General features: G+C 39.2%; 25 protein-coding genes and 1 pseudogene across 28 annotated transcripts; 7 read left to right on the forward strand and 19 right to left on the reverse strand.

The window, feature by feature from the left end:
- Nucleotides 1-638: 638 nt before the first annotated feature.
- On the reverse strand, nt 639-50,862 carry LOC110054383 (uncharacterized). The gene is made up of 69 exons (XM_089285409.1): nt 50,641-50,862; nt 49,178-49,197; nt 48,767-48,811; nt 48,211-48,273; nt 47,365-47,469; nt 46,450-46,494; nt 45,939-45,992; nt 44,335-44,388; nt 43,890-43,943; nt 42,487-42,594; nt 41,894-41,938; nt 41,184-41,237; nt 39,477-39,521; nt 38,714-38,812; nt 38,228-38,281; nt 37,723-37,767; nt 37,542-37,595; nt 36,863-36,907; nt 36,406-36,459; nt 35,855-35,908; nt 35,210-35,263; nt 33,807-33,860; nt 32,959-33,012; nt 32,390-32,434; nt 31,678-31,731; nt 30,829-30,873; nt 29,763-29,816; nt 29,608-29,661; nt 28,894-28,947; nt 28,733-28,786; nt 28,273-28,326; nt 27,297-27,341; nt 26,515-26,559; nt 25,775-25,828; nt 25,293-25,346; nt 24,820-24,873; nt 23,589-23,642; nt 22,285-22,338; nt 20,738-20,791; nt 19,860-19,913; nt 19,146-19,199; nt 18,957-19,010; nt 18,560-18,613; nt 17,577-17,630; nt 16,795-16,848; nt 16,148-16,201; nt 15,816-15,869; nt 15,059-15,112; nt 14,441-14,494; nt 14,098-14,151; nt 13,408-13,461; nt 12,332-12,385; nt 11,381-11,488; nt 11,233-11,286; nt 11,080-11,133; nt 10,508-10,561; nt 9,996-10,049; nt 9,150-9,203; nt 8,270-8,305; nt 7,417-7,434; nt 7,115-7,132; nt 6,728-6,754; nt 5,512-5,643; nt 4,671-4,694; nt 4,239-4,377; nt 3,603-3,706; nt 2,788-2,871; nt 1,796-2,020; nt 639-1,308 (listed from the first exon to the last, which is right to left on the reverse strand). Exons 1-69 carry the CDS (start codon nt 50,732-50,734, stop codon nt 1,171-1,173), a joined length of 4,206 nt encoding a protein of 1,401 aa, XP_089141535.1. The 5' UTR covers nt 50,735-50,862; the 3' UTR covers nt 639-1,170.
- A 1,719-nt stretch (nt 50,863-52,581) lies between these two features.
- On the reverse strand, nt 52,582-55,602 carry LOC110054263 (protein transport protein Sec61 subunit gamma). 2 transcript variants are annotated; one of them, XM_089285410.1, is made up of 5 exons: nt 55,528-55,602; nt 55,324-55,433; nt 53,940-54,061; nt 53,235-53,271; nt 52,582-52,804 (listed from the first exon to the last, which is right to left on the reverse strand). In XM_089285410.1, exons 2-3 carry the CDS (start codon nt 55,415-55,417, stop codon nt 53,952-53,954), a joined length of 204 nt encoding a protein of 67 aa, XP_089141536.1. In that variant the 5' UTR covers nt 55,418-55,433; nt 55,528-55,602; the 3' UTR covers nt 52,582-52,804; nt 53,235-53,271; nt 53,940-53,951. The 2 variants fall into 2 exon arrangements, with proteins under 2 accessions (XP_089141536.1, XP_020616288.2); XM_020760629.2 differs by lacking the exon at nt 53,235-53,271.
- A 1,025-nt stretch (nt 55,603-56,627) lies between these two features.
- LOC149115945 (brain-specific homeobox protein homolog) lies at nt 56,628-60,790 on the reverse strand. The gene is made up of 2 exons (XM_089285411.1): nt 59,828-60,790; nt 56,628-57,231 (listed from the first exon to the last, which is right to left on the reverse strand). The coding sequence occupies exons 1-2, from the start codon at nt 60,123-60,125 to the stop codon at nt 56,915-56,917; spliced, it is 615 nt and encodes a 204-aa protein (XP_089141537.1). The 5' UTR covers nt 60,126-60,790; the 3' UTR covers nt 56,628-56,914.
- Nucleotides 60,791-63,805: 3,015 nt separating this feature from the next.
- LOC110054276 (uncharacterized) lies at nt 63,806-69,102 on the reverse strand. The gene is made up of 2 exons (XM_020760649.2): nt 68,739-69,102; nt 63,806-65,465 (listed from the first exon to the last, which is right to left on the reverse strand). Exons 1-2 carry the CDS (start codon nt 69,031-69,033, stop codon nt 65,095-65,097), a joined length of 666 nt encoding a protein of 221 aa, XP_020616308.1. The 5' UTR covers nt 69,034-69,102; the 3' UTR covers nt 63,806-65,094.
- A 7,638-nt stretch (nt 69,103-76,740) lies between these two features.
- LOC110054305 (uncharacterized) lies at nt 76,741-104,271 on the reverse strand. Its single transcript, XM_020760687.2, has 37 exons — nt 103,841-104,271; nt 100,676-100,747; nt 99,673-99,824; nt 98,903-99,130; nt 98,268-98,488; nt 97,616-97,793; nt 96,656-96,984; nt 95,460-95,610; nt 94,109-94,486; nt 93,286-93,576; nt 92,629-92,919; nt 92,166-92,423; nt 91,625-91,798; nt 90,762-90,917; nt 89,911-90,093; nt 89,333-89,452; nt 88,865-88,944; nt 88,553-88,732; nt 88,006-88,074; nt 87,278-87,407; nt 86,783-86,911; nt 86,322-86,403; nt 86,123-86,222; nt 85,866-85,915; nt 85,358-85,481; nt 84,839-84,930; nt 84,123-84,225; nt 83,366-83,519; nt 82,944-83,013; nt 82,407-82,473; nt 81,884-81,960; nt 81,253-81,382; nt 81,117-81,155; nt 80,726-80,812; nt 80,099-80,292; nt 79,400-79,745; nt 76,741-78,876 (listed from the first exon to the last, which is right to left on the reverse strand). Exons 1-37 carry the CDS (start codon nt 104,032-104,034, stop codon nt 78,640-78,642), a joined length of 5,916 nt encoding a protein of 1,971 aa, XP_020616346.2. The 5' UTR covers nt 104,035-104,271; the 3' UTR covers nt 76,741-78,639.
- Nucleotides 104,272-105,632: 1,361 nt separating this feature from the next.
- On the reverse strand, nt 105,633-108,637 carry LOC110054245 (hairy/enhancer-of-split related with YRPW motif protein 1-like). Its single transcript, XM_020760607.2, has 5 exons — nt 108,287-108,637; nt 108,149-108,206; nt 107,993-108,076; nt 107,649-107,736; nt 105,633-107,191 (listed from the first exon to the last, which is right to left on the reverse strand). Exons 1-5 carry the CDS (start codon nt 108,349-108,351, stop codon nt 106,692-106,694), a joined length of 795 nt encoding a protein of 264 aa, XP_020616266.1. The 5' UTR covers nt 108,352-108,637; the 3' UTR covers nt 105,633-106,691.
- Nucleotides 108,638-113,116: 4,479 nt separating this feature from the next.
- LOC110054353 (uncharacterized) lies at nt 113,117-117,111 on the reverse strand. Its single transcript, XM_020760739.2, has 3 exons — nt 117,025-117,111; nt 115,825-115,884; nt 113,117-114,846 (listed from the first exon to the last, which is right to left on the reverse strand). Exons 1-3 carry the CDS (start codon nt 117,061-117,063, stop codon nt 114,427-114,429), a joined length of 519 nt encoding a protein of 172 aa, XP_020616398.2. The 5' UTR covers nt 117,064-117,111; the 3' UTR covers nt 113,117-114,426.
- A 24-nt stretch (nt 117,112-117,135) lies between these two features.
- On the forward strand, nt 117,136-128,859 carry LOC110054339 (transmembrane protein 106B-like). The gene is made up of 7 exons (XM_089285414.1): nt 117,136-117,424; nt 120,526-120,589; nt 121,134-121,296; nt 123,495-123,635; nt 125,007-125,059; nt 125,594-125,638; nt 127,250-128,859. Exons 1-7 carry the CDS (start codon nt 117,151-117,153, stop codon nt 127,359-127,361), a joined length of 852 nt encoding a protein of 283 aa, XP_089141540.1. The 5' UTR covers nt 117,136-117,150; the 3' UTR covers nt 127,362-128,859.
- A 1,617-nt stretch (nt 128,860-130,476) lies between these two features.
- Nucleotides 130,477-141,541, forward strand: LOC110054384 (polyunsaturated fatty acid 5-lipoxygenase-like). The gene is made up of 15 exons (XM_089285413.1): nt 130,477-132,004; nt 132,347-132,391; nt 133,439-133,564; nt 133,758-133,855; nt 134,273-134,405; nt 135,207-135,302; nt 135,427-135,523; nt 135,831-135,948; nt 136,532-136,624; nt 137,133-137,193; nt 137,283-137,388; nt 137,852-137,937; nt 138,533-138,706; nt 139,365-139,528; nt 139,919-141,541. Exons 1-15 carry the CDS (start codon nt 131,513-131,515, stop codon nt 140,031-140,033), a joined length of 2,004 nt encoding a protein of 667 aa, XP_089141539.1. The 5' UTR covers nt 130,477-131,512; the 3' UTR covers nt 140,034-141,541.
- A 1,554-nt stretch (nt 141,542-143,095) lies between these two features.
- On the forward strand, nt 143,096-146,898 carry LOC110054311 (prefoldin subunit 5-like). The gene is made up of 6 exons (XM_089285416.1): nt 143,096-143,232; nt 143,310-143,408; nt 143,498-143,529; nt 144,912-144,986; nt 145,447-145,552; nt 145,928-146,898. The coding sequence occupies exons 1-6, from the start codon at nt 143,154-143,156 to the stop codon at nt 146,002-146,004; spliced, it is 468 nt and encodes a 155-aa protein (XP_089141542.1). The 5' UTR covers nt 143,096-143,153; the 3' UTR covers nt 146,005-146,898.
- Nucleotides 146,899-147,653: 755 nt separating this feature from the next.
- On the forward strand, nt 147,654-167,194 carry LOC110054385 (kinesin-like protein KIF28). Its single transcript, XM_089285412.1, has 28 exons — nt 147,654-148,295; nt 150,636-150,830; nt 151,913-152,045; nt 152,455-152,534; nt 152,660-152,883; nt 153,358-153,465; nt 153,625-153,719; nt 154,291-154,326; nt 154,537-154,607; nt 155,036-155,096; nt 155,547-155,744; nt 155,927-155,973; nt 157,722-157,802; nt 158,369-158,471; nt 158,597-158,660; nt 159,147-159,284; nt 159,953-160,104; nt 160,348-160,433; nt 160,643-160,705; nt 161,292-161,510; nt 161,899-161,961; nt 162,519-162,599; nt 163,377-163,442; nt 164,423-164,545; nt 165,206-165,346; nt 165,535-165,618; nt 165,744-165,800; nt 166,003-167,194. The coding sequence occupies exons 1-28, from the start codon at nt 148,242-148,244 to the stop codon at nt 166,144-166,146; spliced, it is 2,967 nt and encodes a 988-aa protein (XP_089141538.1). The 5' UTR covers nt 147,654-148,241; the 3' UTR covers nt 166,147-167,194.
- Nucleotides 167,195-167,630: 436 nt separating this feature from the next.
- Nucleotides 167,631-169,794, reverse strand: LOC110054363 (uncharacterized). The gene has a single exon (XM_020760749.2). It carries the CDS (start codon nt 169,664-169,666, stop codon nt 168,290-168,292), a length of 1,377 nt encoding a protein of 458 aa, XP_020616408.2. The 5' UTR covers nt 169,667-169,794; the 3' UTR covers nt 167,631-168,289.
- Nucleotides 169,795-171,124: 1,330 nt separating this feature from the next.
- LOC110054335 (uncharacterized) lies at nt 171,125-174,832 on the forward strand. Of its 3 annotated transcripts, XM_020760719.2 has the most exons (4): nt 171,126-171,930; nt 173,124-173,456; nt 173,789-173,809; nt 174,507-174,832. In XM_020760719.2, the coding sequence occupies exons 1-4, from the start codon at nt 171,379-171,381 to the stop codon at nt 174,525-174,527; spliced, it is 927 nt and encodes a 308-aa protein (XP_020616378.2). In that variant the 5' UTR covers nt 171,126-171,378; the 3' UTR covers nt 174,528-174,832. The 3 variants fall into 3 exon arrangements, with proteins under 3 accessions (XP_089141546.1, XP_020616378.2, XP_020616379.2); XM_020760720.2 differs by lacking the exon at nt 173,789-173,809 and having other exon boundaries at nt 171,130-171,930; XM_089285420.1 differs by lacking the exons at nt 173,789-173,809; nt 174,507-174,832 and having other exon boundaries at nt 171,125-171,930; nt 173,124-173,745.
- A 944-nt stretch (nt 174,833-175,776) lies between these two features.
- Nucleotides 175,777-194,434, reverse strand: LOC110054336 (putative protein disulfide-isomerase A4). The gene is made up of 36 exons (XM_089285417.1): nt 194,267-194,434; nt 194,002-194,131; nt 193,419-193,506; nt 192,688-192,762; nt 192,000-192,045; nt 191,622-191,714; nt 191,026-191,086; nt 190,716-190,783; nt 190,450-190,541; nt 190,134-190,202; nt 189,899-190,035; nt 188,919-188,986; nt 188,595-188,676; nt 188,376-188,388; nt 188,172-188,237; nt 187,172-187,311; nt 186,741-186,811; nt 186,290-186,354; nt 185,912-186,144; nt 185,313-185,380; nt 184,008-184,089; nt 183,694-183,706; nt 183,156-183,224; nt 182,497-182,660; nt 181,880-181,950; nt 181,317-181,398; nt 180,962-180,974; nt 180,273-180,341; nt 179,951-180,087; nt 179,191-179,258; nt 178,848-178,929; nt 178,349-178,361; nt 178,044-178,112; nt 177,268-177,410; nt 177,007-177,114; nt 175,777-176,713 (listed from the first exon to the last, which is right to left on the reverse strand). The coding sequence occupies exons 1-36, from the start codon at nt 194,312-194,314 to the stop codon at nt 176,526-176,528; spliced, it is 3,084 nt and encodes a 1,027-aa protein (XP_089141543.1). The 5' UTR covers nt 194,315-194,434; the 3' UTR covers nt 175,777-176,525.
- A 193-nt stretch (nt 194,435-194,627) lies between these two features.
- LOC110054386 (man(5)GlcNAc(2)-PP-dolichol translocation protein RFT1-like) lies at nt 194,628-197,285 on the forward strand. The gene is made up of 3 exons (XM_089285419.1): nt 194,628-195,779; nt 196,141-196,372; nt 196,941-197,285. The coding sequence occupies exons 1-3, from the start codon at nt 194,663-194,665 to the stop codon at nt 197,227-197,229; spliced, it is 1,638 nt and encodes a 545-aa protein (XP_089141545.1). The 5' UTR covers nt 194,628-194,662; the 3' UTR covers nt 197,230-197,285.
- Nucleotides 197,286-197,980: 695 nt separating this feature from the next.
- LOC110054248 (uncharacterized) lies at nt 197,981-202,729 on the reverse strand. Its single transcript, XM_089285418.1, has 3 exons — nt 201,833-202,729; nt 201,213-201,376; nt 197,981-199,915 (listed from the first exon to the last, which is right to left on the reverse strand). The coding sequence occupies exons 1-3, from the start codon at nt 201,856-201,858 to the stop codon at nt 198,087-198,089; spliced, it is 2,019 nt and encodes a 672-aa protein (XP_089141544.1). The 5' UTR covers nt 201,859-202,729; the 3' UTR covers nt 197,981-198,086.
- Nucleotides 202,730-202,797: 68 nt separating this feature from the next.
- Nucleotides 202,798-204,460, reverse strand: LOC149115946 (uncharacterized). Its single transcript, XM_089283867.1, has one exon. It carries the CDS (start codon nt 204,368-204,370, stop codon nt 203,006-203,008), a length of 1,365 nt encoding a protein of 454 aa, XP_089139993.1. The 5' UTR covers nt 204,371-204,460; the 3' UTR covers nt 202,798-203,005.
- Nucleotides 204,461-207,878: 3,418 nt separating this feature from the next.
- On the reverse strand, nt 207,879-209,927 carry LOC149115947 (substance-P receptor-like). Its single transcript, XM_089285422.1, has one exon. It carries the CDS (start codon nt 209,131-209,133, stop codon nt 208,171-208,173), a length of 963 nt encoding a protein of 320 aa, XP_089141548.1. The 5' UTR covers nt 209,134-209,927; the 3' UTR covers nt 207,879-208,170.
- A 5,527-nt stretch (nt 209,928-215,454) lies between these two features.
- On the reverse strand, nt 215,455-218,397 carry LOC149115948 (uncharacterized). The gene is made up of 2 exons (XM_089285423.1): nt 217,813-218,397; nt 215,455-217,579 (listed from the first exon to the last, which is right to left on the reverse strand). The coding sequence occupies exons 1-2, from the start codon at nt 217,940-217,942 to the stop codon at nt 216,420-216,422; spliced, it is 1,290 nt and encodes a 429-aa protein (XP_089141549.1). The 5' UTR covers nt 217,943-218,397; the 3' UTR covers nt 215,455-216,419.
- A 5,014-nt stretch (nt 218,398-223,411) lies between these two features.
- Nucleotides 223,412-224,534, reverse strand: LOC149115949 (QRFP-like peptide receptor). The gene has a single exon (XM_089283868.1). The coding sequence runs from the start codon at nt 224,443-224,445 to the stop codon at nt 223,483-223,485; it is 963 nt and encodes a 320-aa protein (XP_089139994.1). The 5' UTR covers nt 224,446-224,534; the 3' UTR covers nt 223,412-223,482.
- A 6,920-nt stretch (nt 224,535-231,454) lies between these two features.
- LOC110054389 (QRFP-like peptide receptor) lies at nt 231,455-232,749 on the reverse strand (annotated as a pseudogene).
- Nucleotides 232,750-247,349: 14,600 nt separating this feature from the next.
- Nucleotides 247,350-249,626, reverse strand: LOC149115950 (uncharacterized). The gene is made up of 2 exons (XM_089285424.1): nt 249,497-249,626; nt 247,350-249,266 (listed from the first exon to the last, which is right to left on the reverse strand). Exons 1-2 carry the CDS (start codon nt 249,624-249,626, stop codon nt 248,107-248,109), a joined length of 1,290 nt encoding a protein of 429 aa, XP_089141550.1. The 3' UTR covers nt 247,350-248,106.
- LOC110054255 (protein disulfide-isomerase A5-like) lies at nt 249,361-267,660 on the reverse strand. Its single transcript, XM_089285732.1, is given in 29 exon segments — nt 249,361-249,666; nt 254,318-254,399; nt 254,661-254,728; nt 255,425-255,561; nt 255,795-255,863; nt 256,479-256,491; nt 256,834-256,915; nt 257,480-257,561; nt 258,253-258,317; nt 258,785-258,852; nt 259,384-259,616; nt 259,762-259,826; nt 260,212-260,282; nt 260,386-260,525; nt 261,386-261,451; nt 261,590-261,602; nt 261,809-261,890; nt 262,133-262,200; nt 263,113-263,249; nt 263,346-263,414; nt 263,662-263,753; nt 263,928-263,995; nt 264,238-264,298; nt 264,833-264,925; nt 265,211-265,256; nt 265,918-265,992; nt 266,649-266,736; nt 267,232-267,361; nt 267,497-267,660. Coding segments are annotated over 29 exon segments (2,322 nt in total). The 5' UTR covers nt 267,545-267,660; the 3' UTR covers nt 249,361-249,655.
- A 227-nt stretch (nt 267,661-267,887) lies between these two features.
- Nucleotides 267,888-272,017, forward strand: LOC149115951 (man(5)GlcNAc(2)-PP-dolichol translocation protein RFT1-like). The gene is made up of 3 exons (XM_089285426.1): nt 267,888-269,009; nt 269,500-269,731; nt 271,001-272,017. Exons 1-3 carry the CDS (start codon nt 267,893-267,895, stop codon nt 271,287-271,289), a joined length of 1,638 nt encoding a protein of 545 aa, XP_089141552.1. The 5' UTR covers nt 267,888-267,892; the 3' UTR covers nt 271,290-272,017.
- Nucleotides 272,018-272,058: 41 nt separating this feature from the next.
- LOC149115952 (uncharacterized) lies at nt 272,059-276,136 on the reverse strand. The gene is made up of 3 exons (XM_089285425.1): nt 275,895-276,136; nt 275,275-275,438; nt 272,059-273,976 (listed from the first exon to the last, which is right to left on the reverse strand). Exons 1-3 carry the CDS (start codon nt 275,918-275,920, stop codon nt 272,148-272,150), a joined length of 2,019 nt encoding a protein of 672 aa, XP_089141551.1. The 5' UTR covers nt 275,921-276,136; the 3' UTR covers nt 272,059-272,147.
- A 22-nt stretch (nt 276,137-276,158) lies between these two features.
- Nucleotides 276,159-278,885, reverse strand: LOC149115953 (uncharacterized). Its single transcript, XM_089285427.1, has one exon. The coding sequence runs from the start codon at nt 278,437-278,439 to the stop codon at nt 277,024-277,026; it is 1,416 nt and encodes a 471-aa protein (XP_089141553.1). The 5' UTR covers nt 278,440-278,885; the 3' UTR covers nt 276,159-277,023.
- Between the last annotated feature and the right edge of the window lie 4,133 nt (nt 278,886-283,018).

Consider the following 283,018-nt stretch of genomic DNA (forward strand, 5'->3'; position numbering starts at 1 on the left):
CCATATAAGGGCGTTTGATTTACTGCTCGTAACAAGTCTGTCTAAAAACGGTTTCAAGGCTTCAAGGAATGAAACTGCGCTAGAAGAAGAAGTAAAATAGTACAGCTACTGTTTCTGTTCGGATTCGAGAGTAGAAGTCTTCGATTTCACAGATTCATCCACAACAGCAACTGTAAGTTCATGATACATGACAAAACGAAGGAAAACGATTTCGCGCGTTATGAATTGGTCAATTACTCCATTGGACCTCAGCATCGGAAGAGCACATAAATCAATGGAGTACACTATTGGCTATCCCACAAACCTTCCTTGTGGTCTTCCACAACAAAGGCTCGTAAATCTTCTATAAAAAGCCACGCCTAGTCTATCGAGGCGATAAACCGGGGAAAGGCTTCGCTTGTTATTGCTTTCCTCCTAAAGGAATTGCTTCTCGACTTTTCTCTGTTTTATTTTACGCTTTTTAAATCCTCTTTATCATCTCGACCAGTCGGTTTGACTGTTAGATGATTGTGCAAGTCTAGCTGTTCAGGTTAATGTTCGAGGACGATGGCGGAACAAGATATTTGGCTAGAGTGGGTAGGGTGGATTGTCTTCGCGTAAACTTCTGCTGTACGTGTACCCCTAACATGAAATTGTCATTCTTTCCTCAAGCATTTAATAATTACTTTATAATGAATTCTCTCTAGCTGTGAATACAACGTTTCGTTCATACAAATAAGAAAAGATCAAAGATAAAATATAAAAACACTTAAGTTGAGGCGATTTGTTCTCTAGCTGTAAATGTCAGATTCTTGTGTGGAAAGTTGTACACACATAGAAACAAGAAAAAACCTCGCTAGTTTAGGGCAGCAAGTTTATTTTTGCGTTAACACTGCCCAGTTTCCATAAGCTATGCATTATTAACAATCCTAATATTGGTTATTTGTCGCTACGCATTACAAATCGCTTGCGATTGCAAAAATAATCCTTTATTTATCTGCTGACCTTAGGGAATCGAACTGACATCACATTTCATGGCACGGTAAGACACAATATTTAACAATAAAAAGTACTTCCTTCGAAACACGAAACTAAACATGCATAATAGTAAGCTTGCGTCCACAACATCTACCAAGAGTTCTGTTGTTTAATAAAATACAGCGGGAACAGTCCCTAGTTATTATACACAGTTCACCAGAAACACACTTCGCCAATTTCAACTTCTAGTTCACCGGCTAAATCATAAGCGGCAAAGTCTACAACAGGGAGCCGGGAGGCCTGGGTGCTAGTTATCACAAATTGCGTGTCGTGTAGTGCTCCGTCCTTCACCTGAGGAGAACAGCAATATCTTATTAGGAGAGGTAAGACACAGGGGAGGGGGGAGAAGGGTCATCCTAGATCACAAGAATCAGTTCGTAAAATAAAAGCTATCGAGCAGTACTTTCATGTGGTACTGTTTATTATGCTGTACAAGGTGGTTCTAACTTTTAAGTCTGTGGCTAAAACCATAGTGTATGACCATTCAAGTAAAAGCTATTGAGCAGTACTTTCATGTGATACTGTTTATTATGTTGTACAAGGTGGTTCTAGCTTTTAGTCTGTGAATCAATTCCTAGTGTGTGACCATTCAAATGAAAGCTACTGAGCAGTACTTTCATGTGGCACTGTTTATTATCCTGTGCTAGGTGGTTCTAACTTTTAAGTCTGTGAATGAAACCATTGTATGTGACCATTCAAATGAAAGTTACCATGCGGAACTTAAGATTCTTCTTTTTTTTTTTCTGATTTCAATCCTGGAGAGTGCTAATAGTATTACCTTGCATCCGTCATATGGAACCTTGATCATAGCTTTCTTTGATTTGGATTTAGAGCTAAACTCGTGACCGCTGACACCTTCAAACTTGACCGCCTTCTTAAAGCTGCGCGCGCTTTCGTCGTACCAGGCCACCGAGTTTTTACATCTGAAGGTGAAGGTCTGTTGGGCGTGGTTACTTAGCAGTTGTAGGTAGTTCAGTTGGATCTCGTCAATCTCGTATTCAATCTGCAAGGACATGAAGAAAGCAGCCATTAAAAAGTGGCATGTTGGTAACACAACGTTTTGAAACGAGGATGTAGATCACAGCAAGTTCGCAATCGTTTTACCTTCTAATTGGGAAAAAAACACAAGTTGGGTATAAAGGCTGTTTCATCATCATCATAAACTTTATTGTTACGTTTAGACGGAAATATAGATGTTTATCAAAAAGGTGACGAATCGCAAGGTTTTCACTCCCGAATAGTATAGTCATTTATTCTTTGGAGAAAATAATTTTCGTATGTTTCCCCGAGGCCGTTCCTTACGGTGTGCGATTGATACTTTAAGGGGGTGGGGTGCGGTGGTTACCTTCGAAATAGCAAGTTGCAGGTAGTGGGTACCTTTGGATGGGTCGTTACTGTCGGGAAAACTATGGACGTACAAAATGTCGTTACTTAGAAGAGAGTAAAAATTGGATTCCTACTTTCTGACAGGTCCAGAAAGAGAATCTTGTCTCGTAGCGTAATTTCTGAAGACATGATGTACTTGATTGATCATCGCAGTTATATACACAACCTAAGCAGTTGTGAAATTAAAGCCTGAAAAATATTCAGGCTTGAACGGGATTCGAACACGTGACCTGTGCGATACCGGTGCTGTGATCTACCAACTGAGCTATCAAGCCAGCTGGAAGCTGGTGACGTTGTGAGTTCATAAAATACCCGTAGATGGTGAGGTGTAATTTCTTCTTTAATGGTCCTGGTATAATGTTTCAACTTGAAGCCATAACGTACCTTGGTGTCATTGTTCAAGTCCTCAGCGTACCATGCGACTTTCATACGGGGATCTACTTGTGTTTTCCACTTATCCTTGGAAATCTGGAATACAAAACCAACAAGCGACAGGGCATTAACGATAACAGAAACTTGCAATGACCTGTCTCATTTTCTTCAAAGTAATTATGACTTATCTAAACCGGGTAATGTGGGAGGGGCCAGTAGACTAGAACCCAACCTCCTGGCTCCTATTTATAAACTAAGAAACTTATAAACACACGCCGCCTCCCCCCTCCCCCCTCCCCACCCCCTTTGAGCACATCATGATCCGCCACTGATGTGCACAACGAGTAGCATGACTGAGGCCCCATCCACACTACGCAAGAGAAATTAATTTGAAAATGGAGCTTTATTTCCACGGCAAGGCCTACCGTACACACTAATCCGTCACGAAAACGGAGCTTTTCAAAAAACACTCTTCAAACCGGAGGCATTTGAAAACGCCGGCTTGTCGCTATAGTGTGGACGTAAAACATTTTGAAAATAGAGCTTTTCGAAAATGATAACGCCACGATAATCATATGAATTCCTGCCCGAGTTTTCCTCAAACACAAATGCCAAATGATCGGTGATTTAAGTGTAGACGGAAACATTTGATGCGTTTTCAGAGTGAATCCCCGTTTTCGAATGGCGGTTCGCTTTACCTTAACTAACGTCCGATAATCTTAGAGCGTTTTCTAACACAGGTACCACGACAACAGTTACTGTATTCACTTTAATTAAACTGCCTGAGAAAATCACGCTGTTTTCAACGTACAGAAAATTCGACAAACCTTTTTCACTTTAGGCCTGATGCAGGTGGCTTGGTTGGTGAAGTTGCAGTGTACTCTGATCTGGTCTTTAGAGGATCCAGCATTAGGATCGATGTCATAATCACCTGTTAGACAAGAAACACACGTATGACAATCCGTCTTCTCAGCTATCTTGCTCGGCAAATGCTAGAGGCTTGGTTGGAAAGTTTAATTTTCTATTGGCTAATGGCATCGAAAGAGAGGAAAATGTTATTTCTTGCAAACTGCTTGAGCTTGGCTTTGAGAGAGAGAGAGAGAAAGAGAAAAGAGAGAGAAAAAAATCAAAAATACATCTTATGTGAAAGACGTGAAGTTGCTTTTGCAGCAGTACGTCAATGAAGACCATCCTTCTAATGTGCCCTACTAGGCCACCAGCCAGCCACCCTTCTACCTTCCCACTTACCTTTTCACTCTTAGTCCAGTTCTGGATCACTCTCTGTCACGCAACAGCACCCTCTCGGGAGAGAGGACCCTCTCTTCCTAGCGTAGCGTTACATGACAAAGAGAGGGCCGGAACTTGCAATAAGTCAATCATCGTGCGACAACATTGACAGCGTTGTACCGCACTTTTCCTACAGATACTTTACTTAAAGTTATTGATCAGAGGGTAGTTATTACCGTCCTCCAGGCTGTAAATGGAGTGGCAAAGCTGAAGATCACGGCAGGTTTTAGCGGGGAAGAATCCTGAGTTGTCGCGGTGTTCCAGTTTGTACATCGTCTCGCCGAGTTCAGCAATGCGATCGAGAACTTGCATTTCCTGAGAAGCAAATGAAGAGGAATCTTCTTTCAAAACTGCACCATAAGCTATCCTGATACGCTATTTGCACGAGCGCGCCAGATTTTCATGACCTTTTAAAAATACTGCGTCGTTCGGATGAGTTGTTTACTCGGTAAGAACCACAACTGATTATGGCTGATTTCAGCAATTTCAGCAAAAATCATTTATTCTCTCTTTAATTCTTCAAGCTCTGCCATAATACATAACAACACTTTTTTGCAGGGTGCAAATTTACGTTCAAAACAAAGATTTCCGAGTGAAATTATACATACCACGCTTGGAGCTGATCTTCGTTTCTGTAAAGAAAAAGACACAGATGAGTAATTTTAAGACTATGACAAAACAAAGTGGGCTCCGCTTTTGTTTCTGACAAACTACAGTCTATTAAGTTGGTTACGTCTTCTCATTTTAACCGCAAAAGTCGACATTATAAAGACATCGATGTGAATATACTTTTGTGTATGTGGCAACAAGTTTTTTTTATTAAATCAACAAATCGACATTATTATGGCATTAATACGAATATACTTGTAATTGAATGCATATTATTTAATTTACTTCTGATTAACGGAACACAACGCGGTGCTTAACACATCCCTTCAGTAACTAATATTACATTACACTGAAATTCATAGTGAAATAAATGTTTTCCTATCCTCAAGCTGATGTTACGGCGAATTTCTTGGAAACAACCCTGTATAAGATTAACATGGCGAGCGGTTTATTCCTTAAAGGTGCAACTAAAATAACGGTCCTTTTTCTACTATCAAAGGAACAACTAATCGTTTATTGTAGAAGCATCTCGCACGAAAGCAGCAAAACAGTGCTCTTTCATCACTTTCGTCAATCACGTCCGTCAATGAATGAATGAATAAATGAATGAATGAATGAATGAATAAATCAATCGATCGATCGATCAATCAATCAAACGACCAAACAATCAATCATCAATCAATCAATCATCAACCAATCAATCAATCGATCGATCAATCAATCAATCATCAATCAATCAATCAATGAATCAATGAATCAATCAATTTAGCCCTTCTAAAAGGAACGGCACAGGTTCGCGCACGAGACTTGAAAAAACCAACAGATATCTTCCATACTTACTCTGTTAAATCCACCTTCACTTTCTTCTTCAGGGCCTGGTTCAAACCCATCACCAGGGCCGCCTCCAGGTCCTTTTGGTGGTCCAGTTCGGGAAATACGCACCATTGATGGAGCAGGGTAGCCAGGCAAACCCTGTTAATAGTAACACGACAGGTTACATAAGTACTGCAATGACTCTTATTTTAGCTTGGTACTAGAGCGATTTACAAGCTTTTAAATAGGTGGTTCATAAACGACAGCAGCGTCTTCAGCGACTTATTAAGAGCGTTATTTGCAAAGCCAGTTAAGTGAAAACCCTAACCCAACCATGAGTTGGCTTGTGCAAGTTTCCCCATGTTTGTCGCTGTTATAGGCCTCCCATCGCTTGCCGCGCTACGTTTTTCCCGCGCTCTTTGCCAAGCTTACGCTAGTTACATGATTTTCCCGCCCTTGAATGCAGCTGGGTTCATGTCTTCCCGCGCCTACCAACCTTTACATATTTTCGCGCTCTTTCTACTCAGCACACCACTACATGTTTCCCACGCTTAAGGCGAGTTACATGATTTTCCCGCCCTTGTATGCTGCTAGGAAAAGTCTTCCCGCGCCTGCAAACCGAGATCATTTTTCGCGCTCACCGATAGGTTGGGTGCCTTTAAGTGTATATACGGCCAACAGGGTTTTATAGTTTTGGTATCTCTACAATGTGCAAAAGGGCATTCTACGGAAAAAAGTTGGATTCCGACATTTTAACGCCCTAAGATCTAGCTTTTAAGTTCCCGTTACAGCCACGCCCAATGAAGTTTACCGTGAGTCAGTGCAAAAAAAGAGTCTGGGTTTCTGAATGGGTCGTGACGTCATGTCAGGAAGTGTCAAATCCTGCTAGTTCAGGTCATTGTTGTTTCAGTAGTGGTGAGGAGTTTTCGTCGACAAAAATCAAACAAACCGAAGTTGGTGAAGCAATGCGGTCGTCAGGCAAGGAAAATAAAAACATGAAGCTTTGAGACGTTCCTGAAGTGACGTCATTCGTCACCAATCTTTCATTACGCGGTCAACTCATTAGGCGTGGCCGAAGCGGGAAATTTAAAGCTTGATTTTATGGGAAAAAGCATCGGAATTCTTTTTTTTTTTTGGTTTGAATCTATTTTTAGATATTATAGAGATACTAAAACCACAAAAACCCTGTTGGCCGTATGGACACTAATTCTACAATAACATATTCCTAGATCCCAGTACTTACGCGTTCGCCAGGAGGTCCAGGGGGTCCCTGCAAAGAAACAGCAACTTTATTAACAAAATGACTTCAACTTATGGGTGGAAATATTCCACTAAAGATGAAAAACGTAGCTGAGTTTGCATCGGTTAAGGTGTCGTCTTATCAAAGTATTCATCAAAACAAAAAGTTGTCCTGGCAATGAAAAGTGAATGAATTTTTACGGAGACATTAAATCTATAAATAATTTTATCAAGTTTGGGTCGTGCTTTGAAAAAAGTCTTTCATTGGCTTGCATGAACACTCTCACAATGGTAGATGTAATTTCAAGTTAATATCTGGCTGCCTTTGCAGCTCGGAACACATCTAGTCAAAGTGAAACAAGACGAAGGTTTAGAATTGAGAAGGACGTACCGGTCTGCCTGATTGACCCTATAGAGAGAAAAAAAATAACAATAGTAATATTCAGCATTGCAACAACTTAAGTTTATAAAACATAAAAACACTGCGGATAAAAACAGGAGGAAGAAAACCTCGCTTATCAGTTTCACTTTTTCCACAGATCAGAGCTTATAAGTAAAGCTGTTCAGTTTTACAGAGTTTCGTCTGGAGAGACTGAAGGCATAACTATCAGTAATTTTTTAAACCTCGACTGGTATACGGTAAGACAACAGTTTTAATACCGTGCAGGTTTAGCACGCATGAATATAACTTACCGCAAATCCTCGTGGTCCCTGTTCAAAAGCGACAAAGAACAAAATGAAGTTAACAGACAACAATGACAAAAAAGTGAGATTAAAAAATAATAAAAATTGTCATGAAAAAGGGAGAAATCATGAGATTTATCGGCAAAGAATATAACCGATACACTATATAGTCGCAGTGCTACAATAGATGTGCAAAACACTCGGAAACACTAATCCTTCCGTTCGCGTTGAATTCGCGAAAGTACCTTAACTTCACGTATGGTACTAGTGAGGTGTTTTTCAGTTTAATTTTAATGATACTTTGCCACATATACGCCAAAAGATTGTGGGATAGTCACAGAGGGAAACTAATTCCCATTTTAGGACCACTCTCCTTTCATTAAAATTTAATGAGTAAAAAAACTTAATTGCATATTATTTTTCTCTCTGAAGAAGAGCTACGTCACTTTTTGCGCATCCTGAAAAGTTAAGCCTAAATTTTTCAAACTTGTCGTTTGTAATTCGCGATAATCTTCTCCATCCTTAACCATCCTTGTTCCATCATGGTTTATTGTTATTTCTTTAATGTTTTTCTATCTTAGTAAACTATTACTTTCAGGTTTTCTGCAATGGAAAGTGTGGTTTATTTCCCGTAGCTTCCAGAGCCTCGTATAACTCTGCGGTAGCGTAACCACCCGGTGTGAACAAGGCAACAGATTCGATTCCTTTTGGTTTGATGAATTTGGATTTGTTTTTTTATGTAGTGTCACTGTCAGATTAACTTGTTCTCTATTTCTATCATTTTATCCAAAAGGCAGAAGGTGCTTGTGGAATAAAGTTTCTCGTTTCGACAACAATCATTGAACACAGTGAAAATACCTACCGGACGTCCTCTGAGACCCTTAGCTCCAACAGGACCCTACAAAGAAAGAAAAAATAGTGATAAACATACAGTCTATCCTAACAGTATTAGCACGTGGTTAAGTTAAGAGGATAGGAGACAAGAATCAAGAAATTCATCAATTAGTCAATACAGTCGAACCTGTGTCAAGCGGTCACCCTCGGGGAATGGCTAAGTGACCGCTTAATACAGGTTGCAAGAAAAACAGGTCAAACATAATCAGTGCTGAAAAGATATTTGACCTCAAATTAGAAACATTTATTTCCGGCGTTTTAATGATTTGCGAAAATAAACAAAAAATCATTTGTTGTACCTCGTGTGTTTAATACAGGTCAAGACAATAGAAAAGGTCCTGTTGGGACTTCGCAAACGGTGACCGCTTAATAGAGGTCAAAATTAAAGAAATTAAGGGAGGTAATTTACGGAACTTTGAAAACTGACCGCTTAATAGAGAGTGACTGCTTACAGGTTCGACTGTATTTCCTTATAATTGTGGTTCGCGGGTGCAGGTCCCGTTCTGACCAGTACAGGGCTCGAAAAAAGAATTCCAGCTTTGCCTGAGACGAACAGCTCTCAAATTTTGCTTGCCCTGGGTAAGTTTATTTTTCTAATTTAGCTGACAGACAACTAGCTTGAGCCCTTGCTCATTGGGCAAGTGAGAATAAAAGTTACTCGCCCGGCAGGAAAATCCACTCGTCCCGAACGACCGGACGACATCGAGGCCTGCCACTAGCTCAAGAGTTGTTTGGCGGCATTAACCCCTCGGTCACGCTTCTAGGTAGACGTTTACAAAATTCTCCAACATTTTCAAATCAGCGCTCAACCACACAAGAAAGAAAAAAAAAAAAAAAGAAAAACTTACCGGTAAACCTCTGAACCCGTCGGGCCCGCTTTCACCCAGAGGACCTGGGTCACCCTATTTTTAATTGAAATAACAACGTTCAAAATACATGAACTCATCAATGTGGTATGCAGTCCAGACTATTCAATGTCTTTACATCTTTCAGTTAGTTTTCCAAACTTCTCTACCAAAGAACTATCAACTACACGCGCAAATTTCGCTCTCTTTATTTTAGATCGCTTTCCATTCGACGAAAAATTCTGGTTTGAATTTGCGGAAATTACCAGCGACAAGTGGAACAGCATTCTTCAGAATTTTCGGAAAAGAGGACAACCTCGCGAGGTACCCTCAGATTTTTGGAAATTTCCCTTCCATTTTGATTTTCCTTCCGGAATTTCCAGAATTTTCGGTCGAATAGTTCGCTCTTCGGAAATGAAACAATTTCCAGATTTTCTGGAAACTTTCCCACGAAATTGCCGTACCATTTGTCCCCGTTTGGAATTTTTCGGAACTTTTGCTTGAATAGAGAGCACCTTTACTTTGTCCAAACTTCTCAACCAATCAAACACGTGCAAGGTTGTGGCATCTTTCTGTTGGTTTGCCAAACTTTTCAACCAATCAAACGCGTGCAACGTTTTGAACTCTTTCTGTTGGTTTTCCAAACTTCTCAACCAATCAAACACGTGCAATGTTTTGACCTCTTTCTGTTGGTTTTCCAAACTTCTCAATGAATTAAACGCGTGCAACCTTTTAACATCCTTCTGTTGGTTTTCCATACTTTTCAGCTTGTGTTAGAGCCGAAAACCAAACGTGTGGAAATAAATAAATAAAAAAAAAAAAACGCGCAAGATTTTATATAATACAAACCGGATCGCCCTGAGGTCCTGACGCTCCATTGCTGCCTGGTTCCCCAGCAATTCCCTGGACAGGTAGAACAGAAATACAACATTACCACCTGACCCTATACATGGTTGCTATGATTACTGTATGATAAGCAAGGGTTCGTGGAGAGGAATGAAACCAGTTAATGATTTACCAAACCAGTATTATAGCGTTTATATGGAATTTAATGTTAAATAGTTTCTGCAAAATTTGTACTCTGAAATATTGCATATTTCATGAACGTGACGGTGCCTAGAGATCTGATTATAATTAGCATAGATTTCACGATTTTATTTCTCCGTTTACTCCTTAGTTTTAGTTTCGATTGAGAAGATATATCCAACACTCAAGACAGTGTTTCACCTCATTATCAAACACCTCGAAGCTCTTCAAAAATACTCCGCTGCGCGTCGTATTTTCAACTCTTTTCTCGGTGTCTTGAAATGTGGTCAAACACGGTCTTTCGTGTTTGATATAATTACGTAAAATACACTCACCATTCTGCCTTGGAGACCTTGACGGCCAGGCGACCCTTGGATTCCACGTTCACCCTGGAAAATAAAGATTAAAACTGGTGATCAGATTCGGGGTTAACATTATTGTATACTAACTGAAAAAAACTCAAGCAAAAAAAAAAAAAAAGAAAAAGCTGAGCATTTCGGGTGGGTATGCATCAATGACCCTTTCTTTGGTTCACAAGCCATCTTTCAGGGGCAGTGAAGGAAAACTGATATTGTAAGAAGCTTGAAATAAAAACAAGTAGAGGAACCACAACACGGCCGAAAATGAAAACTATGGAACAGCACCTTCACGTGGTATTGTTTACTGTACTGTATAAGATGGTTACAACGTTTAAGTCTGCAGCTGAGACCCGAGTGTGTGACCATTCAAATGAAAGCTATGGAACAGTACCTTCGTGTGGCACTGTTTTTGTATGCCAGCAAGGTGGTTCTAATTTTTTAGTCTGTGAATTAAATCCTAGTGTGTGACCATCTCAAATGAAAGCTATTGTTGTATTGCTCAGTATGCTCTACAATCTAAGGCGCAAGTAGTAAAGAAGTCAATATACCTTCTCCCCCTTGACTCCTTGGCCTCCGCGTGCTCCTTTTGCACCCTCAGCTCCCTAAAATGGAGAACAACAAGTTGTTATTTAATACCGACATAGCTAAAAATCCCTTTAAATTGATTTGAGGATGAAATACTTCTAGTTCTCATTACTTACAGTATTTCCTGGCAGTCCACGATCGCCGTTGGCACCATTTTCTCCTGGAGCGCCCTAGAAAAAGAAATGAAAAAGAAAAAACAAAACAAAACAAAAAAACGTTTTACACGAGGCTTGTATCAGTGCAAAATCGAACCATGGGCTTTACCTGCGATCCTATGGGTCCGCGGTCTCCCTGTGCACCTCTCGGCCCAGGCCCTCCACGGGCTCCCTGAGCACCATCGTTTCCTGCCAGGCCTGGGAATCCCTTGGCGCCCTGTAGGATAAACAGCACATGGTCACTTGAAGTTATCAGACGAACGTGAATACAAATGCATTCTTCAGACATTTGAGCAGCAGCTGAATCGAGCTGGCTGAAACGTTTCTCATGTAGGCCTAAACCGGCTTTTTGTGTGCCTCTGAATATTGTGACGAACATAAACCTTTCCAAGAACGTTAATCAAGTGCTATCTGGAAGACACTCTCTTGTAAGGGTTTCAACATCTTTCCCCCTCTCTTGTTCACTGGTTACATATGATTCCACTTTATCACAAGGAGAACGTCGTGACAGCAAAACACACAGATCTAATAACAATTACACTGCACGTGTTGTCCACTGATTTGTTCGCCACCCTTAGACTGCTGGTAGCCGGTTTTTTCTCTTAGGGTCACTTGGACGAGTGTTTAGCCATTGCGAACACAAAAACGCGGTAGTCTCGACCCATTCTCCTTTAGGCTTAAGCGTCTCGCCTCATAATAACCCCTGCTGAATTTCGAGAGATTAACAGACTGCCAACAGTCTACCGCCCTCTACTGAAAACCATATGAAATGAAAATTCTATATCTATTTCTTTTCACAAAAATGTGAACTATAACGGCCGTATTACCACGTTTTTATTTGAAATTGAACGTTGCCTTAACACATTTAACTGGAAGGTAGCTCCGACACGAAGACACACTCTAAATATTCCCAGAAAATCGACGTCATGTTCCGCCTCACAGGCTTGTTACTTAACCTCGCTAAAATGTTCCCAGCAACCCCACCTAAACAGGACATTTGTTACAGAAGTAGGCCGAGGGAATAAATCAGAAAGACGTGATGAAGAGCTAATGAAGTTACCTTTACTCCTCTTTCGCCGGGTGCTCCGGGTGTTCCGGGTATTCCGGGTGTTCCCTACAAACACAGCATGACACAACACTTGCCTTGAATTTTATTTCTTTAAGCTGTTTAATTAGGTTGTATTACATTTTTTTCCCCATTAGAATAACCCACTCCTCATGAATACCACACCACTTGACGCCATTTAACTAGAGACATTTTTTTTTCTCATTATAACAGGCCATGCCCGAGTTGCCTTTTGCCTCCGTATAAAAACGAGTCTTCGCACGAAATCATTCATATGAAATTGTGTTTCCCCTACAGGTTCATTTTCGTACAATTAACTCCTTTTCATATGAAAGGTTTTGCATGAGGACTTGTTTTGAAACGGAGGCGGAAATGGCCTATTATCGTTGTTTAACCCTCGTCTACAGTTTTACGGGTATTCTCTGGCTTGTAATCCGTATTCAGCGTGCCTTAGTTTCTTGTGAAAAAATTCGACTGTTGCAAGCGGCTCTCTCCACTATTTGTTGTATTATTTGCCCTTTACTTCTCATAGAAATGTTTTCTATTCGGCTGAGCGAAGCGAACGAGAATACCAGTCTCGTATGTCTCGCAAATGTGCAACAGGATACGTTCACCGATGTATGTACGAGACCGTACCGAATAACGTCGACAAAAGTAAGGCCACGTTATTTATTCTCACTTTCATCTTCAGAGCGGCGATCTGATGACTTGTGCACTGTATTTCGGATTGACTGAGTATTTTTGGATTCGAGCCTTGTCTCACGTCACTTTCACAGCGTCTTTTGCGGTGTATAAATGGGTACTGACAAATTCAACTGCGAAGGGTAACCCTGCGATGAGCTAACGTCTCATCCAGGGGAGAGTTGAAATACTCCTTGACTCTTCATTCTACAGAAACCAAGAAAGCGCCAATGCAATGGGTTTACAGGCTCAAGCACGGACTTTTCCTTCCGTCCATCTTCCTTTGACATCCCTTTGCTTGGTCATAGGCATCGTTAACACCTTAGATTTGAGCTCTACAATGTATGTGTAATTCGTATGTGCGTATATTATTTTACATCATAACTTACATCTGTGCCTGGGAAGCCGGGTTTACCAGGTGGTCCGGGGGGTCCGTCAGGTCCCTAGAACAAACAGTGAATAGTTTAAGAACTAAATCATTTAATATATGTTATTCAAAATAATAGTGGTCTGATGGTTAGCGCATTAAAGCCCGTAATCGAGCGGTCCGGTTCAAGAGTCGGCTCGGGTCACTGTGATATGATCTTGGGTAAGACACTAACTCTCAAGGCTTTTTAAGCCGAGGTGTATAAAAGGGTAGCAGTGGAGTGTTTGGCCAACCTCAAAAATGCTGGCATTCCATCCCGGCGGAGTAGCAAAGCTCATAGTCGTTTCATGCTACTGAAACCTGAGAGCTAAGCAAAGACACTTAGCCACACAGAGCCTTAACAATTAATAATTGTCCTCATCGCCTTCTAGCGTATCTAAGCACACCAGTCGAAATATACAATTAGATCACCAGTCAGTCACTCCTCGGGTGTCCAATGACAACATTCAGGTGTCCTGCATTTGATTGGGCTCTTATTTTTAACTGAATCTTCCTTCTTCGTACAGAGATTATTATCATTATTGCTACCAGGAATTGCTTTGTCTTCATTTCCTTTCTATTCTGTCTACGCTGAACAAGCTGCGCTCTCCCTTTGCAGTGGACATTACGCGAAAGATACAGACTGGACTCCACTCAGTCCCATTCCTCTCACCTCTTCTCCGGCAATGCCATCAGCTCCAAGTTCACCCGGGGCTCCAGATTCACCCTGAAACAAACACATGTGAATGACGTAAGAACGGAAACCTTACCCTAATCTAGTTACCATATCTCTTGGAGGCGAAGGCAAAGAGATCTGGGACGAGATTAGCCGTATGCAGCGTGTTCACACAGACGATGTGTTTTGCACAGTGTGACCACGGTTTAACCAGGTCACGTGACAGGCTTCTGCATTGGACCTCGGTATGTAACAATTCCCAGCGATTTATCCCGCCTACTGAAACAGTTGTTTGTCTTAAACAGTCGGCCATCTTGGATTTAACCAACTTTTAACTCACCCTTGGTCCTTTGCGGCCGGGGGGTCCCTGGGGACCTGGTCCACCATTCAGTCCCTGCAAAAAACATTTCAGTGTTTTGTAATGCAGTAACCAGGAAAACAAACAAACAAACAAACAAACAAATAAATAAATAAATAAATAAATAAATTAATTAATTAATGACCAAGAAGCGGGCAAGATACTTCCTTCTCGCAGTGCCTATCTCCGCCTGGCTGATATGTTGGGACATCTGGATAGCTCAGAATGATGGCAAGTAGCCTGAAATGGACTAGCATTCCATCTAGGGGTAGCTCGGTTATGAGCCACTGAACTTTAGGCTTTCTCATTTAATAAACGATCAGGAGGATTTTGGATTGGATGCTGACCAGGAAATTTGAGGGATTAAAATTCACTTTACTTGTGAAAATATATAATTACATGCAAGTTCATTTTCTTGGAAAACAATTGTTACGTAGGCTAAACTCTGACAGCCCCAGTTTTTGTTTTAGAAACGGTAATAATTATAAAATGTCTTCAATTTCAAATTCTGCACAAGCATCAATCCTGTCTTGTAAATCAGAGTGTGGTGGGAAGTGATCAACTTTTAAGACCATAAGTGATTCTTGTCGTCATACTTACCGCCTCGCCTATGTCTCCTCTCGGTCCTGGAGGACCCGGAGGGCCTGGGGGACCCTATCAAAGAATAGCAAAGAAACAAAAAATTACCATATGACCTTATATGGCTCGCTGGTAGTCCGCTATCAAAACAATGTGCCATAATACGTGGAAAAGAGCCACGCAAGGTATCGTGAGAGGGACCAAACCTTTAAGAGGCCGGAGTATGACATTTTCCATCTCAGCTGTGCACACTCTACTAAATTTGGCAATTCAAAACTGCTTGCAATTGCTGCAAGTTTTCCTTATTTTCACCCGCTTTTCTTATTATTGGTCCAGCCTGTTACTTCACATCAATGAATGGCAATCTTGCAGTAACCGTCAAGTTTCTGGATCAAACTCAGCCACGTTACCACGTTTTAAGTCTGTGGATGAAACCCTAGTGTGTGACCATTCAAATGAACGCTATTAAGCAGTACTTTCATGTGGTACTGTTTACGCTGTGGTTCTAACGTTTAGTCTGTGGATAAAAATGGGGCGTGTTACCAGTACTTCGTTTGGTACAATTTGTTGTGCTGTACAAGGTGGTTCTAACTTTCAATAGCAAGTTTGTGACCATTTAACTGATACCTGTTGAGCTCTAGTTTCGTGTGGTGCTGATAGTTTTCCAATTCTTCTCAAATGAAATTCACACTTTTGACTTAGAATTAGAATAGTTCGCTGTTTTCTGTCTACTACACTGAGGACACAAAACAGACTTCAACACAAGCTTGATTCTCACCCGTTTGCCTCTTTCTCCTCCACTTCCTCTCGCCCCTGGTCTCCCGTCTTGACCCTGTTAAAATTGAAGAAAATTAGAAACATCTATCAACGCATTGTAGATTTGAAGAGCGTTTTGACTCATTTTCTTTTCTCTGATTTTTATCGTCCATCTAATGAAATCTATGGTGCACGATGTAAACAGTCAGTCAGCATAAATAGCCATAAAACTTTCTTCATTGTTATCTATCTCTTTTGTGACTAGGTGTCACACAAGGGCTCGACTTTGTTCATTTACCGGCTGTTAAAAAAAGTCTGAGAAGCAATTGGGAGAGCATAAAAAAGGAGACTTACAGGCTGTCCGGTCAGGCCTTGCTTGCCATCAGCACCGGGTTCACCGGGATCACCCTATCATGTACAAAAGGAAACAAACAAATCCTAAATAAACGAACGAACGGGTGAATGAACGAACTACCGAACGAACGGGTCAATTAACGAACTATCGAACGAACGAACGAGTTAATGAATGAATAAATGAATGAATGAACCAACCAAGCAACGAGTGAATTAATGAATGACTAAACGAACGAGCAAACGAACGAACGAATGTAAGCATGAATAAATGAACGAACGAACGAACGAACGAATGAACGAGTGAATGAATGAACAAATACATAAATAACTAAACAAACAATATCAAATAATCAAGACATCAAGTCGTGACGTTAATAAGAACGATAAAGCTGTCTAAGAAGTTGATAATAAAATGCAATACTCCATCAAGAACTTTCTGTCCCATCAATGATCAAACTAAGTCACATAGTGTCTCTCTGATACAATAATGGCCAGTTTGAGAGAAGTCTTAGACGACAAGAGGGGCAGCCACTCTTTTAAGTTGCCAGTTGCGACAGAAAGTGGGGCAGAGCACCTTCGCCAGTTAGCATAAGGCTTCTCTAGTCAACTTGAACCAAGTTTTTACAGCCCCCTCCAAATGACAATACCTTTGCTCCGTCCAGTCCCCTCTCTCCGTCTGGGCCGGGGGGTCCGACAGGTCCCTGTTAAGTGAACAAAAGATGACGAATCATTTAAAAAAGGGGGTCGGGGAGGGAGAGCCTCAGCTATTCTACAGCATTGCCACTGAGGTGATAACTTAGAACACCTTTGCTATCATTTCAATTACGCCATTTTTCAATTCAAAATGGCTTGTAGTAAAATTATTTTCATTGTTATTTTCATCATGTTTGACTACTAGATACGAAACTCTCTGGCGAGGGTTACTTGACATAATATTTCAGTCGAAACGATCACTTACAGTAAAGTTATTTCGCAGCTTAGTTTGAACATAGTTAATGGTTTGAATTGTCAAAATAAGTTCGTTCTTTTATTTTCCTCTTATCTTTCGCTTGTTGAAGATACTTTATTTCTCTTTATCGGTGTCGAAATATCTTTGTACTTAGATATCAATTGCTATCAGTTTGTTGATTTTTTAGATGAGTTACAACAAGACTAGTATATTTCTTGGAGAACAGATTCAAGTATCTCTCGATTAAGTTAACTTGTCCTGTGGATTCATCCCACAGCCTGCGGGTCTACCGGACGTGTCACGAACGTGTCATGTATTCTCAATATCTGAGGCGATCTATCTTGCAGCTTAGGGTTTGCTAGATGGTTTATCTTCGGGACGAGATACTACACTAGCATGAAGATTTGAATCACTTCAGACTGAAATATTTGACAGAATGCGTTTTGTAAGAAAAAGCAGTTCTAATACAAAGATACTCACAAGAAGTCCAATAGGTCCTGGCGCTCCATTTTCACCCGGCGGTCCAACTGTTCCCTGTTGGAAAACAAGTTAGCAAAGATCACTTCCTATAACGTTCCTTCCTTGCGATACAGCCGGTAAACCTGCGGTGCAGCCAGAAGTACCACAGACAGGTTAAACCGGCAGTGTAGACTCCCTGTGTCGCAGGCTAAAGGTCCTCACACTCAGACCTTTAACTAGTTAGAGCGGTTTTCTTTCGAGTGTCGAAAAGTAATTGGTTTTACATTAATACACTACACGATTGGCTTAAAAAACTCGCGCCACTTTTTTGTCCAATCAGAAACAAAACCAAAACCAATTGTGACCCGCCTGCACTCGTTTTCCCGCGCTTTGCGTGAGCTGCATGTACTTCAAGTTGTGATTGGTTTAATGAATTGTTTGTGTCCTTTGTGATTGGCTAGAGTTATTGCATTGTTTAAGTGGATGACATGTAACTAGCTTCATACTCATTATGGTAGGGTAAGGTCTGACTGCGCGGATTCGGCACTAGATCTAAAATTGAATTTTTGAACAGTTGAAGTCCTTCGTTCAGAATATCCGAGGTAACGAGGTTCTTTCCTTAACAGCCCCTTGGATCCCAATACCTGGTCAGTTATTCTTTTCACATCAGACAGTTTCAATTAATAATATATCGACGATAAAGTCTGATAAGCCTTATTTACGATCGCTGCAGCATAAGTCATGAAATTTCTGAGGAGCCAATAATATAAAATCGGCAAATTTCAACTAACTTCAAAGACCTGCTGACCAATTTTTTTTCATAGCCATGCACCCCTTAAAGTGCCATTGTTTTGTTTCCTTTTTATGTTGTCGCTCACGTTTTCTAAATTTCTCTCGCGTTCTCAAATGTCCGTCGTACTCTATGACAATATAGTAAATGACTTTTGTGTCTAATATGAGTATACCGAACTTTCCGCGAATTCACTGAAAAGCCGTCTACTTACAAGTGCTCCTAAGACACCGGGAGCTCCCACTGTTCCCTGAGGTCCGGGTGGTCCCTGAATAAAAAGACAGCAAGTGTTAATTTAAGACTTTAGAAGCATGTAAGGAAATAGGCAAGGGGTCAGGGACGGGTAAGGCCCAGTCATGGTTGGACTCGATCGAGTGCCTCTATCTATCTAAGAGTACCAGGGGTACTGAGGGAGGGACGGAGACGGAGAGGGAGGTAAAGGGGACAATGCCTTGGAGTTGTTATCATCCGCCATGCTTGATTCCTTCAAAGTACTCGAGAAAGAAGCCTAATTTTACAAAACAAAAAGCCAACAATCAAACAAAGAGTGTGTCTGTGTGTGTGTGTGTGTGTGTGTGTGGGTGGGGGGGGGGGGGGGGGGGAGAACTTACAATTGGTCCTACATCTCCCTCGGGTCCAGGATCGCCAATATCTCCAGGAGCGCCCTAGAAATAAGTAAAAATATCACATGAGAACCCATCAATCAATAATTAATATTTATTTTAGTCTATGAGTCATGAACGCCATGCCCGTATCATCCAAACAGAGTAAAATCTCACTTCATTGCGTTAGTCACAAACCTGTTCTCCAGCCTCTCCCATTGGTCCGGGAGGTCCGGGTGGTCCTGGCGAACCCTGGGTCAAAAGAAACACACTCGTTATTGAGCTACTACAGAGATGTACAGTTCAATTCAACGTGTTGTATTCTAGAGGAAGACATTCTAGTCTCAAAGAAAATCTCAAAAATGGGTCATCAACTCAAAAAGCGAAATAGGTCCAACTATAAAACAATCTTGTTTTAATATAATGGTAACAATGACAGTGTCGATTGCGATGGTTGGGACATGTGCACCAAATGAAGGAAGGTCGAATACCAAAGGATGTCATGAAAGGCGAGCTGGCCATAGGACACCACCTAGTTAGCCATCCAGTCCAGTGTTTCAAGGATGTCTGCAAGTATAACCTCAAACTCACAGGCATCGACACTGACAGCTGGGAACTGCTTGCATACGACCGCAGTGGCTGGCGCCGCGCCGTTCGAGAAGAGGTCAAGAGGGGCGAGGGGCCAACAGCTGGAGGACAGGAGACAACGCAGGAAGGAGACAACGCAGGAAGCAATCACAGCAATGACAGGCCATCAATCCTCCCTCCACCACTTCCTGCGGAAAAGACTGTTATGCAAGGATCGGACTGGTGAGTCATTCCAGACTGCTCCAGGAGCAGTCTTGGCCAACCAAGGCGCCTACTACTACTACCAACAATGACAGCTAATGAAGATGGCAATTTTCAACTTACGTCTGCTCCGTTCTCACCAGGAGGTCCGGGTACACCGGGAGCACCGCGTGGACCCTGCAAAAAACCATTCATTGATTGACTGATTGATTAACGATTAATACCATACTCATCATCAAGCTTATACTCTTACTTCCCAAGCATCATTATATAACAAACATTTCCACTTTAAATCTACATCACAACGAGAGCAATTTAGCTTCACTACTGAAGTATTTAAGTGGCTTATCTCAGGAAATGGTTAAGGCCATTAGGATATGTTTGCCTTTAACGGACACTCAACACGAAAACGCAAACGTTTAAAATTGTTCTCGACTTTTGGCTTAAAAATACATAAAAGTCTAGGTTTTGAACTGCAATCTTTTATATCTCCTGCTAAACCAATTAGGGTACTTGCCGTTGCTTTTGATAAGCGATGGCCTATTCAAAACTCAGGCACGTAGTCGAATTGTTCAACATGACCAGCTCCCAGTTCACTTGACAGCTAAATTCACTGCACCGGTATCGCAGAGGTCATGGGTTCAAATCCCGTTCGAGCCTAAATTTTTATCTTTTTTTTTTTTTTCAGGCTTTAATTTCACAGCTGCTTAAGTTGTGTATATAACTGCGATAATCAGTCGTGTCTTCATATCTTTCTCCCTAGTTCAAACATATGATCTTTCATATATTCACTTGTATGTTCAAACTAAATCACTTAGACACCGTCTATGGCCTTGTGTTTAGCGTGTTGCTCTCTGGGTCAAACAATCTCAGTGAGTTCTACTGCTGAGGGCCAATTTGTTGTGCTCTTGAGCGAGACACTTAATTCTCTCAGTAAATGGATACAGATTGTTACACGACCTGCCATTGAAGAAGAAAATCAAATGTTGATAGGTACTCACAGCAAGGCCAGAATCTCCAGGGACGCCCGGTGTTCCAAAACTGCCAGGGGCACCCTACAAGAAGAAGCACATTTCAACACATCTAAACTAAAAGGACATGGTTTGCATGGAGTGGATTTTTTTTCCTCAATAAACAGTGTAATCAGTTGACTAAATCTATTTTGAAGTGACCTTAAAGCAAATTCAAACATGATTCGGATAACCCTCTCAAACTCATTAATAATTCCTCAAGTTTATCAAGGAAATCATGAACGTGACGGTGTTGGGATATCAAATCTTAATTAGCATGGGTTTTTACGTTTTTAATTTCTCTGTTTTCTTCTTAGTTTTAGTTTCGATTGAAAAGATATTAATTTATACCAAACACTCAAGAAAGTGTTTAACCACATTTCCAAACACCCCGGAGTTCGTCCAAAATACTCCGCTGCGCGTCGTATTTTCAACTCTCTTCTCAGTGTTTGGAAATATGGCCAAACACGGTCTTTCGTGTTTGATATATCACTTCATCCAACGTCATTACACTTACAGAAAAACCGCCATTGAAACTGTTTGAAGTTAACTTTGCTCATGCCATAAGAGTGCATGAGTCGATTATACTGCACAATTACATATAGAGAGTTTGATAGTGCGGCTTTGCCCGCTGCGTTGTAAGTATTGTTAGAATACTTTGCTTTTACCCGTATGGTGTATAAATACACTCTTTTTTTTTTTAATAAGAATATTGTTTTTCCGGCCGAGGCTGAATACTCTTATTTTTCAGCCGATTTAAGAGTGAAAATATTCTTGTGAATATTCTTAGATTATACCGTATGGCATTTCTGTTTTCGATTGTATTTGGTGTTTGGATGGTGTTGAAGTAATTTTGGAGCCAGCCTACAGACATTATATATGGGTTATTGACCAAGTGTGAGGTCAAGATGGCTGGATATTGGCCAAGTTCTTTTTTTGCGTGTTTATGGACCGTGACGGAGTCGAGGTTCATAAACTCGCAAAAAAAGAACTTGGCCAATATCCAACCATCTTGACCTCACACTTGGTCAATAAAGGATTTATTATATGGCTTTTGGGGAAATTTTTCTTGCGGGACGCGCCGGGTAGTCCCGAGCGGGCAAGATAACTCCATCTTGCCCGCTCGGGTAGCCAATCACAGCGCAGGATTTGATTCATCTTGCCCGCTCACGGAGTTAGCCATATAATGAAGCTTGATATCACACAGATAACTTCTCGCAGAAATGTTATTAGCATCAAACACACGGCTAGTGCTGTTTTTGTTGCTTTTTAGCCAAGTTTGCCGTTTAGAGAAAGGAAGAATTTTATACGGTTTAGTTAAAAAGATATAATTGTATTGTATTTACCAATTTTCAACAAACAAATTTAAATTATATTCTTTTCAAAATCTCAGACTTGGATTCATTCTTAAAATATTCTAAAAATTTCACAAATTTCAGCCTCGAAATTCTTATAAAACATATTCTTGTAAAAAAAAAAGAGTGTAAAAGCTGTTGTTGGTTTCGTTATTGTTGTTGTTGTTGTTGTTGTGTACATACCCTTGATCCACGCTCACCGGGGGCACCGGGAGCTCCGGGTGTTCCTGCAAATCCCTGTCAAGATCAGGCAGTAAAAACACATATTAACTTCTGAGAAAGGTTTTGCGGTTTGAAAAGCCGTCGTATGTGATTGCATTTCTATCACCATGCAACTCCCTCATAAATATTTCTATCTAACATAGAAACATCTACATGTGAAACCTTTTCCGTACTTCCTCTAAAATAGATCTCACTTAATATCCGGTTTACGTAAATGTAACTAACTTTCGTACTCTTCCCTTTGGAGTTTGCAGAGTTTTTACTATCATCAATTAATATGCGACTAGAGATGAACAAGATTATTCTGCATCACATAGGCTTCAAACTGCAATACGAGACAGTGGTGCTGTAAGATACTTAACATATTTCCCCCCTGTTCCCCATTTTGCCCAATGTGTCCCAACAAGACAGAGGTCTAGTTGGCAATTAACAAAACACTCTGCACAGCAGGAACTGAATAAATCTCACACGCGAAAATGAGCCACCCAAAAAACCATCAACAAAAAAACCCTGCGCATCCAGAATTTTTACAAAATATTTTTGTTTAAGAAAATGTTCCCCCACCACTTGCCGTGTAAAAAATGGTGTCTTAGGGAAGAGGTAACAACTGCTGTTCGTACTAACTAAGTATGGAAACTAGAGCGAAAAGCCTTTTAATCTATACCACATTCAAACATGGGGCACTTTCCATTCAACCAAAAATTCCGAAATTTTAGAAATGGGGCCAAATGGTACAGAAATTTCCTGGAAAAGGTTCCAGAAAATCCAGAAATTGTTGAATTTCCGAAAAAAGAACAATTCAACCGAAAATTCCGCAAATCCCAGAACGAAAATCAAATGGAACAGAAATTTCCAGGAAAATTTTTTCGATAATTTGGGTATACATGTACTTGAAGAGGTTGTCCTCTTTTTCGGGAATTATGTTAATTCGCCATTTTCTATGCAGCACTAGTTCTTTTGTCTATTAACACAGTGAGTAGGGCATCCCACGAAAAGATGACGGCGACGCGTATTAGAAAATGGATTATTTAACAATTAGACCCGTAGCCCGAAAGGGCTACGGGTCAAAAGCCCATCATTTTCCACTCTGGTGCAGTCAACCGGAAAATTATGTTCCATTCCGAAAACGTTTGGTGAATGGAAAGCGCCCAAAACTTACTTCAGCCCCTGTATTCAGAAATAAGCTCAAAGAGCTCTTTGATTTTCTCGTGTTTTTGCTGTTAGCTCTCTGCATGCACTTCAGGCCTATGCAGCTAAATACGCACCCTTTTGCCATCCCTTCCGGGGTTTCCTCGGGCTCCGGATGGACCAGTGTCTCCCTGTGATAAAAGACAAAAAAAATATTAAGGCCACTTCCCAAACTCATCACTAATTCATTAAGTTTAAACAAAGGACATCATGACCGTGACGGTGTTTGAATATCTGATCTTAGATTTTTACGATTTTATTTCACCGTTTTCTCCTTAGTTTTAGTTTCGACTGAGAAGATATATCAAGCATGAAAAACCGTGTTTGACCACATTTCCAAACACCTCGAAGTTCGTCTTACACACTCTGCTACGTGTCGTATTTTCAACTCTCTTCTCGGTGTTTGGAAATGAGGTCAAACACGGTCTGTTTGATCTATTACTTCAGCAACTAGTGTTTTAGTGTTTATGATCATGCCTAAAACGTTATGATTCAGCAGAATTCTTTTTGTGAGTGTGATCTGAATAATTTCAGATGTCAAAATATAATAATAACATATTAAATTATAATACATCAAAAATTTTTGCGCGCGATCGGTCTAAACGCGTCACGTGACTGAATATTTCCCAGCTAAAGTTGCTAAATATCCGAGTGACATTCCCAAATTTTCAAAAATGCGCGTGTTTCGAAAAATATTTGAAGGATAATAAACACAATAACCTCCATTTGATGCGAAAATATCGACGGATACTTGTCTTTGGATATTATCTGTTCGTGAAAGCTCTCAGTTTCCGCTTCTCGGAACAAACTACTCTCTTCTCGGAAGCTCTCGCTTCGCGGAACAGATAATTTGATATTTTTCGCGCCAAATGAAGGCTACTATTTATTTATTCTAAATTGTGTTTAAGGGAATCTTGGCTAAAAAAATCTTTTGTTCCAAATGACAAGTTGATGGTTGTTTTTAACTGACCGCGCAATGACGTCATAAATTACCATTAAGTACACATGGGGTCGCCCTGGTGATTTTAACTGAAAATTAAACACTTTGCATTCAAATCACTAACAGAGATATCAACTTAAAGTTTAAGAGAACCATCAGGTATACTTTGGAACTTTAGCTGTTTTCCATCCAAGATTCCCTTCAACAGACAGTTCATTTCATTACGTCACATCAAATTCACACAGAAATCTCAATGCCACCCTGAAAGAAGTTTCAGAGTCAATGGATTTCGCTTTTAAACACTAATTGCTTAGCTATATACCATCGATAATGGGTACGTTAACAATGCTCCCCCCCCCGACACTTACTGTATCTCCTTTGCTTCCAGGGGGACCTGGTGGGCCAGGACGTCCAGGTGGACCCTATATAAGAGAATATTTGACAAGTTAGTTACACAACAAGAGAGTAGCAGTCAATGATTCATTTATATTTATAGTTAACAGCTTACGGCTGAAAGAAAGAGCTATTCAATTGTCCCCCGGTTTGCATGTAGCTGCATTAACTTACTTGTATTCACTTTGATCAAGTTCTGATTTATTTTTAAGTCGTGCCGGCTTTTCAGTGTTTGGCCTCTCAATGGAACTTCACACAATTCAGTGTCGTGTTTCACATTAGCACAATCAATCAATCTTTATGCACAGGCACAGACATGTGCATTAAAACTAATCTAGCCAGACACATGAATTAAAATAGCTCTCATTCCTTATGTTTACTTGCAATTCAAGAGAAAGACTTTGTGTCAAGTTGCAACTTTGTTCGGTCAGCGGTCTCCAGAACTCACCGATGCCCCAGCATTTCCTTGCGAGCCCTGAGGGCCTTTTTCGCCACGTTCTCCCTGAAACAAGAAGCACACTGTTAATATTGTAAACAGGACAACACGACGCTTTACAGATAGAAACAAGAAGCTTGAAGAGGCTAGAAACTTGCTTTTGAAGTCTGATCTAATCATTTTTGATCGAAAGACGTGAAAAAGATAAGTCCGTGGTTTGTGTAATTACCTGATGACGTCACCTGTTAATTTAAGCTACAATGCCTCAAAAACATTTTTGTCAGCCTTGCAAAAATACTCAGTTAGCAGGGTTGTCGTGAAATTTTCAAGTAGGCGGCTTTATTGCTGAAATAGGTGGCTGATTTTGCCACCTTTGTTTAAAGATAACAAAATCAGCTATGCTAAACATTCACTATCTTGTTACAGGAGTTCATCTGAATCCTGAGTTTATCTCTTTATTTTAACTCATTAACTCAAGCTGCAGAAAAACTCACAGGTGTTCCATCCACTCCATTCTCTCCAGGTTTTCCCTTTTCACCTTTTACACCCTATAAATAACAATAACAACACATCTGAGCTATCGTCTAAGTAATGGTAATATTCACCTATAAATGAAGAGGAGAACTTACAACCTAAAAAAACTGTAACCATAAGAAACCTGTAACAGGCGACAATATTGATCCTTTTGTTTTTGGCAGATGGCGCCTATTTCAACCCTTTCCTCTGAAATCAATGTTGTATTTCACTTAGTAAGATCTTTCCCCCAATCTCAAAACACTGGATGAGCGGGGAGGAGTTGTGGGGGGGAGGGGGGGGAGGGCTATTGCAGTATGTTGTAGTAAAAAGTTAGTGAAAATATCTGCCTCTTCAGTAAGGCAACATGGTGACGTTGCTTTTTGATCCTTTGATGTCGACTCTTCCTATCATTGCAAAGTAGAATTCGCCAAGAGATGGATTGTTGACCAATCAGTAGGGAACAAGAGCTGGGTTTAGACCGTGATAAGACAGGTTATAGCTTTATTTCAAAGATGGCCTGTGACTCGCACATAAGTACATGTAGCTGCACAGAGAAATGACCAGTGAGTGTCAATGGACCAGACTTTTACATCATCAGCTGACAAACATATTTCCCTTAATTCTGAAGATGACTTCGATTTAAGATTATTTCTACTTTTATATCTATGTTCATGCCATTATTCCTAATTTTAAACTTCTACATTGTTGTTAACCTCACCGGTTCGCCTTGAGGACCTCTCTCTCCTTGTGGTCCGACAGAGCCCTGTCAGAAAATTAATGATATCGATTAACATCAATCAATTATAACATCCCCACGTTACTGTGGAGAATACTCCAAATAAGGTTAACTTAGTTCCAAAACTTTGTTAATTCAAGTCCTCTTTCCTCCTTGACACAACAAAATCTTTTAACTCAGTACCTTGGCTCACCATGCATGGGATCAACAAATGCTTTTCATTTAGCTATTCATGCATTTTCTGGTGCCATGCTTTCTCCTATAGCTTAACTCACTACTACATTCACTATATCAACACAAACAACCCACAGTCCGCAACTTTGCTAACACTCAAAACATCAGGTTTGCAAACCCATTATGGCGTTTAGTTTACATTTTACCAGTTCAAGTTGATAAATAGCGGTAGTCAACCCAACAGTGTCTTAACAAACTAATACTGTTTTACTTCATGGAATGTCAATTTTGCACTTTAATTAAGTGCATATGACAGTAACATTTATCACCACGCCTCTAAATTCTGAATTCTGTCCTAATGGAGGGGTAACAAAAAAAACATTTTTCTTTATGGGATATTTTTCACCTCGAATAATTTTCTTACAAAGTTGAACTCATCAGTTGTATTTTGACTCTTACTTCAGGCTCACTGAACTATTGCAAGACTCTTAAAAGTTCTTTAAATATACTGAGAGTAATATTTAAGACATACAATTGATAATACTCGATACTTTTATCAAAGTTAAGAACAAAAAAAATTCATCACTAACAGGGTCTCCAGGGATGCCATCTTGTCCTCGCTCTCCAGGCGGGCCCTACAGGAAAAGCAAAAAAAAAAAAAATACTTTGGCCTTAACTTGGTGCAGAAGACACAGTTGATGTAAAACAATAGAGAACAAAAGGACAAAAGAATGAAAACAATAGGTTTGTGGAGCGGTGTTCCTGACACAACAACTACGCTACACTGTTTAAGCACTGAACTTGTTTTGATCAGGGCCAGGTTGTTCAAAGCCCGATTAAGCTAACCCAGGATTAGCGGGAATTTTGGTTCCATTTTGTAACTTTTTGGTGAGGTTTTCTGTTTGTATTGTTTTTCCTTCAGTTTTGAGCTTGAGTAATCTCAAACTATACAAAATATAAGCAGTGGAAAACATTTTTATAGAAGAAAAATTCATACTTGGGTTAACTTTTAATCCTTGGTTAGGGTTAACCGGCTTTTGAACAACCCGGCCCAGTAGCATAAATCAGATTACACACTTAATGTTGTTGTAGTTGGTTCAAACAGTGTTAACTCCATGATCACTCTTTATAAAAACACTTTGTGGAGGTCGCGTGGCTGAGTTGTTAGGGTGTCTGGATGTCACGGGTTCAAGTCCTGCACTGGCCAATTAGCTGAAGTTGTTTCTCGGTTGACCCTAGATCAACTCCTCAATCATGCTTGTAAATAGCCAACTGGTCTGCCTCACAGCTGCCAGCTGGGATTTTTAAGCATATTATGTTCATTTGAAATATTTGTTTCTTTCAGATTAAGTGGCATGCCTGTGAACTAGCTAGATGTAGCAAAGCACATTGACCACTATGAACAACAACATTTGAACATTTGAATTTTTCTTTTTTGAACAAATAACAAAGTAAGGATGGTTGAAACCAGAGTAAAATAAAGTGATGTGCTAATCAAATGTTCTCTCTACAAACAAGCTGGGGCAAGTATTCCTCTTTACAAGATTCAGATGATTTTGACATTACCGACTTTCCATCTGGTCCAGGGGCACCAGCCGCGCCAGGTTCACCTTGGGCTCCCTGTGTAAATGAAGCAGCTTGTCAGTTTTATCACAGTTTGAGACAAACAGTCCGCCAGGGCTTAAACATTAATACAAAGAATTTCTACACCTCTGCAGTCAGTATATGGCTAGAAAGTGGGTATAAAATGCACATCTTGCAGACATGCATTTTAGAAAATAAATGTAAATGCTTAGTTTATGTCACAGACATTTATAAACCTGTCTGCTCTAGTATCATTCAGTGAATGAGGCTCACTTAAGATATGTGGAACTTCTACAGAAATGTTCGTTACTAATATCTTTATGCAAGCCTAAAGTTCTGATGATGGGTTGGTAATAAAGTCAAATCTAAGCTTTCATTACACATTACACAAAATGATCTCTGACCCTTTAACTGGGAATGAATGGTTAAAACAGTTACTTACCATTAGTCCTGAAGGACCAACTGGGCCTGGAAAACCTCGCAGACCAGGAGCACCCTAACACACACACACACGAAAAAATGAATATATTATTCCTTCACAACTCAGGCTGCTAATTTGTTTGCGTCTAAATACACACACTTCTGTCAGCACAGCATACTCACATCAGCTCCAGGTGTCCCAGTTTCTCCTCGGTCTCCAAAATCACCATGGGCCCCCTGTGGTGTAATGTAAAGACTTCTGGTCAGGAAGTTGACAGAACAAATGATAGTTTTAAAGGCCATGTACTAAGTTGCAAGTACATTGCCCTTAAATAAAACCTAATATAGATCTAAGTTGTAGGGTATAGGGGCACTGTCCTCTCATCTTTAGTGCACTTGACTCTGATTCAAACAGTCCAAGTTCGAACCCTGGCTGAGGACACAGTTTCATGTTCTTGGGCAAGACTCTCTTTTCACCATTACTGTCTCTTTCCACCCAGGTGTATAAATGGGTAGTGGCAAATTTAATGCTGGGGGTAACCCTGTGACACACTAGCATCCCATCCAGCAGGGAGTGGAAATACACCTTGTCGCTTCATTCTACAGAAACAGAGATAAGTGCCAGCCCGATGGGCCACTTAAACACGTATGCAGACTTTACCTTACTTAGTTGTAGGAGGGAAAGGGCCTAATGGCATAGTATATGTTGGCTTCCTGGGTTTGAGCCTTGGCTGTGATCACTGTGTTGTGAAATCACTCTCACAGTACACAAAGGGCAAGGTCTGAAAGCAAAATCCTGGAGGAAGGGGAGGGAGCCCTACTCCTGGTCACTTCGTGTGAAAGGTTGTACATGTAGCTGGCCAGACTATGTGTGCAAACATGACGTATGGTTCATACCTGAGGGCCTTTAGGTCCAACTGCACCAGAAGCTCCTGCCTTTCCAGGTGCACCCTACAAAAATACACAAATCAGTAGTTTGGTTCAGTAATTACAAGCAGTTTACAATGGAAAAAGCAATGGAAACTGTGTAACAACACCCCTCTAATACACACCTGTTCTCCTTTCTTGCCAGACATTCCCATGCCACCATTGGGTCCAGGAGGGCCCTGTTGCACAAAACATTCATCATATAAGTATTACTCTGACTATCCACAAACCAATAATTTATTATGCAAAATAAGTGTTATTATCAGTTAAAGAACAAGGTAATCGAGAAATTTGCCCTCAGTTACATGCTTTTGTACTGGATTTTATTCCTCGATTTCAAACTCCAACATAAATAGGAAATGGAGAGATAGAAGACGTTTGCACACAGACTACAATCGGGACAAAAGTACATGTACACTGTAGTTGCCCAAAAACAAACCTTCTCATCAACCCTTCTCATATTCCCCCTCCCCCTTTACAATGATATAACCATGTGTTGTTCAGTATCGCCAAAGCCTGTTTCACAATTGATTGGGGGAGGGGGTGAGGGTGGCTATTAATGAAAAAGGTGTTCTTTTTTCTATAAAGGGAAGTACAGATCTCTGTTTGAAAAGGTCCCATTTGAAAAAATATCTCAACACTTTTGTCCCTGATTTTCTACAATGCCTTTGAGAATTGGGGAAGGATAATAGAAATCAGGAAATTAAAGGGGAGACATAATGCCTCAGAAGAGAACTTTTAAAATTATAGGATTGAATTGTCTGTTAAAATGTACTGCCTTTCATTTCTAAAAGGATTTGGGACTTTCCAATTATTTCTGTCTATTAGTTCTTAGTATATATCTACTAGCATTCTATGACAAATGACATTCTCTGATTGGCTACACTACTCACTATCTGTTCTGTTGTAGATAGTGGGTAGCGTAGTAGTGTGCGCTTCTTAACCAAATGACGGCAACTTCTTTGCATTTTCGCGGTCTCTGTGAAGAGGATTTACATGTAGATAAAGTTTCGAATGACCAGTAGATTTATACTAAAACAATACGGTTATTCGCTCACAATTTCAATTAGTGAACGTCAACTTTGGCTGCACCCACATCAACTATCATGTCATAGAAATTTTGAGCTCATAATCTAATTGTTTGTTAGAACAGAAAGGTACTTGCAAAATATAACAAGAAGTGATACGAACCGGTGGTCCAACTTTACCCGGTTCACCATCCTTTCCGGCAGCACCCTGTGAAAGAATAGGAAAAAATAGATGAGCAATAGTAACTACACTTATTAACTGAGAGTGCAAGGTCTTTACAGGAAAATCTCACACTGAGACCTTGTGGTATTGACCGAGCAATAGCGAGTTGTATTTTATGCTTGTATTTTTAGTTGTATTTTAGTACATGTTTCAGTGTCATAACAGGCAAGTTTGGTCAAGCCATGGAGAGTATTTTGGCGAAAACGTAGTCAAGCCAAACTACTTCTGTTGAGTTATAGTGAAGAGCATCCTTTGAAGTAACTGACAACAAATAGCACCAAGACAATGCAACATTCTTCCATCCAAGATAATCACTAATAAACAGCAATTCGGCACCAGTTTTGGAAAATAAACTTACAACTTTCCTTTTCCAAAAAGTATTTTAATTTATAACTGTTTTCAGAGAATTTTTTTTGATTTGCAGGTTAATTGCTATTGTTTTTTCTGTTAATGTATCATAACTTTCAATCCAAAATTAAAGACCTGTGTTTCTACACCCTCTAGGAAACTAGTGCTATAGAAATGTTTTAATAGCACTTTGATTAAGAACTATGATACACCACTATAACTTTGTAACGCAAACCCTTCAGGTGACTTCCTGACTTCTCACTCATTCAAAAAGGGCATTTTGCTTGTAGCAAGTTTAAAAACTTTCACGTCATATGATCTGCATGTCATGGACAAGACAAACCCAGGAAACTGGTCAAAAAATTTGTTTCGGGTGTCCTCAATTGCAATTGATGATCCACAAGGCCTTGGAATAGACAAGAGTAGAAATGAGTTGCTAACCTTCTCGCCATCTCGTCCGTCAGATCCGGGATCACCAGGTGCTCCGGAGGGTCCCTGTTCACAAACAGGAAAAACAAGTTTCAGAACTACAAGTCACGTTCTTATTAAGTATTTGAGTTACAAAGTCTCAGAAAGACAATCACCAAAACTTTCCAGACCTTTAAAAATAGCACTTAACATGATACAACAATTGTACCCTTAGACACCCATTGTGGCCCTATGAAAACAGCCACCATAGGCCTGCAATGTTGGTCGCGAGTTATGGTAGCTGCAGGCTTTTTCATGCATTGCAACCTTTGAAAATTGGCCAGGATGAGCATGTACACATGCAGTTAGTGTGCAAGAGATGGCCCTTTGCATGCATTGTGAACCCTTACAAAGGTCATCATAGGCCTGCAATGAGTGCAAAGAGCAAGTAAGAAATGGCCCTTTGCATGCATTGCAGACCGTTTACAAAGGTCATCATAGGCCTGCAATGGGGGTAGAAAGCAAGTAAGAGATGGTCCTTTGCATGTATTGCAGACCCTTTATAAAGGTCATCATAGGCCTGCAATGAGTGCAGAGAGGAAGTAAGAGATAGCCCTTTGCATGCAATGCGGCCCTTGATATGGGGTCCGCAGTTTGTGCAGAGAACAATGTGAACTGAAGCCCTTGACACATATTGCAGGCCAAAGACACTTGCCATTAATTAAAGTGACATTTTGACACTCACCCTTGGACCAAATAAACCATCTTCGCCTGGAACACCATCAGGACCCTGTAATAATAATACGCATAAACACAGTTTGAAATGAACTGCTTGCACTTGAATAGTGAGCAAGACACTTGGAGAGAGAGCTGTGTGTTTATTCCAAAGTACAGTTGGACCCCGCTAATTTGAACTCAGTTATTTCAAATTCTCTGTTATTTCAAATTCAAAACCATTTCCCTTGGGTTTGCCCTTCAGTCATCTACCATTGACTATTTCAAACTCCTGCTATTTCGCACTTTTTTTTTTTGTTTCCCCCAAGAGTTTGCAATAGCAGGATTCAACTGTATTTATAGCAGCCAAGATGACATTGCTGATGAATGTTTGGAATTTAAACTCATTTGGCTGCAGTCCTTGCCTTGGTTGGACAATATTTGAATTCCCCAAACTTGCCATTAATGGCAGGAGACAAAACAACAAACTAATCTTAATACAAATATCAGAGTGGAAGAATCAATAATATTAGTACAAGTGCTAGAAATGAGTAAATACACAAAACAGATAAAAACATGTCAAAATCATGAATACCCTACCCGTTCTCCCTTTTGTCCATCTTGGCCACTGGCTCCTGGTTCTCCTGAAGCACCCTGTTCAAATTAAGATTTGTGTTACAGATGGCTAGGACACACCTTGTTCTCTCACATAGCAGCCTCAGTAAACACCAGGGGTCTCTCGTCACATGATTAGTATAACCAAAATGCATGAAAAACTATAGATATCAAAAGAAAACTAGAAAACTGGAGGATGAAAGATTGCAACAGAATAATTCCAAGTGAAGATAAAGGAATTCTGGCAGATTCACTGGTATTAAGACCAACTTTAAACAGATAACTCTATCATGTTAATTCAACTCTGGCACTTAAATTTGCTTGTTTCTATAGTGTTTTCGTTCTTTATTAAAATCTGTTTTCTAGTTTTTTGAAAACCTGTAACCGTCATTGCTGTATTAGCTACATTATAAGTTCAAATACAACCTGTAAGCTTTCATTCAACAACCAAAACCTGTCTCATTACATTAACATCAAATCTGCTATACTCTTTCTTCAAGTCATAGCCAGTCTGCTTCTATCCAGATCTTACATGCTTTTATCCAGATCCTATTTTAAAACCACTTTTTTTCTATGACCACCTTGTCATCATACGATAGCTACTTCAATCTCTCCCACACATTCCCTCAGTCAGTTGTTCTCTCGATTGAAGATTCTCTTTAGTTCAACCATCCTGTTAGTACAGTACCACTGGGTTTTGGTGACCTGCTAATGGTTGAATTAAGAGATTTCCACTGTGCAGTGGAACTTATTTATCTTTAAATGTGTCTCAAACAACATTACATTTCTAAGGATTTACAGAGTGCTGTGGAATTGATCTAGTTTTAACGTACATCTTGGCCAGGAAGTCCTGCAGCTCCAGCAGCTCCTGGGGGACCACGCTCACCCTAACGACAAACAACAAAATGCAGTGTAAAAAGTGTTGCTTAAGTCAAACAAAATCACATCCATTTTTTGTACACTCACGTAAAATAAACATTTCTGAAACTCATTAATTAAGTCATCAGGTTTTCATCAAAGGGAATCATGACCACGACAGTGTTTGGATATCTGATCTTAATTAGAATAAATTTTTACGATATAATTTCTCCTTTTTTCCCCATAGTTTAAGGTTTCATTGAAAAGATAATTTTTATCTAACACTCCAGACAGTGTTTGACCACATTTCCAAACACCTCGAAGTTCATCAAACATACTCCACAACATGACGCCTTTTCAACTTTCTTCTCGGTGTTAAGAAATGCAGGAAGCATGGTCCAGTTCGTCAAAAATACCCTGGTATCAGTTTTATTCTCAACTCTTTTCCCAGTGTTTGGGAGTGTGGTCAAACACAGCCTTTCGTGTTTGATGTATCACTAAACCGTTTCTTTAAACAAAGACAACATGTTGTACCAGGCATATCTGTTGTCTGACTGTTTTTTTTTTTTTTATACTTTTCATGACTTTGTGCATACATATTGTGGTGTATGCTACCAACAATATTATTTTTGTATCACTGCAGTCACATTGGCAAACAAAGGCTTAACATGAATTCTGTTCAATGTTAATCACTTTTACTAAAACAATTTGCCATCCAAAACAAAAATAACCCAGCGAAATAGGCCATTTCCGACTTGCCTTTTGCACACAGGTTCATTTCCATGCAAATCAAGAATACTTTCATATGAAAGGTTTTGCATGAAGACTTGTTTTGAAAAAGAGGCACAAGGTAGCTTGGAGATGGCCTACTGAACTTGCTATTTCTAACTCCCCAATATTCATGTGAGGGCCACTGGTTTTTCAGTGATTACTGTTGTGTGCTAGTACCCTCAATAAATAAAATTGGTTATTTATTATTATTTATTATTTTAAACTCTAAGCCATATCCCCAAGAGTTGTTCTGTTTTTGCACTCATTTACCACCAGCTATTTCAAACTCAGTTTATTTCAAAAACCCCTCACTATTTTGAAATGATTTTAATTTGTTTCCCTAAACCAAAAATTAATCCCATTTATTTCACTTAACTCCATTGATGGACTGTGTAAGATCTGACACAGCTAGCCAGAACACCACATTTTCACCTTTTCTGATCACAAGAATCTACTTTTGTACAACACTGTATAGTTAAATTTATCTTTAGGTGTTCTCTCAGGACTAGCCCATGGATCAGTAAAAAATTGCAGGCATCCTTGAACAATAAAATTGCAAACTGTATAGCTGGGCTTCTTGCAAGCAAACTCTTTTATTTCTCCTCACCGGAGGTCCTTGTTCACCAGATGCTCCCAAGGCTCCTGGCTTGCCGCGACTTCCCTGGAAAAAAATGTTATGATTGAATGTAATATAATTGTAGCTTCAATTTTAGAAAGCTAAAATATTGAAATCTTCGTTCACATGCACAACACACAATCTTGAACAAAACCAACATTTCAACCTCTATGTTCTCTACATAAGAAGTGAGATGAGCAGAGATATCATATTCCCATCCCCCAATAAGATTGCTTCCTACTGTCATGCGAGCATTTCCAACCCATATTTGAATTTTTCCCAGGATTTCCAAGGGAGTTTTAAGGTGGCTGCAGGCAACAATTTCCATCACTTTCAGCCGTTATACTTTCACAGATCAATACTACAACTCCTTATCAACTGATATTACAAATATTGATATCATTTGAATGCCCAATCATCGGTGAACAAGTTGTAGTCATCATCATGGCATAATAGGTTACCATTACAGCTACAATACAACCTGTTAAAAACACCCTTAATTTTACCTTTGAGTTGTATATTTAAGACATCCAAGATAAATAACAGAACACGACACTTTATTGAACAGGAACATACAGTACATGTATGTGTTTAATTGGTGTGTAACACAGAGATCATTCAACAAATGTGACTCACTTGCCGTCCTGGGGGACCTCGTGGCCCTGGTTCACCCTGGGGGCCTGTATCACCCTAAAAAGTGGAATTAACAAGCATATGTCATCATCATCATCATTGTCATCATCATCATCAATATCACTGCAACACAGTGACATGAGACCACTAGTGTAAGTTAAATATTTTGCTCCAATTACAAAATAGTACATGTACATGTAGCACCAGAGTGGAGTTGTTACCAGCTCACTGCCAACTGATTAGTCAGTGTCAAAGAGTTTTCTCCATTATCATAGCATGGTTCTAGGCTTGAGCTAGCTGCCTCCACCCTGCCCTCTCCCAACAATATCGAAAACGTTTGCCTGACGCCAACAAATATTTCTCACTCCATTGTGCACGTGCCCTTTATAAGGTCTTGCTGTTTGTTGGTTCAGACACGTTTACTTTTAAACTTTTCATGTAAAATTGTCCAGAATCGCAGTTTCTACTGCTTGAATCTTGTTACATGGTGTAACCTTGAGGATCTGTTAACAGATCTTTGTGATCAATCTACGACACATGAACACTATACCTACCCTTTCGCCACTCTCACCAGGAAGGCCGGGAGGGCCTGATGATCCAGTCTCACCCTAAATAATAAAAAAATAATTTTTAATTAAGTTAATGGACTTAGAAATGGCAATAGTTTGATAGGAATCTTACTCCTGCCACTTGTACTACTACATGAATATGCAGCTATAGACAAGGATAAAACGAGTTTCCCTTTGCTATGCATGTGAGTATTAATGTTATTGTTTGAAGTCACGATCAAGCAAGTTGACAAAACTAGGGGACTGCACTGCAACATCACATTTGCAAGTGTGGAGAGGAGCTGTTATCAGAAGTTATAGGGATAGCATCGCAACTGATAATATCAAGTGTCAATACTATGGTCAGGAGCTTGCTACAGCTATACTCTCGCTGAAGTTGTACTTAACATCTATAAACATTTGAGGAGATGTCTCAAAACATTATCCTTTTATACATGTATACCTGGGCTCCTGGTGGCCCAAAGGCTCCATCTTCACCAGGATTGCCCTGTAGTAATTAAAAAAACAACTTGTAAAAATGAATGAATTTCATAGAACATGAAAAGCAGTTTTCACTTGAGCGTTGAAAGCAATTAGATAGTAGAGCAATATTTTCACTTGAGTGTTGAAAGTAATGCACAATTAAATTAGTTTTCATTAGTGAGTGTTGGAAGTATAACTCTCAAGTAGAGCAGGTTTCACTTGAGTGATAAAACTACTGCTGTTACATGTAAATTGTGCATTTGTTTTGCCATTTTGCTGGCTCAAGGAAGGGACACATAAACATACAATAATACAGTCTTTTATGGAGGAGCTGGGGAATACATCCATGATTGAAGACAATACCATGGACCTGTAAGTCAAGGGTTTACATGTTTCACTAGCAGGAATTACACGTAGTTACCCTACACAAAGCAGTTAGTTATATAGAGCCGCACTTACTGTTACAGCCATACTGGAGAATAATGAGCGAGCGAGCTCATGGGACTGTACAGGAGAATATCAACCATATACATTGTAAATCTCACTGCACTTAATCCATTCATTGTACAATCCTGACCTACGGTCGATAATCTATCAGGACAGTGCTCACACTTGTTTAATAACATTTTACATATTAACAATATTGTTTGCTGTCATACCGGTTTTCCTGGGGCGCCTGGTAATCCCTGTGGTCCAGTCGGTCCAGGATCACCCTAAATTACAAAAAAATAGCAAACATATTATGTCAGAATTGTTGGTGGAGAGATTTTCCACTGTAAATGACAGTTAAAAGACAATTATAATATTCTTATATATATTTCTTTGTTGTTCCTGCTTTACCTGTGCTCCTTTCTGCCCTTCCTCGCCATCTTGACCAGGAGCACCCTACAAGAGATGAGCAATGAGTTATCACTTCATGGAAATTTTTCATGTTAAAAGTTCCCTGGATATTGCACATTAGTGGCTTGACACTTAAATAAACCTATCCATGTTTGTTTTGTGTACCACTTAAAAAATGTATAGTTCCAGAAAATATTCATACCTCCCCCATGGAAGGGACTTTTTTCTAAGACCCCCTCCCCCCCACCCCTCTGGAAATTCCAATAAAGCTTCACACATTTCTTTATAAATAAATTTTTTGGTCTTACAGAACCCCCCACCCCCCAGAAAATTCCAATCCCTTCTGTGGGGAGAGTATGGATATTTTCTGGAACTGCATAATTGCAAAAGCTTTAAATTTATCACAACAAAAAGAGACGATGGTTAAAACCAGTTTAGTTGAATCCAGGTGGCAATAAATAAATTAAATAGAAACCGTAAAAGGAAAGGGTGTGGCATTATTTACATCAGTTCCTCTTTCTCCCTGGGGTCCCTGTGCACCTCGTCGTCCTGGTAAACCCTGAATATTAAAAAAAGTCAATTGTGAGCAACATGTTTTAAGACCAACCTTATTACCAATGCAATTGATATAATTTTCAAAAATCTGCTGCATAAATTTAACCAAGTATCATTACAGTAAGGATATTCGAACCGTGAACACTTGTACATTTTTTTTACATCTTTTCAGATGACCATAGAATAAAGCCTCTTCATGTAATGTACATAATGTTAGCATTTTTAAAGTGTAAAAACACTTAATACTCCTGTTAAAAGGAAGAGCCTGCATTCTATGGTCACTAAAACAATGTTCAAAAAATATCAAGTGCAATAAAATCAAATCAAATATCAAGTGCAATAAAAATACAATAGTAAGAATAAAATATGCATGTTATAAACACATGCAAGCGTTGATTTGCCATTCATTAAGTTAACAATTATATTGTCAACTGACCTGTTTGCCCCTTTCTCCCTCTACACCTGGGTCACCTGTGGCTCCTTTCGCTCCAGGAAGACCGGGCACCCCAGGTGTTCCCTGGACACCTTGGGGTCCCTGTGCATAAAAAAAAAGATCAGTAGAATTATAATTGTTCCTAATAATCAATTGAACATGCCACAGGTCACCAAGAGTTGTTGGATTATGAATCTGGAGGTCCAGGGTTAACAACCAGTTGGGTTGTAATTTTGTACTCTTGAATGAGCAAGACACTTTTCTGTCTTAGTACTAAAAGTATACATTAAACATTCATTCATGACAAGTAGTTACAAATTTATGGTTATGTTGCCGGGAGAACTAACCAATAAAATACCCTAGCAAAACATTCCCAGGAATTCAAATAATATTTGAATCATGCCTAAGCTTGTGGTTTTTGGAATTAACTGTATTACACTGTCAGCGGTCTAGCATATTACACTATGAATAATAAATTCCAAACAGATTGAATGGCGTAACATATAAAACTTGTGGACATTTAACAATTCAAATAATTATATTTAATAATATTAATGAGATGAGGCGAAATAATGATGAGAAATGATTTATTCACAACTCATTTGTTATTAATATTGGTTCTCACAATTCTTCTCACCCCAATAGGGATCAAAAAACACTAAATTACCAAACTTTGCCCAATATTCATGACTACCCATTATTTTTAAAACCATTCAATAAGTCATTTAATAACTCTTCTAAAATAATGTGAAAACTTTTTACTTACAGGTGCGCCAGCTGGACCGGCACTTCCGCGGGATCCAAGAGCTCCCTGAAAGAGGAATAATATTAATTTTATTAATTACAAACTAAGATAAAAAATAAATAAATTGGAATCCCACAGTAAGGCTTTTTGTCCAGTGCTTCCAGATTGAATTGCAAATTGGAGTGTTGGTTCTTTAATTTGTGAAGGGAGGAAAACCCGAGAACTCAGTGGAAAACTCTAGGAGCAAGAAGAGAACCAACAACAAACTCAACTCATTTTATGATGTAGGGTCCAGGATTTAAACCAGGGCTTGAAAACAGTGCTGTCCCATTATCCTGGACAAGTAGATTTTCCTTCTGGGTAAGTAACTTTTCATTCTCACTTGCCCAATGGACGAGAGATCAAGCATCTGCCAACTAAATAATTGAAAGTCTCACCCAGGGTAAGCAAAATTTGAGAGCTACTTGTCCCAAAGGTGAGCTAGAAATTTTAGTTTTTTTTAAGCCCTGTTAAACCCTGGTCACAATGGTGGGAGGCGAGCTTGCTCACGACTGCATGATCATCCTTGGTGCCATCCTTTGAAATCCTTTGGTTACCAGTATTGACGGTACTAAGATTGAGTGGAGTGCAATTTGAGTTGGACAGACTACAGTCAAACCTCTATTATGCAGTGGCCATCAGGAAATAGCCAGGTGACTGCTCAATGGAGCTTGACTGTTTCAAATGAGGTGATAAGAATTTAAGCAGGAAAATTAAGCGCAAGTTAAGTTACATGACATTTCGACGACTTCATGTCATCATTGTCACAAGAATAAATTAAAAACTCTTTACATGAAGTTTTCATGTAACGTTTGCTAATTTTCTGACATCCTAAGTACTATAAATATGCTTTGCTGTTGTTTTAAATTTACTCATTCGATGTAACTTTACTTAATATGTTAATTTTCCTGCTTAAATGTTTTTCGAAATCGTTTTTTATGATAAGAATTTAGCGCGATATGGGGCAAAAATTGAACAAGAAAACAAAAATAAGTGCACAATCAACATAAATTCTATTGTTTCATAACAACTGTAACACGAAATTATATATCTATGGAGTTCATGCACTAGCCAACAGATTTCACGGCAATATTGCTCAAAAGGCAAGTCAAGCATCTTTGTCTTAAAACAGATCATTGACAGTTTTGGCATCTCATTTAACATCAAATGAAAAAAATCAGTTATTGACGTCTGTGATTTGGGTTGTATAACTTATTAAATTAATTTTGGTAAAGCATGTCACTGACTTTGTTCAGCGCCAACAAGAGTTCTTTATGACCATAAACTGTGCTCTGATTGACCACTGTTAAACAGACTGAGGTGAATTACGATAAAATTAGCCAATCGGGAGTCCCAACGGTGACTGTGTCTGCTTAATAGGGGTGACCGCTTAATGGCGGTCAGTAAAAATTAAAGTGAAGCAAGTTTTGGGAGTTTGAAAAGTGACCTCTTAATACATGTAGAGGGTGACCGCTTAACAGAGCGCTGCTTCATATAAGGTTGATGGCATCTGGTGTACCTGTGGCTACTGCGTGGATCTACATTATGAGTAACCACAGGAATAATACCCGTCCATCATATAGACCTACTGGTGTTCCTGAGCCTACAGTTAGAAATAGAGTTACTGTTTGTCCTTTGATCAATGTGGCCACAATTAGACACAGAGTTATTGGTGTGCCTGTGACTTACTGGTGGTCCTGAAGGCCCATCAGGCCCAGTCTCTCCCTGATCGCCAGCTGCTCCCTATAAATGAGAAGCCAAGGCACATTACAATCAGTACATCTTCATGCAATGGCAGGTGAGGAGAGTAGTAACGGCAGACTGTAATTATTAAATATATAACTCTTAGAGCCAATTTACACTAACTTTGCTGATGACTGTTGCATGTGACATGTTTGAGGGTGAAACATCCATGTAGGTTTGGTAGGATGCACGATGAGAATGAAAGTGGAGGCAGCATATAGGATAAAAAAATCTTAATAGAGGAATGTGGTTAAAAATTCCTCAACAGGAGCTGGAGTTTCTCATTTTGACAGATCATGTAGGATGCAGGATAGTTTTACATTGACAGCAGGATGCGGTCTATGAAAAAACAGAAGTTATAGACATCATGCAGAGAACTGCGGCTTTAACCAGGCGAGATCAGAATAAACATTTTGAGTGGTGAGTGGGATGGCAGGATTAAGCTACAAATAGTAGCGGGATGTGGTATTGAAAAAGCCTAATTACATACATGTTGGACCCTCGTGCTTACACCATGAATTCCATGTACAAATATGTGACTTTGTGGTGACAGTGGTAAGCAAGTTGTACATTTGAAGCAAACATTTCAAGCGATAACTAACTTGTTAATGACATTTATTACAGTGTAGAATGTGAAACTGTTAATTAATACATACATCAGTTCCATTTTTTCCTGGTGTACCAGGGAAACCATCAGAACCCTAGATAAGGAGAAATCATGAGAAAATGACTAACAGTGACCATAAAAATAGTGACCGCACAATAGTACATGTATTCATTTGTCAACATACAGAATGCAATGAAAATGACTGCAATTTTTATGAATTCTCTTTGCCTACTACCAGTCAATACCTGTACATGCTTTTAGTTTATAACACATGCACGTCTTAATTTCTGACAATATTCCCTGCTTTTTTCAGGTTATTCAATACATTTGTTCATTTACGCTCTACATTTTAAAAAATGGCAATTTCAAAAATTTTGTCAAGATCTTCAAGACAAGTTACATGCAGGATTTGCTGCCAAGTGAAACACCCCCCGAAATCTGGCTGCAAATGCTTTTATTGTTATAGTAATCTCAGCAAAAAGTAGACCTTGATTCTACTTTGGGCAATGCTGGTGGCAACCAGGGATGTTACAATGGGTATTTTTTTGTGCAATTTGTGTCACAACAAAACTGCAAGACAAGTGCCTAGGAAAATTGTCAAGTGTAGCAGTGCCTTTAAGATAATTATGAATGAGACAGCACCTTTCTTCCAACATCACCCCGGACTCCCTTTGGGCCTTTCCTCCCACGCAATCCAGTGTCTCCTTTGAATCCGTCCACACCTTTGGGTCCGTCCGGTCCTTTTTCACCCTAAAAATACATTTCATTAAACAGCAGTTTACAGTTGTACCATGTTAATTTAAACTTGGTTCTTTTCAATTCAGACCCATTTCCCTTGGACTGCCTTAGTTTGTATGTTCAGTCATTTACTATAATGCAGCTATTTTAAACTTAGTTAATTTGAGCTCACCACTATTTTGAACTGATCTTTGTTTCCCTTGACCTAAAATCAACCCTGTTTATATAAAACTGTGTTCATGGAAGAGCTGCATGACAAAAAACCATGTCAGAACATGGTAAGGAAACTTAACTTTGGCCTTTTCATCACATCACATCACATCACATCACTTTTCAGTCCATAATGTTGATTAATATGTCACAGCCAGTTAAAATTGTTACATGAATACATGTAAAACTATGTATTTCAATGCTGACCTAGTTATTTTGAATTCCCACTATTTTGAACAGTCTGTTTTTTTTCTTTTCCCCTGAGTTTGAAATCATGAAGTCCAATTGTATTTGACACACATGACAGAGAGGTGCAGTCATGTAATGGTTCATGCACTGTCTCCAGATCAAGTGGTACAGCAAGGGCATAGCCAGAGGGATTCCTGCCAGGGTGGGCCTGTGACCCCCCTTTTGTAAGCCTTTTTTGGGCAAAAATCTACAAAGGTGGTGAAAACTCCATGACAATCTGGTGAGTACCCTCAGTTTGACACAGTGTGACCCCCCATTTGAAAAATCCTGGCTATGCCCCTGTACTGGTCAAGTGCTGCCTGTTCTTTTGACGAGAAAGACCCTTTTCTCTCACAGCGCCTCTCTCCACTAAGGACTAATATTGTGTGTACACCTTCAACCTAACAAATTGCTGGGGAGAGAAACCTGCTAAGAATGGATATCAGCTGATGGAATTCTATCCAGGTTGAAGAGGAGTACATTGTTGGTAGCTCCTAATCACTCTACTGACTGCTTTAGTCAAACTTCTACTAACAGGGCACCTCTCTGTTGTGGCCACTACTCTATGTACATTCATCACTATTATAAGTCCTTATCACACCATGGGACACGTACAAAAACATGTATATAAGGCCTTGCCTCTCTGTAATGGCCAGGACTTTTTTGTCCAGACCATGTGCAAATGCAAACAACTGTTATTATTACTCTTGCAAACACTTTCCCACAAGGGCAATCTCTTTACTTCATGATCAATGGCCATTAGGAAACATCAATTGAAGCTGGTTTGAAAAAAAATTACAAAACATCACATTCTGCTGGTAGTTCTGAAAATCATTCAGATCAGCGGTACACAATATAATGCTACTTACTGGTGGGCCTGGAAGTCCTGGAGGACCTTGCAATCCAGGAGGGCCTCGAGTTCCCTGACAACATAATGAAAAGACCAGGCCAGTTAAACAAGTTGAGCAGAACAAGACAAGCACATATAATGAAAAGACCAGGCCAGTTTACTGAGCAGAGCAGAGCAAGACAAGCAAGCATAATATAATTCATTTATGATCTTTTTCTGTAAGGTCTGCTGAAGGCATTCAGGGTCTGGGGGCATCCTCCCTCCGAAATTTTTTTCAAATTGAGGTCCTCAATATCCCAGCATTCTGAGGCCAAGTTAGTGTGTTATAATGTCTCATTCTTTTAAACTTAGGGGATTCAACCCCTCCCCCCCCTCTAGATCTGCCCCAACACAAGGGAAAAAATAGTTCACCAAATGTGCAATCACTAACTGTATCATTAAGCCATAGTAACATTAAAACTTACATTAAGTCCTGGTCGTCCTGGCTGCCCTGTTTCACCCGGAGCTCCAGGGCTTCCCTAAAACACACAAAAATATTAATAATAATCTTAGGAATTGATTTGAGGTTGTACAACAATTTCAATAACAATGAATAACTTACAGTAATTTTCCTTTAGTTTTAATCCTTGGGAATATGTATGAAAACAATTGGACAAGTCTTTCAAAGCGCTCCCAGTCTAGGGTGAGTAACCAAGCTGTACTTTCATATGGTTCTGTTTATTATGCTATACAAAGTGGTTCAGACAGACCTTCTGACAGGATGTGATGAAAAAATGCAAATTATGCGAAATTTGCAAGGCAAACTATGCGATTAGAAAGGCCAATTGTGCGATAAATAATGTAAATTATGCGATTTTTTTCTGAGCAATTTTAAGCTTGTTTTATAAGGTTTCAGGATAAGAAAAACACTTTTTTGCTGCCCTAAAGACATTTTGAACACAAAGGAACAGTAATTATGCATCTTGATCGACATTAGTTGGGATAAAAAAGAAAAAAATGAGGTCTTCTGCACTATCAGTGCACCACGTTAAAAGTTGAAAGGACAGAGCTAACATGCCAAATGAATGATCAATAATTATTGATATTCTTGCATGCTACGATTAGCTTCTTACGCTTTGTTTTTATGTGCAGTACATTTCTGAACACAACCACTGACTTCCGAAGATGGTCAATCACAATATTGCATGACAAGCAAACCATCAGTCCATCGTCCAACATGGAACGTACCTTTGGGGTACTTTCTTGCTCGATCGTGAGCTGTCAGATTGGACGGAAGGTGGGAACTTGCCTTCTTGGTCGAAGAAACAGCAGGCGTTTTGACTACAAACTTATCCACGAGTAAGTTTTTATCGGTTTTCAATGAAAGAAACTACATTTTGCCGAAAAACTGACAACTTCACTTATTTTTCACCCCTATACTTCCAACGTGAATAGAGAATTGTGTCATCATTTCAGTAGTGTGTATATATCAGCCATTCAGGTTGGCTTATCTGAACAAAGGGCGTGTTTGTGTTTCACCAATAGGCAACTCTTTAAGAATAAGACTCGTACCAGGCCCCTGACATGCAAAATAACGCCTTGCAGCTTTGAATGTTTACGAAATCGAAGGTGCAAAGGATTTTTAGGCTTTTTCCAAGGTAAATCATCTTAAAAATGGTGTATTTATACAGGAATTCCAAAGAAACTTGTTGATTCATGTTTTAGTTCTTTTGTGAATTATGTGATTTTTCATGAATTGTGCGATTGGGTGCGATTTGAGGTCGATTGTGCGAAATCGCACAATCACGTAATATCAGAAGGTCTGTTCAGACATTTAAGTCTGTGGATGAAACCCTAGCGTGTGACCATTCAAATGAAAGCTATTGCACTGTACTTCCATGTGGTACTGTTTATTATGCTGTACGAGGTGATTCTAGCGTTTAGTGTGTGGCTAGATCTTGAGTGGCCTAATATGAGCTACTGAGCAGTACTCTTGCATGGTACTGCTGAACTGTGCTGCTCAGTGTTTGTTATTCACTCTTGCGAATGAAAGGTATATTAACTTATTAAGTCATCAATTGAAACTAACTGCTAATCCGCGAATTCCCTGAGCGCCAGGTGCACCAGGCTCTCCAGGCAGACCCTGTTGACGAAGAAAAGAGACTTTCAATGATTAATCATGACCTAACTTGGCTACAAAAGCAAATTGACAAAATATTTACACAGCTAAAAATGATTGAAGTGGTTAAAAAGTAGAACACCAAACATTTTTGTTTTCTTCAGGGTGAAAAAGCCGTCTGGCCATTACTCACATAATTTATAACCATTGGGCAATTCCCTATTGGAACAGTTTAATAGCCATGTAACAGTGAATTTGTTTGTTCAAACTGGGTTGTCATTGTTGGATCATTAGGCCATCTAGGATTCTTCGCAACTGAATTTTAAGCAAATTGACCGTGTGGCATTTGTTCTTGTACATTAAGGGACAGATACTTACCTGTACATGTACTATCTTATGTTGACAAAAATTACTATTAAATAAATTGCATCCCTACATCGTTTTGTATAAAATGGAGAAAATAAAAAGTATACAGCCATACCGGAGGGCCATCCTTTCCCGGTGGACCTTTCTCACCTCTCCGTCCCTGTAGGAAAATATCACGACTGTTCATGAGCATTGTAATATCAGATTATTTAGTTCTTGGTGATAGCGATCAGTATGAGCATAGCAAATGTGTGTGAGAAAGAACTTTTTAACTAATAATTAAAAATAACTCTTGAAGGCATAATTAATCTAAATTGCATGTACCCCTTTCCCTCTGAGAACTGAGATCCCGTTTACATAAAACAGAAGAAATAAATAAAAGTGTGTGAACATTCAAATGAAAGCTATGGAGCAGTAAGTAGAGTATGTTTAAATTATGGAGCTATACAATTCAAGGTGGTTCTAATTTGTAAGTCTGTGGCTAAAACCCTAGTGTGTGACCATTCAAATGAAAGCTATTGACCAGTACTTTCATGTGGTACTGTTAATTATGCTGTACAAGGTGGTTCTAACTTTTAAGTCTGTGGCTAAAACCATAGTGTATGACCATTCAAATGAAAGCTATTGAGCAGTACTTTCATGTGTTAACTAATATAAGATGTTTTTCACACTGCACAAGGTGCTACTAACTTTAAAAGTCATGAAATGAAACCAGTGTGTGACCATTCAACTGACAGCTATTGAGTTCTAATGTCTTGGGATGTTGTTTATGCTTGTGAGAGGTGGCTCTAATTTATCATTAGTAAGTTAAAACTTATGTGTGGTCATTCAAATGAAAGCTGAAAAAAGCAGTTTCGTATGCTACTGCTTGGCATAATGCTCTAAATAAAAGATGGTCTTATTTCCAAGTCTGCGCAGGGAATGCTGGCCAGTGCCCGACCATTGAACTGAAAACTTTCCTAGTTGTGCAAGTAGCTTTATTCAGTGTCTAGAATACTCAAGGTGTGACAGGTAAGAATGCTTGACTCACCGGTACTCCTGGAACTCCAACAACAGTGATCACTGGGCTACCTGGAGGTCCAGGGGGTCCAATTGGTCCCCGGCCACCGGTAGGGCCTGGAGGGCCAGGGGGTCCCTGGTGAAAAGCAGACAAAGTTATATTACAGGAGGCACATCATGGTTTATGTGCTTCTTGAAAAGTTTAGCCTAAATTTATAAAATCCGTCATTTGTAAATCTGCGTCAATCTTCTCCATCTTTAACCATCCTTGTTCCTTTATGATTTATTGCTATCTTTTCAGTGCTTTTCTATCTTACTAAACTACTATTTTCAGGTTTCCATAAATTTAATGGTAATCTTTTATATGGCCAAAATAACTCAAAATACTGTGACTGAGCTCCTTTAAGTACACTACAACTCAAAAGTAAGTTACCGTCTCTCGTGAAAGATGAAAGACCAATTTTTCCATTTCCATTTTTACATGGCAAAGGTTACCCATCCTGCTGCCATAGAGTGCTGGTGCCGGTGCAAGTGATCAAGTTAATACGTCCAGTGAGGAGTACATCAGGTCACAGAAAAAAGACCAAATAGGCATACCCGTATTAAAGGAGGCCAAAAAAGAGATCACTGATAACAAATAGGCATAAAACCTAACGATTTCCTCCAAAATCTTGCTATAACTATCCCACTAATTAGCCTTTCTGAACTCTCCTGTTGCCTTAATAGGAAAGTCATGAATTAAAAGTTTGTCAAATATTTTTTCCAAAAGGTGCCAAAAGTTGCCTTGGTCACGAGTTTGAGAAGACACAAATTAAGTTTATCTAACATCAACAACTTTTATTACGATTATCAAAAACCACAGTATCACTGTACTCACATCAGCGCCAGGAAGTCCAGGTTCACCAGTTTCACCCCTGTCACCAGGGAAACCCTGGTCTCCCTGAAAAACAGTCACAAGTAATGTCAAGTGTTTGTCAGAATATCAACTGTTAAACTTGCATCTAGCTTGATTCAATTTTAGTTATTATGCCAACAGTTCACATCTTAAATCCTGTTATGACTTATAAATTAAAAATAATTTTGGACAAATCACAAAAAAATTATTCCCGAGTACTAGCACAGACATATGCTATCCCACCCACCCTGGGGCATTTGCAACTTTTTTTTTTTCAAAAAAATGGGAAGTCCCTAAGTGCATGAGTGACTATCGGCAGGCTTGGAATTGACAAAGCCCAAAGTTAAAAGAACCTCAAGTTAAAATATAAGATTTAAACAGGCTCAGCATACTTTTGAGAGCCAACACAAAACTACCTTGATCTTCCACAGAACCCAGACATGGAGCACAGACAGTTCGACGTTTAATACTTCTTGTAAATACTAGAAAGCTGGTAGTCAGAGGGAAACTAGAGTTTAATAAAAGATTTGATGCTTACAGTTCTCCCTGCGTTTCCTTTCTCGCCAGGGTCACCTTTCAACTCCTGAAATCAGAGCAAATCCGATCAATTCTATTTGTCAGCTGTCAAAATCAATATCAACTTAAACAAGGGTACAACTACTTCATTTCCTCAATCTCCTGAAGCCATTCTTTCGCTAAAATCTTACATTTAAACCGTATTCAAGCTTGCTATAAAAAATAAAATGAAAAATTACTCACTCAGCCGCCATGTTGATTTTCTGGCGGAGGAAAACTGGGGTTAAGCGTGACCACTGATTGTCACGTAAGAAGCATTGACAGGTTGGTTAAACACATGTTAAACCAGGCATTGTCCCTCTGAGACGAGACAGTTTCTTTTTTTGAGAACAATCTGATCGATAGTTAAAACTTCAAAAACAAAAGTACTTACTGGATCTAAAATTGTAGGGACTGAAACGAAAAAAAAATCCAGGTTAGTAATCAATCCAACAGCCTTGACTTAAAAATACATTTAAACAGACTGGAAAAAAATTGAGACAGTGCCATCATCTTGAAGAGCTCATTTTTTTCAAGGAAGAACGCCATGTCAAGTCTTAAGTCAGAGGAGCAATTTATTATTGAAACTGAGGACTCCATCTGCTTTGCAATGTAGTTTCCGGTGTCTCGATCAGCCTCGGCTTCATGCAAGCCAAAAAAATGTATGACGTAGTTTGTGCAAAGTTAAACTTAGTGCTGAAGTTGTTTAAAAGGAAAGTCCTGCTGCAATTTAATTAAGCAACCATCGTACAAATTGAGACGCATATTTTTATTGTTTCAAAAAACATAATCAAAAGGAACATCTATATTTAGAATGCGATAGTTCTAACTCTTTCATTCCCGGCAGTTTCTGCATGTGTGAGTTGCTTACTGCGCAGAAAAAAAAAAGATTTGATTCCATGAAAACTGGCCCTCCGTTGCGCTAAGTTATTCTGGTCCGTGATCGCAGCAACGGAGCAGAGAGCTTGCTTGCGTGGCACACGAACTCAGATCAGAGAATTTCTCGAAGTTAATTGAGGGAAAAAGCTAACATTTGTTCGCTAATGATAACGCTTTCGAGTCAGTTTCCACCAGCAATTGATCGGTGAGTTATGCATTTATAAGAAGAGAGAATAAAGAAAGCTCTTGCAGCTACTGAATGGATGATTGTCCTCAAGGCCTGGTATGTGAAATCGTAACATGATATGAGAAAAACCACCAGTTGAATATCCTCCAAAACTTCGTACATACATGCCCTTACTCTTTCAGTATTTTGTCTGTATATAATCTTTTCTTTTCCAGGCACAAACACTGTCGACATCAACTATCCTGCCCTAAATAAAATATCCTGCTTTCAATCAAAGAGAGTTTAGAAAGACCTCGGTTTTTACGCCACGCGGCAAGTACGGTATCAGGATATAACATCAAACACTTCAATGATCCCGGGCTCCGAGCATCAAGATCTGCTTCACAAGACAAATTCGAAAAAGTGCACCTTAGCTTTAACCATGCGTTCACTTAATCACACAAGACGAATCGATTCGCCGAGCATGGGAGACCAGTAACTTCTTTTCAAGTGGAGAAACATCATTTCTGTAAGACTAGATGGTACTCCCGAATACAATAACGCTTTCATCGTTGTCGGTCGTGCGAACGCCAACAAAAATGACAAAAAAAAGCCAACAATTCGCATGCAATGAAATGAACAGCTTAACAAAAGGCTTTTCTCGTTGATTTTGACAAGGAAACATTTCTGAAATGTACAAGCAAGCGTGTGTCATGTATTGCGGGAGGAATCGCTTACCAGAGTCGTCCGTGACCGCACAAAAGCGCTTGAAGAAAAACGCAGATAGGAGAAAATCGGAGAATGCAACTTACTTTGATTCTCCATACCGCCGTGTTGTCCCTGTGTTCTGCAGATCCATAACGTAAGGAAGAGAGTTACCGCTATTCTAGAGGCAAAGAACCCCATCTTTTCAACCCAAATAGCTCAAAAGGGCTGAAGCATGAAGGTTCAATAAACAGCCCCTGGTCTTTTGCGTGCTAGACAGAAGGGTAATGTCGCGCTACTCGGCTCATCTAGGGTATCACACCCCAGAGAGAGCAATCAATAAAGTTTTGTATTGTGTTTCTGTGAAATAACACGCTTGTCGTCTGGGATGATGTGATAGACGTGATGGGTATCAAATGGCCAGAGCTAGCGTAACACAACTATGGTGTCAACATACACGTCTTTTTCGTTGTCCCTTGCGAAAAACAAGCAAAGCAGAAAATTTTGACTTGCTCAAAGCGAGATCAAATGTTTCTTGCTGTGGATAGAGAGTTCGAGAACCAGATGAAGTCACGATTCGAACATACGTGTAGATGAATATGATACAGTGCCAGCAGGGATTTTGATCGTCTGTGACAAGACAACAGACATTCAGTGTGATAAAGGGCTCATAAAGGTCAGGCAATCTCCAATCAAGTTGCACCGCTCTCATCTACACAATAAAGAATAAAGAAATTGCTCATCCACACACCAGAAGCCTATAATGCTGTGGTGCGCTTACTCGCCACAATTCCACATATTTGCTCTTTGAGGAATTTGAATGCCCAGAACAAACCTAGAAAACAAGGAAACAAAAAAGGCATATTTAAAAGGAAAGCTAAAAAATCAACCATTTTAAATTTTTTTTCCCTCAAAATGGACCGAATTCCTCAAATTTTCCGATTTCGTGATCAGTGGCGTGACAAAACAGAAACTGAATGAAAGCCCGTTTGAGTGATTCTCGTATAAAAAGCGAATTGTCACCGGTGTGACAGACAAAGGAAAGTTCGCGTGCTTGAAATTTACCACAAGAAACAAACATTGATAGTGAATGCCTAATGAAAAGTTACACCGCTCGTAAACGCTAAATTTTATGATTTTTTAAACGTTGAATGTAAATACTCACACGAATACAGGCTAGTTATAAAAACGTTAGTCCTAACTCATCCAAAATAATCTTGTATATAGACCCCTATTGTTTAAAAGTTGTAAATAGATCTTTAATTTTAATTTTTAATTTTTAATGCTGTAAATAGTTCCTTAATCTTAACTTTTAGGTGTCCCCAATTAGTAGAGCCGTTTCACTCTCGGCTATTTTACCTCAGACACGTTAATAAAGTTGTTGATTTATTGGTTGATAATCTAGATTTCACATTCAGTGGCTTGCTAAACTGAGTTTACTATTTAATTTAATTTTTTGTTTGTTTGTTTGTATATTGTTCATGTCTTAGTTTGTCTGCTAGTTTGTTAGTCTGCCAGATAGTCCTTTGTTTGTTTGTTTGTTTGTTTGTTTTCCAGGGCTGTAGCACTAGCCTGGTCGCAGGCTTTCCGTGGGCTAAATCCACAACTGAAATTGATGGTGAATGCCAAGCAGAAACGCTTACAAAAACGCACATACAAGTTCCAAAAGCTTCTAAACAAATGCCATAGAACTACAAGGAAACCTTTAAGAGTGGTTGCAAGGGATCATTCAAGTTAATGCATGATCTCATATATTGAGCCAGCAATAAAGCAATCTGATTGGCTGATTAAAGTTATTGGCCCCATCTGCATCCACATGAGAGGGGTTGGGGGGGGGGGGGGGTGGGGGTCATGCAACAGGACTAAAGGGTAAAATAAACTGACTTAGTCATGCAATAACCAGCCATCTTGACCTCACGTTTGGTCAATGACCAAAATTTACTAGTGAGTAACTATTTGCAAACTTTAGATCTGAATGGATACACAAATAAATATGTGTATGCAAACCATTGAAGATATAAGTAGCAAATTTTAATGTACACATAGAGTTCAATAAACAAATACATTTTTTTATTGCGTGAAACAAACAATAGAGTTTCAAAGTACTTTACTAGGACACTTTTGACAGGCAATAGACAAACAGTATACAAGAATTTTAATCATGACTAAAAATATGCAAATCATGATTCTAGTCGGTGTAATTTACATAGTTCATCACGCTGATGTATTTCTCATTTGCTGGCAGATATTAATATTGTCTTGACTTGAAATCTGAAAAACAGGGGGAAAAATGTAGAAGGTCAATAGAAAATAAAAAACAGAAACAGGGCAATCAAATGAGGCTGATATAACTGTACCCTAATGTAGAACATTAACAGTGAAATGGTTCTAAAGTTTGTCAAAATACCAATAATATTGTTGTTTCTTGTCTTTCTGGCCTTTACCTTGCACGATAAGTAGAATATTTACTGAATTTGTACGAGCACAAACCACAAGCAAGCAGAAGTAGTAGATATCTAAGACTGAGCTCAAGAACCCAGAGAAAACAGGATTAGGTTTTTTCTTTGGCGGTATTTACACAATAAGACTGTTTTCCGGTTAAGTATGTATAAAGTTTATGTGTACATGCCAGCCTGTGAAAAAGCAGAAAAAATCAAGATAACTATATTTCATAGGGAAAATATTATGTGGACAGTCTCGCCTGCTTTACTTCAGAATTCAAATTGAACAAGACCATTCTGCAACAATTTTTATCAAGTAAATAAGAACAAGGATAAAATATGTAGGTCACTCTTGCAGAAACATCTCCAAATATCAGTTGCTAAATTCTATCTATCTTTTTCTAAAAGTCGTGTAGTTTGGGATCACTCGTTCCCACAAGGAACAGGACAAAGAAATATATGTTTCATTATTCATTCCCAAGAATGTTTTACCATTCACATATACTTGAACCCTGGGGGAAGGGGGGTACTCCCTTACATGGGCTATATAAGTAATATGTGCAGCCCCACAGGGTATGGTTTTTCAGCCGTTTCGGTCATAAATAGGGTATAGATTTTGGCCATTTTGGTCAGGGTATGGTTTTTGCACTCTAGTCTTCAATTGGGTATGTTTTTTAGACAAAGCTAATGTTTCATCATTATCGACAAGACCATCAACAAAAGCTGTCATAAATAATGTTTGGGGCGACTGTGCCAGCAGCAAGGGTCATGAATAGGGTATCAAATTTTTGGTCAGGTCATATATAGGGTAGGGAAAATTGCAGATTTTGGTCATAAACAAGGTAAGGGGTTTTGGGCAGTGGGTTGCACATCCCCACCCAATTTTTCTTGGAGTGCCCCAACCCAGACTTGAACAAAGTTCATTTCAAGCCCTGCAACAATTCTTGCCAAAAATGGCCACTTACCATAGATGTGCATTATTGCACTATGATGTTGTTGATAGGAATGTGAATGAGTTTGACGAAAAAGCCGATGAATCCCATGATAGCAAAACCAATGGCAGTTGCCAGAGCAATTTTCTGGAATTCTACAAAGATAAGAAAACAAGAATAACTTGAGTTTCTACTTGGAACGCTGACATGTTGAATTACCTAGCTGCTTGAATCAGTTATACAAGTAGCCAGATAAAGGGAAGTATGGAGTTTTTTTGTATTGATGATGAAAAAAAAAATGAAGTCACCGTGATCTAGAATATTCTTCTTTCCGGACGGTATTTGCATAAAACACGCTGGTTAAGGCTACATCCAATTCCCTACTGATACTAGGTGACATCTGAGCTGGCAACAATGCCGCTAGTTTGTGCTTTTCTGTCTTCAAACAAAACACAACGTTTACATAAAAATATAATCCAATACAACTAGAAAAGAACTTGTCATGGAAACCTCCAAGGGGGACAATTTTGTGGTTTAAAGTGGATTAGTTTAAGGTCATCTATGGTTTATCATTTGTTGCCATAAATTAAATAATTTTCAAGTCAATGAAAATTTCTGGAAAAACAAATCTACAAGTGATAAACTCATTTTGGCTTCAAGAAAAATATGTACATTTCTTCTTACTTCCGACTTTATTTGTTCTTCAAAGCGTAGCAGCACAGTTTTCAGAAGGCAGAGCTAACCAAAACCTTGGTATAGTAACTTTTAGCTGCCCGATAAGACACTTTCTTTAAAGTGGCCCATGGCAAGGGTGCAGACTGGGTATGAAATGATATAGAGCTAATCTTACACCAAGATTGAACACAGAAAACATTCACTTTGTTTTCATAGAGAGAGGATAACATGAGAAGAAATTACTGGAGGAAAAATGAAAACATTTCAGCAGATGAATACCACAATGCTACATTTTTCATCCTTAAAATTCCTTTTATATGATAACTAAATGGTAATAATTACCTTATCAGAGATCATATAAAGGACATGTTAAGAATTACATGTCTATTTGTACCAGTCCAAAGTGAATTGCCATTATTCGTGAAATTTAACCTATACGTTGTAAAGAAACAGCTATAAAATCAAGGCAAAGTTTAGGAGAACAAAACAAATGGAAAATGGAAAGCTAATTACAACCAGTTTGGGCTGTAAAAACACAGATCAGTCAAACTACACTCGTGGAGTCGTGAAAAAAACAATATAAGCTTTAAAATCTTCCAGATTATTTTGAAAAAAGGTAAGCTTAAAAAAAGCTTAAAACTTCACAAAAAAACCCTTTACGACCAGAAAAAGTGTGGTAAATATACTGTCGCAATTGAACAGTTAAAACTCTTAGAAATAATAAGTAGAAAACAAGACGAACCTTTTCTATCCGGCTTGGTGCATCTCTTCACAAGTCTCATGGAGTCCTTCGCAAACTGTTTGCATGGCTCAAGAGCGTTCGTAATCTGGTCCATTTCTCTGTGTTATTTCCTTTTTTAATAAAAACAAAAGGTTTACGACACATTCTCTGTTAATTAGAACCACTGTTCCAAGACAGCCAAGAGGAAATCAGTGTTTTTCTTACCGGAATAGTTCTTCACAAAAGATCGAGAGATGTCGTGTCACTAAAAGGAAGAAGAGAGAGGACGAAACTTGGTATTGCATTATGGGTAGAAAATTGTTGATCCGCTGACGCCAACATTCAACAGAAAGCAGGCTCAAATTTATTCAGTCGTGGTTTGGGGAAATCTAAAGCAAAGCTTATCACATTTTCTCTTGATCTGTAGGAGCCCATCACTACCTCTATACAGACAAATGCAGGACAAACCTCAACGCGCGGTATCAAAAAGTCATCGCGACAAAGTCGTGCAAAGACCATATTTCCTCAAATAAAGACAATAGAGGATGGATCATTTGACTTTTGAGGCGAAGGGGGGAGATGATTTGGTACCGGCACGAATTCTTTTTAACCCTTTCATGCAGTAGGAATTTGTTTCGGGACGTATGTATGCATGATATTTTTTCCCCATTTTACGTGCTTTCTTCGGCTCACTGAACATGCGTGAATATTTTCTTATGCAGTGGTCGTGTGCATGATTTTTTGGTACAGTGCTTGCGAGTGTTTTTTTTTTTCAAAATCACACACCCCTCCCTTCAAAAGTCAACTCGTCCCCCCCTAAGACCCTCAGTCCTAGTTCTGGTGTCAAATACCTGACCCCTCCCCTCTCCCAGTTGGGGCCTTGATGGTGCCCAGCTTTTACAAGGTCTCGCGGCAGCAACAGAGAGTCAACAGACGTATCAGTGCTTTCCACAAGTTGCTCGAGATTTCGCAAAACCAGGGGCAATACGTTGCTCGCAATTTCTCAAAAGTTGCTCAGAAAAAGTCAAAAGTTGCTTTTTGTAACGAAAGTTGCTCAAAAGTTGCTCCAAAAAAGGAAACAAAAAATTTTGTTGCTCTCTTCCTTATTTGGTTTGATGCGAAAGTGCAACAAAAAGAGATTTCCAAGCTCTCTATTGTCATTCAGTCTAATTCCAATTTTAAAAGAGTGGTTTTCTTGTAAGGTTGGTAAACCCAAAATCGAAGTTAAATCAAAGACTCCAAACGCAAATATTTTCTTTTCTCACTGAATGATGAATGAAAATTAAACCAGCTTTTGCGCTTGACCATTCAACACAGATACAAAATTTTTTTTACTTTAAAAGATCGGAACTTTTATTTCTTTTAATTTAATATTTACAATGTAATCATTTCAGCCACTCTATTGATGCGTAGCTGGTGGTTTAAGCGATTTGAGCACGAGCACAAGATCCACAAGCGATGCGTTAAGCCGCGAATACGAGCGCCGATGCTGCGAGGAGCCTAGGGGATAGCGTTTCTTATCTCTCTCTCCCAGGCTCCTCGCGATTTTGCCCCTTGTCCGCACACGCAGGTCGCGTAAAACCACCAGCTACGCAGGGGCTACACTATTAATTTAATCGGAATCATCTAGTTCCCCCTCTATTGATAGATTCATCTCATTCCTGCTGTCTTTCCTTTGTTTCCTATCACTTGTTGTCTTGCCGCATCTTTTCCATTTCATTCGACGATTTTGGAACCATATCTTGACTTGCGTTTCAGTCAACATGAGACTGGTAGCGAGCTCGTAACGCTGTGGCCGTGTCAAATATTTCTGGGCCTGGAACTGGCGTTCAAGCGTAAGAAGTTGATGACTTGAAAACGCTGTGCGAGGTCGCCTCTGTTTTCCATTTACAGTGAAGTTTCGTGTGTGTAAATAGTGATGGGAGTAATCTGTTGGATAGGAAATAATGATACGATATTTTAGAAAATAGCCCAAAGATAATCCGCGCGCTGATTGGTTTTAAATCGTGCTTCTATAACTCGATGGAAACACAAAACTAGCACGAGCTGTTGACGTAATGATTGCTCGAGCAAAGAGAATTAACATGTTGATGAACAAAGGAAACAAGTTTTCTTTTTTCGTCGCGGTATTTTCTAAAAGAAACAGAAAACTTGTTCTCCGTGTTTCTATCGAGTTAACCCAAAGCTGTAACTGCCTGCCGGGCAGCCTGGTACATATTGAAACTTCGACATGAGAGCGACCGCGAGGATCATGGGAAGCCACTTCACAGAAAGCGCAAAGGGTCAAGGGAAGATTCGCTTTGCTCCGGCTTTAATCGCCTTTCCCAAAACAATGGTACCGGGGGAGAAGTTGCAAAGTAATAATTTCACTGTTTAATTCGAACGTCATTGTATCGCTGTTGAAGTTTAGAAGACCATGTTATGGATTGTAAGCAGGGTTTTTGATCATGAAGAGATCAAAAACATGTCTGGATGTAAGAACTGAAGACCGAACAGTTATAAAAGTTGTGTATATAACTGCGATGATCAGTCAGGTCTTCATATTTTCCGTTCGCAGTTCGAATATATGACCTTTCATATATTCACTTCTAGTTATGATTTGATTTCAATAAATGACAGGATTCTATTACCGAGGAAATGAATGCAGTTTATAAACGAGAGCACGCGCAGTTTTATCTAGGATCTCAGGACTGAATTAAATCACATTTGCTGCAAAAGGGAGCTGTTTAAGATAGTTGTTGTTAGACTTAATGGAATCTAAGACGTTTTTATCCCATGCTGAAACATGAAACTGATAAGAGAACGTTGGAAACTTTGCGTAACTTTTTTTGGTACAAAAATTTAGCAAAATCGATATTTGAAACAAATTGTGATCACTCAAAATTTCAACGCAGAGCTAGAAAACCGATCATACAGTTAGACACGAAGCAAGCGATTGTATTAGTTTTAATTTTGCACCCGAATAAAATGAACTAGCGAATTTATTTCCTGCTGTTTTTGGATTTTCGGTTTCCTTGTTTCATTTTGTTGACCTTTCCATGCTTTTTTGCTGTTTAGTAACTTACGTTCGGCTACTTCCTTTGACTGATTGTTGCTGATTATTACTGACTGAAAAATTTTACGCATGAAGTGAGGGTTACCATCCGAAATCGTCAGGGTTGCTCAACTGTCTGTGGATACCTTTGCTCTAACATACCTAAAGCAAATAGTTGAAAAAAGTTCAAAACTTGAGTTCGAGACGATTAGATTGAAAACGGCTGTGAGACTTCGCTTTGGCACAACAGTAGAAAAGTTGCCAACATACTATTTGCACTCGTCGACCATGATTGCTCCCGTTTACCACTCGAATTTAATAGAGCGTTGCCGGATATAAGACTTTGGAGTCGCAGTAGATTTGTCTTTTCTGTTGACAAGTGTGTTAGCAGCTTTTCTGCTCTGCTAAAGTGGAGAAAATTGATGAAACGAGGTCTCCTATCAACCCTTTCTATTGCGTGTGAAATTCGGCGACTGGTGAACGGGAGCTATAAACCAACAACGAGTGCAAATAGTGTAAACGTTTTCGGGCTTTGTTGGGACTTTGCATGATCCACTGTATAGCAGTAAGCCTGACTGAAACGTTTGGATTTTGTTTCGAACATTTTTGTACTGTTAGCTACTGTTTTTAGCTATTACCCAACTGAGATAATTACCGTTCCATCTCACGATGAAATGCTCAGTTCACATTGACATTTTAGCGGGTGATCAAAGCCTCTTCCAAACATGTCTTGGAAACAACCCTTAAAATAATCGTTTACCTTTTGAGCCAAATATTAATTAATACGCTTGTACAACAAAAGTCAAACGTCTGCAATTGAAAAACAGCGTGTTCGTTTGGTTGTTCTACAAATTAAGCGACAATGAGATCACTACGGGTTGAAAACTCATTACATCCCTTGATCCGTTTATAAAGAACATCCCTGTTGTACCCACGGCGTGTAATTAGTTTATCTGCGGCTTGACGTAAAACGCTAAAGCATTTACGTCAAGCAGATTTTGTTGTCTGGCGTTCTGATCGGCATTGACTATTTTTTAGGTATTTTCTAATTTCTTCGACGGCAAATTCAAACGCCTGGATATCTTTTAATTGCGGATCCCTCAAGGACATTGCACAACATAGAATTTGTTACGGTGCTGGTTACAAACTATGTCTAAAATTCTAGAGGACATTATTTTTTGATAACAATTTGATTGTTGTAGAGATAAAGAAACAAACGTTTCTTTCCCGACTTCATAAGGTTGACGTATCCTTCAAATAGCCTTTCGTTTGATCGTAACAGTTGCGCGCTGTAGTTAAGTAGCTGAAGTGGACTTGCAGCTGATTTCAAAAACCAGAAGAAAAGCTGACTCTGCTCAGAATTTGAACTGCAAGGTTAGAGTTATCTTAAGATATAACTTTATACTGAATGAATACAAAAGGTCGATACAGATACGAATACGGTTGCTTAAGAATAGAAGCGAATAATTACTGAATCTATCTGATGGTTACCTGGAAATCCTTGCGGATTTCTGTGATAATACCAAGGTGGTAGATATGCCTTTGGCTCCCCGCGGACGCGTCCATAGTTTGACGGTGAATGGCAGCAGTTATTCATGCAAGGGCTCCAAACGATAGGCTCTATTCTTGGCAACAAGATTGGTGGCCTCCGAACAACCGTAACCTCGGTTCCTTCCTTCCGTTCCGGTTTTGTTGTCTCATTGGGATGAGTATCCTCCGCTAAGATGTCATCAATTCTGAACGACCTATGTTGCATATTTCTGAGTTGAAGATTCCAAGAAAGGCTCATTCCATGTCGCTTGAATTAGGTCGTCTGTCGCGTTGACGTGTGGTGTCGTCTTTATGAAGCTTTCTACACTCACTTAATGTTATTCCAGCTATCGCCTTATTCACACACTCTTCGCAAATTCAATTACCATTCCTTCCTGTGATTGGCAGTGCTGGCGACAATTAGTTTCTAATCTTTTGTTAATGAAAGCTGATGAAGGTTGAATAAAGGCTAAAGTAGAACAATCACGCCTTAATTAGCATTAATTTCGATATAATTTGTTCAAAGGTCCTAATCACCCACATTACTAGCTTGATTGTAGTGCTATAACGTATCAATGAAAATATCAATCACTGTACGTTTGCCACAGAAATTGAACAATAAAACCGCGAATCCTATTTGTCTCCATTCGAGTCTGTCGCACATCAGCCTAAGAGACAGATCCTAAGCAAACGCTAGCTAAGAAAGATAAGTTTCGCGGATTAAGATCCACTGTCTTGCTAACACCTTGTGTTGGCCTTAAGATTTACAACACCAAAGTTTATGCCCCGATTCAAATATCCCGTGACATTTTTCCAAGTTTTCCTGTGCTTGGCAGATGTGTCAAGTTAGATTAACAAGTTGAGAAAGCTCTGTTTGGGGGGCAAAATGAAGCCAGTTAAGCAGCGCTCAAACTTCGGAAATGTTGCCATTATACAAAAGTACAAAGGAGTATTCATCGTTTAATTTACACAGTTCGCATGTGAGCTCATCCTCGAGTTTCAAAACGACAAATAACTTTTGCCTTCATAAAGCTAGCTGTCCGCTGTCCGCCAATCCGGGATCGAGAGAGAGACTTTAACAGCAATCAAACTCCAGCCATACGGCTGGTAATAAAAAGTACAGGCTTGTGTATACATTTCAAAGTACACACAGTAAATGTCGAATGCCTTATTTAGAGGACTTACACAAAAGCTGTTTGTTCTGCAGCCCCCACGGCTTAACTTTTTGGTGAGCAATCACGCTAACAAAGGGATAAATTTAGTCTCGCTTGATTTTCATGCAAATTCCAAGGCGTGGGCCAAACAAGAATTATTTTTTTCTTTGTCCTCGCAGTTTTAGTGTAACGACGAAGCTATAAACAGGAAATCGAGTTCTTTTTAATCTTCCGATAGTAATAAACCTGTCTTTTGTTTGTGACAGCTTTCTTCGCAGATGCTCTGTTCTTGATTTTTGTCTAATAGGTCATGGAAATTTAATTTGGCTTTTGTTCCCCGTTCAGTGAAAGAATGACAATCTTTTTTTATCATTGTGCCTTAATTGAACTAATCGTTTTATTTTGAAAGGGTTTACCACGGAATGAATCGATCGCCATCGGAGATAAGTTCATTTGAGAGGCAATTTGTGGATGTTTTTGACAAGGTTTATGCTTGCATTATACGGCGTTGGTTGTATAGTTGATATGGGAAAAGAGTGCCGCAAGCTCCCGCTTAAGTCCTGAAATTTGAATGGCGTTTGCTAAACAAACGTAAAACTGCTTTTCACGGAGTTATGATAAACATTACAATTTTTAAAGTAACTGTTGAGATTGGTAATCACTATAGATGCAACCCTTAAGGTAATATATTCATACAAGAAAAACTAGCTAATAATAAAATGATCTAAAAATCAGCTAAATTAGTGTTAACAATAAGGTCGATAACTATTCAGTCGAAAGAAAGAGAGAATTTCTTACAATTATTTTCGAGAAAGATGGCAACTGTTTTCTCAATCAATGTTTTCTTGTCTTTTTTTTTGTCGCGTGAAGAAAGAATTTTGGAATTTTCTTGATAAAATATTGTGATTGGAGTAACCAATTCTTCACGACTTTTTCCGCAGGGACCTAATTAACTTGCCAGTTTCTTGTCTGACCTAAGTGCACATCTATTGCTGGCGGCATTAATTTATTTGGATGATATGCGCTTCTGTATAGAGCAATTTATTTCATCTCGGCAAACAAAAGGTTTAAAACGGAAATGCCAAATCAAATTATCACACAATGTCATTTTCTTCATTGTACTTTCTCCGTGAACCTCTATTCCTTCAATGTTACAGTCCTGTTTTACTAACACTATCAGAATTGCCGAGAGTTCCGATTAACAGCAAAATTAACAGGAAGGCTGTATAGACTAATTTTCAGAGCTGATATACAAATGTGGTTTGACTAGGAAAAGGAGATTGTGATGTAATGTTATTCAGGAGATAACAACCTACCCACAAACCTAATAAATCTTATTAACGCTATGATAAGTTTCAAAATAAAGACATTTTCAATCACATTATCCTTTTAATGCGATACCAATTAGGTTTTATGCGATTTTTGCACACTTACATGGTTTCCTTATCTACTCCAAACAGGATTAACAATTTGAGCTAATTTGCATAACTTTTACACTCTTCCGGAATAAAGCTTTCCAGAGTAATTTATTTACGAGTAATCTATTTTTATTTATGTTTTATTTATTTTACTAACCAATGAGCAGATCATAATTATTTCCAGCCCTCTGTAATTTTTTGTTAATTTTTCATTGTTGTTTTTTTCCTTTTGACTGTTCGTAAAAACGTGCTATGACACGTCTTCAGAGAAGTAGGTAAACTCATCTTCAAGTCTGTAGCATTATAATTTCGATCGCACGTGTCGAAATTAAAATTGAACCCATGTGATCAGATGATCATTTCATCGTCACTGTAGTTAACGTTCCACTGATCCAATAAAAAAGCTGAGAGGAGATATCAATGCATAATAACAAGATGCTGTCTTGATGTACTAAGAAATTCTCAAACTGACTCAGATCCCGAGAAGTAAAATAATTCGAATTCCCTTGATGACTCTTCAGCCAGATTTATCACAATTCTTCTGTTGTCTTTAAGATTTCATTCAGCTAATCGAAATAGTCTAAAAATGCCATTATTTTATATTGTGGAATGATTTATTTTTTTCGATAACTTTTTAAGTTTTTTTTTTTAAGGGGGGAACAAGTTGAATGAATCTATTTGAGATCACATTATCTATTTATCTGAAAACTCTTTCGAAGAATTGGTGTGAAAAAATTGACTGAAAAAGCGGGCTCGCAGTGAGAGAAAACGAAACTCAACGAAGAGCTCTACAATTGCTTGTTGATTAGTGTGCTTTGTAATTTAGACTGAGGTCAGGCCATGAAATTCCGTTCGAGGAGTGAGTTCGAGCCCTGCCCAGTGTCATTGCGTGGTGTTCTTGGGTAAGACACTTTTCTCTCACAGTGCCTCCCTCCGCCCTCATGTAACTGGGTGTATAAAGCCCCGGGTGTATTGGGGAATTGTTTATGGGCGCAACCCGGGTACGGAGTTTACTTTCATACTTGCTATCAAAGAGGGAACTGTTGCCGCCTTTCTAGAGTTGTGTTTGTCGTTTTTGTGACCTGTTCCTTTTAATAATCAAGCCCCTTCATCGGATCATACGAGAATCAGTCACATCAAATCCAATGATCTGAGTTCTAGTCGCAGTTTTTGTGTTTCACTGTTAGTGTGATTGCTTTCGCATTCGGTGTTCAAATTTCTAAGTACCCTCGATGGTTTGTACGTGAGTTACAGGCAAAGTTAATCAACCACTTGGGACCTTATCATCTTGTTTCAACATGGTTGCCGATAATTATGTTTGAAAGTAACATTGAATTGAATAGAATCTAACACTGAGCGTACCTTAGTTCAACATGTCCTCAATATTTTCTGCATATATTTTCCATAGAGTTGTGAATTCAAACAGTAATTAGAGAGATTGAGAGACAATAGTGAAAAAAAAAGGGAAAAGAAAGGCTCGGGATGCTAACAAGGTTTAACTGATCTCTGTAATGTCTGGATTTGTGAAGACGCTGTCAAAATGGTGCAAAGCTTGCTCTTTTTAAAACCAGGGGAATAATATCAAGGGGAGTTCCACATAGAGGGCAAGGTCTGGCTACCAGATCGGGCCCGGAAGTCATCATCAACTGAGCGGGGTGGGTGGGTCAAAGAGTTGCTTTTGGAACTAAAAAGTCGTCATTTCCTTTGCAGGAAAGCCTGGCAAGGTGAAATGTGTTCAGTTGAGGAGCTTCAAGCAAGGTGGGTTTCCATGTTCCGCAGTGACAGGTTGACAGGCGTCGATTGATTGAAAAGCCAGTGTATTTCGTGGAAAAGTGGCAGGTTTCTTGTTTTGAGATTGACACGGTTTTCATAAATCCAGACATATAGATAAAATTCAAAAGACAACCTGATAACGTCGTTTGTGAATTTAAAAAGCCGATACTTATGATGCACTTAAAAAATTTTAATTCTACTAAATGTGTCGAGAACTGAGGCATTTTTCAGTCAGTGAGTCAAACATAGCCTGCCGGCCGGGAAACAATTTTTTCCTTGATGGTCTACCTAGGGCAGATGATTCCGGACTACAAAGACCCCTCTGGTAGTGGAATCCACCAGGTTTATGATGTGTGAACTATGTATACCGTGTGTCAACTGCCACTAACTGAATAATATCTTTCTTGTCATGCTGCAATCTGAGAAACTTGAAAAATCCAGAAATGTCTATATGCATGTTTACCGCGAGCTAGTTCAAATAAGTATGGATGGCATACCTTCTATTAATAAATCTATAGCTAAACTTTCTAAGTTCGCTATTTTCGGGATCTTAATCTTCTTATGGGTCTTAGTCTTCTGCAATTATAACCATCCTTTTCGTTTTGTTATGCTATTACAAATTCAGTGTTTTTCTGCTTTACTAAATTATTATTCATTGAGGTTTCGTCGATTTCAAAGCAACTGATTTTATACATTGTAAAATATTTCTTTACATCTCATTTCATATCTCCTTACTTAGGGCAGCGTATAGACCATTTTTACATTTTAAAATGTAAATTGTGAGTTGTCTCCGTGAGCATTTAAAAACGAAATCGTTCATAGAAACGAAAGTTATATTTACAAGAGTGAAGATTCCCTGACACCTCTCCCCAAAGTTTGAACTTTATACAACTCTCTGGCTGATGCTGCCGGGCACCTGGGGCATGGCGGGATTGTTCTTGTAGTAGTGGGGGGAGTAATAATTGAAGTAAGATGACGGATAGGTGATGCCCGCTCCAGCAGCGTAACTTGCTATTCTCAGCTGCTGATCCATTTGTGCCTTCTCTAGGCGCTTGTCTTTCGCTCTGCGGTTCTGGAACCATATTTTCACTTGTGTTTCAGTCAGACTGAGGCAGGCTGCGAGCTCAAAACGCCTAGAGCGAGTGATGTACTCGTTTTGGTGGAATTCAAGCTCGAGCTTAAGTGTCTGTTCGCTCGTGAAGGTCGTACGCTGTCGTCGGGTCTTGCTCTCTTTTCTTTTGCGTCTCTGGGGAGCTGTGATAACAAAATAAAGTCAATATTTAGAATAAAATAAGAAGTCGGTAAGGTTAAGTTAAGAACGCTACAATCCCAAGTTAAAGATCAAACCAACCCCGTTCCCAGGATCCTCTCTCTTCCTCACCGGAGCAGCCTAGGAACCAGGTTGAGATCGAACGAGACAGATGGCAAACTGTAGCCATAAAGCTTGCCTACGTCCTTTTCGCATCCGTTCACACGTCAAAAGCACTCACGGCCAAAATGTGGCTTGTTTAGTTAGGTAAAAAAGGACACCAGAAAAAAGGCAATGCGACGAATTTAAACGTTCAAAGCAGTTTCTTAGATGCACAAATTGACTAAAATGTTGCTGTTACGATGTACCTTGACCATCTAAGCTCATCTAAAGAGCGAATGCATTCGATATTGCTTTGCTACGGAGTTTATTTGGGGCCTAATTTGTTTCACATCCTCTTGTTGTATTTCCCCACAAAAATCAATTTAAAAGCACCTGATAGTTAAACAGAAAATCACTAGTGAAAATCAAATTTCAGTTGGTCAAAATGCGTCCTGCCAATTGCTTAAAGCAGTGAAATCAGGAGAAGATAAAATGATTGAAATAACTTGAACGTTAGAGACAAAAAGACTCGTTAATTGTCTTGTTATTGTTATTTACGAAAGTAAGATTTAACAAAATGAGATTATTATATTTCAAAAACACAGTCTTGAAAAATTCGATTTCATAGTTTAATTGATAGGACATTTGTACAGAGAATTCAAGGGTTGTGAGTTGGAATGCGGGTGATAGTTCAAAGATCTCACTGATTCAAGCATAATTGTCGTGGCTAAACATTAAACGTGTGTTTCTGCTATAAACATTTACAGTCTAGGTAAAATTACTGGAAATGTGGACTTATGACGGGAAATGTGAACAATTACGGCAGTTTATCCAACGGCAAATTCGAATCGAATGTTTTAATGTGGGAATTGAAAGATGTGTTTCATTTGGGAAAAATGCTTTATATCCGGAAAACTTGAAGAAAGAATGCCATTTTAGGCACATTGTTCGGCCATTCTAACAGAATATCGCAATCAAACAAAATCTAGAAATTGCCGATTGCAGCCTATATGACCTTCACTTCCTTGTTAGAAAAAATCCTTTATAGAATGCGAAAATAATTGTTCATGCGTTGTTGTAACAGCCCTGAATAATTTCCCATAAATAACCGCATAAATTTCAACATATTTCTGCGCGCGCTAATGAGCAGTCCATTAGAAATGTTAACCTTTTCTTTCTCCTAACAGTGGGCCAGAACAAACAATTAAAGATATCCACTTAATTATGTCGGTGAGAACTGTTGTGTGGTGGCTTTTGTTTATGAACATGGCACTCTACGTTTAAATGGCTCTTTAGGAAATGCTCTACGCCAACACGTGATCAAAAGAACTTGGACAAACAAAACTATTTTCTACTGACCTTGGAAATGACAACAAAAACGTGATTGTGTCATCTGCCATTTTCAGAAGTGTTCTCATGGTTAGTGCGTACGGTGATGAAGGCAGAGACTAGAATTTTGTTTGTTGGACGAATATAGTTCATTGTTAACGTTTTATGACCGAGTGACTAACCATTAAATATCATCAACGTGTTTATTAAAATATCCCTTTTTTCGAGTTGTCGATCATTTGGGACCTGAATTGGTTTAAAATCATTCGTTTCTTCAGTCAGTATGGGGTTTTATTTCACTCGGCAAAAATGACTTGCTAAATGGAGATCAAACAGCGACTCGCGGCTGGAATAAAAATGTCATAAATTGGGTTAACATGATGTTAGCCATTTAGCTTAACTGTACCGCTAACAGCACGCTTTTAAGTGTGAGCAACAAATATAACTGAATCAAACGTTGGCATTTATGGGGCATAGCGAATGCCTTGAAAGCGATTATATCTATTTCCGGGTTGAAAAAAATACATCTTTTTCTTAACACAGATACTTCGTAAACAACACCGTCAATGATCTGGCAGTCAGCATGTAGCACCTTTTGAAAAATAAAAGATTGATTTTATTTCTCCTGAAGTACCTAAAGGACTAATAATTGAGCGCGTTTTGAAAACATCGTGATCAAAAAATTGGTAACCAAGTGACTGAAGAGTTTCCTTGCATGGAGATAAAGGGCGGTTTTTTGAAGGAATACAAGATGACAACGCACCACGCCCAAGTACACACAGAACCTTTATCGACATCGATGCTATAGACTCTTTGATCTAGTCTTGCAGAGAATTAAGCGTAAAAGAATAAATGCCTTTCTCTTTGAGTTGCAGGATTTCACTCCATCTGTTACGCGCCGTTAATTCATTTAACGTTCGCTGTTTATCGCATGTAGGCAAACGAGTGAGTCGAGAATTGTGATGGTTTGCCAATGCTAGAATTCCTTCCCCTACTAACGTTCTTTCCAACGTTTTCCGAGCGTTTTGGCAAAACTTGACACGTTTGTTTTAACACTGTTAAGAGCCGAATGGATATAATACAAAAGATAGAGGAAAGAAGGGCCAAGATATAGAGTACTTTAAAAATTACTGACGGTTTTTTCTCACACTGTTAAGGTCCCCAGCAAAATATACTGGGGAGACTTTTGTTTCTCACGTAGGAACTACAGGCACTAAAGTTAATTGGCCGTAAATTTGACTAGCTTTCAAAAGGAAAGAAAATCTATCGATAGCCAATGGAAGTATGTTTTGTAGGACGAAAGCTGTGTTCCAGTTTTTATGAATTGCACTTTTTCTGCTTTTATCCTGATCGTAACCAAAGAATATTTGTTGCTTTCTGCAGTACATGTTCTTCTTTTAGGCACTTAATATGACAAACAAGTAAAAACAAAAGAACACATTTTTATCACAAATTGTTTTTTAATATACGGAAAAAAACGAGCGGTCTAGAATGGCTATTCGAATAAATACAGTATATAGTTGAAACATTTTCCACCTATCTTTCTGTTTCTCGATATGGAAACACGTATGTTATTAATAGTTCAAAATGGACTCGGTTGATTATTCTTTCTTTGTCAAAACTGAACTACTTTTCGAGACGAAAGGGTCATTGAGAATTAAGTAATTCCTGAATCATTTGACAGTTTTCCGGCCATAGAGTTCTAAAGCCAAATGACATATTTTACTTAATCAAGAAACATTTTGCACTGTGTATTGAAACGAACTTCGAGTCTCATTGAGTACCCTTTGTAGCCGACACGTCCTTTGCTGTCAAAGCGCTTGCTAACAGTTCAAAATTTCACTTACCTTTGGGAAGATAGACGGGAGCAGGGACTGTCACTGCTCCAGCCATGGATTGGAGTGACATAAAACGAGGCTCCGCTACACTCTGACTAATGGCAGTAAACCCGGTTGGCACGGCAGTTTGCTGACAAGGCTGGCAGTTACACACGCTTGGTGGATGAAATTCGCGCTTAGTCAACGGCGGGGCAACGGAAAAAGCGGACTTTCTTTCGCTTTCCTTTTCCAGATCGTTTGCTTTAGTTTCGACGGGTTTCTTCCCCATAAGAGAGTCCACGCTGAAAGCGGATGAATTCTGCATGTTGGGCTCTGTTTGGCAGGTTGGGTCCTCTCAGTGAAAAGATGTGTTTGCTTTTCTTTAAGGGTACGACCAGCGTGGTTTATATGGACAGGAAATTGAAAGAGAGCTTTTATCGATATGATCTGATCATTCACATGCTATTATTTACGGAGCCTGGAGATAATAAATATCGTTGATTATTCCTAGAGTTCATTTGTTAACAAAGGTTATTAGTATTCCACATTTGACACAGTTGAAACCGTGGATTATAATTGTTCAATTCCAGGCGTCAAAGACGTGATATATTGCCTTCAACTGGAGTTCGATTTTAAGTCGTTTTAGATTTCCGAAAGCTTTGCTGAAGACAAGGAATATAAGGTTTTGGATGTGTAAACTTAGAACATTTTTCTGTGGCTCGTTATATTTAAGTTTATGACATTTATACCCTTTTCAAGCACGGAAACGAAGTTGTGTTAAGAGGAACAATTGTTTTCGTATCACTTGATGCAAATTGCACTTTTCTTAAAGAAGCAGAATTGAAAACACGGATACTTTTCCGATTGTTTGCCTAACTGTGTTTGTGACACACGCGCCTCGACTGTGATTGGTAGAATGGCCCAGCTGGGATCGATTTCTGCATTTGATTGGCTTTTTGCGCGCAGATGGTCCAGGTGCGAAATACTTCAATGGAGCAGTGAAAGACATTTGTTAGTTATTAGCGTAATTTACGCCTCGTTTAATTGTATTTATACACTTCATAACAATTAACTAGGGCCATTTGCAAGCGAAAACTGAGAGCTTTTCAGCAAATAGCGTCAGCATTTACTGACTCGAAGTAAATTTGAGGAAATAAACACGGTTGAATAGAACGGTTAAGAATTTCTATCATCCTCAAAATAGTTCGGTAGGCAAGCATCTTAAATTTTTTTAAAAAAATAATCATGTAAAATCGCCATGACTATTTTAAAAAATTTAAGACCGAGTGTTTTCGGGAAGCCTGGTTTTTTTTAGCAAGCTTACGAAGATAAGATCTTTTGTTTGCGGTTTTAGTTGAGTTTCGAGGGAAATCTCCAGGAAATTGTTTTCTCAGCGGAATATTGCACATTGACTGTCGACAAACAGTGCCTTTTCTACATGACATGTTTACCCATTGAGACAACTAAAATGGCCTCATAAAGCGTAATAACATCTATATTTAAGAAGTCAACCGAGACAGAGTGTATTTAGATATTTCATTAATGTAATGGATAATCAATTTATCAGTTAATTAAAAAAGGAGACACTTTCTCTTCGATTTAATAGCTGAAAAAACGTTTTCGCTCCCTCTTTCACCTCTAGCAATTATTTTTTTTTCTGACCCCAAGACAAAAACTATCCGATGATGTTATTTTTGGCCATGAACTTGGCACAAAAATTATATCCTTTTAAGTGAAAGGTTGCAAAAAGGTTCCAAAGGCAGATTGTTTATGACGACCTGCAGGGCGGCAAAGTTTACCAATTGGGGCCTGTCGGAAACCACTTGATTGCGCATTGACACGAAATTGTCCAAACGGAAATTTTGTCTCTTTTCATAATTTCAGACGAATTTTTTGTCAGCATTATACTTCCATGAATTACCAATAATCATTAAGTGACTAAACGACCAACTTAAAACTTCTTCAGACTGTGAAAGGTAAATTTAGCAGACGTCTCGGTAATGGTTTCAAAACGACAACTTCTGCCCGCTTCTCCGAACATTTGTTGTGTGTTTTTTTTTCCTACGGCCAAAAGCTTTTACGGAAAAGACATCTAGATTTATCAACAAAGACCGAAAAAACTAATCGTAAGGCCAGGTTAATCATATGATTTAATTACCTGTGAGGGGTAAATTGTTTGAGTTTAAGTCTGTAAAGCTAAATTTTAAAAGCAAAACACAATGTCGGTTGTAAATTAGCATAACAAGAAGAACTAGGCTAAAGTGGAATGAAATGTTACGCGCGCGCGACTTTCCGGAAAATTGTGTTTTCGTGGAATTGAATCTGAAAACAGAGAGGAATTCTTTTCATGACAGGAGATTAAAAATATAGGATCTTAATAAATATCGAGGGTTGTTTGAAAGATATTCAAATAAAGCGGAAAAAGAAGATAATCTTTTTTGTTTCGTTTATTTGTAGTATAGAATGAGGGACAATCGCACGACAGTTGTGTAAAATAAAATTCCATATTTACTTGTCAAGCGTACAATATTTCAAACTCTGGCTAGGGCTATTTAGCTAATTTCTTGAGGCAAAATAAAAGTTACGTTGGGCATTTCTTCAAACTTGGTTTATAAAATTACTTAATTCTTAGTTATGTTGTCCATCGCGGTAAAAAAATTGTTTCAAATTTTAAGTTTTTTCCAAATACAGATTTAAACCGGAAATTTTGTGTTTTTGAGTGTTTGAGGAAAAGTCAATATCGAAATAATACAATAATATGTAGACATGAGAAAAAATAATGCCAAATCATAACTATTAGCATTAAACTTTATTTTGCCACCAAGATATAAATTGAATTCGGAATTGGTCGGTACAAATGCAAAAGGTATTTGATGTATAGTTTCCTCCAGTCGATTTAAGAGTTGGTTACTCGTTGCTGGAGCCATTCACATTTAATTTCGTTTTATTTTGTGGAGGCATTACGATCTTTTCCTCGGCATTTCTGCGAATATCAACTTCATGAGTGTGATCAGCTTGCCTCGAGGATATTGAATACGTAATAACAGATGAATACACTTGATACATTTTTAATTTGATCGCAATCGTCTGTACTAAAACTCGGAATATTAGAACGCTTGTAAAATGTGATTACTGTGAGCTTTTTTTATTTTTAGAACTTCGCCAAACTATTGTTCTGTGGCTTGTGGATTCGAAATTGAAACTGTTCGAGAGAATACTGGGCTGAATTCGCCGCCTTCTTGTTATTCCATATTTCGTCGATTTAATGATACAACTGGAATGAACATGGTTTTAAGATCTTCACGCCAAAAAGTTCCGTTGAAAAGATTCCAGTGTGCTTCTCACTGCGGGGTTCTTTCACTTAAGTATACTCGGTATAATTATGTTAAGAGACCACCTTTTCAATAAAATCAATCTCACTTGTGCCGTTTTTCACCTGTAAAGCTGGCTTTACGCTTCGCTATACGAACATTTTCCAATTGAAACTTATGCTTTCCAAGGATCATTGTTCAGTAGTTTCATTCGAACTGCGTTATTTGCCACCGAAAGCTGTGGTGAAAAACCGCCCTATTTTCGTTCGCACTTCAACTCTCGGATTCAACAAGTCACGCATTTTAATGTAAAAACTAAAAAAAACCCACTTCGTAAAAACGAAGAACTGCGGTTTATATTCATTGTAACACAAATTTCAAGATTGAGAGGGGTTAAGTGCATAGTTGTATTTAGTTTTTATGTAAGTTCTTCTCTACATGAATTGATGTGAAGACTTTCACGTCCTTCTGACATCCCCCTTCTTTCAAACAGGCCTTTTTCAAAAGAGTTTGATAAATTCAAGATAGATCGCAAAGTTCTTTATCTCGTAAAAGCGTTAAGTTTGTTTATAAAAAAAGGAAAACTTAAACACACGCCACATGATCTAATGCCCGTATCAATTCATACCGAAAGTTCATACAGTTGATATTCAAATAATTGAGCCTTAGCATACTCTTAAAAGCTTGCTGAGGGAACTAAATCACATTGAATTAAGTGTTTAACTTTGTCGGAAGCTTACAGGATATCTTTCACTTCACGCTTCGCACGAAAGGTTCCGCCCCTTAACCCTTACATAGGATTTTTAATGGGCTTAAGTGATCTTTTATCTCCGAACAAAATCTCCAGCATTGAACCGTAATAATTTTACAAGGCAAAAGATAAACCGCTACTTTCTGTGGCAAATTAATTAAACTTGAAGATCTCGTGTGATTTCAGTTGCCTTATTAGTTAATTCTCTCCATCCAGCTTAGAATAGAACTGGATGAAGTTACTATTTTGTCGAGTTTTGTTTCGGTGCAAACACTGAAACGGTTACGGTTGAAGAACAAGACCACCTGTGGGTTTCACAACGGTTCACGCAATTACTAATGTTGTGTTGTTTAGTGTGCACCACAGTGAGTTCTAGACTTTGAGTTTGATACTAAATATTTGTCTAACAGCGCGAATAATTAGTATAGCACCGCGTTAGTTTGATTCATTAGATATTAGCACCTGCGTGATAAGCCCATTAAGCGCAAAATGTAACCCCTCATTACACAATGCCCAATTGAGAATTGGCCGTGAAAGGAAGATTGTGTCTTAAGAATAATCAGCGTTTTTTTCCCGAATGGGCATTAAGAAGCGTTTTAAAAACTAATGAATTGTCTGAAACACTGAGAAGGACGAACAAGGATAAAACTGTAAAGTACATAGCTTCTTCCATGTATTTATGTATAGCACTGGCATTAGAATAAATACCAACTGTGTATCACAAATGTCAATACCGTTGATATGTCGCACGTTACTTTATGATACATGAACATAAGTTGTGAGGGGGGCCGAGGATTTTATATTATTTTGCGTTTTAAAAGAGAAACACGCTTGCATCTGCTCGGTGTTCAAACAAAGAAAGCTTAAGTTATTAAGTTAATTGTCGATGACAAAGCTAGTCTTGATCGTCTAATCACTGTTGAGGCCACCGACAAAAATTGTTAGAAATTTTAACTGCTTCGTACCGGATTTAAAACTTTAAAGAGTTAGCGTTTAAAAGCACTTACACTGCATCTTCAGCTGAGCCAGAGATGCTGTGAGAATATGTACCGCCATATAGTTATTGAACTTTTTTTATTATTACATTTAACTTCACTTTAAGGAAGTCGTGTTTCTTTGTACATCTTTGACGTTAACATATCGCTGATTTCAAATGTGTATTGTTATTGCCCAGAATTTTATTGAAATTTGATTTAACATTCATGCTTCATCAATCCAACATACAGGCAATTGCTTGTGTCGTTGGTAGCAAGATATTGATTACTCTTAATACAAAGAAAAAAAAAGCGTCGAACTTTAGTCGCAAAATAAATCTCTTAGTTCTTGCTGCCCATGAAATTTCTTGTGCTGTTTCTAATCGAAAACAGTCAGTTTTCGTTTTGTATCCTAAAATTTCGAGAAAACTCCAGATCGACAAGTTTTTTTTTAAACTTACAGAACGGTATCGAGAAAAGTTTCGAGATCGCCGGGGTATCAGTCAGTAAGCTGCGCTCTCAGTAGGATTTTTGATCGCTTTTCAGGACTGAGCCCAAAGAAAGCACTGCTAAGTCTGTTAATGGATGTTCAGGCACTTACCGCTAAAACGTTTGTTTTAAAAACGACAAGAAATCAGTTAGCCTTTCTCAACAAGCTCACTTTAGCGCAATTGTACGGCATAAAAGATGGCCACGACTGGAGAAGGGAGCAAATTATCCTAAAATGTGAGCCATGATCTAATGAACGCTCGTCCATTAGCCCGCAGAATCAATTTTTTTTGGCGAGTTTTCCCGGCCTTTAAAGTGCATTTTGCCTTTCATCGATTTTTCAAATTGGGGCGGAATAAGTTTGCCCTAGTGTGTACATTTCCTGCAAGCTGTTGTTGAGTATTTGCTCATAACATGTCATTAACGATTGAAACTTTTTTATGTAACAGCGGAAATGTTTTCCCATCGGCAGGATCGGCGCCAACAATTAAAGTGCTCTGTTTCATGGCCTTAAGGCCTCTCAACCCGAAATCTTCTTTTGGATCGATGCGCTTAGATAACCAAAAAGGCAAAAGTCACGCTAGAATCAAAGGTCATAGGATGAAAATTACAATTCATCTGATTAAATATTTTACAAGGCTAAAATTGTTTAAAAAATGGCTAAAAAGTAAAGAAACAGACCTTTTTGGCATAATGCCATCTTCAGATGACATGATGGGAAATTACATTATTTCGAAAACGTTTGTGTGTTTTTTTTCTCTTAATTTTTTAGCCATTTTTAAACATTTTTAGCCTTGTAAAACATTTTCACATCGCATCAATCGAATTTTGTGGATACAATTGATCTGTTATCAAAGTTTGATACTTTAGAGAATTTACAGAATAAGACTCTTAAGAGCAATAAACCCGCAGTTGCTTTTTGTTCTGTCATTTCAAACTGGGTGTGAATTTGGCGGAAAACAGTGTTTATAAGAATCTACTGCGAAATCATTTCTGTAAAAGGTGATCCTCAATTGATGCGCTCATCTATTTGTCTGTGTAACATGTTCAGTTAAGGCGGCTACCGAAAATACTCTCTTAAGTATATGGAAAACTGAAAAATTACCCTGGTTCCTTGCGTCCAAGAAAATTTACCTTCGTTCCAAAATGCAGTTTTTACAAACAGAAACTGTGCGGGCATGATTTTGCGTGTCTAATGCAAACCATCCATTGACAGTAAAGGAAAGAAAAAGTTTGCACTTTTCCACTCAGTCTGATCAAAGTTGGGCGCGAACAATTCAAAATTATTGCTTTAATCGGAATATAAAGTTAAAGGGTTACTGAGAAAACATTCCAGCTAATGGCAGGGTCTAACAGAGTTAGAGTGTTGCACCCAAAGAACTTTTAAACTGCTTCTTTGGGAACAGGGACGTTGCAGTGGTGATAGCGCTCGCCTCCCACCAATGTGGCTCGGGTTCGATTCCGGCCCGGTGCCATATGTTAGTTTGTTGTTGGTCCTCCTCCGGTTTTCCTCCCTCTACAAAAACCAGCATCTCCTAATTCCAATTCGGCCACGATAGAAGACCGCCATGAAAACCAGTTAAGGCTGATGTGGCTTCCTCTCTAAATATTGTACAATTTATTTAAAAAGAATATTGAATATAGTCCTTGAAATATATAGTTGAAATATAGTCCTTTGAAACAGAAACTGATGCCGGCCCAGAATATCACACCACAAATAGGAACGAGAGAGCCACTCCCCTATCATATATTTCCGATATATCGTATATCAACTGCGTAAAAAAAAAAGCAACTTAGAGTCTCCAATATCCCAGCATACGATGAGTAACGGAGTGTTCTCAAAATTTATACCAAACTCTTTGTGAAAAATGTAAGCCGAGCTTCAAGTTGTTTCGCTCGATCATTGACAACAACATCAGCGTCCCCTCGTGATGCAACTGCAGCAGCTGCCTTCACCTCTCGAACAAGGATTGTCTTGAGAAAATAATACACAACAAAGAAAAAGCGGTAGCGGGGAGAAGAGTCGACAGAAATATTTCCTACATACCCGACGAAGGAGGAAGGAGGCGGGTAATTAAATGGAAGCTTTTTTAATTTCAAAAACTGACCGCGAAGCTTTGTGCATTAATCATTGGCCTCTATCAAGTGTTAATCAATTGTTTTAGACACAAAAATAGCTGCTTTAAACAGATACAAATACGAAGCAAAACTATTCAACTGCCGCGAGTGTGTGCGACCAAGTTGCTTGTCACAAATTTTGAAAGATTGATACTGAAAGATAGATTTTAACTCAAAGTTGTCTAAAGACGAAACTAGAGAATCAGTATCGCGTCGTCAGCAATTTCAGTTGTCGCACACTCGCGCGCTGAGGAGGATGGGTGAATATTTGGAGCCCAGATCTCCCATGGCCAAGCGCCGAACAGAGTGGGATCTGGGTATGAGATAAGTTGAGTGACCCCTGTCATCCAATCGCCTTCGGAGGAAAATAACAGAAATGGAAACACACGCGTGTCAAGTTTTGTTTAATGCTCATTGTGACTTACTTGGTATGAAGATGCTGTTTTATTTACCAACTGTCTGTTAAAAGAGCTACATCACGGCTTGCACCGTCTTAAAAAGTTTAGCCGAATTTTTTAAAGTTCGTCATTTGTAATCCGTGTTAATCTTCTCCATCCTTAACCATCCTTTTTCCTTTATGGGTTATTATTATCTCTTTTGGAGTTTTTCTATCTTAGTAAACTAATAATTTCAGGTTTCCTAATATTTTCAGGTAATTTTTACACGGCCAAAATAATTCAAAATACTGAGACTGGGCTCTTTTAACTTGCCGGCTTGGTATGGCATGCTTTATTTTGGTTTCGCTTTACAAACGTTCTTACACCAGTGGTGTTTCACAACAAAATCACATATTCTATTTTGTCATACTTCTTTGCACCAACTAAACATTTTTTACTTCTTAAACCAAAACAACTTCACACGGTTTAAACGATGTTAATTAACGCACACTGTGATTTGCTAAATATATTTTGAAAATACTTCCCAATTCGTTCTATTGATTGACCAAGATAGCGACATAAAAGAGCTGCTATCTAGTCAAATAAGCTACCCCTTTCTACTAAGGTCCGTGACAGTTTCTGTCTCAGTAACTCTAAGCCAGCCACACTTTATGATACATTCAAATTACGAGCAGGCATAAACACGCTTCACACTTAGCATACGAACATAGATAATACATTCTGCTTAAGATAACTACTTTTCTTGAACACTCTCGCTTTTTTAACGTCTCAAAGACTATCAAACGTATGGGTAGCAAAAAAAGGCTTATGACTGAGTGTGGTCCAAACGCGGTTTTATCTAAATCCTCACGCACTCAGCTCTGCACGCGTTCAGGACGCGTCTGAAATCGACGCTAAAAATAGCATACTGATGACGTAACTCAACAGAGATTTGTGTTGTGTCGCTCAGTTTTACTCGCCCGCGAGTAACAACCAATAGGAGACAACATACAGATCCGGGAATTGCTACAACTTCAGTATGGAAGTTTTAAGATCGAAACTCAGATGTCTTTGCAGTGTTGAAAAACTGAGCCCGCGAACACTCGGGTATTTTTAACCCGGGACTTCATGTACAGCTAACTAGGAATAGCTAACTCCAAGCAGAAACAAAGGCAACGCCAATACTTGAAAACACGGTACCGGATACAAATTTAAGACCGTCTTTTAATTAAAACGAGAAGTAATATATCAAACACGAAAGACCGTGTTTGACCACATTTCCAAACACCGAGGAGAGAGTTGAAAATACGACGCGCAGCGGTGTATTTTTGACGAACCTCAAGATGTTTGGAAATGTGATGAAGCACTGTCTTGAGTGTTTGATATATCTTCTCAATCGCAACTAAACTATAGCGAAAACGGAGAGATAAAATCGTAAAAAATCTATACTTATTAAGATCAGATATCCAAACATCGTCACGGTCATGGTTTACTTTGTTTAACGCGATGAATTATTAATGAGTTTGAGAACATTCTCTCCAAGTTGTTCAGTTGGTGCCGAGATACCTACCGTCCATGTTAGCGAGGTGAACGCTTTAAAAAGTGAATAAGAAAATTCCTGAATTACTGCAAGGAACTGCCTCCTGACTGGAGAGAATACAGTGTCGATATGTCTGGGATTCCATGTCTTTTAAGCGCTAATACATATTTTATTTTCGATATAAACTGTCCGTTCGATGACGCCATAGAAGTCACTGTACATCTCAAGGTTAAACGCCTGCAATCTGTACCAAATATGGTGATTCGCGCTGCAGGGTACACGTGACATTCACGTGGTATTATACAACCAATGGCAGAATAGCAGGACCACGATGTATCACACCTTCTTCAATTGCAAAAATAAACTAATATTCAAAGACTTGCGTGTGGTTTTTCCACTTTGTGTGGGTCTTGATCGACTGTCACGCCACTGAAGAAACCCGACGAGTAGCGTAAGCTCTTCTTCCTTTGTGCGATCGCTTCCCGGTCGCATTTTCCGAACTCTTCTTCGAGTCTTCGGCGTGAACGACGCGACTTGCGTTGCGAGGAGTTTAGAGATGTGTCCATGGACCTGTTGATGGAGTGGTCTTCTTCGAATGGTGATTTGCTCTACAGCAGATAAGAAAAAAGAGATTGAAGAAAAGTGAACGAACGGTGGCCGCGGGCATAAATGGCATATTTTGTCAGTTCATGAAATAAAACTCAATGAGCTTTATAATCATAATGAGCGATTAGAGAGGACTTTTTCGCTGGAAAATCCGTCAGATTAAAATGGGACAAAGACGGCGCAGAGCTTCTACTGCTGAAATCTGAGAGATACTTCCTGAAGGGAAAATCTAGAACCACACTTTTAGTCCCCACTTCCACGAGAAAATTTACAAACGAAAAATAAGAATAATTAGCATCGGCGTTTGGTACTGAAGTACGCCTAGTCCTCGCATCTTAAATATCTGAGAACTTAAATTCGTAAAAGAAAAACGCAGGAATTGAATTTTCTGAAAGACTTTAATAATTGATATTGATTTTTTCCTCTGCGCAAAAAGACCTAACCGCTGAGATAACGAGTCTAAGGGTGTTATCTATTAACGGAAGTTCGACTGTGAAACAATTCATGTTTCAGTAAATAACTAACCTTGAACTCATAAGGCCGGGAGCGTTCTTTTGCATTGCTATATGGCGGAGGCGAATCCGCTGGTCGATGGTACCCAGAATTCATCAGTGGCTCTCTCTCAGGAATCTGTTGTAACTTGGAGTGACTCGACAGCAACGTGTCCGCACTCTTGCGCACGCTCGACTTAGAAAATCTTCTTTCTCCGATGGCCAAGTCGGGCTCTTCGGCTCCGTCCGGACGCCTGTCGCTGGCAGACTCGGAAGGAATCGACGAGTAATAAGACGAGCTTCCTTTCCGATTAGGGAATGTTTGCAAGTGGATGACCTCACCCATGGGCGTTTCTGGAATCGGCTCTCCTTCGATGTTCCTGCGATCGAAAGAAAATTTGTTCACTTTTGGACATCAACAAGCACTAAATATACAGCGAGTGACTGTTGATGAAGATCACCAAGGTCAACTGACCGCGAATGTCCTTCGACATCCGAGAAAGATTTCCTTGTTAACTAATAATTTTCTGATAACAGGCACACTATATCGTGTGGTTTTTCAGTGCAGAACAACAACCTGTTTGCATGTTATGTGTGTATATTTATATGTCGTTAATAAAACTGACTAGCAATAAACAAACAAATAGGTGGATTTAAGGCAGGAAATTTACTTATATGAGGTGGTATTCGGTACATAAGTCGACTTAACTGCGAGTTAAAGGAATCTCCTTACCTTTTCAGCACGCTATCTATGGAGGCAGGAGTGTCCATAATTGGGGGTGGGTAATCGGGTTCATCTTCAAAGACCCCTGTAGTGGAACCTATCCGGGACAGTCTCTTGGATGAGCCGCGGAGATCTGTATTTGACTCTTTGATAGAAGGCCTGGTCACTCGGTACTTCCCGTCAACTGCATCTGCTCCGTAATACTGGAAAGTAAAAATTACTGAGTGATGAATGATTTTTTAAAAGTTTTAATCGGTAGGAGTATACAAACTAAAACTGCGCGACGGACAGACATGTTTGGTTTGATTTTCGAAAGGAAAAGTGAAAAAAATTCAAACGTTCAAACGTTCAGGTCAGCGATTTTCAAACTTAGGACACCCTGGCACGGTACCTTGGCAACTGATTTTAAAGATCTCAGTGAGCAAAAGAAAAACGTCGAGCTGAAAACGGAGGCAAAGATTCTGAAAGAGGGGCGTTCAGTTTCCATTATGCAGTGCGACGTTGCAGAAGTATTCCATGACTAGACGCGGAGTGTTGCGCAATGACCCAAATTACGCTGCATGACATGACTAGGGGTGGGAGGGAGGGTTGGGGGTTGAGGTGGGGGGGGGGGGGGGCGTTGCGTTGCGTTCATACCTGAACTGTATCCGTGGTGCTATAATAATTCCGTTTTTCCTTTTTCTGGATCTTCTTGATCTCATAATGATAGGTAAAATTCTTTATCTAAAATAGAAAAAGATATGTAAAGGCTACTTTCAACCAAGAGTACTTCCATGTTTTAACAGATTGACAAACCCTACGACAAGGTGAATAAGCTCTTCAAAACGAAAAAGGTGTTGAGTCACGATATGTCACGCCAGGTAATTCGTTTCTCATTTTTGTAACCGAAAGAGCATATCTACGTGACAAAATCAACCTAAGTAGTGTGACCAAACGTGACAGAGTCGATTTAATAGCGTGACCTGACCCCTAAAACCGGCCCTTAACAAACAAGTCTCTTCGAATAGAAGAAACAAAACCAACTTACATTCTGGTCCAAAAGACAGTACGCAAGCAGCAAAAGTCCCTGCAATAACAAATGAAGACAAGGAGTAGTTTCAAACAAATCGAAAGCATCAAGGGTAGACTATCACTTACTGCGTGACAAGTCACGCAATCCTTACCTGTAACGCACAGGCGCCTGCGAACACGTATTGCCAATTGTTGTTCTCAGGATGTTTGACGTAAATGGCGGCTACAACCCAGGTCCCGGCGATTGCAATAATGAGAATAAATAAGAACAGGACCGAGAGACTAAGGAGAGAAGAAACACTGATTACAAACATCGTAAGTTTAGAAAATTTCTGAAATTAAGATAGCGCTGCAATTTTTTTATACAGCCTTTTGTTACATTTGAAATTTGTAAGTTGATTTTTCGTATCGTTTAGCCAAGGGAAAGCTAAGTTTAGTCTGGGAGGCAGGGAATCTAGTGGAGCGCAGTCACGGTATTTTGAGTTATTTTGACCACGTACAAAATTACCTTAAAATTGAAGGAAACCTGAAAATATTAATTAACTAACACATCAAAGAGATAATAATAAACCATAGCGGAACAAGGATGGTCGAGGATGGAGACGATTGATACGGATTACAAACGACGAACTTGAAAAATTTAGGCTAAACATTTCAAGATGCGTTAACCGTGACGTAGCTCCCTTAATAAAACTGAAGGGCCAAGAAAATGCGTCTGCGATTGTTGGTTCTTGACAGGCCTGGCAGTTTGGAAAATCAAGAACAATTTGATGTTTTACTCACCAGACTTTTCGCCTATCCGTAGAGTCGACAACTCTTCCTTTGACACAGAGGATCATCAACATCAAGACGAGGCTGACCTGAAATAAAGCAGAGAGCAGCTGCAATGGACTTATCAATCAATCAACCAGGGGCGTTGGGTGGGGTATTCAGAACGACTTCGGCTCGGTTCTTCAGCTGTTGTTTACTAAAGCCAGTTTTTTATATGCCAGAATCACTTTAAAGAACGTCATTCAGCGTGACAGAAATGCTTACAACATCGTGACTCGGGACGGACCGTTATTCTTTTGAGGAAGGGGGTTATGCAATTTCCAAAAAATTCCTGCACAGCAAAAATTGCTAAGAAAAATCGCACAAAATGCCCTAGCCCCCCCTTCTTCAGAAAAATAACGGTCCGTCACTTAGCTTGATGGAGTTGCCTAAAGCGGCAAGCACTAGCGTTATACAATCGTCTAAAAAGAGTGTGACGTTGCTGCATATTCAAACAGCTAACGATGACAATGTAAATGATCTAAAAATAACTCACCAGAATAAATCCACCAGCAGGACCAACATAGGCCCACATTAACACGGTCGAGTAATCAAGCCAGCACCTGGGAACAAAACGAGTACAGGAGTAAGAACACGAGCCCTGATTGGCTCAAAACTTACTTGACCAAGAGCGGATGAAGAGTAAAAGAGTTTTTCCCCCATATCCCATATAGGTGTCATTCCCAAGGTAATCCCTCTCAAGTTATTTTTAGAGATGATATCCAATTCTCCCCATGAGCGTTGCGTGGATTTTTCCTTTGAGGATGAAAATGAGTGCAAAGTCGCTTGGGCTGTCCACCTGAGTAAAATTCGCGCTACAGAGTCGGCTATTCTGACGAAGGAATACTTATACATAAGCAGCTTTTGTTAAATGTGCATAATTTTCTATCTCCTCTTATATAAATAAGTTCACGGAAAGACGTTCTTATTTGATCACAAAGACAGCACAAGTTACAAATGTCGTTTTAGGGTTTCAATTAAATATTACGGTGATCTCGTGGGGGAAAGTACAATGAAAAATTAAAGAACGAACCATTCATCACTTCCGAAGCCATGCAATTGAGTTACGCCGAGAGAGATTCCAACTGTAATCAGCGGGAAAACTGTGAAAAACAAACAAATACAATTTCTGATTACGTGATGGTACTCCAGCGTTTCGCAACAGAGGTTTACTTTATTAAAAATGTTTGGTTATTTTGACGAAACAGTAAGCACTCGTCTCTAAGTCAGAACTACTGTGCCGAGTAAAAAAGGGGAGGGATCACTTTGTTAAGGATCCAATGTGTAACTGCAACCCCGAGGGGACTCCGATATGAAAACGTCGGGGACACTCGTCAGAAAATTTAAATTAAAACCCCAAAGGAGACCAATATGGGCGTGGTACAAGCTCTATTTGACCCCAGCTATCAGCCACAGTGATATCTAGTCATCATGAAAAATACTTTTTCAACTTACTCCATCCAATGATGAAGAAATACTTTAGTCGTGTGGCTTTCTTGTTTTTCCCTGTTGCAAGAGTCATGAAGAGCTGAAGTCCCTCGCACAATGCCCAGCAGAACATCGCGATGAAGAAATACTGAAGCAATGCGGCAACAATAATACACACCACCTGCGATAGCACACGAGACTATTTAATAAGCACCAGGGCCGTACTAGGAGAATATCGGCCCGAGGTCTTGACAGTAAAAAGGGCTAGGGCTATATCTTCACAGTAAGGTCCCAAGCTAGATTGGTTAATAGGAGATTTATTACACGACCGAAACTGTTAAGAAAAAATGCTACGATCACGGACTGGAAAAATATCTCAAACTGGAGGCCTACTCGGCGTCTATTCAAGTATGATGCTAACAAAACGGAAGGGAAAGAGAGTTGGAAGGAAAAAAGAATCTTTTATGTGAAAGCAAGTTCTTTCAGAAACCTAAACCATACAACTACAGAAAATCTTCGAGATTGATCGAGCGGGATCATTTGGGACAGTGCTCAGTCTAATACTTAGAGAATATTAGAGCAATCTGATTGGTTGTGATTTTAATTATTGGCTTTCTGAACTAACTTAGTCGAGTAAGAAATACTTTTATTTATTATGCTCGTTGTCAGCTGTTCCTGGGGCTATTCCTAGCCAGCTCGTAGTCCATGAAATCAGTCACGTTAGTGGTTAAAAGTTTGTGGTAGATAGGAAACTGCATTTCTTCTCTTTCGTTATTTCTCTCACCCGAATTTTCGTTAGTTTGAGCCCGCCAATGAAGAGAGCTATACCAGCAGCTATGGCCAAACAGAGGTTAATGTGTAAAATGGAACGCTCTGCACGGAGCTTGCTGTTAAAACACAAAGGAACAAAAAACTTAAGAAGGGTCAACATCAACGCTAGTTAGCGTCACGCCCCTAGTGTTTACACTAGGAAACAATTATTGGAAACATGTCTCATTCTAACAGAGCAGATTTCTCCATTAACACACAACCCGTAATCAACAAGTCTTGTAGCAGTGCCCTTACACCACGCCATCAAGTTATATTTTTCTCATCAGGGAGTTTAAGAAAACCACGATGGCTGAACTGAACGTCGCTAAACAAAAGGTTTAATGAGGAGAACAATTGCTGTGCACGTGCGTTATAATTTTTGGCACATTTCTTTGCCGTCTTCTACAAAACAACAACATGAAAAGACTAACTTCTGCTTTGTTTAGGGAACGTGAATCACGAGGGTTAAGTTTTTAAATTTATATTTCAAATTTATCGCTGTGTTCCAGATTCAGTTTCGTGATATTTTTTGACAGTAATTAACAAAGTAAATGACTTTAGAGAGTCGCCAGATTCGTGGGTAAAATATAAAGTTATTTTTTAATCGACGTTGTCCTCGTCGTGGTTATTTAATCTGCCTATCAACTGCAATAACGCTGCAACATTATGTACTAAAAACATAGCACTTACCAGTAGATGTATAAGTGTCTTATCAGCGCTATCAGCGCGGCAAAGAGCAGCAGACCACAGCCAATGTAAATAATGAGGGAAAAAACGAGTTCCTAAAAATAAAAAGAGACAAAAAAGCAAGGCGAGAGTTAATCACAGAAAACAGTCATGGAATTACATTCGAGTCTGTCTATTGACAGTAACGGTTGCTAAGTTATTGGGTCAAGTCGCGATGTAAAGGAGGCAGCACTTGCCTCTGGCATACATTTCTTTGTATAAATTTGCAAGTTTGGGGTCCCGTATTTTTACGAGTTTTCAACCGATTTTTACGAAACTTCTCATATTTACTAAATTTGGCAGGACAAATTGATCTATGGAGGTAGTTCTTTTATTTACATGAAAAATACAAGAAATTATTGATATTGCGTGAGATCGGTAAAAAGGTCCATTACTTTCCAGACTCAAGTGAAAAAGGCTCTAAACAATAACCTTCTCGATGCATTGTTATTGTCCCGTGTATCTAAAACAAGTCAAGTTTACCTTGTCATAAACAGACAACGTGGCAAAGCTGGTCAGATGGTCACACTCACACACTGTTCCGTTACTTCCGCTAGATACCACTCGACAGCCCTCCGCTGACCAGCTACCACCCAGATCCTTAGACCTGAAAGAATTCCAGTACGTTTATGGTTACAACATGCTTTAATCCAAAAGTTGAGTAATAATGGCTAAAGAGTAACATCAACAACAAAACTGTAAATACGACTAGTCATGACTACTTTTACACAAGATTCCGATATCATTAACGGTATTCGTCTATTGACTACAGTAGCAATCCGGGGACTGATATTTAATTGATAGAAATGATTGTCAACCAGTTTGTTTTGCGGTTGATTCACTTGGCAGAAGAAATATCCAGGTTAAAACTATGTTTTTTCATTTATTTCTTTATTTTAATCATACACTTGTGATTCCGGCTTCAACAACTTTACCAAGAGTTAAATTAAAGTCTTGAAATAATTATGGAATATATATATGACGAACTTACTTTTCAAAGTCCCAATAAACGCATTTCTCGACCGCCTCCACGTCTGCTGGCTAAAAGATTAAAAATATCGTCGTGCACTGAGAATTGTCAGTTTCAACTTCCAATTTTCCGTGACATGTTTTGTCCAATCAAAGATAACATGTTTTTCATGATTACACGATACTTAAAGGGCTATGAAAAACAATAAGTGAAGCGCTATTGTCTGTTGTCTGGCTAAGTGCTGCAAAATTCACATCTAAAAGTGGAACGGAGAGTACCTTTTCATTCATCGTAATGATGGTGACAGGTGGGTCCAGCTTATCATCGGACGGAGCAGGAGACAGGGAACTGGACACGATTGGAGAACTGACATCGAACCTACAAAAACAGTAATACGATATAAAATATACTGTGTTGTTTCGCAACCGTGTCATGACATGGTGGAATTGTAAAAAGGGTCGACACCAGCAGACTTACTTCTTCATTCCTTCTCCTCTCTTTGGCATCAGCTCGCCCAAGTCTCTGAATAACAAACTTGTCACTTTGACGAGAGTGCCATCTACAATAACACAAAACAGATGCGTTAATAGCTTGAAAGCGAAACGAAAAATACGTCAAGAAAACATAATTCCCGGATTACTTTCTGTTTTTAGAGAGTTTTGTTTAGATCCAAAAACAGTCCTTACTTCTAAGGATTAAAGTTTACTTAAAAGGTGTATTTTCATTGGTAACAGAAACCAATTAGCAAGTCGACCTTAGTACACGGACCAAATATTACAATGTAAAGAGTAGGTCTTTCGCGTGGCCAATGGTTTCGCAGTTTAGACCCGGAAGACCATCGACACCGTCGTGGCAAGCCCAAGTGGTAAACGGAACAGTCAATTTTCAGGGCTGCCACCATTTATATTTGAAAGTAATCAAAGCAGAGAACTCCTTACCTTTGTATTTTTCAAATAGTTCTTGAGGCAAGCGAACCTGTGCGGAACCATCGTTCCCTTCTTTTGTGTTTTCAGGATACTCCACATCGCTTGAAAAACTCCTCGCCTCTTTTACCATCACTTTCATTTCTAAAACCGACAAGACGATAGAAATAAATTAAACAATCAGCACAACCTCTTAACTGCAAAAGAAGGACCCAACTTAATCAGAATTTTATAATTCTATTTTACGAAAACTCGTTTTACAATACTAGCAAGTTTAGTGACCGAAAAAATCCCTGTCTTTTCTACTTATCAAGGCCTTTTGACCTTAGCGACCACAACAAACTGAGTGCTTATCATCAACCTTGACCTTCTTTCACGTTTGTTTGTTGCAGATTTCAGCTATTCGGTATAACTGACAATTACAAGTTATTTGCAGACAAAAGAGGTCTCTCTTTACACTTCTTTCTTAGCAACGGGCGAACAAGCCTTTGAGTTGAGTCTCGAACTCACCAATACTGTCTATTTTAACTTCAACAGTAGCATTGCTACCGTTTACAGAGCCTTGCTTTTCTAAATCAGTGGCCAGCTCCATGGCGAACTTGTCCAATAAAGTCATTACCTCAGTAACACCCTTGGAGTCCTACAGAATAAATTAAAAATGCAGTTTATACACAGTTTAAGTTTTTGGTATATTCATAGAGTAAAGTTGTATATGGATAGGATCGTCGCTATATCATTTGATGAGACGTATGGAAAGCACAGTAGTAAATGTATAATGGTGAATTCGTTGGGTTTAAGCTTAGCCGAGGTAATTGCTGATGGGAGGGGTCCCTTAGCGGATTCCTAGGTAAAGTAGAGCCAGTGACAACCGAATCCTGACCTTGACAAAGAAAAAAAAACCTGTTTATTTCAGTACCATGTCTTAGATGTCCTCACAAGCTAAATCAAAGAAAACTCTTAGTAAATTTTTGAGAGTCTTGTAGAACAACTTAGCAAGTGGGATATTTGTTTCTAAATGATCTCAATGAATGACATATTTGTTGGGACAGATCAGCACCCTCTTTATGTTTTTGTTGCGGGCGGAGGGAAAGGGTAAAGGGAAAGAAAATACTCCAGGAATATGTACTGCGTCAACTGCAGGGTCGTATTGTAGGCATGTAATGCGTGCAAATGCCTACTTTGCGAGACGGGGAGACTAGATTAAAATTTTTGCTAAGCAAGTATACACGAGAGTGCACCTCTTGCAGTTCATCCCACTGGGCTTTGTTCTTCTTATCCAAAATGTTACTTGAAATTTGCAAAGTTTGCTGTAAAAACGAAAGCGAGATAAAATTAATGACATCAAAAACATGTCTGGGAAGACATCCGGAAATTTTAGTTCGATTGAACTTCAAAGTAATGATAAGCAAAGTGCACACAAGGAATCAGCAGCTTGGAATGTCGGTTGTTGTGGAGGAAGAACGTTCTGTAACAACCTGGTACTGTAGCAATTGTAACAACTCACAAGTAACACAGGTCAAAGATTCTAGCATGAAGTGCATTGACGCAAATCAACCAACTACGTTTGTAAGAGTTAAAACCCATATAATACACTCAATTACGAGGAAATTCAGCTTGTAATCTCTGCCCACCTCCTCAGGGACGAATGAAAATCAAATTTGAATAAAGCAACGGAAACCAATCTTCCTTGCCAGTTCAAAGGTATATCACAAAGAATAAAAAGGCAGATTGAATTCTACGCAACGTAGGATACAGAACGAAATAGAACAAAAGCGCTTCTTTTACCTTAGCAGCTGACATTCTTTGTTTGGCATTCATATTTGACACAGCAGTACTCATTGCTTTCATGACCATGACCAGATCACCCGGAAGCAACTGTTTAGAGTCCGGGGCCTGGGTAGAGGAGTTTAATACCGCGTCCAAGAGTTCTTCAGAGGTAATTTTGTTCTCTTCAAATTGCTTGAGCTGTTCACCAAAAAGAAAATTACTTTTTGCACGAAGTTTAATTTTGTAAGAAAAAGACGACTATATTGACTATGTTCTACTTAGAAACCTTTAAAAACATGACTAAAATAATAATTATGAACTTAATCTTACTTTATCGTCGAGGACGTTCAACTTGTCTGAATACTTCCACGCTTTGCCATCAGATCCAGTCACGACACGTTTTTTCTCCTCTGAAAATTAAGCAAGTTCATATTCCGTCATTGCTCAACATTTTAATTCTAAGAGGAATGAGTTGTGCTGGGGGTTGGAGGCAAAGTGTTGAATAAAAGTGATAAGAACAACAGGGACAAATTTTCAGACAAGAATATATCCGAAGCAATCATCTTCCTCACTTGTGAGAATGACTGAGAATTGCTACCTAGACATCTTGGTATGAGAATAAATTGCAGCCATGCCCAGAAAAGAAGCCTCTGGTGCTTTTTCGGAGTTTATGTCAAACTTTGGGACGAAATCATTCAAATGAGAAACTAATTTTCAGTATGGTCGAACTTATGAAATATCTTGGACCGAAACTACTGATAAACACAAACAAGATAACACGATACCCCCGCTCTGTACCTTTACATTCCGTTATGCCATCTCCTTCAAATCCTTGTTTACATCTACATGTAAATGAACCCTCGGTATTGATGCAGTCAGCAGTGTTGTGACAGGGAGATCCCTCGCACTCATTGTTGTCTGATGAAAAGTGTTTTTTCGTTAAACAAACATTATATTACACCTAATTAAACACCTGCATTTTCCAAATCTGGACTAATTGTAAGTATTACAATTAATATGGAAAAGGAGACTGAATACATATGTAATAAGAGTTAGTAAAAAGTTAATCAAAGGCTTGAAAAGTGTTTTTGTTTTTTTCCAAGAGGACACAGTAACCTGCAGCTGTAATCTGATTGGTTCATAGCGCGGTCCGGATTTTCCTATCAAGGTCAAGGTAACGCACGCGCGATGTGTGTGTGAAAAAAATTCATCAACTATAAAAGTGGTTTGAGAGTTAGAAGAAAACGTAAATAAGTTTTTTACCGGGTATGATCGGTCCGTATAGTGAAAACTGTGACCTCGGGCTCGGGCTGTGACCTCGGTCACAGTTATTCATTATACGGACCTCCTAATCGGCAAATAACATATTTACTTACCTTGACATGTTGGACTTGGGGTGGTCCACTGAGTATCTTTGCCACACGTGACACTTGAAACACCTGAATCTGCAAGCTTGTACCCAGTAGCACAGTTTAGCCATACAGTCTCGCCAATGCGGTAACTTGGTTTTTCCGGTGTCCATTTTTCATTCCCTCGCCGCGTTGGTGGCAAACAAACGGCTATAACAACGCATCATAGCAAAGATAAGTCTTACATTAGTAGAAAGGATTAGAAAGGCCATAGTTTGTGTATTTTGTCTCCTAAAACCAAATAATTTATCTCACTTCAGCAAGAGCGCAGGATTTCGACACATTTTAATGCAGACAAAATGATTCTCTTTTCCGAATATTTTCCATGAAGGTCTTTCAGATTTCTGCGACAAGTTTTCATTATCCATGGCCATTTGTACAAATGGGTGTAGATAGGGACTGTAAGAGCTGTTTGTCTTGTCAAAAGAATCAAACTTGCGAGTCCTGTTGATCTTAAATCTTGAAGCTTATTTTTTTAATGATTTTCCCCAATATTACAAACTAAGATTATAACAGCAATGAGTTAGATAAAGAAATAAACAAATTACAATATTTAGAAGGGAAGCCACATCAGCTTTAGATTGTTTTCATGCAGGTCCTCTATCCTGGTCGAATTGGAATTTGGAGAGGTTGGTTTTTGTGGAGGGAGGAGAACCGGAGAACCCGGAGAAAAATCCTCTGAGCAAGGCAAGAACCAACAGCAAACTCAACGTACATATGGCACCGGGTCAGAATCGAACCTGTGCCGCATTGATGGGAGGGGAACGCTCTCAACACTTCACCATCCCTGCTCCCTATAAAGATAAATTAAATACTACCGATGCATGTGAATCCGTCCCCAGCATATCCTCGGATGCACTCGCATCTGTACGAGCCTACAGTGTTCACACAGGTCGCTTTCTCGTGACAGCTTCGAAGGTTGGTGTCATTTTGTGGACTTGGAAGTGATGCAAGGATTGCGCATTCATCGAGATCTGGCCAGAAAAGAAACTCAGCTTCGTCAATTATGAAAAAAATGACTGAAAGGTAACATTGCAGCTAGCAATGACAAAGCCAGTTATTGTAGACAGTCACAGGTATAAGGTAAGGTAATGGCTGTACCAGAAATGGGAATCCCAGGGAGACCAATGACTGATCAATGCTGGCACACACTGCTTACTGCAGCAGTGCGAGTATTGCTCCTCTCTCTGAATGGGGGGTGCTACCCACATTTTATCAGGTTGTATTCGGCTAACAATCTGTTAGTATTCATTTATACTTCTAGGCAGAGAGACACTGATTGCAAGAATAACTTGTAGTCAAAGAAAACAATCCCGGCCATGGCTTAGCTGAACCTCTTAAGTTATAACAACACAGCAACTGCATTGGGCCGCTACCCTTCACACGACCCCTTCATAGGTGTTTCCTAGTGTGACCAAATACATTCTAGTTATGCAACGCCTTCGGGTGGAATACCATAGAATATCCCACGAGTTACTTGGATTTTCTCGGTATACACACAGCCTTTAGGCATAACTATTTTATACCATGCCATAAAAAATACAGTGGCCAACACAGTCAATGTGAGATACGCGTGGCGCACGATGGGAAGGTTGGGCGTAACACCTTCGAATATGCAGCAGTTTTCTTGTATTCTGATTGGCTGTATTCTCTATGGCATGGTTTAAAACATGTTTCATACCAGTACACTGGGGAAAGCTCTTGTCCCAGTTTCCATCATCTTGACAAGATAGATTTCCATCTTGTTTTGTTCTAAACCCTAATTTACAGCTGACAGTAACTTTTTCTCCAGCTGCAAAGAACCTGCGATTTGGGCGGTGGACTGCATGTCGCTGAGGATCAATTCTACAGGCAGCTGAAATGCGAATAGAAGACAACTTAATTTTGTAATATGTGTATAAGACAAAGAGGCTTTGAATCAAATTCAAAATAAACCAATTTACTTACAGCTATGTCACTCACTTAAAGGAGCTACGTCACGACTTACGCATCTTGAGAAGTTTAGCCGATTTTTTTCAAGTTCATCGTTTGCAATCCGTGTCAATCGTCTCCATCCTTAATCATCCTTGTTCCCTAATGGTTTATTATTATCTCTTTGGTGTTTTTCTATCTTAGTAAACTCTTATTTTCACGTTTCTTCAATTCAAAGGTGATTTTGTACGTGATCAAAATAACTCAAAATACCGTGACTGAGCTCAATTAAGTATGGCAAATGAACTTACTGTAAACACTTATAGTAATTTCAGTTGTGATGGTCTTCAGGCTACTGGTTGCTGAACACGTATATCGTCCTTCATCAGATTTTTTAATGTTCCTAAGTAATAAGCTGCCATTCTTTAGCTGCTCTGCTGGCGACTGGGTCAAACCCTTGGTCCAGCTGATGGTCGGCATGGGGTCCCCATCCGCTTGACAGTTATACACAGGAGAGCTGCCAGATGGCTCGGCAGCACCACGAGGACGGATTGTAAAGCTTGGTGGGACTAAATAACATGTGATTTACGTCAATAATGGTAGAAACAATAATCAGTTAGCATTACAGGCATGTAATGCGTGCATAGCAAGCAATATGTCGCTTTAGCCCTTTGTATTCATTCCATGTGTAACATTAGGCCAATCAACAACTTGAATCAATCATTGAAAAACAAGTTCACGTTTTGACTTATCTGAGGAACAAATTGCGCTTACCCAAAACTCGCAGAAAAGCTGAAACATTGTTAGATCCGATGGGGTTTTCAGCCTTGCAGTGGTAGAATGCCTCGTCCTTTTTCTGTAGCCTGCGTATTTCCAAAGAACCATTGGGGAAAATGTTGAATCGCTTGTCCAGCTTTAATATGGAGATCAAAGAAGAAGATCCTTTCACACGCTGGAACCAAAAATACTTAATTCCAAAATCACTTGTGGCTTTGCAGTCAAACATGATTGTTTTGTTCACTGAAGTTGTCAAGTCGCTTGGAATTTTGACAAGACGAGGTGGCTCTGCAAAAAAACAAAAATCTCGTGATGAAAATTAAATGCCTGTCTGGGCATTCTTGATCAATTTCAGTTAGGCTAAGTGGCCCACTCCACCAGGATTTGTCCATGTGTTTGCAGCATCAGCTAAGAATATTGCTACTTCCATGGATGGTATGTTAGTACAGCTCAAGTTGTCCACTCTCTCGCCTTCCCCCAGGCTAACAGCTTGCTTATGTCCCAGTACTCAAACTGTCAGGTACTTCCTCAACCTTTTAGTGGCACCTTCATTTGTGGGTTTCAAAGGCTGTGGGGGTTTTAAGCAAGGTCTTCATTATGATGCACTTTGACTTCTACACAACCACTATCAAGTGTTACATTGAGTATTCTCACCTCCCACTTTAACGTCGACATCTTCAAAGTCATACCCCCCAGAATTGACCGCCGTACAATAGTAACTATCCTCATAACTTTTCTTTGCCTTCCTCATATACAATGATCCATTTGAAAATGGCACAAATTCGAGGCTGGGAAGTTTCTCTCCATCAGGCCATGGTCGCATTTTACTCCAGAATAACTTTGCGCGGGGATCAGAAACAACTTTGAAGTGAACCCAGCCAGGTTTATTGAGTGTTAGGTACTGAGGGCTAGTTTTCTTTAACTTAGGTTCAATTGGTTGGAGACCTGCGTGAAAGAAAAAAGTATAAAAAAACATAATTAAGTCTTTTCCGCTCAATGTGAGAGCTACAAGATGCTATGTGAAAATGTTTAGAACTAATCGCCATCGATATTTTTGTTATTGACTTTGCGTGCGATAAAGGAAATAGCAAGCCTCACGAAAGGACTCCCACATAGAAAGGACGGGAGGGCTCGTCGTACCTGTTAGGGGTTGAAAAATCGCTTTTGGTACCTCTTTGGGTGTTCAGTCTCAAAATAAAGGTCCCACAGCAGGACCTTTCACTGTACTTTTTAGGGTATTGAGCCAAAAAAAGGCAGTGTCAGTTAATGTGTTGCCTTAGTAATTCTTGAGGGTGAGAACAATTTCAAGCCATGCCCACAAAACAGGGTCTTGATACATCTAAGGGGTTATTTTCAAAATTTCCGACGAGTACCCCTGTACTTTTTATATGGGTGTCCCTACCGGGTGGAAAGCCTACTCAAACTTAACATTAACATATACCACCATTTGCCGGAACCAAACCACTATTTTAATTACCTGATTGTGTGAGCTCAAACAGATACGTGCTACTGCAGTTAGTCAAAATCAACTTGTTCGCAGCGTCCAAGTTGACACACAAGCCACTGGCTGTATGAGTAAGAACTATAGCCCCAGAAGGATTTTCACGCCTTGTAAATGTATCGCATGGTCCGTCTCTGAGGGCAAGTTGATCTTTTGCGTTCTTGAACACGCACTTGCCGCTACAGCTGTGGACCAGGCTTCCATCACCACGAAACGTCATCATCACTCCCTCCCCCTGACAGTAGGATTGTAAAGAAAACAGCGTTCCATCTCCAGGCTCGCATGGATTTGAGAAGGTCATTGGCGTCCAACAGTTTTTCGTCATACTGCTTTGGATCGCAACAGAGACAATATCTGTCGAGAAACAAAGTAGAATTTCATTTAATGTTTTCAACATTTCAATGACAGCACAAAACAGCCGCAAGGATTTGTTGTACCCCTTGCCTACTAAACAAGCACCCACCGTATTGTTCTGATAAGTATGTGGTGGTCAACTAGAACAGAGGCCCTGGGTGTTCAAAAGATGAGTAAGGCAATCTGCGGGATTAATTACTATTCAGTAGATGGCGTAGCTTTTGTTTGTTCAGAATCGTCTACCGGAAAGCGATTCACCAAGTGAATTACATTATCTACCCTTTGAACAATTCTTTGGGGCTAAGGCTCAAGCAAGAGCGCAATCATTTAGTTGTACTCTTGCTCGATCAAGATACCTTCCTCCAATCAGAAGTCAGCAGACAGGAAAAACTGTGCTGTCCTAACGTCAAATGCATGTAAGCAGGAGGGGGATTGAACTCGGGTAAGTATTCTCGCTTGAGAAGGCATTAAGTATTCTCGAAAATGGATTTACAATTCTAAAGACCATATCAGATTGTAAAAAGTAAAAAATAAATGACACATTTTGTATCTCCAAGACTTTAGTTTGGGGGAAAAAATGGGTCGCCCGCGTTCGACCGTCGATCGCTGTCGCCAGGTAGGATGATAGTTGTGTCATTTTGAACAAAATATGCTGTTCCTCTTCAAAGCAAACCTAGAATTTTGAGTTAAGCATTATACGAGGCCAAAGCAACTTCAGTATTGTCATTATTCTTTGTTAGCTGTGAAGAAAAAAACTACTATATCATATTGCTTCGGTAGGGACAGCTCGGTTTTGACTGCCGCTCGTACTGCAGACGTAACCATCGTATACAAAGTCCAGAATTTAGTTCTTGCAACGATGAGTAGTCTGGCTTCTCCAAAGATGGATCCCTACCTCCTGTTTCTGTACCGGCGTCTCAACAACATTATTATTTACACATAAACCCCAGACTCTTCCATCAGTCTCAGTTACCTGTATCACATCCGTACAGCTCAGCACGCAAGCAGATTGTGTTTGTTGGACTGCTGTACAAATCAGGTCTAATTCTCACGAACCGCGCTCGGAATCGCTGATTAAACCAGTTTTTCACGACATTGTGCTGGTCCACATTGCCATCAAATTTCTAAAGACAACAAGGAAAGAGTGGCATTGTAAGGATTTCATTGGTACTCTCCTTTACTGTAATACGCAAACAAATAAGTGCAGAAAAAGTACCGTCCATTTATAGGTTTTTGGGGTGGCATGTGCAACGACGTTCAAGGAGGGGGAAAAAGCTTGGGTCTTTTTCCTTAATGCAGCTCAGTCACGGTATTTTGAGTTACTTTGGACACGTGCGAAATACCTTTAAATTGAAGGAAACCTGAAAATATTAGTTTACTAAGATAGAAAAACGCCAGATAGACATTAATAAACCACAACGGAACAAGTATGCCTTAGGATGGAGAAGATTAATAATGGCAATAGGACTGAGTGGAGTCCAATTCAGTCTGTGATCACACGAGTGGTTAACAAAATCGGACGACCTCGAAGTGGGAGTCCGATTTGTTAATCACGAGAGTGATTACAGACTGAATTGGACGACACGATGTCCTGTTACCAATTAATCATAACAATTACAATTTCCCACAAAAGCAAAAATTCATTTCAAAAAGAGCATTTAATAGTCATTTTCAAATATCATAATTAAAAATATGGAGAATAGCTTGCAAAATGGCTGTTAAGTTTCTTTCAAAACAGTCACCAGAGACTTAACCTGCACAATTTTACAAAGTCAGTCTCTTGAATTGGTTACCATAGTGATTGTAATCAATATTGTGGTTGGTGGATTTAGTGGAGAGGACTTAAAATGATTGGCTCGTGTAACTGTCCGATTACAGGTGTCCGATTACAGCCAACTGTCCGATTACACTGTCGATTACAGCTTTGCAGATTAATTAGAGCAAAATACAGCAGTTTATGCACCAACCACATTTGAGGAAACTGTAATTGTTATGATTAACACGGATTGCAAACGACAATCTTGAAAAATTTGGCTTATCTTTTAACGAAACGCAAACCGTGACGTAGCTCCTTTGAATTTGAGTTGGGCAGAGTTAAAGGGGCGTCTTCTTGCTGCAAGTGATGTGTTTCAGAGCCTTAAGTAAAACCGTCAGAAAAACAAAACATACCTCCTTATATCCAAATTCCTTGTAATCCTTCCAGTTGGTTCCATCCTTACTGTGCTGAATGGAATATGTTGCAACCCAGTTGGCTTCATCTATCTGTCCTTGAGTGGCAACACCGGATAATGTCATCTCCTTTCTCAGATCTATCTGTAGGTACTGGGATTTGTCTGATGTTCCTGCACACCAAGCCCCACCCATAGCTCCAGAGGGTCTGTTGTTCAGTCGGCCGTAAGCTGGTCTGAAACTCTTGCTTCGGTCATTTTTAAAGCTGGAGGCTGTGATTTGGCTGTCTGTAATAGAACGGTCCTCCATTCCTAATGGTTGATGGCAAGCTGCCAAGATATCATGAAAGGGTTATTAATTGGTTTAAGCGTGGCCGAGTGGTTAGGGTGCCGGACTTGAAATCGGGAGGTCGAGGGTTCAAGTCCTGTTCTGACCACTACGTTGGAGTTGTTTCTTGGTAGACCCTGGTTCAACTCCTCATTCATGCTTGTAACTAGCCAACTGGCCTGCCTCTCACCAATTTGAATTTTTAAGCCTATTATCTTTAGTTGATATGTTTGTTTCTTTTAGTTTAAGTTGCATGTCTGTGTACTAGCTAGGTGTAGCTAAGTGCATCAACCGTTATAAACAACAATGTTTGATTTCTTGAATATTTGATTAGCCTCTGTGAGATACTGTGTTTTGAAGAACCATGTTTGTTATGCAAAAGAATGGCACTGTCTCTGCCGCTGAATTCAAGGGTAAAGGGTTCCTGTTGGGTCCTATTTACACTGATCAAAAGCCACATGACAAATTACTCTCTTACTACACAATGTTTGGATGGATAAATGCATAGGATGGGATGGGAGGGAAGAGGAGGGGAGTGAAGGGTAGAGGGGAGGTGAAGAAAAGGGGAGGGGAAGGGATGGATGGATGGGACATCTTGTACAATATTTCGAGGTGTTGTGACAATTGTCTTACGTTTAATTCCCTCTTGTGGGCAATACGTTTGATCCAACTCCACTCCTAACTTTCCATGAGGCCTACAACCTCCACAATAGCCACCACACTCTGCAGACACTCGTGTACGGTCATCATTAATGTTCAGTATGTTCTTCATATCTGATGGAGTACCATAAGGTTCCCAGTAAACTTCTTCCTAGAACGAAAAAAGTAAGAAAAGGGCAAATTGATCTTCTGTTAACAAATTAACTATTAATGGGTGAATTCATATATCAATAGATGATCATTAATTGATTAATTGATTATTAATTATCAGTTATAATTCAATAGCAAGTTAATATTAAATTGCTTGATGATTGATTGATTGATTGATTGATTGATGGATGGATTGATTGCCTGACTAATTGACTGATAAATTGATTATTTTCTTGATTGATGGATGGATTGATTTTTGACTGACAGATGTTAATATATTAATTGGTATCCTGATAACATTGCATCCTTGACTGGGCTGTTAACCCTGACACCTTCAAAATCACTTTCCATTCTCACAGACCAAACCTACCACTGTGAAAGACTAAGAAGATCCCAGAAGTGAGTCTAGAGGCCGATCGAGCAAATGCAGTACCAAGTAGACTACATAAGGGTATAATCTTGTCTTTAAACTCACCTTAAGGCGAAAACCGGTTCCTGTAAGATCAATTTTAAATTTTCCTTTCCGACAATTTTCTTTGCTGGCAGAATAGCAATCTCCTGCTTCACCATATTTGATCTGTTTTCCAGAGCTTGTAGTGGAGTAATGGAAATCATTGGCTACAATAGTCATACTGTTGAGATCCAGGCGGACTTTAGAGAAACTTGTTGATCCCGCCTCGGTGTATGTAGAGCCTCCTGAAAATAAATTTAAGGAGTTTAGCTTAACTAAATTGCAGTTTGAGACGAGTCGTTGCTATTATCAAGAACTAAGCTTATGTTAATCTAGTTATCGCCATTATCGTTAATTTAGTTCTTCCAGTAGAAACTGTTTCAATCTTGTAGGACAACATGACAGAATTCTGTGACAGCCTGAGATCGAACTCATGCAAAATTAATGATCGTTTCTTCTTTTCGGCGACCAGGGAAGGGCGCAAAAGTGAAGGGAAACGTGAACTTAGGGAGCAAAAACATTGACAGGGGACACGTCGGTTTACGAGGAGGGTAGGGGAAGAGAAAAGGTTTGTTCCTTGTAGTGATGAACCTGGGTTATATCATACATAAAAAGCCTTAAAATTGCAAATGAATGTATAAAAACAAGAGTTTTCTCACCGTTGGCCTTATCACAACTGTCTTTCGATGCGGAAGGCTGTATGTAGTCGTGAACGTAAGCAAAGTTTTCTTTCTGGACAGAAAAAAGTGTAATATATTCTTTGGGAGAGTCGGTGTTCATTCCTCGACAAAACAGTCGCACGTGAGTGTCGCAGTTAGCATTGATTTCCATGGAGTACTCTTTATCAATGTTTGACTTCTGAGACTCTTTGACCAAAGCACAACCACCTGTTAAAAAATAAAAATTACACTTGTGGAATTCAGGTGCAGACGCGTTTTTAAAGCTTTTTACGATAATTTAATTCTTATTTCCTAACTATGTTAGTAGCTTGGATTCCGTGGTACCGTCCAGGCAATTCCGCATTCCCTTCTTTTCAGTCTTCGACACTTACAACTTACTTATTTCTCGTTTAAACTGTTTTTGTTTGCATTTCAAAGTTAAAAGCCCGCCAAAACTTTTCCGCGAAGAAATCTTGCATTCCTAATTTCTTTTATTTTTCACAGAAATATCACACCTTTTTCGCGCAGCGAAAAGCGATCTCTCCTAGGCCTAAATCCCTCTCATTCATCCGTACTCTTTCCAGACCCTTTTTAGACTCGATTTGAGAGGGAGCCCGAGCTCTTTTCCCGGACAGCGGTAGGCAATCGAGCCTAGACCTTTTCGGACACTGCGTGTTCCGAGCTCACGCAAATAACAGTGTGTTTCGCAAACTAACTCTGTTCTATCAGTTGTGATGACAAAGCGGTAAGAATCAGTATAAAACACTTACGACAGAAGTCCCTTCGCTTAAGAGACGCGATATCCTTGCCACTGAGTTTTTCCGGCTTGTAACAAGTGCCTGTAAACTTGGATAGGTGGAGGCTAGCATTGTGAACACCGAGCAGTTTGCAGTCACAGGTCAACTGGTTTCCACTCAAGTAACTGGTGAAGAAAAGAAAACACTTCTATGTCTAAAACTTAATACTCAAATGAACTGCGGTAGACTCGTATGAACTCAGAATGTCAATACAGTAATCGTGTCAACAATCACTGAAATAGTCCCATAAAACTGTTGGGACTGGAGAATTTACGTGAGCCAAGCTATGAAGATTGGCTATGGAATCCCGGAAAAATTATTATACCACCGTACGAAGCTCACAAAAGGTGGTATGATAAAATACCTATTGACTGAGGGAGGGGCCGGGCGGGAACGTATTCGACGTTTGATCAGGACGCACACGTGTTGCCGCGCTCGGTCCGCACGTGTTAACCTGAAGCCGTCCGGCCCCCCCAGTCAGTCAATAAGCTCAAAGTATTCATGGTGCAAAGAAAACTAAACCTCCAAAGTGACTTTTTGAGTAGTGTGGTGATGTCTTAGGTCAACGCGCTCGGCAAGAGCTTTTACTTGTCTTCCGTTCGCTCTTTGAGTGTACAGAAGGCACATTACACCAGCCGTTATATATTTAAGCAATAGAGTACTTTTTCGTGTTTACATGGCCTCATCTAAACACGAGGGGCGTTCGGAGAACTCGAAGACAGTTGTGTAAACCTGTGACACATAACCCTAACCCAGCCCCCAAAGTGTTTAAATGAGCCGGGCTATGTAAACACGGGAAAAGTACTCTATTGCTTTAATGGAATATTTCTCAAGAATGCGCGCGAATCTAAAACGTCACAACTGTGTTTACATGCTCTCATCTAAGCACACCTATCGACCAATGAGAGCGCGCGTAGTATCTCAGTTATGTTATAAAATAAGGTGTCCTCAACACCATAATCAAAACTCCACTTACAGTTCTTTCAGACCAGGCGTTTTCTGGATAATACTTGATGCTACTATCTTCAGACGATTGTTACGCAAGTCTCTGCAAAAAAAGCATCCTTGTTTGAACAAACCAGCTTGGATACCTCGTGGACAAACCCAGTTAGAAAGAAAACCCTAAACATTACTTTTTGCCCTGCATGACACATTTGATCAGTGAAAAGTGTATCCGTCAAGAGCGCGAAAATAGAAGATGCTTTACAAGAAGTGAGAAAGAGCTTTACGTGAAGACAGATAACGACTGCAAAGAAAACCAGTTTGAGCGGCTTCTATACGGATACAAATATGAAGCACTGAACACTTCAGATTGACTCCTCGGTGACACCCTACCCTACCCTGGGTTACCCTACTCTACCTTATCCTTCCCCACCATAATCTAGCAGCCTACCTTACCCTAGCCTATAGACACTAACTTGCTGTTCCCTAACTTACTCTGCCCTACCCTAACCAGGAGAGATACCTCTAGACCCTACCCAAAACAACCCTTCACTAATCTAACCCAGCTACCTTACCGCGCCCTACTCCGCCAATTTTACTACCACTTTCTGTCCGAAAATCCCCACACGAAGATCCGCGCACGTTATTTTGGAATTATAGTAGTTCTATTGTTTACTTATGGTCTTCCGGGGTCTCGACTGCCTTTTTTTCTGCATTTAATAGTTTTAAAATCTCACCGGGGTTAGTAAGATAAATTTCTTCCCAAGTTCATGATACACGGATAAGCAAATACACAAATCCCTAAGTTACTTAACTGGCCATAATTGTCTTCGAAAGGCACAGATTTCATAACAAGCTTACAAATGATCAGATTACAACTAAAGCGAGAAAACCTTCCTGCAAAGATGACCCCAATTGTGTGATTAAATCTCCACTTTGTGACTTGAATGGACTATTGTTTCACTTCGTTGTGTAAACCCAAGTATAAATACAGTTTCTTATTTCGTGACTGAACGCATGTTCTAATTAATCATTGAAGTATATTTTTTCTTCGTCTCCTCTGCTTCAGTCTTTTTGTTTTGGCAGCAGAATATCATCATGTCTGTGTCAGTGTTTCACAAAACATATACTGAGAGAACTTATGAGAACTGTTTGAAAACTAAAAAAAATAATTGGACCAAACTGCCTGTCGCGTGACACAAATTGTTGCGACTTCTCTTGTATTTACAACACATACGATCAGCTGTTTCACCATTTCAACAGTTTTGTTTCTAAAGAAAACAACTTTCCAGAAACAGTCATGGAGATAGTCGGTTAGCAAATCGTCCTCATACGTGATTGTCATCACGGCTGCGGTCGTAAAATTGACAAGTTCGTGGCATATTAACTAAATATTTATTTTGAAAAACAAATTAGAAGGGAGAAAGGTGAAAAAAAGCGATTGTTTTCAAATTAGGCTGTTGTTGGTAACACAGGTACTGCTTTGGCGAAAATCGTGTGTATTAGATATGTTCAGCATGTGATTCTAAGCTCAGCATGCGGACAACACATGATAGATTAATGCAAATAAGCTCACATAACGGTCATGGTTAATACGCTAGAGGCACGCTATGTTTGAGGTAAATGTTTATTAATTCCAGTTTCAAACATGAAAATATCAGGGAATGACAATAGATTAGCAAGATAACAAAACTGAGAAACGATTGGAGAGTCGGCATGCTCTTCGCATAAACACTGACCTAGGTACAAATTAACAAACGTTATGTACAAGAAAATTAATTGCAAAGTTAATGACGCGTTGCTCTGAAATTGACTCAATTACACTGAAATGAAACTAATATGAAACAACAGATCACATGGTCGATGGAATAAATTTCAACCTCTACGCAGCTCTACGGATGGCATACGAAAATAAAGTTACAAACAACACGTATGACAAATACCATCAAAGATATCGTATTCAATTTTGAAAATTCGTATAATACGACGGTTATGCGTCTTTTTTCCAGCGCAGAAAAATTTCTATATGAGGTAACAAGCCAAAACAAATTGCTTGAGACGAATTAAAGCGATCGAGAGAGAGAGAGAGACGCTAAACATTGTTGTTGTTTATAACTTAATTGCACTGGATCGTTTTGAACGTGATGTAAGAATAGTTTCAGTTGACAAGGTCAAACTCGCGATCTTGACCTCGGGAAAAATTAAATGAAGAGTTTAATTGCAACTGCAACGAACGCGCGTTAGTTACATTGTTAAAAATATTTCCCCAGAGCAGTATAACTAACGATAGTTTCAAGGGCGCTAACTCGATAACAACACGTCATTTTGTTTCCTAAGCGCTAATTTATGCAGTTCAGCAGAATTTAACAATTGGATGCTAAAGGTGTCAATGGAAATGTAAACCTCGTAAGCGAGAAAGGAAAACAATTTACAAAATGGTTCGTGAGCTGAAACGTGCCAACCTGTTTAGGGAGGAAGACGGAAATTGAGCAGTTTTTTTTTTTTTTTTTTTTTTTTTTTTCGCCACATAGAAAACGTGAAATCGACACGCTGTTGACTTCGTTGTAGATTTCAATTGTAATATCCCTCGTGTATGTAACTTTCATACCACTGAATAACAAAATAAATAATAAATACTAGCATCTTACGCTACCGATCGTAAAATGTGAATCCCCGCTGCCAAAGCTTCATATTTTAATTTGATAAAAGAAAGAACATTTAAAGTCTCTTTCGATTTCGGAGAAATGCTGTTCACTTTCAAGCACAATATGCAAGTGTCGTATCTACGTCGTATTGTGTTCTCGAGTTTTTGTTGGTCTCTATTATTTTAGGTCGCTTTCTTGTCTTGACGTTTTCCCAGAGGAAGCTATCAAGCGTCTATTTAGTTTGAGATGCACGACATCGGCGAAAACATCCTGATCATTCATGTGTCTGAAGATCAAGCGAAGAACCATTCAAGATTACCTATCGAGGTAGTTAAATGTATATATTGTTAACGCGAACTGTACGAAAATATATTTGCCCCTCTACAGGCAACATCGCCTACAGTCGCAGTGCGATCTTGCTTCGTCTGGGCACGAACGAGATTAAAAAAAGATGAAATATTAAAAAGGAATTGTAAATATTCGTTCACAACGCCTAACAATAATAAAAGTAAACTAAACGCGTGAAATATTCACGCACGATAATATTCACTTACAGATGAGTAGCGTCCGTTGGGATGTCGGGAGCGACTTCCAAATTGTCGAGTTTTCCTGAACAATCGACGATTTTCTTATAACTCGGCGATCCTGGGCTTCCTTGTGAAGAGCAAAGACAATTTTTAGGACATTGAGCAAGACTTGTTGAAGGAGCCACGAAGAGAACTAGCCATAACAGTGGCGTAAACGCCATGTTTGTTTGCAGCGATCACAGGTTTCAGTAATCGTATGCAAATGAATTCATACAAACATTCGCCAGCGCGAGTGTGGTATTTTCACGAACGTTCCAAACACAGGACCAAATCGACTTCGGAATCTGCGAAATAAATTCTTGCGGGCTTAATTCAAGTGATCTCAACGGTTATTACTGTCACGTCGAGATGTAAAGGAGACGAGACAAGAATCTGAGTCAAGAATCTACTGCATTGAGCGTGACTTGACGCTTCGTATGTAACGCAACGGTCAATCGATCCCGACCATTACCGTCCCCTTTACAGCCCTCTCCCATTACCGACAACAACAGGCGCGCACAGCCGAGATAAACTCGTGTCTAGCCGCAAGTAACAACCAATATGTATTACTGTGAGTGACTACCTTGACCGTGTTAGGCAGGACGCGTTGATCCCTCAATCAAAGTTCTCCAATGAAGCGAAAACAAGCACCCGACATTTCCTTGTGACAGGCACGGTTTTGCCGGTGAGGGGAGACTCCCATTTAAAAAGGACGGGGGTGATCGTCGGAAATTTTGAAAAGAACCCCTAAGAGGACCAAGATCTTAGCAGCAAAAGCACGTGACCGGTGCCAATCGCGGGAAATATCGATATCACGTTTTGGCTTTCACTTTGCTCTTGATTCCCAAACATTTCTAAATCTCGACAAATTAACAATCACGCTGATTGGGTATAGAAAGTAACATGGATTTCTATAAGTTACTAGTTACACATGCGTATCATGTGAAATTTCTGTCAAAGAAATGTGAGGCGAATCAGTCCTTATACAGTGGTCCATCATAACACAGTACTTTATTTGGATTTCAACAACAAGGACTCGTGAAACTCAAATTAAAACAAAAAAATCCCCGGGGGTACTCCCCGAAAAATTGGGTGGGGTAAGTAAAGGTGTGCGGCCCACTTCCAGAAATCCTTTCCCTATTTATGACCAAAATCTACGATTTTCCCTACCTTTTTATGACCTGACCAAAAATTCGATACCCAGTTATGACCGTTGCAGCTGGCACAGTTGCCCTTAACATAATTCATGATAAGATTCATGGGCTTCTAGCTCCTGAGAGGTTTTGTTAATGGTCAGTTATCGATGATGATTAAAAAGTACCTTCTAAAAAACATACCGAATTCAAGACTAGAGTGCAGAAACCATAGCTCCGCTTATGACCACAACGGCGGAAAAATCATACCCTTTGGGGCCACACATACCTTTATAGCCAATATAAGGGAGTACCCCCTCCCCCGGGAGAAAATCTCATCGTCGGAGGCGTGGAGTCTGGCGCAGATCGAAAATATAACCGAGAAATGTCGTTCCCAGGGTCCTCTCTCTTCTCTCTGGGCCCAGTTTCCCTGCGGGGTCTTTTAGTCGAGGACTCCTCTATGACATCACTGGTGAAGAAACAGAGGTCCGCTGCCTTGTATCTTGAACTTGCTCCCAGGGACCTCTCGAAACCTAGTGCCACGCGTTTGCATTGTCTTCAGACAAATTTCTAACAGTCATGAGTGGGCTTGTTTCACGCTTTTTAGACACTGCATGAAATACTGAGTCTCTAAGGCAAGACATGTCTCCTGACAGTGATAAAGACATTTATTCTCATATCCTAACGTCCTTAAACTTGTTTAAGTTGACATTCCACCACAAAGACAAAGGCATTAGTCAGTTTACTGCGCAAGGAAGAGATTTGTCAATTTCCAATTAAATTGTCGGCATTTATGGAAAAATCTAGACATTTGCATATTCGTGCGTCTGATAATGAACCGGCATTTCGACAGAGTAGTATCGAATTAAAAGCGGATTAGACAAAGAAGCACTCAACGTGATCAATATTGAACATCTTCAGAAAAAAAAAAAACTTGATTGTTGGAGCGTTTTATTTCACAGGTAGTTGTTTTTCGGCTCGAGGGCTCTAAACTAGAAAATACACGCGCGTTTTTCATCTGTTAGTGTAAAACCATACCCACTTTACTAAGAAATTGCGCAGTTTCACAAATTAATTAGATATTGGTAACTTTGAAAAGAGAGGCTGTATTATGGATTAGGCACGAATAACTATCTCGAGTGAGTAATCTTTGAAAGGTTTATGAGTGAGGCAATATCACCCACAGGGTTTTCCATTCTTCCCTACATTAGGGAAAGCTGGAGAGTTTTAGAACGTAATCCCACAAAAGCCGATGTTATTATAAAAAAGAAAATTTCGGCAATATCTTTGTTATTATCCAAACAAGACTCAGCCGAGAGAGCAGAAAATCGCATTCAGTCAATAATCAAATGCTAATTCGCAAAAAAAGAAAAAAAACTTATTTACTTTGTAGACGAAGGATCTATTGATTATGACCAAACAAAAAGTTTCTTTGATTAAGATATAAGGCTTTTTTACATCGTGTCTTTTTTAATAAGATTTCTAAAAACTTTAATCCTCTGTAATATTAGTGATGGCTAAGTTTGAAAGTTTACACCCAGATACTAGAAGTTATTCATTAGCTGCAATAAGCTCGTGCAGTTAGTAGAGAGGTAGGTATTCACATCACTGAGTAGTTATAGCCTTGCTTGTTTTTGACCGAAGATGTCATGAATATTTTACTTAATTTCCCGAACGCAAACTTTATTTCGCGCCAGTAAATTCATTCAGGGCGCCCAAGGAGTTCGGAAAGGTGTAGAAATGTTAGTCTTAGTTATCAAGGCCATCGACCAGTCTATCAGAGGTACGGCTTGTCGAAAAGGAGCTTGAAAAACATTTGAAAGGCCTGGTGTTTGCAGTGGAAACATGGAAGGGCAGTTTAAAGAAACAGACATCCCCCATTCTTGTCTGTTGTGTGCTTCGGTCTTTTTTCCTTGGCATCCTTCCTGTTGTTTCAAATGCGCTAAAAACCCACCAGAACTTTGCCATGATGACGATGGTTCTAAATCAACCTTCGTTGGACTTGTCAGAGGCGAACTTGGGTGACTATGTTGCCCGCTTTGTGTTGAATTGTTCCAGTTGAAGTGATTAATGATTTGCAGCTTTGCAGGGGACAAGCGTGCGGTTTGCGAACTGTCCGCCGAGGTGGACAGGCATGGTTTACCATCAGCTATGCATTCTTCGTTCTCTGTTACGCGACTATCCGAGGCGTGCGTCATGGCGAAACCTGCGGGCGAAAGATGGATGAATAAACATGAGTAACTGCCGGTCATCGATCATTAAATCAAGTCCTTTACCACGATAACTCAACAGGACGATAAAAGGTCTTAAAATTGTTTTGCGCTATTGTGCCAGAGCATACTAAGCCAGTTCTTATTCTGCCGGTGATGTATATCAAGCGGAAACCACAACATGAGAAAACGAGAATTCTTTTGCTCGTAGTTACAAAGAGCCCTTGATTTCTGCTATTAATTTTCGCCTCAGCTTTTTTACTACTGATGCAGCTTTTAAACTTTCGCTTTCCTATGCGAGGTGAGGTACAAGCGTGTTGCACGCGTTGCACAAGCTAAAACAGAAGCCCCTTAAAATCTCCTGGCTCGTCTTAAAGTGATATTAGTTTTGAGAAAGAAGTGGTTCTCTCAACAAAGTTTTTGTCACCACTGTTTACTGTAGTGCTCTCTCACCTTTGCTGTATTCAGCGCCGTATTTTAAACCTCTCAAGTGCTCGACTGTCAATTGGAGTATCTCTGCTTTCTCAAGCTTCGTTGATCCCTACAAAGTCAATTCTTACACGTGAAATCATAGCTCGATACAAATGATATTGCGCTCTTAAAATTCCTACACAAGAAAAGTCGAGAAGGAAAATTTTTCAGCGTTCACAATATTGCCAATTTTAGCTCTTGGATACCAAAATTAAGTGATTCTATAACGACGGAAAATTTTTCCCATCGAAATGAGCCTTCGCGTGCAAGGTTTCGCAGTCACGTGGAAATAATTTGAATTTAATGGAATTATTATTAAAACGCACCTGTTTCCTCAGCGCTGCTGGGACCAACTGCCGTAACTCGGCAAGTGAACTGTTAATTCGATCTCGTCTCTTCTTTTCAATTTGCTGTCGATAAAATAGAAGTGTCAACCTATTTTGTGCACATAAAATTGTACAATCGAAATAAATCTTTCTCACCCCTCGCCTTCTCTTTCGCGCACTTGCCTCGGGAGTGTCGCTGTCGACTGCATCGGAACTTAAATGAATCAACGATCAGGGATTGTTAATAAACTTTTAACTGCGTCAACAGGTCACAAAGTTTTAAACAACACTCACTCTCTCTGATTTCGCTGGAAATCATCTCCCTCGTCCAGATCACTCTCGCTAAACGAGCGCTTCATGATAAAACTCCGGAAAAAAATTGTAACAAGCTACGCGACTCTTGATCAACACGGTATCCCCGTGCCAAGATTACGATATATATATAAATAAGTAAAATAAATGACATTCTGTCAAGTAATTCTCGCGACGTTGATTGGTTGGAACATGGGGACGTTATCCGGTCCTATGTTATGCACGTGTCTTGAAAAGAGAAAGGAAAGTGCATTGTTTAAAGGGCCAATTAAAAACGAGAATCCATTCTCTCTTAACCACTGGTGTAAAGTGGACAGACGAACGGAGCGTGTAAAAAATGAAAAATAAGTAAATAATAATTGCCGACCTCGTTGGACAATAGAATTTAGGAAAACAAAGCACATCGACCCTCTTTTAAAGCGTGCTTGACATACTTTTTTAAATGAGGTTAAGTCGGGTGCATTAATTGATTAAACACAAAACGCGAAAGCATTGGTTAAGCATGGCTGGGGTGAGTTGACCCGTTTCCAAGAATCAATTAAGGCTTTCCGAGCCGCGTCAAGATTTACTAGTGCGCGCTTTGTAAGGAATGCCGATACATGGAGGAGTTGTTAAAAATGTACATATTTTACACAATCGCAAACTTTCCCACGGTTTTGTGTTTGGCTGTTTATTCAAGCCTTTTGTTCCTTCCCCTGGCGACCGTACAGCGCGTTAATTGCGGTCGCTTGAGCAAGTAAAAATGCTTTATTTTAAGGTGCATTTGTTAGTAAAAGAAACAATGTGCAAGGGTCTCTTAAGATTAAAGGTAGTCTTATAATTGTGGCCCGTGAATGAAAGCGGCAGGGGTACAAATAAACAATGAACAAAGACCTGAATTAAGATCTTAGAGCGTGTTAACGAAGGCTGATTTTTCTTGTTCTGTATAAAAGAACATTGCTTTCTCTTAGGATCGCGTGTAAGATGAAACAAGATGTTCATTGCTGTTATTTTCAAGTCCAGAGTTCGTTGCAGTTCTAAGAGCTTCCTCAAAACTGGCGTTTTCCTTGTTTAAAAAAGTATGCCGCGGCCGTTGACAGAAAATTGTGCCTTGACTAATTAGAAAAAACACTACGAAAACATAAGCGTACTGTGAATTTGCTAGATTCAAAGTCGAGAGAGACAGTTTAACCGGCATTTGTTTCCCCAGATATGTCAAGCGTCCAATTTAGCAGAAATTGACCTCATTAGATAGTTCTAGCGAAGCATAAGGAACTAAACAAAAGAAACATTTTCTTTGCAAAAATGTGTTTTTTTCCTTCTAGCGTTTTCTTAGGCGACTAAGATCAACTAATATTATGTTTTCTTTGGATGTCTTCGTATGGAGCCATTATCATATCTAAACTAATTCCTCGAGATTGCTTTTAGATCTTTGTCGATTGTTTTTCGTGGGAGTCGGTCTGCGCACAGCACTTAGTGGCGCGAAAAACAATACAATTCTTGATCACGCTGATCGTTCGCTCCTGGCTTAAAATGAGCACTGATAGCAACGAATTATCAATGATATGGCTTGCTGAGATCACTCGTGAGACTAGTTCCACTATTTCCATCAAGTTCTTAAGTTCACCTCGTGTTTACTGACAGACGGGCGATTTGAAACAAGGTGCATTAAGTTCCGCTTTTAGAGCTCAGACAAACATGGCAGATAACGAAGATAATACCATCCGATGTATTTGTAGTATATAATTCCGCCACCAGTCATTTAAGCGAAAGAAAATTCCAGCTTTGAAATGTTGTTTACCCAATTTGTTAATTACTATATGTTCAACTTGCCTAAATTTACAACTCCCTTAACGAATTCTAGTAGCAATTCTAGTAGCAACCTCTGTACGGCGGTGAAATCGGTTTCACTAAACCATAGAAAAAAGTTTCGTACTTACTCATAAGCACACTGAACCAGGCGAACAATCTGCTACAACTAAGATTATGTCGATCCGTTGTTTGGCTTGAATATATACATATTAACGTATCGTATCATCTCTGAACTAACCGAGATATTCCGTTCTCTTTTGCCGTCCGTCTATTCCAGCACCACGAGGAAATTGACCTACTCTGGCGTGAAAAACCCTAAAGTACGCCGTTTCTTCCGCCGGCCAGTAAAAGTGTTTTTTCTCGGCTCCGAGATATACGAGATATTCTTGATTTGAAATCTTTACAATCACCGGGGTTTGTAGCTCGCTACTCAGTGAAGGTTCGTGAGGCTGTTTTCTGCAGTGTTTAGCTTATTTACAATAGTCGTGTCCCCAAGGTAGATAACTATGTAGAGCGGACATTCAATAATTGTGATACCGATGTTATGGGTGAGTTGACGAACTAATATCAGTGCATATCGCATTTATAACCCTCGATTCCGACATCAAAAGCTATGTCGGAAAAGCAGTGACATTTTCTAACTTTCTACTCTAGCTGAATTCATCTTCCTTCACTCGTGAAGCTAACGATAGCCTCTGAAGGGAATCTAGCTCTTTAATTTATGAAAGAACGGACAGGAAAAATTGTAGAAGAGTACCAAAAGCTTGTTTTAACTAAAGGCCTTAAAGAAGATGAGAAATGAATATCGTTGGCTTGGGATTAGGTAGATATGATCTGTAACAGTATATCAGACCAAATTAGCCCTTTGGCAATCCGGGATTAATGGCATAAAAGTTTAATTTATCCACCAGACACGATGATTACAAAGCACGTGAAGAGAGCATGGCCATGGAGAGCCGTATATGAGGCAACAATTTGTCTCAGTTCTTTACGTGTGAGCTCGTATACGCAGCTAAGAAAATGAAATTTAATTACTGAGTGTTGTATACGTGGATTTCTCCACTCTAAAATCTCCTCTTTAGTCGGTTAAGTTCTGAGAAATTAACTACACTTCCCTCGTATCTTAAGAAGACTAAATGCCTTTGTAAAAATTATACTAATTAATAATTGCTGTCTTTCCAATTCAGCTTGCAAATAAATAGAAGCCTGAGAGTATTTCCGCTTGTTTTGACCAAATAAAAGGTGTATTGTAGAACCTCGCAGCTAAATAAACGTCTTCAAAATCCTTAGACATTTGCTGGTTTCCACATTTCACTGGCCTTCCGCGCACGTTCCCGGAGGGAATGCACTAATTGATGATAAATTTAAACAGCGTGTAGAGATCTTCACGCGATCTTTACTCGTCACTCTGAAGTTAGAGGAGTTCTATGTACACACACACCAAAGAATTCAACTAATCCGTGAAGAGGGATGGAGAAATAGACAGACAGACAGACAGGCATCCAGACAAACGTTTTAGTTTAATAGCAGGTTGCAGAGATTTCTGGGTTGTATCCCGAACACGTGCCGGTTTTATTATCTGGTTACACCTGGCTCGCCTAATTGCATGTTTACAGCTAAAAGGATTTAATAAACAAACGGCAATCGGTCTTGAGATGGAGAGAGGCGAGGGACCTTTCTCAGACAATCCATCACCTGTCTTGAAGCTGTCGCATCTGCGTACGTGCAAAAGATACCATATGGCCAGGAGACAAAAACATCGTTACAAACGGCTAAGATAAGATCTAAGCTGCGCATGGTAATGCCCAAACTGGCGAGTTATTATGGGTACAACTTGAGAGCAGGTGCGAACGATAAACGAAACTGTTGGCCCTGACAGGGAGAGCGGAATCCATTACAAACAATTTGGAGCACACACGTGTCAATAAACAAAACAAACGTACAAACCTTCGTCATTAAGGTAGATGTCATCAAACTTTCCACATCCGGAGCACGGTACGAACAATTTCCTCGAAACTCTTGGGGGTGCTAAACAAATCTCACGACTGTCTAATGATCTAACTATAAACACCACGTAGAGATCAGATTTTTGTTATTGAAGTTAGTTGATCTGTCTAACACCAGCCTTCCACAGAATCGATCGATCAACGTTGACCACAGAAAATCCCGGGAGAAAACTAATTATTTTTTTCTCTATCGGAGAGTAATCGCATTAACAGCTGCTGTAAGCAATCTTCTTTGTACAAGCAGCTAAAAAGGTGATCATTTGACTAATTGAAAGCCGTTCATTGATCAGAAAGCTGCTAATAAGCGCCAACAGCTCGGGTTTAAGGATGGAAAAAGCACATGTCCAGATCTTATCTCGGTTTGATTTATGCTTATTTCGCCCAGTAACGGACATACTGTGTTGATTTTTGCATAAGTGTCGGCAATTCTTTGCTTTGTGTGACAGGATCTATGCCTGAACGATCTTCTATAGCTGTACACCTTGGCTTTGCTTTTTCCGAATGCCGGAACAATACAGGCTAAATTTGGATGCCGTTTTAGTGCTTCTTGAGAAATTCCACTTGAAGTTGAGATTTGATTTGATTTGATTTGACCGTAACCTGCGAGCAGGCCAAGGTTTTCGGTCGTTTATTTACTTTTTACATGCGTTGCGCGAAAAATTACTACACTCAGTTTTACAGGTCAGTTTTACCCGCGACTTCACGTTGACGAAATAAGAACGAAAAAAAGTCGGCCTTCTGAACAATTTTGGGCTTGGAAACTCAATCTCTGGGCCTTAGTGAATGATTATTGAAATCATGTTTGAAATACACTTCACTGAGAACGAAATTGATCTAAAATGTTCAAATTCAGATGCCGAAATCTGACTCAACCCCGCATTTACCCCTAAAAAACTTGTGCATAGCAGTCCTTTCCTTTCTGAGGGGGCGCAAGCCTGGTGCACGATCGAGATGGAGCAACTAAGGGTATGGATAGGGGAGGGGAGGGAAGGGGATCAGAGAAGTACACGGCCAGTTTGAAATGTCTATTCTTCTTTATACCAACTCCGACGAGAACTCTTAAAGTTTGTCTTAAGACTTCAGCGGAACATCACGACAATAACCTGGAGTTAATGAAATCCTTCAGTATATATTTTCGTAGTCTGACACGCTGGTCAAGTGTTAAAAAATGTCATTAACAAGTAAAATACAGAGGACGAGACAGAAATAAAAACCGTCCCCCTCGTTCTCCGCACGTAAGTACCCCTTCGGTTATATTCTCCATACTTGCTGCGGTGAGAACCCCGCAAAACCACACAAAGTATACTTGGCACTATTCATATTTTATCAATGACGTGGAAATAATTGTCCTTGCATTTTGAAGTTTACCCCGCTAATTACGAGCACAACTTTCTTTTCGCTAATGGACGGCAAGGAAACTTCTGCTTCAGCCACTGAACTACGTCATACGGTTTGATGGGATTTTACTATGCAAATTAACTGGTCTTGATATCAAGCAAAACCGCTAAATTATCATTTCAACCTGTTGAAAAACACAAATGGAAGACTAGGAAACCAAAAAGTAGAATTAATGGCCAAAAGCTGTTCAAAACTGAACCGCAATTTCCTATGTTTTGGGTAAGTCAATGAGAATTACGACATCTTTGCTACAAATGTCATCTACATACTTTTGTGATCATCAAGACCGAAGGGAAAACAGATCATGTGTCGTAAAGGCATCCACGGTCGAGTGTCGATCCATCGGGAGAGAGGGAAAGGTTTTTGCATCTTATTCAACTCCAACACTGCCCCTCCTTTCCTACCATAGGCAGCAGTGCAGCGGGGCAGGGGGACTGTTGTCCCCCCAAACGAAAATTTGGGGGGCTCAATGCCCCCATCTTTCAGTGCCACAAATATTGCTAGCACAGCTTAAAATTAGTTCGACAAAACGTTCTGTTTCGTGATCTTTTCACAAATCATTTTATCATGCTTGCGCTTGGCAAAATATTATTTCGTAGGAATTTTTGAACAGCTCCAGCTTGTGTTCCTTAAAAGCATCCTGAAGAAGGATCGTCTAAACAACTACCCCTGTCTGCATTGTCATAAGTCTATTACGGACATATTGAACACAGTAGACATTGCAAAGAAGTTTGTTTCTGCAAACAAACAACGCAAAAGACATTTTAGAGAATACGAGTAGAGGTGAACACTTGGCTTAACAATGAGCCCCCTCATGTTTCAAAACACTCCACCACCTCTGCCTAGCCCTCCTTTCCAACAAGCCGACAGCATGCATAAAGGCTGTATAAGGGAAAAGTGTCATTTCTTGCGACTTATTTGCATGCTTCAGAAGTCCATCCATATCTCCTTCTTTCCTGAGGGTTTAATTCTAACTTGTGTGCAGACTGGAAGTTTGTATGTTGCTTGCTTCATACCTTCCATAGCTTGAGTTTCATTGTCACAATTAAACTCAAATATAACCTTTCCAGCCATGACATTAGCTAAATAATGATCCAGTTTTCCTTTTCCTTTTCCCATTCTACTCCCCACAGCTTTCCTTGTCACTGGTATGTCTGCTGTAACCATGAACAAGTCCTTTGTCTTGGTTGCCCTGATGATGGCCAGGCGCGCAGACTCCAGGGCTGCATCTTTTATCAGGGCAGGTTGCTTGGCATAAAGTCCATATTGATACCGGTCCACGTACTGGTAGCGCAGTGGAAGAGGTGTCCGTGTGCGACGATGACAACACAGAAAGACATTTGGAACCTTAAAATGCAAATTAAAAGGCTCTGGATTATAAGATATTTGGTTATAAAAGTTTGATTATCAATTGAAATAGATTAATGAAATGTCATTATTGTAAATTGGTTATATATTATACTAGAAAGTTCAAGTAAAATTGTACTCCCTGAGTTTATGATTGCATCTTCATCTATAATAATACTATCAATACAGTGTTATATTGCTATAAGTATCCTTTGAAACTGTTTACTGGATCATCATTTAATGGGCTGTGTAGGGCACTAATAAAAATTATTATTAACCATACATGAGTGGGGGGGGGGGGGAGACAGGGGGTTCTGACCCCCTGTACCCCCCACTTCAGGGCTACACTGATAGAATACCATTAACTGCTGCTTATAAGCCTACTGAGCTTTTACAACTTCGTAAGGGCTTTTAGATAGACTTATAAATGGAGGGGCTTATATCCAAGGGGGCTTATAAGTGGAATAAAAAATCAGAGCTATAGAATGTTGATCAAAATAGGTTTTTCATTTACTGGTAATTGAGCTTTAAAACATCGTAATAAAACTAATTCAAAACAAGGAAAGCTAAAGGGGGGTTATATCCGGAGAGGCGGGGGAGGCTTATAACCAGATGTAATTTTTGGTTTACAGGTAGATAGAGCTTTAACTGGGGAGGAGGAGGCCTATAACCAGGGGGAGGGGTATTATTAGCGGCAGATTGCCGTATCAGGCCCAAGTCTATACAGAAAGACCACAGGCTGATGTTTCTCAGTACTGTTTTGAACAAGCTGTGCTAATAACAAACTTATTTCACAATTTGTTGATTGAAAAAGAGTTCAAGAAACTTCATCCAGTTCAGCACTTAGAGATAGGACTGACAGTATCACATTATGATTGGCTGATTTTAATTAACCGCCCCATCAGTAAGGTGATAAATCATTCTATTCCATGTGAGGGTTATCCAAGTCAAACAAACATTATGTGTTGTAAATCTCACCTGTGATACTGCTAACAGATTACAAGTATTTTTTACACAGCACATAAATGGCTGGAAGACCTGAAAAAAAGAACAGCACATATAATTTTCAAATTTGGACTTGAAGGATACAGTAAACTTTTGAACGTGTACTGAGAGAGAAATTAATGCAGGTGGAAGTGGTATTTACAGCTATAAATTTATAAAGAAAAAGCTAAAATTTGATTTTGGACTAAAGTGACCCACTAGCATGAAGCAGCTCACGGCAGGAGTACTGCTGTCCCCTCTGTCTGACACTGGTTACTAGGCAACATTGTTGTCTGCTTGCCTTAACTATTCATATTACCCATTTACACTAAATAAACAATATCCTCCATTTGGTGTGAAAATATGCTCAGATACTTGTCTGTGGACATTATCTGTTACGAGAAATGAACAGTTTTCCGAGAGCGTAGCTCAAGGAAAACTGTGAGCTTCGACAAACAGATGATGTCCATGGACGAATAGGAGAGCATACTTTTGCACCAAATGAAAGGTATTGTGTTTATTATTCTTCAAATGTTTTTCACAACACGCAGGGTTTTGACAATTGAGGAATATCACTTGGATGTTCCCCAGTTTTAGCTGGGGGATATTCAGTCATGTGATGCGCTTAGACCGATCACACGGAAGTGAAAATATTTGATGGATTATAATAAATGATATCCACCTAACAAACCACTATCCAGTGTTAAGTGTTGACAAACTAAACTACACTAACTGCTGGATAGTGATTTATGCGTTGGGTAGCATTTTCTAGCCTTTGAACAACTGGGGGGCAAAGGCAGAGAGGGGTGCTGCAAAAATAGTTTCTCAAGAGCAAATGCAATAACTGCAGTCTGTACTCAAACTCAGCCGAGCAACTTCATCCAGAATGTAACACAGTGGTGGAACTAACCATTGAACCATGATATTTAGATAAGATTAATAGAAAACACACACAAAAAAAATTATCAGAGTGTATCGAAGAAAAAATAACTCAAATAGAACCGCAGAAGGTGATCCTACGTCCTGGAGGAAATTGAAATCTCTGAACCAGTGTTAGCTTTAATAATAATCATATAACTTGACAGTCTTGCCAAGTTGTTGTGAAAAAATTGAGGTAGGAAAGGAATCGGGGCAACACAACAATATTTGTCATGCTTTTTAAATGTGTTAAAATGAAAATCTTGCAACACAAACCTTTGCCCTAGATCTCGGAAGTCCAACAGCTAGCGCCATCTTTGGTATGGATTCTCAAAGCATCCTGGGTAAGCTCAAGAGTTATTTGAAGCATGGACTGTTTTGAAGGACAGCCGCTGTCCACATATGTTAAATGAGACCGATATCGTCGATATGATGTCGCGGTGGTTCCGAAAATACACACGGAAAAACGAAATGACTGCCATAGGGAACAACATCCTTTCCGACCCGACCAGTGATGGGAATTTCTCCACAACAGACAACGATGTCGCGACAGAGCGACCCTCCAGTCCTGTGTACAGTTATGAAGAATTCGGTGATAGAATGAATCCTGTGAACAGTGACCAGAGCTTAACACAGACTTGTCCAACATGTGGAGGCACGGGCAGGCTCACGAAAGGTAGAGCTCATTTTATGCTGACTTTGATTAATTACGATCAGCGTGTGATATCTTCAAGTGAGCCAGTACTAGCTATTCTTGTTTGTGTAACAATGTAGAAACAATGACAATTTTAATGAAGTTACAACATTTAAATTAATTTCTTTCTCATTATAAAGATCATATTTTTCTCCGGTGACTATTATATTGACAGCTTGTAGATGTTATTTTTCGATTACCTTGTAGCTTGTCTTGTTCTGATAGCTAATTTGCTTAAGCTCATGTACTGCAAGTATCGATTTCAAAGAACACTGACACTCATCAAAATATTGCAAACCTGCCAATTCCTGTTGGAACTTGAAACCTGGAGACCAGAAGAGCTACATGCAAGCTGAGCTGCATGAAAAACGTGAAAATCCCAAATCCCGAAAAGAAAGAATGAAAAATGAAAGTTAACAGGGTCCAACTCCTGACCACTTGTCTGATTTTCTTCAAAATTATCTACGGTTGAGCCTCCAGTCATGGCTACACCCTCTTTCTTTTAAAAGGAAGATAAAATCGATCAAGACCTATGTCAGAGACATCAGTTTCCAAAAGGAATGCTCTGTAAATTATAATAAGAACCCTGAATTTAGGTATTTTTAAATTATTTGATTACTCTTTTTATCGTTATTGTATATATTATTTTAGCTTTATGACAATTGTATCGTAAATTTCTGTTTCTCTTATTTAGATTTAGTAGTAGTAGGTCCACATCAGCTGTACAGTTGCTTATTTCAAACCTACTTATCAAATAAAATAATAATAATAAAAAAAACATGACTCTTAAGGTGCATGGTTGAATTGTAAATTTGAGAGCTTGTGAAATGGTACGACTAATATTTTCTCCATGAGCCTGAGATTTTCTTACCCTTGCAAGAGAAAAGCAGAACAAAAACATATGAAACGATGAAACCTGTGAAATTTTGCTTAAATTCTGTGACAATATGTATTTCAAAAGTCCAATCACTGCCTCTCTTTTTGTCTCATCCATGCTTGGATCCATATACATTAAATATTATCAAAACCTTCCTATATGACCATTTCTCTACAATGGCCAGTTAATAGACAAATTTCGATATACTAATATACAGCCTAAAACAATGGACCTCAGCACAAGGCTCTGGGGAATAACTATGGAGTTTGTGGGGTTTATTCCCCGGAGTTTCATGCTGAGGTCTATTGTTTTAGGCTGAATTTTAATACAGTAAAACCCGCATTCAAGAACCTAGTGGTTTAAGAACCTGCTGGCAGAAATTTGCCATTTTGATAGCCAGAAATATAAGAACCTGTTTAGCCAAGCAAGATCAAGCAGGTTTTAATATGTGGGTTACAGCTTATGATAAACATTTTAACCAAGGAGTGTGACTTTGAGATTGCAAATTTATATTACCAGAAAATACATTATACAGTTCTGAATAAATACTGTCTATTAGAGGACCAAATCTAAGTTTACATGTATGTATTTTTCTGGTAATCAACAACTATATCTCTGCCTATCTTGCCAGACTTCAAAAAATTTATTTATTTATTTTTTTAATGTAAATATAGATGTGGGCCGCCTAGATTAGCCCAGGCTACCTGCGGGTTTGCACTGTTGCTATTATCAAGCATTTTTAACTTAATCTGTATATCTATTTCTGTAAAAATTGTAAATATGTGAGTCATAGTAATAATAAAGTTGGTGTTGTTGTTGTAGGTTCTTACACTGGCCTTTGTAAAGAGGTTAAAATGTTTAATGTTTCAAGTAGATTTAGTCTCCTTCACAGTTGTTATTTGGGTCACACAACACTTTTCCTCACTAACTGCTGGTTAAGTCCAAACTGCATTCCTTTTCTTTTCTTTTGACTGCAACCACTTTGACAACTATAGGTAAAAAAGTGACAAATGCTGTTTGCCTAAATGTTGCAAGATCACTTACACTGTTCTTGAACTTGGTTGCCTGTTAGTACTGACTTATAGTATTGTTTTTCAATGTTAGTCTTCCAACGGATGTGTTTTCTTTGGGTAAAACTGTGTTTTATTTGATGTCTGATGAAGGGGTTTCATTAAGGGCTAGGCAACGGGCAAATTGACTGGCTGTGAGGTTGATTTTGCCTGCCTGGTTTGACCATCTAGAGGAAAGTTTTCTTATAAAGAACTTCACTTCAAAAACTTTTGCGCAGTTGTGAAAACCAGTTGCCCTCCTGTTGAAAACATTAATGAAACCCCAGCTGGTGTGCATCCAGTTCTAAAGGCATGGCTAAGCTGTCATTGGCTAAAAGGCGTAAAAGAAAGTACAGTAGTTCATGTTTAAGTAGTCTTTAGTGGGTAGAAGTGTTGTGTGATGACCTAAATAATGGCTGCAAAGGAAGCTACAGTAGATGTTGCAGTGAACCATTTGACATATTACTACATTTGAACCCTATTAAGTGGCCACCCTTGGGGAAATAGGAGGTGGCCGCTTAATAGGGGTTGGCCACTTAATAGAGGTTATTTTCTTAGTGAACATGGAGTTACTTAAAGACTACCATGATAAACTTGTGTTTGAATGTTTTAATCACTCGTCACCTTCTATTTCGGACTCTTACATGTATCTTCCATCACCTTTTCCAAAACAGAGGTAATTTATGTGTATTAAACTTTAGGTGGCCATTTAAAAGGGGTTAAGACAATAAAAAAAACCCCATTGGGATGACCAAAAGGTGGCCACAGCTGCTTAATTAGAGTTGGCTGGTTAATAGGGGTTTTATTTACAGTATTTCACTGACAATAATTTTGTGACTTTGATAACTGGCCGCTCATTGTGGGGTAGCCGCTTAATAGGTGGCCTCTTAATAGAGGTGCAACTGTAGTGTATAGGTGTTCAATTTGCAGATTGAAATATTTTTGCTGTGTTGGATGAACAGTTTGAAGAAAATGAACAACTTTTGTCATATGGCAGGCTCCACTTTTAAGTTCACAACAGTATGGTGCAAGCTAACCCTCCCTGCTGTCTGTTTGGCATTGTGTCATGCATATTTCTGACACATGCAAAAACTGCGCAGAATAACCACTGAAGCAAAACTTTTTAAAATGTGCAAAAGATAATATTTTTTTTCCAGAACAAGAACATGACTTGGTGGCACTGATTCCTGTAAGAGACAGTCGACTTCGACCAAGGAGAACGTAAGTCACTGGCCTCAATAATAAGACACAATGTGTGCTGATAATTATCCATTATTTATTCCATGCCATAGAAAATACAGCAAATCAGAATACAGGGAAGTTGTGATACACGGACACTAAACGTCGTTACACCCAACCTTCCCATCATGTGCTGCGCCTATGTGATTGTGTTTGCATGACTATATCTTCTCTGGGTTGGCATTAAATAGTTATGTAATCCTTTTAAGTGGTATAACATGGAATGTCTCACTTGCCGCTTGTACTTTCTTGGTATACACATGCCTAAAGGTTTGTGTGTATACAGAGAAAATACAAGTGACTCATGAAATATTCCATGGTATACCGCTCAAAAGTGTTGCATAACTAGTAATTATAACATGCAATATAGAAAATAAAGCCAATCAGAACACAGGAAAATTGTTGTATGTTCAACAACAAACTTGGCATGAATGATAAAATCCAGTTAAAATCCTGTTGATTAGTAGATGCTGGGTTTGTGTAATAGCTAGACAAGTCACAAATATCTTGTTTGTTTACCTTTCAGGGTGCTGTATCTTTTAGTGGCTGTGTTTCTTTGTTTGACAGTCTGCACAGTTGTCGCTGTCATTTTCTTCCCCAGAAGTATATCAATCAAATTAGTCAGTGCGTCTCCTAAAAATATCAGTATTCCAAAGGCAAATGAGACTGATCCTTTCATCATTATAAATGTAAGTATTTTACATACTGTGATACAGTGCAACTCCTCCTTTGTTAGTGTCAAATTTCAGTGAAGAGTGGTCCACTGCATTTTGGGTTGGAAATAGCCTGAAATGTCAGTCTAACTCCCTGGTGCAGCATCTCTCGCCCGGTTAGGCTGAGGGCGGGAGAAAACTGACATTTCAGACTACAGGTTGGAAAATAGTTTTCCCTTGCCTAGTAAACTCCCGGGGGGAGGAGGTCCCATATAAAAAGTCGGAAATTTTGAACAGAACCCCTAAGAGGTACCTGTTTTGTGGGTGTGGCTTGAAATGTTTTTCACCCCTAGGAGGTACATGTACCAATTCAAATAGTCAGGGGAAAAAATTCCTCAAGGTCACGGAAAAGTCAGGGAATTTTATTCTGAGTCAGGAAAAATTGACATTTTGAAGAAACGTCAGGGAAAATTGAAACAATTTAATACGGCTGATTTAATACCGTTGGAGGCTGGAAGAAACATTCGTAGTCACTGTGATGTCAAGGAAAATTTGTCGAAAACTTATCAGTCTTAATGAACAAGTGGAAAGGACGGCTCTACGTTGAGGCCAGAAGCCGCTACTAGATCTGACGTTTTGTATTTATTTGGTTAGGGAAATTTGATTTTTATCAGGCGTGGCTTGAAACTTTTTTGTCCTCTAAGAGGTACCAATTGTTACATGACACATTATCTCCTGTCATATTTTTTGAGCTAAAAAGGTATCGCAAAAGCTCCCGCAATCAAAGCTGCAAAAGGCCTTATTTTGAGCATGACCAGGATGGAAAATCGACGAGCTTGCTGCGCAAAAACCCAACAAAAAATATTATTATTCCTAACTTCAATGTTCCTTACAAGGTTAGAAACGTATCTTACTTTCGATGCTCGTGAAAATTACATGTATCTCTTACATGTAACACCCGAAAGATCACTTCCTGAAAATTGGCGAAAGTACCCTGTCTTCGCCGGCGTTTATTTGTCAAGTCCATACCGGGCCGCCCTAAACTCCAAACCCAGCTAAACAGAGGATAGAAAGCACAGAAATATAAAAATACCTTGCGCTCCTAGGTCCCGATCACACTAACGCGTTTTTAAAAGTGTCGGTTTTTGCAGTGTCTCATGCGTTTTCGTTTTGTTTTCACCTGTCCACTCTAATTCGTTTTATTCGAAAACTTATGATTCTTGACGCGTTTTCGCCTATCGTCCACGCCAAAACGTCCGAAAACGCTGATGGAAATGACAGTATATGGCGCTTTTTTCTGGCATCGTTTTCAAAAGCCTCCGTTTTCTCCTGTCCACACGAGAAACGGTGCGTTTTCAAAAGGCTCTACTTTCGAAACCGTTTCCGAAAGCCTCCGTTTTCATCAGCGTTTTCGGGTGTCTTAGCGTGGATGATAGGCGAAAACGCATCAAAAGGTATGCGTTTTTATACGAAAACGCATTAGTTAGGTCGAGGTCTTAATCTTCTTTTACAGTTCGGTATTACTTATATCAGTATTTTCCTCCTTTGTATAACGAACTGCTAGATCAATGCATTGGGTGTGTTGGTAAATAGGCTTTCAACGTTAAATGAAACCATAAAATTACCAGATGTAGTGGTATATCCTGAATGCAATGTGAAGGATCCTGTACGTCTCGACTCCGTTTGCGTGATGTCTACAAATTGCCTTGTGTAGGATGTAATGCCTGTTACATCGGAGAAACCAGCCGACATCTTTCAACCTGCATTCGTGAACATCTGAGTTGCGAGCTCGTCAAGTTCGGCAATTTCGGCAATTTTTCATCCTGGTCATGCTCCAAATTAGGATTTTTCCATCTTTGATTGTATCAAGCTCTAAAAAGTATGCTGACGTACTTCCAAAAAAACAAAAACAAAAAAAAAGAAAAAAAAAAGAAAGAAAGAAACTAATGACTAATTAATGACCCAACACACAGAGGACAGAGTTTGAGGGAAAACTCCCGAAATGCAGTGGACCGCTTTTAGACCTTTTACACTCGTAATGTTGATTTGGCCTTTGGTGTCATCAACTATAGGCTCGATTTACCAGTCGCTGTTCTGGAAAGGAGCCCGCGCTCGAGAGAGCAGCGGAAATCGAGCCTACATCAACAATCAACCGCACACGTTTTGTAAGTAATATCGACAATAACGTTGTAAGCCTGTGATGAAGTTATCTTTTCCTTTACGTCTCTCAACAGTGTACGACTTTGATCAAGAATGACAACTTTTTTGAGGCACATTTGGATAACATGACCGTACAAGTGAACTGGAACAACTACGTGGTAGCTGACCCAGACATGCCGGGAACTATCAAAGTTCCGGCACGCTCAAGTCTTAATGTATGTTAATAAACAAGGGAGAGTTTATCTGTTTTTATAGCGCGACTACTCGATCTGGACGACCTAGAAGAAAACTAACCAATCAAAACGTAAACAGAGAACAATGGACTAGTAGCTTCTGGCGACGGCAAATAACGGTCTGTTTGAAGTGAAAACATATTAAAACATTATCGACTCTTCTGCGTTATATACACTCTTAGATATTCAGTCCTTGGCGGCGAATTATCATAATTGTAAGTCTCGCTCGAAAAATTTAGCTTGAAAACTCATTTTGCAACAACTAAACGGACAAAAAGAAAACGAAACCGTTAAAAAGCGTACAAAATTTAAGATCGAATCTCACCAGTCAACAAATGGCAAAGTTTCCTGAGAAGTTCACAGCACCTCGCGTTTTGTTGGGTTTTCAATTTTGTTGAAATCTATTGTTCGTATTCTTCAATGTTATTGGTTTATTTAAGAAATAGATCGCTATCCTTTGTTCTGAAGTGACGTTCTGATTCTTTATATAATTCTTTTCCAAGTGGCCCGGTTCGAGTAGTCGCACTGTAAACTTGTATAAGTATTTGTTATTCAACTCTACTCAGAAATATATTATGAATCGGGGCTGTCAGTTAAGGCCATACGCCATCACAGCTGTGGCCAATCACAAATGACACAGACATTCCAGTGAACCAATCAAAATTCAAAGCAAATAAATGGAGACCTCAGCGCGGGAAAACATGCGTGAGCGGGAACAATTTCCGGTTTTCTCGTGACGTAATCATATTCCAAAATCAAAAAAAAATAACTTTCCTTCTGAGTTTTTTAGTTCCATTGGATATAAGAACATGACGTTTAACAACGTTTAAGCTTGACAGGGTTCTTCGTTTTGTAATAGAAAACGTTTGAATTTCCAAGGTTTTGAAGAAGTAATAGTTCAATGCGTCAGAGCTCAAGAGTAATAACTTTTCGTTTCAATAGCAAAACTCGATGACTGATATTTCTGTTACTTTACGGCCGCTGTATTGGCGCTAAATCTTTGCGAGGTTGTTTATATATCAATCATCTATCATTTCCCAGATTATTGCATTTATTAATTGAATGGTTACGATTTTTATGAGTGAGAATGAGAAGTTCCTCCGTGAGGCCGCGCTTCTCCAGTGTCCATAGGGAACATACTGAATGTTCCCTTAGTCGGTGGGTTTCACCCTAGAAACTCTGATTAACCATTTGTTTAAGAAATGAAAGCTTGCCTACTTTGACATTATAGCTGGGTCGAAACTTATTCTTGTGAATTATTTTGGTGCTTCACACTGGGAAAAATGTGGTCTGAAAAACTTGTATCCAAAAGAAAACAACAAAAAATAAATTACCAATATTTTTTCTTGGCAGCACACTTTTATTGTGAAAACTGTTTACAAAGATCAAGAAGCAACGAGGATAAAGTAAGTTGTGTTTTATTTGGTACTAAACTAAAATGTGTTATAGAGAAAGCTGTATACCTTTTCTCACTTTAAACTGATCACATCTGACCTGTCACGTCTAACGCAAATTTTCAATGAACCTATCAGATTGCGAAGCAAACATGCAACATGCGCCAAGCGCGGGAAAACCAAGTGAAACCACAACTGGTTCTGATTTGGTCAGAAAAGTTACATGGAAAGACGGAAAAAATGTGCTAGGCCCTCACAACACTAGTCAAGCCTATGACCTTTAGGTTTCTTCTAATGTCGGTCAAATGCTCTGTCGCTGAGTTGCAAGGCACATGGACACCGGGACACAAGCTTTTATTCTTTTACGACAACAGCTACAACAACAACAGCTATAACCTCAGTGCTGCACACTGAATGGAACCAACTTCCATTTCTGCTAATGATTATGCACGGAGAGTTGTCGGGAGAAAAATCATTGAGCTATGAAAGTATTTTGCTAAGATATTTCAACGTTTTTCTTTTGATTGTTTTTTTCTTTTTTCGCAGGAGAGTCTGTTGTGGTTGGTCATTTAATCTGGCTTTCCTTATAACGTAAGTCGAATGTTGGATTCTCGTGAAATGGTATAAACTGCAAGCGGAGCAAGAGAAATGCATTGAAATTAAATTACATCCCGGCCCTTGTTGCAATTACAGTGGAATCCCCGCCTTACGGTTACCTCGTCAATACGGTTGTTCTGCGGCATTTTGTAATAACTACGCATTTTATAATACCTTACGCATTTTGTAATAAAAGTTGCAGCATTTTGTAATTACCTGCAGTATTTTGTATTAAATGCAAACGACGCATTTTGTAATAAGTGTTGCAGCATTTTGTAATGAACGTTAGTCTACGTAATTTGTAATAACGTGGTGACGCAAATTGTAATAAGTCTCTTCACACGATAATTTCACCAAGCATACAGATTGGCTGGATTCCCTTCAACACTGGCTTAATATAGTTTGTCAAGTGCTCTTTTTTAGCAGATATTGGGAGCTAAACAACCCACATACTTCTATGTAAATCTATATTTTCAATAAGCATGTGGCATAATTTTAGTCTGAGAGGTGTATAAATTTCGGAAAATAAAATTCTCAACTCCTTAAAAATTTCCTAAATCTTCATAATGGAGAATGGAATACCACCAGGTGAAATAGTTCCACCCATTGTCACGCAAATGTTGACGTTTTATTACTTTCTTTTTCGTGAACCTAACTTGATTCCAAGACTTGGACAAAAGTGAGAAAAAAGAACTTATCTAAAAAATCGCGTGCATCTACTGTACAAATACCCATGCAGATACTGTACTCATATTCAGTTTGAAAAATCCTGCAATAATATAATAACTGATTTTCCATCAGGTTAATTGGTGTTGAAGGGAATCCAGCCAATCTGTATGCTTGGTGAAATTATCATGTGAAGAGACTTATTACAATTTGCGTCACCACGTTATTACAAATTGCGTAGACTGACGTTTATTACAAAATGCTGCAGCTCTTATTACAAAATGCGTCGTTTGCATTTAATACAAAATACTACAGGCAATTACAAAATGCGTAAGGTATTACAAAATGCGTAGTTATTACAAAATGCCGCAGAACATACGGTCACAATAGCGTATAAGTATACCCGACAGTTAATGTCGAAGATTCTAAGGGTAATGGTGGTCCACGCGACTGTTTGAGTTGAGGTCAAGGTGTTTCAGTGTGATAGGAAACAGCACAAACACATGTTTTAATGCTTCCTCTTCCTTCTTGCTGAAACACCGTAAACCTCAACCAAGCAACGAGACACCATCACTTACCTTAATATCAATAGGGGTTGTTGCGTAAGCTTTTACCCGCTGTATCTATCAAGACGTCACTTGAAATAGGCCAGTCATGAAATTTGACCCTGCCCCGTGAATACGGCTACCCCGTTAATATGGCTAGATTTTCACGGCCCGTTGGTGACCATATCAACGAAGTTCTACTGCATGTAGATCATTTCATATGCTCTTAAAAGAACTCATCCTTGCCGCCATTATTTTCTTTCAAAACAACCAAATTCACAGTTACAATACTAGAAACTTTCACGCTTTCGATCACTAGCTGGTTTCATCTACCCAACTGCGGACAAATCTTAAGAAATTGTCTGTTTTTTTTTTTTTGGCTTCGTATCTGCAGGGTATCAGCAAAGACACACTCATTGACGGTTTCTTCAGAGGCGTCTGATTTAAAACTGGAATACATCAATTGTGAACTGCAAGGGCGATCATGGTGGAAAACCTGTTATTAGTATGAGTATGCAATTCATAGCAATTAAATCTATTTTCCAGCATTAAAAAGCGTTTTAGAAGCACCCATCTCCATCTGGCCCTTGGATTGAATGAATTGTCATTGGGGAGAAAGCACAGACGTGTTGTTGCTTCAAACGTCTCCCCCTACCTCGACCACTTATTGAAAGTATAGAGGAGAGAAGCGGTTTTTACTTTACTGCCAGGTTTTTCCAGGTTATGTATTGTCACAGAGGAAGAGGGAGCCAATCAGAACTTTGAAACGATCTGGTCTTCCAGTCTTATGATTGGCTGTTGAATGTACGTCGCATGCATCATTATTTTCCCGCCGTAACGTGTGGTGTGAGAGTCTAGGGCCTGGCTTTTTCGATTTTTTTTAGTGAAACAATTTTTGTTTTGTTATTATATCAAGCTCAGAGTTGTTAGCTACTAACATGGACTTCTGCCATCAGTTAATGAAGTGAATTAAAACATCGCCTGAAAACCTGACTGTAAAATCGGCAAAATCCCGAAACAAGGTCGTAAATTTATTTTGCAAAAAATAATATGCTCTACATTTAGTAGCTGCTAAAAATAGTAGCCTTAATTAAGGCATATCTCGCGTTGCTGCGTTCAGAAGCCGCGGTATACGATTTATAAGTCGTGTGTTTGTTGGAACAAGCGAAATGAGATCAAGATGTTTTCGTTTTTTTTTATTTTTTTCAAATTAAAATAGCACAGAGAAAATCTTTTTACTGATCTATACTAACGACGTTATGAGTAATAGAAATATAAGAATACAGATCCTAGTTGTCAAGTATTTTTACAGAGCCGAGAGGAAGCAATAACTTTAAGCAAGGAAAATTATTTTGGGGGCTCTAATACTCGATTTGGTTAAAATATGTGTTAATATAAACGGACTGTATATGTCGGCGGATTGGAGAAGAGCGTCATTTGAGTATGAAATTAGACGATTTGTTTATCTATAGTATTCAAAATAACCGTTGTATATTTTTGATTAATAAAATTTGGTTAAAAGTCTTATTCCGCCCAAGACTGATTTGGATCAATGAACGAAAGAGAAAACTGCCTAGGAAAAAAGTAACCATATGCAGTTGTATAATTTTATTCCGGCAATATGTTTGTACAAAAGCACAGAGTATTCAAAATAACCTTTGTACATTAATAATGTGTGGTTAAAAAGTCATATTTTGGCTTTGCTGCCAAAGAGTGATTGCGATCATTGAACTTAAGAGAAAACTACAAGGGCAAAACAACTATTAGCCAAGTGTTTAATTTTTTTCCGGGAATATTTTTTAATGAGAACACAGATCATTCAAATAAGTGTGGTTAAAAAGTCCTTCTTCTGACGTCCGTTTGCCCAAGACTGACTTGGATCAATGAACGAAAAAGACGTTACCTATCTCTGTTGAGACTACAACAGTTCTAACACAAGTAACTATATTCATGTGTATAATTATACTCTTAATAGGTCGAAATAAAACGAAATTGTACGTTTTATGTGCGTGTTTTGAAGTGTTTTGCCAGGTTTTGTGAGGCTGCAGGCGTACAAATGGCGGCAAAAGTTTGTGCTTGCTGTTTTCAAGGGGAAGCGATCAGATTTTTTTAAAGTAAGGTTTTGATCTTGAAGGGCCGTTTTCAATTTTAATTTTAATGAATATCTCATTAGCTTTGTCGCTTTGGTAAAACAACGATTCAGACAGGTATGTAACCCCCCGCTCCCGGGGGTGCTTCCTTATATGGGGTACATATGTATGTGTGGCCCCAAAAGAGCTCAAAAGGTTTGGTTTTTTAAACCTTTTTGGTCATAAATAGCGCGTCGATTTTGGCGATTTTGGCCATTTCAGTCTTATAAAATAGGGTATGGTTTTTGTACTCTAGTCTTGAATTGGGTATGTTTTTTAGAAGAAGCTACCTTTTCATCATTATCGGTGACACCATCAACAAAAGAGCTCTTCACAAATTATATGTTTACTTCAACTGTGTCAGGTCATAAATAGGGTAGGAAAAATCGCAGATTTTGGTCATAAATAGGGCAGGGTTTTGGGAAGCGGGCCGCACACCCCCACCCATTTTTTCTTTGAGTACCCCACCCCCCGGGACGTGACCTTGCTTAGCGTCAGAGCAAAACGGGAAAAGCTGTTTTATAAATTAACAGCTAAGTTCCGAGAACGGAAATATTTAGAGCTCCCATCGTCTGATAAATAGCGGGAATCGATGCAGAATATAAGAATTCTTTCACGCATTGAGAGATAACTATCTTATCTACTCGTGTCGTCTCGCGTTTTATATCAATTTATATAACATTTGTCTTCTTGTGTGCGTATTTTTGGCATACTGCTGAATTATTGTCGTGAATGGATGTTTACAGAAATGGATGATCGGTTTAAATTATAATGGATTTTTTTTCAAAAACGGATCAGCCCCTTTATTTTGACTATTACAATGTTTTTCTTAAGATTTGTGTCAATACGTGATTCAATTAATGAGGACTAGTGAGGAAGATAAAAATTTAAGTTGAGGAATTCAATTTAGCTGTTTCCGGTGGCCCTTTGAACGTTGCCATTCATTTAGTAAGGATTTCTTCTCTCGTTTAGTAGTTTATTTTAGTATATTATTTTGCAAAGCCCCCTGACTGAAAACCAGTATCTGTGACGTGGGTTTATAAGAATATTGTTTTGCCGTCCGAGGCAGAATATTCTTACTTTTCGGCCGATTTTAGGCTGAAATACCGTTGTGAATATTCTTAGATTATAGCGTACGGCATTTCTGTTTTGGAATGTGTTTGGCGTCTGGATGGTGTTAAAGTAATTCTGCAGCCAGCCTGCAGGCATAAAGCCTGATACCAAGGTCAGAACCTCTTGCAGAGATGTTATTAGCATCGGAAATACGGCTAGTACTGTTTTTGTTCTGTCGCCTAGAAAGGAAGAATTTTATACGACTCAGTAAACAACATTTAATTGTATTGTATTTACAAATTTTCAACACAACATTTTATTCTTTTCAAAATCTCAGCCTCGGCTTTATTTTTAAAATATTCTTAAAATTTCCCAAATTTCAGCCTCGGTATTCTTATGAAACATATTCTTACAAAAAACAAAGACATGAAAGAGTGTAACTTTAAATGAGAGGGCATGTGTTACAATTGTTGATTTTCGCTTTAAAGAAATTACAAAAGTTGAATGATTCATCTATAAATTATTGTCAGAGAGCAGTTAGTTACTCTCAAATATGTTATAACACCAAGTAAAAGATCAGGCTGAATCGCATTTTCAGTAGTATGCATAGGCTTTCAATTTCTCACGACTTTTGTTAAGCTCGTAAGGGCCACTTGAAGAAAAAGGAGCAAACTGTAGTCGTAAAATGAAAGGCTGGTCAAACGGCGGAAAAGATCTTGAATCACACATTTTAACATGGTCCGTTATCTAGACCAGTTGCAGATTGTACTTCTGCCTAACCGAAATACGGGGCCAAATTTATACAGAGTACATTTTTCTACAGTTCGAATCGCCTTGCAGCTTTTTAAAGGTTTGTTTATCGTGTCCAACGTGACGTTATTCTAATTTCCTGAAGTCTGAAGGGAAAAAAGTTGTCAACGCCGTTTTGGGTGACGTCAAATCCGATAACTCCCGCACGTGTCAGGACCACCGGATTTGTCTCATGTCTATGTTATCCTTCAGAGTCGTCTAATTGCTTTACCGGATCGTTTTTTGTTTTGTTTAGAAGGATCTTTCCACTGGTTTTAAACGGCCCAACTGGAACAAGAACGAATTCTAGGCTTCCCAGTCGGTGGTAGCGCGTAATTGTTCTTTACATGGTTATTCACACGAGTGAAGTCCACGGAAACACAATTACAATGGATTAGTTTTCTTGACAACGGAAAAATAATCACTTGTGACGTCACTCGCACCTTCAAGTGACAAGATTCCGAGAGCTTTCGGAAGAAGTGGGCCGTGTACGCGCAACAAGTTGTGAGCACGGGTTGTGAGTTGAAAGAACTTAAAACTTACTACGGAAACTTTGTAAATCACTGCATAGTTGATCGGGACTCAAGTTGACCTGGAATAGTTTCTTCGAAGAATTAATTAGCACCGAAGACAAGTACATCGTTCACAGGTCGTCAGCTTCAGCTTCTCTGGTAAAGCACAACAACATGGGAAATGCTTGTAGCGGTTTGCCTCCTGACTGTGAAATAATCGTCAAGACAGGCGATGTGAAAGGTGCAGGAACGGACGCTAATGTCTACTGCGCTATATACAACGAAGACAAGACCCGCTCGCGTGACTTAAACCTTGACTGCAAATGGAAGAACGATTTCGAAAAGGGCTCCGTGGACCATTTCAAAGTTCACTGCGGCCTTCCTCCTGGCCCACTGCACAAAATTGAAATCTGGAGAGATGACAGTGGCATCGGCGACGACTGGTTCGTCGAGTGGATCAAAGTGAAAAAGCTTAATCCTCCGGACAGCGACGAGGTTATCTTTCCGTGCAATCGATGGGTTAAGGCTGAACGAAGGCTTACTTTGACTCCGTACGACTGTGTTTTGCCACAGTTTGACGAAAATCCGGAACAACGAAAGCAGGAATTGGAAGATAAAAGAGACCTTTATCGTTTGTCTCGTAAAGCTCCAGGTATTCCGAAACAGGTAAGCTTTATCACGTAGCATTTGCCAACAATTCTGTGTTTGAAAAACTTTTTGAAGTAAATTAAAACTTACATAAGACTTTATGCTCACGTGTAAGTAAACATTTACTAGTTGAATCTTTGAGTGTTTTCTATTTAATATTTATCTGTATCTGTATCTTTTTCTGCAAGATATTTTTCGCGTGCCAAGTGGCAACAATTGAAGTACGCGAAGGTTATATATCTGACGTCGGCCAGTTACATTATTATTGTTATTAAACAAATGCAATAAAAATGAAACATTATTTAACTGTTTTGATTACGTAACTTCCAATTGATTTCCCTTCTTTCTAACTTGCTTTAGGTTGAAAGTTGTCCAAGGGACGAGAGTTTCAGCAATGACTACAAGGTATTTTCTCGCGGAAACTTAATTTTTTGCTTTAGGAAGTTAAAGAACTGACAGTTTTTCTCAGACGGGTATAAACGCTTATGTGACCTGATTTTGTAAGTGGACGAACAAAGAAAAAACTCTTTTGTTAAGGTCTCCTTATTTTACATTTAACAAAGCGTTATTTCAGTGGCTAAATGGTCCCTAAATGATCACATATCATTTATTCAGTTATTAAGCTAAGTTCTGCTCTGGATGGTCAAGTTATAGTACGTGTACCGCAAGTCAGATCTGTATTTCTGTTGACTTCATTGTTCATTTCAAACAATGCATATTTCCACTCTTTCTCTGAACATGTCACCTGTGTTTCAAGTGGTAATGGATGCTTTGTTAAATGATTGACACCTCTTTATGGGTTCATACAAATAAAAAACTAAAAGCGTTGGTAAAAATGTAAAGAAACAGTGGGGCAGCTGAGGCTCTGAGAACTTTTCAACCTTGAATTTTTGTGAAAGAAAAGATTGCAAATTTCCTATTACCGTATGAAAATATATGTTAATGGCATCTAGCATTTGCCAGTCGGGATTGACAATTCTAATCTCTTTATAATTTGTCGTGGTACACTCCTTTTATTACCAGTACTTGTGATTGTCTGGAAGCAGCTAGACACTACAGTTTTGGTCCAAAACGTTTCATTTGTTGTTAAACTTGCTTGAGGTCAGCAAATTTAGTCTGAAGTTTAGCGGGCATAAATTGGAAGTTTCACTGGTCAAGTGAAGGAACTTTTCAGAGCTGCAAAAATTTGTAAAATTTTAAATTAATGTGCTGAAAATCGTGACATTTTATAACTACTTGCAAATGACTGTATTTAGACATACCTTTCAATTTGAGCATTTTAATTATTGTTATGTTATAATGGTCATATACCATAATAATTATGGTATATGACCCTTTGTGACTGAGAACAATAGTTGCCCTCAGTCACAAAATTTGCACATGAATTGAAACTTCAAACACATTTTCCAAGCGAAATAATTTGCTTTAGCCATTTTGAATCTTTTTCTGCAGTGGAACATTCAGCAGACCAAGTATAAACTGGCTGTGAAATGTAAGCTGGCAAAGCTGACATCAGATCCATGGGAAACTTTAGATGACTTCAGCAATCTCTACAAAGGAAGTCTCAACATGCCTTATGTAAGTTGCATGGCATTTATTATTAGTTCTGAACTTTGAGTATAAATCAGCAAAATATTAGTAATAACATAAGCAAAGCTAATAATTGTTCTGTTAGAGATTTTTTGTTGGTTTACATTTGTTATAAATTATTTTCTGAGGCATGGATCTGTAAGATAAAGGTAATTTTTTTTTTGCATGTGTGTGTGTGCAGGGTTATTTCAACTGGAAAGAAGATTCCAACTTTGGTCGTCAGAGGGTTCAAGGGTGCAATCCTACCCTTCTCAGACTTTGCACTGAAATTCCAGAAAAGTAAGACTATGCTATTTTCTTAGTTCATTAATTTACCAATTTTAGCCTGTAGAGAATATTATTAGTCTGACTAAAATTGCTTACCTATTTTAGTTTTAAAAGCACTAAATTTGGTGTCTGGACCATCTTTAGAATCATACAAAATGCAAATCAATAATAATTATTATAAACATCAATAGTGCCAATCTGTCTACTAAGTTTCAAATTCATAGACTCATTAATTGGCTGCTCAAAAGACAGTTTGTAAATCTGATACAAGATGAAAGCAAACTTTGATATCAGATGGCTAGAGGTATTGGGCAAACAGCAGAGGCAAGATAATATGTAAAAAGTTTCTTAAATTCTGTTAAGATTCTTATTTACTATTTAGTTTTCATTGTTTCTTCTTTGCGATATATTAATAATATTTGGAATCAGTTTTAAGGTCACAGCTGAGATGGTTGAACCTTTTCTGGAAGGGATGACACTCGAAGATGCAATGAAAAACAAGAAAATCTACATTGTGAACTTGAAAAAACTAAGTGATGTCATGTGTAGATTCAACAGAGTGGTGAGTAACAGAAACTTAGCTATTGCTCCTGCTGTGGAATTGTAGACTTGTAGGGGTTTCATTTAATTAATCAGCAGGAGGGAAACTGGTTTTTACTGGTGGGCAAAACTATTCGAACTGAAATTCTGTATAAGAAGAACTTTCTGCCAGAAGGTCAAACCAGGGGGGCAAAATCGTTCTAGCAGCCGGTCAATTTACATGGAGCTGGGCTTCTAATGAAACCCCTGACTTGTGCACGACCTTGCTGCCCTTAAGTTCTTGGAAAACATATTAGTTTACGCTATTTGTAGTGGGTTATTTTTTTCAAATTTTGTCAAATTTTGTCAGGATAATAGTATTATAAAGAACTGTTTTAAGAGAGTTATGGTAGTAAATGGCAGATGCATGTGGAATGAATGTGTAATCCAAGACCAATCTAATCTGAACAGTATTTTTTTCTTCTTTTTTAAGAGTTTAAGTGGTTATAAAAATGGATGGAACAAAATATATTGATGAGGGAGAGGAGAGTAAAGATACTCTTTCCCGGCCAATCAATTATCTTAGTGAGCTTGTGCTGCACCTAATCCTCTCACAGTTTGAAATGATTGCTATGCCAATTGGTGCATATCGTTTTTGACTTGCCAGGCTAGGGACAAAGGAGAATTTTAAAATGGCTGTGACAAACAGAACTCTGTGAGACTGTTACTAACAAGGATTACTCTTGCGTGTTTTTGTGTTTATACTTCCCTTTGAAATAGTGCTAAGACAAATGTCCATGTTTGTTTTGTTTTTTATTGATGTCTTGTGATCTTTACCCTTTAGATCTGCAAGCCTATGGCTTTATTCTTTGCAAATGACAGGAAGGAGTTAATGCCCATTGCAATCCAGCTGTTCCAGAAGCCAGCAGATGATAATCCAGTGAGTTTAATCTAGACACCAATAAGTTCACAAAGAGAAGTTCACATGTTGTTGCAAATATTATTTGCTAGTGTTGGAAAGCTTGATGAGTTTGCTTGATGTTGATGTGCATTGTTTATTGTAGGTTTTTGTACCAAGTGATCCTAAATATACCTGGATGTTGGCCAAGATGTATTACAACAATGCTGATGCCGCATTCCACCAATCCTGCACTCATCTTGGTAAGTGTTATGGAAACACTGTACCATTTCTTAATGCCCTTAAACCCTTCTCAATCTGCCAGTCAAAAAATGTTTCTAACTTTTAGTTGCTGAAATTAAACCCTTGTGTGAGGTCATTGAAAAGAAAGCTATTCTAAATTTATGTGCTACAAATTTGTTACTGGTTAACTAGCATGAAGGGCATCTGTCTAGAAATGACATTAATCTCACTCTTGTGTTAAAAATGAAGACTTGTTTGAATATGGGACAAACACTTTGAGGTCAAAGTAAACTCTGACAGAATTCTTTGGCTTAACTTAAAATGCAGGCTTCACCCATTTGGTAGCTGAAACAATGTGCGTGGGAACTCATCGTCAGCTGTCACCATCTCACCCTGTGTTCAGGCTACTTGCCCCTCATTTTCTCTATCTCTTGGCCATCAACTCGTAAGTACAGTTTGTAATGTTGAGTCCTGTATTTTGTGTTTCATTGCAGAGGACTTAGTATTTTGTATGATATCATTGAATTTTAGGGTTTTTTTTGTAACTTGAATAGCTGGTTTGAGTAGTAATGTTGTGATTGGGGGTAATCAATTTTTCCTAGAAAATCTTCAGTCCCGGAAACTTGAAATCTTGAAATATTGAAAGGCTTTGTGATGAGTCACAAAGTCTGTTTTTGTGTGTGTTTCTCTCCATTTCAAATCCTAAAAATGTTTTTAGTTCCAGCAGTGACATGTTACTCAGTAGGAGACCTTCCTGAAAACCATGTGTTTATACATGACAGGCACCTCCTCCCATGAAGATTATTTATTGTTGTTGTTGTTGTTGTTATTATCATTATCATTATCATTATTAACTCGGAAAAAAATCCGAGTTCCAGATCTTTCTCCAAGCTGGTGTCATTTCAACATTTAATATTTCTTATAACACTCATCATCGCCGTCATCATCATCATCATCATTACCATCATCATCATCATTATCATTATTATTATTAATACTTATTGAAGTTTGTCATATCTTGTTTTCAGGCTTGCCCTTGCAAAGCTTGTAGCTCCAAATGGCTGGATTGACAATACAATGACAACTGGAGCTGGTGGACTGATGGAACTTGTTAGCCAGAGGTAATAATATCTTTGCCTCCCCACCCTTCTGCCTCTAAGCCTGGTTCTAGGTGAATTTTGGAGATGTTGAGGTCTTCATTGCCTCACAGTGGTATGTTCGCACACAGCTGATGCAAAGTCAAAAGATACTTGGCTGAAATATGAGCAGATATAAAGTCATCCGCTTCTAATTAACAACTATTCTATGAGCACACACTGGATATGAGGTGATAGATAACCAACAAGGTGTGTAGCACGGAGTTGGCTATAATCTCTCATATCCAACAAGTGTGAGTGGAATGACTGTTTTGTTAAAACCATCCCCAAAATATAGAAAACCAAAATAAAATGCAAATAAAAACACCCCAAAAAATTTGTGTATGTTTACCATATTTATAGAGCATGGTATAATGGCTCTTATACCACGATGGCTAAGCCAATGAAAACTCTTGAATTACATTACCAGATGATCCAGTTTTTAATAATGAGTATTATGTTTATTTCTAATTTATATCAACTTACTTTTCAGTTGGTATAACTGGAGGATGGATGTAGATGGATGGTTGCCTTCTGATTTGGCCCAAAGGGGGGTATGTTTTTACACTGTCCAAATGTGTACTCTCTGTGAAATGGTGATTGAGAATTTTTGTGGTTTTAATGCAATATTGTTGTTTTGAAGGTTGATGATGTGGAAGCCTTTCCAAACTACCCCTACAGAGATGACGCACTGCTCATTTTTGAAGCCATTCATACCTATGTCCGTGAAGTATTGGAAGCCTTTTATGGTGAGACTTGAAAATCTGTTAATAAATTACTGTGGTCCACATGGCACAATGGCCTTATGGTTAGTGTGTTTGACTCAGGATTGAGTGGTCCAGATTCAAGCCCTGGTGGGGGACATTGTGTTGTGTTCTTGAGCAAGTCACTTTACTCTCACAGTGCCTCTCTCCTCCAAGGTGTACAAATGGGTAGTAGCAAATTTAATTCTGGAGGTAACCCTGCAGTGGACTAGCATACCATCCAGGGGGGAGTAGAAATACTCCTAGTCACTTCATGATACAGAAACTGGGAAAAACTCCGGCTTGATGGACCATTTGTCTCATATGCAGAGTTAACCTTACCAAACTTATTTGGTCTTTTCACCACCATTGAGAATGTCCACATTCCCAAATTTCCTTATGGATTAAGAAAGTTGAATTTGATGAATATTCTTTAATGTTGGTGTTTATTTCTTCATTTCAAATTTAGATGCACCAGAGAAGTTGACAGAAGATTGGGAAATCCAGAATTGGGGACATATGTTGGCTGATCCTGAAGACGGTTTGGGAATTAAGGTAGAGATTGACCTACCATTAACTGACTGACCAGCAAGTTGTTGCAGCAAGTTGCTACCTGACTGTTTGATTGTTGGATTAGTTGACTGACCGTTAGCGCAACCGACTGACAATTGTTCTCAAGGGTTCCTTATAAATCGAATTTCAAAATAATGTTTGCACCCTCTTTAAGACCTACTATGAAACATCCCTTCACTCTAAGAACACAAGGAACAAAGGTTTATCAGTGAAACTACCTAAAGTTCCCCTTGAAGTTGGGAAGAAGAGTTTTCACTATCAAGGTGCCAAGATTTTTAATGAACTGCCAATCAAATTTAGATCCATAACTTCAAGAACATTTTTTTACACCGTTTTTACCCATTTTTACCTTTTTAGCTTATTTTCACTGTAGTTTGTTCTACAGGACCTTCTGATAACAGTTTTAAATACACTGATGGGTCATCCGGTTTAAATTTTCGTTGTTATCATTATTATCATTATCATTATCATTATCATTATCGTTATCGTTATCGTTATCATTATCCTTATCAGTATCATTATTTTGATGATGATGTCTGGAAGTGATTGAGTTCACTTACATGTATTTATTTCCTAGGGAGTATTTGGAGACGGCAAGTTTACAGTATTAGAGGATTTGATCAAAGCCGTGACCTCGATTATCTTCATCAGTAGTGTGGGACACTCTGCAGCAAATTTTGCTCAGTATGACGAATACGCCTTCCCACCCAACTATCCCGCTTTCCTGCGGGGAAAACCTCCGACAAACAAGGTAAATGAGTTTTTAAAATTGTACAACCTAAGCTGTTGAGATAAGTTAAGCTTTCAGTTAAAATTACGTTTGTACACTAACCTGCGATGCGTACCTGTTCTCGTCTACTGGTAGCGCGGAAACTGGGTCGAGAACAAAAAATCGACGGGGAGAGACGTAGAGAGGGGGATGACCAACGCATCTTCCCGCCCTTGGCACCTGCTGCATGCTGTAACTTAGCCGGGGTGTTGATTGGTTAACTGTGCAGTTACGGCTTGTTGTTATGCCCACCAACTCAAATACGTTTTTCGATTGGAGGAGAACGTGTCACTTGTGGTGTGTCAAAACTCGCTAATTCCCTAGAGCGAACAAAACTCACTAACTCCCCAGGGAAACAACGTGAACTTTCGACTCGCACGTGATCAGGTTGTGCACCTTGAAACCGCGGCAAATTTGTTGCGCTAGCTGGCGTCAAGCAAATAATTTTTTCGCATTTTTCTTTCTCTTTTTGAGTTGGGAGGTATAACAAAACACTTCATGACTGGCTCCACTGGAAACAGTGAGTTTTGTTTCCTCGAGACCCTCAATGTTCCCCAGACGAGGCTCAAATAGACAAATACTGTTTTAATGTTCCGTGTAAAGTCCGGTTTAGATTGTTGTATTCTTATTGTGATGGCAGGAACCCCTGACGGAGAAAGACATCATCAACTCTCTTCCAGTGAAAGATATGACATTGGACATCATTCTTGTGACGAAAATCCTCAGCGATCGTGGTACAAATGCCCTGGGTGACTTTGAAGTGCAGTACATGTACGATCCAAGAGGAACTAAACCTGTTGAAAAGTAAGGCAATCATTTCTTAAGTGTTTCTTTCTGCCATTGTTTCAATATCACGCGCCTTTTGGCGAATATTTTGTCGCCAATTAATGCAGGTCCACTATCCTGGTCGAATTGGAATTGGAGAGGTTGGTTTTTGTGGAGGGAGGAAAAGCGGAGAACCCGGAGAAAAACCCTCCGAACTAGGCGAGAACCAACAACAAACTCAACCAACTTACGGCACGGGGCCGGAATCGAACACGGGCCACGTTGGTGGGAGGCGAGCGCTCTCACCACTGCACCATCCCTTCTCCCTAATTGTTCAATTGAACTATAGGATTTACTGTAATTGGTTATAGAAGCCACTGAGGTTCACTCTCTCTCATCAAATCGATCTTGCGGTGATTGTTATTTTAGGTTAAAGAAGCGTTTATTGGAAGTGAGTGACATCATAGCCGAGAGGAACAAGAGTCGGCCATTTCCTTATCCATACCTGGACCCTAAAGAAGTACCCAATGCAATCAGTATCTGAATAATTCACCCCACGACACGGAGAAAACTGGGGACGGTTGCCAACACAAGGGATTCGTTACCAGGACTCATTGCTTGAATAAGGACTACGCTGCGAAATAAACAACAATGACATTGCTATAGAACGTGACTTTTCGTAACAACAAAGTGTGAATTCTTGTTCATATTCAGTGCATGTAGCAGCTCTCGTAAGGTCTCACATGAATGGCTCGATATCCTTAAGGGAATAATAAAACAAACAACAGAAACAATGCCCCCTAGCCCTAAAACAATAACAGCTTACGAGGGCTGCTACTTCTGTATTCAACATTTTTTAGGTGATGAAAGTATGGAAAGTATGGAAATTATTTATAGGTTAATAATGTTTACAGCTCTCGGTTATTTCGTCCATGTAAACGTTTTATTAATCAGACTAACCGGTCGAACCTAAATTTAACACTAGATCTCACTGTTTTGAAGACGGTTTCTGAACAAAAGAGGAGTATTCTTTCGACGAATTTTGAAAGTCGATCAATTTTACTTTTGTGGAGCTTGATCCGTTTCCAATTTTCACGATTTCAGTGACACAGTCGCTAGATTAGCGCCGTTGGAACAGCAGAAGACAGCTCCTATGAAACTTGAGCAAATTTTGTAAAAATCATAACCAAACGTTTTTGTAAGTTTATATGAGTGATAGAGGTGAGGAATTCAATTTAGCACTTATTAGAGCGGTTTTCGCTTGAGGGTCGGAAATATTTGGCTTTCACCTTCTGCGCCTCACGCCTGGCTTACATGTGAAAAAACTCGCGCCATTTTTTCATCCAATCTTTGCAGAAATTGAATTTGTTGAAGTACAACCAAAACTAATTGTGACGCGTTCGCATACATTTTCCCGCGCTTCGAGTCAGCAACATGTAATTACTTCGAGTTTTGATTGGTTGATTGGATTGTCTGTGTCCTTTGTGATTGGCTAGAGTAATCAATTTGGTTTTGGTGTTACGACACTCCATTGAAAACCACTCTTTTTACCGTTTACGTATTTTTCACGGTGCTGCAATTCAGTTAGTGCTAACACTAAGACTCTTATAAAGAATCGACAAATAAACTAGATAACAGGTTTACCTGTAAGCAGGCATTTTCAGTGTAACTGCTTAATTTCAGATAAACAGATATTTATTTTGTACACTTGGAGAGAAATCTCCTTATCATACGTCCAGTAAAAAGTTAGTTTAGTGGCGTGCAAGTACACAGTTAATCTTAATTTCATTGTAACGAAAAAAAAAAAAAAAAAACATTGGGCGAAAGAGCTCGTGCACTTTAAGTATTTACCTGATTCTGCTTCGAGTCAAAGTTTGACGTTAAGAAACGCAGTATGTGACTATTCAAATGAAATCTACTGAGCAGTACGTTTTGTTTGGCAAAATGGAACAGGGCTTATTTTAATAAGACATCTTGATTCTCTTGGGAGTGGAAAGGTTGCTGATTAGCGCGTGAAAGTTGTCCATTAAAGAGATCAGATGGCTACCTGCATGTCTTTGTTGTTGTTGATTGAGAAATGGAAAATAAGGCCCCGACCATATTACGCTGGGGAAATTTGAAAACGGCGTATTCACTCTAAAAGCGCATTAAGTGTTTTCCATCCACACTATGCCGGAAAAATTTGAAAACGGAACAATCACCGTTTATTTTGGATTTGTGTTTGAGGAAATTTCGGGCAGGAAAATCACATGATTATCCTGACATAATCGTTTTCGAAACTGAAGCTCCGCTTTCAAAATGTTTTCCGTCCTCTCACTAAAACGCAAAGCCAGCGTTTTCAAATTCCTCCGGTTTGAAGAGCGTTTTCGACAAACACCGTTTTCGTGACAGGTAAGTGTGGACGGAAGACCGCCTAACCGTAGAAATAAAGCTGCGTTTTCAAATTTCTCCAGCGTGGTGTGGACACTAACCGAACTACATGTCTCTGGTTGATAAAAGAAATCTAAATAAGATGGACGTTGTGGCAGAATAACAACGCAGGCAATGTTACGTTCACCAACTACCACAACTTCCTTACGGTTACCACTTACAGGAAGGGGAGAACAGGAACTTATCTTGCCTTTTCTTGAGCTCGTTTGGCTCTTTTTGCAGCAGGGGCGAGTAATTTGAGTTTTCGTTCTTAGATTTGTTACAATTCCGTTTACGGGAAATTTTTTCATATAAAGAAATAAGTTGAAAATATCTTTTCAGTTCCTGAGAAACAAATAAAGTTTGATGGAATTGTTCAGAATCACTGAGAGTAAGATACATTATTATCCAACTGCAGCGAATATCGTCCAAGTAGCAGTACAACTATACAGCGATATTGTACAGTTATTTGTACAGTCTAAAACCTGTTTGCCGTACAGGTCGGCGCGTGCACGCAAAACTGGCGCACTCTCCCTCTTTCACTGATAAATTTATTGACTACAGCAGTTGGATAATAAATCTCTTATTAGATGTTTTGGTGTGTGTATCGCTTTATATCTTTACTCGTTGTTTGTATTTTGATTCGCCCTACGGTTCGTAAAAATATACAGTGATACTACACACCAAAATATCTAATAAGGTATATTTATTCTGTTGAGGATGAAAAAACACTAGCTATAGCTTGCTTCGTTGTGGGTCTTCTACTTCTACGCAGCTCGAAACATCTATCCACTGTTCGCGATCCTACGTTATCGGTTCTTGTCATGTTGGTGTCTCGAAACGTTTTTCACGTAGTATCAGCCTTGTAGTCTGTTGTTTGTCTTTATATATATATTTTTGGCTGATCATATCTCTTGTAGATCCTACGTTGGCAGCGTTTATCGTATGCGGTCCCTTGCAGTTTCTGGTTTCTCGAAAAGTTGGGCCTTGAAGAAAACTGAAGTAACTTGGAGAGAACCCTAGCTGAGCAAAGAAAGAGAATCAACAACAAATTAAACTCAACCTACATGTGGACCCTAACTTGAATGGGCCTATAAATCGGTGAGAGGGAAGCAATTTGATGTCCAGATTCATTCTACATTCTCCACATTTCCTTTGGGGAGCCGCTGCTGCTCTCCAGCTTCTCCGTAGTGTCTCGGCGCACATTGCGCGGGAATTGAGTGGAAACCTGGGCCTGAAACTCCTCCAATTCAACATGGCGGGCGAAACTGTGGAACTCAGCCAACTTCCAATCCCACATTTAGAAAATCTGAGATCTCAATTAGAGGAGGCGAGTATAACGCTGACTGAAGGAAGTTAAACTTTATCAGGTGGATGGACTTTGAGTTAATGATGTGTTTCATTTAGGAAGTGAAAATACTCGGAGATTCTATGAGCCAGCTAAAAGTGGCCCAGCAAAAGTTCGGAGACTCGAAAGAAAATGTAAAGAAACTAATTAATAAGGAATCAGGTGAGAACAGACTTTTAATAATAGAAGCAACTATGCTTAAGTGTATCGGTTGCACGTATTAAAAAACGTATTTCGAATTTATTCTACAGGAAAACGTATCCTCGTACCACTGACAAGCTCTGTATCCTTTTGATCTTTGTGCACATTTCATTGGGTGGGTTGTGCGGTGATGTTAGGGTAGTCAATGACGACAAATTTCGGAGGGTTTACGGCGTGATGCTGGAAGCACGCAAATTTGACTTGCCTTGTAAATGAGAAGGGATCGTAAATTCATAGCAGTGAAATTACTAAATTAATATGAAACTTCGTGTAAACTAAACGAGTTCAAACGAGTAGTATATAGGCAAAGGGCTTACGAACGACACGGATCATACAGCACAAGGGAATTGTTTTTCAATCAATGACTTGTAACTTGCTCTCTTTCCCAAGCCACCGTCCCTTGGGCATCTTTTATCACAAATCCCCTACTATTCCCATTGATTACCCATGGGTTGGCTGTCATGGGTTTTGGGTTGAGGTCAGCCACAGGATTACTGCTGTTCATACCTCCAAACATCATTTGAGTGTGTGATACATAACAAGGGGTATTGAATCATGTGTACTAAAGGTATCTGTACATGTGGTTGAGTGTCAATCAATACCCTTGGTCATCTCTCAGTCGACAGACACTCAATCAACATCTCAATCAATACCTAGTCAACACTAGTCTGACACTTGATTGACATTTAATCAACACACAATTGACACTTGATTGACACTTGATCGACGTTTGGTCAATAGTTGGCAGAGTGTCGAATGACTCATATGTATTGATCACCAATTGATGGCGCGACAGTGAAAATTAGTCTACTCTCGACCAGCTGTCAAATGAGATGTCAATTGAGTATCAATTGAGATGTTGATCAAGTGTGGATGGAGGGCATCGATCGACACTTGACCCTATATGCTTTTGGTACACATGATCCAGGGTATTTTTACTGGGTTTGGTAGGTTGTATTAATTTTGTATTTGAAAGTGAAAAATAGCCATGATGCTCAGATCAAATCTGTTAATTGGATGGTAGACTCTCAGGACTCCAAACTGGAAAAGATCAACTGGGCGGGCAAGAACCGAAGATTTATGGAAACACCATGACACTTGCATCAAGTTTCCAAATTACCACCAAACATCAGTCAGTAATCAGTTGCTTGACAGGCAGGCAGACTGAAAGACAGATGGACAGAGAAACAGGCACGCAGACGGGCTGACAGACTGACAGACTAACAGACAGAGATAGACAGAGAAACAAACAGAGAGACTGACAGACAGACAGACAGACAGATAGACAGGCAGGTAGAGACAGACGGGCAGACTGACAGACAGACACAGATAGCATTAACTTTCTGCAAAAAGTTATTCTCATAGCATAAAAGTATGAAATAATATTTTAGAGGTAGACCTAACAGTAAATAAATGATAACTTCTAAAAACCAGAAAAGAACATTTTTCTTTAAGTCATGTCAGATGTATGTCCCTGGAACTCTTGAAAACACAAAATCTGTTTTAGTTAACATTGGAACTGGTTACTTTGTAGAGAAGGTAAGCAAAGAAATGTTGCCTTCAACTAGCCACCAGCATGTATACTGAAACAACAGTTTCTTATTCCTAAAATATATTTTACACACGTATATTAAATTGTTGTTGGACTGGTGTTCAGACCTCAGATTCAGGCACATAACAACATCATGCAGACATTTTATTTTGGCTAGGACCGCAAACATGTACGTGTAATACATTAAATGTATTACAAATTTTGTAATCTCTCTTAGTAGATGATTAAAAAAACAGTTTTAACATTTTTATTGTTCCACTAATAGGAGTGGGAGTTAAAATGTGGTTTACATTCATTTTTAGAGATTGAATCATATTCAAATGATCAAAACAAAAGCAGCCATATTCCCTGCAAACTGAGTTTTTTTTTTTACATTGATAGATGTTATTGGTATTAAATGCCAAGTTTTCTAATGTCAGATGAACTGACTTTTCTTGTTGCCTTTAGGGTCTGAAGGAGGCTGAGGAATATTTTGGAAGGAAAGTAGACTTGGTTACAAAACAGCTGGAGCTTCTACAACCTAAGCTAGTTGAAAAACACAAATTGCGACAAGGTACAGTTTTGATGAGTACTATAGGAGGTGAAACTTGATTGCCTTACAGCACTTAAAAACTGTGCTTAATCAACGCTTTTGTGGTTTGTTACTGTCAATCATCTCAGCAGACCTCTCAGGAAACAGAAGTTTACTTTAACAGGTTGAAAAGGTTGTGGGTTGTGATTGGTAGATTTTTATCCCTTTTGTTTGTTTGTTTTTTCCAAAGTTCATCGGTTGTTGTCGTAATTATGATTGACAGCAGCCAAAAACACAATTGTCAGTTTGCATGCTATCAAAAGGTGCAGTAATTCCAATCACTCGTTTGTAATGTTTGTTTGTTTTTTTGTAATTTTAACTAAATTTTTTAATACTTTTTTGTTATTTTTATCGTAGCTGTTCAAGATATGTTAAGTGCAAAGGTCCAGGCTCAAGTTCAAGCTCAGTTAGGTGGCATTCCTGCAAAGACATAAAAAATTCCCATCAACCAAGTGATTCCTAAACACTTGTGCAAAGAGCATATAAGCTGATGAACTTGCAAAAAACCACAATATGACCCTTTTCTTTCAGGGCTGTATAACGTTGAATTGACAACCGTAACCAGGACTTATACAACACACAATTTTTTTTATCAACAGTGTACTAACAAATACTACAAATTGAAAACAGGAGCATTACGTAAAAGATGTATAGTGTTTGTATGGACTTTGCACTTCTGACTTTCGCTCACATTTTAATGCTCGCAGTCACTAAGCTTAAGGGTTTCATTAACATTTTCAGTAGGAGGGTAAATGGTTTTCACAGGCAAGCAAAACAGTGTGAATTAAAAAACCTTTCCTCTAGATGGTCAAACTAGGTGGACAAAATCATCCTAACAGCCGGCCAATTTGTCCAGTGCCTGGCCCTTAATGAAACCCCTAAGTCACTAGTCAACAGTGAACCAGCCTGTAATTTTGGTTTCAATTTAGGAGTTTTTGTATTTATCATAATACAGGTGCTGGTCTTGTAAAAGACTTGTTGACAGCCAATGCTTAGTGATATTTTGATGATCAACATAGTACTTAGTCGTATTTGGTTGACTCAAAAGATTGCTTCTGCCCAGATTATTGAAATTATGCCTTAAACAAACTCTTTTTTATATCCCTGAAGCTACAAACAATGATGAAATCCAAAGAGACAACAGTTGTACTAGATCTTTAATTTATCTTTATATTACATGCATATATTTTACAATGCCATTTAGTTGTATTTAAATCTCAGAATTAGGTTTTATTTGTCACAACTTATCAGCTGTAAAATCAGAAATTGAGAATCAAAGTATAGGAGTCAGAAATTAATAAAATAGATCTCACTGATTTGGTTTGCAATTTATAGTCTGTTGAGAAAGTCTAATACTAATTATTATAATATTCCTCGATCCTGAAATGATTCAACTTTCTAGCTGTTTTGACTAACATACCTAATATTAGCTTAACAAAGCTGTTTATTCTTACAACTTACTAACACTTGCAGACCAAGGAGAGGTGCCCTGGAGCCTAGTCCCTCCCTTTACCTTCAATCTGGCCCTTTAGGCCCATTTTCATTTGGAGCCCTTGTCTTTTGGCACAAAAAGTTCCATCTTTACTTTGCATACCCCCTTTGAGCACCAATCTCTTTTCCCTTTTTGATTTACAAAGCAGAATTAGCAGACCTATTTAAGTTTGGCTCTATTTTCTTGAAGTGCCATCCCTGTAACTTGTTTTAAATCCATCTTGGCAAACGTAATTAACAAGAACTTTCAATTTCGGCAAAACCATTTGCAGTGTCAAAAATTAAACTTGTAGCTTATCGCAGTTTATTATAAATTTCTTTTGTTCTGTATCTCAGTCAAGTAGAATTTTAATATCTTGAAATGACTACACCTTTTGCAGCTGATTTTTCCATTAGCAATATTTAACAGAGGTAAACCTTTTTAGTAATAATGCTTTCTTTAACGCAGTCATAGTTTTAATTTTAAAATTGCAGGACAACAGATCTTGCGGTCTGTTTGTCTTTAATCCTCATTTGTCAGCTCTCAGCTGTCAGTGAAACAATGGCCAAAGATGAAATATTCCTTTTTTTCTATTTATTCCCTAGAAAAATTGTTATGAGTGTTTTTATCCATCATCTTGTTAATTTTTACGACCGTGTAAAAAGAAATCCTAGAGATTAATTGCTTTGAACGTAAAAGAAACTTCCGAAAGTATTTTATTCTTTATTCCCTTTCTTCCTCAACAAAAGCGCAAGTATAAAAGGTTTCTCTTGTTGGGGGTACAAACGTCTTCTTCGTCATCTGTTACGTGCAAAGGGTAATCCTTAACTCCACAGGAAAGTGGTTGCTATTTTGATTTTGCCATAACAAATTTAACGAGTTCAATACGGACTAACCTAATTTGCATAGTTTTGCATAAATTATAAGGCGTACGTTTACATTTCGCCCATCAACATGGCAACAGAGGCCGAATTCATGAAGAAGATTGCTTATCATTCATTTTAGCGACGATAATCGCATAGAATTACTTTATTTCGGTTTTTTTTTGTGCTAAACCGCTTGGAAGATTTCAAGAATTCGCCGTACATCAGCTTGAGAAGTTGCGATTGGTGTCATTTCGATCGGTTGACATTGGGAAGGAGTACATTTTTCGACAACTTTTGGCTTCGCTGATTATTGTACCTGGTTTCTGAGGTAGAAATGTCTGACGGGGAAGCTGAGAACGTGAGGGTGGCAGTTAGGGTCAGGCCATTTATATCCTTTGAACGTTTAAAAACTGTTCTTTTGTAGGAACGAAATTAAACTGTGTGACACGGCGCGTACATGCAGGCAAGTTCATCATGCAATCTGTTTGACACGGCAATTCATATAACTTACTGTAAATAACGGACTGTCCAGTTCTTTACGACACTCCAGGATTACTGTTTCTTGCAACGTTATCAAGATTTTATGAAAAGATCAAGGTTCAACCAAAAATATACGCTTAAAAAAACATATTTCACCAACACCTCGATCGGACGCATTACAGCGCGATTAAGAGAAAGCACTTTACGCTACACTAACGATTTTAATTTTTAGATTTTGATTAATATATCAATGAAAGTTACCTTAGAGTTGAATATATCTGTAAACGACCTTGATCCAAAAGCGAATCGTTGTGTGACAACTGACTAACCTTCCAGCAGCAATTTATCGCGTTTCACCTATAAGCTCAATCTTAGTTGTTTTTCATTTTTCCGTGATCTAGCTGTTTGCATTTCGATCAAAACAGTACAACAGCATGTAACGTCGTTTCCCTCCCGATAGTACCGGCCCCTTATCAGACCCTTAGACCAAATGATCTGAGACGACCGGAAGTGTATATTTAACGATGCAGATTTTTGCAGTAGGAATTTGAGCTCATGTTATATCGCAATTGAAATTTTTTGAGTTTCTACAACTGCCTCTCTATTTCATTCTTCTGGGAAGTTGACTTTTAGTTGTTGTTGTTATTATTATTATTATTATTATTATTATTGTTATTATTATTATTGTTATTATTAATAATGGTAATAGGACTGAGTGAAGTCCAATTCGGTCTGTAATCATACAAGTGATCAACAAAATCGGACGACCGTGAAGCGGGAGTCCGATTTGTTAATCACGAGTATGATTACAGACTGAATTGGACGACATGATGTCCTGTTACCAATTAATCAAAACTATGACAAAATTTGAGAAACGAACAAACCATCGATTGATCGCTGAACGATTAAACGTTGTTATGAATGCAGAAAAAACACAGCAGTTTACTCAACAAAGTGCACCGCAACAGCACGCGCAAAATGACGCGTACTGTCCAATTACAAGCATGACGCGTACACTGTCCAATTAATGCTCAAATCGGGCTGCTGATAGCCAATCACGTTCGAGAATTTTGTTATAGTTTTGATTATTATTATAATCGTATCTATGACAAAATTCTCGATCATGATTGGTTCTCTACACGCCTATTTGCCACATAATCGGCATGCGATCATGTGGCTGTCCAATTACAGGCATCCAATTTGAACTTTTTGTAATTGGACACCTGTAATTGGATACCCACGTGATTTGCACATCAATTGCGTGCACTTTAGTGGCTTTCTTTGCAACGTTTCTTACAGTTTTCAAAACTTGTGAAATGCGCTACATACGTTTTTGCTCAAAAGAAGTTCTCAAGACATTTTTAATTCCAAAATTTGTTATTGATACGATTAATTAGTAATTGGACCTCATGTTGTTCAATTCAGGGAGAAATTGCACTCGTAATTTCAAATCGACCTGGCGCTTCACGCTCATCCGAACTTGAAATTACTCGCGCAATTTCTCCCTGAATTGTACTCCACTCGGTCCAATTACTATTACTAATCGTATCTACATGTACATGTATAAACAAAATTTTTGATCATGATTGGTTCTCTGTGCATCTATTTGTGCATCTTGGATTGAGATGTTCCTGTCAAGATTCACATCACTCAATTACTATGAAGTTGTTCTTATTTTTTCACTTTTGGGGTGTATAGAAACAACACCATACACACTACCCACTCCCCTCAGTTCCTAATTTACTCACCTAGATTTGAACACTTGATCTCTCCGACTTTGTAGTCAGCCTTCAACTCCACCAAGCCATGCAAGCCAATTGTTGCAAATTTGCTTATATTTGTTGGTCTAATAAGTTATTGCTCCTTGACTCATCATTCCCCTTTGACACAAATTGGTGTAGGTTTAAATCATTCTGACCTACATGTAAAGAACAAATTGACCTGGAACAGGGCTTGTTTAAAACATCAATGACGAAATGTCACTATAATTGGTTTGCCTAAAAAGCGCTTGGGTTAGCCTAAGTATCATTGAATCACAGTGGTTAGTTCTCGATAATTATTAACCAAAGGTTAATCCTTACAGATGCCTGTATCCACATTGACTCTTACCCGTAGTGCCATTTCGTTATTTCATCATTTCGTGTTTTAAACACGTCCCCTACAACATATCTCTATACATTTACATTGTAGATTATTATTATAGAAGTGGAGTAAGCATTTCAGTTTTTATTTCCTTAATAATTCTCACAATAAACGCGAGAAGGCCAGAAATGCCACTTTGATTGTTGAAATGAAAGGTGAATCAACATACTTGACAAATCCTGAAGAACCAGAGGAAGAACCAAGAAAGTTTACATTTGACTTCAGCTACTGGTCCCATGATGGATTTGAAGAACGAGATGATGGTTACTTGGCTCCTTCAAAGCCAAATTATGCTGATCAGGTACAGCATCAAGATGACTATTTGGGGAAAAAATTAATTGTATATTGTAAATTACCATACAGCCAATCAGAAACCATCTTTACTATCCTAATATCCAGTGATATCAAGTCGCTGGGATTATGGCCAAAAAATAGGCACAGTCTTGTATCTCAGTATTGTTCGGTGGTACATCAGGCTCGCCAAACTACAAGCCATGCCTGACTTATCTTGCCTGATTTGCCACCGAAAAATACCAAACACAAACAAATGGGTATCAACATTAATTATCATTATTCTCCCAGTTTGGTGTGAATCTTACCACACCTACTTGTATCTACAGGTACTTTTCTCTCCTTTTCTCTCCTTTCCTGCCCTCCTCCAGTTATCCTCTTCTCCATACCCCTTAGCTTTTGTTGTTGGGTAATGCAAAGTTACCCTCACAGTGTCTCAATCGTTATACTCAAGAATACAAAAACCTATTGGTGAACTATTTGGGTAACTAGATGTAAAGGGGGGGGGGGGGGTTAAACTTAGTCTTAGCTTAGTCCGTTGTCATGTGACCATGAATAAACCTTGTGGGAAAACTGAGGATTTTGCTTCTCGTGTTTTCTTTCGTGTCACACATGATGGACTAAGCGAAAGAGGGGTTACTCGTAGTCTAGGGACAGGAAGAAGAAAGATGCTAGGAATGAGATTAGCCGACAGTGTAGTTCCAAGAGGAATAGTAATCATAGTATTTTCATCATCTGTCATCCCTGCAGAGACTGGTTTAAGTTTATAATTGAGAGAGGAATGAAAAGAAGGAAAACAGATCAGATCAGTTGGGAAAGGGTAATTAGGCTGATTAGACATAGCCATAACCATAGACATAGTTTATTTTACTTGGACAACACACTTAGCTATGGTGACGGTGCATCCCATAGACTTAGGCATGCAGGTTTTTTTTTTGTCCCTGTTTGTTTGTTTGTTTTTTCTCAGTTTACTGAAGGAGCCATCTGCTAAGAGGAGAGACAGTGCTTTTAAAACTGGAATAATATATGAGTGTGGGCCAAATATCTGGCTATTGAGTTAACTATACAATAACTGTGTATGTTATGTTGTAGATGAAAGTGTATAATGATCTTGGTAAGGGTGTTCTAAAAAATGCTTGGGAAGGATTCAATACGTCACTGTTTGCGTATGGACAGACTGGTTCAGGGAAGTCATGGTCAATTGTTGGTTATGGTGCAAACAGAGGTAAACTATGCAAATTTTTTTTAGATTTCACACCGGGGGAGGGGGGTACTCCCTTGTATGGGCTATATTTGCCCCAAAGAGTATGGCTCTTTAGCCATTTTGGTCATAAATAGGGTATTGATTTTGGCCATTTTGGTATTAAATTGGGTCTGGTTTTTGCACTTTCTCTTGAATTGGGTTGGTCTTTAATAGGCTAAGGGTTTTGGAAAGCAGGTTGCACAGCCCCACCCAATTTTTGTGGGAGTACCCTCCAAGAGTTAACATCTGAGTCATATATATACAATCCCATCTACTTTTGTACACTTTAGGTAATTTAGGACTTTAAATAAGCCTTTGTCCTTGTTAAAAAAATGTCTAGGTTTTCTGTTTAGTGAGTTTTAATAAATAATTGTTTATATTCAATTTACAGGTATTGTGCCAATATTTTGTGAAGAGATTTTTACAGGAATAGATGAGAAAAAGAAGGGTGGAGATGAAGGACAGTATGAGGTGCATTTCAGTTCTACTCTTACTTTTTGCAGTGTTATCCTTAGTGGTGTGGAGTACTGTGTACAGCAACTTGAATTAATGTTAAGTTTTTACAGTATTTCAACATTTTATATTATAATCTTTAGGTGCTGTTCAGCATGCTGGAGATCTACAATGAGAAGGTGCGCGATCTTTTGAACCCTTCCAAAAATAAAGGAGGCCTGCGGGTTCGTCAACATCCCAAGAAAGGTTTCTATGCTGATGGACTTAAGACTGTTGCTGTTAGTGAATACAAGGACATAGAACAGCGCATGGAAGAAGGAACAACAAACAGGACTGTGGCAGCTACAAACATGAATGCTACAAGCAGGTATGCATGCTCAAAATAAATAAATAAATGTAATTTAAATATGTGAATAAATGAATAGGAAGTTACAGTGTCACATGATGTCCAAAGAGAGGCTCTGCATCCACTTTTTCCAGATCAGATTAGAATTTAGAACTCAGTTGGTTTTTGTGGAGGGAGGAAATACAGAGAACCCACAGAAAGACCCTCGGACGAAGATGAGAAGCAACAAAAGACTCAACTCACTGATGATACCAGAGATCCAGGGTCACATTGGTGGGAGCTGAGCACTCTCACCACTGGGCCGTCCCTATTCCCCCAAAATTGAAATTCCTCTTGATTTTACATTATAAAATTAATTTATTCTCAGGACCTTAACTGCTACTTGTAGGTGAACATCATCTCTTTAGAATTTAGATCAACTGTATACAAGATTGCTTTTAAGATTGTTTGAAGTTTGTTATCTGACTCATGTTTTGTTTCTATTGTTTTTTGCAGTCGTGCACACACAATAGTTGGCGTGACTTTTACCCAGAAGAGGAAGAACGAGGCCGGTGAAGAAACAGCTAAAACATCTTTGATCAACCTGGTAGACTTGGCTGGAAGGTAACTAGCTCGGCAATGACGCACTTTCAAGTTTGTGATTTTTTTAAGGTTGCGTCTCTGTCTATTAAAAGTGCATTACTTACTGCCAGATGTGTATGGCATTTTTTTTTTTTTAGCTCTAGTTGTTGGCTGTTGTTGATAATATTATTTTGTTAATAGTGAGCGTGCAGACTCTACTGGAGCTACTGGTGACAGATTGAAGGAAGGAGCGGCCATTAACCAATCTTTATCCAGCTTAGGAAATGTTATTGCAGGTCAGTTGAAAAACTATTCTTCCTTATTTAGTACATTCCCTGGGGTCTCCCTTTTAAAATGGACAGGGGTACTCGTCATACCTTTTAGCGGTTAAAAAAGTTGTCTTGGTACCTCTTAGGGTGTTCAGTCTCAAAAGGTCCACACCGGGAGCTTTTTGCAGTACTGAACCAAAAAAAATAGGATAGGAAATATGTTATGTTGGAATTGTTACCTCTTAGGGGAGGAAAAAAAATTAATTTCATCTCAAGCCACGCCCACAAAACAGGATCTTGGTCTCTCTTAGGGGTTCTTTTCGAAATTTCCAGTGAGCAGCCCCATCCTTTTTATAATTATGGGAATCCCCCTCTGGGATATATTTCTTTTAAGTTTAATTAGCTCTGAAAAATTTGTAGTAATCTCTTTTCCACCAAACTTAATTACAGAGCATTGTTGCAAATGCAATGCTAATAGTATTACACGTGTACATCCAGCCTATAAAACATTATAAACGTTCATTTCACTGCATTGGGAAGTTTTTTTTACTGATAACACTGAGGGTGGATAATACTAACACCTTGCTCTGAATTTCAGCTCTTGTGGACAAAGCAAATGGAAAGAACGTCCGAGGTAAGATTTTATAAATTATCACCTCGCCATTTGGTTCATTGGTTTTGTGAAAATATACTGATTCTCCATGTACATGTAGTTAGTTCACTTCTGTTGATGCTAGTTGTTCAAATCGGGGAACACATCAATATGGTGATGTTTATTTGAAATTACTCAGGAGCTAGACACTGTCAATGGTTTTGCATTTGATTTATTAATATGTCTTTTTAGTTCCATTCCGTGATTCAGTTTTGACCAAACTTCTCAAGAATGCTCTTGGTGGAAACAGCAAAACTTTTATGGTAACACTGGGTTGTTCATTTTTTTTTTTTTTTTTTTTTTTTTTTTTTTTTTTCATAAAAGGGTTTTCTTTTGGGTGAAGAATGGTTGCCCGGGTGGGTGAATGAGTGGTTGATTGGCTTGATGAGTTGAATGAGTCCTTCATGCAATGTTTTTAAGACACAGTTAACTTCACCAAAGTTTATGTTGGAACCTCTTGTCTCATCTTTGAGGTACTGAACAAACTATGTTCAGAAGTTTACACAGATATTTACAAATGTAAGTTGTAAAGCTTGTACTTCCCATGTGGCAAACTTTTCACTCAATAAGTGAAAGTTTTGTTTTTAAGAAATAAGTTGATTTTATTTCATTTTGTATGGAATTCATTTACTAATAAAACTAGTAGTGAATATGTTTCTGAGGTTGCTAAATTTTATACTTCTTGATCCAGATTGCTGCCATTAGTCCTGCGGACATAAATTATGATGAAACACTGTCAACTTTAAGATACGGTGAGCATTTTATGTGTCTAATAATGCATGTTTTTCAGTCCTTTCTGTCCCAAGCTTAAAATAAAAATCTTCTCTCTGATTGCCTTGTCATTCTTGTAAAATGTTAATAAAAAATGATTAGTTTTGAGAAATTAAGGGTCCCCCTTCTACTTGGGAGTGGTTTGAAATTTTTGTGTTTGGTTTTCTTCCCAGCCATTATTTGAGTTGGCTGAAGGGAAAAGGTCTGCTGCTATGATTGCTGTAAGGATTTAAAGCATTTTTTAAAATCTTACCTCATGTTTTGGGTTGTACATGACAACCATAAACAAGTCGAAGGATTGATTTGCACAAAACAAACAATTATTTGTGTCACAGACCTGTCATAAACCTGTCATATGTCTGTCACATGCACCAAGGGTTTACCACCCTCATAAGATTGTACAATGTAAATTTTTTCATGTGAATCTTCAGCTGACCGAGCCAAGCAGATCAAAACTACAGCCAAAGTGAATGAGGATCCAACAGAGAAGTTGATCAGGGAACTGAAAGAAGAAAACGAGAAGCTCATGGAAATGTTGAAAAAGTCCCAAGCTGGAGAGGCTGTCAAGATGTCGGCAGATGACGATGACGATGAAGATGATAATCAGAAAGAAGGAATGAGTGAAGAAGGTAAAAATCTATTTTATTTATTTGGTTTTATCTTGTTTTGGAGGACAGTGGGAGTTGTGATTATTGTTATTATTATGATTGTGATAGTTAGGGATGTTTTCTAATACAAGTTGAGTAGTATCTATGGACCAAGTTTAATGTACCAAGTATAATGTTAAATTTTTTTTTTGTATTATTTTCAGAACTGGCTGAACTCAGGAAACAAATTGAGGAAGAAATCAAAGCATCAGTGAGTAACTATTTACGAAACTTAGATCTTAAGACTTTCCCAAGTTCAAATCTTCATAGATCCCTAACCTAGCTGACAGTGCACTTCACATATCCCATATTTGGTGATTGTCTTTAAAAACAGTTTGAAAAATTTCTCAACATCACATCAAACACTGAGGCTCGTGTTGGGACTAGGCAGTTTTTTAAATAAATATGTATTTTTACAGTACATAAATCACAAGACTTAACAATCAATCGCTAACAATAGATGCAATGAAGGCAGTTAATACTCTCAATCAATGAAAACAAAAAATAAGAACACAGGATAACAAAATGAAGCTCTTACAAACGAGAAAATCCGAACTGCTCGTGGTATGGTTGGGAGAGAAAAACTATACACTAAAGGAACGCGGATATGTCTAATTGCGTGCTTACTTGCTAAAACGTTCGTTATAAGAGTATACGAACTCCTAGACTGTGGCAGTGACAATTACTACAAGGCGAGGCAATGCTGATATCCTTTCCTGTGGAGTTATACCGTTCGTTCCGACAAAGCCCTTGTGACTTTCATGTCTAAATCCATCTGCAGTCGAACTTTGAACCCTGCCTGTCTACATGTTAATAATATTAATAATAAGATATTTATTTAATAAGATTAATATTTACCTAAACAATACAACAGACACTGGAGCGATGACAGGCGACTGTATTCAAAGGCTACTTTTGTGTGACCAGGCAGTTGATTTTTAAAATAGAACACATTTACAGAACTTAATTTCCAGCTGGGTTAAATGTGCTCAATAGAGAATGATAGATACAATATAAGGTTAAACCTAAGTCATGGAATAAAATTTGTGTGGCGTGTTGTTGTGGTAATGTGGTAGATTTTAATAGATTTTATTGTAGGATAGCTTTGCAATATGTTGCAACACACGCAATGCAGGGAAACCATTTAGTGGCATGTCAAAGCGACAATCGGGAGGCAATGTTGCGCGAGATGATTGCCCAGTTTGGAAACAAACGAAGCAGATTATTTTAGAGGCGATTGGTTCTACTTTTAAATTTTGCACCAGACATCTCAGCATGGTCCCAGCTAAAAACCAGAAAGAAACCTTTAATATTGCGTGATAATCAGCGACCGGGTAGATTATTAACAAAGGCACTATGGACAACGCGTACAACACGTACTATCTTGAAGGCTTTCGCTCCCACCACAAGGACCACTCTAGGGGTACGAATCTGACATAACGTCCACTGTTGCTCAGCCCCACCCCAGGGTCCACCTCGAGAAAACGAGGTTGCTAAGCGCTGCTTTGCATTGGGCGAAACGGAATTCATGCTGTCTAAAACTTTGCGAAAGCGGAAAATAAGCGCGCCTAAAACTACCCCTTACGCGCTACATGCGAGCTGGAACCAACCAGCAGTAATTGAAGTTAGGCCGGGTTGTTCAAAAGCCGGTTAAAGCTAACCCAAAGTTAACTGAAGGCTAAATTTCTCTTGTATAAAAATGTTTTTCACAAGTTGTTTTTTGTGTAGTTTGAGATTATTCAAACCCAAAACAGAAGGCCAAACAATATAAACAAAAAACCTTTCCGCGAGGTTACAAAACCGAAATCAAAATTCTTACTAGTCCTGGGTTAGCTTAATCGGGCTTTGAACAACCCGGCCCTGCAGGTCCTCTCTACAACGGAGGTTTCGATTCATTAAAACCTGTTCCCACTTGAAAGAGGAATTATATACTGACGAACTAATTGTCTTAATTTCAAGATGGCCCAAACAGAGCAGGCAACTCAAGACATGAGCAAGAATTGGGACGAAAGAGTAGCAGAATCCAAACAAGACATCAAGGTAAAATAAATCTACTACTGATCAGAAAAAAAGTCAGGCAAAGGTTTTGAAGGTCATGCTCAGAGAATTTATGCGCGGGCAAAAATTTCTTAAGGCAAGGATTTTTTTAAAGGATGTCCAAAATTTTGATAATAAGCGCCGTATCGAACTGTAAAATCCAAAGGGAAATTTAGCTACAGGGTATGACATGGTTAGCGAGAATACAAAACTTGTTATAGCTTGTTATATGGCCAACCATAGGCCAACCGAGGAAAACGTTTTTTTTTTCTTTTTTCATTAGTAGAACCAGGATCCACACTTCGATTCAGTTTAGCCATATTTCTTATAGCCTGCATGCGTAGCTAGCTTTCCCAGAACAACCAAGAGATTTTTCCGCATTCTGGCCGCGCGAAAATTGGGGCGAGAGCAAAAAATAAACGATGAAGCGGGGTACGTCATCCCAGTCTCCTTAGAGTTTTTTTTTTGTGCTCTCGCCCCAATTTTCGCGCGACCAGACTTTTTTCGTTCGCCCCCTCCTAGGAAGGCGGGCGATGTAGGGTTAATTTCTTCATGTTTTTCAACATCAGGACAAAGATGCTGAGAAGAAGGAACGCCAGTCAACTCCTCATCTCTGGAATTTAAACCCTGACCCTCAGCTGACAGGAATGATTATACAGATCATCAAACCTGGTCAGTCACTTTTGTTTGAAAATTATGCAATTTTACTGTTCCTCTGAATTCAGATTTCCACTATAAACGTTTTGAGGGGCAGTGTTCTGAAGTAAGCTGATGTGCCTTTTGTATATCTACTCCAGGAGTCGTTAAAGTTGGCAACAAAAAAGCTGACCCACCGGCAGATATTGCACTTACTGGGTTAAAGTAAGTTGATTGTTTGTTTGTTTTATTTTTTTGCCATTTATAAATCTGTTTATAAAATATCAGTGTACATATATAAGGCAAGGAAGCCCAGGGACGCCAATAAGGCTTATGTAAAGGACTGCCTACACAGACCTAAGACTTAACAGAAGAATGAAAATGCTGTTATCAGTACACAAAATGATCACAATTTAGGATGAAAATTAGTTAAGCCAGGCTAAACGCGCAAATGCGCCAAAAGCTAAGGAAGAGAACCGGTCTGTGCGTTTGTTCTCCTTTAGTCTTGCCATGGATATGTTGGATCGAAACTCAAACCGTGAATTGACCAAACTCCTCTGATATGCCTTCGATGTGTACCAGGCTTACATTTTTACACATTATTAGGATCGAAACCAGAACCAGCATTGTCTTTGTTTGTAACTGGCATGATGTAATAAAAAACTTTTTGTGCGTTGTTTATTGAAGTCCCGGCCATTTGTTTTCGTTTAGTATCCAGCAGCAACACTGTGAAATCAAAAATGAAGATTCTAAAAGGATCACCATCAAGACGATTGGCGAAGCGAAAGTCCTTGTAAATGGAGAACCAGTAGATGACGATGAAGAAGAAGAACTACACCATCTTGACAGGTTCTACTTTCTTCAAATGCTTTATCGTGTTGACTGTTTTACAGGGTTCTTACGGGTCATGGAAAACCTGCAAAGTCATTTGCCATTTCCACATCCCTCACAATACTCCTTGTTTGCCCCCCAAAATTGTGCGTAAGCATTGTCTTCAGTTTCTCTTGGGACAACTGTAATACCCAGGAGAAATGGGAAACAAAGGTTATGCAGAATTTTGGGGGGCAAACAGGGTGTATTATGGAGAATGTGGAAATGGCGAATGGAATTTTATTATTTCATTTTCCAGGCCTGGAAAGTCATGAAATTGAAGTGTGGGTCATGGAAAGTTATGGAAAAGCAGTACACTTTCTGAGAATAAAAAGGCAAAAAAAAATCAAAGGTTGAAAAAAATAACAGACGAGTCAGAAAACCGGTTTTAATTCCAGTAAAAAATAAACACTAGCAAGCATTCTATGCGTCATAATATGGCAAAATACCTTCAGTAATAGATTGTTTAAATTTTGACAATACTTTGAGAACAAACGCCTTGCATAGGTCATGGAAAACTTGGAAAGGTCATGGAAAGTCATGGAATTTTAATAGTTCAAAAGAGTAGGAACCTTGTATTAGCTGGACACATGAAGCCTCTACTCGTGTTTTTTCTCTTCCTTATCTATCTACTTTGTTCTTGTTAGAGTTATGTTTGGCACAAGTCATCTATACGTCTTCCATCATCCCGCTGAAATGCAGTCATCTTCCCTAAAGCAGGCGGACATTACATATGAAATGGCACAGGAAGAGATCGCAAAGAATGCTGGTCTTGACGTAGATGACCAGGAGTCCAAAGGTGACTGAGACGTCGCATTTAAAGAGGGGGTGGGTGGGTGGGGAGTGGATTATCAGTGTCTGTGATATTTGATCAAAATGAAAATGAAACTAATTGTAACCTAAAATGAAGAATTCTGAAGAACACTGAAGGATGAAAACTGATCAATTCAAAACGGATTGCAGTGGGCCCAACTTCATTTCTGCCTCAGAATTTCTTTAAATTTCATGCTAACCACCCTTTTTGGTGTCTATCATTTCGTAGAAGCCATGTTGTTGCGAGAAGATCTTGCAGACCTGATGCCCATGGTGAATGAAGCTAACGCCATCAGCCAAGAGCTTGATAAGAAGGTAACTTTTTGTCGCCTTCATTTGACAAACGTTTAGGCTCGATTTTCAGCCGCTATACAGGAAACGAGCACGCGCTCCTCTACCGAACCTCTCAAGGAGGAACAAAGACCGAATGCGAGAGAGCGGCGGAAATCGAGCCTAACAAACCTACAGCTTGTTATTTACCCATAGCAAGTCTTTTTGTGTGATTTGCATTTGGTATTTTGCAGGTTTCGTTTGAAGTCACAGTCGTCTCTGCTAAAGCTCGGGGACTTTCCGAAGGAAGACCGGAGGTAAACTAAGATTGCGATTCTTCTGAAAAATGCTTTGAAAAGTTACTTTACCTGTTACTATGAGACTACCTCACAACTTGCCAAGGAAACCATGCCGGGAAAGACAGAAACGTTTCTTCATCATTTTAACACTTTGAACGAGCTAGTACAGCTTGAACTTTGACCACTGACGTTGCATGAAAAGCAGGGGGCAAAACGTTACTCTCCAATACTTTTAGCTGAAACTTTAACTTGAACGGGATATTTAAAAATAATAGTAGATGTTTTTGAATTCGTGGGACAGCGCAGTAGCAATACTTCTAATCCTTCTACACTGTTGACAGTCTGTTTTTCTCTCGACATTCTACAGGGATTATGAGGCGAGACGCTTAAGCTTAAAGGGGAATGGGACCAGACTTAGGCGCGGCACGCAAGTCTCGCCTCATTCCCTGCTCGGCCATACCGCCCTTTGGCGTTATCGATGGCTAAACACTCCTCTAAGTGACCCTAAGAGAAAAGATAGGCTACCAACAGTCTATAATCCTTCATGCTGCCGAAACTGAAGTTATGAATAATAACTTATTTTTTTCTTGTCGTTTTACTTCAGCCGTACGTGGTCATGAAGGATCTGCAGACCGGAGTGGAGTACCTCTGGCCCAAGGCCAAGTTCATCAACCGGAAATACGTCATGGATGAAATGTACGAGAATTACGAGGACGGAGATGATTGGCAGCTTGAGGATGAGAAAGATCCTTTTACCGAGAGTCGGGATGTCGAGAGTCTCATTGGCTGTGTTGCAGTTCCTATGCAGAGTCTTGGATATGTGGTACGCATGCGCGTAATGTTGTAAAAGGATCGCCATACCGTTTCCAGAGCCCGCGCGCTTTTGGTCAGCGGTGACCAAACGTCCGACCCTCTGGATGAAATAAAAAACCCGCCCATGCGTTCAAATTCAATAACCACCTCTGAACATGCGTAGAGAGAGTAACTGCTGCGACTAATGCTAGCGCGCCTTCCTGTTTTTCCCCAGAGGTCTTGATTCTTGGCACTAACAAAAGTGTCGCGATCCATTAAGCTCCTGCCAGTAACTTTTAACATTGTTAGAATTTTATGTGCAATTCATTTGTGCGTGAACCCCGAGATGATTGTTGCTGAGAAGTTGCTTTTTGTGTCAGTCGTTTCTGAGTTAAACGCCAGAATTCTTTCCTTTTCAGTTGGACATGAGGGAACAACTTAGTATCACTGACTACAAAGGCAAAGAAATCGGTTATCTCAATGTAAGTATGGTTACGCCCTTCTTTTCAATATGAATCTAAATGAAAGGTTTGCAAACTGTTGCTATAGATTCAAATTACAGAGCCGTGGCGGCCTTTTTACTAGACTTGCGAAGCATGGTACCAACAAGAATGTTCTTAGAGAAGCTACATGACAGGTTGAGAATCTTGATTGGGATTTGGGCCATTCTTGTTCCTTCCTCGTTTTTGATTTCTTGTTTGGTGTTTTTCTCTCGTTGCAAATTATGTCTTAGGGTTGCTTTCGATTTGAAGAAAATCCTGCATATTAAAAAAACTGACAATGAAAGCAAAACCTTAGCTAGCACTTTTAGTAACAGTAACAGTAACAGTAATTTCTATTGATGTATAATAAGTTCACAAGCTTTAGTAGCTGGCAGCTAGCAAAGCTATTCTGGGCGAGCTACTGTTACTTTAAGAGTATTATATAGTTTACTAAAAAGAGACGAATAAGAGATAAAAAGAAGCTAGAGAACAACATGATGGCAATGGATTGGAGTTGCAGCGTGTTTTACCTCGCATGTGTGTGCACTCTGTTTTAGGTAGAAGTTGTGCCGTTAAATGAAAAAGGAAGAGAAATCACAGAAGAGGATGACATATTTATTGACGACCCTAGACAACTGGTAAGTTTTGGTCCGGTGTACCTTCCCTTGCTAAAGAAGTCACAATCTAATTTAAGTCTTCGTTCACTTAGTAGAAAAGACTTCAGGGTTTCTTCTTGTTAGTGATCTTATCTTGACGATTCTTGCAAACAAGAGGATCCCAGGACAGTATAGATAACGTTCTCGAAAATTTGATTACTTTTAGCCCTGCTCTGGGTTTTACACTGGAGATGCGGTGGCCTTATGGTTAGTGCGCTCGTCTCTTGATCGAGCGGTCCGGTTTCGAGCCCTGGGGCCCGTTTCTCGAAAGCCCCGGAGACTTTTCGGGCCTGGAAAGCCATAGCAAAATCTTGAACCCGACCATTACAGAGCTGTTTTATTCACATATTTTTAATATGGACAGAGTTGTCTTCATACAAGAAGTTTCAGGCGTATACACTTCTCCGTTTTTAGATACAGATGAGCTGAAAATGGCTTCACGGGCCCGAGAAGTCTCCGGGGCTTTCGAGAAACAGGACCCTGACCGGGGACGTTGTGTTGTGTTCTTGGGCAAGACACTTAACTTCACAGTGCTTCTCTCCTCCCAGGTGTACAAATGGATACCGGCAAATTTAATGCTGGGGGTAACCCTGCGATGGACTAGCATCCCATCCAGGGGGGAGTAGAAATACTCCTAGTGGCTTCATGCTACTGAAACCAGAGATGAGCACCGGCCTGATGAGCCACTTGGCTCGTATGCAGATTTTACCTTTTTTTACCTGAGTTTTGTATAATTTGGTAAATGTTTCTTTTTCACAGGAAGGAAAGAAACTTGATTTTGTGGTTCGTATACAGAGCGCCAAGGGAATTCCAAAACGATACACGGTAAGTTTAAAATACTAATTTTCCTTCGTGACTTAGCAGAGCTGTTTTCAATGGAGTGTTGAAAGCTCTCAGGCAATTACTTTGGTTTTGGTTTTACTACGGTTTGAGATTGGCGGAGTCGTCTAGCTGGTAAGTAGTTGGTTTGGTTTTGATTTTACGACACTCAATTGAGAAACCGCTCTATCATAAATTGCTTCTAATGTTGGTACTGATATATTCGTATGGTACATTTTAAGGACAGTTAAATTCGTCCCAGCAAAAACTATAATTCATATAAACTCTTCCTTTACAGCCGGCCACCTCCATAATACACATACTCTTTATCTCAATATCCAGAGAAAATTAATACAATTGTGGACTGATCCGCCGGTAGCACCGGGCTAATCAAGGCGTTACGATCAGGATACTAACAACGACAGTCGTATCTGCCTCGTTGGTGTTCGTAATAGGGAACTTGAGCAATGACGACGGCGACGCCAAGGACGACGTCTAGTAAAAATGAAGTTATATTTTATTTTCGAATTTTGCAGTTGTCTAGATCTCCTCCATGCGCCTATTGGTCTCAGAACTTGCTCAAGCTAAATATGTAATGCAGGCGTCGAAAATTAGCCGCCGACGTTCATGTTTTCCAGAATACCCAGAGCTTAGTCATTTCACGGTGTTGTTTTGCAGCGGACGGCTAAGAAATATAGAAAGATCTATAACGCACGTGCACAGCCATTGTTCTACTCATTAAACCTTTTGTTTTGCGGCGTTCTCGTTGCCGTTGCCGCCGTGGTATGCTTCCTTATTATAGAGGTTCCACTATAGTTTGTGCTCATCGGTTACCTGTTTGCTTGTACGCAATGTGTTGACATCGCGAAGAGAGAAAAAAAGATAAATACTGACCGCTTTATTTCCTTGTTTGGTTTTCTTTTTGCGCTATTCATTGTCTGTCGTGTGATATTTTGATTGATAAACCATTTGTTTTGGACTGCCAGGATGTCTATTGCAAGTATTCCATGTATCTTGAAGTGGACATCAAGACAGAGGTCATATCTGGAACAAGGAATCCGGAGTTTAACTTCGAGAGGAGGTTTACATTTGAACAGTGTCCACTTAAGGTAACTAATTACTTAAACTCTTACAGTGTTTCCGTAGAGGCACGATGGCCCCATAGGTAGTGCGCTCCGGATTGAGCGGTCCGGGTTCGAGGCCAGGGCCTGTGTTGTGTTCCTGGGTGAGACACTTTACTCTCACAGTGCCTCTCTCTATCCAGATGTATAAATGGGTACCGGCGAATTTAATGCTGGGGGTAACCCTGCGATGGACTAGCACCCTATTCAAGGGGGAGTACAAATACTCCTAGTCGCTCTAGCTTCTGAAAACCGGAGAAAAGCACCGGCCTGATGGCCCAATTTGCCCGTATGCAGACTTGACTTACCTACAATGTTTACAGCTCTTAGCATTTCGGGTTTTTTTATTTTTTTATTGCTAAACACATAATTACTTACATTGCCTTACTCTACTTGCAACACGACACAATACTTAACCTACTTACCTACATTTCGTTTTAAGAGTGAAAGTTATGCTTCGTGGCTTTCAATTTGAAGAGTCACACTAGGGTTTTGCCTGACTTGAAAGTAAGAACCATCCAGTACAGCAGCAAACAGTACCACATGAAAGTACTGCCCAAGAGCTTTTATTTGAATGCGTGGTTACAAACCAGGGTTTTATCCACAGATTTGAAACTTTTAACTATTCTTTTTTTCTTTCCTTCACAGTTAATCAAGTTTCTAAGGGATGCGTCTGTCGTCATACAACTCTGGGGCAAACAGGTTGTCGACAAGAAACCAGTCAACGTGGCGGCCAAAAAGGGCAAAAATACCAAGGCAATAATGAGAGCAGAAACGTTGAAGAAGAACGTAAGTACACAATAAAGTAATGATATTTCTTAAGCTTTACAGAAGAGGTTGAAGATTTATGAATTATAAAGGGCTTTGCATGATAATGCATATCTGCACGGATATGCATTGCAGACATTACACATATTGGACGTTTTCGCAACAATTTTACAATATACGGCGCGATAACGTATTCCCGTTTTTTGTAGGTCTCCCTCAACCCAGCTGTGGTCAAAGGAATGGCGGAGATAGCGACACTGAAGAAACAAAATAAACGGCTTCAGGACAAAATGGTGAGATAATTCACAAACATCAAGGGACTATTTTCTGTGTTACTGCTGTTTTGTCAAGTCTTAACGATTATTCTCCTTAAGTGCCTTTAAAATGTTTGACGAAGTTGCTATTGTCTTGATTTCAGAATAATATTCGCAATCTGTGTGACAAGAAACAGTCGGAAGGCAAGAACATTGTTTCGGTATGTGAATTTAGGTTTTTCTCTGATCATAAACATGCTATGAAGTATGTTCCTGTACGGCATTTCTTGCTCCATGCTCTTTTGATTAACGTTCCTTCATTGTTGCTCGAATCCTGTTTGCCACAAGGATCACAATCAATCATTGCATGGAGTAAAGTTAAACGATTTGCTGATACGGCAACACGCTGTAATTCGTTTGTAGGTATCCGAAGTACGAGCGGTCATTGGAGAAACGAATGCAAACACCCAGGCTGCTCCTGCCCAGGCCCCACCCGCCAAAGAGACAAGAAACAGTCAATCAGACAGAGGCAACGCGACCGAAAGTAGCGCATGCGTGGTCTTGTAGTTTGGTTTAATCGTGCTATGCAGCATGAGCAATTGTCTGGACACAAACACGTCTTTCCAAAAGACATTCACGCCACAATTTTTAGGGAAGAGAGGTTTAGAAGCACATAACGTACACGCAGACATGGGACTCTCAAGTGTGACAAACCGGCCAAAAGTTGAAACGAAAAAACAAAATGAATGGTTGGTTTTATTGTTCATGTAGACAAAAAAAACAGTTGAGAAACATATCCAGGGCTTTTCATAACCAGGTGTGAGTTGATTATGAGGGCATCTCTTCTCATTGGTTAAAGTGTTTTAAAAATGGGTTTCAGTTGCACCTGATTGGTCAATCCAGAGGCATCTCCACTCTGACTGGTCTCTGAGTGGCTTATCAACAGAAAACTCTACTTTGATTGGTTGTAGTATATTTGCAACTGGGTTTGAGTTTCATTTGATTGGCCAGCCAAGAAGTAAGCCAGGCCGGAGTACCAACTGATGAGTAATCAATGAAATCCAAATAATTCGTCAAAACGCTGCTTCTACAAGCTGAAGTGTAACAGTTGTTAAATAAACTGCCTTTGTTCGACTCTACTCCTCTATGTAATTAGCAATGCAGGTAGCACGGGGTTGCACATTTTCACTCACGTGGTAAAACCGTGATCACATGCATTACGTTTCTTTGGGGAACTCAGGCCCCGCGCGTCCACGTTACGCCGGAGGAATTCAAAAACGCACCAATCACCGGTCAGGGAAATCACGTGATTGTCGTGACGCCAGCTCTGTTTTCAAAATGTTTTCTGTCCAAATGAAAACGAAGAGCGGGAGTTTTTCAATTCCTTCGGTTTGAAGAGCCTTTTCGAAATGCGCCGTTTTCGTGACTGATTAGTGTTGACCGTAAGCCTAACCGTAGAAATAAAGTTACGTTTTCAAATTCCTCCGACGCAGTGTGGACGCTGCCTCAATAGAACGGTCTAACGTTTCCGTGAGAAAATGAATTGGTAGACACTTGGTAGAGAAGATGTAAATAAATACTTTTTTAAAATAAAAAAACACGCATACATTTGTAATTTGTCTTGTGAGTGTCACCTGTGTTAAGTGTGGCTGGATTCCGCCGCACTACCGCAACTAACGTGATCTATGCGCTTCCAATATTGAAACAAATAAAAATATCTTGTTACATTTACCTACAACAGAAACAAATTTCAAAACTCAGCGGTGTTCTCATTCGCAAGTAGCCGTCCGTAATTCCTTTGGTTTTGACAGAGAAAACCACTTCAAATATTAATGAGTTTCTCAGTATCGATTCCAAGAAAAGTTTCAACGAGAAGACAGTATTACTCCGTGACTGAGCGCTATTTAATTGAGACTTGCATTGAGGAACCGAAACATTTTGCGCAAACGTAAATGGTTTGGACCATCACGGACGAAAGTCCCCTCACCATCCCAATAGTGCATTTTGCACTGAAAACAATCGTTGCTGTCCTAGAAATCACCAAATCACCATTTCATTCGAAAGTTCATTTCATGCGAAAAGCAAAGCCTTGATGACATGTTAGTGTATACCAAAGACTGATTCCTCGGCTGATTATCAAATTTTCAAATCTTTTGAAACCCATCTACAAAGTCCTGGGCTTAACCACAGTAAAAGCAGCATTGGAAATGTCGGAATAAGGCCAATACCTCATATGAGAACATTTTTCCCTGAAATGAATTCAACAACCTTAGATTGTTTTTGGCATACCACTGCATTGACAATTCATCACATAACTTCAGCAAAACTTCGAAAGAAAGCATCAATGGTAACGATTTTGCATGTGCAGGAGACATACTCCATAATACGTAAGGAAAAAAGTAGCTTGTAGGTTGCTATTATAACAAATTATATTATCAAAAAGTGTCATAAAAGTCTTTGAAGAAACAGACGAAAAGTATACGATATCCATATACTTGAGAGAAAACTCGAACAGATTTCTCCCTTTAAGAATGGCAATTTGCAGTCTAGAAAATAACTAAAGTCCAGAAAAGGAAAGCCTAGCGGAGGTTTGTGTTCGGGCTTGATAAAAACAACATTAACATTAAATAGGTATGTCAAGTAAACTAAGGTAATTACTCCACAGTTCTTTATTGTTGATGTTTTGTGTTCCTTTAGGTTTGCTTTAGTCCTAAGACTTTTCAAGTTCCTTTTTCGCCTGTAAAGCCTTCTTGTTTTCCTTCTCCAGCTTTTGCTGAGCTTCTTTTAAATCATTTCCAAACGTGGCCGCTAGTTCACGTACGTTCTTTCTGGCCTGTTCGATGGTTGGGTTATCCTCCAAGTACTTGTACAGATCTTCTCTGGTCTCCTTGATCTGCAACATGTACACGCCACACACGTCATCCAGAGCAACCCACTTGGAATAGTACCGCAGGGCTTTTCCCTTGAAGGCATTAGAAGTCCAAACTTTAATACGCTTTCCTTCGTCCAGCTTCATTGCTCTCTCAACTTGCTTCTGCATTTCTCCTGTCGCCAAAGACTCACAGTGGATTTGCATCTGTTGCCAGAATATGGCTGCTTTCATCATGATAGCGGAAAGAGATTTGAGTGCGCCGATGGAGCTGTGCAAGGCTTCAATGGCTGCTTCCGCCAACGCGCTGTCATCCTGGCAGTTTTTGATTTTCTCTGCGAATTCTAAGCACTGTAGTAAAGCCTCTTGGCGAAGATCTCGCTGCTTCTGCATTTCTTCCATTTGCTTTTTTTTTTCTTCGTTTGCCATCTTCATGGCTTCTTTGTGCCCCGACTTGTCACCAATGCTGGCTATCTTTTGGACTGCCTTGTCGACCTCAAGAGTTGCCACCGATGCAGCAGCACTTACAATGCCTGTTAACGCACCCGTTATTGTGTTTAGGAGGCTGTCCTGTGCGTCGATCGCCTTGTCTTCTCTCTTCTGAGCCTCGTCATAGAATGCTTTTGCTCGCTCTTCTGCTTCAGTTGCATGCTTTTGCTGCATCACTGCTTTCTGTTTTTGGATTTCAAATTCCTTTCTTTCTTCCTCCCGAGCTTTCTTTCTTTCTTCCTCAGAACCTTTGGCTCTCTGTGTGTCTTCTAAAGCATCTATTACATCGGTTGTTGCCTTCTCAAAGTCCTTGTGCAGTTCATCTGCAGCCGCAGCCATATCTTTGGCAATGCTGGTAAGTTGCGAGAGCGTTTCTAGCGCCATCTCTTCCAGTCCATCCAGCAAGTATTCGTAGGTGCCTTTAAGTTCTTCGAGTACGCTCTGTGATGCACCTTTAAATTTGTGTACGGTGACGGCTGATTTGTCGGCCAGTTTCGTTATCTTGTAGCCAACTCGCTGTACTTTGATCTGTACCTCAGTGTGTCCTGCTACACCATTGTACGCGACGCGAATGAAGTTACCGAGTTTTCCCAAGTCTTCTACCAGGCTGTGGAGATCCAGCGAGCCTAGAAGATGCTCTTTAGCAGTCTGCACTAGTTTGCTTCCTGCGTTTGGTATGGACACTAGGTTGAATTGCTCTCCATCGATGACTATGTCTGTCCCAGCCATTTTTTCGTAGTGATTTCTTAAGGCTTCAGTTAAGCACAAGAGGAGCTTAGTTTACAGCTGTGTAACTGAGTGCCGAGGGCAAAGTGCGTTAACTTTTATACGTCCACTTAAATATTGGATTCTAGGAAACAGCACAGTTGGGACTTGTTGCCACATAAATCTGACCAGTGATGGCTTTTACTGACCATATTTGGTTGTGGAGTGGTTCATAGTTGTTTACAAATAACTCACGTTTTCTTTTTCTTAGAAAGCAGATCGAGTAAAAGTGATCTATAGCTGTTGCCGAGGGGATGTGTTCTATTCTTACAGAAACAGCATAGTTCGGGTTTATTTCTCGCATAAATCTGATCAGTGGTTGTGTTGTCTTACCATAATTTTGCAGTTGACAGTTTACATTTCTTGTATACTTAAATGGTTTTTTTTTTCTTGGAAAGCTAGAGTGCTCAGTTTGCATAAATCTGATTGCTGCTCCCGTTTTGTTACCATATTTGGTTGTGGAGTGGTTTATAGTTGTTTACAATGAAAGCACGTTTCCCTGTTCTTTTTCGTAGAAGGCAGATCAGGGTTTTCTCTGCGCTTTTGAGTGGAAAGTGATCTATAGCCATTACATTTCAGTTTCTGTGGCAATTAAAAAGCGTCACTCTCTAGAAGTAGGACCACGCGGGGTAAACTGTCAGTTGCTTGCATTTTATTACCTCGTTTGCTTGAACAATGTCACACCAGTGGCGGATCTAGGGGAGGGGCCCGGGGGGGGGGCCTGGCACCCCCCTTATTTTGGGTAAAAAAGCGTCTAGTGAATTGTTGCATTCTCGAAAACAACGCAGTTGGGACTTGTTGCAACATAAATCTGACCAATGGTGGCTTTTATTGACCATATTTGGTTATGGAGTGGTTCATAGTTGTTTATAAATAACTCACGTTTTCTTTTTTCTTAGAAACGGCATAGTGGTATAGGCATAGTAGTCAGTGGTTGTGTTGTCTTACCATAAATGTGCGGTTGACAGTTTACATTTCTTGTATACTTAAATGTCAATTTGTTTTCTTTTCCCCGAAAGCTAGAGTGCTCAGTTTGCATAAATCTGATCACTGCTCACTTATCACTGCTCACTTACCATACTTGGTTGTGGAGTGATTTATAGCTGTTTACAATCAAAGCACGTTTCCCTGTTCTTTTTCGTAGGAGGCAGATTGATCTTTAACCGATACACTTCAGTTTCTGTGGCAGTTAAAAAGCGTCACTCTTAAGAAGTCGGATCACGCAGGGTAAACTGCCAGTTGCTGGTATTTTGTTACCTCGTATGTTTGAAAAAATGTCACACCAGTGGCGGATCTAGGGGAGGGGCCCAAGGGGCCCGCCGTCCCCTCCCCCCACCCCGCTCTATATTGGGTGAAAAAGAGAAAATCGCAGAAGGAAGAAAAGCTGGCAGGGCAAGTAACACTCCCCCCCCCCCCCCCCCCCTTAGCTCAAGGTCTGGATCTGCTAATGCACACAGCTAGTGCATTCCTAGGGATTTTTTTTATGTCACCAAAGGGTTGTTTTCTTGGAACTTGGGAGAGTGAATGAATTGCATTCTTTGTGTTCTGACGAATAAGACGTACCAAATTGAACTCAGTAACCTCTGCCAACATACGAAAACGAAAGGCTTTGGTAGTTTTTCATCCCTCGGTCGTTACATAATTTTAACGTAACCCGTGGAACTTGCTTGAGAAACATGGCGTTAATTTCATTGAGTTCTAAGTGTTTTAACGCCGTGGAAACAGCTCTGGAGGCTGTGAAAAGCGGCGATGCTAAACGCTCGGCGGTCGTTCTGCGGTCCGTTCAGAAAGATGGGCAAATGTTGAAGCAGAAGGCTGCAATCCTTATTGATAAGCTGAGTAAGGCAGAGGAAGATCATAAGCGTAAGGTTGAGAGCCTCACTCGGCAAATGAACGACCTTTTCGCTGAAGAGACGCAGCTTTCAAACAAAAAGCAAACATTGCAAAGTAAGAATTCCTCTTTGACCGACGAGAGGCAACGATACCAACGAAGCAAGGAAGAGGCCTCAAGCAGGTACCGAGAGGCGGAGAGGGCGAAGCGAGATGCAGAAAGGGAATATGAGAAAATGAAGCCTTTCTTCTGGATACCCATTGTTGGTTTGCTCCTTGCTATACTTGAGGACAGCTCAAAAAAGGCGTCTGACGCTTACAGAGAAATGCAGCGCCACGAAAGGGATGTCGATAAAGCAGAAAGTGATCTCAGATGGGTTAACTCTCGGATCTCTGAGGTGAGCTTCTTACATCTTTCATGTTTAGTGGAAAGCTTTTATCACTAAGGAGATCGATTGGCTGTTCATTTAATAAACAAGAATAGCGTATAACTTTATGCTGATTCCCTTACGGAATTTCCCTTCTGTGGAGCGCATATACCGTAGGCTGACGGTAGATTAATTTAAAGGATATTGCCTGTGACATTCAGTTTGACTCATTCCAATATTTGGCGATTGTTTCGAATGAACGTGCGTAAAAATGATTTTATTGTTGTCTGAGCTGTCAGAGTCTTCTTGTTTAAATGAACTTTTGCGAGAATTAATAGAAGTGGAAAATGTTGTTGACTCAGCATGTGGCATGAAAACCTCCAAACCCACGACAATGGAAAGCTAGACAACTCCTTTAAAGCAGTGCAATGTCGTTCAATCGACCACTTCTTCAGTAAAACAGAAGTGAACAGTTTATTGGCATGTTTGCCGTCTGGTTTCATTTGTTTCTTCGTTTTGCGTTGAGTTTTAGCTAAATTAGCAACATGGTGAACATTCGAAACCACAAATCGCGACGGAATTGCTGTTACAAATAGAGAGCTTTAAATTCGGCGCGTCTTTAGTTAGTTGCGTCGACGTGCTTGTGTATCGCGAAATCGTCTTTGCGAATGAGTCAATTGAAGTGATGTTGTCCCAACGAACTAAATTAGAACCTGAATAAGGGTCAGGGGCGCCCAAATAAGAGCAATAGACGTCAGGCGATCCAAATTTGCAAGCTGGCCTTTGCCAGTTTTAAGGACATATTTCTCCCTCTGAAAAAACAAAATGGTAATAAAAGAAATAAAGTTAATACTTGTCCCCGGAATATTTACATTTGTTCTTGACAAATTACTTGTGCTGTGATGGAAAATTAAAACTAACACGTTCTGAAGCTTTCACTCTTATCACACATGCTTCGTCAGCAGAAATGAATATTTTTCTTCGCGGCTAATTTGCGTTTTATTTCACTTTTAGTCTCTGGAAAGGTGATTCGTTACAAACGAATATAAGATGAAAGTACTTTTGCAATATGACTAAAGTTGGAGTTGACACGTCGCGGAATAAAACTCTAACTCGGCCGGTATCATATTTGAATTGAATTTCTTGGCCCGTTAATTAAGGCCTTCTGAACAAACTATTGCGCGGTCATGAAGCATAGGTAAGTTTTTGGTTTGTTTTCTTAGGTAGAGAGAGACCTAAAAGAGATTTCCCGAAAAGTAGATAGACTGAGGCGCGAACGAGAAGCTTGCCATGAGAAGCTCAGTGATATAAAGAACATGGTTTCATTTATCATGCAAGCTGTTGCATTCTGGGATGAAGTAGTCTCGGTGACGGAGACAGCCACAGTGAAAACTGAAAACCTCCAAAGGATAGTGAATCTGGCTGGCAAGAAAACCGACCCTGTAAGGATCCTGAAGAGTTCCGGTACCCGCACTATGATGGCGTCTTTTAAAGATCGTTGGATGGAAGTGGCAGAGATGATCAGTTCTGATCGAAACAATGTGATTTTTGACAAGGTAGAGCTTACTCAATTAATGCTCAAGTTTACTGGCTTTTCCTGCCACTCATAGAAATAATTTGAAGGCGAGACATTTATATAGTTCTAAATAAAAACCACATTCCCTTAAACTGAGACAGTACAGGCGCCTGCTACAGTTTTCAAGCGTAACTAGTTAGCACAAAGCATCGTACCTTTTAAAGCACTACATCCTACACTTGGGGTAATGTTTTCAGTTGAACGTTGCATCTAGTGCTAAAATGTTTTGCAGGAAAATGTGTTGTCACTTTGTCAATGCCCATCGGATTTAGGTTTCTAAGAATTCTTTCTTTTCTCTTTTCTTGTTTGTAGATAAAAAAATATCATTTTAAGGTAATTACTTAAGATATTTTTTTCATTGTTTTTCACTTTGTTCCTTTATTGATTTTGATTTGGTTTTGGTTAATTTTGATGATTTCTGGATATTTCATTGGATTGTAAAAAACAAAACAGAAAGGTGCATCATAATGTTCACGTCACGTCACATTGTCATCGTTGCATATTTTAGAACCTCGAAGGAAACACATTTGTCGCCGTGCTTTTAACCTTCCCGCGCCTATCGTGCATGGTTTAGTGCCCTCAAAGCTTTCCAGGGTGATTGCAATTGGCAGTGTTCACGATTGATGGTCGTGATGTTTATGATAATCAATTTCGTTTTGGCTTTCTTAGTTAAATGTTATAACCCCGGAGGGGTGTAAATGAAAACAAGTTCAATTGGTGTGAGAAAACCTTAATCGGAAGGATTCTGCGGGTTGCAGTAAAATGCTGCCATGGGCAAAAGGTTTTATTTGTTTATTAACGCACTTCCCTTTGTTGAGAAAATTATCACCAGTTTTCTTTAGGCTTGAAAAACGCGAAAGCTGTTTGAGAGTGACCAGCAGGCCTTCCGCCGTTAGAATGTTTTAGCCATTCGTTAGGCCTTCTTTTGGCTACTTCATTCGAATATTTGGAAAGGATGACGTAATTCGCCATACGCGATCAGGCTTATGATAATTCAGACGATTAACTCATGTACTTCTTCCTTCAACAGGAAACACTGTGTCTTATGTAATCCTCTTGCTTTTGTGAGACGTCTGCCATGCAGTTTACTCTCTCAAGAACGCGCATGCAAGAAGACGCTTTGATGATAGAGAAACAAAAGTCAGTGGAGGGATCTTCTGCCACCTTAGAATGTTTTGGTACTAACATATAATGCGAAATTGAATACAAGTACAATTTTGCTGTTTTGCCAGTAGTGTCATAACCGCCCTATAGATAATTAGGAATTTTGTTTTCAGTTATAATTCCCAAATTTTTGACAAAAAAAAAGAGATGTGTATATGGAAAGCTCAATAAACACCTGGTAGCTAATCCTCAGTTTGTGAGCCGTTTGCTTGGCTTGTTTGTTACCACAAGAAAACCTGAGAAGAATCCTTCTGGCCTACAAACTTTGCAAAAAAGGTTTTATGATGAGATACATCTCGTATAACTTATTGTGAATTGATTCCAGTTGCTTGGCTGAGAAGTTTATCTCTGATCGTAAAGATATTTATTAAGCTAAAGAAGGATAAAATTCAACGCGATATTCGAGGTCAATCGTAGGTGTTTCATGGCTAGAAGCAAAGCCACACCAAATTGGACAGCCAGGAAGCAAGCCAGGTTTAAGCTGCGACTGCTTTGTAATCAATGAAACCCCCAAAAAGTCTTCCAAACACTGCTTCTAACAGCTGAAATAAACCGCCTTTGTTCGACTCTACTCCTCAATGTAATTAGCAATGCAGGTAGCACGGTGTTACACGTTTTCACTCGCGTGGCAAAATCGTGATTACATGCATCACGTTTCTTTGAGGACCTCAGGCCCGTCCACACTGCGCAGGTGGAATTTAAAAACGCAACAATCACCGGTCATTTTGGATTTGTGTTTGAAGAAAACTCGGGCAGGGAAATCACATGATTATGGTGACGCCATCGTTTTCGAAAAGCTCTGTTTTCAAAATGTTTTCAGTCCAGACGAAAGCGAAGAGCCGGCGTTTATCAATTCCTTCATTTTTAAGCAAAGAACGTTTTCGAAAAGCTCCTTTTTCATGACGGATTAGTGTGGACGGTAGGCCCAACCGAAGAAATAAAGCTGCGTTTTCAAATTCCTCCAGCGTAGTGTGGATGGTACCTCAATAGAACGGTTTAACGTTTCCGTGAAAAATTGAATTGGTAGACACTTGGTAGACACTTGGTAGAGAAGATGTAAATAAATACTTTCGCAACCAACGTGACCTATGGTCATCTATGCGCTTGCAATATTGAATAAACGACAAGACAAGGTATAAAATACACTTTCATTTATTTCGATCTGCAATTTAGATCTAACGACACGACCATTTTCATGAGAAAAAACACTCCGTGAAAAAATGTGTGCTGAAAAATAGAGTTAATGTATTTGGTCTTCTTTACAGACGAAAAAGATTGTCACCTAACGTTCGCGGAAAAAGCGTTGTGTGACGACTACCTGATGTGTTGCATGACATCGATCTCTGGCATTGCCAATAATTTCTTTTGCAATAAACTTTGTTACTGTTTTAAGCGAGAGCTTCCTCGAGAAAGTTTCTCGGAAATTGTTTCCGTCTAAACACTAACACTTGCTTTCACAAGTGTTCATTATATTAAAATCGTTAAAGCTTCGAGTAGAGTATTTTTTTGTGTGTGCTTTTCATTCCTGGAATAAATAGTCATAAAATTTCAAAATGGCTATGAAGGCTCCGTCGTAAAAAGGTAGAAATTTGCGAGTATGAATTTTGAGGAAAAAACTATCATGAGATGATTTCATAATTACTATAACGATCTAGTTAAGTAAAATAAAAAAAGGAAACCTGTGTAACAGGAGAGCCCAATTGGAAATAACTTTACTTCAGAGAACTTCGGTGTTCTTCGTAGAAATATTGGAAACGTTCGGCAATTACCGAGCAGGTACTCTCGGCCTTCTCGAATAGTATTTCGTGAAGAACATTGGTGTAACAAGGACTGAAGAGTATAATGTCAAGGAACTAATAATCTAGAAGAAAACTACTATAACCAGTTAAAGTTCGTCTCTTTTGTCATCCGGCTTGCTATCAGGCTGATCAGGGGGGAGGGGGTTAGGAGGTGCCTTCATGAAGGCCAAAAAGTCTTGCTCTGTTCGGTCTCCATCGTATTCCACCACAAAAGAGCCATATCTGTAATATTTGATGGTCGGGTAACCGTTGACGCCTTGTTTGTCGCACAAATCTGTGTTGAAAAATTCAAACAAGTTTAAAGATCAAGACATTTCAAATTAGTCCTTCCCAGACCTTTTTCCATTAAATAGCTTCACGGAGTCGAGGTCTTATAGCAGCACGGGAATACCGAACACTTCCCAAAATTCCAAACGTCTTTCCAAACCCTTCCCATGGGCCTCCAGTTTCTGACGATTACCAGGGATTGGCAATGAGAATCGATTAAATGACATCATTCATTGCCCTGTAGCGGGCGAATCCTCGCTTTTATTCCTCAAGAATCTACAATAATTTTGACCGACTTACCGCTGTCTTGGGTGCAGTCCACAGTAGTAAACGCCTTGCTTGGTTCATCGGCAAATGCTTCCGAAGCTTTTAGGAATTTGGGCTTTGCGTTCTGACAATGACCGCACCCTATATGCGAAAAGGAAACACGTTCACTGCTGTGCTTTGCAAATTTTGCCTCGTACCTCCCCTTTAACGTGTTAAGCATGCAAAAAAAAAAAAAACCTATGTACAATTTAACCCAAGCATAATGTTAGTCGGGTCACTTTTCGTGTTACTTACATGGTGCGTAGAACATGACTATGACGTGCTCTGTTTGGGACAAGAACGTTTCAAAGTTTGCAGCCGTCAAGATCTTTAACCCTTCTGGTTCGACGTCTTTGCCAGCTTCCTTTTCGTCGGGTATACTGTGCGAACCGCTCATTCTACAAGAGAAAGATAACCAACGTAACCTTATCGCAAATTGCATGCGATACCCTCCATCTAAAGCCTACTTGAGCTCAATGTTAAATCACTTACTGAACACAACCAGAAGTTGTTACCGCTTTTAAAAACAACTTCGTAAAGACCCACGTCCAAAACTTTTGAAAGACAACAGGCCATTTTCAAGTAACCTTACGCCTCAGTTTCAAAACGAGTCCTCGTTCAAAACCTTTCAAAAGAAATGAGTTTGATTTGCATGAGAGTATAGGTGTTGGCGGAATACATTTCCATATGAATGGTTTCGGAGTCGGGGTCCATAAACTCGCAAAAAAAGAACGAGGCCAATATCCAGCCATCCTGACCGAAGCTTGGTCAATAAAGGATTTATTACATAGCTTTCGGGGGAATTTTTCTTGCGGGACACGGCGGGTAGTCCCGAGCGGGCAAGATGGCTCTATTTTGCCCGCTCGGGTAGCCAATCACAGCGCAGGATTTGATTCATCTTGCGCGCTCGCGGAGCTAACCATATAATAAAAAGAGATATAAGCAACTCGGAAATAAATTGTTTTCGTGGAACTTCAACCATGTGCAGTTAAATATTTAACTCAGGTAAAGAGCTAAATGAACAGACTTACGTTTTCATAAAAGTGACTAAGTCCTCCGCCGATCTGTCACCCTCGTATTCTTTATCAAATGCGCCGTTTCTACAAAATAATTACCTTATGGTTATAATTGTTTTAGTTTTAATTACTCAAAAAGCAATAAGCAACTAAATTCTCCTTACAATATCAATCTATGTCAAGCACACAGGTGACGAGAATCAAGAAAATGATCAACTTTGTCGCATGTAGCCTCGAAGCGTCTTGTAAAGTGAAAAGACCTTAAAAATGTCATAACAGCAAATTGGAGTTCACAAACAAAGCAAATCGCTGTTACTTACTTGAAGTACCTCACTGATAGCCGGTCGAAGAAAAGAAATATGAAAAACAAAATAGACCAGAAAACATGTACAGGTAATGAGATCTGGTATAAAAATCGTGAAGTACTGTCAATTTAAATAAACAAGACAAGCGTACGAGGAACATTCAATTCCGTATGTTTAAAAAACTACGCCTGGTGCCAAATCTTTCAAACAGACAAGAAACTGAGTAGAATGAAAGCGGTGAACATGAGGGTAAAGCATCAATTTCAAGCTGATGTTAGCAACTCAGAAATACCTTTTTCTCCGTGCGAAATTTGTGTTTTAAGGAGAGGAAGCTCTTCGCGACCGTTCGTGCAAGGCACTTCTGCATTTCGCAGAGCTACTTAGAACGCAAATATTCTTTACTGTACGCGGTACAATTCTTCATGAAAACTGCATCGTTAATTATAGAAAACGTAGCGCATTTTATACAAGAGCCTAAAGCAAGCTTAAATTATCAATAAGCGGCGAAAATTACCTGTGGGATATCCTGCAATTTCCATTTGTTTACAGAAGGACCTGAATTGAGTGCAGTCAATGGCGGCTAACGCCACGGATGGCTACATGAAAGAAGAATTGGTGTTAGTCAATGATGCAACGACCTTAAACAACGGAGGCAGAAATCATAGCTAGTCCTAGATAACAGAGAACACAACAAAAATGATGTGATTTTGTTGAACAGCTTTAAAAAATGACAGAAAAAAACATAAGGAAATGAAGGAAGCTTGCTATGGCGAGGCTGAAAATAGACCTGGTAAACATTTTCAATGATTGCTAAGAGCATTCTCCCCAAAGCTAAAATGTTCGTATGGATGACTTACCAGTTCCTCACTCAGGATCTCTGCGGCTTTGAAGTAGTCTGGCTTCATGGATTTACAATAACCGCAGCCTTAGGAGAAAAAAAACAGGTTTGTACAACACAATTAAATACTAATCATCAACAACGCTCACTTCCACATTATGATCTTAAAAGGCCACTTTCGAAATACTATAGTCCTAACTTGGTGAGGAGGCTTAGGGGAATATGATAAAACAAGAGAAATCATTCGTCACTCTCGATGTTACTTCTTTTGCTTTACTCCCTGAAGTCTGGGTGCCATGTTAGAATTTTAATAATCCAAAAAAGGACTTATTTGAGGCATCAAGTTTTGCTAAATATCAAAACATTTAAAATGCTCTTTCTATTTCCGGTAAACCAATAAAAGGTTTGTATCAATTCTTTTGACTGACACGTGAACGCCAGCTGCAAAGCACGTGGTGTTTTATATGTTACCCTGGCTACCGATAAGTCTGAGGCTGGATCGGAAGTAAAGAATCAAGCGTAAAGTAATTTGGAGTGCAGGAAATCAACTCAAGTATTTCTTTTGAGCGTTAGCCCTGGAAGGGAGGGCCTCGGTGGGATTCGAACCTACAACTCCAAAACGTGCAAAATTGCGGTGGGAATTCGTTGCAAGTTTTGCCAATAAGTTGTTCTGTCTTCTGCTGTTGACAAAAACAGTCTACCTAAAATACACTCCCAAACCGTAATCAAGGGCCTATGTATAAGGATTTTAAACCGATCAAAGTTAACAGTTTACTTACGAGGATTGAACAGCATGACCAGCACTGAGGAATGTTCTCCTATGAATTTATCCCACGTCTCGTTCGTAAGGAAATGCACCTTACCAGGCTCCTTACTCCAGTCGGGTGGCGGTGGAGGTGGGGCGGGCTTCTGGGGACTGGAACACAGTATGTCTCTTGGTGTTAGAATTACTTTGCAGCTAAAAAGGCTCTTCAAATATTCAGTGACGCATAATCTATTTTGGTTGCTTTTTCTAGGACCGCCAGGAAATGCTGAACAAAATGTCGAAAGGAAAACTATCTTCAATTCTTTTCAGGAGCTATTTCAACCGCTTCTACTTACTCTTTCATAAAAGCGAGCATATCTTCAGCTTTCCTTTTCTTGGCGTACTTAAAGGCAAACTCGCCATCCCTGTAAACCGTAAAGGAATGAACACTGTATCAGTTCATATTCTGGTCAGGACAATCAAACAGTCTTTTCGTCATCTTCTGACGAGGTAAGACACTATGAAGTCTCCGTATTCGCGGTAACGTGTACATATCTCTCGTAAAACTACAATTATCGCGATTTTGAAGCTGTTTAATAATTTAACCTTTCGCAAATCCAATAAATTTGTACAGTTGGACCTCGCTTATCATCGAACACGGTAATTTGAAATTCCCCGTTATTTCGAATTCAAAACCATTTCTCTTGGATTTGCCCTTCAGTCATTGACTATCGGCCATTTCGAACGCTCGCTATTTCGAACTATTTTTTGTTTTTCTTGAGAGTTCGAAATAGCGAGGTTCGACTGAAATCACAGCCAAATGAGAACAAGCCGAGAAGGTAAGACTGTGAGAAGGGCGTTTAATCAGATAAGTTCAATAAAAGCACAAGAATAGTACTGGAAATCTTGTTGAGTCATTCCAGGATCATTTGGATGTCGTGCGATTCGGCGAATTAAGCAGGTGTCTGATTTTTAGATAGGAAACAAAATTACGAAAAAAGTTATTTTCTAAGTCCTTACTTTGTTACTTACTTACAATACTTACTTGAAGTATTTCACTGTTCCATTTGAATTCAAAAGAAGGGAAAGGAAAAAAGGTAATTTTAATACTGTCAACTTTCAACAACTACAACAACAACAACAAGTGAAGCATTACAAATTTCAGTTCAAAGTATTTCTAAACATTAACATGCCCGTTTCGTCTTTTTTCGTCTAAGGAAAAGGGAATGAAAGTGAATTGCAAAGGGAATTTAGGTAAAAACTAATGTAATGTACTTAACACAGGGCCTAACAAGTTCACGAACAAGACAAAGTGAAGTTAGACTGGATAACACATAACTAAATCATCTATTCACGAGTTACTGTACTGATCTGCGCATGACAGGAAGTGATGTACTCACATGAGGGATAACGCTTGACTTCCTGTTCAGTGCAGAGTTCTTTCTCCGCAGTGCAATCTACTGCGCCTAGGCCACCAGGAATCTACCGAAGAAAAACATTTATTAACTGAAGAATATTTCGCGGACGCTACAATAAAGACTCATAATCACAAATAGACAGTCAGAGACACACGGGGTGCACAAAACTCCGTGAGTCAAATACTTCGTAGCTGGGTTCACACTCATTTTCTAGACTGAAAAATGTATTTACTACGATTATCAGTCGAGTAAGGCGAGACGAAAGTTTGGTCACCAAGTTTTAACGTAAAAATCGTGTTGTTGTCACGAGCAACTGGCTCCGTATCCGTTGGCAACTTGTCCGCCTTTGACGTCAATTGGCAGCAAAGCGCGCGAAATTGTAGGCGACGCGACAGGCGACCAACGGCTGTTGATATTGTTACCAACGGAAACGAGGTAAGTTGCCCGTGACAACAACACGATTTTTACGTTAAAACTTGGCGACCAAACTTTCGTCCCGCCTTACTCAACTGATAATCGTAGTACATGATTGTTTATTTAGTCACCTTCTTCTTAGTGTTGATTTCCTTGGCCACTTGAGAAAATTCGGGTTTGATTTTCTGGCAGTGTGGACACCCTGTTTTAATCAAAATAAATAAACAAATAAACAAACAAAATAGAACAACGAAACGACGTTATAAATGAACGAATAAATTTACCAATCAATGACGGAAATAAAAAAAAGAAACAACATAAACGAATACTTATAAAGGATTGCTGAAAGTAACATTCAGCTATATGATGCCCCAAACAAGTCGCGGTTGATTCCCAATATGGTGGCAATTGGCTTCCTTCCCAAATCAAACCTTTTGATTTCCTTGTTGCCTGTATTCCTAGATTAACTGGCCAGAGAGCAAAAACTTATGAATTGAAGAAGTGCCTGGTTGATCTGCTCTACTTTAAAACCTATATTTTGATTCGTTCTTGTTACTGCACCTCTTTCGTTCTTGGGGCTAGAGGAATTGTTTGTGTTTTTTATTTGTTGTTACGTTTCGCTAATTATAAACTTGAAGGTAATTGGTGCAGGTCGACCTTATGTGGTAGCCGGGGGAGGGGGGGGGATCTTGAAAGTACGGCAATTCTGCACTGGCCATAAGCCTGGCATGTAAGATTTATAACTTACATGGAGCGTAAAACAGGATTAAAGCAGAGCTGTGAGTCTGGATAAACTCCCGGAAAGTGCTCCCTGTTAAATGAACCACATCAGTATCCTCGTCACTCCAAGCAGGTTCAACCGGTTTTTCAGGTTTGGCTGGTTTGGCGTCAGCTGATGCTGAATCTTCTTGACTACAACAAGAACAACAACAGCGAATTGTAAGAAATGGCCTGTATTCTGGCTACACGCATTACTCATTGAGGAGTTTGATAAGTGGCCGAATAGGTCGAACCCTGGGCTTGAAAATACTCTAATGATCTCGGTTCCACTTGTTGACACGTGTTGTTCTAGTCGTGTTGTTCGAGTTGACGTCCATTGCTGAGCTTGAAAAATAGCCATCAAATGGGGAAAAAACACTAACCAGGTCTTCTTCTGTTGAAAAGTTGACACAAAACGATTTAAACAGGCGAGCTGGCAAAAAAAGAGTTTATCGCCTTTTGACGTCAACACAAGCGAACAACCCATTTCAAGAAAATTTGCTGCAGTGTTCTGTGGTCTATGGCTACTATATAAATCAGCGCATGTTATGGCATGGTTGCATTAAAAAAAGAAATAAAAAAATAAAAATAAAAAATAAAAAATAAAAAAATAAATCGCCCTTTCCCTGTAGTGAATTTCAAACTTACATCAACAAGAAGTCTACAATATCCTCCTTCGCCCTCGCTTTTCTGTATTCCGTAGAAAACTCGCCCTTCCTGTACAAGACAAAGACGGCAATTCAATTATCTAAAAATGCCTTTCATAACAATAAATCACTTGACTTTTCTAACACCAAAATGATTGTTTATGGGCACGTTAAGTCTACATAAGAGCCAAGTGGACCATCAGGCCGGAGCTTATCCCAGTTTCTGTAGCATGAAATGACTAGGAGTATTTCTACTCTCCCCTGGATGGGAGGCTAGTCCATCGCTGGATTACCCCAGCATTAAATTCGCCAGTACCCATTTATAAACCTGTGTGAAGAGAGGCACTGTGAGAGTAAAGTGTCTTGCCCAAGAACACAACGCAATGTCCCCGGCCAGGGCTCGAACCCGGACCGCTCGATCCAGAGACGAGCGCGCTAACCATGAGGACATCACGCCTCCCAGATTGTTCATACGCTCAGGAATTGAACTGAAATCATCAAGAGTGCAGCTACAGTATTTACCAAAAATATAGCCTTACCTGAAGTATTTAACTGTTTGTTTTTTCAGTTTTCCAGTCACGTGCAAAGAAAAAACAGAATTGTTAGACCAAGAAAGAAAATGACAAGAAATCTTCCAATGTAGTTAAAATCTTTGGGACTGGCCAGCGAAAGGAAAGTCCACGGAAACACACACGTGTAATGTTATAAAAAGTGCCCTTTCACTCCTCCCCGCCTGAACAATAAAATCTGTAATCGCACATCTAAAGGGTGGCTAAACAAGCGATTCCCAAAATGCGCTACTAAAAGTCGCCAGTGAAAGCAAAACGTGAAATCGGTACATGATTGAGCTTACTTGTAGGGTATCCTCCAATGTCAAATTTCTTCGCCAGTGATTTCTCTTTAGTACAGTCCACCGCCGCAAGCACGCTACGAGCCTGCAGTGATCAAAAGAAAACAGAAATAAACGGTGTGATAAATGATTTTAGAAAATAACTTAAAGAAAACACGCGCGGTGATTGGTTTAATCTGGTGTTTCTATTAAGGTCATTCCACTGAAATAGAACCTGCACTGAGATTTTTGTGCAACTTTGCTTATTGAATGTTTATATTATAGGAACTCAAATTTTGAAATAAAAATGAGGGGTCCCCATGTTCGATTAGGAGCAACAGCACCTTGTTTATACCCATTAAATCCTTATAACAGCACTATGATTGTAGTCACGATTGCTTGCTAAATTCACGTTTCCGACGATTGTTTTTTGTTCTACACTGAGAATTGGTCCATATTTATTTTACAGAGAGAAATCTATTACTCAATTCAAAAAAACAGAAAAAAATGATAGGTCACCATACTCGTTTGCGAGAAAATGACGATTTACCTCCATGGCGAGGTCCAACCGTAAAGAAAAAGCCGCCATTTTTTAATGCGCGCGCGCTAATCACGCGTGAAACTATGCGCAGTAGGGATGCGCAATGCAATACTGGGGAATGACCTTAAGCAATTAGATTATGAGCTCGAGATTTCTATCGCGTGACAGTTGCCGAGGCATAGAAATCGACAGCGAATAATCTAATTGTTTTAGTATAAATCGTTCAAAACGTTTTCTCAATCCTCTTCACAGACACCTCGAAAACGCAAAGAATCGGCCCTCATTTTGACAATAATCGCACACTTCTAGGCTACTCACTATCTACAACAGAATAGATAGTGAGTAGCGTAGCCAATCAGCGAACGACATTCGTAATATAGAACGCTAGCAGATTTATACTAAAACTCGATAGGGCATATGTTTCTCTTTCTTAAATGGAGTGCAGTTTTAAGGCACGCTGGCTTTACTTTTGGAGTGCTAGACGAGAGAAACATAGGTAGGAGGTAACCACTTGGAGTTTGAGCCCAGCCCATGGTGTTCTTGGACAGAACACTTTATTCTTGCTTGCCTCACTCCATCAATGATTAAGTCGTCTACATCAGTACATGTGGATTGTCAGCCGAGCGTAACACTTGACAAACTGCTGGGATCAATCTGTGATTTACTCACCCAGGGTGAGTAGCAACACCCTTTCGCTTTACGTGGCTGCGTTACTTTTGAGTTAAGTGCCAGTCTTACAAATAGCAATAATTGGAGAAGAAATTTCCCTCCTAATTATGTATACGCACGTTTTTGCTCTGCAACTCTTGTGCAGCCTCGCTGTATGCTGGTTTCATTGCTTTGCAGTGACCACACCCTGAAATACGAATGAATATGTTCAAGTTGAAACATGAGTCAAGGTCTCGCCTGTTGTACCCTAAGAAGAAAAACACTGAACACTGCTCTATGGAGCTCGCTCATTGTTAAGCAACCTGAGAATACACAAGCCGCCATCGTTGTTCTTTGTGGTAAGTACATCACATCCATAAATAGTAATATCAAAAATCTTGCTTCCCGTTTGTGATCGTTTAGTGATATTCCAGTCATTTGCTTACTGCAAAACCATTATAGTTCTTTCACTGGAATGGTGATAAAGCAAACAAAGAAGTCTCAGAGGATTTTCGTGTTGATGAAACGATGGAATCCCACTTTCTCGAAGTTACCCTCTCCTCAGTTGAACACTGCAATTTTATCCCAATTTCTCAAACTATTCGAGGTTTCAAATCAATTTTCGTTTCCGCCTTGGAGGTTCAAAAATTGAATTCCACAGTTCCTTAAAATAAATTGCTTGGTAAAACTGCTGAAATTCAGACAGCTAAATTAATCTGACACTCATAACACAACTTACATGGTGCATAGAACATGACAAGAACTGAATCGTGAATTTTCATAAAGTCATCAAAAGTATCGTCAGTTAAATGAGTGACGTAGCTTGGAATGTCTTTCCATTCTGGCTCAGGGGGTGGAGGTGGGGGACCCTCACGGGGGTCTTCCATGAACTGGATAAAATCCTTAGCCACCCGACCCCCAGTGTACTTGAAGTCCTTCTTGCCATAGTTGAAGTAACGAAAAGTGGGGTATCTGAAACACAACAGAATGAACAATCAACACATAAATTCTCCTTTCAGTGTTCACACAGTTCCATCGAAACAGGTGATGAGAATAAAGAAAATAATCAACCTTCAGTTTCAAAGATCAAGAAAGGATAATAAAAGGCAATTCATACCCATGGACATCATACTGGCTACACACAACACTGTGAACTGTACAGTCAACAGCGGCATAAGCAACCTGATCAGTCAACAAGAAAAGCAATATTTGTCACTATTAAACCATAATATTATTACACCATACTAATCCAGTTCTGGCCCTCTCTCTCTGCCACACAACACATGTGCGACAGAGAGTTCGGAGGGCCAGAACTAGACTAGATGCCATACAGCCATAAAGACACTTCAAAGTGCCACTTGCTACTCATATTTTCAGATAATTTGCTATCAATATTTATCTATGATGGAGACTGAGAAACTAGTTACAGAGATAAAAAACATTTTGTTTGCCATATAGTTCTAGTACAGAAAAGACTTTGCTGCTTCCCATAATAAAGCACAACAATTATATCATTTTTCCAAAACAGGAAATGAAACACCACACAGAAACGAAGATAACTTCCTTGCCTTGTTGTTGTCTGCATCATGTTGGGCAGCATCCATAAATTCTGGTTTAGCTTTCTTGCAGTGACCACACCCTAACACAGATACAGGACATAACACATTTGAACTTGTCTTAACATAAACACAGCACACTTAAACTTGACACACGTGAAACCAAGGGTGCTTACCATTTACAAAAACCATCCGGTAGGAAATTTCAGGCATAAGCATTAAACAATTGAATGCCACGTTGAGGGAGAAGGAATCGCTATAAAGTATATCCACATCAGCTAGAGAGACTTAAAAGAGCAGAAAAATAGCATCACCTCAAATCACAGCCCATATCTTCTGAAGCTTCCCAAACGGAATAGCGCGAACCATTTGATTTTCCAACTGGAATTTCTGGTTTTCCCATGTAAATGGTAAGTACCCCAACATTTAAGTCTGCTACTTACATGGAGCATAAAACATGACCAAGACATGTTTCTTCTTCTTAAGAAAGCCTTTGAATGTCTCATCTGTAAGGTGCTTCACCTCACTGGGGATTTCACTCCAATTTTGCTCTGGGGGAGGGGGAGGGGGTGGCTCCTTTGGACTGGAGAAAGGAAGAAGATAAACACAGATCATCTACTGATTCCTTTATGGCAATGCAATTGAGACTATGGACTTGGCAGTCATGTTTAAATGGCACTGCCCATTAGGTACAGTACATGTAAGTTCACTTGACATTGTGTTATGTCTTTGTGAACTTAGACACTTTTAATTACTCATAGTATTGTACTTTTCTCTACAAAATTAGTACTGGCATGTTTTTGGAACAAACTGCAAAAAATACTACCAAGTAACCTTCAAGGACTAGAATACCATCTGGGGGGAGAAGCAAATGTACCTCTGCATGCAATAACCAAAGTTTAGTGCCAGCACTGATGAATGGTCAGAGTTTTCCAATCGTTATTTATTATCAAAAGTCTTCAGTGGTCCAATTCCACAGTAAGTATGTGACCAGTGGTAACATGATCAAAACTCTCTCTCAATTAGTTCCGACCAGTTCTGATAGTGATATGGCTGGAATAAGAAAATCAATTGGCTGGCGTCAGAGTTCTGCAATAATTATGTATCAAGTGCTAATTCTGCATAGACATTTGTACAAATACAAGCTTCTCATGCTTGCCACTTACACTGTACATGCACGTGCATCTAATACAGAGCTCGAAGTTGCAACCACTGGGGTTGCCAATGCAACAGATTTTTCTCACTGACGACTAACTTTTCACGCTTTTCACTGAAATACTTTTGCTGGTAACTAAATCTGAAAACTTAGGGGCAAGCTGGCCCCAAGGGTTTTTACCAAAAAGTCAAGCCCTGTAATAGGCAACTCCACTTTAGAATCTGCAAGGCATCGTATTCACGCAGTGTGCTTTCTTAAATCACAATATGATCACAGCTCTTACTTACTCCTTCATAAATTCAACAATCTTATCAGCTGTTCTCTCATTCACATCAAAGGCAACTTCACCGTCTCTATAAATCAGTGATAACAAAACAAAAAATGGTTTTCAACTCTAGCTGTAAAAACATATTTTTAAATATTAACAAAATTAACAAAACTTGAACACAGGAAACTTTAAGAACTGAAAAAGTTAAGAACTTTAAACTTACTTGAAATATTTCACTGCAAATAAATAAGAAAAGAAAAAAAAATCCATTAATTGAGGAACAAAGCTACGACAAAATTGAGACCACAGTGGCAGTATGAAAATTATTTTCAATACAGTACTTGTAAGTACTTATTCACCACGACTAGAGATAAGTGAAAAACAACAATAATTTTGATAAGAGTTTTACCTACAAGTCAGTGAATACAGTGACATTTTTTACCTGTTGGGTAGCCCTCAATATTGAATCTTTTTGCTACTTCTTTTGCTTTTGTAGCATCTACTGCTGCTAGAATACCTGACACCTAAAATGAATAAACTCTTCGTCAACACGTCAGAGGAACACAACAGTTGGGATCTCTCAGAATGATATTACAATAAATATTCACATCTTTCAACAACAACTTAATTATGGTGTACAAGCAAAAATCTGAGCACTGTGTTCCAGGACTCAAGATTATATAGACAGAACTACATGTACATATATGCAGCACTTTTAAGCACAAAACTAAAAGATAGAGTAACATAAACTATTTACTGGCGATACCTCTTCATCCTTCATAGTCTTAGCAGCATCAGTGTACTCTGGTTTCATAGCTTTGCAGTGACCACACCCTAAGATTCAATAAAAACAAGATTCAGTGTCTTAAAAGCCATGAGCAGTAAGCTAGTGACAGGTTAGCAGATGTTTAATCTATCATCAGCGTGGACAGGCTAGGGTGGCACAACACACTGTGTCTTGTTCCGAGGGCATTCTGTCCCATCTGACCTCACCCACCCACTCACACTCACTCACTCATCCACATCGGGACCATGAGGACTCTTGACGCTGGCCAGAAAATCATGCCATCCACGTCTGAGCCCAATGCAGCAGCAGCTCCCCATGTGTGCCATCCGGGCTTGTTCCTGTCCTTCTCCACAGTTCTTCTCCACATCTCTCTTGGCCAACCTCGCCTCCTCTTACCTTCAGATGCCCACATCAGTGCAGTCCTCGAGATGTTGTCAGGTTTCAATACTCAATACTCAATACATGCCCTAACCATCGCCATCTTCTCACTCGTATAAGGACTGACACTAGCATACTCCCTGTGGCTTCGTACAGCTCTTCGTTGCTCAGATGGTTGGACCAGAATCTCACCCACTAACCCACCCACTAACAATGGAAAACTTAAGCAAACCACAATGGCAATGCCAACAAGAATGCCACCAAACAAAAAGGCTTTATCAGTGAGTAGAACAATAGCTGTGCAGGTGTGCTATAAGTCTTTGTACATTTCTTTGCCATCCTCTGCACAACAACAATGTGAAATGACTAAGTTCTACGTATTTATTTGGAATTGAACACTGACATTACAGACATTACATAATCAAATTGAGCAAGTTCTGAGACCTATAGATACTCTGAACAGATCTAATTCCGTAAGATATTAAATTATTTTATTTTTTACAAGGAGTTGTTGTCAGGGTCGCAGTTGTCAGTGCTCAAGTTCTCATATCATGCTGAAAGCAAGTTTCAAAGATACTTACATGGAGCATAGAACATGACCAGGACTGAAGGATTGTTAGCAATAAAGTCGTCAAATGTGTCATCTTTAAGATGGATGACTTCACTGGGTATGTCACTCCATTCTTCTTCTTTAGGGGGAGGAGTTGAAGGTGCAGGGCTAAAATGAAACAAAAAAATCACTTTATTGTACTGCAGTTTTAAAACCCAAAATAGGGTCTGGCTTCCAAGGAGAAACACAGCTTTTACATTACTCACTTTCTCATCCACTCTACAAGAGAATCTTTGTCATGTTTTCCTGAATAACGATACTTTTCTTCACCACCTCTGAAAAAGTCATATTAATGATAGAAAAGGGGTCAAAAGTAGGTTAAACTATGCTAATAAGAACAGCATAATATGTACAGAATTTCCAACTTTTAATGCCCGCTTCAAACAGACACTTCTTTCACTGGGCACACACTGACATGTGCACATAGTCCCAAAGGTATCTGGACACTTAATATCTACTGTGATTTAACTTTAATGCAAATTTAAATATTTATTAATTAAAATAGTATATTAAACATCTTACTCAAAATATATCAAAGTAGGAAATCCAGTGATGTTGAATTGCTCTCTTATAGGATATCCTTCGTATGTGTCTACATCCATACCAGCCATTATCTGATGGAGAAAATACTTTGTGACTTAACTTTATTACGTTTTGAAATAAATACATGAAGGCAACTGCATTAAAATATAAACAATCACTACAGACGAGAGGTTGGTCACACAAATTTATTTAATATAATAAGATCCAATTTACTATATCTAACATTTGATATTGTTAGGACTCACAGCCTCTCCTTTGAGTTCAGTAGCTGCCAAAGCAAAGTCAGGTTTTAACTTCTTACAATATCCACACCCTGCAGAGGAAACAGAAGCAATGAATAACAACAAAGTACAAGGGAATAATTATATGAAAGATCATATCTTTGAACTGCAGAAAAAGATGTGAAGACATGATTGATCATTACAGTTAAACACACAACATCCAGGCATGGATCATGACATTGTTGTTATATAAAAAATAATGAAAGCCATATCTGAAATCACAGGCACATATAAAATTGTTATGTACAAGGTTTTGGAAGACAGTTCAACTTACATGGAGCATAGAACATGACCATAGCTGGTTTCTTCTCTTTTGTTGTCAGTTTAACAAATTCCTGCAAAAATAAAATAATTATATAATTAAGAATAACATTGCGCAGTTCCAGAAAATATCCCCCCACAAGAGGGATTGGAATTTCCTGGGGAGTGGGGGGTTCTGTAACACCAAAAAATTTAAAGAAATATATAAAGCTTAATTGGAATTTCCAGAGGGGTTTGGGTGGTCTTAGAAAAAAAAAAACTTCCGTGGGGGATTAAAATGGGTAATTAATAATGATAAAACTTATATATATTTTTATTTGACCTCGACTGCTGTGATTAAATATTTCCACCATGGCTATCAATATCAGGGCTGCCATTAAGGGTTGTAACCCCCAACACCTGTTACGGCTGAGTATGCTTGCTTTTCCCTTGATGCTATTAAAGAAATTACCTGTTGTTGAAAGAATTCATCCACAAAGTATGGAGTATGGGAAACATCAATAGAAGGACTTCCAGGTTTTCATGCACCCTTGTATAGCTGATTTAATTGGTCAACTTGAAAAATCATGACAAGTTTGAAATGTTTAGAACTTCACATAATTTACTAACCCCTCTAGTGTGAATATGCTGTACATCCTCTGTGCCTTCTTCTTCCTCCCATGGCATCTCTCCCAAAGGATCATTCAAAAAATTTATCATTGACTGCAGAGATACAAAGGTTATTTTCAAAGGACAAAAGTCAAACATGGAATATCAACATCACTGTGCTAATACAGTGTACTGCCTCAGCATAGCACAGTGTTCTGATGTCTCTAGTACGACAGCAAATCTATACAGTTTTAATAACCAAACTTTTACACAGACTGTATATACAATATTAGACTTCTTGTTCTCAGAGATACCTGTATCACATTGCCCAGCCCTAGATAAACTTAAACACTACATCGACAACAGTGTCACTATCGCAGGATAAAACACTTAGTATACCTTAACTGTATTCTTTCTATCATAATCTTTATTGAAGTTCCCATCTCTGCCAAATTGAAAAGAATGACTAAGATTTAGATCTCCTGGAATCTTTAAAGTACAGCGAGGGTTAGGTGTATCGGGGGGAAGGGGGGGGGGGGGGAGAACAAGGTAACTAGGGTTAGTACAAGGTAAGGAAAAAAATGAGAAGGGAGAATAGAAAAAAGATCTTCATCAAAAGGGTAGCTAGGATGTGTAGTGAAGACATAATAATTTATTTTGTGAGAGGGGGGTGGTGTGGTCAGTTTGAAAGATTGGAAGGTGCTCAGGAATGTACTGATGGTAACATGATAGTAGGAGTAGAGGGCATATGGGTGATATAAAGAATATGTGGGGAAGAGGAGCAAGTAGGCTCTTTTGGAAATGCTTACTATTGATAAAACAAAACTGTAAAATAAACATACTGCTATCTGTCTATTAGATTTGACTCTCACATTGAATCTCAACTCAGTGGTATGCACAAGTGACATAACTTGTGAAAGATGGAAATATTCCTAGTTACTTCATTCTTTTCAGCTATTTTTTCCTTTTTATAAGTATAGGTATAAGGATTTTTAATGAAACTAACAACCAATTGAAAGTGCAGCAATTATCTGCAAACGTTTGCACAGGCACATGTAGGTTAGCATTACCTAACGTTTAAACTTACTTGTAATGCTTAAGCACAACAGGTTGTGGTGAAACTTTAAGCTTCTTGCATAATTTTTTGGTATCTTTGCTTTCCCTATGAAGACATACAAAACAAATTGTAAGTTCTCTAGACAAGTTTTGGAAACAGTAGAAGATCTAAAGGTGCTGGAAGGCAAAAGAGAGAAGATAAGACCACCCTTACTTAAATTGGGGGAGGGAGGGGGGCGGGTTGAGGAGGTTGGGGTAGAAGGGAAGGTTGCTGGACCCAGGCTTCCCCTAGTCCACAGCTAAGTACACAAAATAGTTTGGATACCTGGGCAGTAATCTAGACATAATTTCTCAGATCCAGATTCTCTTTTAGAGAGGATAAAGGCTTTCTATGCTAGGTTTTGGACTTGTATATCCAGGAAAGGCCTTTGGGCTATAAGATAATAGCCCCATTTTCCCTCAAGGCAGCACAACCTAGAGTAGCTATTTTCTCTGCACCCAGGTTTTGTTTCTCAAACTTGCACCCATGAACGTGGAGGTTAGTGCACTAATGTTTCATCTACTATACAAGAAGGAGAAAAACGTATTAAGATTGGAATACAATGCATATATTAAAAATATAAGAAATGTATCAACTTGACAATTTAAATATCATTATTTTTTTACAACAGTGACAATATGAGTAAGAGTGATTTATGATAATTACTGCAGGTGTTCGTTGCTTTTATCTTCAGCTGTCTAGATCATTTAAATACAACATACCCACAATTTATATATGCTATCGTTCCTTTTCCTCTAATTTCCTCAGCAACTTGTGCCAGAACTCCAAATCTACTTGAAGCATCACGTTCTGCGAAAAGAATTGTTTGACAAAGCAGCTTGCAATTAACACTAAACGCGGTAATTTTTTTCCGGTTTCCAGGGTGACTTTGATATATTTTAGAAATCTAGACGAGTGCAAACCCAAAGAATATCACCAAACGTGCATAATGACTCATGCGAGTCCTAACATTCAATATTTGGTCTGGAAAAAATATTGGAGATATTTGTGCGATGAAACTAACATCCCCGAAATTTCCACTCGGGAACAGACTTCGTACAAATAATTCTGATCACGCAGTGACCTAGGGCTAAATTAAGGCTAATTTTGAACTTGAAAATTCAAATTTAGTGAAATAAACATGGTTATTAAGCTGTAATATAATACTGCCTCAAATAGGATAAGTTCTTTTTCACAAAGGAAATAAGAAACGTAAATTAAGCTTAATAGTAGCTATATTGTTTTTGAATATTTTCTAAGAATTCCTTCAAACAGTGCATTCGATTTGGTCAACGTAAAACTCACCACTCTGAGCAAACAAAACTAGTAAATTCGTGTGAGTCCTTTGTAATTTCTTGAATGGTTTTATATCATTTACTTCTACGATCGAGCTCCTGTCCACCTTTTTCTTGGCCTGAAGGGATGGTCCCACGAGCTGTTAAAGTATAAAACTGCAAATTTACCACCGTATGAAATTCACTCAGGAAATGAACAGCATGTAAAATTAAGGGTTGTTAAGAATGTAATTGGTTAAAATCTAGAACAAAGAAAGGACAATAAGTATACTTACAAATGCTAGAAAAAGAAGCTTGGTTAACCCGTAATTTTTCTTCCCCATGTTTATGGTGTGAACTAAAATTCGTGTTTACTACGATCCCACGAGTACAAAATTTCTCGATACAAAAGCGATGTTTTGCCACGTGTGACTGGAGACTGGGCAGAGCAGATTCCCTGGAGAGTACAATTTTCAAAGAGTAATTTTTATTGGTTATTTTTAACAAGGGTGATTTTAATTGACCAATAGAATCAATTCTTTTATCTAAACAAGAATAGGAGACCCTGAGAGTATTGCTCAGCAGTATTTTTTAAGAATTCTCCAATAAAATCAGATCGCTGATTGGAGAATTCTAGAAACATTATCCAATCACAGCCTTTTTTATATGCTAGTCTTTGCACAGCTGACAAAATGGCGGACAAGAAGGACAGTTTGGTGAGAAACACCGTTCGTTCCGCTTCTTACAATGTCATTCTGCAAGTTATGTTTAGGATACTCACCTTTATGATGAACGGCATTCTTCTACGCTACACCACGAAAGATATGATCGGAATTGTGAATGTGCGATTGATGCTTCTGAACCAAACTATCGTGTTTGTAGCGCGCGAAGCATTCCGTAAAGCTTGTCTCAGCAAAACCGCAGACAAGAGGTGGGGTCAAGTCATCAATCTTCTTTGGTGTGTATCCCCGCTGGGAGTTCTACTGTCGTCCGTTCTTGGTTATGTATGGTTGTATCTTCTTGAGATTCCTGATCCAGTGAAGATTCCAAATTATCCTTTAGCGGTTATTGTTTTCGCAGCCTGCGGATCAATTGAACTCTTGTCCGAGCAACTCTGGGTTGTTGCTCAAGCATTTGTGTTTTTACGGCTCAAAGTTGTCATTGAAGGCATTGCAAACTTTGCCAGATGTGTCATTACTCTTGGACTAGTAGTTTTCGTACCAGATCTTGGGATCATTGCATTTTGCATTGCACAAATGGCATTCTCGCTTTTATCAATGGTTCTCTACTATGTGTACTTCATATACTACATTAACTCTAATCCTAAAGAGAAACTTACTGCTGCAAACGACTTCCCTCTGAAATCAGTACGCGATTTTTTCCCAAAAACTCTAACTGACAGGAGTTTTGTGAGTTTAGGACTGGCTCATCTGACATGGAGCTTTTTCAAACAATCCTTCTTAAAGAAGATCTTGACAGAAGGTGAACGCTACATCATGACACTGTTCAAGGTGTTAACTTTTTCTCAGCAAGGAATTTATGATGTGATTAACAATCTTGGCTCACTGGTTGCCAGATGTGTGTTTATGCCAATTGAGGAGAGTTACTACACTTTCTTTGCTCACACCTTGGAAAGAGGGAGCTCAGCTGACCACCAATCACCAAAATCAGCAAAAATGGCCTCTGAGACACTAGAGGTTGTTCTAAAGTTTGTTGTTTTAGTCGGGTTGACGTTTTTGGTATTCGGCTACAGTTACTCCTTCCTGTTATTAGACATATATGGAGGTGCTACTCTCAGTAGTGGAGAAGGTATTTTTTCACTCTTTTAAAGCATACTCTAATTGAGGGTATCAATGGAGTAACCTACCTCAGGCATTAGTGCTGATGGTTGGAGGAGCCATGTCACGATATTTCAAGGCAGTTTTTTTCTGATGTACAAAATTGCTTTCAACATAAAAGAAATATTTTCCTTGTTTAAAACACCAAAAAGTAACTGCTGCATAGCATATTAAAAGCCATCCCAGGACTTGAAATTACGACCGATACGGTTTCCTGTTTATGTATTGAATAAGCAGCTTAGGCAGGGGGATTCAAGAACCATTCTGACAACAGTTACAAGTCTAGCAAGCTTCACGGAAAGTAATTGCTCAGTTTTGCTGTCCATTTTCAGGTCCCTCTCTGCTGCAATGGCATTGCTTGTATGTGTTGATAATTGCTGTAAACGGCATGACGGAATGCTTCATGTTTGCTGCCATGAGCAAAGATGATGTTGACTCATATAATTACAAGATGATGGTATTCTCAGCAGTGTTCTTAGGGGCGTCGTGGTATCTCACCATTCTTGGTAGTGTTGGCTTTGTCATTGCCAACTGTCTGAACATGCTCCTTCGGATTTATCACAGGTATAGAATCAAGAAACAATTAATTATTGCACACCCTTTGGGGAAAGCCTCGATTCACTTGGCCTAAACCAGGGATATAGTTCCACGTGCCTTCTCTCTTTTTTCTTCCTTTTAGTTGTGGAAATTGTTTTATATCTTACATAAATATTGACCAGGAGTGTTTTAGGGCTTGTATTTACTGTGCTGTAATCATTTTGTACAGTTCATTAGAAGTTCAATGCTTGAGTACATGTTGGCATTTTAAAAAATTCAAGTGTCAAAGTCTTTTTGGATTGAATGCGAGTGTTATGTTAAACTCTTCTATTGTTGGTGCAACCCCTGAAAGACAATTATTATTAACAAGGCAATTATATGCATGCACACATTATTGCCTTGTACTACAACATGTCAAGGCCACTTAGCCTTTTGCAGATATTGTGCACTCTATATAATTTATTGATAAAAACAACATTTTCTGCATAATTCATAGTACAATCAATCAATCAATCAACTTTCATTGCACACTCTTTACAGAATTTTAAATATTGTTGTAGTAAAATATGAAGTAAAACTTTCCTTTATTTTTCAGCCTTATATTCATCCACAACTATTTCAAGGCAGCCCCTCATCTTAAACCTTTACAAGGTCTTGTGCCGTCACCTCCGGTGTTAGTGGCATATGCTATCTCCTGGGCTATAACTGCCATATCAGAGGCAAGTCTGTGCTGTAACCATGGATGGCTTTACCGCATTCTTCATATCGGTACTGGTGGTATATGTTTGCTGGTTGTCGCGGCTTGCATTTACATTAAAGAGAAAACCCTTGTGGATTTTATGTTGGAGCACTGGCTCGGAAGACAAAAAAGGAAAGAGGAGTAAAAATAGATCCGCTGAAAAGCCTGGGAGTAAACTCTCCAATCAGGGAAAAAAGAAAAGATTAATACTTATAGGAGTGTTGTAGAACGGTGGAAGTTATCCCCACCCCACTCCCTGTTACTATAGACCTTCACTCTCCTCTCTCCCCCTTCCCTCACTATTTTTCCTTTACCTTGAGCTGCGAGCCCTGTCACAGGCTAAAGTTCATGTAAATTGATTTTTTTTTCTAACTAAATTAAGAGTGTGCTGAAACAGTTACATATACAGCATCCATTCTTCTACTATTACAGCATAGAGGGCATCATGTGAAAAACAAATTACAAAGGGAATATTTGAAGGAAAAAGATAAGTTGTCATCTCAACATGGTTTAGTAGGAAAGTTCAGAGAGGCCTGGGAATGAGAACCAGACCTGTCTCATTCTCATTCCCTTACCAGGACAGTGTACTGTTTCATGATGCACTTCTAGTGCGTTTGAAAAGTAACATTGTAAATCTTTTATTTGACATGGTGTCTCCTTCAGCTTCACTAAAAATATTACGGCACAGTCAATGCTCTGTTGCAGGGAATTATTGAATTAATACCACAAAATCTGACATGAACTGTATCGCTGAACTTTGTCTGAAGTTTAATTTAATTTAATTTTAATTTTATTATGAACAACCCCATGAGCTACCAAGTTCCAATTTTATTCATGCCTGAATAAAGGTTGTCTGTCTATCTGTCTGAAAGTTGTGAAATATTGACTCAAATAAGTCTAGAGCCTGTAAAACTGTATTGAAAAACATATACTTTAATATACCAACAGTTTCATAATTTACAAGTTTCTGTCTCTGTCTTCCAACATCAAAAAAGTACGATGTCATCGTCTGCCAAAATACCTCAGTCTCGAGATTTTCTGAGCTGATGCTACGTCAACGCAGCCCCGATCAGCCAAGATATAACTATCAGTATTGCGCATGCTCAGTCCTACCGCTGTCGAACCGAAACTGCTGTCGCACAAGATGAGAAAATCGCTCTCAGCCAATAAGAAATGATCAACCAACATGGCTATGATGCCTTCAGTGAATGGTCCTGTTCCATTAATGGTGGAGTTGTTATCTGCTTCCAATGTATTATTTGTACGGTTAGCGCAATATTCAGTGAGATTAAAGATTTCAACGTTGTAGCACACGAGCGTTGTGTTGCTAGCATCCGTGTAATTGCACTCGGCGGTGAAGTTGAAGATTGTGGTGTTGAAGAGAATGTCCAAGTGTTGAATTGTCAAATTGGAAGCGACTACTTTGTGAGGGTAGCTTTCCTGGACAAAATCTCTCACTTCGATATTGTCAGTGGACACAAACCATCGGACCTTTGTTCGTTGATTCGTCTCGTTTCCAAAAAGTTTTCTTTCTACTTTCCTCGCGCAGTCAAAGAATTTTAAAAGTCGCGTAACGTTTTTGACATTCAAGGTTCGATCGTTATCAGACGAGAAATAATCAAATTGGTCATCTCCTGTTCGAATGTGTATTCCAATCATTGGTCCTTTATCAAACTGTAATTGCGCTCTCATTTCGTTGAGTTTGCTTTCCATGGCGTCAGACTTTAAAAACAGAAAATCAAATGCGCACCCTATCAGACTGAACTTGGGTGTTTTAGAAATCAAGGGTGTAATTCCCAATTCCTTGGCGCGCTGTAGTAGATAGGGATTTAAAGTGAGGCCTCCTTCGGCGAAATACCATATCGTGGTTATTTCTTCCACCGGCCAGTCAAAATACTCTTTTAAGTCAGTCGTAGTCAGCCATTTTTTAAAGTGAGTGGAATCCTGTATGATCCATCCTTCAGCTTCCCGGACGTCAGTCTTGGTCGAGCCCCAGTAGTGTTTTCGTATTTGCAGTCCCGTGCACACATCAATGGGTTCCGTGTAATTCCATTGGATATAACGCGGTTTGAGGTGGTTTTCTATTGGTTCAGGCACACGCCAATCAATCAAAAAAGCCCTGTCAGTGAGCACTGACAGATAAAACAGCGACGCGACTGCTCTAAGGCGATTTCCATAACCGCAACAACCTTGTCGAGTACCAGGGCATAAATAGACCAAATATTTCTCTTCCAGACGCTTACTAAGAATATTTGCGTGTAGTTTGCGGTAGTTTTCTTGCCAACCAGTTCCACAAACCTCAACCGTCTTCTTACGATACCAAGCATCGAAATTAAATTTCTCTCCTAAGGTTAGCGTGTTTTGACTCAAGGCATTTGGTTGTAAGTTTAGATTTTCTTTCCCATTGATCTTTGAAATCAGTTCAGCCTTACTGTCCAGAGATTTGGGAAGATGACCTTTTTCTGTGAGATCTTCCATTTTTGGGATGACTTTATTCATCTTTCTTTTTGGCGATTGTAAATGTTTGGACGTCGAAAACAAAGACACGTTTCTACTCACTTTCTGTTTAGTTTGGTCGCTCTCTAGCAACTCGTTCGGTTTTTCTTTCGAAGACAATTTCAAACCTACATTTGGACGTATTTTGCTGGCAGTATTTAAAGATTTCATTGTCTTGTTGTCAAGATTTCTTGTTTTTTCCGGAAGAACGTTACTCTTGAGAGCTGTGTTTAGTTTTGAGGCAAATTGATTTGTACTTTTTCCAACTTCCTTGCTGTTTTCACCAGTGCCAAAATACTGAATAATGGTGTCAGCCTTCAAGTTGACAAGATGACCTGTAAAAAAAAGCTTAAGTGAGCTTTGGGTCATTTGATTGCCACTGTAACTAGAGGTTTTCAGGAATCTTTACGATTATAAGACATGGGTTGGGCCAGGGTTTTCGGGTATACTGTATACATGGGGATTCTAAATCGAGTATACGGTGTTTTGACGCCCGTATTGGCCCTTTTAATTTATGGGTATAAAGTACAGCCGAACCCACCCAAAATGTCAAATCTAAACGGTCGCTTACGGAAGGTGGTCGCTTACGAGAGCTTAGAACATACTGGTTCAAAGTTTTGCCTCATCAGCATATGGTAACTGCAAAGACTTCCTCCAGCTGGTTTTAAATGTTTTATTCATGCGAAAAGTAAATTTCGAGAAAAATTCCTGTACTTCCCATTGAGAAATTTCCGTCTCTTGTACTACCCAGGAATGCGCTATGGTTACAACACCTTATTGAAGTACGCGCTATTATCTGTCACGTGGTCGCTTACGGGAGGTTAAAAACAAGAGAAAATTTCAAACTTTTATCTCTAAAAGTGGTCGCGGTCGATTACGAGAGGGTGATTTGACTTGGAAACTTTTGGTATTTTGGAAAACTGGTCGCTGAGGAGAGGTGGTCACTTACGAGAGGTGGTCGCAACCTGAGGTTCAACTGTATACTTCGTTTTTTCCAAATTTTCATATTGCGCATGAATTTGAGGGAAAATGTTGGGTATAATGGGTTTGCCTTCTTAAGTATATTGGTATACCGCTACTGCCATTGCCAACCCTGAAGAAAGCCCGCCCTCACCTCGAAAAAAAAAGCCCGAAAATAAGGGTATGCGGCAGGGGGCATGTTTTATAGTTGGCATAGTAAATGGATTGTTCATTTAACGACTGCAGTACTGTTGTTTTCACAGCGTTATCTTCAGAGACTTCAGACTATGCCGTATTCGAATATAAGCCCTAACCTTCCCTAAACGCAAAATTCTTTAATTTGAGACAATGAGCGCCCTCCTCCCCAACCCCTCCCACTGAAAAAATTCTTGTGAACAAATTAATGAGGGTGGTAAAGGGTATTTTCGTGACCCGTGATCGGCCCTTTTATTTCCTGTGAAATGTGAAATAGCCATTTTTTCCTCGTGAATCGTGATTTCCATAGTCGCCGTGAACTGTGATTTTCCAAGATGTTCTCTTTTATTTTCCGTGAAGCTTGAAATGCCAATGTTGTATTTTTCGTGAATTGTGAAAGGGCTGCTTTATTTTCCGTGAAACGTGATCTATACCCCCCCTTTACCACCCTCATTAATATGAGCCCAGGTTTTCTACCTTTTATTGTGAATCGTTGCGTTGTTCCGAGGTAGTAGGCGAGCATTGCTAAAACAACCAGTATCAAGCCTAGAAATGGAACAAATTCTCGGTGACGAGCTGGCGAACTTCTGGTAATTTTACGTTGCCTCACATCGCTGATCAATTGACGTTCGTTAGTTTTCCTGGAGAAGACGAAAACAACAACATGAAACTAAATAAATTGTCGGGGAGTATTTGAAACTGGTGACCTGCATGAAGCTGGGAAAAAATCTGCGAATAGCACAGCATATACAGACAGGAAAACGTAGACATTTTTGTAATTTGTAATTGTCTCAAGTAGTTCTATTCGAAGTTGTAGCTGTGACTTAAAAGAAATTCTGGTAACGAAACCGCGACGTGAAAAACTGAATTCGGGGCTTTGTCCGAGACGCTCGTATAAGAGAAATGTCCTTTAGGGTTTCAAAAGTTTTGGTGCACTATGAATAAATGAACTAATTGGTGTGTCAGTCTGTTGTTGTTCACTCATAGTCACGAAAACAAGTTGTTCTCATCGAGGAGATACAGTATCACTCTCAAATTGCATCAAAACTGATCGATTAAATAAGAATTCAGAAAGATTTGGGTTTTTTTTCACTTACCTCAAGTCGTATTCCGTCGCTACCATTCTCTTAATGTTGTTGGGATGAAAGTCAAAGCGAGAAGATTAACTCTTCGAAGTGAAGAAGGAATTCAAACTTTGTTAACTAAGGAGTTCTTTAGTACGGAGCAACAACGACTTTAAGAAGCGTATTAGCTGCAAGGCAGTGCAGAAATGACTAGTAAAATCTATTCTTGAAATACTGTGCACAGTATCATTCGAAGTTCTTTGTGATCTGTGTCAGTCAAAAACTATTTAGTAAAAATTTGCATACAGTACTTTAATCAAGACAAGAATGTGGACGATGTTTCTATTTACTCAAGGTTTAGTAACCGTTTGAATAAGCGTTTTAGCCTTCATTTAGCCCCTACTTTTGAGATTTTCTGCCTCAAATTTGGCTAAATTTTAGAAGGTGAACAAAAGCCTCAGAGTAGGGTGTCTTCCAGTCTCGCTGGTAAGCTTAGAATTTTCCGAAAAGTTTCCGGCATATCGCGTTAGTCAAAGTAATGAATGTACCTTAGAATCTGTGTGAAAACGAAAATCTGTGAGCTGCATTTTAGCGCCGGGACGGAGCGCGCTTCACAAAATCGGTGAATGTTACCTTTCTTATAACGGTCGGCAACCTCAGTTCGGCCAAAATCCAATTTTGGCTCGTTGCAAAGCAAAAATGAGAAATTGGAAAATAATAAATTGCTTTTTTATATATGTGCCAAACCCTTTGTACTGACAAAAAATGAGGGAAAATACTTTTTGGTCCCGAAATCGAGTGGACCGCTTTTAGCGGGACTGCCACTTAAGTTTAAAAATGTTGTCTGGCTAAAAATATCATAAAAGCAGAAGCCTTTTAAGGCCTGTACTGCAGCTCTCAACAGGTGAGATGACAAAAGATGCGCTAAAAATTCTAAAACATAGATAAAACAATAGAACAATATTATGCAGAAGAATGCTACGCAAATTGTGCCCTTTTCTACTCCCAGGACGATAGAGCACCCGCTCTTTTGAGCAAAAATTCTAAATTATAAGTACATTTTTTCACCCGTTGAAGACTGCCGTTTATGCAGCCGAAAGCTTGCGCTTTTATAATATTTTTAGCCGAGAACGTTTTTAAATTGTACTACAAGCGATTCATACTGGCTGCGGTCCCTCGATATTTTCATAATCACAAATTTGTGACTCAGTTCTGTTCAGTATCTTTTTTTTTTTCCTTTGCCTTCATTGTACACATAATGTCAACTTTTTTCGCAAGGGTTTCGACCGTTTCAAAATCCTCCCATTGTATTTTGCGTCCTTTTCTGATGTCCAGCCCAACTTGGTTGTAACGACGATCTAGAACTTTTAAACAGTGGTCAGTTTTGTTGTCACCAGTGCACGGCGTTTCACCTCGAGTGATCCTTTGAAGATCGTGGTAAAAAAGAACAAAGTTATCGGCTAGTGAAGCTGAATGATTGGAGCACATGGCCTGCGGGTTTCCCGCTGCCTCGTGTGACAGACAGTAACTAATCAGGATGTTTGGGAAAAGAGGCTCTTTTGTGTAAGACACGTGGAAAGCCGTTTGCGGCTGGGACAGAATATCCTCTGTGTCTTGTGGAGTAATTTTGTGGCCGACTGGGAGCCGTCTGTATGATTTCAGCTCACTGCATATCTTTAGGTTCCAGTCGTATCGATCTTTCTCGAAGAACCAAGCGTAACTAATCACCACACTGACAGGTGAAATCAAACTACAAGCACCGTGGTATATCCTTTGAAAGGCCCCTTCAAAGTTACTTGTCTTAAATCTCTTTAGAATGTACTCTCTGCAGTGCGTGAAAGTGTCGCGGTAAATGCAGACAGGAAAATACGTCATGAAATCTGCTACCATCGGTAACCCAAGCGCGATTTCGGTGACATGCGCCCACTTTCGCACCCAGCTGAATTTCATAGAGCACTCAGAACCCAGGATGCGTATCCTTGAGCCGTTAAATATGGTTGCTTTTGTTACAGGCGCCAGAAATGCAACATCGCTATCCATCCATGCAATAATGGGATCGTTTGTGTATAGATCAATAAAGAAACTGCTCCAAAGTTGGCGGTTGTAACCCGGAGATTTTCGAGCGCCCTTGAACGTTAAAACACTTGCGTCTTTGGGTAACGACTCGAAGGCCACCTCAAGTTTGCGATCTGGAAAGTGTTGTTTGATTTGACTCGTCAGGTTATTTGCATAAACATGATCCACAACTGATTCTTCGTCAAGAACTACGACTGTCTTTCCAAACGATGTGGGCCAGAAGAGAACAGCAGTCCTGAAAAGATCACAGTAAAAACGAGTCCTGTGTTCTTTCAGTTTGCCCGCCATCCTCACGAACAGAGTTATCGAAGGAAAGCTTGGAGTTGGACTAAATCTTTCCGCGTAAGCATTATTACGATTTCGACTTTCTTTGGCAGCGGTGTCGCTCTCGTATAGCTGCTCGTACAGCATTTTTATGTTAAAAGTAATGCAGATGAGAGCGAGAAAGCTACACATCCATACCAGCCTTCCGATCCTCACAAACAATGGTCGCATCTTTGACCGTTTCTTACGAAAAAGTTTATGTCAAGCAACCTCGTCGGCACCGCTAGAATGCGCTTCATTGTGAGATTCATGAGGGTCTGCTTCACTGTTCTACGGTTCATAGAACATCGGCAGGGGTCCTAGTTTATATTCGACACGATGGGAATGAAATTCCTCAACGCCTCTTCGCAAGAGACGTGTTAAGAAATCAGTTTATTAAATCAGACCGCGATCTCAGGACAACAGAAACACGAGCCCGTCAAGTTGATCGAAAGAATACACGCTCAGAAACAAGGGCACAAACAGACATTTTCAAAGGTCTTCAAAGTTACCAGCGTATTTATCTACCACGACGAAACACAGAGATTATTCAGCGGATAAATTGAAAAACTTGCCGCTTCAGATAGCACATGCATTTTTTAATACAGGACGCTTCTTCGCTATAAACAAAGCAACTTCTCTCGCTGAAACGATGTCCTTGGGCATCGCGGGAACTAGCTTCGGTGTTCAATTATTAAATGTTTGATTGGACAGGAAGTGAGCTCTTTTGAAATCGCCTCTTTCCATTCAAAACAACTCGAAAAATGTGGCACACAAACCGCTATATAGTAAGAAAATAAGAACAAGAATTTCAACAGCTGTATTTTTACTCAGTATAACGGCATACTATTTTATACACAAGTGTAAGCGATAGCCTTAAAATCTGGCCGCAACTCTGAATCGACCCAGGAACGGGACCCAAAAATGGACATTACAAACCTTTTCAAAGAGGTAAATATTGTTATTACGGCTGTGTCCCCTTTTACCAGTTGCGATCTCTGTTGCGATGTACGGAAAATCTTAGTTTCGACAGCAAAAGATTTTCGCTTGGAGTAGTGAAGAAAACAAACATGTTTGGCTCTACGCTTTCTCAGCTTTGGCCGACATCTGTGTGACATGTCCCCTTTGTTAAAAGGAATCTAAAATAAGGAAGTCATTAGAGAAACATTTCGTGACACTAAGCAACCCGGAAGTGATATACCAAGCAGAATTGAGTTTTCGCTAGCAAATAAAACAGCTCTGAAAATTCACCCTCTCCTTCTAAAAGAGCGTGATCAGTATTTGTAATGGCTGACAGAAATAGCGAAGTGCATCGACTTTATAATTACGCACAATCCAATTGTTCCCGGTAAGTACTTAAAATTTGCGGCACAATTTAGGTTGACACCATCACGTTTTTAATTATCAGCTTGCAGGGTCTTTAAACAAGCCGGCCCAGGAGCTCCGGTTTTAGGCTTGGCTAAAGCTATATACTATTTTCTGGTGAAGATGGCGGCGTCTTGAGTAAGGTGGCGGGAATCTCACTTCTTCCCGCCATTTCATCGACTTGAAGGGTATTCATCAAAGTTTGATCGTTTTGAACTCCACTGAACCGATCATTCACCGCCTTGCAGATTTTTCCCTCGCACTGCGTTAGCAAGAATGACCTCAAGAATGCCAAAACTAAGTGGAAACCATGACCGTATACTTTTCCTTTCCGAGCCAAACCATCGACCTTGGCGCCAAATGTGATCGATTTAATGTGTGTATAGATACTTCAACTATATCTTGAATAAACTGTGCTTGCTACGGTATTATGTTTCGGTCTGTAAGACAATTCAATCGAAATATTGCGTCTGGTTTGCATAGAATCCGAACACTCCAGCTGAATACGGATAATGGTTCACATACGACCACTCTCTCCGGCGCTCAACCTTGAATGTTGTTTTTTACGATAACTGCAGAATTTCTCGCGGGCTCATTGGCTAATTTTTATTGTCAATAAGCCGACAGACACGTGAATTTATAATTTATGCGATGTGTCAACGAGTGAGAGCGAACTGTTATCGTAAAAAACAAATTGAAGTCAGTTTTTAATGCGTCTGTCCTGTTATTGACAATAAATTTCACCATAACATTGCCAAAGTAGTCTGCGGATCCACGCGGTTCTCGGCTCGTGCATCCACACCTACTTTGGCAATGTTATGACGAAATTCATGATCAGTAACAGGACAGACGCATGAAAAACTGACGTCAATTTGTTAAATCGCTGTCATGATAATTAAACATTCGCACTGCATCACCTTCTTCTGTCTGGTCTTCATCTCTTACTCTTATGGTGAGATGCGTGACAAGTCGATGACCGCAAAGTACACGGCAATGACAGATTCTTCGATCTTGTAACACAACTCAATGATCATGATAACCCATACCCTGCAGCGAATTTCAGAATCGCATGAATCTCGTCATGCATGACGTTACGGTGTATATGAAGACATGTTTGATCATCGCAGTTATATACACACAACTTAAGCAGTTGCGAAATTAAAGCTTGAAAAAATTCAGGCCTGAACAGGATTCAAACCCATGACCTCTGCGATACCGGTGCGGTGCTCCACCAACTGAGCTATGAAGCCAACTGGGAGCTGGTCACGTTGTGAGTTCGTAATATACCCGTAAGTGGCTTCAGAAACAGCTGGCACACAAATATAAACTGAGCTCAACAGTGGACAAAACAAGGAGGTTTTCTCCCAAAAAGAGACTGCTAGTATATAAACCATTACATATGCTTGGTAAGGCTGATTGACTGCAGAATTAGATTCAGATTCGACTTCAAGACCACGACAGAAACACACTCAAGACAAACGTAGAAAACAATGGCGATAAAAAAAGAGACAAGGAGAGGGAGTTTACTTGTATTTCGTTAACTGAAACTGAGAGAAAAATTATAGAAATCAACTATTACTGACTTGGAATTGCTTTGAAAGGGGAATCAGCACTGGAATTACTGACGTCAGGTTCACTCACTTTATTGTTTCTTAATTTAAAGAAACTACAAACGATGGCAAGCAAATTGTTAAAAGAGCGGCTGTACTTAAACTGTTCTCTAAAGTTTATTTAAAGTAGGTTGAATCAAATAAATAGCAGTATTGAAATAAATATTGTTTACAAGGTTTATATGACGACCGAACAATTCTCATGAATGAAAATTACGAAAGTCGAGTTTACGAAATACCTACAAATGACGCCAAAGGAATTGTCAAAAGAAGGTTTAGAAACCGTTCTATAAAATTTTTGAATCAAATAGAAAGCAGTATTGAGATAAATAAATATTATTTACAAGACTTGAAACGAGGTATAACTCCTCATATATGAAAATTACAAGTGGAGTTTTTTTTAATAACTACAAAATGATTGTAAACTCAGTGTTCAAAGAAAGGTTTAAAACCGTTCTGCAAAGTTTCTTCAAGCTATAGTGTTTATTGAATGCGATGTCACTCCCGACTCCCCTTGGGAGATTTTTTGTCGGTCACGTGATGTGACCATTGGACTTTAGTCGCCATGTGTTCAAGTAAGTGAGTGTTTTGAATCGCAGAAGTTTGTCAAAAGTTGTTATTGTGCCGTTCGTTTAGCTCGAAGCAAACAGTTCGGTAAGTTAACATTTCGCCTTTGCTATTCAAAGAAACATTTGGAACTTAATACCAAGAAAACCTCACTCTTACGTATACATTCACACACGTATGCCTTTGATGGAAGCAAAGAGTTTTATTCAAGTTGTTGTGACTTTGTTCATCGACCGAGGCCGTGCGGTCGATGTGTGCCTTTTGAGCTTCAGCCCATTGTGAACTGTGAGTTTTCGACGTTTGTTTTGAGACGAAATAAAGACAGGTACTACGGTACTGACATGCGATTCAAAGCAGTTTTAAATTCATGTTGTTTACAAGTTTCAGGTCGACTGATCCTCTCGACTGTTAAGAAGTATCATCAGTTACTGTGCTGTTTTAAATAACCATTTATCTAAAGAGATTCTTAAGTCCTATGTGATAATTTCTACTGAAAATAAAACAGATGCAAGGATTCATAGCACAATTTGTGCGACCCATAAAAGAGGCAACAGAGGAAAAGTATCCGAAGCCACAAGACGATATGTCCGATACAAAAAAGCGGAGAAGCCAGAATATAGCTAAGGGCAGCATGCATACTGCAAACCCTAACACAATAGCAATGGACATCTTTAGCACATTGCTTTCCCTTTGTTGGCGTTGTTGTCCAGCGTTCGCCGATTGTTCACCTGGAATCATCTGTGACTTGAGCTTTACATAGGTGGTAATGTAAAGTGTGGCTATCAAGAGCAACGGGATAAATACGAATATAACAAAGCATGACACGAAGTAATTCTCATAGGATGAGGACTCTCCAAAGACTTCTTTCCAATGCAGCATACACACCAACCGTCCTGGATATTTAACAAGTTTAACGGCGACGAGCACTGGGGAGTTGATAGCCAACGCGACGATCCAAGTGGCGAGAATGAAGAACGGGCACAGCTTTGAACTGATGAGTGGGGAACGGAGGGGATATACCACAGCTCCAAATCGATCCACTGCTATCAGAACCAGGCTCTGAACAGACACAGCAAAGGAGACATATGTCAAGAAGGAAACCAGCTTACATAAGACCTGGCCAAGAGGACCACCGATCAGCCAGGAGTTTATGTAGAGCCGTCGAATATCCACAGGAATCAAGAAAATCGGAAACAGCAGATCGGACATGGCCATGTTTACGATGAAAAAGTTGATGGGTTTTCTCATGGTTTTCGTCTTGTACACAATTATTCCGATGATGGTGTTCCCAGCCAGCGAAACAAGAAAAATCAGGCAGTAAGCAAAGGTCATGCCGATTTTTTCTGCTGTAGGATTCCAGTAGCAGCTCGATGGCTGTGTTCCATTCATCGTTGAGTTCAAGTTTTCCGACATTGTCGTTCAGTTTCTTTTTCCGCTCTTACGCTCACAAATGAGTTTTCCACTGATTTGTTCTCTTATTAAAGTCACTCTATTTATGTGCTACTGAAGCGGCTGGGATAAATGTTTCGCTTGTTGTTGTTATTTGCGTGAAAACATATACGGTATGGCAATGTCCACAATCTAATGATAGGCAGATCCACTGCCTTTTTATAAGTCTTGCGACAATAATTAGGCTTGTTATTTCGTGCGCAGCTCGCCACCCGAAACTGGCCTATCAGCTTGTGCCACAAATTGCTTTTAATTTTTTATGTTTTTCTTAAATTTCACTGCTGCGCCAGATGAAATACCGACTGCTGTTTTCCTTTTTTCACTTTATTCTGTAGTCTATGATAAACAGTCTTCCATCAAATTTTTCATCACGACAAGTCATGGAGAACAAAGGACTTTCAACACCTGAGCTCAATTCAATTATCCTAATGCCCGAGCAGAGACTGCTTATTGGAGTTTAAAGTTAGAAATTTTAATATCCAGTATACTGACATCGTAAACCGCCAAATCAACTGCTGCTCCGCAAATGAGTTTATTCTGCAGAGACATGAAGTTTTCTCGTGTCAGTATTATCTCAAGTCAGTCTCTTAGCAAAGAGGCTCCTTCTTTGCAAACCGTGCATTGCATATGAATTTTTCAACGGCTGATATCTTCTGAATCTCATTAAAACTTGAGTTCTATAGGTTTCTATAAAAAGTGTTTGTACCTGTCCACATAAAGAGAAAGATCTGGGTGGAGACGGGAGACTGAGGAGAGGGCGTTTCGTTTCTTTTCTTAACATAAACAAAGACTAAAAAGTTTAAATGTTGATGTCAAACAAAGAACTGCTTAATGGCTTTCTTATTTATCCCTTTCCTTAAAACTCCCTCCAGTTCCTAGGGGTAGGATGACTGGAGCAGCTTAACCCGTATGTGCCTTTCATGATTGCTTTGGATTTTACCCGGCGAAATTTGTATTTCATTTCATATCAGTTACCTCTCCGGCTCATCATATTATTTTTCATACGACTCGCTAAGACTGGTAAGGAGAAAGAACACTCTATTTATATTCTACTAAAACCTCGTGGTTTCAGATTTCTCTCTCTAAGAGTGCACGTCAAACATACTTCTGAAATTCACTGTTTTGCCGCTTTTGCGAGAATTTCTGGCCTAACATGAAATGTTGTAAAGTATATATTTCTGGTCTAAGACGATCATGTCATAGGTTAAGTCGCTCAAGAACACCTGGAAGATTTTTAATAATCTTGTGGTATAAATTGCCTTGTAGTAAAGACTGTTTTCACATTATTATTATCTTGCCCTTTTTTTTTACAATCTGATTGTTTGTTGCAGCTTAAGCTTTTTAGTATTTGAATTTACTTCCTTTATTTCTACGTTGGTCTTATTGCAATGCAAGTCAGGAAAAGCAGGTCTGATAAAGAGGATTCAACGCAAACTAAAAGCGCTGTAAAATGTCTTAAATTCGTTCAGTATTAGTTCTCCCATCCTTTAGACATAATTCAATACCAAGCGTGATCAACTTTTTCTGTGCCTCAAGAACATGTAAATGAAAAGCGCCGCTATAATTACCATAATACAGAAAATGCTCGCCCATCTTAACTTGCAAACAGATGGTTAAGGTGAATGTCGAATCAAGTTAAAACGAAGACTCGAAGCATAACCATTATTTTATACTATTCATTCCTGATATCAAGATATCATTTGAACTGTGTTTTATGTCTGTAAGCAGCCGTTAAAGCTTCTAGCGCACACAAGACTGCGCACACCGGGTCAGACTGGAACCCGTCTACGTTCTACGGCTTCTATGTTCAGTATCTGTAATAGTCTATGTTCTTATCTTCTATGTTGTTCAGGTTCACTAAGTAACGTGAAAGGATTTGTATATCTTTCCTGTTAGCTTTTTCTTTGGAGTAATATTTCTTTTTCACTCAATAATATCCCAGTTAGAGTTTTATGTTGTATTTAAGGCAGGTGTCTGCAGCATGGAAAATATTTGCGTTTCCACGCGATAACATCGTGCAAATGCATCCTGTTTATGCTTCCCACACAGTCAACAGACAGTGAGTTAATTAGGCGTCAGTTTATAGATATTTTTCTTTTCTGAGGAAACTAAGTTAACAAAAGCCTCGCCGCCTTTATAATTTTAAGCTGACGTCTGATAAAACACTTACATATCAGAGAGTAGCTACCTAAATTTCAATATTGCAGAATATATAATTTCAATTCATCTGTGTTCACAATAAAACTACTGTCACCTGAATTTTTAGCGTAAAATTTATTTTAATGTTCTTGCTTTTGTTCTAAATTTTCTCTGCCTATCTTTTCAATGTAGCTCAAAGATAATAAACTACTGAATATATTGGCTTCATGATTTTGTTTTATTAAACTCTAGCATATATCACTGACAGTTTAACTAGCAATTACGTGCTCCTCTTAATAAGAAAAATCGTTCCTCATTTGTTTTGATAACGCCAACCGTGTAAATTATTGTCATTTTAAGTCATGTCACACTCTCCTTTCAATTCAACAGCCCTATTCAAGAGGCCGCGAAATATTATTGATAATACAGAGTCTTGCACCTGTTTAGAATTAGCCTCTGAAGCTGGTGGGATTTTGCGCGCATGTGCTTTGTTTTGGCGGCGGAGGTTCAAAAGAAATAAAACCTCTAAAGTTCGATGAAGTACCCTTTAAAAACATGCTTGCCACAAAAAAGTCAAGTCACGTAACCAAATAACTGACACACTAAACTGCTCCCTGAATAGTGTTATGAAAAGTCGGAAAGTTTGATTGCTATAGATGGAATATTATTTAAGCTTGAAATCAGCGGAGGCACTTCAAGCCCACACCGACCCCTCCCACGTGCTAAAACGGGTTAATAAAATAATAAGCAAGTGTTGATCAGTACATAGTCCCAAATAAAATATGTGGAAAAAGACTCTGTGTGTGTAGATTTTTTTGTGGTCATTCATGCTCTCGAATGGCCGCTGACAAACCCAACAAACGTAGGCATTATAACTTTGAGAATGTGTTCTCAGCTTTTCACAAATTCACAAAACAAGACTTTTTTTGTGAATTTATTGGAATATATAGTCATCGGGAACACGATCCAAAAACACAAATGTTTAAATTTACTTACAGCCTGCGTAACAAGCGTTCCGGTATAACAAAAGCTCTCCTGCATTCTGACCTCGCGCGAATTGGAACGATAGCAAAAAAATTCCTACTTTGTCTATTAATTTGCTCTCGTTCCAAGTTGCGTACTTACAAAATGCGGAAGACGCCCTTTGTACGAGAGCGCTTGCAATGCAGGTTAGCTTAGGAGTTCGCCCCTGAAAACTATAATTTGAGTGCTCAGTGACAAGTTGTCAATCAATACTGAAATGAACTCAGCCGTGAAAATCAGAGGGCGTTTTTCAGGATCGACGGGTTTTCGGGCAGACGTTCCGTCTCTAACCCCACCACCCGCTGCTTCGTCGATCTCTTTGCTCTCGCTTTCCGAGTTAACTTAAGCCTCCCTATCAAAGCGAGGCCTGGTGCAACTCAATTCATATGAAAATGAGTTAATAAATAAATAAATAAATAAAATCCTTAATTTAAAACACGATTATCGTTTAAGCACTACATGCTTCAGGGTTTGATTTGCATGTGAATGAAATCTTATTTTCATATGAAAGGATGGGCAACGAGACTCGCATTGAGAAAGAAATGTCGACTTTCCGAAAAGTGAATCATTCAACCAAAAATTCCGGAACTTCAGGGAGGAAAGTCACATATAACGGTAATTCACGGTAAAAATTTTGCGAAAAAATTCGTTGCCTTACCTCGGAAGGTTGTGCTCTTTTCCGGAAATTTCGCAAAATGCCGTTCCATTCGTCACCGGAAATTTCCGGAAATTCAAACCGGAATCTTTTGTTGAATGGGTTTTCGCATAAGAATGGTATTGATTTTTGAGAAAACAATTGACTCAATAGCATAGAGCTGCTTGGGAAACACTCAGAGAACACAATCATTTTTCGGCTGTGAGCTGAATTCTACATTCAAACCAACCAGAAGTAATGTTTGCTTGGTGGTACTCTGTCACAACCTGCTAGACATCCAAATTTGTTAAACATGTTAAAATTGCTTGCGTAGGCTTCCACTCGAGGTGCAAGTCAAAGAAACAAATTGTGTGATATAGTTCTAACCGTAAGTTCTAAGGAAGTTGCTCTTCTGTACCAAACTGCAGCAAACTTGCTGAAAGATACAGTTTTCATTCCTACGAGTTGCAATCATCATCTTCCCCGAATGAGCTGTTTGGTGTGTGTGACTGAAGTTGCATTTGTCAAGCCTAGCAAAGTCGATCGAGTTAATGTAAATGAACCCCTACGGTTTCCTGCTGTACATAAACTGAAAATTTACGAAAGACCAAGAATTGCGTGCAAGTTTATTCTTTTGTCTGCGGAGCCTCAAAAGAAATAAAAACCTCTAAACTTCAATGAAACACCCACTGAAAACACGTTTGCCACAAAAACGTCAAGTCACATGACCAAATAATTGACACACCAAAATGCTCCCTGAGTAGTTTTTTCTAAAAGTCATAAAGTTCGACCTCTATAGCTGGAACATTATTTAAGTAACAAAAGTTTGAAAAGATCGCAAGCACTTTGTGCCCACACCCTTCCCACCTGCTAAAACGCGTGAAGTGTTGATCATTCCGTGGTCCCAAATGAAATATGTGGAAAAGGACTGTGCGTAAAATGTTTTTGTGGTCATTCATTGCACTCGAATGGCCGTTGACAAACCCAACAAATGTCGCATTATAACTTTGAGGATGTGTTCTGAGCTTTCCACAAATTGATGACAACAAATGATTTTTCCTTCGTGAATTTTCGAATTTACCTGTGGAGGCTGATACCGTTAAAAATTAAGCAGGATTTGAAAGTATTCTCCGTTTTTGACTCGGCGAAAGTTTCGTGAGATTAGCAAGGATGTATTTTAACAGAAGCTAGATGACTAGATGTTCCATGTATTCTCGAAGTTAGAGACAGCTGAGACGTCCTAATGCAATTTCCACTTGGCTTGGGGCAAAGAGGCAAGGATGATAAACGTCCATCAGAACTTAATGTTTTTCAGGACTGTTGGCTCTGAAAGTCGACTGTATGGTTGCTAAGAAACCGCTGTAATCCTTAACATAGTGAAAATCGCATTAAGTACGAAGTTCGTATATAAACCATTACATATCCCTTGTAAGGCTAATAACTTCAGAATTCGGATAAATGTCCACATATCCCGTAACGGTACCGGTGTCCCAGGCCGTCCCAGGTATGTCAGCGGGATATGAGAATCAGGCTTTGGTCTCCTCTCTGATTGGCAGCCGCGTTTTCCCGCTGTTTTCTTCTACTGTCTCCAGGTCAAGGGAGAACCTTTTTTTATAAAATAAATACACATTGGCAACATCGTTCTAACAGAAAACAAAATACGAAACCTAGGTTGAGGTTATAAGGGCGTTTAAAGAGGAGTCGCAGGTTATGGACATATTTGACCTCGCCTTTGACATGACATGACGTTGGATCAAAGTTGTACAAAGTCGCGGTGTCTTTGAACGCCTTTCACACGCATCAAATTTGGAGTCAAAGTTATTGACATCTTTGACCTCGCCTTTGACAGGGAACAAATTTATGGCAAGTCCATAATCATGTGTACTGAAGGCATCTGCGGTCGAATGTCAACCGATACCCTCGATCGATACTCGATCGACAATTTAGCGGCACCTCGGTTGACATCTCGATCGACACTGCATCGACATCTCGGTCACCGACATCTCCGTCGACAGTCCACTCATTTTCGATCGATGCATATGAGTCGGTCGACACTCGGCCCACTATTGACCGACTGTTGATCGAGTGTCGACCAAGTATCGATTGGGATGTCGATCGATATTTGGTTCCTCCTTTGACGTGCGTCAAAAGTTTGGACCAAAGCTATCATCATATTTGACCTCGTCTTTAACGAATATCAAATATACAGTAAATTCAATTTTTGGGGGATCTACCCATCCCCTGGAGTGCTGCATGAGTATGCTGCACATCCATTCCTTCCTTCCTCTCAGGTTTATAACTCAACGAACCTTTCTGGTAATGATCAATGGCGCTAAGCCACGAGTGCGTAAGGGTTGCCTTCGACTGTGCCCGACTTTGCCATCTCCTTAGCCGCGCGAGTGGGGAGATGACAGACACAGCCCAGCCCATAAGGAAAACTGATTTGACGGCTTCGACGGAGTAAACCAGCTGAACTTTGTCGAGTATCATTGTCAGATAAAACACTTGTCTTTATTGTTGTCCTAGAATTTCTAGTTTTTTTTAGACATTTATCTGTTAGGCTAAATGAGTAGTGTTATGTAAGAAGGCACTAAGTTTTGCTAACCGTCAAATAAGGGTTATTTACACTGTCAACAGGGAAACGGGAAAATTTAGTTTGGCGGTCCACCCTCAGTGTTTTTTTCGTTTGAATCATCTGACAGAGCAGAGTAACATAATTTGACTATCTGCAGTACTTGGACCCCCAGTATTGTGGAAATCACGGGCCAGACAAATTCTAAATCATTGCCTTTTAAAGGGGGTTCTTTTTAATTACCAATTCATCATGACTTTGTCGCCAAGGAAGATTTCTAACCGTCATATTTTGAAAACCAGACCTCTTACGGATAAGCTTTTTTGCACAGGTTTGTTCCATAGAAGACTTCTGCAAAAGTTTCAACTCACAGCCATATTTGACCAGTCATGTGTCCAGAATGGTAAGCACGCTGAAACTTAAAAGGCATCTAAATCCGAAGCTTTAAATCAGTGTCAATACATTAAGAACGTCCAGGTGCTTAATGCTACGTATGGGTTTTATAAAACTCGCAATATCATTAAAGTTATGAGGTAATAAACCCCCGTATTAAAGACTTTCTACAATAGCTTTCCTCTTTAACGGGTAAACAGTAATTCCATACGTACGGTTATAAAGAAGGATAAATTATTTCTGATTCATAAGAAAAGTCAGAACTCTTCCTCTTTTTTTCCAAAATTCTAAACGTGCGACTTAGGACTGGCACTAGTTACGCACGCAAAAATCACATTTTTTCACAGCAAATGTTCCCTCATATAAGTTTACCGTTTAGCACTGCAAAACGCTCCAAAATAGCTTTCCCAATTCCTCTAAATATCGCCTTCAGCAATCCCTTAGCAACTGCTCTAAATCTGTAGTTAAGAAGGCCCCCTTAAACGCATGTTAAAAATGTTTCTTCAGTTTCAAAGAACAGTTTTCTCCAAATGTGTAATTTCTACTACTGCGCATGCCCACACCAACCGCCGTCCTACTAAAGCTGCTTTCAGACAACACAAGAAAGTCACACTCGGCTAACATTAAGTGGTCATGTAAAACTCCCATCATACTCTCATCTGAAGGCGGGTTTTCACCTTTTTTGAAGATATCTAAATGTTCTGGCTTATATTCTGCGGTGATAACCTTCTCTGCAAAGTGTTTTCTCGCATAATCTTTCATCAGGAGACTGTCCGCCGCTAGAAACCACCGCGCATGTTTTCTACCACCAAGATTGAATAGTTTTCGTTCGACTTTCGTTGCACACCAGAAATATTTTTGAAAATCAGACTCAGAAACTCTTGTATGATTTCTCCCGAACGGTTTATCCCCTAGTCGAATATGAATTCCTATGACGAAGGCGCTATTTTTACGAAGCTTTTTTCTCGTGTTTTGTAAAGCGTTCTGCAAGCGAGGAGTTGTGTGGAACAGGAAATCAAACGCGCAGCCTATCATTGCGTACCGCTGGGAGCCTGGTAACAGGGGGATGATTTCAATGTCTTGCGTTCGTTGCATCAGATATTTGTTCTTCTGCATTACGCCTTCCGCAAAATATAAAATCGATGTTACAATTTCCACCGGTTTATCGAAATAAACCTTGAAATTTTCTTTTTTCACCAAATTCACCACTGCTGAAGTGTTTTTTGTTAACCAACCGTCGAAAGCTTTGTTTGTATGACCACCAGTTCTCCAGTAATGTTTGCGTGTTTCCAAAAGTGGAATCGGAAAAGTCCAGTTGATATTCTTTGGCGTCAGAAAGCTTTCTAACGGTTTGGGTGCTTTCCAATGAATCAAAAACGCCTGATCAGTGAGAATTGCCAAGTAAAACAACGAGACCATTGCGTAAACTCGGTTGCCGTAACCACAACAGCCTTTGTTTGTCCAAGGACAGGAGTAAACGAGAAATTTCGCTTCTCGCTTGTTGTTGATGATGTCTTGGTGCAGAACTTGATATTTTGACTGCCATACTTTGCCACAGATATCTGGAGAACTGTAAAGCTTTTGAGTTTGCAATGTAGTTTGTGGTCCCTCCTTCGTGGCGCTTACAACTCTTTTATTCGTAGTTTTAGCTGCAATAAACAGAGAAGCACCCGTCATCACGAGGAATTATGGAGTAATATATCAAATAATAAATATAATATAATAAATTCCTCAAGGAACATCTTTCGTTTTTTTTTTTTTTTTTAAGAACTGTCTTAAAACAAGACGTAGTGACATACATTCTTATTTTATTAGAGGTAGCACGAATCTTTTTTTCGAGCAAAAGAGAGACTGTTCGCAGTCTATTGGACATTTGGCTTACCTGGCACAATGATGGTTGCTTTTTTCACTATTTCTTCTTGATACTTAAATATTCCTGTAAAAAGTACCATTGCAATGACTAATATGGCAAGAATGGGCCATCTGAGCATACGACAAAGACGGCGTGACATCGCTGCTTTGTGGTTGGGACAGTAAGGGCTCAGCTTATGCCTCAAAAAGGAGAAAAAACCGGAATCATGCTAATGTTAATTTGGATAAAGAGAAATATGATAAAAGTAAAATATACCGTAAACTGCCGCTTAAAAGCCTTGGGCTTATACAACTTCGTAAGGGTTTCTAGATTGGCTTATAAACGGAGGGGCTTATATCCTAACAGGAATAAAATAAACGGTCCGCAATGCGTACTTGAGGGCTTATGGCTAGTGTTTTCCATTGGGTTGTCGTATTCTAGTCTTTCGAGTGGACAATTTCGTGCTAGGAACGTCCTTGAGCCCGCTGGTTTAAGAAGGGCTTTCCACAAGTTACTCGAGAGTTTCCCAAAAGGTTGCTTGAGATTTCCCAAAAAATTGCTCAAAAGTTGCTCCAAAAGACGTTGCTCAAAAATTGCCGTCCCCCAAAAATCAAAAAAAAATTATTGCTCTCTTCCTTTATTTGATTTGATGCAAAAAGTATAAATATACCAGCGTTGTTGAATACCTTTGTCTTCCATTAAAACCAAATTTAATGTATGATTAAAGCTACGCATCAATATTAATATTAATATAGTAAAAATACTAGTAACCAATAAAATTGTTGTTGCTGTTGTCAAGACTTCTAACCATTTTCATGCAATTTAACTGCTGCAATCAGAGTTGCTAAACGCATGTAAACTTGTCCTTAATCTAAACCAACTTATGTTGTACCAGACTACCAGTACATAGAAATGCACGTCATTTTCAAGGCACTGATCGTCCGTCGTTTCTTTTCATCAGGTCTACAATATTCTGGTCCTTTTTCGTGCTTTTTGCAATAACTTTCTTTGATTTAATATGTTTCTGGGATGCAATGTGCTTTATAACAGAGCTTTTCGTTTTGGACACGGTGTCCTCGCGTGCATCGCATCTGAGTTTACCCGACACCACAGTAAGATGCTGTCTTTTCAGCCCTTTGAAATCATCATTTTATTTCTAATAAAATATAAAAAATTATGACCTTTATTTACCCTCGGCAGTGTTATAGCACAAACGCTAGTGGGGCCGAGCAAACAACTGAAATAAAGAATCCCAACTGGCCGGAGACAAACCAGTTGGCTCTCCCAAGCACTCACATCTGGATCGGCTGTGGCGCGGACATTGCGCTTGTTTTTTTTTTTAGCTGGATTTGCTTGCACTTTGCGTTCTCCTGAAATTGCCGCTTTCGCTGGAGTTCTCAGTCTTGTTCTTGCCTCTGTGGTGACCCTCAAAGGATCTGAATGACTTTCTTCACCAGCTGAGACACTCGACTTTGAGTTTTCATTAAAAATTACCGCTGACCTAGCAGCCCGTGTGCATGCATCCTGCATCCACGATCTGCCCCAAGGGGAGGGGGGATCTGGTTCCTTTTTCACAGGAAATTCATAAATTGTCTCTAAAACATTGTGAAGTATGGAAGCAAGGCCAATTGAAGACCAGGGGACTATACAGGCAAATGATCCCGGACCGCAAATGATCTCCAGACCGCAAATGATTCCCAAATTGGACCGCAAACGATCCCAGGACCGGAACTGATTCCACCGCAAAAAGTTAGGAATGGCGTGGACTTCATGAAAAGTCTATGGATGGATACATGTTTGTTTAATTATCCTAGGTGAAAACAGGATAAGTACATCAGGTATAATTAAAGCAGCAATATAAAACATTAAGCAGACTGCGCAAAATACCAAATTGACATGTGTTGACTGTATAAATTTTTCGTTTGGGAAACGCACCGTAAAAATAAACATGAACCCTCTGCTATCTAATTAACCACTTACAACTTTTCCCTGTATACTTCTTATAACTGCGTCCTTGGTAGACAGGAGCTTCTATGAAAGTGCACAAGAGTTCTTCGTGCGAGTTACCCCAGTGTTCTTTAGATAGATTCATAAATGATTTATCTATCTTGAATGCAGTACGAGTGGAGCTGTTGCTTTTGCCCGTGCAATTTTCTTTTTACTGTCAATAATCTCTTCTCTGCCGTAGGCTGCGCGAAAATGCATGTCAATTTGTAAAAAAGTGTCACAACGTATTGCGGTACTCAAGAAGATTAAGCGTAACCTACCTCTCGCTGAGCGTAAGCTTTATTTCAACGCCTTGATCAAGCCGATAATGTTGTATGGCTCATGTGCATGGTGCACTGCGTCAGAAGGGAACGTTAACCGCGTATCCAAGCTGCAAAAGCGAGCAGCTCCAGTAATCTTGGATGCGGATATCGGTGAAAGAAGCGAGATCCTTCTCAGACGACTTGATTGGCTGCCACTTAAGGAAGAATTAAACCTTGAAAGGACTAGTTTAATATTTAGGCGCATCAAAGATGAAAATAATTGTCCGAGCTATATAACAGGACTTTTAACGAGACACTCAGACCGACACACCAGAACCAGTCGCTATGGAAAATATAACTTAGTGTGCCCCTCCTATAACAGAGAAACGGAAGGGGGCCGAACTTTAGAAAGATCGCTCGGATTGAATTGTCATTTGAAATTGAAGTTTAGTGTGCACGCAGCATCATTTTTTGAAAAATTTCAAGATTTTTAAAGTCAAGAAACCATTAATGTTTTTCTTTTGGTCTTCCCAGGAATTTATTTATCTATTTGCATCAAAATGTTCCTTCAAAACTTTGTTAAAACGAAAAAAGCGTCGCTATTTCGTAGACAACCTGTGGCCAATGCACTAATAGTTGAAAGTATACGAGTAGCTCAGCCAATCAGATTACAGCATTTGCATTAGTATACTAGTAGAATTCTACTAATACTTGATATATATTTTGTCTTCGTTTTCCCTTACAGCAAGAACCAGCGCGCGTCATTTTCTTATTTACCTTTTTCTTTCGTATTTTTTAGATCTTTTGTTTTTTTACCTTTTTTTATCAAAAAAAATTTACAAAGCATCAGAAAAAAAAAACCAGACAAAATCCAGTTACGCGGTTTCTCATTACGCCGTTACGTGATTTACTAGCAACCCTGCTGTACTAATTGTGGACACTGAAATAAGGAAACAAATATTATAAATTAAACAGAAAATTGTTTAAAACCCTAACTGCTGGGAGGCTGACCAATTGGCTATTTACAAAGCGTGGAGGAGTTGAATCTGGGAACGTCAAAAAACTGACATCCTTCTTCAAGATATATTTATTGTTAAAAAGAACTCCCTTTTTCCTCACTCAGAAATTGTTATCTAACTTTAATTCCCTTGACACTTGATTATAATTATTACTTCAACGATGCCACTTCTTTTGCATACTCTTTTATACTTACGAAGAAAAGAGAGACAACCCGGTATTTAATTGTGTAATAAACTATTTTTAGGTACTAGGAGGATAAAATGAATGATTTGATGCGCTGGCGAACATTGCAAATTTGACTTCTTTTGTGGCCTTGAACGGTAAGAGACACCAAATCCGTCGATCCGCCAATATTTTCCTTCAAATCCGAAACCGCATTGTTTAAAAAAACATATCATCAAAACTGCTTCGGGACTTTTTCGGAAGTTTTTGAGACACCTTCAGACAATCCAGAGCTGTCTTAGACAGGTTCGGAGCCCGTTCAGAGGCCCTCTTCATATTTAGATGATCATCGGACATTAACCTGATTCCTAATCTTAAATAAATGAATAATCTAACACATTTGCCACTTAGATTTTTTGTAAAAGTTCTTCGGTAAACTGGTAGATGTGGATACCATTGTACAAATCGCGAAATCTATAATGAAGTCAAACATGCTCCATAAGGATGACACTATTCCAATGACAATGCAAACCCCGAGTTTACGTAATCGAGGCCCAATCCGAAAAAAGAAATAATGTGGATAAAATACTTACATACCGGCCCTAGCCGGCATAAGATCTATAATCCGAACTTCGTCTAGGATCCACAATCCGAACTTCAAGACAGGTAGAGTCCAGAGTCCAGCCCAATAATTTACAGCTGATCCACGATCCGCCATATTTTAGAAATCCGCAAATTCGTTTAATTTATCGCAGAACTCCGAATGTCCGCAATCCGTGCACTTTTCTAACTTAACAATGAAGCGAGGCTGATTACTAACGACATGATAGAGTCCAACTCGTCTCGCTGTCATGTCGTTGTCCCGTTAAGCTTTATACGTAGTAATCAGCCTTGCTTTATTGACATTGATGTTCCTATTTTTGGCTGATCTGTCCTTTTACAGATCCTATGCGTATACCGACAGAATTTTCTCTTACGGTCCCTTGCACCATTGTATTTAGTGCTTTGTAAGACGTAAGACATCCAAATTAAATAGAAAGACTAATTCTAAAATAAAATACAGAAGACGAAGAGGGACTAGTAAATTGCTTTGAAAAGCCCAGTGTTATAAAACAAAAACAACGTTTACAAGTGAATATACAAAAGATCATATCTTTAGATTGCAGCAAAAGATATGAAGACATGATTGATCATCGCAGTTATATACACATAACTTAAGCAGTTGCGAAGTTAAAGCCTGAAAAAATTCAGGTCTGAACAGGATTCAAACCCATGACCTCTGCGATACCGGTGCGGTGCTCCAGCAACCGAGCTATCAAGCCAACTGGGAGCTGGTCACGTTGTTAGTTCGTAATATACCCGTAAGTGGCTTCAGAAACAACTGGCACACAAATATAAACTGAGCTCAACAGTGGACAAAACCAGAAGGTTTTCTCCCAAAACGAGACTGCTAGTATATAAACCATTACATATGCTTCGTAAGGCTGATTGACTGCTGAAGCAGATTCAGATTCGACTTCAAGACCACGAAAGAAATTTCCTCAAGACAAACATAAAAAACAGTGGAGAAAAAAAAACAAGGAGAGGGCGTTTACTTGTATTTTGTTTACTGAAACTGAGAGGAAAATTATAAAAATCGAGTATTACTGACTTAGAATTGCTTTGAAACGGGAATCAGCGCTGGAATTACTGACGTCAGGTTCACGCACTTTATTGTTTCTTAATTTAAGAAAACTACAAATGGTGGCAAGCAAATTGTCAAAAGAGCGGCTGTACTTAAACTGTTCTGTAAAGTTTATTTAAAGTAGGTTGAATCAAATAAATAGCAGTATTGAAATAAATATTATTTACACCGTTTATATGACGACCGAACAATTCTCATGAATGAAAATTACGAGTTTACGAAATACCTAAAAATGACGCCACAGGAATTGTCAAAAGAAGGTTTAGAAACCGTTCTATAAAATTTTTGAATCAAATAGAAAGCAGTATTGAGATAAATAAATATTATTTACAAGACTTAAAACGAAGTATAACTTCTCATATATGAAAATTACAAATGGAGTTTTCATAATAACTACAAAATGATCGTAATCTCAGTGTTCAAAGAAAGGTTTAAAACAGTTCTCCAAAGTTTCTTAAAGCTATAGTGTAGATTCAATGCGATTCAAAGCGGTTTTAAATTCATTATTTTTACAAGTTTCAGGTCGACTGATCCTCTCGACTGTTAAGAAGTATCATCAATTACGCCGCTGTTTTAATTAATCGTTTATCTAAAGAGAGTCTTCAGTCGTACACGATAATTTCTACTGAAAATAAAACAGATGCAAGGATTCAAGGCAGAATTTGTGCGAGCCATAAACAAGGCAACATCGGAAAAGTATCGGAAGCCACAAGACCAGATGTCCGATACAAAAGCGAAGAGAAGCCAGCGTATAGCAAAGGGCAGCATGCATACTGCAAACCCTAACACAATAGCAATGGCCATCTTTAACACATTGCTTTCCCTTTGTTGCCGTTGTTGTCCAGCGTTGGCCGATTGTTCACCTGGAATCTTCTGTGACTTGAGCTTTACATAGGTGGTAATGTAAAGTGTGGCTATCAAGAGCAACGGGATAAATACGAATGTAACAAGCCATGACACTAAGTAATTCTCAAAGGATGAGGACTCTCCAAAGACTTCTTCCCAATACCGCGTACAGACCAACCCTCCTGAGTATTCAACAAGTTTGAAGGCGAAGAGATGTGGGGAGATGATAGCCAACGCGACGATCCAAGTGGCGAGAATGAGGAACGGGCACAGCTTTGAACTGATGAGTGGGGAACGGAGGGGATATACCACAGCTCCAAATCGATCCACTGCTATCAGAACCAGGCTCTGAACAGACACAGCAACGGAGACATATGGCAAGAAGGAAACCAGCTTACATAAGACCTGGCCAAGAGGACCACCGATCAGCCAGGAGTTTATGTAGAGCAGTTGAATATCCCGAGGAATCAAGAAAATCGGCAACAGCAGATCGGACATGGCCATGTTTACGATTAAAAAGTTGATGGGTTTTCTCAAGGTTTTCGTCTTGTAGACAATTATTCCGATGACGGTGTTCCCAGCCAGCGAAACAAGAAAAATCAGGCAGTAAGCAATGGTTTTTCCGATTTTTTCTGCTGTAGGATTCCAGTAGCAGGTCGATGGGTGTGTTCCATTTATCGTTGAGTTCAAGTTTTCCGACATAGTCGTTCAGTTTCTTTTTCCGCTCTTACGCTCACAAATGAGTTTTCTTCTGATTTGGTCTCTTATTAAGGTCACTCTATTTATGTGCTACTGAAGTGGCTGGGATAAATGTTTCGCTTGTTGTTGTTATTTGCACGAAAACATATACGGTATGGCAATGTCCACAATCTAATGATGGGCAGATCCACTGCCTTTTTATAAGTCTTGCGACAATAATTAGGCTTGTTATTGCATGCGCAGCTCGCCACCCAAAAGTGACCTATCAGCTTGTGCCACAAATTGCTTTTAATTTTTTATGTTTTTCTTAAATTTCACTGCTGCGCCAGATGAAATACCGACTGCTGTTTTCCTTTTTTCACTTTATTCTGTAGTCTATGATAAACAGTCTTCCATCAAATTTTTCATCACGACAAGTCATGGAGAACACAGGATTTTCAACACTTGAGCTCAATTAAATCATCCTGATGCCCGAGCAGAGACTGCTTATTGGAGTTTACAGTTAGAACTTTTAACGTCCAGTATATTGACATCGTAAACCGCCTAATCAACGGCTGCCCCGCAAATGAGTTTATTCTGCAGAGACATGAAGTTTTCTCAAGTGTCAGTATTATCTCAAGTCAGTCTCTTAACAAAGAGGCTCCTTCTGTGCAAACCGTACATTGCGTATGCATTTTTCAACGGCTGATATCTTCTGAATCACATTAAAACTTGAGTTCTATAAGTTTCTATAAAAAGTTTTTGTACCTGTCTACATAAAGAGAAAGATCTGGGTGGAGACTGGTGACTGAGGACAGGGCGTTTAGTTTGTTTTCTTAAAATAAACAAGAGACTAAAAAGTTTAAATATTGATGTCGAACAAAGAACTGCTTAATTGCCTTTTTATTTATCCCTTTTCTTAAAACTCCCACCACTTCCTAAGGGTAGGATGACTGGAGCAGCTTAACCCGTATGTGCCTTTCATGATTGCTTTGGATTTTACCCGGCGAAATTCGTATTTCATTTCATATCAGTTACCTCTCCGGCTCATTATATTATTTTTAATACAACTTGGTAAGACTGCTAAGGAGAAAGAACTACTCTATTTATATTCTACTGAAACCTCGTGGTTTCAGATTTCTCTCTCGGAACATACTTCTGAAATTCACTGTTTTGCCGGTTTTGCGAGAATTTCTGGCCTAACATGAAATGTTGTAAAGTATATATTTCTGGTCTAAGACGATCATGTCATAGGTTAAGTCGCTCAAGAACACCTGCAAGATTTTTAATGATCTTGTGTTATAAATTGCCTTGTAGTAAAGACTGTTTTCACATTATTATTATTATCTTGCCCGTTTTTCTTTTACAATTTGATTGTTTGTATCAGCTTAAGCTTTTAGTATTTGAATTTACTTCCTTTATTTCTACGTTGGTTTTATTGCAATGCAAGTCAGGAAAAGCAGGTCTGATAAAGAGGATTCAACGCAAACTAAAAGCGCTGTAAAATGTCTTAAATTCCTTAAGTATTCAGCTCTCCCATCATTTAGACATAATTCAATACTAAGTGTGATCAACTTTTGCTGTGTCGCAAGAACACGAAAATGAAAAGCGCCCGCTATGATTACCATAATACAGAAAATGCTCGCCCATCTTAACTTGCAAACAGCTGGTTAAGGTAAATGTCGAATCAAGTTAAAACGAAGACTCGAAGCATAACCATTATTTTATATTATTCATTTCTGATATCAAGATATCATTTGAATTATGTTTTATGTCTGTAAGCAGCCATTAAAGCTTCTAGCTACAAGACTGCGCACACCGGGTCAGACTGGAACCCGTCTACGTTCTACGGCTTCTATGTTCAGTATCTGTAATAGTCTATGTTCTTATCTTCTATGTTGTTCAGGTTCACTAGGTAACGTTAAAGGATTTGTATATCTTTCCTCTTAGCTTTTTCTTTAGAGTAATGTTTCTTTTTCACTCAATAATATCCCAGTTAGAGTTTTATGTTGTATTTAAGGCAGGTGTCTGCAGCATGGAAAATATTTGCGTTTCCACGCCATAACATCGTGCAAATGCATCCTGTTTATGCTTCCCACACAGTCAACAGACGGTGAATTAATTAGGCGTCTGTTTATAGATATTTTTCTTTTCTGAGGAAACTAAGTGAACAAAAGCCTCACCGCCTTTATAATTTTATGCTAACATCTGGTAAAACACTTACATATCAGAGAGTAGTTACCTAAAACTCAATATTGCAGTGTATGTAATTTTAATTCATCTGTGTTGCCCAGCAATAAAGCTACCGTCACCTGAATTTTCAGCGTAAAACGTTATTTATTTTGCTGTTCTACGTTTGTTTTAACTTTGTCTGCCTGCCTTTTCTGTAACCAGTTCAAAGAAAATGAACTACTGAATTTATTGGCTTTATGTTTGTTTCACTTTAACTCTAACATAGCTCATTCAACGAGAACTGTTTTGTTTTGTAAACGCGCCATCCGTGTAAACGTTCGTCATTTTATCTTATATTGAATGCGGAATTACTCTCTTAACTTCGCTGCTTTAATTAAAAGTAAATTGTCAAGGATGAAAACGTTTCGCTTGTCAAAAGGGCTTGCGTGTCTATTTAGACTCAGTGAGATGTATTTGTGTTTAATAACCGAAGGAGGAAGAGGGGATGTTTACGTTTTGACGCCTTGAACTGTCATCAAAATAGGGACTGTCAAATAAAGCTGTTAGACAAGACACCAGCATCCGCTTTTTAAACATAATAATCATGTATAATAGTTGCTAAATATTAAGCTATTATTTGACGCATAAGTGCATTGGGATGGGATTAGTGCCCTTTATTTAAAATTACGATTATAAAGTCAAATTTAGATTAAAAAAAGGCTGAGCCGCGAGGGGAATGGTGAGTAGTTAAATTGAGAATTAATTTTTTCCTCGCGACTTTACCGCTTGCGAAAATTTCCCCACGTCCTCAGCCCTAGTGTGTGTAGTCCCACCGCCAAAGCAAAAGCACTCACGCGCGATATCCCATCAGCTACACAGGCAGGTTGAAGATCTAAGATTAATCTTAAGTACAGCATTTTTGTACAGTTCAAAAATCTTGTTCAACGGATCAAAGCCCACGGTTACTTCCGTCACATTAAAAGAGTTTTAAAGTCTTTCAGAAAAATACTTAACAGAGCTTGAAGTGCTGCGATATTTATAAGTGTGTATTTTTTTGCTTGTAGTCTACAGTAAGTACCAAATCAATTCAAATTGTTCGATCACAAATTTAAGTTAAGTGCCGTTGTATGTTGACATCTATCAGTTGTGACTCCCTCGACTTGTACGCCCCGAGTTTAATCTGCCAATCGGAGCATGCCAAAACACCTATATTTACCGGTGTTGTGTAAAATATCTTGAACAATTTCGCTAATGCTTGAGAGACTTTGGAAACGTCATCTTTTCGTTGTTGGCTGGCTAAATCGCCTGTGTTGTACGTTGGAGAAATCAAGCGAAAAATAGCAGTCTTTGTTGGTCAAAATAAAGGTGTCGGCGTGTTTTCACTCTTGCTGACTTCAGCCAATCACGAGGCGAGTTATAACTGGAATAATATGTATGCGCATTGGGTTATTGTTAAGACTACTCCCGGCCTTTCGTCTCGGATACGTTACCGAAATCAATTCACCGTGAGGGGCTGGGAGAAGACCGTCCTGCAAGAACTAGGCACCCCGTCTCCCACATCGACTCTTACCCGTACTGCTATTTCACCAATTCGTCATTTATTGTTTTAAACACGCCCCTTCGCTTGAACCAAAACATTATGCGTGTTGTTATGTGTGGTTGCCTTAACAACTGGCCGGGCAGGTCATGGGTGCGAATCCTGTCGGGGACTAAGATTTTTGCGTGACTCACCTTCATCACATGCTGGAAATGTGATGTATCCAGAATAGGCGGTATGTTACCCATTTATACTTCTGGGCGCTGTGATGCAGGCACTGTTGGAGTAATGGCATTACCCTAAAGCGCAACACATCGACAACGGCTAGGTCGCCATGTCTAGAATCCAGGCCTCTCGCGCTGAAGTCCGGCGAACTACAACCATTATGTGAAAGACGCAAATTTATCACATAGATAATGTCACGCTTTCCCTTCAATTCAACAGCCTCATTCAAAAGACTTCAGAATTTTATTGATAATAGAGAGCTTGTTAATTGTGATCCTGGAGTCTCGCGCCTGGTTAGAATTAGCCCGAGTAGCTGGTGGGATTTTGCGCGTAAGCTTTTTGTTTTGCGGCGGAGCCTCAACAGAAACACGAGTCTCAAACGTTCCATGAAACATCCCTTCAAAACATGCTTGCCACAAAAACGTCAAGTCGTGTGACCAAATAACTGACACACCAAAACGCTCCCCGGATAACTTTATGAAAATTTAAAAAGACTGATCGCTACTCCAAAAAAGTTCTCAACATCCCAAAACTTTTCTAAATATCTCGAAGAATCCTCTAAATATATCGTATTTTTGTCGTGAAAGTACACTGATTTTCTATCACTTAGACCAAAATTTTTAAAATTATATCGAAGTAGTAGGAGTTGAGAAAGAAAATTCAGGAACTTCGATGTTACCAGCATCCACACCATTTTGGAGAATTGTTGCTTTAGCGCTTTTAGTGATATGGAATATATTTTTCGAGTGGGAAATGGCTGAACTGGATTGTTTCTTGTGTAGAACTGAGTATTATTTCAAGAAAATAGCGAGGAAAACACAGCGCTAAGCCAAAAAAGCTATTAATACATTTCTAAATATCCTTAAATTTCCTAAATATCTCGGAAACTTCTAAATATCCCCCAAAATATCCGGATATTTGTGGAAAGGCCTATTCATGCACTAGAATGACCGTTGACTGTTGTAAATAAGTTAGGGACTGGAGCTGGTTTGACCTGCGAGGTCTGAGTCGAGTCTCGTGATTGACACTTGAAAAACGTGTGCAGAAAAGGAATCGAAGAGAACGGAAAGGAGTCTAGCGTGGACATTGATCTATCTCTGTATTACGGAAAATATCTATCGGAACACGGAATTAACTCTTAGAACAACATTGTCATATCTCGGAATCTATCAAAGGATCAAAATAAAGAGTATGGATCGATACAACATTGACAAACCCAACAAACGCCGTCAATATTTTCTCACAAATTCACGGAAACGAGGTTTTTTTCTCTCAGTTTTCAAATTTTCCTATGGAAACTGATATCATTAGAAATTAAAGGATTTCGAAGAATTCTCAGCTTCTGACTCAGCGAAAGTTTTCTCGGGTCACCTGGGACGTACTCTAGCAAAAGATGTTCGATGTATTCCCGAATTGAGAAATCATAATTTATTTTCCGAGTAGCTTGTGGCAAAGACGTGGCGATGATAAACGTCAATCAAAACTTCAATATTGTTTTTCAAGACTGTCTGGTTTGAGGGTCGACCGTGTGATTGAAAACTGCTGTAATTCTTAACACAGTGAAAATTGTATGAAGTGCGAAGTTCTTGCGGAAAACATCCGGGCACTGAACGTGCGAGTGATTGACAGAAGCTTCCCGTTCAGCCTTCTTACTCAATAAGTGGGCTAAATCCGGCAAACCGTGCCAGTTTTTTAACAAGTCCGTCGATCCGCCAATGTTTTCCTTCAAATACGAAACTGCATTGTTTAAAAAACACAAATCATCAAAACTGCTTTGGGACTTTTTCGGAGGTTTTTGAGACACCTTCAGACAATCCAGAGCTGTCTTAGACAGGTTCGGAGCTCGTTCAGAGGCCCTCTTCATATTTAGAAAATCATCGGACATTAACCAAATTCCTAATCTTAAAAAAATTAATAATCTAACACATTTACCACTTAGTTTTTTTGTAAAAGTTCTTCGGTAAACTGGTAGATGTGGATACCATTGTCCAAATCGCGAGATCTATAATGAAGTCAAACATGCTCCATAAGGATGACACTATTCCAATGACAATGCCAAACCCCGAGTACAGAAGACAAAGAGGACCTAGTAAATTGCTCTGCAAGGTTCAGTGTTATAAAACAAAGACGACGTTTACAAGTGAATATATAAAAGATCATATCTTTGGGCTGTAAAGAAAGATATGAAGACATGATTGATCATTGCAGTTGTACACACAACTTAAGCAGTTATGAAATTAAAGCCTGAAAAATATTGAGGCATAGACAGGATTCAAACCCATGACCTCTGCGATACCGGTGCAGTGCTCTACAAACTGAGCTATCAAGCCAACTGGGAGCTGGTCACGTTGTGAGTTCTTAATATACCCGTAAGCGGCATCAGAAACAGCTGGCACGCAAATATTAACTGAGCTTAACAGTGGACAAAACTAGGAGGTTTTCTCCCAAAAAGAGACTGCTAGTATATAAACCATTACATATGCTTGGTAAGGCTGATTGACTGCAGAATTAGATTCAGATTCGACTTCAAGACCACGACAGAAATACCCTCAAGACAAACATAGAAAACAGTGACGATAAAAAAAGAGACAAGGATAGGGCGTTTACTTGTAATTCGTCTACTGAAACTGAGAGGGAAATTATAAAAATCGAATATTGCTGACTTACTGGATTACATTTGCTTTGAAAGGGGAATCAGCACTGGAATTGCTGACGTCAGGTTCACTCACTTTATTGTTTCCTAACTTAAGAAAACTACAAATGATGGCAACCAAATTGTCAAAAGAGCGGCTGCACTTAAACTGTTCCGTAGCGTTTATCTACAGTATGTTGAATCAAATAAATAGCAGTATTGAAATAAATATTATTTACACGGTTTAAATGACGGCCGAACAATTCTCAAGAATGAAAATTACAAAAGTCGAGTTTACGAAATACCTATAAATGACGCCAAAGGAATTGTTAAAAGGAGCTTCAGAAACCTTTCTATAAAGTTTTTGAATAAAATAGAAAGCAGTATTGAGATAAATAAATATTATTTAAAAGACTTAACACGAGGTATAACTTCTAATATAAGAAAATTACAAGTGGAGTTTTCATAATAACTACAAAATGATTGTAAACTCAGTGTTGAAAGAAAGGTTTAAAACCGTTCTGCAAAGTTTCTTTAAGCTATAGTGTACATTGAATGCGATTCAAAGCAGTTTTAAATTCATGATTTTTACAAGTTTCAGGTCGACTGATCCTCTCGACTGTTAAGAAGTATCATCAATTACGCCGCCGCTTTAAATAATCGTTTATCTAAAGACAGTCTTAAGTCCTATACGATAATTTCTATTGAAAATGAAACAGATGCAAGGATTCATGGCACCATTTACGCGAGACATCAAAACGGCAACAACGGAAAAGTATAGGAAGCCACAAGACCATATGTTTGACACAAAAAACTGGAGAAGCCAGAGTATAGCTGAGGGCACCATGCACACTGCAAACCCTAACACAATAGCAATGGCCATCTTTAACACATTGCTTTCAATTTGCTGGCGTTGTTGTCCGGCGTTGGCCAATTACTCACCTGGAATCTTCTGTGACTTGAGCTTTACATAGGTGGTAATGTAAAGTGTGGCTATCAAGAGCAACGGGATAAATATGAATGTAACAAACCATGACACCACGTAATTCTCATAGGATGAGGACTCTCCAAAGACTTCTTTCCAATGCAGCGTACACTCCAACCCTCCCGCATCTTCAACAAGTTTGGAGGAGAAGAGATCTGGGGTTTTGGTAGCCAACGCGACGATCCAAGTGGCGAGAATGAAGAACGGACACAGCTTTGAACTAATGAGTGGAGAACGGAGGGGATATACCACAGCTCCAAATCGATCCACTGCTATCAGAACCAGGCTCTGAACAGACACAGCAAGGGAGACTTCTGGTAAGTAGTAAGTCAGCTTACATAAGACCTGGCCAAGAGAACCACCGATCAGCCAGGAGTTTATGTAGAGCCGTTGAATATCCCGAGGAATCAAGAAAATCGGACACAGCAGATCGGACATGGCCATGTTTACGATTAAAAAGTTGATGGGTTTTCTCATGGTTTTCGTCTTGTAGGCAATTATTCCGATGACGGTGTTCCCAGCCAGCGAGACAAGAAAAGCCAGGCAGTAAGCAAAGATCATGCCGATTTTTTCTGCTGTAGGATTCCAGTAGCAGGTCGATGGCTGTGTTCCATTCATCGTTGAGTTCAAGTTTTCCGACATAGTCGTTCAGTTTCTTTTTCCGCTCTTATGCTCACAAATGAGTTTTCTACTGATTTGTTCTCTTATTAAGGTCACTCTATTTATGTGCTACTGAAGCTGGGATAAATGTTTCGCTTGTTGTTGTTATTTGCGCGAAAACATATCCGGTATGGCAATGTCCACAATCTAATGATAGGCAGATCCACTGCCTTTTTACAAGTCTTGCGAGAATAATTAGGCTTGTTGTTTCGTACGCAGCTCGCCACCCGAAAGTGACCTATCAGCTTGTGCCACAAAATGCTTTTAATTTTTTATGTTTTTCTTAAACTTCACTGCTGCGCTAGGGGGAGTACCGAAAGCTGTTTCCCTTTTTTCACTTTATTCTGTAGTCTATCAGATAAACAATCTTCCATCAAATTTTTCATCACGACAAGTCATGGAGAACACAGGATTTTCAACACTTGAGCTCAATTCAATCATCCTGATGCCCAAACAGAGACTGCTTATTGGAGTTTAAAATAAGACATTTTAATGTCCAGTATACTGACATCGTAAACCGCCTAATCAACGGCTGCCCCGCAAATCAGTTTATTCTGCAGAGACATGAGGTTTCTCAAGTGTCAGTATTATCTCAAGTCAGTCTCTTAACAAAGAGGCTCCTTCTGTGCAAACCGTGCATTGCGTATTAATTTTTCAACGGCTTATATCTTCTGAATCACATTAAAATTTGAGTTCTATAAGTTTCTATACAAAGTGTTTGCACCTGTCTACATCAAGAGAAAGATCTGCGTGGAGACGGGAGACTGAGGACAGGGCGTTTGTTACCCCGGTCCCATATAACACCACAATAAACGTGTAGCACTTCAAAACATTGTATTTCGTCGCTGAACAACTCGTACATTCCTTTTTCTCTGTTCTTGAACGTTTTTCCCTCGTGTACGATTACCCCGGATGTACTAGCCTGCGTCACGCGTAACGCACTTCCGTTTAGGGCTAATGGCTTCACATTTCCGGTTAAAAACTGTTTCTTAACACGTTTAGTTTGTTTTCTTAAAATAAACAAGAGAAAAAAAAGCTTAAATATTGATGTCGAACAAAGAACTGCTTAATTGCTTTTTTATTTATCCCTTTTCTTAAAACTCCCACCAGTTCCCAAGGGTAGGATGACTGGAGCAGCTTAACCCGTATGTGCCTTTCATGATTGCTTTGGATTTTACCCGGCGAAATTCGTATTTCATTTCATATCAGTTACCTCTCCGGCTCATCACATTATTTTTCATACGACTTGCTAAGACTGCTAAGGAGAAAGAACTACTCTATTTATATTCTACTAAAACCTCGTGGTTTCAGATCTCTCTCTCGGAGAGTGCAAGTCGAACATACTTCTAAAATTCACTGTTTTGCCGGTTTTGCGAGAATTTCTGGCCTAACATGAAATGTTGTTAAGTATATATTTCGGTCCTAAGACGATCATGTCATAGTTTAAGTCGCCCAAGAACACCTGCAAGATTTCTAATGATCTTGTGTTATAAATTGCCTTGTAGTAAAGACTGTTTTCACATTATTATTATCTTGCCCTTGTTTTTAATAATTTGATTGTTTGTATCAGCTTAAGCTTTTAGTATTTGAATTTACTTCCTTTATTTCTACGTTGGTCTTATTGCAATGCAAGTCAGGAAAAGCAGGTCTGATAAAGAGGATTCAACGCAAACTCAAAGCGCTGTAAAATGTTTTAAATTCGTTTAGTATTCAGCTCTCCCATCCTTTAGACATAATTCAATACCAAGCGTGATCAACTTTTTCTGTGTCTCAAGAACATGTAAATGAAAAGCGCCGCTATAATTATCATAATACAGAAAATGCTTGCCCATCTTAACTTGTAAACAGCTGGTTAAGGTGAATGTCGAATCAGTTTAAAACGAAGACTCGAAGCATAACCATTATTTTATATTATTCATTCCTGATATCAAGATATCATTTGAATTGTGTTTTATGTCTGTAAGCAGCCGTTAAAGCTTCTAGCTACAAGACTGCGCACACCGGGTCAGACTGGAACCCGTCTACGTTCTACAGCTTCTATGTTCAGTATCTGTAATAGTCTATGTTCTTATCTTCTATGTTATTCAGGTTCACTAGGTAACGTGAAAGGATTTGTATATCTTTCCTCTTAGCTTTAGAGTAATGTTTCTTTTTCTCTCAATAATATCCCAGTTAGCGTTTTATGTTGCATTTAAGGCAGGTGTCTGCAGCATGGAAAATATTTGCTTTTCCACGCGATAACATCGTGCAAATGCATCCAGTTTATGCTTCCCACACAGTCAACAGACAGTGAGTTAATTAGGCGTCAGTTTATAGATATTCTTCTTTTCTGAGGAAACTAAGTGAACAAAAGCCTCGCCGCCTTTATAATTTTAAGCAAAATCTGATAAAACACTTACATATCAGAGAGTAGTTACCTAAATTTCAATATTGCAGAATATATAATTTCAATTCATCTGTGTTCACAATAAAGCTACTGTCACCTGAATTTTTAGCGTAAAACATTATTTATTTTAATATTCTAGCTTTTGTTCTAAATTTTCTCTGCCTATCTTTTCAATGTAGGTCAAAGATAATAAACTACTGAACATATTGGCTTTATGATTTTGTTTTATTAAACTCTAACATACAGCACTGACAGTTTAACTAGCAATTACGTGCTCCTCTTAATAAGAAAAATCGTTCCTCAATTTGTTTTGATAACGCCAATCGTGTAAATTCTTGTCATTTTAAGTCATGTCACACTCTCCTTTTAATTCAACGGCCTTATTCAAGAGGCCGCAAAATATTAGTGATAATACAGAGTCTTGCACCTGATTAGAATTAGCCTCTAAAGCTGGTGGGATTTCACGCGCATGTGCTTTGTTTTGGCGGCGGAGGCTCAAAAGGAATAAAACTGACCTCTAAAGTTCGATGAAGCACCGTTAAAAAACATGCTTGCCACAAAAAGGTCAATTTATGTAACCAAATAACTGACACACCAAAATGCTCCCTGAATAGTTTCATGAAAAGTCAGAAAGTTTGATTGCTATAGATGGAATATTATTTAAGTTTAAAATCAGCGGAGGCACTTCAAGCCCACACCGACCCCTCCCATGAGCTAAAATGGGTTAATAAAGTGTTGATCAGTACATAGTCCCAAATAAAATATGTGGGAAAGGACTGTGTGTGTGTAAATTATTTTGTGGTCATTCATGCACTTGAATGGCCGTTGACAAACCCAACAAATGTCGGCATTATAACTTTGAGAATGTGTTCTGAGCTTTTCACAAATTTACAAAACAAGAATTTTTTTGTGAATTTATTGGAATATATAGTCATCGGGAACATGATCCAAAAACAGACATGTTTGAATTTAGTTACAGCCTGCGTAACAAGCGTTCCCCTATAACAAAAGCTTTTCTGCATTCTGACCGCGCGCGAATTGGAACGATAGCAAAAAAATTCCTGCTTTGTCTATTAATTTGCTCTCGTTCCAAGTTGCGTACTTTCAAAATGCGGAAGACGCCCTTCGCACGGGAGCGCTTGCTATGCAGGCTAGCTTAGGAGCTCGCCCCTGAAAACTATAATTCGAGCGCTCAGTGACAAGTTGTCAATCAATACTGAAATGAACTCAGCCGTGAAAATCAGAGGACGTTTTTCAGAATCGAGAGGTTTCCGGGCAGACGTTCCGTCTCTCACCCCACCACCTCCTGCTTCGTCGATCTTTTTGCTCTCGCTTTAAGAGTTAACTTAAGGCTCCCTATCAAAGCGAGCCCTGGTGCAACCCAATTCATATGAAAATGAGTAAATAAATAAATAAACAAACAAATAAACAAACAAACAAATAAATAAATAAATAAAATCCTTTACTTAAAACACGATTATCGTTTAAGCACTACGTGCTTGAGGGTTTGATTTGTATGTGAATGAAATCTCATTTTCATATGAAAGGATGGGCACCAAGACTCGCATTGAGAAAGACATGTCGACTTTCCTAAAAGCGAATCATTCAACCAAAACTTCCGGAATTTCAGGGAGGAAAGTCAGATATAACAGTAATTCACGGTAAGAATTTTGCGAAAAAATTCGTTGCCTTACCTCGCAAGGTTCTTTTCCGGAAATTTCGCAAAATGCCGTTGCATTCGTCACCGGAAATTTCCGGAAATTCAAACCGTTATCTTTTGTTGAATGGGTTTTCGCATAAGAATGGTATTGATTTTTGAGAAAACAATTGACTCAATAGCATAGAGCTGCTTGTGAAACACTCAGAGAACACAATCATTTTCCGGCTGTGAGCTGAATTCTACATTCAAACCAACCAGAAGTAATGTTTGCTTGGTGGTACTCTGTCACAACCTGCTAGCAATCCAAATTTGTTAAACATGTTAAAACTACTCGCGTAGGCTTCCACTCGAGGTGCAAGTCAAAGAAACAAATTGTGTGATATAGTTCTAACCGTAAGTTCTAAGGAAGTTGCTCTTCTGTACCAAACTGCAGCAAACTTGCTGAAAGATACAGTTTCCATTCCTACGAGTTGCAATCATCATCTTCCCCGAATGAGCTGTTTGGTGAGTGTGACTGAAGTTGCATTTGTCAAGGTAGCAAAGTTGATCGAGTTAATGTAAATGAACCCCTACGGTTTCCTGCTGTACATAAACTGAAAATTTACGAAAGACCAAGAATTGCGTGCAAGTTTATTCTTTTGTCTGCGGAGCCTCAAAAGAAATAAAAACCTCTAAAGTTCGATGAAACACCCACTAAAAACACGTTTGCCACAAAAACGTCAAGTCACATGACCAAATAATTGATACACCAAAATGCTCCCTGAGTAGTTTTTTCTAAAAGTCATAAAGTTCGACCTCTATAGCTGGAACATTATTTAAGTAACAAAAGTTTGAAAAGATTGCAAGCACTTTGTGCCCACACCCCTCCCACCTGCTAAAACGCGTGAAGTGTTGATCATTCCGTGGACCCAAATGAAATATGTGGAAAAGGACTGTGCGTAAAATGTTTTTGTGGTCATTCATTGCACTCGAATGACCGTTGACAAACCCAACAAATGTCGCATTATAACTTTGAGGATGTGTTCTGAACTTTCCACAAATTCGTGACAACAAATGATTTTCCTTCGTGAATTTTCGAATTTACCTGTGGAGGCTGATACCGTTAAAAATTAAGCAGGATTTGAAAGTATTCTCCGTTTTTGACTCGGCGAAAGTTTCGTGAGATTAGCAAGGATGTATTTTAACAGAAGCTAGATGACTAGATGTTCCATGTATTCTCGAATTTAGAGACAGCTGAGATGTCCTAAGGCAATTTCCACTTGGCTTGTGGCAAAGAGGCAAAGATGATAAACGTCCATCAGAACTTAATGTTTTTCAGGACTGTTAGCTCTGAAAGTCAACTGTATGATTGCTAAGAAACCGCTGTAATCCTTAACATAGTGAAAATCGCATTAAGTACGAAGTTCGTATATAAACCATTACATATGCCTTGTAAGGCTAATAACTTCAGAATTTGGATAAATGTCCACATATCCCGTAACGGTACCGGTGTCCCAGGCCGTCCCAGGTATGTCAGCGGGATATGAGAATCAGGCTTTGGTCTCCTCTCTGATTGGCAGCCGCGTTTTCCCGCAGTTTTCTTCTACTGTCTCCAGGTCAAGGGAAAACTTTTTTTATAAAATAAATACACATTGGCAAGATCGTTCTAACAGAAAAAAAATACGAAAACTAGGCTGAGGTTATAAGGGCGTTTAAAGAGGAGTCCCAGGTTATGGACATATTTGACCTCGCCTTTGACATGACATGACGTTGGATCAAAGTTGTACAAAGTCGTGGTGTCTTTGAACGCCTTTCACACGCATCAAATTTGGAGTCAAAGTTATTGACATCTTTGACCTCGCCTTTGACAGGGAACAAATTTATGGCAAGTCCATAATCATGTGTACCGTGAATGCATCTGCGGTCGAATGTCAACCGATACCCTCGATCGATACTCTATCGACAATTTAGCGGCACCTCGGTTGACATCTCGATCGACACTGCATCGACATCTCGGTCGACAGTCCACTAATTTTCGATCAATGCATATGAGTCAGTCGACACTCGCCGACTATCGACCGACTGTTGATCGAGTGTCGACCAAGTATCGATTGGGATGTCGATCGATATTTGGTTCCTCCTTTGACGTGCGTCAAGAGTTTGGATCAAAGCTATGATCATATTTGACCTCGTCTTTAACGAATATCAAATATACAGTAAATCCAATTTTTTGGAGATCTACCCATCGCCTGGAGTGCTCCAGGAGTATGCTGCACATCAACTCCTTCCTTCCTCTCAGGTTTATAAGTCAACGAACCTTTCTGGTAATGATTAATGGCGCTAAGTCGCGAGTGCGTAAAGGCTACCTTCGACTGTGCTCGACTTTGCCGTCTCCTTAGCCGCACGAGTGGGAAGATGACAGGCGCAGCCCAGCCCATGCGGAGAACTGACTTGGCGGCCTGGACGGAGTAAACCAGCTGAACTTTGTCGAGTATCATTGTCAGGTAAAACACTTGTCTTTATTGTTGTCCTAGAATGTCTAGTTTTTTTAGACATTTATCTGTTAGGCTAAATGAGTAGTGTCATGTAAGAAGGCACTAAGTTTTGCCAACCGTCAAATAAGGGTTACTTACCCCGTCAACAGGGAAATGGGAAAATTTATTTTGGTGGTCCACCCTCAGTGTTTTTTTTGGTTGAATCATATGTAAGTAAGTAAGTAAGTAAGTAAGTAAGTAAGTAAGTAAGTAAGTAAGTAAGTAAGTAAGTAAGTAAGTAAGTAAGTAAGTAAGTAAGTAAGTAAGTAAGTAAGTAAGTAAGTAAGTAAGTAAGTAAGTAAGTAAGTAAGTAAGTAAGTAAGTAAGTAAGTAAGTAAGTAAGTAAGTAAGTAAGTAAGTAAGTAAGTAAGTAAGTAAGTAAGTAAGTAAGTAAGTAAGTAAGTAAGTAAGTAAGTAAGTAAGTAAGTAAGTAAGTAAGTAAGTAAGTAAGTAAGTAAGTAAGTAAGTAAGTAAGTAAGTAAGTAAGTAAGTAAGTAAGTAAGTAAGTAAGTAAGTAAGTAAGTAAGTAAGTAAGTAAGTAAGTAAGTAAGTAAGTAAGTAAGTAAGTAAGTAAGTAAGTAAGTAAGTAAGTAAGTAAGTAAGTAAGTAAGTAAGTAAGTAAGTAAGTAAGTAAGTAAGTAAGTAAGTAAGTAAGTAAGTAAGTAAGTAAGTAAGTAAGTAAGTAAGTAAGTAAGTAAGTAAGTAAGTAAGTAAGTAAGTAAGTAAGTAAGTAAGTAAGTAAGTAAGTAAGTAAGTAAGTAAGTAAGTAAGTAAGTAAGTAAGTAAGTAAGTAAGTAAGTAAGTAAGTAAGTAAGTAAGTAAGTAAGTAAGTAAGTAAGTAAGTAAGTAAGTAAGTAAGTAAGTAAGTAAGTAAGTAAGTAAGTAAGTAAGTAAGTAAGTAAGTAAGTAAGTAAGTAAGTAAGTAAGTAAGTAAGTAAGTAAGTAAGTAAGTAAGTAAGTAAGTAAGTAAGTAAGTAAGTAAGTAAGTAAGTAAGTAAGTAAGTAAGTAAGTAAGTAAGTAAGTAAGTAAGTAAGTAAGTAAGTAAGTAAGTAAGTAAGTAAGTAAGTAAGTAAGTAAGTAAGTAAGTAAGTAAGTAAGTAAGTAAGTAAGTAAGTAAGTAAGTAAGTAAGTAAGTAAGTAAGTAAGTAAGTAAGTAAGTAAGTAAGTAAGTAAGACTTTATTTTACGAGGGTAACATTTGACAGTATTAAAACTGATAACCTAATGGCCCTCAAAAATTAAAATTTTAGAAAAAGAAAGAAATAGTACAATCGTAACAATATTAAAAATAATTAAAATAAAATAATTAAGCCTACATACATCGTAAAGTACTTACAAAATGTGATTATTTACAAATTTTAAAGAAATTTACAGGAATAGTTTGCTAAGAATTTGATTATCTAAAATTATTTTAAAAAGGGAGCGCTTAAAATTTTTTACACTGGTACTCTGTTTGATGTCCACACTTAATTTGTTCCATTCTTTCGTGGCTCGCACGGCAAACGCTCGACCCCCTTCAGTAATTCTCTTAAATCGTGGGCACATTAAGTTTATATTACAAAAACGGGTTGATCTATTATGAGTGTCAGAGTTTCTGATAAGTAAATCATTTATATATTCTGGGGTATTGCCATTCAGCCTTTTGTAGGTTAGAGCGCATCGATTTATATATGATTCAGCATAAAAGGGAACCCACTTTAAGGTGTTAAATAAGCCGACGGAAGGTGCTGTTCTTTCGGCATCGAGGATAATTCTAGCCGCACGTTTTTGAAGACGCAGGACTTTCATAAGATTTTCTTTACTGCAAGAAGTCCAAATCGTGCTACCGTAAAGCATTTCAGGTTTAATGATCGTAGAGTAGTATATGTCTCGTTGATTGCGTTTCAAATAAGGACTTATGTGACGAAGGAGTCCAATACGTTTCGCCAACTTTTTGCATAACTCCTCAATCTGCCGATTAAATGAAAGATCCTGATCTAAAGTTACCCCAAGAAGTTTGAAATCAGTAACATGTTCAATATTACTTCCATTCAAGTTAATATCTACTGAAGTAGAGGCGACAAGGTTCCGCAAACGTTTGCCTGTTACCAGCATGGACTTTGTTTTCTGAGAGTTAATAAACATTTTGTTTCGTGCCGACCACTCATCTAAACGTTTGAGATCTTGATTGAGAGCCTGTGCCAGATGAGGAACATTTTCCCAGCTAGAGCATTTTGATAGAGTTGTATCATCAGCATAAACATCCAGTGTTGAATCACGTATACTTAAAGGCATGTCATTTACAAACAATAAGAAGAGAATGGGTCCTAAGATTGATCCTTGAGGCACTCCTTGTAACAACTGTTTACTGGTGGAACAGCAGCCATTTATACGCACATATTGTTTTCTTCCAGTGAGATATGACCCAAACTACTTTAATGATAAATCGTTGGCCCCATAAATAGATAGCTTCTTAAGTAAAAGCTCGTGATTTATTACATCGAAAGCCTTTCTAAAATCGACAAAAGCTAAGCCAGTAACCATATCATTATCCATATTAAAGAGCAGTTCGTCAGTTAATTTAATCAGCGCCGTTTCCGTGGAATGATTTGGTCGAAAAGCTGACTGGAGGTTGTATAGCAAATCACAGCTGTGTAGGTGTTTGAAGAGAGATGCTGCAACGTGTAAATCATATGACAGAGCAAAGTAACATAATTTGGCTATCTACAATACTTGTACCCCCAGTATCGTGGAAATCACGGGCCAGACAAATTCTAAATCACTACCTTTTAAAGGGGGTTCTTTTTAAATGCCAATTCGCCATGACTTTGTCGCCAAGGGAGGTTTCTAACCGTCATATTTTGAAAACCAGACCTCTTAAGGATAAGCTTTTTAGCACGGGTTTGTTCCATTGAAGACTCCTGCAAAAGTTTCAAATCACGGCCATATTTGACTAGTCATGTGACCAGAATGGTAAGCACCCTGGGAGTCACGTGATGACTTTGAGCTGAGCACACGTTTCTTTCGGTGCTCCGCGCTAAACCGAAAATTCTCAAGGAACGAACAAATTCTTTGACCTGTCCGTTATCCGCTCGTCTGTTGTTTAGAAACATGCCCAACCCTTAGGATCAAAATGCTGAGAAAAAAACGAGCGAGAGGAAAAGACTAAGAGTTAACAGCTTGACTTCAACTGAAGACAACGAGAACGACGCCATTGTTGAGCTCACGGCCTCCGAATTTCAGCGCATTATCAGCAGAGTTGCTAAAATTGAAGAAGAATCGAAACACCGAGAAGCCCGCATCACCCAGTTGGAGAGAGAATTAACCTTGACCAAAGAAGAAATTAAAGAGCTTAAGTTTACATCCCAGCAACTTGAAAGTTCACTTGAATTCACTCAGAAAGACCAAGAGGAAGCATTTGAACGCATCAACGAGTGCGAGCGGGAACAAGCCGCGCACGGCAATAATATAGTTAAACAAGAAATCTACAGCCTTAGATGGAATTTATTGTTCTATAAAATACCCCAGCAACACGAAGAAAACTGTGCAGTGTTGATTAAGCAAGTTGCCATCAACAAGCTCAAAATGGTTCCGTCCGAAGTCGAATCCTTTATGTTTTGCGGTGTTCATCGGTTGGGAAGACGTCGCCGCGGACGAACAAGGCCCATAATTGCCCGTTTCACATGCCGCGCCGACAGAGACAAGGTCTGGAAGTTACGCAGAAACCTAAAGGAATCTCAAGTCAACGTCGGTGAAGACCTCCCGAAGCGCGTCCAGGATCTAAAGAAAAATGTCTTGGTCCCTGCTATGTAGAAAGCAAGAAGAGTGCCAAGAAACAAAGCACACGTAAGCGGCGATAAACTCATTATCAACGGAAAAGCGTATTTCCATTACAACATTCCAGCCCGGTGGCTGCCCTCCAATTCTGAAGATCAAGAAGAAGAACAAGAAGGCCTCTTTGCTTCAGCGACAGATTTTACAGACAATACGCCCGACGGTTGAGTGAGTATAGTTATGAGGCGAGCAGATCAGAACACTTATCTATTTTGCTAGTTCCTTTACTTGAATTTTGGTATTATTTTTTATTTTTTTTTTTTTATTTTTTGCGGAGTACCCTCGATTTTATTTGTATTACACGATGACCAACACGCACGCCGTTGTCCAATTTTGCGTCCACGCCACACGAGCGTATTTTATTTTTCTTCTTTAATTTTACTGTGAAAATCTTTAATTTTGTTACAAGTAGTTACAATATTTTTGCGTTTTGGTTTTTGATGTTTCGTATATGTTTTTTGTCCTTCCACCATATGCAAATTATACCAGATTCCTCAACTAAAAGTTAAAAATGCTAAACTCTTTCTGACACGTGCACCTTTCGTAGTTCATAATTATATGTCAAAATCAAGACCTGTTAGCCTACTAAACCCCAAAGGGAACTTCGTCAAAGGTACATTTTTGTTTGCTTGGTCTCCAAAATTTATCTTGGTATCTTTTGTTCGGAATCTTCACGCTTAATCTAAAATGTCTCTCTCTTAATGTAAGAGGACTCAAAAAATCGATAAAAAGACGCTCCATCTTCAGATGGCTTCACAAACAAAATAAGGATGTAATTTTCCTTCAGGAAAACTTACAGCTCAAACGTAACCGCCAAATCTGGGAAAATGAATGGGGTGGGAAAGTTCTTTACAATCACGGAACGTGTCACAGCAAAGGTGTTATGATTTTACTAAACCCCAAATTAGATTGCCAAATTGAGGAAGAAGTAAGACACAAAAACGGGAGGTTTCTTGGTGCAAGAATAACCCTTGATGTTGTTCAGATCGTTTTAGCTAATGTCTATGCTCCAAATGACACAACCCATCAAGTGCTATTCCTTAAAGAAATACAAAAACTTCTTAGCAACTTTGCACAGGAAAAAATCATTATTGGCGGCGACTTCAAGTGCGCGCTTTCACCAAATGACAAAGACGGAGGGAATCCCACCTCAAAGAGGCTACCGGCCATAAAAGAAATTGACAATTTATGTCACCTTTACGGCTTGTGTGACATTTGGCGCTTCTTAAATCCCACTGCTAAACAATTCACATGGAGAAACAAGTCTTTTAAAGTCTAGAGTCGGATTGATTACTTTCTAGTCTCAAAGCAGCTGAGCAGCATTACGACTAGCTGTGATATCTTTTTCGCACCAAACACAGATCATTCTGCAGTACAAATACATCTCTTGAGTGATGATTTGAAACAACAAAGAGGACCCGGTTTCTGGAAATTTAATTCCTCCCTTCTCGAAGACAAGCAATATATTTCTAACTTGCGCGAAAACTTAACACACTTTGTAGAGAAATACCGTGACATTGAAGATTTAGGCTTAAAATGGGACCTCGTCAAAATGGAAATCCGAGGTTTTACCGTCAAATTTTCCTTCAAAAAAGAATTAATGAATTATTTTTTAAAGCTGAAAAAGGTAAAAACAACAGGCATATAATATGCGAACTCAATTCAACTCGGGTTCGTCTAGGAAAAATAACGGCTCTCAAAACTCGCGGCATTATCCTTAGGAGCCGTACAAGATGGCATGAGCAAGGGGAACGCAACAACAAATATTTTTTAAACCTTGAAAAACCAAACCACTCTAAAAAACTAGTCTCCAAACTGAAACTTCAAAATGGTTCAGTCCTAACTAACCAGTTCGATATTTTAGAAGAACAAAGCAAATTTTACCAATCTTTATGTAATTCGCAAAAATCTGATAGCGCCAACGAACCTGATGATGATGTGTTCTTTAATCCCAACAACATTTCTACTTTGTCCGACAACGAGCAAGCTTTATGTGAAGGTTTGATCACAGAAATTGAGGCCTTTAAAGCCCTAAAAGAATTCGCTGTAGCCAAATCTCCCGGTACCGACGGCTTTACAACTGAGTTTTTAAATTTCTTTTGGCCAGAGCTAAAATCGCTGATTGTTGGAAGTTTTAACTACGCGTTCACAAACGGCTCCTTGTCGATATCCCAACGACGAGGCATATTCTCTCTTATTCCCCCAAAAAATAAAGATAAAACCATTCTTGAAAATCTTCGACCAATATCTCTTTTGAACGTTGATTACAAAATTCTCACTAAAGTTTTAGCAAATCGCTTAGAAAAAGCATTACGAAAACTAATAAATCCCGACCAAACTGGCTATGTAAAAGGACGCTACATTGGTGAAAATATCCGATTAATTCAAGATCTAATGTTTTATCTGCAAAAAGAAAATTCTCCTGGCCTGGCAGTTTTTGTGGCTTTCCGGAAAGCTTTCGATACCATTGAGTGGAATTACTTAGAGAAAGCACTCATGCTCTTCAACTTTGGGCCAAATTTTCTACAATGGTTCAGGACTATATACTCCAACATTTCCAGCTGTGTTCTGAACAATGGCCACGCGTCTCACTTCTTTTCTTTAACGCGTGGGGTAAGGCAAGGTTGTCCTCTATCAGGCCTTCTATTTGTTATCGGTCTCGACCTTCTCGCAAGAGCCATCAAAAATCACAATCTCATCAAAGGAACAACATTACGAAACCACGAAATTAAAACGACCATGTATGCGGATAATACCACAGTTTTTCTCAGTGACACGGAATCTATTAGTTATTTACTTAAGCTGCTAAGCCAATTCAAAGTTGTGTCTGGTCTAGAACTGAGTCAATACCTCCAAAACCGAAGCCATGTGGCTTGGCAAGTGGAAAAACAGATCCGACACTCCTTTTAATTTCAACTGGCCTGTCGATCCCATCTGTGCCTTACGTGTATTCTTCTCCTACGACACCACCAAAGCTGATAAGCTTAACTTCGATGAAAAGCTGCGAAATATGAATAGGATTTTAAATATCTGGAAAAATAGGAAACTAACCTTAATTGGCAAAATAAACATCGTCAAAACTATAGCTTTATCAAAAATAATTTTCAACAGCTCCAATCTTAATTTACCTAAAAACTTGTCTGACACGATTAACAGCATCATCTTTAATTTCACTTGGCAGGGTAAACCCCCTGAAATTGAGAGAATGACAATAGCTGGTGAAAAAGGCAGATTAAAAATGATCGACTTCGAAGTAATGAACACCGCGCTCAAAATTGTCTGGATTAAAAGAATATGCCAAAACTCTGAGTCCTTTTGGAAAACTCTTATCGAACACTTCTTCAGGGAACGCGGCGGTCTTTCTTTCCTACTAAACTGTAGATATAATGTTTAGTCACTGAATTTAAATAATGTGCCACCCTTCTATCACGCAATATTAAAGTACTGGCAACAAAACAAATACATTATCTTAGAAGACAATACACACAAGCAAAACGAAATTATCTGGAACAATAAAAACATTTTAATAGATAAACAGATGATCTATTTAAAACAATGGCATCGAACTGGAATCATGTACATAAATGACCTGCTTGACGAAAATTTTAACTTCTTATCACATGACAAATTTCAACGAATCTTTCAGTTACGTGTCCCGTTTACAACCTACTATGGTTTAACAAGCGCCATTCCACCAAGCTGGAGACGCACAATCAAACGCACAGAAATCGGTATTGAAAATCACAACGCGTCACAAGAACCTCCTCTGTCTAAGAATTTCACCACCCGTGCTGTCTATGCAGCAATTATAGACCACTACTGCCACCCCCAACTGCTGAACTAAAATTACTTCAATATGGTTTCTCGAAAGAATGCTTAAAGAAAGTTTATAACCTTCCCTTTGTTACCACGCTCGAGACAAAGCTTCAAGTTTTTCAATATAAAATCATCCACAACATACTTCCAACTAGGCATTCCCTTTTCCGTATGAAGCTATGCGATTCTGAAATCTGCCAGCTATGCAAAATGCAACCGCAAACATTGCCTCCCTTATTTTACCTTTGTTCTGTAATTTCCAATTTCTGGTCTGCCTTTCAAAATTGGTGGTTTGAAAAACATAAAAACATAATAACTCTCACCGAACGTAATATCCTTTTTGGTTGGCATGATAACACTACAGAATCAGAAGACATTTTAAACTATGTCACCTTGGTAGCCAAGTATTATATCTTTTGTACTATCCAAGACAGCGATGATGTACCCTTTGACGGCTTTCCTTCTTTACTTAAGAACAAATTAAATACTTCACAACAAATAGCATATAAAAATAAAACCATCGAAGATGTCAGCAAAAAGTGGAAAGACTTTATTTGAGTTTTTTTTTTCATTTTACTTACTTACTTAAGTTATAAATTAATTTAATTAATTCTTAATTTGGTAATTAATTCCTACTCAAAATGTTGTACTTTGAATTAGTTTGTATTTATCTTCTTTTTCGTATTGTTTTTTCTAACACACACCATTACCTTCTGTATTATCTTTTGTATCTCCTTTAATTGTCCTATTGTAGTTTATGTTGTATCAATAATAAAAAATAAAAAATAAAAAGTAAAAAAAAAAAATGGTAAGCACCCTAAAACTTAACAGGCATCTAAATCCAAAGCTTTAAATCAGTGTCAATACATTAAGAACGTCCAGGTGCTTAATGCTACGTATGGGTTTTATAAAACTCGCAATATCATTAAAGTTATCAGGTAATAAACCCCCGTATTAAGACTTTCTACAATAGCTTACCTCTGTAACGGGTAAACAGTAATTCCATACGTACGGTTATAAAGAAGGCTAAATTATTTCTGATTCATAAGAAAATTCAGAACTCTTCCTCTTTTCTTCCAAAATTCTAAACGTGCGACTTAGGACTGGCACTAGTTACGCACGCGAAATCACATTTTTTAACAGCAAATGTTCCCTCATATAAGTTTACCGTTTAGCACTGCAAAACGCTCCAAAATGGCTTTCCCAATTCCTCCAAATATCGCCTTCAGCAATCCCTTAGCAACTGCTCTAAATCTGTAGTTAAGAAGGCCCCCCTTAAACGCATGTTAAAAATGTTTCTTCAATTTCAAAGAACAGTTTTCTCCAAATGTGTAAGTTCTACTACTGCGCATGCCCACACCAACCGCTGTCCTACTAAAGCTGCTTTCAGACAACACAAGAAAGTCACACTCGGCTAACATGAAGTGGTCATGTAAAACTCCCATCATACTCTCATCTGAAGGCGGTTTTTCACCTTTCTTGAAGATATCTAAATGTTCTGGTTTATTTTCTGCGGTGATAACCTTCTCTGCAAAGTGTTTTCTCGCATAATCTTTCACTAGGAGACTGTCCACCGCTAGAAACCATCGCGCATGTTTTCTACCACCGAGATTGAATAGTTTTCGTTCGACTTTTGTTGCACACCAGAAATATTTTGGAAAATCAGACTCAGAAACTCTTGTATGATTTCTCCCGAACGGTTTATCCCTTAGTCGAATATGAATTCCTATGACGAAGGCGCTGTTTTTACGAAGCTTTTTTCTCGTGTTTTGTAAAGCGTTCTGCAAGCGAGGAGTTGTGTGGAACAGGAAATCAAACGCGCAGCCTATCATTGCGTACCGCTGGGAGCCTGGTAACAGGGGGATGATTTCCATGTCTTGCGCTCGTTGCATCAGATATTTGTTCTTCTGCATTACGCCTTCCGCAAAATATAAAATCGATGTTACAATTTCCACCGGTTTATCGAAATAAACCTTGAAATTTTCTTTTTTCACCAAATTCACCACTGCTGAAGTGTTTTTTGTTAACCAACCGTCGAGAGCTTTGTTTGTATGACCACCAGTTCTCCAGTAATGTTTGCGTGTTTCCAAAAGCGGAATCGGAAAAGTCCAGTTGATATTCTTTGGCGTCAGAAAGCTTTCTAACGGTTTGGGTGCTTTCCAATGAATCAAAAACGCCCGATCAGTAAGAATTGCCAAGTAAAACAACGAGACCATCGCGTAAACTCGGTTGCCGTAACCACAACAGCCTTTGTTTGTCCAAGGACAGGAGTAAACGAGAAATTTCGCTTCTCGCTTGTTGTTGATGATGTCTTGGTGCAGAGCTTGATATTTTGACTGCCATACTTTGCCACAGATATCTGGAGAACTGTAAAGCTTTTGAGTTTGCAATGTAGTTTGTGGTCCCTCCTTCGTGGCGCTTACAACTCTTTTATTCGTAGTTTTAGCTGCAATAAACAGAGAAGCACCCGTCATCACGAGGAATTATGGAGTAATATATCAAATAATAAATATAATATAATAAATTCCTCAAGGAACATCTTTCGTTTTTTTTTTTTTTAAGAACTGTCTTAAAACAAGACGTAGTGACATACATTCTTATTTTATTAGAGGTAGCACGAATCTTTTTTTCGAGCAAAAGAGAGACTGTTCGCAGTCTATTGGACATTTGGCTTACCTGGCACAATGATGGTTGCTTTTTTCACTATTTCTTCTTGATACTTAAATATTCCTGTAAAAAGTACCATTGCAATGACTAATATGGCAAGAATGGGCCATCTGAGCATGCGACAAAGACGGCGTGACATCGCTGCTTTGTGGTTGGGACAGTAAGGGCTCACCTTATGCCTCAAAAAGAAGAAAAAACCGGAATCATGCTAATGTTAATTTGGATAAAGAGAAATATGATAAAAGTAAAATATACCGTAAACTGCCGCTTAAAAGCCTCGGGCTTATACAACATCGTAAGGGTTTTTAGATTGGCTTATAAACGGAGGGGCTTATATCCTAACAGGAATAAAATAAACGGTCCGCAATGCGTACTTGAGGGCTTATGGTTAGTGTTTTACATTGGGTTGTCGTATTCTAGTCTTTCGAGTGGACAATTTCGTGCTAGGAACGTCCTTGAGCCCGCTGGTTTAAGAAGGGCTTTCCACAAGTTACTCGAGAGTTTCCCAAAAGGTTGCTTGAGATTTCCCAAAAAATTGCTCAAAAGTTGCTCCAAAAAAGTCAAAAGTTGCTTTCTGTAAAGACGTTGCTCAAAAATTGCCCTCCCCCAAAAATCAAAAAAAAATTGTTGCTCTCTTCCTTTATTTAATTTGATGCAAAAATATGCAAATTGTACAATAAAAGTAAGATTTCTAAGCATTTCTGTGCAATTTTGAGACGTAACCAGCGTTGTCAAATACCTTTGTCTTCCATTAAAACCAAATTTAATGTATGATTAAAGCTACGCATCAATATTAATATTAATCTAGTAAAAATACTAGTACCAATAAAATTGTTGTAGCTGTTGTCAAGACTTCTAACCATTTTCATGTAATTTAACTGCTGCAATCAGAGTTGCTAAACGCATGTAAACTTGTCCTTAACCTAAACCAACTTATGTTGCACCAGACTACCAGTATATAGAAATGCACGTCATTTTCAAGGCACTGATCGTCCGTCGTTTCTTTTCATCAGGTCTACAATACTCTGGTCCTTTTTCGTGCTTTTTGCAATAACTTTCTTTGATTTAATATGTTTCTGGGATGCAATGTGCTTTATAACAGAGCTTTTCGTTTAGGACACGGTGTCCTCGCGTGCATCACATCTGAGTTTACCCGACACCACAGTAAGATGCTGTCTTTTCAGCCCTTTGAAATCATTTTATCTATAATAAAATATAAAAAAAATATATGACCTTTATTTACCCTCGGCAGTGTTATAGCACAAGTGCTAGTGGGGCCGAGCAAACAACTGAAATAAAGAATCCCAACTGGCCGGAGACAAACCAGTTGGCTCTCCCAAGCACTCACATCTGGATCGGCTGTGGCGCGGACATTTCGCTTGTTTTTTTTTTTTTTGCTGGATTTACTTGCACTTTGCGTTCTCCTGAAATTGCCGCTTTCGCTGAAGTTCTCAGTCTTGTTCTTGCCTCTGTGGTGACCCTCAAAGGATCTGAATGACTTTCTTCACCAGCTGAGACACTCGACTTTGAATTTTCTTGAAAAATTACCGCTGACCTAGGAGCCCGACTGCATGCATCTTGCATCCACGATCTGCCCCAGGGGGAGGGGGGATCTGGTTCCTTTTTCACAGGAAATTCATAAATTGTCTACTAAAACATTGTGAAATATGGAAGCAAGGCCAATTTAAGACCAGGGGACTATACAGGGAAATGATCCCGGACCGCAAACCATCCCGGGACCGGAAATGATTCCACGGCAAAAAGTTAGGAATGGCGTGGACTCCACGAAAAGTCTATGGATGGATATAAATATTTTTTAATTATCCTAGGTGAAAACAGGATCAGTACCTTCAGTTGCTGAGGCCACAAGTGTAATAATTGGCCTCAAATGTAATAACTGGCTCCAAATGTAATAACAGTTGGCCTCAAATGTAATAACTGGCTCAATTATTACACTTGTGGCCTCAACATACCTCATGTATAATTAAAGCAGCAAAATAAAACATTAAGCAGACTGCGCAAAATACCAAATTGACATGTGTCAACTGTATAAATTTTTCGTTTGGGAAACGCACCGCAAAAATAAACATGAACCCTCTGCTATCTAATTAACCACTTAGAACTTTTCCCTGTACACTTCTTATACCTGCGTCCTTGGTAGACAGGGGCGTCCATGAAAGTGCAGAAGAGTTCTTTGTGCGAGTTACCCCAGTGTTCTTTGGATAAATTCATAAACGATTTATTTACCTTGAATGCCGTACGAGTGGAGCTGTTGCTTTTGCTCGTGCAATTTTCTTTTTACTGTCAATAATCTCTTCTGTGCCGAAAGCAGCGCGAAAACTGCAGTCAATTCAGTTGGGAATTCTTAGTTGTCTCCAACTTTGAGGGTATAGTGAACATATCACGCATCTCAGGCCCGGAGGTTCGGGGAAGTACCTAGCTAAACTACAAATTTCAAACACAGGATTCCGTGACGTTGGTTTCATGTTTTAAAAAGCTGTGAAATTTGCATTTAAATCGATAATACTGTGCATTTCGCTCACGTTATCAAAATATTGTAGTATTACTGTGAAACTCAGAAAAACGTGAAACCAATGGAATATTGCACAGCAAGGAAAAAGCCAGTTAACCTTGAGAAAATGAACCGCAAACAGGAGCTGTAATCAGTTGTGGTTTTGAAGTTTCAGTCTCGCGTGTCCTGGGGCCCGTTTCTCGAAGGTTCCGAAAAGTTTTCGCACCCGGAAAGCCGTAGCGAAATCTTCAAACCTTATGATTACAGAGCTGTTTTATTCACATGATATTCTTAACATGAAGAGAGGTTCTCTTCATACAAAAAGTTTCAGGCGTTACGCCTCTTTGTTTTTAGATGCAGATAAATTAAAAATTGCTTTGCGGGCCCAAAAAGTTTCCGGGGCTTTCGAGAAACAGATCCCCGCGGAACTTAAATGTAATTGGTTAAGTTCACAGTTAATCTTTCAGAATCAAATCAAAGTGTTCACAGTTTTCTGAGTTTCACATGGATAAAAAAAAAATCGATTATATAATTTTTTAATCCACTGTCCAAACTCTTGAGTCCATACGTTGCCCTCTTTTATTGCGAGGCGCCCTTTCTGGTGCGGTGATCATTTGCGGTCCAATTTGGGGATCAATTCCGGTCCTGGGATCATTTGCGGTCCAATTTGGGGATCATCTGCGGTCCGGGGATCATTTGCGGGCCTGTACAGCTCGAGATTTCTATTTAAACAATAGAGTGTTTCTTTCGAGGAACTATTTAGTTCCTCAACAGAAACTAGTTGCTAACTATTTAGTTCCTTTAGCAAATACGTTAGTTTAAGAACATCAAATTTCCAAGGGACAGCTATCAGATCGATCGTTCCGAGACACTCTATTGTCTTTATTGTTCACCACTAAATCTTCTTCCGCGCACCACCAAATATCATATTGCATTATTTTCAACTTTTTTAGATGAAAGCCGTTAAAGCCAAATGTAAATTTGAAAAAGAAAACAGACAAAAACCCACCTAATACAATTTCAATTGTTTATTTTCTATGAGCCCGCTTGTTTACTGAAACATTTTCACGGACGACTACTATCCATCCGGGTATTTTCCTCGGACAGGCCCTATGGACTGATAGTGTCTCTCCGCGGATGAAAATTGTCGCGTCACGTGATCAATGTTAAGCCAACAAGAATCGGAGATTATAGGTTATAGTAGTGGTGGACTATAAAGCGTGATAGTTGACGGGAGCGCAGCCCGAGTCAATTACATAACCTAATTGTTTTAGTATAAATCTACTAGTCGTTCAAAAATTTATCCAAATCCTTTTCAAAGACTTCGAAACGCCAGGAAGCGGCCGTCATTTTGTTAACAAGGGCACACTGCTACGCTACTCGCCATCTATCACAGATTATAGTTCACCACTTAATTTTCTCCTATTCTTATTGGTTTAAATCTGGGGAGAGACACTATCAGTCTATAGTGCCCGTCGGAGGAAAATACCGGATGGATAGTACTCGTCCGTGGAAATTCTCGGCTTGTAGTTGCGGGGCAACTATAAGCCGATAGTTCCTCAACAAGAACACTCTATTGTTTAAATAGATAGTGAGTAGCGTAGCCAATCAGAGAACGGCATTCGTGATAGAACGCCAGTAGGTTTACACTGATCAACAATTAGATTATTCGCCCTCGATTTCTATGAGGTGATAGTTAATGAGGCCGAAGGCCGAATCAACTATCACCTCACAGAAATAATAATAATCTAATTGTGTTAGTAGAATTCTACTTAAACTTTACTTCAAATAACCGTTTCCAATTACTCTCGACGTATTAAACTTTGTGCCTTAGAAAGATCGCTCGGATTGAATTGTCATTTGAAATTGAAGTTGTGTGCACGCAGCATCATTTTTTGAAAAATTTCAAGATTTTTAAAGTCAAGAAACCATTAATGTTTTTCTTTTGGTCTTCCCAGGAATTTATTTATCTATTTGCATCTGTCGTCTGGTGTCAAATCTTTCAAACAGACAGCTGAAGAATTTGAGTAGAATGAAAGCGGTGAACATGAGGGTAAAGCATCAATTTCAAGCTGATGTTAGCAACTCAGAAATACCATTTTCTCCGTGCGACATTTGTGTTTTAAGGAGAGGAAGCTCTTCGCGACCGTTCGTGCAAGGCACTTCTGCATTTCGCAGAGCTACTTAGAACGCAAATATTCTTTACTGTACGCGGTACAATTCTTCATAGAAACTGCATCGTTAACTATAGAAAACGTAGCGCATTTTATACAAGAGCCTAAAGTAAGTTTAAATTATCAATAAGCGACGAAATTTACCTGTGGGACATCCTGCAATTTCCATTTGTTTACAGAAGGACCAGAATTGAGTGCAGTCAATGGCGGCTAACGCCACAGATGGCTACATGAAAGAAGAATTGGTGTTAGTCAATGATGCAACAAACTTAAACAACGGAGGCAGAAATCATAGCTAGTCCTAGATAACAGAAAACCCAACAAATATGATGTGATTTTGTTGAACTGCTTTAAAAAATGACAGAAAAAAACATAAGGAAATGAAGGAAGCTTGCTATGGCGAGGCTGAAAATAAACTTGGTAAACATTGTCAATCATTGCCAAGAGCATTCTCCCCAAAGTTAGAATGTTCGTATGGATGACTTACGAGTTCCTCACTCAGGATCTCTGCGGCTTTGAAGTAGTGTGGCTTCATGGATTTACAATAACCGCAGCCTTAGGAGAAAAAAAAAGTTTGTACAACACAATTAAAAAACAATCATCAAAAACGCACACCTCTACATTACGATCTTAAAAGGCCACTTTCGAAATACTATAGTCCTAACTTGGTGAGGAGGCTTAGGGGAATATGATAAAACAAGAGAAATCATTCGTCACTCTCGATGTTACTTCTTTTACTTTACTCCCTGAAGCCTGGGTGCCATGTTAGAATTTTATTACTTCAAAAAAAGGACTTATTTCAGGCATCAAGTTTTGATAAACATCAAAACATTTAAAATGCTCTTTCTGTTTCCGGTAAACCAATAAAAGACTTGCACCAGTTCTTTTGACTGACACGTGAACGCCACCTGCAAAACACGTGGTTCTTTATATGTTACCCCGGTTACCGATAAGTCTGAAGCTGGATCGGAAGTAAAGAATTAACCCGTAAAGTACTTTGGAGAGCAAAAAATCAACTCAAGTATTTCTTTCAGTTGAGCGTTAGCCCTGGAAGGGAGGGCCTCGGTGGGATTTGAACTTACGACTCCAAAACGAGCGAAATTGCGGTGGGAATTTGTTGCGAGTTTTGCCGATAAGTTGTTCTGTCTTCTGCTGTTGACAAAAACAGTCTACCTAAAATACATTACCAAACCGTAATCAAGGGCCTATGTATAAGTATTTTAAACCGATCAAAGTTAACAGCTTACTTACGAGGATTGAACAGCATGACTAGCACTGAGGAATGTTCTTCTATGAATTTATCCCACGTCTCGTTCGTAAGGAAATGCACCTTACCAGGCTCTTTACTCCAGTCAGGTGGCGGTGGAGACGGGGCGGGCTTCTGGGGACTGGAACACAGACAAACAGAAACCATCTTGAGACAAAATTTTGTCAGTATGTCTCTTGGCGTCAGAATTACTTTACAGGTAAATATTGATGCATAATCTACGTTCTTCATAAACCTACAGATTGGTCACTTTGGCTGCTTTTTTTAGCGCGACGAGGAAATGCTCAACGAAATGTCGAAACCAAAAACTATCTTCAATTTTCTTTTGGAGCCATTTAAATCGCCTCTACTTACTCCTTCATGAAAGCGAGCATATCTTCAGCTTTCCTTTTCTTGGCGTACTTAAAGGCAAACGCGCCATCCCTGTAAACCGTAAAGGAATGAACACTGTATCAGTTGATTTTCTGGTCAATCAAACAATCTTTTCGCCATTTCTGACGAGGTAAGAAGACACTATGAAGTCTCCGTATTAGCGGTGACGTGTACATATCTCTCGTAAAACTACAATTATCGCGATTTTGAAGCTGTTTAATAATTTAACCTTTCGCAAATCCAATAAATTTGTACAGTTGGACCTCGCTTATTCGAACTCGGTTATTTGAAATTCCCCGTTATTTCGAATTCAAAACTATTTCTCTTGGATTTGCCCTTCAGTCATTGACTATCGGCCATTTCGAACGCTCGCTATTTCGAACTGTTTTTTGCTTTTCTTGAGAGTTCGAAATAGCGAGGTTCGACTGAAATCACAGCCAAATGAGAACAAGCCGAGAAGGTAAGACTGTGAGAAGGGCGTTTAATCAGATAAGTTCAATAAAAGCACAAGAATAGTACTGGAAATCTTGTTGAGTCATTCTAAGATCATTTGGATGTCGTGCGATTCGGCGAATTAAGCAGGTGTCTGATTTTTAGATAGGAAACAAAATTACGAAAAAAATTATTTTCTAAGTCCTTACTTTGTTACTTACTTACAATACTTACTTGAAGTATTTCACTGTTCCATTTGAATTCAAAAGAAGGGAAAGGAAAAAAGGTAATTTTAATACTGTCAACTTTCAACAACTACAACAACAACAACAAGTGAAGCATTACAAATTTCAGTTCAAAGTATTTCTAAACATTAACATGCCCGCTTCGTCTTTTTTCGTCTAAGGAAAAGGGAATGAAAGTGAATTGCAAAGGGAATTTAGGTAAAAACTAATGTAATGTACTTAACACAGGGCCTAACAAGTTCACGAACAAGACAAAGTGAAGTTAGACTGGATAACACATAACTAAATCATCTATTCACGAGTTACTGTACTGATCTGCGCATGACAGGAAGTGATGTACTCACATGAGGGATAACGCTTGACTTCCTGTTCAGTGCAGAGTTCTTTCTCCGCAGTGCAATCTACTGCGCCTAGGCCACCAGGAATCTACCGAAGAAAAACATTTATTAACTGAAGAATATTTCGCGGACGCTACAATAAAGACTCATAATCACAAATAGACAGTCAGAGACACACGGGATGCACAAAACTCCGTGAGTCAAATACTTCGTAGCTGGGTTCACACTCATTTTCTAGACTGAAAAATGTATTTACTACGATTATCAGTTGAGTAAGGCGAGACGAAAGTTTGGTCACCAAGTTTTAACGTAAAAATCGTGTTGTTGTCACGAGCAACTGGCTCCGTATCCGTTGGCAACTTGTCCGCCTTTGACGTCAATTGGCAGCAAAGCGCGCGAAATTGTAGGCGACGCGACAGGCGACCAACGGCTGTTGATATTGTTACCAACGGAAACGAGGTAAGTTGCCCGTGAAACGGAAACACACACGTGTAATGTTATAAAAAGTGCCCTTTCACTCCTCCCCGCCTGAACAATAAAATCTGTAATCGCACATCTAAAGGGTGGCTAAACAAGCGATTCCCAAAATGCACTACTAAAAGTCGCCAGTGAAAGCAAAACGTGAAATCGGTACTGACATGATTGAGCTTACTTGTAGGCTATCCTCCAATGTCAAATTTCTTCGCCAGTGATTTCTCTTTAGTACAGTCCACCGCTGCAAGCACGCTACGAGCCTGCAGTGATCAAAAGAAAACAGAAATAAACGGTGTGATAAATGATTTTAGAAAATAGCTTAAAGAAAACACGCGCGGTGATTGGTTTAATCTGGTGTTTCTATTAAGGTCATTCCACTGAAATAGAACCTGCACTGAGATTTTTGTGAAACTTTGCTTATTGATTGTTTATATTATAGGAACTTAAATTTTGAAATAAAAATGAGGGGTCCCCATGTTCGATTAGGAGCAACAGCACCTTGTTTATACGCATTAAATCCTTATAATAGCACTATGATTGTAGTCACGATTGCTTGCTAAATTCACCTTTCCGACGATTGTCTTTTGTTCTACACTGAGAATTGGTCCATATTTATTTTACAGAGAGAAATCTATTACTCAATTCAAAAAAACAGAAAAAAAATGATAGGTCACCTTAATCGTTTGCGAGAAAATGATGATTTACCTCTATGGCGAGGTCCGCCGTAAAGAAAAAGCCGCCATTTTTTAATGCGCGCGCGCTAATCACGCGTGAAACTATGCGCAGTAGGGATGCGCAATGCAATACTGGGGAATGACCTTAAGCAATTAGATTATGAGCTCGAGATTTCTATCGCGTGACAGTTGCCGAGGCATAGAAATCGAGAGCGAATAATCTAATTGTTTTAGTATAAATCGTTCAAAACGTTTTCTCAATCCTCTTCACAGACACCTCGAAAACGCAAAGAAACGGCCCCCATTTTGACAATAATCGCACACTTCTAGGCTACTCACTATCTACAACAGAATAGATAGTGAGTAGCGTAGCCAATCAGCGAACGACATTCGTAATATAGAACGCTAGCAGATTTATACTAAAACTCGATAGGGCATATGTTTCTATTTCTTAAATGGAGTGCAGTTTTAAGGCACGCTGGCTTTACTTTTGGAGTGCTAGACAAGAGAAACATAGGTAGGAGGTAACCACTTGGAGTTTGAGCCCAGCCCATGGTGTTCTTGGACAGAACACTTTATTCTTGCTTGCCTCACTCCATCAATGATTAAGTCGTCTACATCAGTACATGTGGATTGTCAGTCGAGCGTAACACTTGACAAACTGCTGGGATCAATCTGTGATTTACTCACCCAGGGTGAGTAGCAACACCCTTTCGCTTTACGTGGCTGCGTTACTTTTGAGTTAAGTGCCAGTCTTACAAATAGCAATAATTGAAGAAGAAATTTCCCTCCTAATTATGTATACGCACGTTTTTGCTCTGCAACTCTTGTGCGGCCTCCCTGTATGCTGGTTTCATTGCTTTGCAGTGACCACATCCTGAAATACGAATGAATATGTTCCAGTTGAAACGTGAGTCAAGGTCTCGCCTGTTGTACCCTAAGAAGAAAAACACTGAACACTGCTCTATGGAGCTCGCTCATTGTTAAGCAACCTGAGAATACACAAGCCGCCATCGTTGTTCTTTGTGGTAAGTACATCACATCCATAAATAGTAATATCAAAAATCTTGCTTCCCGTTTGTGATCGTTTAGTGATATTCCAGTCATTTGCTTACTGCAAAACCATTATAGTTCTTTCACTGGAATGGTGATAAAGCAAACAAAGAAGTCTCAGAGGATTTTCGTGTTGATGAAACGATGGAATCCCACTTTCTCGAAGTTACCCTCTCCTCAGTTGAACACTGCAATTTGATCCCATTTTCTCAAACTATTCGAGGTTTCAAATCAATTTCGTTTCCGCCTTGGAGGTTCAAAAAATTGAATTCCACAGTTCCTTAAAATAAATTGCTTGGTAAAACTGCCGAAATTCAAACAGCTAAATTAATCTGACACTCATAACACAACTTACATGGTGCATAGAACATGACAAGAACTGAATCGTGAGCTTTCATAAAGTCATCAAAAGTATCGTCAGTTAAATGAGTGACGTAGCTTGGAATGTCTTTCCATTCTGGCTCAGGGGGTGGAGGTGGGGGACCCTCACGGGGGTCTTCTATGAACTGGATGAAATCCTTAGCCACCCGACTCCCAGTGTACTTGAAGTCCTTCTTGTCATAGTTGAAGTAACGGAAAGTGGGGTATCTGAAACACAACAGCATGAACAATCAACATATAAATTCTCCTTTCAGTGTTCACACAGTTCCATGGAAACAGGTGATGAGAATAAAGAAAATAATCAACCTTCAGTTTCAAAGATCAAGAAAGGATTATAAAAGGCAATTCATACCCATGGACATCATACTGGCTACACACAGCACTGTGAACTGTACAGTCAACAGCAGCATAAGCAACCTGATCAGTCAACAAGAAAAGCAATATTTGTCACTATTAAACCATAATATTATTACACCATACTAATCCAGTTCTGGCCCTCTCTCTCTGCCACACAACACATGTGCGACAGAGAGTTCGGAGGGCCAGAACTAGACTAGATGCCATACAGCCATAAAGACACTTCAAAGTGCCACTTGCTACTCATATTTTCAGATAATTTGCTATCAATATTTATCTATGATGGAGACTGAGAAACTAGTTACAGAGATAAAAAACATTTTGTTTGCCATATAGTTCTAGTACAGAAAAGACTTTGCTGCTTCCCATAATAAAGCACAACAATTATATCATTTTTCCAAAACAGGAATGAAACACCACACAGAAACGAAGACAACTTCCTTGCCTTGTTGTTGTCTGCATCATGTTGGGCAGCATCCATAAATTCTGGTTTAGCTTTCTTGCAGTGACCACACCCTAACACAGGTACAGGACATAACACATTTGAACTTGTCTTAACATAAACACAGCACACTTAAACTTGACACATGTGAAACCAACATGTAAGTCTGCTACTTACATGGAGCATAAAACATGACCAAGACATGTTTCTCCTTCTTAAGAAAGCCTTTGAATGTCTCGTCTGTAAGGTGCTTCACCTCACTGGGGATTTCACTCCAATTTTTCTCTGGGGGAGGGGGAGGGGGTGGCTCCTTTGGACTGGAGAAAGAAAGAAGATAAACACAGATCATCTACTGATTCCTTTATGGCAATGCAATTGAGACTATGGACTTGGCAGTCATGTTTAAACTGCACTGCCCATTAGGTACAGTACATGTAAGTTCACTTGACATCGTGTTATGTCTTTGTGAACTTAGACACTTTTAATTACTCATAGTATTGTACTTTTCTCTACAAAATTAGTACTGGCATGTTTTTGGAACAAACTGCAAAAAATACTACCAAGTAACCTTCAAGGACTAGAATACCATCTGGGGGGAGAAGCAAATGTACCTCTGCATGCAATAACCAAAGTTTAGTGCCAGCACTGATGAATGGTCAGAGTTTTCCAATCGTTATTTATTATCAAAAGTCTTCAGTGGTCCAATTCCACAGTAAGTATGTGACCAGTGGTAACATGATCAAAACTCTCTCTCAATTAGTTCCGACCAGTTCTGATAGTGATATGGCTGGAATAAGAAAATCAATTGGCTGGCGTCAGAGTTCTGCAATAATTATGTATCAAGTGCTAATTCTGCATAGACATTTGTACGAATACAAGCTTCTCATGCTTGCCACTTACACTGTACATGCACGTGCATCTAATACAGAGCTCGAAGTTGCAACCACTGGGGTTGCCAATGCAACAGATTTTTCTCACTGACGACTAACTTTTCATGCTTTTCACTGAAATACTTTTGCTGGTAACTAAATCTGAAAACTTAGGGGCAAGCTGGCCCCAAGGGTTTTTACCAAAAAGTCAAGCCCTGTAATAGGCAAATCCACTTTAGAATCTGCAAGACATCATATTCACGCGGTGTGCTTTCTTAAATCACAATATGATCACAGCTCTCACTTACTCCTTCATAAATTCAACAATCTTATCAGCTGTTCTCTCATTCACATCAAAGGCAACTTCACCGTCTCTATAAATCAGTGATAACGTAACAAAAAATGGTTTTCAACTCTAGCTGTAAAAACATATTTTTAAATATTAACAAAATTAACAAAACTTGAACACAGGAAACTTTAAGAACTGAAAAAGTTAAGAACTTTAAACTTACTTGAAATATTTCACTGCAAATAAATAAGAAAAGAAAAAAAAATCCATTAATTGAGGAACAAAGCTACGACAAAATTGAGACCACAGTGGCAGTGTGAAAATTATTTTCAATACAGTACTTGTAAGTACTTATTCACCACGACTAGAGATAAGTGAAAAACAACAATAATTTTGATAAGATTTTTACCTGCAAGTCAGTGAATACAGTGACATTTTTTACCTGTTGGGTAGCCCTCAATATTGAATCTTTTTGCTACTTCTTTTGCTTTTGTAGCATCTACTGCTGCTAGAATACCTGACACCTAAAATGAATAAACTCTTCGTCAACACGTCAGAGGAACACAACAGTTGGGATCCCTCAGAATGATATTATGATAAATATTCACATCTTTCAACAACAACTTAATTATGGTGTACAAGCAAAAATCTGAGCACTGTGTTCTAGGACTCAAGATTATATAGACAGAACTACATGTACATATATGCAGCACTTTTAAGCACAAAACTAAAAGATAGAGTAACATAAACTATTTACTGGCGATACCTCTTCATCCTTCATAGTCTTAGCAGCATCAGTGTACTCTGGTTTCATAGCTTTGCAGTGACCACACCCTAAGATTCAATAAAAACAAGATTCAGTATCTTAAAAGCCATGAGCAGTAAGCTAGTGACAGGTTAGCAGATGTTTAATCTATCATCAGTGTGGACAGGCTAGGGTGGCACAACACACTGTGTCTTGTTCCGAGGGCATTCTGTCCCATCTGACCTCACCCACCCACTCACACTCACTCACTCATCCGCATCGGGACCATGAGGACTCTTGAGGCTGGCCAGAAAATCATGCCATCCACGTCTGAGCCCAATGCAGCAGCAGCTCCCCATGTGTGCCATCCGGGCTTGTTCCTGTCCTTCTCCACAGTTCTTCTCCACATCTCTCTTGGCCGACCTCGCCTCCTCTTACCTTCAGGTGCCCACGTCAGTGCAGTCCTCGAGATGTTGTCAGGACTCAATACTCAATACTCAATACATGCCCTAACCATCGCCATCTTCTCACTTGTATAAGGACTGACACTAGCATACTCCCTGTGGCTTCGTACAGCTCTTCGTTGCTCAGATGGTTGGACCAGAATCTCACCCACTAACCCACCCACTAACAATGGAGAACTTAAGCAAACCACAATGGCAATGCCAACAAGAATGCCACCAAACAAAAAGGCTTTATCAGTGAGTAGAACAATAGCTGTGCAGGTGTGCTATAAGTCTTTGTACATTTCTTTGCCATCCTCTGCACAACAACAATGTGAAATGACTAAGTTCTGCCTATTTATTTGGAATTGAACACTGACATTACAGACATTACATAATCAAATTGAGCAAGTTCTGAGACCTATAGATACTCTGAACAGATCTAATTCTGTAAGATATTAAATTATTTTATTTTTTACAAGGAGTTGTTGTCAGGGTCGCAGTTGTCAGTGCTCAAGTTCTCATATCATGCTGAAAGCAAGTTTCAAAGATACTTACATGGAGCATAGAATATGACCAGGACTGAAGGATTGTTAGCAATAAAGTCGTCAAATGTGTCATCTTTAAGATGGATGACTTCACTGGGTACGTCACTCCATTCTTCTTCTTTAGGGGGAGGAGTTGAAGGTGCAGGGCTAAAATGAAACAAAAATCACTTTATTGTACTGCAGTTTTAAAACCCAAAATAGGGTTTGGCTTCCAAGGAGAAACACAGCTTTTACATTACTCACTTTCTCATCCACTCTACAAGAGAATCTTTGTCATGTTTTCCTGAATAACGATACTTTTCTTCACCACCTCTGAAAAAGTCATATTAATGATAGAAAAGGGGTCAAAAGTAGGTTAAACTATGCTAATAAGAACAGCATAATATGTACCGAATTTCCAACTTTTAATGCCCGCTTCAAACAGACACTTCTTTCACTGGGCACACACTGACATGTGCACATAGTCTCAAAGGTATCTGGACACTTAATATCTACTGTGATTTAACTTTAATATAAATTTAAATATTTATTAATTAAAATAGTATATTAAACATCTTACTCAAAATATATCAAAGTCGGAAATCCAGTGATGTTGAATTGTTCTCTTATAGGATATCCTTCATATGTGTCTACATCCATACCAGCCATTATCTGATGGAGAAAATAGTTTGTGACTTAACTTTATTACGTTTTGAAATAAATACATGAAGGCAACTGCATTAAAATATAAACAATCACTACAGACGAGAGGTTGGTCACACAAATTTATTTAATATAATAAGATCCAATTTACTATATCTAACATTTGATATTGTTAGGACTCACAGCCTCTCCTTTGAGTTCAGTAGCTGCCAAAGCAAAGTCAGGTTTTAACTTCTTACAATATCCACACCCTGCAGAGGAAACAGAAGCAATGAATAACAACAAAGTACAAGGGAATAATTATATGAAAGATCATATCTTTGAACTGCAGAAAAAGATGTGAAGACATGATTGATCATTACAGTTAAACACACAACATCCAGGCATGGATCATGACATTGTTGTTATATAAAAAATAATGAAAGCCATATCTGAAATCACAGGCACATATAAAATTGTTATGTACAAGGTTTTGGAAGACAGTTCAACTTACATGGAGCATAGAACATGACCATAGCTGGTTTCTTTTCTTTTGTTGTCAGTTTAACAAATTCCTGCAAAAATAAAATAATTATATAATTAAGAATAACATTGCGCAGTTCCAGAAAATATCCCCCCACAAGAGGGATTGGAATTTCCTGGGGAGTGGGGGGTTCTGTAACACCAAAAAATTTAAAGAAATATATGAAGCTTAATTGGAATTTCCAGAGGGGTTTGGGTGGTCTTAGAAAAAAAAAACTTCCGTGGGGGATTAAAATGGGTAATTAATAATGATAAAACTTATATATATTTTTATTTGACCTTGACTGCTGTGATTAAATATTTCTACCATGGCTATCGATATCAGGGCTGCAATTAAGGGTTGTAACCCCCAACACCTGTTACGGCTGAGTATGCTTGCTTTTCCCTTGATGCTATTAAAGAAATTACCTGTTGTTGAAAGAATTCATCCACAAAGTATGGAGTATGGGAAACATCAATAGAAGGACTTCCAGGTTTTCATGCACCCTTGTATAGCTGATTTAATTGGTCAACTTGAAAAATCATGACAAGTTTGAAATGTTTAGAACTTCACATAATTTACTAACCCCTCTAGTGTGAATATGCTGTACATCCTCTGTGCCTTCTTCTTCCTCCCATGGCATCTCTCCCAAAGGATCATTCAAAAAATTTATCATTGACTGCAGAGATACAAAGGTTATTTTCAAAGGACAAAAGTCAAAGATGGAATATCAACATCACTGTGCTAATACAGTGTACTGCCTCAGCATAGCACAGTGTTCTGATGTCTCTAGTACGACAGCAAATCTATACAGTTTTAATAACCAAACTTTTACACAGACTGTATATACAATATTAGACTTCTTGTTCTCAGAGATACCTGTATCACATTGCCCAGCCCTAGATAAACTTAAACACTACATCGACAACAGTGTCACTATCGCAGGATAAAACACTTAGTATACCTTAACTGTATTCTTTCTATCATAATCTTTATTGAAGTTCCCATCTCTGCCAAATTGAAAAGAATGACTAAGATTTAGATCTCCTGGAATCTTTAAAGTACAGCGAGGGTTAGGTGTATCGGGGGGAAGGGGGGGGGGGGAGAACAAGGTAACTAGGGTTAGTACAAAGTAAGGAAAAAAATGAGAAGGGAGAATAGAAAAAAGATCTTCATCAAAAGGGTAGCTAGGATGTGTAGGGAAGACATAATAATATTAATAAGACATATTAATAATTATTTGTGAGAGGGGGGTGGTGTGGTCAGTTTGAAAGATTGGAAGGTGCTCAGGAATGTACTGATGGTAACATGATAGTAGGAGTAGAGGGCATATGGGTGATAAAAAGAATATGTGGGGAAGAGGAGCAAGTAGGCTCTTTTGGAAATGCTTACTATTGATAAAACAAAACTGTAAAATAAACGTACTGCTATCTGTCTATTAGATTTGACTCTCACATTGAATCTCAACTCAGAGGTATGCACAAGTGACATAACTTGTGAAAGATGGAAATATTCCTAGTTACTTCATTCTTTTCAGCTATTTTTTTCCTTTTTATAAGTATAGGTATAAGGATTTTTAATGAAACTAACAACCAATTGAAAGTGCAGCAATTATCTGCAAACGTTTGCACAGGTACATGTAGGTTAGCATTACCTAAGGTTTAAACTTACTTGTAATGCTTAAGCACAACAGGTTGTGGTGAAACTTTAAGCTTCTTGCATAATTTTTTGGTATCTTTGCTTTCCCTATGAAGACATACAAAACAAATTGTAAGTTCTCTAGACAAGTTTTGGAAACAGTAGAAGATCTAAAGGTGCTGGAAGGCAAAAGAGAGAAGATAAGACCACCCTTACTTAAATTGAGGGAGGGAGGGGGGCGGGTTGAGGAGGTTGGGGTAGAGGGGAAGGTTGCTGGACCCAGGCTTCCCCTAGTCCACAGCTAAGTACACAAAATAGTTTGGATATCTGGGCAGTAATCTAGACATAATTTCTCAGATCCAGATTCTCTTTTAGAGAGGATAAAGGCTTTCTATGCTAGGTTTTGGACTTGTATATCCAAGAAAGGCCTTTGGGCTATAAGATAATAGCCCCATTTTCCCTCAAGGCAGCACAACCTAGAGTAGCTATTTTCTCTGCACCCAGGTTTTGTTTCTCAAACTTGCACCCATGAACGTGGAGGTTAGTGCACTAAAGTTTCATCTACTATACAAGAAGGAGAAAAACGTATTAAGATTGGAATACAATGCATATATTAAAAATATAAGAAAAGTATCAACTTGACAATTTAAATATCATTATTTTTTTACAACAGTGACAATATGAGTAAGAGTGATTTATGATAATTACTGCAGGTGTTCGTTGCTTTTATCTTCAGCTGTCTAGATCATTTAAATACAACATACCCACAATTTATATATGCTATCGTTCCTTTTCCTCTAATTTCCTCAGCAACTTGTGCCAGAACTCCAAATCTACTTGAAGCATCACGTTCTGCGAAAAGAATTGTTTGACAAAGCAGCTTGCAATTAACACTAAACGCGGTAATTTTTTTCCGGTTTCCAGGGTGACTTTGATATATTTTAGAAATCTAGACGAGTGCAAACCCAAAGAATATCACCAAACGTGCATAATGACTCATGCGAGTCCTAACATTCAATATTTGGTCTGGAAAAAATATTGGAGATATTTGTGCGATGCAACTAACATCCCCGAAATTTCCACTCGGGAACAGACTTCGTACAAATATTTCTGATCACGCAGTGACCTAGGGCTAAATTAAGGCTAATTTTGAACTTGAAAATTCAAATTTAGTGAAATAAACATGGTTATTAAGCTGTAATATAATACTGCCTCAAATAGGATAAGTTCTTTTTCACAGAGGAAATAAGAAACGTAAATTAAGCTTAATAGTAGCTATATTGTTTTTGAATATTTTCTAAGAATTCCTTCAAACAGTGCATTCGATTTGGTCAACGTAAAACTCACCACTCTGAGCAAACAAAACTAGTAAATTCGTGTGAGTCCTTTGTAATTTCTTGAATGGTTTTATATCATTTACTTCTACGATCGAGCTCCTGTCCACCTTTTTCTTGGCCTGAAGGGATGGTCCCACGAGCTGTTAAAGTATAAAACTGCAAATTTACCACCGTATGAAATTCACTCAGGAAATGAACAGCATGTAAAATTAAGGGTTGTTAAGAATGTAATTGGTTAAAATCTAGAACAAAGAAAGGACAATAAGTATACTTACAAATGCTAGAAAAAGAAGCTTGGTTAACCTGTAATTTTTCTTCCCCATGTTTATGGTGTGAACTAAAATTCGTGTTTACTACGATCCCACGAGTACAAAATTTCTCGATACAAAAGCGATGTTTTGCCACGTGTGACTGGAGACTGGGCAGAGCAGATTCCCTGGAGAGTACAATTTTCAAAGAGTCATTTTTATTGGTTACTTTTAACAATGTTGATTTTAATTGACCAATAGAATCAATTCTTTTATCTAAAGAAGAATAGGAGACCCTGAGAGTATTGCTCAGCAGTATTTTTTAAGAATTCTCCAATAAAATCAGATCGCTGATTGGAGAATTCTAGAAACATTATCCAATCACAGCCTTTTTTATATGCTAGTCTTTGCACAGCTGACAAAATGGCGGACAAGAAGGACAGTTTGGTGAGAAACACCGTTCGTTCGGCTTCTTACAATGTCATTCTGCAAGTTATGTTTAGGATACTCACCTTTATGATGAACGGCATTCTTCTACGCTACACCACAAAAGATATGATCGGAATTGTGAATGTGCGATTGATGCTTCTGAACCAAACTATCGTGTTTGTAGCGCGCGAAGCATTCCGTAAAGCTTGTCTCAGCAAAACCGCAGACAAGAGGTGGGGTCAAGTCATCAATCTTCTTTGGTGTGTATCCCCGCTGGGAGTTCTACTGTCGTCCGTTCTTGGTTATGTATGGTTGTATCTTCTTGAGATTCCTGATCCAGTGAAGATTCCAAATTATCCTTTAGCGGTTATTGTTTTCGCAGCCTGCGGATCAATTGAACTCTTGTCCGAGCAACTCTGGGTTGTTGCTCAAGCATTTGTGTTTTTACGGCTCAAAGTTGTCATTGAAGGCATTGCAAACTTTGCCAGATGTGTCATTACTCTTGGACTAGTAGTTTTCGTACCAGATCTTGGGATCATTGCATTTTGCATTGCACAAATGGCATTCTCGCTTTTATCAATGGTTCTCTACTATGTGTACTTCATATACTACATTAACTCTAATCCTAAAGAGAAACTTACTGCTGCAAACGACTTCCCTCTGAAATCAGTACGCGATTTTTTCCCAAAAACTCTAACTGACAGGAGTTTTGTGAGTTTAGGACTGGCTCATCTGACATGGAGCTTTTTCAAACAATCCTTCTTAAAGAAGATTTTGACAGAAGGTGAACGCTACATCATGACACTGTTCAAGGTGTTAACTTTTTCTCAGCAAGGAATTTATGATGTGATTAACAATCTTGGCTCACTGGTTGCCAGATGTGTGTTTATGCCAATTGAGGAGAGTTACTACACTTTCTTTGCTCACACCTTGGAAAGAGGGAGCTCAGCTGACCAGCAATCACCAAAATCAGCAAAAATGGCCTCTGAGACACTAGAGGTTGTTCTAAAGTTTGTCGTTTTAGTCGGGTTGACGTTTTTGGTATTCGGCTACAGTTACTCCTTCCTGTTATTAGACATATATGGAGGTGCTACTCTCAGCAGTGGAGAAGGTATTTTTTCACTCTTTTAAAGCATACTCTAATTGAGGGTATCAATGGAGTAACCTACCTCAGTCATAAGTGCTGATGGTTGGAGGAGCCATGTCACGATATTTCAAGGCATTTTTTTTCTGATGTACAAAATTGCTTTCAACATAAAAGAAATATTTTCCTTGTTTAAAACACCAAAAAGTAACTGCTGGCCAACAGTGTTTCCACCAGACTGTGCCATTGCAGGAATCCCGTGTTGCAATCAGAGATGGCTCCCAGAAAAATGAAAAAAGGGCTAATTTGGCCCTTTCCTTTTACAAGGCTGTAGGCTTAACACAGGCATAGCATATTAAAAGCCATCCCAGGGCTTGAAATTACGACCGATATGGTTTCCTGTTTATGTATTGAATAAGCAGCTTAGGCAGGGGGATTCAAGAACCATTCTGACAACAGTTACAAGTCTAGCAAGCTTCACGGAAAGTAATTGCTCAGTTTTGCTGTCCATTTTCAGGTCCCTCTCTGCTGCAATGGTATTGCTTGTATGTGTTGATAATTGCTGTAAATGGCATGACGGAATGCTTCATGTTTGCTGCCATGAGCAAAGATGATGTTGACTCGTATAATTACAAGATGATGGTATTCTCAGCAGTGTTCTTAGGGGCGTCGTGGTATCTCACCATTCTTGGTAGTGTTGGCTTTGTCATTGCCAACTGTCTGAACATGCTCCTTCGGATTTATCACAGGTATAGAATCAAGAAACAATTAATTATTGCACACCCTTTGGGGAAAGCCTCGATTCACGTGGCCTAAACCAGGGATATAGTTCCACTTGCCTTCTCTCTTTTTTTCTTCCTTTTAGTTGTGGAAATTGTTTTACATCTTACATAAATATTGACCAGGAGTGTTTTAGGGCTTGTATTTACTGTGCTGTAATCATTTTGTACAGTTCATTAGAAGTTCAATGCTTGAGTACATGTTGGCATTTTAAAAAATTCAAGTGTCAAAGTCTTTTTGGATTGAATGCGAGTGTTATGTTAAACTCTTCTATTGTTGGTGCAACCCCTGAAAGACAATTATGCTCCCTCATCATAGGCCTGCAATGCGTGCAGAGAGCTTTATAATGCTCCCTCATCATAGGCCTGCAATGCGTGCAGAGAGCTTTATTATGCTCCCTCATCATAGGCCTGCAATGCGTGCAGAGAGCTTTATAATGCTCCCTCATCATAGGCCTGCAATGCGTGCAGAGAGCTTTATTGAAGGGGTGAGTGCAAAACCATGCTAAGTGACGATTTGGGTGAAAAAAAAATTTTCGCGAAAGGGCTTGAATTTTTGCATGTGGTCTTCAATGTAATAGAAAAAGGCGGCCCTGTATTTTTGTCGCTGGTTTTTGCTTCGTTTTCGAGTTATAACGTATGCAAAAATACTTGGCTTTTCCTAGCCATGTCTTTAGGAGTTTATTTGTTGAACAGCAAACAGGCAGACTGTTTATAGTGTATGAAGTCAAAATCAAATCTCACAGCATATATAGAGCGGAAATCTGGGAACAGATTGTTTACATCGGCTATTGTGACGTGAGCACAACACGTGAATCAATCGAGCGGCAAACGAAATACCATCGAACTAAAAAGAGATGTGCCGCATTAGAGCTCTGTCAACTAATGTCTTAAGCATTGTGTTAAAGTACCTTGTGTGCCTGCCTGGTGGTTGAGAGGCATCATTAAGCCTCGATAAACCCGGATAAACCCATGGTTTTGCACTCACCCCTTCAATTATTATTAACAAGGCAATTATGTGCATGCACACATTATTGCCTTGTACTACAACATGTCAAGGCCACTTGGCCTTTTGCAGATATTGTGCACTCTGTATAATTTATTGATAAAAACAACATTTTCTGCATAATTCATAGTACAATCAATCAATCAATCAATCAACTTTCATTGCGCACTCTTTACAGAATTTTAAATATTGTTGTAGCAAAATATGAAGTAAAACTTTCCTTTATTTTTCAGCCTTTTATTCATCCACAACTATTTCAAGGCAGCCCCTCATCTTAAACCTTTACAAGGTCTTATGCCGTCACCTCCAGTGTTAGTGGCATATGCTATCTCCTGGGCTATAACTGCCATATCAGAGGCAAGTCTGTGCTGTAACCATGGATGGCTTTACCGCATTCTTCATATCGGTACTGGTGGTATATGTTTGCTGGTTGTCGCGGTTTGCATTTACATTAAAGAGAAAACCCTTGTGGATTTTATGTTGGAGCACTGGCTCGGAAGACAAAAAAGGAAAGAGGAGTAAAAATAGATCCGCTGAAAAGCCTGGGAGTAAACTCTCCAATCAGGGAAAAAAGAAAAGATTAATACTAATAGGAGTGTTGTAGAACGGTGGAAGTTATCCCCTCCCCACTCCCTGTTACTATAGACCTTCACTCACCTCTCTCCCCCTTCCCTCACTATTTTTCCTTCACCTTGAGCTGCGAGCCCTGTCACAGGCTAAAGTTCATGTAAATTGATTTTTTTTTCTAACTAAATTAAGAGTGTGCTGAAACAGTTACATATACAGCATCCATTCTTCTACTATTACAGCATAGAGGGCATCATGTGAAAAACAAATTACAAAGGGAATATTTGAAGGAAAAAGATAAGTTGTCATATCAACACGGTTTAGCAGGAAAGTTCAGAGAGGCCGGGGAATGAGAACCAGACCTGTCTCATTCTCATTCCCTTACCAGGACAGTGTACTGTTTCATGATGCATTTCTAGTGCGTTTGAAAAGTAACATTGTAAATCTTTTATTTGACATGGTGTCTCCTTCAGCTTCACTAAAAATATTACGGCACAGTCAATGCTCTGTTACAGGGAATTATTGAATTAATACCACAAAATCTGACATGAACTGTATCGCTGAACTTTGTCTGAAGTTTAATTTAATTTAATTTTAATTTTATTATGACCAACCCCATGAGCTACCAAGTTCCAATTTTTATTCATGCCTGAATAAAGGTTGTCTGTCTATCTGTCTGAAAATTGTGAAATATTGACTCAAATAAGTCTAGAGCCTGTAAAACTGTATTGAAAAACATATACTTTAATATACCAACAGTTTCATAATTTACAAGTTTCTGTCTCTGTCTTCCAACGTCAAAAAGGTACGATGTCATCGTCTGCCAAAATACCTCAGTCTCGAGATTTTCTGAGCTGATGCTACGTCAACGCAGCCTCGATCAGCCAAGATATAACTATCAGTATTGCGCATGCTCAGTCCTACCGCTGTCGAACCGAAACTGCTGTCGCACAAGATGAGAAAATCGCTCTCAGCCAATAAGAAATGATCAACCAACATGGCTATGATGCCTTCAGTGAATGGTCCTGTTCCATTAATTGTGGAGTTGTTATCTGCTTCCAATGTATTATTTGTACGGTTAGCGCAATATTCAGTGAGATTAAAGATTTCAACGTTGTAGCACACGAGCGTTGTGTTGCTAGCATCCGTGTAATTGCACTCGGCGGTGAAGTTGAAGATTGTGGTGTTGAAGAGAATGTCCAAGTGTTGAATTGTCAAACTGGAAGCGACTACTTTGTGAGGGTAGCTTTCCTGGACAAAATCTCTCACTTTGATATTGTCAGTGGACACAAACCATCGGACGTTTGTTCGTTGATTCGTCTCGTTTCCAAAAAGTTTTCTTTCTACTTTCCTCGCGCAGTCAAAGAATTTTACAAGTCGCGTAACGTTTTTGACATTCCAGGTTCGATCGTTATCAGACGAGAAATAATCAAATTGGTCATCTCCTGTTCGAATGTGTATTCCAATCATTGGTCCTTTATCAAACTGTAATTGCGCTCTCATTTCGTTGAGTTTTTTTTCCATGGCGTCAGACTTTAAAAACAGAAAATCAAATGCGCACCCTATCAGATTGAACTTGGGTGTTTGAGAAATCAAGGGTGTAATTCCCAATTCCTTGGCACGCTGTAGTAGATAGGGATTTAAAGTGAGGCCGCCTTCGGCGAAATACCATATCGTGGTTATTTCTTCCACCGGCCAGTCAAAATACTCTTTCAAGTCAGTCGTAGTCAGCCATTTTTTAAAGTGAGTGGAATCCTGTATGATCCATCCTTCAGCTTCCCGGACGTCAGTCTTGGTCGAGCCCCAGTAGTGTTTTCGTATTTGCAGTCCCGTGCACACATCAATGGGTTCCGTGTAATTCCATTGGATATAACGCGGTTTGAGGTGGTTTTCTATTGGCTCAGGCACACGCCAATCAATCAAAAAAGCCCTGTCAGTGAGCACTGACAGATAAAACAGCGATGCGACTGCTCTAAGGCGATTTCCATAACCGCAACAACCTTGTCGAGTACCAGGGCATAAATAGACCAAATATTTCTCTTCCAGACGCTTACTAAGAATATTTGCGTGTAGTTTGCGGTAGTTTTCTTGCCAACCAGTTCCACAAACCTCAACCGTCTTCTTACGATACCAAGCATCGAAATAAAATTTCTCTCCTAAGGTTAGCGTGTTTTGACTCAAGGCATTTGGTTGTAAGTTTAGATTTTCTTTCCCATTGATCTTTGAAATCAGTTCAGCCTTACTGTCCAGAGATTTGGGAAGCTGACCTTTTTCTGTGAGATCTTCCATTTTTGGGATGACTTTATTCATCTTTCTTTTTGGCGATTGTAAATGTTTGGACGTCGAAAACAAAGACACGTTTCTACTCACTTTCTGTTTAGTTTGGTCGCTCTCTAGAAACTCGTTCGGTTTTTCTTTCGAAGACAATTTCAAACCTACATTTGGACGTATTTTGCTGGCAGTATTTAAAGATTTCATTGTCTTGTTGTCAAGATTTCTTGTTTTTTCCGGAAGAACGTTACTCTTGGGAGCTGTGTTTAGTTTTGAGGCAAATTGGTTTGTACTTTTTTCAACTTCCTTGCTGTTTTCACCAGTGCCAAAATACTGAATAATGGTGTCAGCCTTCAAGTTGACAAGATGACCTGTAAAAAAAAAACTTAAGTGAGCTTTGGGTCATTTGATTGCCACTGTAACTACAGGTTTTCAGGAATCTTTACGATTATAAGATATGGGTTGGGCCAGGGTTTTCGGGTATACTGTATACATGGGGATTCTAAATCGAGTATACGGTGTTTTGACGCCCGTATTGGCCCTTTTAATTTATGGGTATAAAGTACAGCCGAACCCACCCAAAATGTCAAATCTAAATGGTCGCTTACGGGAGGTGGTCGCTTACGAGAGCTTAGAACATACTGGTTCAAAGTTTTGCCTCATCAGCATATGGTAACTGCAAAGACTTCCTCCAGCTGGTTTTAAATGTTTTATTCATGCGAAAAGTAAATTTCGAGAAAAATTCCTGTACTTCCCATTGAGAAATTTCCGTCTCTTGTACTACCCAGGAATGCGCTATGGTTACAACACCTTATTGAAGTACGCGCTATTATCTGTCACGTGGTCGCTTACGGGAGGTTAAAAACAAGAGAAAATTTCAAACTTTTATCTCTAAAAGTGGTCGCGGTCGATTACGAGAGGGTGATTTGACTTGGAAACTTTTGGTATTTTGGAAAACTGGTCGCTGAGGAGAGGTGGTCACTTACGAGAGGTGGTCGCAACCTGAGGTTCAACTGTATACTTCGTTTTTTCCAAATTTTCATATTGCGCATGAATTTGAGGGAAAATGTTGGGTATAATGGGTTTGCCTTCTTAAGTATATTGGTATACCGCTACTCCCATTGCCAACCCTGAAGAAAGCCCGCCCTCACCTCGAAAAAAAAAGCCCGAAAATAAGGGTATGCGGCAGGGGGCATGTTTTATAGTTGGTATAGTAAATGGATTGTTCGTTTAACGACTGCAGTACTGTTGTTTTCACAGCGTTATCTTCAGAGACTTCAGACTATGCCGTATTCGAATATAAGCCCAAACCTTTCCTAAACGCAAAATTCTTTAATTTGAGACAATGAGCGCCCTCCTCCCCAACCCCTCCCACTGAAAAAATTCTTGTGAACAAATTAATGAGGGTGGTAAAGGGTATTTTCGTGACCCGTGATCGGCCCTTTTATTTCCTGTGAAATGTGAAATAGCCATTTTTTCCTCGTGAATCGTGATTTCCATAGTCGCCGTGAACTGTGATTTTCCAAGATGTTCTCTTTTATTTTCCGTGAAGCTTGAAATGCCAATGTTGTATTTTTCGTGAATTGTGAAAGGGCTGCTTTATTTTCCGTGAAACGTGATCTATACCCCCCCTTTACCACCCTCATTAATATGAGCCCAGGTTTTCTACCTTTTATTGTGAATCGTTGCGTTGTTCCGAGGTAGTAGGCGAGCATTGCTAAAACAACCAGTATCAAGCCTAGAAATGGAACAAATTCTCGGTGACGAGCTGGCGAACTTCTGGTAATTTTACGTTGCCTCACATCGTTGATCAATTGACGTTCGTTAGTTTTCCTGGAGAAGACGAAAACAACAACATGAAACTAAATAAATTGTCGGGGAGTATTTGAAACTGGTGACCTGCATGAAGCTGGGAAAAAATCTGCGAATAGCACAGCATATACAGACAGGAAAACGTAGACATTTTTGTAATTTGTAATTGTCTCAAGTAGTTCTATTCGAAGTTGTAGCTGTGACTTAAAAGAAATTCTGGTAACGAAACCGCGACGTGAAAAACTGAATTCGGGGCTTTGTCCGAGACGCTCGTATAAGAGAAATGTCCTTTAGGGTTTCAAAAGTTTTGGTGCACTATGAATAAATGAACTAATTGGTGTGTCAGTCCGTTGTTGTTCACTCATAGTCACGAAAACAAGTTGTTCTCATCGAGGAGATACAGTATCACTCTCAAATTGCATCAAAACTGATCGATTAAATAAGAATTCAGAAAGATTTGGGTTTTTTTTCACTTACCTCAAGTCGTATTCCATCGCTACCATTCTCTTAATGTTGTTGGGATGAAAGTCAAAGCGAGAAGATTAACTCTTCGAAGTGAAGAAGGAATTCAAACTTTGTTAACTAAGGAGTTCTTTAGTACGGAGCAACAACGACTTTAAGAAGCGTATTAGCTGCAAGGCAGTGCAGAAATGACTAGTAAAATCTATTCTTGAAATACTGTGCACAGTATCATTCGAAGATCTTTGTGATCTGTGTCAGTCGAAAACTATTTAGTAAAAATTTGCATACAGTACTTTAATCAAGACAAGAATGTGGACGATGTTTCTATTTACTCAAGGTTTAGTAACCGTTTGAATAAGCGTTTTAGCCTTCATTTAGACCCAACTTTTGAGATTTTCTCCCTCAAATTTGGCTAAATTTTAGAAGGTGAACAAAAGCCTCAGAGTAGGGTGTCTTCCAGTCTCGCTGGTAAGCTTAGAATTTTCCGAAAAGTTTCCGGCATATCGCGTTAGTCAAAGTAATGAATGTACCTTAGAATCTGTATGAAAACGAAATTCTGTGAGCTTCATTTTAGGGCCGGGACGGAGCACGCTTCACAAAATCGGTGAATTTTACCTATCTGGTAACGGTCGGCAACCTCAGTTCGGCCAAAATTCAATTTTGGCTCGTAGCAACGCAAAAATGAGAAATTGGAAAATAATAAATTGCTTTTTTATATATGTGCCAAACCCTTTCTACTGACAAAAAAATGAGGGAAAATTATTTTTGGTCCCGAAGTCGAGTGGACCGCTTTTAGCGGGACTGCCACTTAAGTTTAAAAATGTTGTCTGGCTAGAAATATCATAAAAGCAGAAGCTTTTCACTGCCTGTACTGCAGCCTTCAACAGGTGAAATGACAAAAGACGCGCTAAAAATTCTAAAACATAGATAAAATAAACAACAGAACAACATTATGCAAAAGAACGCTCTACAAATTGTGCCCTTTTCTACTCCCAGGACGATAGAGCACCCGCTTTTTTGAGCAAAAATTCTAAATTATAAGTCCATTTTTTCACCCGTTGAAGACTGCCGTTTATGCAGCCGAAAGCTTGTGCTTTTATGATATTTTAAGCCGAGAACGTTTTTAAATTGTACTACAAGCGATTCATACTGGCTGCGGTCCCTCGATATTTTCATAATCACAAATTTGTGACTTAGTTCTATTCAGTATCTTTTTCTTTTCCTTTGCCTTCATCGTACACATAATGTCAACTTTTTTTGCAAGGGTTTCGACCGTTTCAAAATCGTCCCATTGTATTTTGCGTCCTTTTCTGATGTCCAGCCCAACTTGGTTGTAATGACGATCTAGAACTTTTAAACAGAGGTCAGTTTCGTTGTTACCAGTGCACGGCGTTTCACCTCGAGTGATCCTTTGAAGATCGTGGTAAAAAAGAACAAAGTTATCGGCTAGTGAAGCTGAATGATTGGAGCACATGGCCTGCGGGTTTCCCGCTACCTCGTGTGACAGACAGTAACTAATCAGGATGTTTGGGAAAAGAGGCTCTTTTGCGTAAGACACGTGGAAAGCCGTTTGCGGCTGGGACAGAATATCCTCTGTGTCTTTTGGTGTAATTTTGTGGCCGACTGGGAGCCGTCTATTGTATGATTTCAGCTCACTGCATATCTTTAGGTTCCAGTCGTATCGATCTTTCTCGAAGAACCAAGCGTAACTAATCACCACACTGACAGGTGAAATCAAACTACAAGCACCGTGGTATATCCTTTGAAAGGCCTCTTCAAAGTTACTTGTCTTAAATCTCTTTAGAATGTACTCTCTGCAGTGCGTGAAAGTGTCGCGGTAAATGTAGACAGGAAAATACGTCATGAAATCTGCCACCATAGGTAACCCAAGCGCGATTTCGGTGACATGCGCCCAGTTTCGCACCCAGCTGAATTTCATAGAGCACTCAGAACCCAGGATGCGTATCCTTGAGCCGTTAAATATGGTTGCTTTTGTTACAGGCGCCAGAAATGCAACATCGCTATCCATCCATGCAATAATGGGATCGTTTGTGTATAGATCAATAAAGAAACTGCTCCAAAGTTGGCGGTTGTAACCCGGAGATTTTCGAGCGCCCTTGAACGTTAAAACACTTGCGTCTTTGGGTAACGACTCGAAGGCCACCTCAAGTTTGCGATCTGGAAAGTGTTGTTTGATTTGACTTGTCAGGTTATTTGCATAAACATGATCCACAACTGATTCTTCGTCAAGAACTACGACTGTCTTTCCAAACGATGCGGGCCAGAAGAGAACAGCAGTCCTGAAAAGATCACAGTAAAAACGAGTCCTGTGTTCTTTTAGTTTGCCCGCCATCCTCACGAACAGAGTTATCGAAGGAAAGCTTGGAGTTGGACTAAATCTTTCCGCGTAAGCATTATTACGATTTCGACTTTCTTTGGCAGCGGTGTCGCTCTCGTATAGCTGCTCGTACAGCATTTTTATGTTAAAAGTAATGCAGATGAGAGCGAGAAAGCTACACATCCATACCAGCCTTCCGATCCTCACAAACAAAGGTCGCATCTTTGACCGTTTCTTACGAAAAAGTTTATGTCAAGCAACCTCGTCGGCACCGCTAGAATGCGCTTCATTGTGAGATTCATGAGGGTCTGCTTCACTGTTCTACGGTTCATAGGACATCGGCAGGGGTCCTAGTTTATATTCGACACGATGGGAATGAAATTCCTTAACGCCTCTTCGCAAGAGACGTGTTAAGAAATCAGTTTATTAAATCAGACCGCGATCTCAGGACAACAGAAACACGAGCCCGTCAAGTTGATCGAAAGAATACACGCTCAGAAACAAGGGCACAAACAGACATTTTCAAAGGTCTTCAAAGTTACCAGCGTATTTATCTACCACGACAAAACACAGAGATTATTCAGCGGATAAATTGAAAAACTTGCCGCTTCAGATAGCACATGCATTTTTTAATACAGGACGCTTCTTCGCTATAAACAAAACAACTTCTCTCGCTGAAACGATGTCCTTGGGCATCGCGGGAACTAAGTTCGGTGTTCAATTATTAAATGTTTGATTGGACAGGAAGTGAGCTCTTTTGAAATCGCCTCTTTCCATTCAAAACAACTCGAAAAATGTGGCACACAAACCGCTATATAGTACGAAAATAAGAACAAGAATTTTAACAGCTGTATTTTTACTCAGTATAACGGCGTACTATTTTATACACAAGTGTAAGCGATAGCCTTAAAATCTGGCCGCAACTCTGAATCGACCCGGGAACGGGACCCAAAAATGGACATTACAAACCTTTTCAAAGAGGTAAATATTGTTATTACGGCTCTGTCCACTTTTACCAGTTGCGATCTCTGTTGCGATGTACGGAAAATCTTAGTTTCGACAGCCAATAGATTTTCGCTTGGAGTAGTGAAGAAATCATACATGTTTGGCTCTACGCTTTCTCAGCTTTGGCCGACATCTGTGTGACATGTCCCCTTTGTTAAAAGGAATCTAAAATAAGGAAGTCATTAGAGAAACATTTCGTGACACTAAGCAACCTCGGTGGAAGTGATATACCAAGCAGAATTGACTTTTCGCTAGCAAATAAAACAGCTCTGAAAGTTCACCCTCTCCTTCTAAAAAAGCGTGGTCAGTATTTGTAATGGCTGACAGAAATAGCGAAGTGCATCGACTTTATAATTACGCACAATCCAATTGTTCCCGGTAAGTACTTAAAATTTGCGGCACAATTTAGGTTGACACCATCACGTTTTTAATTATCAGCTTGCAGGGCCTTTAAACAACCCGGCCCAGGAGCTCCGGTTTTAGGCTTGGCTAAAGCTATATACTATTTTCTGGTGAAGGTGGCGGCGTCTTGAGCAAGTTGGCGGGAATCTCACTTCTTCCCGCCATTTCATCGACTTGAAGGGTATTCATCAAAGTTTGATCGTTTTGAACTCCACTGAACCGATCATTCACCGCCTTGCAGATTTTTCCCTCGCACTGCGTTAGCAAGAATGACCTCAAGAATGCCAAAACTAAGTGGAAACCATGACCGTATACCTGTTCCTTTCCGAGCCAAACCATCGACCTTGGCGCCAAATGTGATCGATTTGGTGGGTGTATAGATACTTCAACTATATCTTGAATAAACTGTGCTTGCTACGGTATTATGTTTCGGTCTGTAAGACAATTCAATCGAAATATTGCGTCTGGTTTGCATAGAATCCGAACACTCCAGCTGAATACGGATAATGGTTCACATACGACCATTCTCTCCGGCGCTCAACCTTGAGTGTTGTTTTTTACGATAACTGCAGAATTTCTCGCGGGCTCATTGGCTAATTTTTATTGTCAATAAGCCGACAGACGCATGAATTTATAATTTATGCGATGTGTCAACGAGTGAGAGCGAACTGTTACCGTAAAAAACAAATTGAAGTCAGTTTTTAATGCGTCTGTCCTGTTATTGACAATAAATTTCATCATAACATTGTCAAAGTAGTCTGCGGATCCACACGGCTGTCGGCTCGTGGATCCACACTTACTTTGGCAATGTTATGACGAAATTCATGATCAGTAACGGGACAGACGCATGAAAAACTGGCATCAATTTGTTAAATCGCTGTCATAATAATTAAACATTCGCACTGCATCACCTTCTTCTGTCTGGTCTTCTTCTCTTACTCTTGTGGTGAGATGTGCGACAAGTCGATGACCGCAAAGTACACGGCAATGACAGATTCTTCGATGTCGTAACACAACTCAATGAGAACCCATACCCTGCAGCAAATTTCAGAACCACATGAATCTCATCATGCATGACGTTACGGTGTATTGCGCCGTGTTTGACACGGTAAGTCCATTTTAGACGCTCTCAGTAAGTCCTCCGTATCGTTCTTCTACTTGCTGGCAGTAGAGTATTGAAAGCGGCATTCTCGGCATAGTCTTGGGTTTTCCCTCTATCCAGGAACCGTTGGACTTCTTTCATGAAGGGTTCTTTGAGATCTTCCCCCACGTTTGCACGTAACGGATTCCACGGATCATAGTCCGATTCATCGTCCTCCACCTCTCCTTCCTCTTCGGAGCAGCTACTATCCTCCTCTTTCTCCTGTTCTTCTTCAGGTTCCTCTTCTGGCTCCTCCTCACTACTTCGTTCTTCTTCGGGATCGAAAATATCCGGTGTGCGGTCACCCAGGGTCTTTTTTCTGTCGTGGACCTTCACCCAAGACAGCGTGCTTCATATGAGCCGAGTCGATTGAAGAGAGTTTTAATATATCACTTTGGTCAGTAATCAAACATCCTCTCTCTTTCTTCGATATCAACGTTGGCATCCTTCGTGCGTCAAGAGGTAACTAAACACGCGTTTCCTGTCATCACTGGCGGGTTGTAAATCCAGGAGCATGTACCCGAATAGTCGTTCGGTCACTTTTTAATACACGTCCATCATGCCTTGCCAGCAAGTGAGAACGGCTTGAAGCAGTGAAGTTCTCATGCCTAATTGATCTCTTGGATTCTTGAAGGCTATGGTGTGGTGGGCGTTTCTGGAAATACTCTTGGCGTATTTCCCTGGTCGAAACATGTCTTGGCACAAGCACAACACAGTGATATTTTGATGATGAGAATGTTTGGTGAATAAATCCAGCAACTCTTTGTCTTCACCTTCCTCTGCCATCGGATCATCTAACACCAGTAATCCACCCTTCGGAAACCACGACTTGAGATGGTCTGACTCGGGAATCCCCTCGTGAAATTGTGCACCAGTGTCTATCATGTCTCGGAGTCCATCTTGCCGCGCCCCGTAGCAATAATGAATCCTGGGAGGAGGGTATACAAACTATTCTTCGAAGTGATCCAAGGTCAGTGAACGATTCAGTAAAAAAAAGTCTTGCCACAACTAAAGGGGCCCACGACCAAAATACTGGGGGGCGTCTTGAACCGAAACACTTCTCCGAATTCCATTCCATTAGGGAATCCATTATGCGTTTAATGGAGTGGGAAATGGGGTCTTTGGGACATCCTCTCGTGTTTTTTCGCATCCTCTGCTTTGACAACTGTTTTTCGAGACGGATTGTATTGTCTGCACGCGTGAAGAGGCTCTGACAATAACTAACTGAACGCCTGGAAGAGGCTAAGACAACAGTGGAGATAAAATAGACATTGTGAAGGGTCGAGGAAAGTAGGGAACTATGAATTTGTCTCGCTGAAACTTGGAGGGAGGCGATTTTAGATCAACATTAGAAAATACCTCGTGACGGGGCAAGCGTGAGCTAAAAGCCGTACATCTGAGATAATTTGGGGTGTATTTGAGAATTTTAGTATGAAAATGTTAACATATTTTTGGTTTATTTAATGAAATAGCCTCACACCGAAAAAAGGGGAAAAAGACAAAAAGACAAGTAAGTAACAATCAGATACAGCTAGAGAACGTTTATTTTTGATATAAAATAATAACGTCGCACACTTTAAGATAAAAAGCCCTTATCCCCTGGGAAATTAATTATGATTCCAAAAGAGATGGGTCATGTATGCTTTTAAACACACTCTTTTGTTAGGAACAATGGCAGTGTTAAAGGGTGTTGTCAGCTGTGGTATCGGAAAGTAGTAGTTTCTTCCTTTACGAACTATTTGATTAAGGAGCACGTACGCTCACAATTTTAGCCAAAAACTGAATAATAATAAGTTTCACGAGCCTCATTAAAAACTTGCCTCCTTGGCTAGTCCAAAGATCTTCAAGAATCTTTAATTTCAATTCACCTCTTTCTGCCCATAAATCGTTTATATCCTCAGCTCTAAACGGGAATGTTTTCGATCGAAAGTTGAGTTATGTCTTAATCAATCTAACGAATCTCTTTGTTCCATCGGAGAACAAACAGCTCATGAGTTATTTCCAATATTGATAATTTTATCGCAAAACAAAGAAATCCTACTCGTTTTGTGTGACAAGCATAACAACAGTTCTAACCGTACGTTTTAAGGAAGTTGCTCTTCTGTATCAAACTGCAGCAAACTTGCTAAAAGATGCAGTTTCCATTCCTGCGAGTTGCAATCAGCATCTTCAAACGGACTGAGTTGTTTGGTGACACTGGTTGAAGTCGTCAAGGTAACAAAGTCGATGGAGTAAATGAGGCCCTAAGTTTCC

The sequence above is a fragment of the Orbicella faveolata genome, unplaced genomic scaffold (assembly GCF_042242905.1).
Source record: "Orbicella faveolata isolate gen_17 unplaced genomic scaffold, um_ofav_v1 contig_13, whole genome shotgun sequence".
Taxonomy (NCBI): Eukaryota; Metazoa; Cnidaria; class Anthozoa; order Scleractinia; family Merulinidae; genus Orbicella; species Orbicella faveolata.

Excerpts from the sequence above, each read along its gene's own strand:
- LOC110054276 (XM_020760649.2), bottom strand. The coding sequence starts at position 69,033 with ATGCAGAATTCATCCGCTTTCAGCGTGGACTCTCTTATGGGGAAGAAA. Across the intron at positions 65,466-68,738 it reads TCCCGTCTATCTTCCCAAAG|CTCCCCAGAGACGCAAAAGA; the intron begins GTAAGTGAAATT and ends TTGTTATCACAG.
- LOC110054248 (XM_089285418.1), bottom strand. The coding sequence starts at position 201,858 with ATGGTAGCGACGGAATACGACTTGAG. Across the intron at positions 201,377-201,832 it reads GCGACGGAATACGACTTGAG|GAAAACTAACGAACGTCAAT; the intron begins GTAAGTGAAAAA and ends CGTCTTCTCCAG. Across the intron at positions 199,916-201,212 it reads GCAACGATTCACAATAAAAG|GTCATCTTGTCAACTTGAAG; the intron begins GTAGAAAACCTG and ends TTTTTTTTACAG.
- LOC149115949 (XM_089283868.1), bottom strand. The coding sequence starts at position 224,445 with ATGTCGGAAAACTTGAACTCAACGATAAATGGAACACACCCATCGACC.
- LOC110054305 (XM_020760687.2), bottom strand. The coding sequence starts at position 104,034 with ATGGCGTTTACGCCACTGTTATGGCTAGTTCTCTTCGTGGCTCCTTCA. Across the intron at positions 83,014-83,365 it reads TTTCTTCATCATTGGATGGA|TTTTCCCGCTGATTACAGTT; the intron begins GTAAGTTGAAAA and ends TGTTTTTCACAG. Across the intron at positions 81,383-81,883 it reads ACGGATAGGCGAAAAGTCTG|TCTCTCGGTCCTGTTCTTAT; the intron begins GTGAGTAAAACA and ends TTCTCTCCTTAG.
- LOC110054383 (XM_089285409.1), bottom strand. The coding sequence starts at position 50,734 with ATGGGGTTCTTTGCCTCTAGAATAGCGGTAACTCTCTTCCTTACGTTA. Across the intron at positions 41,939-42,486 it reads GGGGTGATGTTGGAAGAAAG|GGTTCTGATGGTTTCCCTGG; the intron begins GTGCTGTCTCAT and ends CTCCTTATCTAG. Across the intron at positions 28,948-29,607 it reads TTGGACCTAAAGGCCCTCAG|GGGGCCCATGGTGATTTTGG; the intron begins GTATGAACCATA and ends ATTACACCACAG.
- LOC110054336 (XM_089285417.1), bottom strand. The coding sequence starts at position 194,314 with ATGGGGAAGAAAAATTACGGGTTAACCAAGCTTCTTTTTCTAGCATTT. Across the intron at positions 186,812-187,171 it reads GGTCATGTTTTATGCTCCAT|GGTGTGGTCACTGCAAGAAA; the intron begins GTAAGTAGCAGA and ends TATCTGTGTTAG. Across the intron at positions 181,951-182,496 it reads AATCCTGTTTTACGCTCCAT|GGTGTCCACACTGCCAGAAA; the intron begins GTAAGTTATAAA and ends TGATTAAAACAG.
- LOC149115948 (XM_089285423.1), bottom strand. The coding sequence starts at position 217,942 with ATGTCACGCCGTCTTTGTCGTATGCTCAGATGGCCCATTCTTGCCATA. Across the intron at positions 217,580-217,812 it reads AGCAACCATCATTGTGCCAG|CTAAAACTACGAATAAAAGA; the intron begins GTAAGCCAAATG and ends TGTTTATTGCAG.
- LOC110054385 (XM_089285412.1), top strand. The coding sequence starts at position 148,242 with ATGTCTGACGGGGAAGCTGAGAACGTGAGGGTGGCAGTTAGGGTCAGG. Across the intron at positions 152,535-152,659 it reads GAGATGAAGGACAGTATGAG|GTGCTGTTCAGCATGCTGGA; the intron begins GTGCATTTCAGT and ends TATAATCTTTAG. Across the intron at positions 160,434-160,642 it reads GCCAAGAGCTTGATAAGAAG|GTTTCGTTTGAAGTCACAGT; the intron begins GTAACTTTTTGT and ends GGTATTTTGCAG.
- LOC149115952 (XM_089285425.1), bottom strand. The coding sequence starts at position 275,920 with ATGGTAGCGATGGAATACGACTTGAG. Across the intron at positions 275,439-275,894 it reads GCGATGGAATACGACTTGAG|GAAAACTAACGAACGTCAAT; the intron begins GTAAGTGAAAAA and ends CGTCTTCTCCAG. Across the intron at positions 273,977-275,274 it reads GCAACGATTCACAATAAAAG|GTCATCTTGTCAACTTGAAG; the intron begins GTAGAAAACCTG and ends TTTTTTTTACAG.
- LOC149115951 (XM_089285426.1), top strand. The coding sequence starts at position 267,893 with ATGGCGGACAAGAAGGACAGTTTGGTGAGAAACACCGTTCGTTCGGCT. Across the intron at positions 269,010-269,499 it reads TACTCTCAGCAGTGGAGAAG|GTCCCTCTCTGCTGCAATGG; the intron begins GTATTTTTTCAC and ends GTCCATTTTCAG. Across the intron at positions 269,732-271,000 it reads CTCCTTCGGATTTATCACAG|CCTTTTATTCATCCACAACT; the intron begins GTATAGAATCAA and ends TTTATTTTTCAG.
- LOC149115953 (XM_089285427.1), bottom strand. The coding sequence starts at position 278,439 with ATGCGACCTTTGTTTGTGAGGATCGGAAGGCTGGTATGGATGTGTAGC.
- LOC110054384 (XM_089285413.1), top strand. The coding sequence starts at position 131,513 with ATGGGAAATGCTTGTAGCGGTTTGCCTCCTGACTGTGAAATAATCGTC. Across the intron at positions 132,392-133,438 it reads GTTTCAGCAATGACTACAAG|TGGAACATTCAGCAGACCAA; the intron begins GTATTTTCTCGC and ends CTTTTTCTGCAG. Across the intron at positions 137,938-138,532 it reads AAGACGGTTTGGGAATTAAG|GGAGTATTTGGAGACGGCAA; the intron begins GTAGAGATTGAC and ends TTTATTTCCTAG.
- LOC149115947 (XM_089285422.1), bottom strand. The coding sequence starts at position 209,133 with ATGTCGGAAAACTTGAACTCAACGATGAATGGAACACAGCCATCGAGC.
- LOC110054245 (XM_020760607.2), bottom strand. The coding sequence starts at position 108,351 with ATGAAGCGCTCGTTTAGCGAGAGTGATCTGGACGAGGGAGATGATTTC. Across the intron at positions 108,207-108,286 it reads TTCCAGCGAAATCAGAGAGA|TTCCGATGCAGTCGACAGCG; the intron begins GTGAGTGTTGTT and ends GATTCATTTAAG. Across the intron at positions 107,192-107,648 it reads CGGCGCTGAATACAGCAAAG|GTTTCGCCATGACGCACGCC; the intron begins GTGAGAGAGCAC and ends TTTCGCCCGCAG.
- LOC149115950 (XM_089285424.1), bottom strand. The coding sequence starts at position 249,626 with ATGTCACGCCGTCTTTGTCGCATGCTCAGATGGCCCATTCTTGCCATA. Across the intron at positions 249,267-249,496 it reads AGCAACCATCATTGTGCCAG|CTAAAACTACGAATAAAAGA; the intron begins GTAAGCCAAATG and ends TGTTTATTGCAG.
- LOC110054353 (XM_020760739.2), bottom strand. The coding sequence starts at position 117,063 with ATGGCGCTAGCTGTTGGACTTCCGAGATCTAGGGCAAAG. Across the intron at positions 115,885-117,024 it reads TTCCGAGATCTAGGGCAAAG|GTCTTCCAGCCATTTATGTG; the intron begins GTTTGTGTTGCA and ends TCTTTTTTTCAG. Across the intron at positions 114,847-115,824 it reads ATCTGTTAGCAGTATCACAG|GTTCCAAATGTCTTTCTGTG; the intron begins GTGAGATTTACA and ends TTGCATTTTAAG.
- LOC149115946 (XM_089283867.1), bottom strand. The coding sequence starts at position 204,370 with ATGCGACCATTGTTTGTGAGGATCGGAAGGCTGGTATGGATGTGTAGC.
- LOC149115945 (XM_089285411.1), bottom strand. The coding sequence starts at position 60,125 with ATGAGCCTTTCTTGGAATCTTCAACTCAGAAATATGCAACATAGGTCG. Across the intron at positions 57,232-59,827 it reads AAATCCGCAAGGATTTCCAG|ATTACTCCCATCACTATTTA; the intron begins GTAACCATCAGA and ends CCTATCCAACAG.
- LOC110054335 (XM_089285420.1), top strand. The coding sequence starts at position 171,379 with ATGGCGTTAATTTCATTGAGTTCTAAGTGTTTTAACGCCGTGGAAACA. Across the intron at positions 171,931-173,123 it reads TTAACTCTCGGATCTCTGAG|GTAGAGAGAGACCTAAAAGA; the intron begins GTGAGCTTCTTA and ends TTGTTTTCTTAG.
- LOC110054263 (XM_020760629.2), bottom strand. The coding sequence starts at position 55,417 with ATGGACCAGATTACGAACGCTCTTGAGCCATGCAAACAGTTTGCGAAG. Across the intron at positions 54,062-55,323 it reads CACCAAGCCGGATAGAAAAG|AATTCCAGAAAATTGCTCTG; the intron begins GTTCGTCTTGTT and ends TTATCTTTGTAG.
- LOC110054311 (XM_089285416.1), top strand. The coding sequence starts at position 143,154 with ATGGCGGGCGAAACTGTGGAACTCAGCCAACTTCCAATCCCACATTTA. Across the intron at positions 143,409-143,497 it reads ACTAATTAATAAGGAATCAG|GAAAACGTATCCTCGTACCA; the intron begins GTGAGAACAGAC and ends TTTATTCTACAG. Across the intron at positions 145,553-145,927 it reads AAAACACAAATTGCGACAAG|CTGTTCAAGATATGTTAAGT; the intron begins GTACAGTTTTGA and ends TTTTTATCGTAG.
- LOC110054363 (XM_020760749.2), bottom strand. The coding sequence starts at position 169,666 with ATGGCTGGGACAGACATAGTCATCGATGGAGAGCAATTCAACCTAGTG.
- LOC110054386 (XM_089285419.1), top strand. The coding sequence starts at position 194,663 with ATGGCGGACAAGAAGGACAGTTTGGTGAGAAACACCGTTCGTTCCGCT. Across the intron at positions 195,780-196,140 it reads TACTCTCAGTAGTGGAGAAG|GTCCCTCTCTGCTGCAATGG; the intron begins GTATTTTTTCAC and ends GTCCATTTTCAG. Across the intron at positions 196,373-196,940 it reads CTCCTTCGGATTTATCACAG|CCTTATATTCATCCACAACT; the intron begins GTATAGAATCAA and ends TTTATTTTTCAG.
- LOC110054339 (XM_089285414.1), top strand. The coding sequence starts at position 117,151 with ATGTTAAATGAGACCGATATCGTCGATATGATGTCGCGGTGGTTCCGA. Across the intron at positions 120,590-121,133 it reads CGACTTCGACCAAGGAGAAC|GGTGCTGTATCTTTTAGTGG; the intron begins GTAAGTCACTGG and ends TTTACCTTTCAG. Across the intron at positions 121,297-123,494 it reads ATCCTTTCATCATTATAAAT|TGTACGACTTTGATCAAGAA; the intron begins GTAAGTATTTTA and ends GTCTCTCAACAG.